The 256,701-nt window shown below is 36.2% G+C and overlaps 5 protein-coding genes and 2 long non-coding RNA genes across 18 annotated transcripts; 5 read left to right on the plus strand and 2 right to left on the minus strand.

Moving 5' to 3' along the window:
• The first annotated feature begins 14,671 nt into the window (after positions 1-14,671).
• Positions 14,672-52,904, plus strand: LOC129923465 (uncharacterized). Of its 4 annotated transcripts, none has more exons than XR_008775398.1 (9): positions 14,672-14,771; positions 15,047-15,195; positions 15,627-15,790; positions 16,180-16,271; positions 20,317-20,494; positions 48,274-48,312; positions 48,805-49,387; positions 50,928-51,090; positions 51,219-52,904. It is a non-coding gene; the product is annotated as an uncharacterized LOC129923465 (long non-coding RNA). The 4 variants fall into 4 exon arrangements; XR_008775397.1 differs by having other exon boundaries at positions 49,107-49,387; XR_008775399.1 differs by having other exon boundaries at positions 20,292-20,494; positions 48,274-49,387.
• A 7,269-nt stretch (positions 52,905-60,173) lies between these two features.
• Positions 60,174-65,318, plus strand: LOC129923260 (uncharacterized). Its single transcript, XR_008775176.1, has 4 exons — positions 60,174-60,291; positions 60,541-60,739; positions 61,640-61,771; positions 64,299-65,318. It is a non-coding gene; the product is annotated as an uncharacterized LOC129923260 (long non-coding RNA).
• A 6,913-nt stretch (positions 65,319-72,231) lies between these two features.
• Positions 72,232-91,820, plus strand: LOC106078694 (sodium/hydrogen exchanger 9B2-like). Of its 4 annotated transcripts, none has more exons than XM_056013805.1 (12): positions 72,232-72,310; positions 73,315-73,412; positions 73,581-74,061; positions 74,757-74,844; positions 76,885-77,067; positions 78,568-78,743; positions 80,628-80,734; positions 81,197-81,361; positions 82,633-82,741; positions 83,344-83,480; positions 84,499-84,573; positions 86,879-91,820. In XM_056013805.1, exons 3-12 carry the CDS (start codon positions 73,635-73,637, stop codon positions 87,086-87,088), a joined length of 1,677 nt encoding a protein of 558 aa, XP_055869780.1. In that variant the 5' UTR covers positions 72,232-72,310; positions 73,315-73,412; positions 73,581-73,634; the 3' UTR covers positions 87,089-91,820. The 4 variants fall into 4 exon arrangements, with proteins under 4 accessions (XP_055869780.1, XP_055869779.1, XP_055869777.1 ...); XM_056013804.1 differs by having other exon boundaries at positions 72,249-72,310; positions 73,312-73,412; XM_056013802.1 differs by lacking the exon at positions 72,232-72,310 and adding an exon at positions 72,489-72,648 and having other exon boundaries at positions 73,312-73,412.
• Positions 91,821-91,985: 165 nt separating this feature from the next.
• Positions 91,986-113,349, minus strand: LOC106078693 (high-affinity choline transporter 1-like). Of its 5 annotated transcripts, none has more exons than XM_056013811.1 (11): positions 113,239-113,349; positions 107,676-107,956; positions 107,006-107,113; positions 104,627-104,782; positions 103,611-103,759; positions 102,613-102,759; positions 101,763-101,892; positions 100,006-100,223; positions 99,181-99,296; positions 94,266-94,466; positions 91,986-92,858 (listed from the first exon to the last, which is right to left on the minus strand). In XM_056013811.1, exons 2-11 carry the CDS (start codon positions 107,839-107,841, stop codon positions 92,639-92,641), a joined length of 1,611 nt encoding a protein of 536 aa, XP_055869786.1. In that variant the 5' UTR covers positions 107,842-107,956; positions 113,239-113,349; the 3' UTR covers positions 91,986-92,638. The 5 variants fall into 5 exon arrangements, with proteins under 5 accessions (XP_055869786.1, XP_055869789.1, XP_055869787.1 ...); XM_056013814.1 differs by lacking the exon at positions 113,239-113,349 and adding an exon at positions 112,921-112,943; XM_056013812.1 differs by lacking the exon at positions 113,239-113,349 and adding an exon at positions 112,197-112,824.
• Positions 113,350-123,345: 9,996 nt separating this feature from the next.
• LOC106078698 (high-affinity choline transporter 1-like) lies at positions 123,346-140,816 on the plus strand. Of its 2 annotated transcripts, none has more exons than XM_056013806.1 (11): positions 123,346-123,718; positions 125,096-125,395; positions 126,250-126,357; positions 130,940-131,095; positions 131,694-131,842; positions 132,460-132,606; positions 132,811-132,940; positions 133,417-133,634; positions 134,383-134,498; positions 135,445-135,645; positions 137,434-140,816. In XM_056013806.1, exons 2-11 carry the CDS (start codon positions 125,230-125,232, stop codon positions 137,654-137,656), a joined length of 1,614 nt encoding a protein of 537 aa, XP_055869781.1. In that variant the 5' UTR covers positions 123,346-123,718; positions 125,096-125,229; the 3' UTR covers positions 137,657-140,816. The 2 variants fall into 2 exon arrangements, with proteins under 2 accessions (XP_055869781.1, XP_055869782.1); XM_056013807.1 differs by having other exon boundaries at positions 125,119-125,395.
• Positions 140,817-144,009: 3,193 nt separating this feature from the next.
• LOC106078692 (protein Wnt-9a-like) lies at positions 144,010-209,890 on the minus strand. Its single transcript, XM_056013978.1, has 5 exons — positions 209,048-209,890; positions 186,041-186,388; positions 184,296-184,558; positions 159,452-159,720; positions 144,010-150,734 (listed from the first exon to the last, which is right to left on the minus strand). Exons 2-5 carry the CDS (start codon positions 186,118-186,120, stop codon positions 150,207-150,209), a joined length of 1,140 nt encoding a protein of 379 aa, XP_055869953.1. The 5' UTR covers positions 186,121-186,388; positions 209,048-209,890; the 3' UTR covers positions 144,010-150,206.
• A 14,421-nt stretch (positions 209,891-224,311) lies between these two features.
• Positions 224,312-235,438, plus strand: LOC106078697 (glyceraldehyde-3-phosphate dehydrogenase-like). The gene is made up of 7 exons (XM_056014673.1): positions 224,312-224,518; positions 228,640-228,835; positions 229,187-229,364; positions 231,202-231,279; positions 232,159-232,317; positions 233,365-233,485; positions 234,549-235,438. The coding sequence occupies exons 1-7, from the start codon at positions 224,382-224,384 to the stop codon at positions 234,682-234,684; spliced, it is 1,005 nt and encodes a 334-aa protein (XP_055870648.1). The 5' UTR covers positions 224,312-224,381; the 3' UTR covers positions 234,685-235,438.
• Positions 235,439-256,701: the final 21,263 nt, after the last annotated feature.

The raw sequence follows: 256,701 nt of genomic DNA on the forward strand, positions 1-256,701 counted from the left end.
GCCGCCTGATCTGAAAATAACTTCGCCGCAGTTCATCCCAGATGTTAAACGAGCCCTCCAACATAATAATGAGAACGAAGAAGCTACTATCGTTGTACGCTACAAACAAAGGGGGACAGATTTAAATATGAAAAAGGGCTTTACTCTTCAGGCCCGTTTTTAAATGTGAGTCTTAAAAATATGAACTTGTTAATTTGAATACAATAACGACTTTCGTTTCATCGGTGATATATATATGAAACATTCCATGTTTTAATTTCTTGATACGAAAGTTCAGCACAAGAATGCATGCATTGTTTCGTTCCTGGAGTAGACTTTTTAAACTGTCCATGAAACAAAGACTTTCGACAAGTTTCAGTTCTGTACAGAATTTAGCAGTATGAGTTCTAACAGAATCTATAGCACGAAACAGGAAGACACTCTATTACAGGCATTTGTCACAAAAGGATGACAGAAGTACGATTTCTTCTTAAATACCACTCTGGCACAAGGTTATGTTTAATCTCCTAGCTTCCCAGTTAATTAATTTTATAGAAGAAAGTCGACATCAACAGGATGGAGATTTTCTTTTTTAATAAGCGTAACTTGGAAAATCTTGCAACCTTCATGTCCATCAGCAAAGATTAATTGTCCCTTGAGTAGAAGTGCCTATTTGTGGAGGATGCAATTAGGTCAAATTAAATTATGATGTCTGGTTGGTTTAATGGCACTGGTGAAGGCTGTCACTCAAAAAATAATTTACAGTATTGTTGAAGCTGTAATGGAAGTCCTCATTAGTAAGAGCAGAAAAATAAACACAAATTGTTTGAATTGTAGTTGTTTCATAAGCGATTATTTTCTCTCCTTCTTCGTCTATTCTTCTATCCCGCTCTTCTAATATTCTGTCTCCCTTCTCTGTGCATCTCTCATCTCTGTTTTCTCTGTCTCTCTTCTACTTATCTCACACTATCTCTTTCCCACCTTTCTCTTCTTTTCCCTCTAATAAAACATGTCCTCTAATATAGCATGTCCATTATTGCTTAAATATATTGACATTATAACTAAATGTATATAGATCACACAAAAAAAAGTAATTACTGGTTGTACCAATATGGCTTTTGAGCATTATGGTTACCAAACAATTATGTCAAAATATTTCTATTGCTAGATCTGAATAATCGGTGCGATAGTATGAAAAAAAAAAGTTTTCTTATATATATATATATATATATAGTTCGTCCATCGTGGTTCGATGATGACCACTTTGTCATCCAGGGGGCTGAGGGCTTTGCACTGGGGTTTTATGCCTCCTCATGTGGCTGGTGAGACCTATGTGAGCCTGGAATGTTCGGCCGCACACTGGGCAGGTTATTCCAGCTGGGGCTAGTGTCGTTTGTCTTGCTTTTCTTTTGTGGCGTTTTTCTTCTGCCAGCGTTGTTCTTTTTTCCTCAGCAACCTGTGCGCCAGTTTTCACAGCGCGACGCCATGATGCTCTGTCATGTGCCTCTGTCTCCAAGGTGCCAGGGTCTATGCTAAACGCCTTCAGAGAAGCTTTGAGGGTGTCCCTGAAGCGCTTTCTTTGCCCAGCCTGGAATGCCGTCAGTTCTGGTCGAGGGTGATGAGTGACTCACTTTCAACGGGAATGTGTGGAGAGCTGCTGGGGTCTACCTTAAGGCAACAAAACACGCCAGCCCTGATGTAAGAGGCTATAAGATGAGACGTGAGAGGAGCCTGAATTATTAAACCATACAGGCTGGTTGGCGAGGGGCGCGTCCTTGATAGGAGCGTCTCCCTCAGACTAACTAAGATACATGTTAACGACATTTCACTAGGTATGGTAATAATTGCTGTACAAATAATATAATAACAATATTGCGAATACACATATAAATGTACAAGGCAGGGGCATAAATGAGGAGGGAGACAGGGGGACCATATTACAGGGTTGTAGCCCCTGTGACCTCATTGACCCACAGGTAAACAAGTCCACGGTCGCTCGTGACCAGATGACCGTGACAAGAAGAAGGGAGGGGGGGGGGGTAAAAAAAGGGTGCATAACTATGCAGGCCGACCTGCCGAAAATAATGGTGTAGACACGCGAGACTGATTCTCGGGCCTAAAGGATGCATGTTAACAGCACAATACGTGCATAGCAAAAACAAGCATAATTATATGTATATAAATGTTCACATATACAGGTACATATGCACAGGTAAGGAAATAATCTAGACGTGAGTAGGTCCAGGTGAATATAGATATGAATGAATAACAAATGCATAAATAGACAATAGGATTAACTAAGTTGTAGGGTGGATGTCCACCGTGGGGAGTACAGTCAACATTGACGAGTAAATGAGGAACACATATTTAAAGGTTTTCACAAATGTAATGTTTAGATTCAACTAAGTGCTAACATGGTGATGATACATGAACATAAATGTTACAGGCGAAGACACACTAAATAATAATGATAAAAAGTTTTTCCAACTCACCCGCTTTGCCTCACACGAGTTCCCAAATGAATCGTTGATTTGAGAGTCTTCTGACCTTTTTTTTTTCTAAGATTTTTTAAAAACATCACAAATGGTTGCTTTTCCATTTTTAAAAAATAAGAAACATACTTAGAGATGCCTTCATAATGTGTATTCCCTGTGGTGGAAATATATACATTTTTAGTACCTATGTATATCTTATAGATACTAGAGTCATGGTGTGCATTTGAGGTCATGTTGTAATTCTTTTATTAACTGTGCTTAAATCCTCATAAGCAGAGCCTGGAATATACAGGCCTATTTGCATGTTTAGTTGACATTTGCTTACTAAATAATGGGGTATCAGACCTATAGGTGGTGTTTTTTTTTTTTTTTCAAGCACAATTTCTTTTTCAACTTAGTAGTTTCCCTGACCGAAATCACTTTTACGGACTTACTTTTCCCAGCTGCGTGCGAATTATCTTCACTGAATCTACCGTAAATCTAGACTCTAGATCTAAGTCACTAAAATTCGCGGACTTTTCACGGCTGCGTGCGAATTATCTTCACTGAATCTACCGTAAATCTAGACTCAGGATCTATAATTCTAAGTCACTAAAATTCGCGCTCTTTTCAGGATGTATTGGGATGATTAGCCTAAATTGGCTAAAATTCACGAAGTGTTCAGGTTAGGTGCTAATTATTGAGTTACTAGATCTAACTTATATCTAAATCTAGATACTATTTCTAGCTAGATGATTTACGGACTTTCCACGCGAAGTCACTCTTACTGTTACAACAAGATTATAAGTTAGGTAGGACCCGGAGGGGTGTAGCCTAATGCCTACACATTAGGGTGGTAATTGCTCTAATTATAGACAATAGTCACTACACACTAGATCTAGCGCGTCTTCAGTCGTAACAATGAAAGGAAACAACCATTTCTACGCTGCCTTGTGCCTTCACAAAAATGATGCCAGGTGAGATGCTTGCCTGAGCTAAGGTCATCTCCATCACGAGGTCGAGCTTAACAAGTGGGTGAAAGGCGGTGTAGACGCGTCACAGGTCAGCTTATTAACGTAGCCAGCCCGTAACGTCATGCGATCAGAATGCCTAGTTACGCTGTTGTCCCCCCCCCCCCCCCCTTTTAGCAAGACATAAGCAAAATATATATTTTTTTAAATATTGGGCGAAAATTTTAGGAGCGTGGACAAAATTTAAGGAGAATTCTGGTAATTTTTAGGAGAACTTTAGGATTTTTGGAGACTTTTTTAGGAGCGCTACGAACATTGTAAAAAATTCATAAGTCGAATTAAAAAAAAGACAGGAAGTTACATTACTTAAGTTACGGCGCATGCGCTTATTTCCCGACTTTCGCTTTATTTCAAAAACGTCAACAAAAATTAGAAACAAATTCGTAAGGCTAAGGCCTAAGACGCCCAAGTCAGTAAGTAAATCTAATTCTAATAAGTTTGATCAGCCGGCATAAGAACTTATCTTCTTAAAAAAATCATTTTATAATGTAGAAACAGAGTTTGAGTTTTTGACCATGTCGTGCCCGTATTTATGAAGATAAGTTCTTTTCTTATCATAGTCTTATCAGCTATAATCATGTCTTATGCTGGCAGATCAAACGCAACACTGTGAACACATGTTATTATGTTGATGTTGAAAAGTTGTACAAATTTTAATTAAATTTTTTAGTTTGTTACTTTAAAAAAGTTAAATTACAAATAAACTACGATTTTAACTAAACGCTATTTTTTTCTAGTTAAACTTTGGCCTTAATTATTATTTGTTTTTTTTTGGTTAATATAATATAAACTAAAAGTTTCTAACTTTTTCGCCCATCACTAGTGCAGAGGTCGGCACACCTTTTGAGTTGAAAGAGCCAAAAATTACAATTTACAAAATTTTTAAGTTTTTAAGGAGTCACACACTTTTTTTTTCTTACCAACAATAAATAGTAATTTTAATTTATTCATATCCGTTTTTGTTGCCTTACGTGCATAAATTTTCTGGACCTCAAACTCTTCCAACTTGATTTTCTTCTTCTTCTTCGTTCTCATTGTTATTTTGGAGTGTTCAGATGACTAGACCAATACATGAGATGAACTGCACAGTGGGTTCCAAATCAGGGAGCTCTCCATATTGTTTTCTTTCTATTGGGGTGATTTGGGGCCAGTGTCTTATACGGGCCTCTTGGTAAAGAGAGCAGTTTTGGAGGACGTGGTCGGCATTCTCTGGGGATACTTCACATGGGCAGATTTCACTGGTTCCAATTTTGAGCTTGTTGTTGTGCTTTTCAACTCTTTAAATTTTCCACTCCACAGAGCTTTACTTTTTAAATTGAATTGCATTTCTAAAGATCTAGTATCAATTTCAAATGGATCAATGTGGATTTCCTTACTATTTGTCTTGAGAGCATTTACTATGAATGCTACAATGGTTTTGTTGATTTTAAATAGTTCAAATCTGTCAAAAAATGTATCATTTTTATTTACAACTGAGATGAAGTATTTCCTGTCAAAAGTTGCACTGGTTTTATTGCAATATTCCTTTAGATATTGATAAAGAAGTAACTTACCAGTCTGAATATCTTCTGCAAAAAGGATTGGTTTGTGTTTTAAACATACCAATTCTTCTACCAAAACATAGGATGGGTTTACCTTTCCTTGCAGTTTTAGATTCAGCTCATTTAATTTCTCTGTTATATCCACCATTAAGTAAAATTTTTTGCAACCATTAGTTGTTCTCTAATTCAGTGTGATTAATGTCTTTTTTTCCATTTAGCAATGTATTTATTTTATTCAAGCACAAAGCAAAAGTTTCAACCTTTAGAAAGCCATCGCAGTTTATTGTGAAAAAGGAAATCGGAATACTGGGTCTCTTTTTCGTTCTATAATTCTTGAAACTGACAATGGTAGAGTGCTTTTGACAAGATACTACTAACAATCTTGATTACCAAATTCATGGCTTTACTATTTTGACCGGAAATATTTGGGCACAAAGCCCTTCTTGGTGTATTATTCAGTGAAACTTAAGGACTTCGCGGTTTGTTTTGCTCCGAAGAATCATTGTTACCCTTTTATTTTTTTAGTCATACTTCAGGCTCTATCATTTGGTATTTAAACAATTTTATGTAAATCAATCTTATTGTCTTCAGGGTATTTTAGCATGGTTTACATCTTCCCTTCTTGTCTGTCACGAGAGCGCTAGCAATCCTAGGAGTTCTTCTTTTGGACCTTGGGAAGTCATATACCTGACAAAAGGGCAACTTGTGCGTGTCTTTTATGTCCCAAGACTCTCATCTATAGCAAGTGATAAGACATTTTAGCTATTCTCTCTTTGCTGTTTTAGTGGATAGTGGCAATTTTTTTTTTAAGATTTCTGGTTTGTTTATAAAATCATGAAACAGTTCTTTAGATGCCGTAGGAAGCAATCTTTGAAATAGTCAACATCTGTGAATGGTTTGCCTTTTTGAGCAACTTCTAGTAGTACAAGAAAGCTTTCCAGATTAGCATTACTTGTAGATTGCTTCTATCTTTTAAAAGATTATTAACTTCCAACCTATTTACTTGGAAAAAAAAACTATATGTCACAGCCAAATCACTGGAGAAGATGCCATTTCGTCTTGCCTGGAAAGAGAATTAAAACCCACAGACTGACAACACGTGTAATGTGGGAGGGCTGTGGTAAAAAAGCGAGTACAAGTGGCTGAGAGACAGATCGGTGCCTAATCCTCGTTAAACAATTCACAACTAGTGACTATTTTTTTGATAAAATAAATAATATTTGCCTACGGAACTAAAGAGCCGCAGCTTCACATCCAAAAAGCCGCATGTGGCTCGCGATACGCAGGTTGCCGACCCCGGCATTAGTGGATGGTAAGGCTTTCGGTAGTCGCACTGCCGTAAATCCGGAGCAACATGTACATATTATTATTTCTGACTCATAAGCATACAAAAAAGCTGGAACTTTTAATCGCGACAATGTTGCCAGCCGACGTAAGATTCAAAGTGTAGGTGGTGAAAATGCGAATAAAATGTTTGAAAAAAAAAAGTTACTGACCCGTCATAATTCGGTTCTATTTTATGTTTCTTTTTTTTTTTTTTTTTGGAGGCTGTAGCCCTGCCTGATCTTCCTTAAACCCGGCCCTGAAAACAGATAGCCCTTACATCAGTGATGCCCAACCTAATTCAATTTGCGGGCCATTTTTATTTCCGACCCTCGTATGGCGGGCCATATGAACAAAAACGTAGGCCTACAAAAACGATATCGACCTGAAACCCGTAGATCCTGTGCTTCATTAATTAATGGGATATTTGAAATTTATATTTTTTCCCCGTGTCATTTCTCTACTTAAAATATGAGCAACATTGTAGCTAGCTTTACAACCGAGTCATTTTCCTGTCTCTTTTTGGTAAATGTTCCCATCAATCCTCCAATCTCTAGGCTTAGTTTAACAATCTTTTATTTGCGCTCAAACCAAGAATGCCGTATTATTTGTTTGATAATGTCGTCTATATGTTGTTGTTGCTTTTTAAATAGGCACACTTTCTGTATAAAAAAATATGTTAGCTGATTATCATGTTCCACAAAAAGGTAAGAACCGTTCGCTTTTCCCTGGCCGGATGGACTCAAGTCGTTGGGCTGAATCTGGCCCGCGATGGAGGTCACGTCGTTGGGCTGAATCTGGCCCGCGACGTGAGTCCATCCGGCCCGGAAAAGTGAACGTTATTTTTTAAATACTATCAATGAGTAGTTCCACAAAGTCAGTTGATTTTTTTTTTTGAAGTCTAATAATGCTTCCTAACGAGTTCTTTCAATGTTTTTCTTTTGTTCTTTTTTTTTCCCCCATTGCAACATAACCCTAGTTTAAACCTGACCTTGAACTCTCTGAGATCAAGGTAGGCGCCCACTATCTCGGGGACTAACCAGTCGTGCAGACCGACCTCCGTCTCTAGGTGTTGACCCGCACCCTCTTTTTTTTTTCCACACGCAACTGAAAAGATGGGGCGAGTATGGATAAGTAGGCTTATTCCAATGGCGCCTTCGACATACACGGGTCACGGAGGTCACGATTGCAACTGTGGTCTCTGGTCAGATGTGTTGTAGCAGCGAGCAGTGAGACAAGGTTACGTCATACGAGATCACGAGCTGCTTGCTTCATACATACTCATCTCTTAGCCTTTGATTCCGAAGATTGTGTGACTAAGGATGAATGCCGCATTTAACGTTTCTAAGCAGACCCAGTTGCGACCTGCATATTTTGCCACAACGTATGCATAAAAAGCAGATTCTTTAGGGTCTAAGTTTTTTTTTTGTCGACTGTGCCTGTCTTATCTGATGAATTACAGACGTTACTTCAAAAGAAAATATAATTACGGCCTGTGATAATCCAGTTATGCTAGATAATTAGTGATTTAGTATTTGCCAAGTCATTGCTTTTCCTGGCTGATTTAGGCAACCCATTCCATGCCCTAATAGCACTAGGGAAGAAGGAGCACTTGAACACATTTGTCCTAGCATATGGAACGAGTAATGTGCTTTACCCTTCTGTCTTTCTGAGTATTTTATTATGTTTTATTTTCAGACAAGATAACTATAGTATAACAATATACATACAAATACGAACACCATTCACACACGGAACACATACACACTAACAACTAGCGCTTTGTAAGTTTGACTTCTATGTACTTCGCGATGACGACAGATGACCTTTCGTGTTTGTAAACTATGGTACAGCTAGTGTTGTGTATTATTGCTGCTTTACTTTTTAGCCTTCTGAGTGATATTGATCATTGTGTTCTTTTCTGGGAGTTGTTTTTCTCTGTCAGCTCGATCAAAATGGTGCCTCATTTGATCTTTATAGAGCCTGGGGGTGGGGGGTCTCTGTTACGCCATCCTCCATCGCGCTTGGATTAAAGATCGCATTTGGCATGCAGTCATTCCAATACTCAGAACTCACTTGTAATATAATAATTTTGGGATTATTTCCAATTAAATGACAAATGCGTGTTGTTATAACTGAGTGCTTAGAAATAATAATCAAATTCCATTAAAACAATGTTTAGATTTCAACAATAGGACAGGTGAAAGAAATAGGGTGTTTATATATTGGCCCATATTAGTCTGTGTTTTGTCTCTAGTTTGAACGAATAAATCTATCTCGAGATTATTTATTAGGAATCACTAAGTGCGCAAACTATTCCTGAAATTCGCAAAGTACTTGGAATTTTATCTAGTAATCTTTATCTTCGCACATTTTAAGAATTTTAAATTGAAATAGAGAGAGAGAGAGAATGTCTATGATTCAGATATTCTGCCCTATGACAAAGTTCGTTGGTTATAGAGAGAAACATTTTAAGCTTCAATGTTTACTGAATTAAAAAGAAATCTTCCTTATTCACTATTCAATGTGCAGAGATAGCGAACGATCTGTAGATGACAGCTCATCTTTTTTTTTTTTTATTACGAACATGTAATGCTAATTAAAAAAAAGATTAACAACGTCATAAACATAGTCAACATTTGATGGAATGATTATTTACGATGGGGGGTTATTTACGAGGATGGCTGCCTGGTCGTGCGGTATGCGCGTTGGATTGTCGTTCGCACTTCTCGATGGTCCCAGGTTCAAACCCTGTCCACTCCCGTCGTCCTGCGGAAGGTTCGGACTAGGAAGTAAATTATCCTTGTTATGTAAAGGGAGAGTGATCCTTAAAGGATTACGGGCACGGCATGGCCTAAATAGTACCGATGTGCCTAAGCTCATAACTCAAACTCTGAAGGAACATCCGAAATATGTAAAACAAACATTTTACACTTATTGAGTGACAAAGACATGTTATTACGCAATACTTTGTGTTCGACATTTTTATAAGTTTATATGTCGGCACATCTGGGAATCGTGGCCGAGAGGCCAAGTACGCTTGAACTTATCTTGGCTTGGCTACCTATGAAGAAGGCTCGAGGTTCGACACCCGACTTGAGCAGAGATGTATTTACTGAGCGCCTACAAACATTAAAGTAGCGTAAAAGTAGCGCTATATAAAAGCTAACTTTGTTATTATAATCACTTCACACAGCTTCCATTCCACGCGGCCAATATAAATTCCACACTCCTTATTCACCATAGCGAATCACTAAGCAAAATATTGGACCTAGCCGTGGTTGAATCTCTAGCTCACACCTTAAAGGTAGATCTCGTTCCTAGTTGAAAGGGGCAACAAAGGTACAATACCACAAACAGCCTCTGTGCCCTGCTGAACAATCGTCTATCGGTAGCCAAGGACGCTAAGAGATGACGTAAACACAGTCTTTGACAACAGCACACAGGCAAAGACACTCGGTTGCTCGGATGTGTCGCGTAGTGCGCAGAGAATAAAACAATACAAATTAAACCATAGCCGGCCAAGTCCTGATTATGTCGTTGCTAAATATGTTTTGGGGGTTCTATAGGGCCTATAATAATGATAACAATAATTTATTTATAAAGCGCTGTTAACTAACAAAAAAATCAAGACGCTGGGATAACATTACAAACATAAACACGACAGCTAAAATGACAATGACAAACTAATTTTAAAAAGTTTTAAACAGATAGGTCTTAATGTTCTTCTTGAATGTAGTGTAGCAGGTTGTCTGTCTGAGATCAATGGGGAGTGAGTTTTGGACCGTGCACAGAAAAAAGCCGCAGACCGTAGCTTTTGAGGGAGTTATAACATGTGTTGCCTATAGGTAAATCCGGCCCTGGTTTAATTACTAAGTTTAATTTGATGTAGGCCCCCAACCCAAAAACACAGGTACCGGTAGTCGCGATATTGTACTTTAAAATCATAATTATTTCAATAAAAATGTCTTCAGGGCTACTAACTCTGATCAAACTTCAATTTCGTATTGTTTATACATATTTGTCTCTTTTGGATGAAGAGTTTGCTGACCACTGGTTAGTAGATTGTGTGTATGTGTATTGAGGGGGTCACGGGTCAGAGTTTCATTGCAACTAAACGTCAAAGTGTGTTCAACTAGGCGTAGGTCTATCTAGTCCCGGATGTAACACAAGCAATTTACATGTCTCAGATATCGACTAGATCCAATTAGGACCAATCTAGATCGAGTTTTGGCACAGAAGCCTATTGGTCACTGGCGGTGAAAGTGAACAGAGCTCAGTGTGTTGCAAGCACGCTTCAAATATCTGTCTTGTTGTGTCCCTTGCGCGTCATCTAGATCTAGTCATAGTGTCATCTTTTGGCTGCAGCCAGTGCAGGTCTGTTTGCTATTGCATCGTCTTCCAGCTAGATCTAGATCTCATACCATCTTACTATCTAGTCAATATTTAATAATTTATTTGCTTTGGCAAGTAACTCTTTACTTTATGGTAATTTAATATAAGATCTAGATCCTGGATCTAGTCTAACTCTAGTAATTCTAGACTATAGATTTATCTGACTACATAGGACGTAGCTCTGCATTAGAATCTTGTTTAGATCTAATCATCTATCTAGATCTATAATTCTATTATATTAATCATCAAGATTTAAGACTAGATGAGAATCAGAATGGCTTAGATTTTTAGATCTAGAAATAGCTGTCTGCACAATTTAACAACTCATCAAAAATGTTATTCTTTGAAGGCTTTGTTACTAATCAGCTTTTGTGCTTAAACCAGCTCAGAGATAATGCAAAACTTGAAATTATTTATTATTCCTTGTTACAGTTAGGCTTGTTGACTTGTAGATTTTGATTAGATCTAGTCTATCGAGATCTTGAGATCTTATATGGCTTGCAACATCTAGATCTTAATGATAAATGTGTAAACAAAAAAAAAAAGATACTGTAAATTATTATAAAGCTTATTTGTGACTATTTGTGAAAAGAAAAATGTTGCCTTAATAGCATAACTAGATAGTTACTTAGTTTAGATTTTAGATCCTAAGTTGTTCATTTGTGTCGAAATATGCATTACACAACTTGGTCTACAGAATACTGTAGGCCTACACATCCATAACATTTGTATTAAAGATGGTGTCACTTATCCATAACCTAGTATTAAAGATGGTGTCACTCACCCATAACCTTCGTATTAAAGATGGTGTCACTCACCCATAACCTAGTATAAAAGATGGTGTCACTCATCCATAACCTAGTATTAAAGATGGTGTCACTCATCCATAACCTTCATATTAAAAATGGTGTCACTCATCCATAACCTAGTATAAAAGATGGTGTCACTCATCCATAACCTAGTATTAAAGATGGTGTCACTCACCCATAACCTTCGTATTAAAGATGGTGTCACTCACCCATAACCTAGTATAAAAGATGGTGTCACTCATCCATAACCTAGTATTAAAGATGGTGTCACTCATCCATAACCTTCATATTAAAAATGGTGTCACTCATCCATAATATTTGTATTAAAGATGTAGCCTACACATCCATAACCTTTGTATTAAAGACTGTCTACTTATCCATAACCTTCACAGTCCTTTGTATAAAGATGGTGCCTTGTTAAGCTAGAAATATAACTTCAATCTAGTTCTTAAACAAAATTTAACAACCAATTATATTTTAAACAGGAGTGTTTTAATAATTAGTTTTTAACTTGCAGATTATTTTTTTTCTCAGATCAAAACACAGATCTCTTCTTTGTAATATAAAAAGGGAACATCATACAGATTGCTAGAAATTACCTTTGAGAAACAGACAAGAAATAAAAACACTATAAAAATTGGTGTATCAAGGATGCCAGCATTCTTTAAGGCAAGTAGTCATTCACAAAGCTAGAATTTAACTATTTTGAATTTAATGTCATTGTGTCATAACAATTTTCTTAATAAGCAAGGGCAAGCAATGAAACCACTGATCTAGCTAAGCAAGTATCTTTACAAGTTTCATTCTTTTTTTTTTGTGTTATTGCATGCAAATTAAGCATGTTTTCAATTAAAATTATTTAAGAATAATTACTCATTTTGATTCATAGTGTTTATAGGTCTAGTTAAAAAAAATGTTTTAATATGTGAGTTGAAATTTTATCCTCAAAAGACTTAAACTCAACAACTCTGATGATTTCATAGACAAATGTTTTATGTACTCATTATCATAATTATACTTTGGAACATTTTCAGATCGTCTAGTTATCAGATGATTAGAGCCATCACTTGTGATGAGGAACTGGTCAGAAGTTAGAACATGTGTAAAATGCTATGCCACAAAGTGTTATTTAAGGCAAGTAATCTATTCAATAGGATTTAGGCATTTTAAATTTAATTTTATTGTTTCTTTTGATGTATGCTAATTAAGAACAGGAAAGCTGTGAAACTACTGATCTAGCAAGGCATGTATTTTTTTTTTTTAAGATTCAGTTGTTTTTTTTCTTTGCATGCAATTTGAGAATATATTTTCAATGTTTATATTTATGTGATGGAAAGTAGTCAAGATTAGATGATCATTTTTTTTTTCAAAGACAAGTATTACTTCAAATGCTATGATTTTTATAATTTAGACTTAAGTTTCCTTTGATGCTTGTTTAATAAAGAATAGGCAGGCAATTGGTATATATCGATATAGAGCAGCACAGCAAGTAAGCTTTCAATAGTATAGTTTTCTTTTTACTTTGTATTGTAACTGCATGCTAATTAAACCTGTTTTTAACATTAACTTTTCTGTTAGCTTCGTTTTTGGAAACTAGTTTTAAATATATGCGTATTAAAAAGCCTCATAATGATTGATGTATTATTTATTGAGATAGGTAAACTCAGGTTTAGACTTATTAATTTAATAATAAAGTCAATATTTTCAAAATAAACTTTTTTTTGCAGGGATAACATTCTATCCATATTCTTATATTTTATAACCTTTTCAGTTCCAAATGCAGTTTACAGCCGAGTGATCTAGAAATGGAGCAGGAATACAGATAATGACAACTATGACTAAGAGACATCTAAAAAATAAAAAGCGCATATAATCAGAACTGTAACAAGCTTGTACCAAATTTTTCTTAAGGCAAGTGGTCCTTTCCAATGTTACATTTAACTTCTTTAAATTTAATTCGTTTCTTTTCATTTATGTTAAATAAGAACCAGTTTCTTACTACAGATCTATCGAAGCAAGTATATTTTTTTCTATGTATTTGCATATTTTAATTGTTTTTTTTTATTGCATGCTAATTGAAAATGTTTTAAATATTTTCCTAACAATTTAAGAATACATGTTTTCTGTTATCTCTTAGCCTTATGGTAATTAGTTTCAAATGTATACATAACAATAAAACTTATTTTCTTCACTTTAAAATTTAGAGAGCTAGATCCAATTGGGGATTATCCCATTATGAAGTTAGTCAAAACCCACAATCTTGAATTTGATTTATCAGCCTGTAAAATTTTGTTACAACTTTCAGGTTAAGATGCTGAGTACAGCTTAGTTCTCCTCAGATGTAGGTAATGAAAAGAACGACAAGTTATGAGGAACAGGAAAAATCAGTGTAGCAAGCTTATCCAAAAGTTTGTAGTCAAGCCTATTCCATTCCTGTGGTTCTCTAGTCATTAAGAATTCTGGACCTGTTTCAACCTACTTTTCCATTCATCTATCTATTGAGCTCATAAGGCAAGTAGTTCATCTAAATGTTAAAGGCTTTTTTTTTTCTGAGGTCAAGGCAAAGTTTATTCTCAATAAAACATCCTAATTAAAGCACGAATATTTCAAAACTATGAAACAACAGATATTGCCTTACAAGTATAGTGGTTACTTTTAAGCAATTTTTTTAGATGCAATTTATTTTTTTAAATTCTCAGCTACTTGATATCTGGTTGAATTCAAATGATAATAATTGCCTCTTAATGTGTAATTATAAAATTATTTATTTAGCTTGTAGTTTTTTGTTTTTTTATCAGTTCAAGATGTAGAGTATTAATTACTAATCAACTACTAGCCTGGAAGATAAAAGCCAAACCTGTAAACAGACAGGCCAGGTAATGTGAATGAAGAAATTGAAACTAGAAGTAAACATCATGGGAAGTCTAATTATAGGGCAAGTATTTTTCCTTCATATCTTATTTAACATAGTCAAACCATGCAATACTTATAGGCTTAACTATTGTTTTCATAGAAACAATGTTATTTTAAATATCATGAGATAGTGTATTTAAGAGATATTCTTGTTCAAGTTTCCATATTTCATCAGCTTAACAAGTGCACATTCTCTTCTGCCAACAGTACCAATTTGTCATCCAAGCAACAAATATTCTTTGGTAATCTCAGATGATGACAGTTTTCTCTTTGGCATTTTTATGAGTTAAAGCTTTCAAGGCCAAAGTGAGACTTAATTTTTTTTCTTTAACTGCTAATTCTAAAACAATTTATCATTGCATTTTAAAAATAATAACTTTTTATACTTTATTCTCTACCATTTTTCTGTGTTTTGGTCTAGCTTCAGATTTGCTTAGCATAATTCTGTACTACATATCAAGTTTATTTGATGCATTACTAAGCCTTGGACATCCTCATAACTAATATAATGTTAAAAGGCATTTATTAGTTTAAAATTTAGGTCAATCAAATAAGATTATGTGTTCCCAAACTGTTTTCAGGGTATCAGCTATCAGCAGTGATATACAAGTCTTCATTGCCAAACAGTGACCCACTTTACTGTTCTTCAATGTCAAGAGTCTGGAAATGTCAGCCCAAGGAGATCACGTTTGTGTCCAAGGTTACTTTGGTAATTCTCTAAGAACAAAAGGTGAGTTGAATTCTAATGTACCAGTCAAATATCTTATAGCAAAGTGAAAAAAAGAAATCTGTTATAAAAACTTAAAATGTTAGTTTAAGAGTACTCGTTTCCAGGTCAGATAGTGTCAAGCTCAACTGTTGTTTGGCCAGCAATGTTTTTAGATACTGCTCTAGTTTTAGGTTTATAAGATATATGTTTTCTTCTAAAGTTAATCAATTAGTACTAAGATGTTAACTTTTTATAAGGTGGTGTACTTAATCACAACAGCTGCTTCACATTTACTGTAAGGTTTGAATAGTGCATATATTTTCATAACTTTCCCTCTGGCTTGTAAGGTTCACATTTTATTGTTATTACTTTGTTTCCTTTTTTTTTTTAGATTATTGACATTTTTCTTTCAATTTGTAAATTTGCTTCAACATTTCTGTTTTTTTTTAAAGACAGACTCTGTGTTGTTGATCTGCGGGTTAGCGGCTCAATCATTGTGCACTGATTTTCCACTGTTGCCTTGATACTCCACTGATGGCTTGATACTCCACTGACGACTTGGTTCTCCACTGATGCCTTGATTGCCATAAGTTTATCTACTGATCTACAGATCAAGGTAATAAATATTTTTTTACTCTATAACCCAAGAGCTTCAGCTTTAGGATACATTGTTTTTACACTAGGTGCCTAATTCTGTTGTATGCTTCAGGACCCTAGTAATAGTTTCTTATACTTTCAGACAATAAGAGCTAGTTTAGAATGAAAACACAAAACTTAAGCCAGATCTGTAGTCTCTTAAGTCCAGATAGGTAGCTTATAAAGTCTATTTCGGAAATTAGGTATCTTTAAAACTTGTACTTATACAAAAGATATTTAAGTATTTTTAAACTAGCTATTTTTTTCTATTTAACTTTTTTTTTATCCATTTGTTTGTGTTAGATTTACATTTTTCAAAATTGGTTTTTATTTTTTTTTTAAATTAGTTAATCTCCTTTTGTTTAATAGGATAGCATTTCAAAAACTAAAAGTTGGAGCTGTTGGGTTGAAAACAAATAAATGAACTCACATTAGGCTGCATTACTTCCTAGAAAATTAAAGTAAGTAAGCAATTTGCTCCATTCTTCATGGTACATTTTTATATATAGCCAAATGAAAAGTTGAAAGTGATTCTTATAAAAAAAAAATGCCCTTCCTGTAAAGGTCATAGGTTTTTTGTGGCCTACAGTTAACGAGGTGTCCTGTGGCCAGCACAATGACCAACTGCCTTTACTTTCCCCAACTAATGTCAGGTACACATTAGAGCTGGTTAGACTAAGAGGAGCCCAAAGGTCCCAAAATTTAAAATACCATGATTCGAACCTGGGACTTCCACTTCGGAAGCTAACCGCTCAGCCACTATACCTCCTAGCAAAGAGAGATAATTGAAAAAAAATTGACTTTAAAATACCATGGAGTCTCATAAATCTTTCTATTTTTCCATCAGACAGTGAGATATTATCAGGGTGTCGGTGGCCTCCTGAAATTCCAGGATGTCCTGGAATTTCATAAAAACTAAAAAAGTCCTGGAAATCTCCTGGAATTTAAAAATATCTCCTTATATGTCCTGGAATTTCGACGATCGAAAGAAAAAAAACACCAGCGGATGGGCCGTGGGGCGGAAATAAATTCAAAATTAGCACAGAATATGTTAACTGCTTCTTGACAATAGATAGATCTAATCTATTTATAGATTAGTATTGTTATCGTATCGATTTTTCCCTGAACACGTTGATTTCCATCCAAATAGGAACTACGTTACATATCTTTTTAGACCTAATTTTTATTGTTTCATTTTGTACAGTCATGGGAATTCCGAAAATTTCTTCTGATCCGATTTTCTAACAAAAAATTCTGAAATTTGCCCGACATTTTTTTTTTCTTCATTTTTTTTTTATGATTATAATTTTTCATTTTCCCATTTTTGGAAGAATGTGAAATAAGATTTGACTTGTTTTGGGCATGCGCACATCCAGTCTTTTGACACAGTTAAAGTTGTATTTTTTAAAAATCTCGTGTTATCGTATTGAATTAGATCTAGATCAATTATTTAGGTCTGGAGTGGTTTGAATCAGTCTAGATAGATGTATTCTAGATTAGTTTCTTTAATTTGAATACTTTTGATCTAGATTATCTAGATCTAGAGCGTCTAGACTTCAATGGGCTCAATGGCTGCTTGCCAGCTTTTGGAAAGTATCAAGAGTTGAGAGCATCATTATTGATCATAATGCCCGACCGCCTTTTGCTCTGTTGTTACGATGGCCCCTAGATTTTTTAAAATTTGAACCCTGCCTGCCGACTTCCATGAGTTCAAATGGGATTAGATTTAGACATCTAGATCTATTATAAGATCTAGATCTAGTATTATAGTTATAGACATAAGTCATAAGGCCTTATATGATAAGCCATAGGGCAGCGGTTCTCAACCTTTTAAGTTCGATGACCCCTTTTTACAATCCCTCACTCTGCCCCCCCCCCCCACACACACACACACATACAGCAATAGTAGAGTAGACAATAACAATCCATATTTTCGTCTTAGGCGACCCCTGGGGGCTGAGAACCCCTGCCATAAGGTGATATGGATGTATTTTGTATACATAGTTAACATAGTGAGTTATTGAGTCTAAGTCTGATAGAATATAATACATGTAGATAAAAAATAGATAATAATAGTAATATATCTAGATCCAGGTTATTAGATTTAAGTAAATCTAGATTATAATACTATAGATAGATCTAGATTTCTAGATCTATAGTGAGAAGTATATATTAAAGTTTTTTCTATTTAACTAATAACCAATCATTATTAATGCTTTAAAAGCATACTTGTTGTAAACAATTTGTATCAGCATGTAAAAGAGTCACATTAAGAAGCCTCAATATGAAGTTTTAAACATTCTCTTCCTCTAGCATTGCTACTCCTCTGGTTGTTCTTGCTTGAACTCAGTAGAGATTCATCAGAAGTGTAGCTCCTACTTTTTAGTATTTCCAAAAACTCAAGCATGTTTTGATTTTCAAACACGTTAATTCTTTATAGTTGTTTGAGAGAGAAGTTGTTACAATACCAGTAAAGCATTTATCTATTATAGTAGAATGCTCAGACTGCCTGGACCAAGATATAAGGCTTTTGCAAATAGCTTTCTCCTCTCATCAATATGAACAAACAATAGTGCCTTGCATGCATTTTTGTGTGCAGTAAAGCCTATGCAGTGTAATTATTATGTAATACGTTATTTAAAGAAAATATTAATTAATTTTACATGATTAAAAAAAACATCTTTTTTTAAGTCGACTCGACAGGCCAGTTAAAAAAAGCGGGATTACAAAACTTCCTAAAAATTTTTTCAAAGACTGTTCCCATTACTGCTTATATTTTCATTGGGCTACATTATTAGATCATATTATTTCTGTGCACTGGCAATTTAATAAATAGGTCTTGTCCAGTGACCTAGATCTGTGTGACCTGTGTCCTAGATTTAGATCTAGATCTAGTCAATCTAGTCTAGATATAATCGTAGTTTCTTATTGTGTGTGGCATTGTGTTCAATATAAGTATAATTTTAAGCTAGATCTAGATCTAATATCTAGTCTTATTCAAGAATCGTATATCTAATCTAGGGTATTAGTTCAAATTTCTTATATTTTTAAGAATATGCAGAAGAAAAAACATATTAGATCTATTCACTATTGATCACTATTCTATAGCCTAGTTTGTATTAAATGCCTAAATGCGAGACATCGTTTAATGCACAGTGAGTCACTGTGCCAGACTGGCTTGAAAAAGATGTAGATCTAGATCTATCTAGAATTCTAGATCTACAAATCTTGGCTTCAGAAATCGTCCGTCAGTGACACTAAAGCTTTTTGTTGACATTATAAAAACAAACAAAATTATCATTTCAATCGTTGGTTAAGCAGCACTTAAATCGCATCCGAAATCCGATAAGCACAAGCGAGTCTGGTAACTCAGTTGGCTGCCTTATTTGTCATAAGGACTGTCAGTCTCTGTGACTGTCCCTTGTCCTACACCGACAGCTAATCCAGTAACCCAACAAATTCATAGTTTTATATTACTGCTAAGAAGGCAATCAACACAAAGTCTTTTGAGCACTTCAAAGGCTGTTTGCCAAAATTGAAAGCTTTATCTCAATTACAAATGTTTCGCAACCTTTTCTATAAAAATATCAATGAGATGCACTATTGTTGGTTGCCCTTTAATGCTTTATGGCCCAAGACCTCTTGAGCATGCTTCAATCAGTTTCGCAAAAGCTTAAAACACTAGCTGTTTTCAAAGAATGTACTTCTTTTGCAACACTGCTTATTGTAGATTTGACATGCACCAACAATCTTCTAAATTAAAAAAAACAAACAACTAAAGCCAGCGCTTGTGATGTTTTAAATTTCTAGATGGAAAGCAGAAAGTTTCTGCTGACAACAGCTCTCATACTTGTTGAAAAATCTCCATTGAAGAATGCTATTTGCCCAAATACCCTTTGCAAGATTTTGATAGCTCCTTAAATGATTTATATGCCACTTTGAGCATCTTGGTTCTCCTTGGCCGTATCAGTGCAGATGACCGTGATAGTATTAAATCTGAATTTACGCAATTGCACATTTCCATTTTAAACACAAGTTCTGCTGCCTCCCAGTTCTTCAGTGTCACCTCTGATAGACTGAATACTTTCTTTAGCCAGATTGTGAACACTGAATTTTCTAAACTCTGGTCAGTGATGGCAGGGATGTATACCACGAGTATGGTAATTTAATTTAATTATGAAACCTACATTAATCAACTTAATATTTTGGCGCAAATTTTATGTCATGGAATTTAAAAATTTCTCCTGGAAAAGTCCTAGAAAACTCCTGGATTTCATATTGACTTTGGTGCAGAAACCCTTTATTATTCGAAAAAAAAATGACCATCACAAAAAACACATTGTCATTAAACATTAAGTCTTGAGACAGAAAAAGCTTTTCTTGAATGAAAAATGTAGAAACTGCCACATATTAAAATGCACTAATTTTATCAATACTGCATTATATGTAATGCATTTAAATGTGATATATTTGTTTAACAGTGCATTTTTCTCAACTCACTTGTAGACGAAATGGTCAATTAAACATTGAGGTCAAGAAAAAAAGGATGAACATTTCAAGGCTACAGGAGGAACATTAAACGTCTCTCTCACTGTGAAATAATTCTATCGATCTACAACTGGTCAACATGTTTTATCTAAAGTTCATCTGCCGTTTCTTCAAATGGAGCCATAGTCAGAATAAGGTAAGAAATATTCTTACTCTTCACAGCATTTATATTTTGTAAAGCAATGATCCTGCATTAGTTGTATGTGGTATATGCATGGTTCCTGTATTTGTTTTGTATATTATGATGTCAGTAATTACTTCACAAACACATAACAACTTCATACACAACTTTGTAAGTTCACCTGTCTAGTTAAAGAAATTTGTATTGTATTTGTTTTAATAGTTTCTAGTTATGAAAGTAAACTGAATTTTCATTTGTGATATACCATTTTCATTTCAGTTAATATATGTGGATGTTCCTATTAATTTTTGCAGAAAAACTGAATAGCTCTGAAATATTCTAACTTTACAATTGTAAATATATTTCAACAAATAATAGAATTGAATTCTTTGTCATTTGGAATTCAATAGTAATGTCTTATAAATATGGAATTTAAACACAAAAATGAAAAAGTTATGCATCACCATCAACTTTCTCTTTGCCACTTGGAGATTGGAATGATTCAAGTTACTATTGTAGCTAAACATTATTTAGAAATGCAAGTATGTGATAATATGTATGGTCTTGTCACCCCATTACTTAATTGGACCAAAAAAAAGGATCTACAATTCGCAGTGATATGATGTACTATTACATAAACAAGTTGACTTGAATTCATATATTAAGATCAACTCCATAAACTGTTTCAATTCTTCAGTGTGTGATAGTGTGACAAAAAAGTAATTATTTCTTGTGATTATGTGCAATATAATTGCATATTAAGTAGACTTGAATACTCTATAAACTGTTTCATTTCTAAGGTGTGTTCAAATGCACATTATATTTTCATGTTGGGAGTTAATGTGAGCCCAAAAAAATCTACTATTCCAAGTGTTTGGATATACAATTACATGCAAAAAGGTCCTAACCCTAACACACTCAATGAACAATCATAAACAATTCCACCAAAGGTGCATCTATTTATTCATCATTACTTCTTTGAGTTCCTCATGGAACATAGGGCCTCTACAAAAACACGCCACTCTCTACGGTCTCTTGCTAGTTTTTTTATGGTTTCCCAGCTCTTCCCAGTCTCTCTGCTTCTTCAAGTACACTGCGCAAGTACACTGCGTCGCCATGTTCTTTTTGGTCTTCCTCTGCGTCTTATTCCCTGGGGGTTCCAGTCTAAGGCCTGCCTAGCTCTGTTGCTGAGTGGTATCTTTTCTAAGTGTGTGACCAATCCATCTCCACTTCCTCTCTAAGTTCTACACTTCTATATTTTTCTGTCCACTCATCTCTCACAGTTTGGTGTTTTCTACTTTGTCATACCAGTGTATTTTTAGGATATTTCTCAGGCATCTGTTGATGAAGGTAATTTGTCATACAGTGAATTTTTAGAATATTTCTCAGGCATCTGTTGATGAAGGTCAGTATTTTTTTATGTTGTGGCTTCAGTTGTTCTCCATGTTTCAGAACCATACAGTAGGGTAGCCTTGACATTTGAATTAAAGATTCTTAGTTTAATCTTGTTTGAGATGTGAGGAGATTTCCAGGTTGGTTTTAGCTGTGTAAATGTCTGATGCGCTAGATTTATACGTAGATTTATCAGCGTTTAATGTCTTCATCTGTTCCACCTGATATACTGACTACACACCCAAGGTATATAAAATTTTCTACTTGGTCAATTGTCTGAGAATCCAGTTCTATGTCTCCAATTTGTTTATTGTTTACTTTAAGTACTTTAGTTTTTTTGTGGTTTATTTTAACGCCTACTCTTTTTCCTACTTTGCTTAAAGCTGTGACCTTTTCTTGCATATCCTGTAGCCTGTGTGATAATGGGGCTATGTCAAGCGAATTCCAGATCTTCCAGCTTTTGTGTGAGAGTCTATTGGATTCCTTTTTCTGCGTTAGAGAAGGCTTCTTTTGTGACCCAATCCAATGCTAGAAGGAACAGGAGTGGTGAAAGAAGACATCCCTGTTTGACTCCTGTTGTGACTGGAGATTCCTTTGACAGCTTGCCACAGTGGGTTACTTGGGAGATTCCTTTGACAGCTTGCCACAGTGGGTTACTTGGCAGGTGAAACCATCATAAAGGTTCTTGATTATGGTTATTATTTTATTGGGGATCCCATAATGTCTCATTACAGTCCAGATAGATTCTCTGTCGACACTGTCAAAAGCTTTTTCAAAGTCGACAAAAGTTGCATAGAGAGGAGATTGCCATTCGACACATTGTTCTACAATTATCCTGAGTGTAGCTATTTGGTCAGCACAAGATCTCCCTTTTCTGTATCCGGCCTGTTCTTCCCTTAGTTGTTCATCGCATGCTTCCTTTATTCTTTTTAGTAGGAGTCTGCTGAAAATCTTGCTTGGTACTGACAACAAAGTGATGCCTCACCATTTCTCACATTGTGATAGATCTCCACTCTTTGGTATTTTTATTAGCAAGCCCTTTTTCCACTCACCCGGAAGTGTTTCTGTTAACCAAATTTTGTTGAATAGTTTGTGCATTTGGTCAACTATTTCACTTCCTCCTTCTTTAAGAACTTTGGGTGATAAGTTGTCAATTCCAGCCGCTTTACCTGTCTTCATTTGTTTGAGTGCATTCCTTATTTCTTCTATTTATTGGGCTCCAGATATTCAACTGATGCACATTTGCCAAAAAAAAAATAAAAAAGATTTAATCCATGTGCAGGTACAGTTGGGATTGTCATTTGTATCACACTCATCTCATTCATTGAGACTCTGCACTTAATGTGGTGATCAAAATGTATTTGCAATTCCCAGTGAAATCATTCTTTGAGTGCTTAAAAAAGAAATTCGTACAGATGTATAACTGTGTTAGACGTCTTTATTTATATTCCAATTGAACGTTTGTAACAATAATTAAGTCACACTCAATGAACATATGAACGTGTCCATCAAAGGAAATATCGCCGCTCGTGATGCAACTCACACTACTCAACATTTGCACTTGCAGACCAACCAAATAGTTGCGGAGAAAACACATTTAATTGATGACTTTACTAAGTATAGCTTAGGACTTTCCAAAAGCGAAGACCGGACTCTTTAGCCATCTTCGTGTTTATAGGAATGATTAAGGGAGGACTTTTAAAAGCGAAGACTGGACTCCTTAGCCATCTTCGTGTTTATAGGAATGATTAACGGAGGAATTTTAAAAGCGAAGACTGGACTCCTTAGCCATCTTCGTGTTTATAGGAATGATTAATGGAGGAATTTTAAAAGCGAAGACTGGGCTCCTTAGCCATCTTCGTGTTCATAGGAATGATTAACGGAGGAATTTTAAAAGTGAAGACTGGGCCCTGCAGCCATCTTCATGTTTAAAGGATGTAGTTGAGGACTTTTTTTCAAAGAAGATCGGTCTCCATGACCATCTTCGTTATTATAGGAAAGGATATTGTATTAATTTTTGAAAAATTGAGGATTTTTAGCTGAGGACTAGATGTAGTAATATAGTCATCAATTGAATTGTTGATCCAAGACGAAATAGTTGGTTATGGCTGTGCATTTGTAGACAACCCAGCAGTGCACATCCTTTTTCTTGTTTTGCTTTTTTTCACGTGCTACAGTGCCTTGGACAAAGCATCATCATAACTTGGAATGTTAAAAGGCATAAAAAAAAAAGTCATAGAAGAATGAGTTTGTAAAATAACCGGTTCTTTCGGTTCAGTTGAATAATAGTTGGGACATAATTAGTTGAGTGCAAGCTTTGATGCTGTCAACCTCTCAACATTAGTTGAGGCCGAAGTTTGTGAGGCTTATTTAGCCCTCAAACATTTCATTTGTAGACCACCTTCAAATACAGTAAAGCGCGACGTATTCGTTGAAAGCACGCTACGCTCAGTTCACAGCTTGATGAACGAGTGGCCAACAAGTGGCCAAACAGGAGTCAGTCAGCAGCTGATTCAGCCTCCAACATTAGTTGGAGCCGAAGTTTGTGAGGCTAATTTAGCCCTCAAACGGGCTACTTGTTAGACCACCTTCAAATACTAGTTTGAACCTGATGCCTTCGTGTGGTCCCGTTATGCTCCGTGTAGCTTGATGATTGGTCGGTCAACAAGTGCGATGGTTGTCAGTGAAAAAGGCGAGCATGAAACTTTTTTTTGGGCTCCAGCTATTCAACTGATGCACGTTTGCAAAACAAAAGTTAAAAAAAGGATGAAAATATAAGCTATCAGATATATGATGATTGTGCAGGAACAGTTGGGATTGTCGTTTGTATCACGCTTATCTCTTATCCATTGAGACACTGTGAAGTGATGTAACTAGTGAGGTTTTGTAACAACTTTATTGAATTGTAATCTACAAACATTTGTGTACAAATGTGTGATAATCAGCAGGTCTTTGACCTCTGCACTTAATGTGGTGATCAAAATGTATTTGCAATTCCCAGTGAAATCATTCTTTGAGTGCTTAAAAAAGAAATTCGTACAGATGTATAACTGTGTTAGACGTCTTTATTTATATTCCAATTGAACGTTTGTAACAATAATTAAGTCACACTCAATGAACATATGAACGTGTCCATCAAAGGAAATATCGCCGCTCGTGATGCAACTCACACTACTCAACATTTGCACTTGCAGACCAACCAAATAGTTGCGGAGAAAACACATTTAATTGATGACTTTACTAAGTATAGCTTAGGACTTTCCAAAAGCGAAGACCGGACTCTTTAGCCATCTTCGTGTTTATAGGAATGATTAAGGGAGGACTTTTAAAAGCGAAGACTGGACTCCTTAGCCATCTTCGTGTTTATAGGAATGATTAACGGAGGAATTTTAAAAGCGAAGACTGGACTCCTTAGCCATCTTCGTTTTTATAGGAATGATTAATGGAGGAATTTTAAAAGCGAAGACTGGGCTCCTTAGCCATCTTCGTGTTCATAGGAATGATTAACGGAGGAATTTTAAAAGTGAAGACTGGGCCCTGCAGCCATCTTCATGTTTAAAGGATGTAGTTGAGGACTTTTTTTCAAAGAAGATCGGTCTCCATGACCATCTTCGTTATTATAGGAAAGGATATTGTATTAATTTTTGAAAAATTGAGGATTTTTAGCTGAGGACTAGATGTAGTAATATAGTCATCAATTGAATTGTTGATCCAAGACGAAATAGTTGGTTATGGCTGTGCATTTGTAGACAACCCAGCAGTGCACATCCTTTTTCTTGTTTTGCTTTTTTTCACGTGCTTCAATGCCTTGGACAAAGCATCATCATAACTTGGAATGTTAAAAGGCATTAAAAAAAAAACTCATAGAAGAATGAGTTTGTAAAATAACCGGTTCTTTCGGTTCAGTTGAATAATAGTTGGGACATAATTAGTTGAGTGCAAGCTTTGATGCTGTCAACCTCTCAACATTAGTTGAGGCCGAAGTTTGTGAGGCTTATTTAGCCCTCAAACATTTCATTTGTAGACCACCTTCAAATACAGTAAAGCGCGACGTATTCGTTGAAAGCACGCTACGCTCAGTTCACAGCTTGATGAACGAGTGGCCAACAAGTGGCCAAACAGGAGTCAGTCAGCAGCTGATTCAGCCTCCAACATTAGTTGGAGCCGAAGTTTGTGAGGCTAATTTAGCCCTCAAACGGGCTACTTGTTAGACCACCTTCAAATACTAGTTTGAACCTGATGCCTTCGTGTGGTCCCGTTATGCTCCGTGTAGCTTGATGATTGGTCGGTCAACAAGTGCGATGGTTGTCAGTGAAAAAGGCGAGCATGAAACTTTTTTTTGGGCTCCAGCTATTCAACTGATGCACGTTTGCAAAACAAAAGTTAAAAAAAGGATGAAAATATAAGCTATCAGATATATGATGATTGTGCAGGAACAGTTGGGATTGTCGTTTGTATCACGCTTATCTCTTATCCATTGAGACACTGTGAAGTGATGTAACTAGTGAGGTTTTGTAACAACTTTATTGAATTGTAATCTACAAACATTTGTGTACAAATGTGTGATAATCAGCAGGTCTTTGACCTCTGCACTTAATGTGGTGATCAAAATGTATTTGCAATTCCCAGTGAAATCATTCTTTGAGTGCTTAAAAAAGAAATTCGTACAGATGTATAACTGTGTTAGACGTCTTTATTTATATTCCAACAGTGCACGTTTGTAACAATAATTAAGTCACACTCAATGAACATATGAACGTGTCCATCAAAGGAAATATCGCCGCTCGTGATGCAACTCACACTACTCAACATTTGCACTTGCAGACCAACCAAATAGTTGCGGAGAAAACACATTTAATTGATGACTTTACTAAGTATAGCTTAGGACTTTCCAAAAGCGAAGACCGGACTCTTTAGCCATCTTCGTGTTTATAGGAATGATTAAAGGAGGACTTTTAAAAGCGAAGACTGGACTCCTTAGCCATCTTCGTGTTTATAGGAATGATTAACGGAGGAATTTTAAAAGCGAAGACTGGACTCCTTAGCCATCTTCGTGTTTATAGGAATGATTAATGGAGGAATTTTAAAAGCGAAGACTGGGCTCCTTAGCCATCTTCGTGTTCATAGGAATGATTAACGGAGGAATTTTAAAAGTGAAGACTGGGCCCTGCAGCCATCTTCATGTTTAAAGGATGTAGTTGAGGACTTTTTTTCAAAGAAGATCGGTCTCCATGACCATCTTCGTTATTATAGGAAAGGATATTGTATTAATTTTTGAAAAATTGAGGATTTTTAGCTGAGGACTAGATGTAGTAATATAGTCATCAATTGAATTGTTGATCCAAGACGAAATAGTTGGTTATGGCTGTGCATTTGTAGACAACCCAGCAGTGCACATCCTTTTTCTTGTTTTGCTTTTTTTCACGTGCTACAATGCCTTGGACAAAGCGTCATCATAACTTGGAATGTTAAAAGGCATTAAAAAAAAAACTCATAGAAGAATGAGTTTGTAAAATAACCGGTTCTTTCGGTTCAGTTGAATAATAGTTGGGACATAATTAGTTGAGTGCAAGCTTTGATGCTGTCAACCTCTCAACATTAGTTGAGGCCGAAGTTTGTGAGGCTTATTTAGCCCTCAAACATTTCATTTGTAGACCACCTTCAAATACAGTAAAGCGCGACGTATTCGTTGAAAGCACGCTACGCTCAGTTCACAGCTTGATGAACGAGTGGCCAACAAGTGGCCAAACAGGAGTCAGTCAGCAGCTGATTCAGCCTCCAACATTAGTTGGAGCCGAAGTTTGTGAGGCTAATTTAGCCCTCAAACGGGCTACTTGTTAGACCACCTTCAAATACTAGTTTGAACCTGATGCCTTCGTGTGGTCCCGTTATGCTCCGTGTAGCTTGATGATTGGTCGGTCAACAAGTGCGATGGTTGTCAGTGAAAAAGGCGAGCATGAAACTTTTTTTTGGGCTCCAGCTATTCAACTGATGCACGTTTGCAAAACAAAAGTTAAAAAAAGGATGAAAATATAAGCTATCAGATATATGATGATTGTGCAGGAACAGTTGGGATTGTCGTTTGTATCACGCTTATCTCTTATCCATTGAGACACTGTGAAGTGATGTAACTAGTGAGGTTTTGTAACAACTTTATTGAATTGTAATCTACAAACATTTGTGTACAAATGTGTGATAATCAGCAGGTCTTTGACCTCTGCACTTAATGTGGTGATCAAAATGTATTTGCAATTCCCAGTGAAATCATTCTTTGAGTGCTTAAAAAAGAAATTCGTACAGATGTATAACTGTGTTAGACGTCTTTATTTATATTCCAACAGTGCACGTTTGTAACAATAATTAAGTCACACTCAATGAACATATGAACGTGTCCATCAAAGGAAATATCGCCGCTCGTGATGCAACTCACACTACTCAACATTTGCACTTGCAGACCAACCAAATAGTTGCGGAGAAAACACATTTAATTGATGACTTTACTAAGTATAGCTTAGGACTTTCCAAAAGCGAAGACCGGACTCTTTAGCCATCTTCGTGTTTATAGGAATGATTAAAGGAGGACTTTTAAAAGCGAAGACTGGACTCCTTAGCCATCTTCGTGTTTATAGGAATGATTAACGGAGGAATTTTAAAAGCGAAGACTGGACTCCTTAGCCATCTTCGTGTTTATAGGAATGATTAATGGAGGAATTTTAAAAGCGAAGACTGGGCTCCTTAGCCATCTTCGTGTTCATAGGAATGATTAACGGAGGAATTTTAAAAGTGAAGACTGGGCCCTGCAGCCATCTTCATGTTTAAAGGATGTAGTTGAGGACTTTTTTTCAAAGAAGATCGGTCTCCATGACCATCTTCGTTATTATAGGAAAGGATATTGTATTAATTTTTGAAAAATTGAGGATTTTTAGCTGAGGACTAGATGTAGTAATATAGTCATCAATTGAATTGTTGATCCAAGACGAAATAGTTGGTTATGGCTGTGCATTTGTAGACAACCCAGCAGTGCACATCCTTTTTCTTGTTTTGCTTTTTTTCACGTGCTACAATGCCTTGGACAAAGCGTCATCATAACTTGGAATGTTAAAAGGCATAAAAAAAAAAGTCATAGAAGAATGAGTTTGTAAAATAACCGGTTCTTTCGGTTCAGTTGAATAATAGTTGGGACATAATTAGTTGAGTGCAAGCTTTGATGCTGTCAACCTCTCAACATTAGTTGAGGCCGAAGTTTGTGAGGCTTATTTAGCCCTCAAACATTTCATTTGTAGACCACCTTCAAATACAGTAAAGCGCGACGTATTCGTTGAAAGCACGCTACGCTCAGTTCACAGCTTGATGAACGAGTGGCCAACAAGTGGCCAAACAGGAGTCAGTCAGCAGCTGATTCAGCCTCCAACATTAGTTGGAGCCGAAGTTTGTGAGGCTAATTTAGCCCTCAAACGGGCTACTTGTTAGACCACCTTCAAATACTAGTTTGAACCTGATGCCTTCGTGTGGTCCCGTTATGCTCCGTGTAGCTTGATGATTGGTCGGTCAACAAGTGCGATGGTTGTCAGTGAAAAAGGCGAGCATGAAACTTTTTTTTGGGCTCCAGCTATTCAACTGATGCACGTTTGCAAAACAAAAGTTAAAAAAAGGATGAAAATATAAGCTATCAGATATATGATGATTGTGCAGGAACAGTTGGGATTGTCGTTTGTATCACGCTTATCTCTTATCCATTGAGACACTGTGAAGTGATGTAACTAGTGAGGTTTTGTAACAACTTTATTGAATTGTAATCTACAAACATTTGTGTACAAATGTGTGATAATCAGCAGGTCTTTGACCTCTGCACTTAATGTGGTGATCAAAATGTATTTGCAATTCCCAGTGAAATCATTCTTTGAGTGCTTAAAAAAGAAATTCGTACAGATGTATAACTGTGTTAGACGTCTTTATTTATATTCCAACAGTGCACGTTTGTAACAATAATTAAGTCACACTCAATGAACATATGAACGTGTCCATCAAAGGAAATATCGCCGCTCGTGATGCAACTCACACTACTCAACATTTGCACTTGCAGACCAACCAAATAGTTGCGGAGAAAACACATTTAATTGATGACTTTACTAAGTATAGCTTAGGACTTTCCAAAAGCGAAGACCGGACTCTTTAGCCATCTTCGTGTTTATAGGAATGATTAAAGGAGGACTTTTAAAAGCGAAGACTGGACTCCTTAGCCATCTTCGTGTTTATAGGAATGATTAACGGAGGAATTTTAAAAGCGAAGACTGGACTCCTTAGCCATCTTCGTGTTTATAGGAATGATTAATGGAGGAATTTTAAAAGCGAAGACTGGGCTCCTTAGCCATCTTCGTGTTCATAGGAATGATTAACGGAGGAATTTTAAAAGTGAAGACTGGGCCCTGCAGCCATCTTCATGTTTAAAGGATGTAGTTGAGGACTTTTTTTCAAAGAAGATCGGTCTCCATGACCATCTTCGTTATTATAGGAAAGGATATTGTATTAATTTTTGAAAAATTGAGGATTTTTAGCTGAGGACTAGATGTAGTAATATAGTCATCAATTGAATTGTTGATCCAAGACGAAATAGTTGGTTATGGCTGTGCATTTGTAGACAACCCAGCAGTGCACATCCTTTTTCTTGTTTTGCTTTTTTTCACGTGCTACAATGCCTTGGACAAAGCATCATCATAACTTGGAATGTTAAAAGGCATTAAAAAAAAAACTCATAGAAGAATGAGTTTGTAAAATAACCGGTTCTTTCGGTTCAGTTGAATAATAGTTGGGACATAATTAGTTGAGTGCAAGCTTTGATGCTGTCAACCTCTCAACATTAGTTGAGGCCGAAGTTTGTGAGGCTTATTTAGCCCTCAAACATTTCATTTGTAGACCACCTTCAAATACAGTAAAGCGCGACGTATTCGTTGAAAGCACGCTACGCTCAGTTCACAGCTTGATGAACGAGTGGCCAACAAGTGGCCAAACAGGAGTCAGTCAGCAGCTGATTCAGCCTCCAACATTAGTTGGAGCCGAAGTTTGTGAGGCTAATTTAGCCCTCAAACGGGCTACTTGTTAGACCACCTTCAAATACTAGTTTGAACCTGATGCCTTCGTGTGGTCCCGTTATGCTCCGTGTAGCTTGATGATTGGTCGGTCAACAAGTGCGATGGTTGTCAGTGAAAAAGGCGAGCATGAAACTTTTTTTTGGGCTCCAGCTATTCAACTGATGCACGTTTGCAAAACAAAAGTTAAAAAAAGGATGAAAATATAAGCTATCAGATATATGATGATTGTGCAGGAACAGTTGGGATTGTCGTTTGTATCACGCTTATCTCTTATCCATTGAGACACTGTGAAGTGATGTAACTAGTGAGGTTTTGTAACAACTTTATTGAATTGTAATCTACAAACATTTGTGTACAAATGTGTGATAATCAGCAGGTCTTTGACCTCTGCACTTAATGTGGTGATCAAAATGTATTTGCAATTCCCAGTGAAATCATTCTTTGAGTGCTTAAAAAAGAAATTCGTACAGATGTATAACTGTGTTAGACGTCTTTATTTATATTCCAATTGAACGTTTGTAACAATAATTAAGTCACACTCAATGAACATATGAACGTGTCCATCAAAGGAAATATCGCCGCTCGTGATGCAACTCACACTACTCAACATTTGCACTTGCAGACCAACCAAATAGTTGCGGAGAAAACACATTTAATTGATGACTTTACTAAGTATAGCTTAGGACTTTCCAAAAGCGAAGACCGGACTCTCAGTTCACAGCTTGATGAACGAGTGGCCAACAAGTGGCCAAACAGGAGTCAGTCAGCAGCTGATTCAGCCTCCAACATTAGTTGGAGCCGAAGTTTGTGAGGCTAATTTAGCTCTCAAACGGGCTACTTGTTAGACCACCTTCAAATACTAGTTTGAACCTGATGCCTTCGTGTGGTCCCGTTATGCTCCGTGTAGCTTGATGATTGGTCGGTCAACAAGTGCGATGGTTGTCAGTGAAAAAGGCGAGCATGAAACTTTTTTTTGGGCTCCAGCTATTCAACTGATGCACGTTTGCAAAACAAAAGTTAAAAAAAGGATGAAAATATAAGCTATCAGATATATGATGATTGTGCAGGAACAGTTGGGATTGTCGTTTGTATCACGCTTATCTCTTATCCATTGTGACACTGTGAAGTGATGTAGCTAGTGAGGTTTTGTAACAACTTTATTGAATTGTAATCTACAAACATTTGTGTACAAATGTGTGATAATCAGCAGGTCTTTGACCTCTGCACTTAATGTGGTGATCAAAATGTATTTGCAATTCCCAGTGAAATCATTCTTTGAGTGCTTAAAAAAGAAATTCGTACAGATGTATAACTGTGTTAGACGTCTTTATTTATATTCCAACAGTGCACGTTTGTAACAATAATTAAGTCACACTCAATGAACATATGAACGTGTCCATCAAAGGAAATATCGCCGCTCGTGATGCAACTCACACTACTCAACATTTGCACTTGCAGACCAACCAAATAGTTGCGGAGAAAACACATTTAATTGATGACTTTACTAAGTATAGCTTAGGACTTTCCAAAAGCGAAGACCGGACTCTTTAGCCATCTTCGTGTTTATAGGAATGATTAAAGGAGGACTTTTAAAAGCGAAGACTGGACTCCTTAGCCATCTTCGTGTTTATAGGAATGATTAACGGAGGAATTTTAAAAGCGAAGACTGGACTCCTTAGCCATCTTCGTGTTTATAGGAATGATTAATGGAGGAATTTTAAAAGCGAAGACTGGGCTCCTTAGCCATCTTCGTGTTCATAGGAATGATTAACGGAGGAATTTTAAAAGTGAAGACTGGGCCCTGCAGCCATCTTCATGTTTAAAGGATGTAGTTGAGGACTTTTTTTCAAAGAAGATCGGTCTCCATGACCATCTTCGTTATTATAGGAAAGGATATTGTATTAATTTTTGAAAAATTGAGGATTTTTAGCTGAGGACTAGATGTAGTAATATAGTCATCAATTGAATTGTTGATCCAAGACGAAATAGTTGGTTATGGCTGTGCATTTGTAGACAACCCAGCAGTGCACATCCTTTTTCTTGTTTTGCTTTTTTTCACGTGCTACAATGCCTTGGACAAAGCGTCATCATAACTTGGAATGTTAAAAGGCATTAAAAAAAAAACTCATAGAAGAATGAGTTTGTAAAATAACCGGTTCTTTCGGTTCAGTTGAATAATAGTTGGGACATAATTAGTTGAGTGCAAGCTTTGATGCTGTCAACCTCTCAACATTAGTTGAGGCCGAAGTTTGTGAGGCTTATTTAGCCCTCAAACATTTCATTTGTAGACCACCTTCAAATACAGTAAAGCGCGACGTATTCGTTGAAAGCACGCTACGCTCAGTTCACAGCTTGATGAACGAGTGGCCAACAAGTGGCCAAACAGGAGTCAGTCAGCAGCTGATTCAGCCTCCAACATTAGTTGGAGCCGAAGTTTGTGAGGCTAATTTAGCCCTCAAACGGGCTACTTGTTAGACCACCTTCAAATACTAGTTTGAACCTGATGCCTTCGTGTGGTCCCGTTATGCTCCGTGTAGCTTGATGATTGGTCGGTCAACAAGTGCGATGGTTGTCAGTGAAAAAGGCGAGCATGAAACTTTTTTTTGGGCTCCAGCTATTCAACTGATGCACGTTTGCAAAACAAAAGTTAAAAAAAGGATGAAAATATAAGCTATCAGATATATGATGATTGTGCAGGAACAGTTGGGATTGTCGTTTGTATCACGCTTATCTCTTATCCATTGAGACACTGTGAAGTGATGTAACTAGTGAGGTTTTGTAACAACTTTATTGAATTGTAATCTACAAACATTTGTGTACAAATGTGTGATAATCAGCAGGTCTTTGACCTCTGCACTTAATGTGGTGATCAAAATGTATTTGCAATTCCCAGTGAAATCATTCTTTGAGTGCTTAAAAAAGAAATTCGTACAGATGTATAACTGTGTTAGACGTCTTTATTTATATTCCAACAGTGCACGTTTGTAACAATAATTAAGTCACACTCAATGAACATATGAACGTGTCCATCAAAGGAAATATCGCCGCTCGTGATGCAACTCACACTACTCAACATTTGCACTTGCAGACCAACCAAATAGTTGCGGAGAAAACACATTTAATTGATGACTTTACTAAGTATAGCTTAGGACTTTCCAAAAGCGAAGACCGGACTCTTTAGCCATCTTCGTGTTTATAGGAATGATTAAAGGAGGACTTTTAAAAGCGAAGACTGGACTCCTTAGCCATCTTCGTGTTTATAGGAATGATTAACGGAGGAATTTTAAAAGCGAAGACTGGACTCCTTAGCCATCTTCGTGTTTATAGGAATGATTAATGGAGGAATTTTAAAAGCGAAGACTGGGCTCCTTAGCCATCTTCGTGTTCATAGGAATGATTAACGGAGGAATTTTAAAAGTGAAGACTGGGCCCTGCAGCCATCTTCATGTTTAAAGGATGTAGTTGAGGACTTTTTTTCAAAGAAGATCGGTCTCCATGACCATCTTCGTTATTATAGGAAAGGATATTGTATTAATTTTTGAAAAATTGAGGATTTTTAGCTGAGGACTAGATGTAGTAATATAGTCATCAATTGAATTGTTGATCCAAGACGAAATAGTTGGTTATGGCTGTGCATTTGTAGACAACCCAGCAGTGCACATCCTTTTTCTTGTTTTGCTTTTTTTCACGTGCTACAATGCCTTGGACAAAGCGTCATCATAACTTGGAATGTTAAAAGGCATTAAAAAAAAAACTCATAGAAGAATGAGTTTGTAAAATAACCGGTTCTTTCGGTTCAGTTGAATAATAGTTGGGACATAATTAGTTGAGTGCAAGCTTTGATGCTGTCAACCTCTCAACATTAGTTGAGGCCGAAGTTTGTGAGGCTTATTTAGCCCTCAAACATTTCATTTGTAGACCACCTTCAAATACAGTAAAGCGCGACGTATTCGTTGAAAGCACGCTACGCTCAGTTCACAGCTTGATGAACGAGTGGCCAACAAGTGGCCAAACAGGAGTCAGTCAGCAGCTGATTCAGCCTCCAACATTAGTTGGAGCCGAAGTTTGTGAGGCTAATTTAGCCCTCAAACGGGCTACTTGTTAGACCACCTTCAAATACTAGTTTGAACCTGATGCCTTCGTGTGGTCCCGTTATGCTCCGTGTAGCTTGATGATTGGTCGGTCAACAAGTGCGATGGTTGTCAGTGAAAAAGGCGAGCATGAAACTTTTTTTTGGGCTCCAGCTATTCAACTGATGCACGTTTGCAAAACAAAAGTTAAAAAAAGGATGAAAATATAAGCTATCAGATATATGATGATTGTGCAGGAACAGTTGGGATTGTCGTTTGTATCACGCTTATCTCTTATCCATTGAGACACTGTGAAGTGATGTAACTAGTGAGGTTTTGTAACAACTTTATTGAATTGTAATCTACAAACATTTGTGTACAAATGTGTGATAATCAGCAGGTCTTTGACCTCTGCACTTAATGTGGTGATCAAAATGTATTTGCAATTCCCAGTGAAATCATTCTTTGAGTGCTTAAAAAAGAAATTCGTACAGATGTATAACTGTGTTAGACGTCTTTATTTATATTCCAACAGTGCACGTTTGTAACAATAATTAAGTCACACTCAATGAACATATGAACGTGTCCATCAAAGGAAATATCGCCGCTCGTGATGCAACTCACACTACTCAACATTTGCACTTGCAGACCAACCAAATAGTTGCGGAGAAAACACATTTAATTGATGACTTTACTAAGTATAGCTTAGGACTTTCCAAAAGCGAAGACCGGACTCTTTAGCCATCTTCGTGTTTATAGGAATGATTAAGGGAGGACTTTTAAAAGCGAAGACTGGACTCCTTAGCCATCTTCGTGTTTATAGGAATGATTAACGGAGGAATTTTAAAAGCGAAGACTGGACTCCTTAGCCATCTTCGTGTTTATAGGAATGATTAATGGAGGAATTTTAAAAGCGAAGACTGGGCTCCTTAGCCATCTTCGTGTTCATAGGAATGATTAACGGAGGAATTTTAAAAGTGAAGACTGGGCCCTGCAGCCATCTTCATGTTTAAAGGATGTAGTTGAGGACTTTTTTTCAAAGAAGATCGGTCTCCATGACCATCTTCGTTATTATAGGAAAGGATATTGTATTAATTTTTGAAAAATTGAGGATTTTTAGCTGAGGACTAGATGTAGTAATATAGTCATCAATTGAATTGTTGATCCAAGACGAAATAGTTGGTTATGGCTGTGCATTTGTAGACAACCCAGCAGTGCACATCCTTTTTCTTGTTTTGCTTTTTTTCACGTGCTACAGTGCCTTGGACAAAGCATCATCATAACTTGGAATGTTAAAAGGCATAAAAAAAAAGTCATAGAAGAATGAGTTTGTAAAATAACCGGTTCTTTCGGTTCAGTTGAATAATAGTTGGGACATAATTAGTTGAGTGCAAGCTTTGATGCTGTCAACCTCTCAACATTAGTTGAGGCCGAAGTTTGTGAGGCTTATTTAGCCCTCAAACATTTCATTTGTAGACCACCTTCAAATACAGTAAAGCGCGACGTATTCGTTGAAAGCACGCTACGCTCAGTTCACAGCTTGATGAACGAGTGGCCAACAAGTGGCCAAACAGGAGTCAGTCAGCAGCTGATTCAGCCTCCAACATTAGTTGGAGCCGAAGTTTGTGAGGCTAATTTAGCCCTCAAACGGGCTACTTGTTAGACCACCTTCAAATACTAGTTTGAACCTGATGCCTTCGTGTGGTCCCGTTATGCTCCGTGTAGCTTGATGATTGGTCGGTCAACAAGTGCGATGGTTGTCAGTGAAAAAGGCGAGCATGAAACTTTTTTTTGGGCTCCAGCTATTCAACTGATGCACGTTTGCAAAACAAAAGTTAAAAAAAGGATGAAAATATAAGCTATCAGATATATGATGATTGTGCAGGAACAGTTGGGATTGTCGTTTGTATCACGCTTATCTCTTATCCATTGAGACACTGTGAAGTGATGTAACTAGTGAGGTTTTGTAACAACTTTATTGAATTGTAATCTACAAACATTTGTGTACAAATGTGTGATAATCAGCAGGTCTTTGACCTCTGCACTTAATGTGGTGATCAAAATGTATTTGCAATTCCCAGTGAAATCATTCTTTGAGTGCTTAAAAAAGAAATTCGTACAGATGTATAACTGTGTTAGACGTCTTTATTTATATTCCAATTGAACGTTTGTAACAATAATTAAGTCACACTCAATGAACATATGAACGTGTCCATCAAAGGAAATATCGCCGCTCGTGATGCAACTCACACTACTCAACATTTGCACTTGCAGACCAACCAAATAGTTGCGGAGAAAACACATTTAATTGATGACTTTACTAAGTATAGCTTAGGACTTTCCAAAAGCGAAGACCGGACTCTTTAGCCATCTTCGTGTTTATAGGAATGATTAAGGGAGGACTTTTAAAAGCGAAGACTGGACTCCTTAGCCATCTTCGTGTTTATAGGAATGATTAACGGAGGAATTTTAAAAGCGAAGACTGGACTCCTTAGCCATCTTCGTTTTTATAGGAATGATTAATGGAGGAATTTTAAAAGCGAAGACTGGGCTCCTTAGCCATCTTCGTGTTCATAGGAATGATTAACGGAGGAATTTTAAAAGTGAAGACTGGGCCCTGCAGCCATCTTCATGTTTAAAGGATGTAGTTGAGGACTTTTTTTCAAAGAAGATCGGTCTCCATGACCATCTTCGTTATTATAGGAAAGGATATTGTATTAATTTTTGAAAAATTGAGGATTTTTAGCTGAGGACTAGATGTAGTAATATAGTCATCAATTGAATTGTTGATCCAAGACGAAATAGTTGGTTATGGCTGTGCATTTGTAGACAACCCAGCAGTGCACATCCTTTTTCTTGTTTTGCTTTTTTTCACGTGCTACAATGCCTTGGACAAAGCATCATCATAACTTGGAATGTTAAAAGGCATTAAAAAAAAAACTCATAGAAGAATGAGTTTGTAAAATAACCGGTTCTTTCGGTTCAGTTGAATAATAGTTGGGACATAATTAGTTGAGTGCAAGCTTTGATGCTGTCAACCTCTCAACATTAGTTGAGGCCGAAGTTTGTGAGGCTTATTTAGCCCTCAAACATTTCATTTGTAGACCACCTTCAAATACAGTAAAGCGCGACGTATTCGTTGAAAGCACGCTACGCTCAGTTCACAGCTTGATGAACGAGTGGCCAACAAGTGGCCAAACAGGAGTCAGTCAGCAGCTGATTCAGCCTCCAACATTAGTTGGAGCCGAAGTTTGTGAGGCTAATTTAGCCCTCAAACGGGCTACTTGTTAGACCACCTTCAAATACTAGTTTGAACCTGATGCCTTCGTGTGGTCCCGTTATGCTCCGTGTAGCTTGATGATTGGTCGGTCAACAAGTGCGATGGTTGTCAGTGAAAAAGGCGAGCATGAAACTTTTTTTTGGGCTCCAGCTATTCAACTGATGCACGTTTGCAAAACAAAAGTTAAAAAAAGGATGAAAATATAAGCTATCAGATATATGATGATTGTGCAGGAACAGTTGGGATTGTCGTTTGTATCACGCTTATCTCTTATCCATTGAGACACTGTGAAGTGATGTAACTAGTGAGGTTTTGTAACAACTTTATTGAATTGTAATCTACAAACATTTGTGTACAAATGTGTGATAATCAGCAGGTCTTTGACCTCTGCACTTAATGTGGTGATCAAAATGTATTTGCAATTCCCAGTGAAATCATTCTTTGAGTGCTTAAAAAAGAAATTCGTACAGATGTATAACTGTGTTAGACGTCTTTATTTATATTCCGATTGAACGTTTGTAACAATAATAAGTCACACTCAATGAACATATGAACGTGTCCATCAAAGGAAATATCGCCGCTCGTGATGCAACTCACACTACTCAACATTTGCACTTGCAGACCAACCAAATAGTTGCGGAGAAAACACATTTAATTGATGACTTTACTAAGTATAGCTTAGGACTTTCCAAAAGCGAAGACCGGACTCTTTAGCCATCTTCGTGTTTATAGGAATGATTAAAGGAGGACTTTTAAAAGCGAAGACTGGACTCCTTAGCCATCTTCGTGTTTATAGGAATGATTAACGGAGGAATTTTAAAAGCGAAGACTGGACTCCTTAGCCATCTTCGTGTTTATAGGAATGATTAATGGAGGAATTTTAAAAGCGAAGACTGGGCTCCTTAGCCATCTTCGTGTTCATAGGAATGATTAACGGAGGAATTTTAAAAGTGAAGACTGGGCCCTGCAGCCATCTTCATGTTTAAAGGATGTAGTTGAGGACTTTTTTTCAAAGAAGATCGGTCTCCATGACCATCTTCGTTATTATAGGAAAGGATATTGTATTAATTTTTGAAAAATTGAGGATTTTTAGCTGAGGACTAGATGTAGTAATATAGTCATCAATTGAATTGTTGATCCAAGACGAAATAGTTGGTTATGGCTGTGCATTTGTAGACAACCCAGCAGTGCACATCCTTTTTCTTGTTTTGCTTTTTTTCACGTGCTACAATGCCTTGGACAAAGCGTCATCATAACTTGGAATGTTAAAAGGCATTAAAAAAAAAACTCATAGAAGAATGAGTTTGTAAAATAACCGGTTCTTTCGGTTCAGTTGAATAATAGTTGGGACATAATTAGTTGAGTGCAAGCTTTGATGCTGTCAACCTCTCAACATTAGTTGAGGCCGAAGTTTGTGAGGCTTATTTAGCCCTCAAACATTTCATTTGTAGACCACCTTCAAATACAGTAAAGCGCGACGTATTCGTTGAAAGCACGCTACGCTCAGTTCACAGCTTGATGAACGAGTGGCCAACAAGTGGCCAAACAGGAGTCAGTCAGCAGCTGATTCAGCCTCCAACATTAGTTGGAGCCGAAGTTTGTGAGGCTAATTTAGCCCTCAAACGGGCTACTTGTTAGACCACCTTCAAATACTAGTTTGAACCTGATGCCTTCGTGTGGTCCCGTTATGCTCCGTGTAGCTTGATGATTGGTCGGTCAACAAGTGCGATGGTTGTCAGTGAAAAAGGCGAGCATGAAACTTTTTTTTGGGCTCCAGCTATTCAACTGATGCACGTTTGCAAAACAAAAGTTAAAAAAAGGATGAAAATATAAGCTATCAGATATATGATGATTGTGCAGGAACAGTTGGGATTGTCGTTTGTATCACGCTTATCTCTTATCCATTGAGACACTGTGAAGTGATGTAACTAGTGAGGTTTTGTAACAACTTTATTGAATTGTAATCTACAAACATTTGTGTACAAATGTGTGATAATCAGCAGGTCTTTGACCTCTGCACTTAATGTGGTGATCAAAATGTATTTGCAATTCCCAGTGAAATCATTCTTTGAGTGCTTAAAAAAGAAATTCGTACAGATGTATAACTGTGTTAGACGTCTTTATTTATATTCCAACAGTGCACGTTTGTAACAATAATTAAGTCACACTCAATGAACATATGAACGTGTCCATCAAAGGAAATATCGCCGCTCGTGATGCAACTCACACTACTCAACATTTGCACTTGCAGACCAACCAAATAGTTGCGGAGAAAACACATTTAATTGATGACTTTACTAAGTATAGCTTAGGACTTTCCAAAAGCGAAGACCGGACTCTTTAGCCATCTTCGTGTTTATAGGAATGATTAAAGGAGGACTTTTAAAAGCGAAGACTGGACTCCTTAGCCATCTTCGTGTTTATAGGAATGATTAACGGAGGAATTTTAAAAGCGAAGACTGGACTCCTTAGCCATCTTCGTGTTTATAGGAATGATTAATGGAGGAATTTTAAAAGCGAAGACTGGGCTCCTTAGCCATCTTCGTGTTCATAGGAATGATTAACGGAGGAATTTTAAAAGTGAAGACTGGGCCCTGCAGCCATCTTCATGTTTAAAGGATGTAGTTGAGGACTTTTTTTCAAAGAAGATCGGTCTCCATGACCATCTTCGTTATTATAGGAAAGGATATTGTATTAATTTTTGAAAAATTGAGGATTTTTAGCTGAGGACTAGATGTAGTAATATAGTCATCAATTGAATTGTTGATCCAAGACGAAATAGTTGGTTATGGCTGTGCATTTGTAGACAACCCAGCAGTGCACATCCTTTTTCTTGTTTTGCTTTTTTTCACGTGCTACAATGCCTTGGACAAAGCATCATCATAACTTGGAATGTTAAAAGGCATTAAAAAAAAAACTCATAGAAGAATGAGTTTGTAAAATAACCGGTTCTTTCGGTTCAGTTGAATAATAGTTGGGACATAATTAGTTGAGTGCAAGCTTTGATGCTGTCAACCTCTCAACATTAGTTGAGGCCGAAGTTTGTGAGGCTTATTTAGCCCTCAAACATTTCATTTGTAGACCACCTTCAAATACAGTAAAGCGCGACGTATTCGTTGAAAGCACGCTACGCTCAGTTCACAGCTTGATGAACGAGTGGCCAACAAGTGGCCAAACAGGAGTCAGTCAGCAGCTGATTCAGCCTCCAACATTAGTTGGAGCCGAAGTTTGTGAGGCTAATTTAGCCCTCAAACGGGCTACTTGTTAGACCACCTTCAAATACTAGTTTGAACCTGATGCCTTCGTGTGGTCCCGTTATGCTCCGTGTAGCTTGATGATTGGTCGGTCAACAAGTGCGATGGTTGTCAGTGAAAAAGGCGAGCATGAAACTTTTTTTTGGGCTCCAGCTATTCAACTGATGCACGTTTGCAAAACAAAAGTTAAAAAAAGGATGAAAATATAAGCTATCAGATATATGATGATTGTGCAGGAACAGTTGGGATTGTCGTTTGTATCACGCTTATCTCTTATCCATTGAGACACTGTGAAGTGATGTAACTAGTGAGGTTTTGTAACAACTTTATTGAATTGTAATCTACAAACATTTGTGTACAAATGTGTGATAATCAGCAGGTCTTTGACCTCTGCACTTAATGTGGTGATCAAAATGTATTTGCAATTCCCAGTGAAATCATTCTTTGAGTGCTTAAAAAAGAAATTCGTACAGATGTATAACTGTGTTAGACGTCTTTATTTATATTCCAATTGAACGTTTGTAACAATAATTAAGTCACACTCAATGAACATATGAACGTGTCCATCAAAGGAAATATCGCCGCTCGTGATGCAACTCACACTACTCAACATTTGCACTTGCAGACCAACCAAATAGTTGCGGAGAAAACACATTTAATTGATGACTTTACTAAGTATAGCTTAGGACTTTCCAAAAGCGAAGACCGGACTCTTTAGCCATCTTCGTGTTTATAGGAATGATTAAAGGAGGACTTTTAAAAGCGAAGACTGGACTCCTTAGCCATCTTCGTGTTTATAGGAATGATTAACGGAGGAATTTTAAAAGCGAAGACTGGACTCCTTAGCCATCTTCGTGTTTATAGGAATGATTAATGGAGGAATTTTAAAAGCGAAGACTGGGCTCCTTAGCCATCTTCGTGTTTATAGGAATGATTAATGGAGGAATTTTAAAAGCGAAGACTGGGCTCCTTAGCCATCTTCGTGTTCATAGGAATGATTAACGGAGGAATTTTAAAAGTGAAGACTGGGCCCTGCAGCCATCTTCATGTTTAAAGGATGTAGTTGAGGACTTTTTTTCAAAGAAGATCGGTCTCCATGACCATCTTCGTTATTATAGGAAAGGATATTGTATTAATTTTTGAAAAATTGAGGATTTTTAGCTGAGGACTAGATGTAGTAATATAGTCATCAATTGAATTGTTGATCCAAGACGAAATAGTTGGTTATGGCTGTGCATTTGTAGACAACCCAGCAGTGCACATCCTTTTTCTTGTTTTGCTTTTTTTCACGTGCTACAGTGCCTTGGACAAAGCATCATCATAACTTGGAATGTTAAAAGGCATAAAAAAAAAAGTCATAGAAGAATGAGTTTGTAAAATAACCGGTTCTTTCTGTTCAGTTGAATAATAGTTGGGACATAATTAGTTTTACGTCATATTTTCTTAGTTTAACATGTCATATTTTCTTTGTTATGCCTTTCATTTTTTCTTAGTTATACTTGTCATATTTTCTTAGTTTTTCCTGTCATTTTTTCTTAGTTTTACCTGTCATATTTCCTTACCTTTACCTGTAATATTTTCTTAGTTTAACATGTCATATTTTCTTTGTTATGCCTTTCATATTTTCTTAGTTTTACTTGTCCTATTTTCTTATTTTTTTCTGTCATATTTTCATAGTATTACCTGTCATATTTTCTTAGTATTACATGTCATAGTATCTTGTGTAACATGTTTATCATTTGTAAAGACTGGTATATTTTACTAAAACACCATGAACATATGCTGTAAAAAATTCTAGTTCTACTTCAATATTATATACTGTAGCTTGAACTTCATTTATATTAACATTATTACTTTGTTACCTATTCTGATTTCCGATTCCTTATCTATTTCTTGGTACATTATATTTTTGGAGAATTAGATTCTTGTCTTTGATGTTCATGATGAATTTCTTTTTGGTGATTCCAATAATATTGCTTTTAACAGGATGCATTTCTTTCTTTGTTCTTCTATTAATGAGTTAATAACACTCAAAGTCTTGCCACTTAGTTTACAGATGAATATATTAGAACAAGTATCTTCATTGTAATTGCAAGTTTTACTGATAGTCTGAAAATAACTATTTATTTCATCAGTTTCTTTAAGGTCCCTCATTTTTTGCCTATAAATATTCTCTTTATGTTCATGCTTGGTAGTTTCTGTTTTGTATCCCTTGTTTTGAATTGCAGCTTTTATTTTTCAGGGTTTTTTTTTTGAACTTCTGATTCTTTGTCTGGTTTTGCTTCCTTTTAATTTCTTTCAGCATCTAGTTGCATTTCTCTCTTCTCTTTGTGCTCTCGCCAACTCTTTCAATATCAACTTGATTTTCTTTCCTTTCCATTTATGTTAAAACATCTTTCTTTTCTTCATCTTTAAGACCAAACAAGTCAGCAACTTTCTTTAGTTCAATATATCCATCCATGTATCTATTAATACTTATCAAATGTACCAATGCATTCTGTACTCTTTTATAGATAATTATGATATCTAATATCTTTTATAGTTTACAATCACTGACAAAATTATCAAGCCAATACTATTGTGATTAACATAACACACTAAATTGTCAACAATCTAATAATCAATGTCATAATCAATTATTATGTTTTTACAATATATTATTTTTTCATATAATTGTTCTAACAAAGAGAAAACAAAATTAATAAAATATTATAATGTAAAAAAAAATAAAACAAAATTTATACCAAAATGTTACAATTATATAAATGATGATATGATGATGACATGATGATGACTGAGTGTTCTTGCACTGAAATCTTTGATTAAATTGAGGAGGATTTGAGCAACACATTGACCGCACTCTTACCCTAAAGTACATCTTGTTCCAAAAGCAAGATTTGGTCTATATATAAAAACAAACAAGCACAGCAGGAAAAAGACAGAATATTTTCAAGAAATACTACATATACTTACAAATATAAATAACAATGACTTAAAGACCCCAAGAAATTGTGCACAATATTAATACAATGTAAACATTAAAATAAACAATAGTCTAAACACAAAAATCTACTAGTGTTAAATCTGCGACCTCTAAAACCTTATGTTCTGATCATATATATATATATTTTTTTTTTTACATTCAAAAAAGACAAAATTTAACAAGGACACAATATCAGTGATACCAAATTTTGACAAGAACAATACTGTCAACAGCTTTCTAAATATAGAACATAAAAATTAAAAATCAAAATCAAAATTATCAGTAATATATTTCAATACTGATTATCTTCCTGTAATGTCATTGAATACTAGCACTGATATAGCTCATCACTTTGAAGAGTGCTTCTTAATCTTTTCACTGTCCAACTTCAATAGAATGTATATATAAATATATATACTGTTACTTGAGACATATAATATATATCAGCACAAAATTACTGCCTGTGTCCAAATTTACAATTACTATCCAACTTCAATTTATATACTTGTACTGCACAAAATTACTATTATTTGATGAGATATATAATATACACAAATGTACTGTCTGCCTGTGTCAAAATTTACAATTACAGTTCAATTTCAATGCAATATATATACTTGTACTGCACAAAATTACTATTACTTGATGAGATATATAATATACATTGGCATAAAAATATTGTCTGCCTGTGTCAAAATTTACAATCACTGTCCAACTTCAATATACTGTTTACTAATTAATTGTTGGTGCACCTGAAGTGTCTGGTCAATTTTTGGGGCACCTTTTTCATTCTTCAACTATGATATGCACAAATTTACTGTCTGCCTGTGTCAAAATTTACAATTACAGTTCAACTTCAATGCAATATATATACTTGTACTGCACAAAATTACTGACTATTACTTGATGAGATATATAATATACATTGGCATAAAAATATTGCTTTTACCTGTGTCAAAATTTATAATCACTGTCCAACTTCAATATAATATATATACTTGTACTGCACAAAATTACTGACTATTACTTGATGAGATATATAATATACATTGGCATAAAAATATTGTCTGCCTGTGTCAAAATTTACAATCACTGTCCAACTTCAATATACTATTTACTAATTAATTGTTGGTGCACCTGAAGAGTCTGGTCGATTTTTGGGGCACCTTTTTTATCCTTCAACTGTCTACGAGTGTTTACATACTATTTACTAATGAGATATATATAATGTACTGTCTGCCTGTGTCAAAAATTACTATTACAGTTCAATTTCAATGCAATATATATACTTGTACTGCACAAAATTACTATTACTTGATGAGATATATAATATACATTGGCATAAAAATATTGTCTGCCTGTGTCAAAATTTACAATCACTGTCCAACTTCAATTTATATACTTGTACTGCACAAAATTACTATTATTTGATGAGATATATAATATACACAAATGTACTGTCTGCCTGTGTCAAAATTTACAATTACAGTTCAATTTCAATGCAATATATATACTTGTACTGCACAAAATTACTATTACTTGATGAGATATATAATATACATTGGCATAAAAAATATTGTCTGCCTGTGTCAAAATTTGCAATCACTGTCCAACTTCAATATACTGTTTACTAATTAATTGTTGGTGCACCTGAAGTGTCTGGTCGATTTTTGGGGCACCTTTTTCATCCTTCAACTGTCTACGAGTGTTTACATACTATTTACTAATGAGATATATATAATGTACTGTCCGCCTGTGTCAAAAATTACTATTACAGTTCAATTTCAATGCAATATATATACTTGTACTGCACAAAATTACTATTACTTGATGAGATATATAATATACATTGGCATAAAAATATTGTCTGCCTGTGTCAAAATTTACAATCACTGTCCAACTTCAATTTATATACTTGTACTGCACAAAATTACTATTATTTGATGAGATATATAATATATACAAATGTACTGTCTGCCTGTGTCAAAATTTACAATTACAGTTCAATTTCAATGCAATATATATACTTGTACTGCACAAAATTACTATTACTTGATGAGATATATAATATACATTGGCATAAAAATATTGTCTGCCTGTGTCAAAATTTGCAATCACTGTCCAACTTCAATATACTGTTTACTAATTAATTGTTGGTGCACCTGAAGTGTCTGGTCAATTTTTGGGGCACCTTTTTCATTCTTCAACTGTCTACGAGTGTTTACATACTATTTACTAATGAGATATATAATATACTCAAATTTACTGTCTGCCTGTGTCAAAATTTACAATTACAGTTCAACTTCAATGCAATATATATACTTGTACTGCACAAAATTACTGACTATTACTGGATGAGATATATAATATACATTGGCATAAAAATATTGTCTGCCTGTGTCAAAATTTACAATCACTGTCCAACTTCAATATACTATTTACTAATTAATTGTTGGTGCACCTGAAGTGTCTTGTTCGATTTTTGGGGCACCTTTTTCATCCTTCAACTGTCTACGAGTGTTTACATACTATTTATTAATGAGATATATATAGTGTACTGTCTGCCTGTGTCAAAATTTACAATTACAGTTCAATTTCAATGCAATATATATACTTGTACTGCACAAAATTACTATTACTTGATGAGATATATAATATACATTGGCATAAAAATATTATCTGCCTGTGTCAAAATTTACAATCTCTGTCCAACTTCAATATACTGTTTACTAATTAATTGTTGGTGCACCTGAAGTGTCTGGTCGATTTTTGGGGCACCTTTTTCATCCTTCAACTGTCTATGAGTGTTTACATACTATTTACTAATGAGATATATAATATACACAAATTTACTGTCTGCCTGTGTCAAAATTTACAATTACAGTTCAACTTCAATGCAATATATATACTTGTACTGCACAAAATTACTGACTATTACTGGATGAGATATATAATATACATTGGCATAAAAAATATTGTCTGCTGTGTCAAAATTTGCAATCACTGTCCAACTTCAATATACTATTTATACTTGTAGTGCACAAAATTACTGACTTTATTTTATGAGAGATATAATATATATTGACACAAATTCACTATTAGCCTGTCTGAAAATATACAATTACATTTCTTATTGTTACAGAATAATATGGCTAAATCAAAAACTTGATAACTTGGCCTTCAAGACACTTTAAATGAGTGTAATCAATAATAAATAAATAAACAATTAAAAACTTATCAATTTGCAGCAGTCAATGTCTAAATATCACAACTTTACACAACTTGTACTTTTCTTGCCTCTGGTCCTCTACTGTGTCAGCCTGGCTTGACCCAACCATGTTGAAAAACACAGTCTATAGTCAGATAACCATATCACCATTGATCTACTTGGGGATTTTTTACATCAGTCCTTTTTAAGTATACAGTCCTGTGTCACAGTGTTTTTACAAATGTGTAGTCCTGTTTATTACTCCCTGAACCACTTTTTTTTTCATTAGCTTCATTAGCAACATATGAATTTATATATTTGAAATGTTTAATCACACTTCTTTTTACTGAAGTTTAATTTTTTGTTAACAGATATCAAGCTACAAAATTAAATTCCAATTTTGTAGGTTCTCGCTTATATCTGCAATTTATATCTATATATTAAGTTTTGTTACCTTGAACTCTTTCAAGTTTTTGTTACACAACTTTATATTTCAAATTCTTTTTGTTCTTCCTTAGGTTCAAATGTATCAGTTGTTTTTGTTGACAGATATCAAGGTACAGAAATAATAATCTAATTTAGAGTTTTTTAAAGCTTGATTAGTCATAATATTTGCACTATTATTTCCAATATGTGCCAGAGTGTCTGCTAAATGTAACTAGTATGATTAAAAACATGGTCGTTGCAAAGTCTAACATATGGACAAGTAGGATGTTTGGGGCTTGATTCAGTGAAAGAATGTTGGGCAAGCAGAAGTGTTATGGAGTGTGTGTGTGTGTTTATGGTGACTGTGGAAAGCGGTAAGCTGTTGTATGTGAATGATGCAAAAGTGGCATTGTCGTCACTTGGTCTTAGTTAGGGGAGACGACTCCAGAATGTAAGACTGAAAGGTTGTGTTATTGTAGTGAGTTAGATTGTAAGAAATTTTATTACTTAAGTCTACTACATTTATTTCATGTGATCACAAGTATTATAAATGTTATATTTAGTTTCGTTCACAAGGAAGTTGTTCAAGTTCTTTTAGCTAAGATATATTATGCCTTCAACAGTTTAGTTTCCTACCAGCAGTTTGGGGCTACAAGTCAACAACAGTCAGCAACAACAAGACTAAATTAAATAAAGCCATGTCTATTTCTACATGATTTTGTTGCTACTAACCTGATGTTACTAACAACTAACTTGAAAAGGAAGAGGTGAATTATCATCTTATTCATGCTCTAACTCTTCAAATTCTATAGAATTGCAGAGAACTGACATGAAATAAAACATAAACAAAATGTGTATTATAATTGTAACTTTTCCTCTACTTAGCATTTTTTTTCTCCTAGATTTTCATAATTTTTTGCTGAAGTCATTTCAGTTCTCAATTATTTTGTGCACCAAGTTACAAGAAAAAATTCAAGCAAGAGAGGTCACTACACTAAGACTTTGTCTTCTCATAAGAATGGATGGCTGCCTGGTCATGTGATATGTGCGCTGGACTGTGTGTTGTCATCTTGATGCTCATATCTTGCCTGATGACATTTATTCTGCTGGACATTTGGTCAAGGAAGTAGATTCTCTTTAGCTCTCAAGAAACATTCAAAACATGTCAAACATTTGACAAGAATATCAAGCAAGAGCAGTGTACATGTAAGTAATAATGAAACATTATCTGATCTCATTTATGCATTCTTGAGGACAATCTGCAGCCACTAAACCAGTTACATCAGATCTGGATAAAGTGGTCGCCTCCTCTTCATTAAGGCTAGAACAGAAAGAGTTTATAATTCTTTTACTCCACTTTCTGTCAGTGTGTTTCTTGGTCATTTGTCACTTCACAAAGAAACATAGTACATTAAGCACTGGCTGTGTAAGACTGTATGTTTGTATGTTTTGTGTGTGAATGCTGTCCCTTTTTGCATCTATACTGTCGTTGCTATAGTAGTAATCCTGAGGATAATTGTAATCAAACTGAATTTTCGTTTGTTTTAATCTTATCTAGTGGGCATTTCAAACCTTGTAATCTGTTTATTGCTTACATTTTCATTTTTTTAAAGTACATTCTTAAAGAAATACAATTCATTAGGATAGAAAAAGAAGAGCAAACAATATGAAGACTGGCTGGGGCCATATAAAGAAACTGAAATCAAATTTTATAAAAATATCAAGAAGAACATTAAAAAGACTTTTTGAGAAGACAATAACTCCTTTATGCAGCTTATGGACTGATTTATTTTTTTCCCTTAATATGAATTAAAATATTAGAATTATTAAAATAAATATTAAAATTTATGGAACATTTTCTGAACCTGCCCCTCCCTCTTTCAGCCAGAGAAAGAATCCTGGTCAAGTGAATGTATAGATCTAATACCCTTTGTAGTATGTCCCAATGAGCTTTGATTTTAGATTAAAAGATGATGCGCTAAATTTTCCTGAACATTAATTTATTAAACTCTTGAATCAGTAATGCCTCACATTAGAAATTCCTGTACACAATTATTTCAAAATCAATGTTATATCTAGAATCCTAGATACAGATCTCTAGCTAAATTTAAATTTAGAGATTTCCCCATGTGGCCAACGAGCTAGTTCTGAGCTATGTACATCAAGTGTTAAATTTATAGAAAAATTGTTAGTCGTTTTTTGAGATCAGCTGTCTGGGTTCCCCCGATCCATGTTCCATGGACGAGTAAACTGAATAGAGGTGTTGTAAAAAGAATATGTGTAGAGAGATTTTGAAACAATCTCAACAGTCTCTGCAGCTCTTTGGAAAGATTGCTGTTGCCAACAAAACCAATGAGTTTGGACTACAAGCAAACGTGATTTTATTTTGCTAGAAAAGCACAAACTCTCTGTATTCTGTACACCAGATACACTAAATAGCTAGTTATTTATAGTTTTCTGGCATAATTGAAAATCTCCAATAAGTTCCTTAGACTTTTAATGGCTTAATAAACCTTGCAATTTTTTTTCACTTAATTTGGGTTGTTTTTCCTTTGCTGCTGGTATTAGATGTCTTGGGTTTATTTTTTTCTTTAAAGTTTATTCATAAAATACTAAGTTAAAACATAAATTCAAAGCTGCATCATCATAATAGTTTTATTTAACATGAAAAGAAAAGCAACAGAAGATTTTTTTTTTTCCTTTTCAAGGCAAATTTTTTCTTATTTATTTTCTTTTTCTTATTTAGACCAGCATGATGAAGATGTAGACCAACATGATGAAGATGTAGACCAGCATGATGAAGATGTAGACCAACATGATGAAGGTGTAGACCAGCATGATGAAGATGTAGACCAGCATGATGAAGATGTAGACCAAAATATTGATCAAGAGATGTAGGGAATAAAATGGTAAGCAATGCTGTATATATCTCTTTATATTTTCTTTATACTAAACCCCTAAGTAAAGCTTTGCCAAGTTTTGTGTTTCACTAACTATGAAAATGTTTTGATCAATTTTTGTTCTCTTGTATTGACAGTGAACATCTTTGAGAAGTAAAAAAGACACAGACACAGTAGATACATTTGAGATTGTTTCCTTTTCTACCATCATTTAGAGCCTTCCTTGTGCTCTAAGGGAACCTGCCATTATCTTTTGATTTGAAGATGTTTTTACATTCCTACTGCGTCTGAAAGAAATGAACATTTCCCTAATGCTACTTCAAAAACAGAACTTCTCAAGACAATGTGACCAAGCTACAATACAGGACCCAGTAAGAAACAATGAAGAATCCTCCCAACCTCAGGTTGAGTACCCATGCTCACCTACTAGAGTGGCGACACATACTTCTACACCCACAGTTATATATCCTGAACCCTGTAACCCAACCTCACAACATGGTTACATTACCAGAAGTGGTTGCGAAGTCAGAAAACCTAACAGATACAATGAATAGAACAATCATTTCTAATACCAGGTACAAGTACTCAAGTGATGTACTTTGTAAGAACTAATTAAGTGGAATCACCATAATCGATTTCTATCTTGTTCTATATATATAGGTATATCTTAACAATCAGTCCAGTCATTTGTTCATTCTTTTTTTAATATTCCTTTTGTTCCCTCAATCTTCTTGTTGTTTCAGTTAAATGTTTTTATCTTTTTTGTTTTTGGAGGAGGGAGGGGCTGTGGTATATTATTATTATTGGAGTCACACCACCACCAAAGCGTTGCTACATTATGCTTTGAATTATTATCTCCCCTGCTTTGGTGTGCTATCATATTAATGCTCATTAGTGTCACATCCATGCATAATTTGTTCTATGCTTTTTATAGTGTAAATAGTGATGGAAATTATTTAGATCAATTATAGTATGTTATATTATGTCATTGTAGTTTAAATAAACTGTTAACATTTTCTGCGCTGTTATTAATATGAATGTTTTCCTGTGTTGCTATGAATGCGGTTTTTGAGTTTTAGTCCGAAATGATAGATGAGAAATTATTCCATAAATAAAGAGTGGATTAATATTGACTACTTGGTATTGTCAGACTTCACTAAAGCATTGAGTTCATCCCCTTAGTCTATTTAAAACTTTCAAATACTAATTCACTTTGTTTTATCTAATATTGTCATGGGGTATCCACTTTGGTCTGTCATCTCCATAGTGTCTAGTATGAACACTCACTGTCCTGTTGGAGGTTAGGGCTAGGATGTAATCTCTATTTCTGATGGGACACATGTAAAACCAACAAAACAAACAGGAGACCTAGACTTTATTAACAGGTCCTACAAACATTTTTTATAATTGAACTGGCTCTCCCAGAGCTATTTTTTATGTATGCTTATTTTTACTACTTTTGTAGACTAATGCTAACTGTATACTTATACTTAGCCTATTATTATATGGGTTAGGGCGAAGCTGTTTCCTGTACTGTTGACCGTTGGTCTGTGTGTCAGACTACTTGAAGCTGCCTGTATGTTTCAGAATTTTTTTTAAAAAATTTTCTACATGTAAACCTACTTTCATGTTTAGTTCTATATGGTACATTATTTTTCTAATTGTCAAAATAATTGGCAGTTAGTTTTTTAATGTTTGTTTTAAAATGATGGCCACTTCTAATGTTTATGTACTAGATCTTGTCCTTATGTTTTTGTATTTTTATCTGCAGTGTTTTGTAACTGCTGCCTTAGTCATTGAAATTAAAGTCTCATTTTTGCATTTCTTCTCTGTTTCTTGATTTCTTTTATCAAGCCCCTTGGTCACAGACTAACGTCCACAGATACAACCTAATCCAGTAGGGTTACCATCTGGCAACTGTAACTTCTTGTTAGCCCAGGCTAGACATGACCTTGGGCCCTGCCATGCTAACATTATACTAATATTCTCTTGAATCATTCCAGACAGTATAGAGACCACCCCTCTCCCTAACAATACATAATTACCTTGCTTTAGTTGTAGAAAGTTGAGCAAACAGTTAAAAGCTTCTATAGAAATCACTTGGAGGTGTGGTGGCTGAGCGGTAAAGTATTTAGCTTCCAAACAAGGGTCCAGGGTTTGAAGACTAGGATTTTTTAATTTTAGAACTATTAGGCACCTTTCCATATTATTTTAAGTTTTATTGTGTATGAAAATATGCCTAGGAAATCAACAGAATTCCCATTTGGGCATTATTTTGAGTCAAGCTGCACATATACGATATCAAAGTCCCTCATGGAACCTGGAGATTATCTTATAAATGTTACAATAGCACCGTAGATAATCAAGCCAGGAGATGAAGAGAAATGTGGATTGACAACAACAATACATTTTCATATAGGTAAGTGATTTGGGGGAGAAACGCGATGGCTGAGTAGTTGAGCGCTTGGCTTCCGAACCTGGGATCCTGGGTTTGAATCTCGGTAAAGACTTAGAATTTGAATTTCGGGATCATAAGGGTGCCTGTGAGTTTACCAAGGGTACCTGACATTATTTGGGAAAAGTAGGCCTAAAGGTGGTTGGTCTTTGTGCTAGCCGCATGACACCCTCGTTAATCGTGGGCCACAGAAACAGATGAGCTTTACATCATCTGCCCTATAGACCACAAGGTCTGAAATGGGAAGTGAAGATTGAATGATAATTTACATGACTGATAGTGTTATTGTGATACAAGACATACTGGTACTTGCGAGACTTCTGATATTACTACATAGAATAATGTTATGTTTTTACTAGGTTGTGTTATGATACCACAAACTAATGTAAAAAACACAAATATTAACGTATAAAAAACACACAAAAACACCCAAAGATAAAGGCACATTCCTTATTCCATTCACTAAGACACATTCATATAGGTGCTCTTTCTTTCTTAGTGCCCTTAACTTATGGTACGGGTTGTCTGCACCAGCCAAGATAACCAATGACATAACAGAGTTTAAGTCTCTTAACATGAACAAATAAACACATGAACGCTTAGAACATAATGTATATTCTTTATGAAGTGAAGCCTGCAATTTATGAGATACAATGTTTTATAATTGTTAATGTGTAGCACTTTTGGTAATTGTTAAAACGAGCGGTAATAGAATAAAGCTTTCTGAAAACCACACAGAAGGCATCAATAATTATAGAACACTTTGATCCATCTTCAGGGTTTTTTTAAAAATGAATGCAACCAACATAATTTCTATGGATGAGCTAGGTTTCTTTATTATCCAGTGTTGTAAGCCTAGATAAACAAAACATTAAGGTTTATTAAAAGAAGTTTTTACAAAGAAAGATAGTAAGCTCATATAAAAAATCTCAATTAATCAGCACAAACATTTACACAGATGACAGGGCCTCTTCTTTTGAAACAATCTCTGGTTTAGAGCCAGCCATATCTCAAGTATCTCTACCAACTCAGGCAGTTCCAGTATTGTATTAGGCTGCTCTATTATAAATTAAAACTGGGATGATTGAATCAACTAGGAAAACCAACGACTAAGCATAAGTCACTGATCGACACGTCTGACCAGATTGAAACATGAAACGCGTAGGGCGTAATTATGTTCTATTTTGAAGTAACTCCTACAATTTATAAGACCAGATTTCTACTTTGCACAATGATGGACTGACTAATATTTTACATGACGTGGACTATATCATGGAAAACAAACAGCAGATATGGAATAATATTTTAGTATAAGTGATATAACTAGCTAAGCAATTTACTTTTAATAATAATAATAATAAGGCTTGTCATCGAGTCCAAAGATTAATGAGGAATGCAGTGTTTCCGTGGCTACGCAGCCCCAGATATGACCTACATATTTTAATAAGTACACAAATAATTGTAGAAAAGTTTCATACATTTCGTTTTTCAACTTTGTTTTTATCACTTACCGGTACTAGAAAAAAAAAATATTGCTGAAAATCTATTTACAGTCAATCTAAGATGCTTATAAGTTACTATAAAGGCTATAAGCATAGATTATAATGAATCTTGGTATACATATAAGTGAATGTTTTTCACTAAGAAGGTCATAGCCTACTACACAAAGCATATAAATGATATTTTTTTTTAATTATTTTTTAAAAATTAAATAGGCCTATAACATAGATGTACATTTTTTATGACTGTTTTATTTCCAAGTAAATGTAAACTCTTCATTTCTTTGAAATCACATTTTTTAAAAAGTTCAGATATTTTTCACTGATTACAGAAGAATTTGAAAATCCGATATTTAAATAACATCAAATGGACCTAATGCTACTCCCACCCCCACCCCCACCCCCAGTGCACAGAAAAAACAACAACAATTTTTTGTTTCTTATTACCATTAAACGAAATTTTAAAAAAAAATTTTGACACAAAGCTCAGAAGTAAAACTAGACAACACAACCATCACGTGCACATTGGAAAGAGAAAAAACGTCCAACGTGATCCGATGGTACAGTCAAGATGGACGTCTTCTCCATAACGGAAGCTCAATCACACTAACAGGCAGTCGATCTTTAACATGTTTTGTTTTGTATTTTATAGGCCCTACTTATATACTATAATGTAGATTTATATATCAGTGATGCCCAACCATTTTCGGCCGGTGGGCCAGTTTAATTTCCGACACTCATGTCGCGGGCCACATCATCGAATAGATACAAAAAAAAAAAGAAATAGAGAATAAACCATTTTAAATAGTTTTATTAAAACCCGTAGCACTATTTGGCCTACGTACACACGTATGTCTATTATGTAAGATCGGTTTCATCTGTTTTATTAGTGAAACGTTTGTCTACTCAATGAAGTGCATGTAAACATTGTGATCGTCCGTAACACTTAATTTTCAGAAAAATGTAAAGTTTCTTCATACAACAAGAAGAAGAAATCAATTACATGCATCGCTTTAAAAAAAATGTTATGTTTTACAAATGACTTTTAAAAAAATGGCAGACACATTTCTGTACAAATCATGTTCCACAAAAGCAAAGATGTGTCCACTCTTCCCGGAAGTTTCTACATTCAAAATCTAGTTTTCGTTTCTACGACCCTAACCCTGACCTTAATCAACAAATATTAAATGGTACGTACCAATCTCTTTGATATAAAAAGAACGTTACCAAAAATGATGCGGAATTGATGCCCCTGTGTTACACACAAGATGTTAAGACCACGACTAGCTCAAGACAGCAGCGGAATTATCCAAGAACTTAAAGCAACTGTCAACACTTGTTACCGAAACAAATATACACGGGCCGTAGTTTGGGCATCACTGTCATATATAATATAAAGCAACGACTTGAAAACCGAAAACGATTTTTATGTGAAACACTATTCAGTTTGTAAAGGTGATTTTAAACTTGATGACAACAGTAATAAGAGCTATCTAAAACTAGAACGTATTTTTAATTTCATTTCTTATCTTGAATGTTAATTGCTGGTTTAGCAGAACGTAACTTAGGAACTTATGACGTAAACGGCTCCACTAAAACATTTTCATTGTTAGTTTATCTCTGTTGGCGAACTTCAAAAGTCCCAGAGGACTGGCAAAAGGGAGTGATTGTAAAGCTTCCAAAAAAGGGCAACTTGGCAGACTGCAACAACTGGAGGGGCATTACTCTCCTCTCTGTTCCAGGCAAAGTTTTCAGTACTGTTTTGTTGAGACGGCTTCAACAGTCTGTAGATGAAAGGCTCAGAGAAGAACAAGCAGGTTTCCGAAGAGGCAGATCATGTACAGAGCAGATTTTCGTTTTACGAAATATCATAGAACAAAGTCTTGAGTACCAACAACGGCTAACGATCAGTTTTGTGGACTTCAAAAAAGCGTTTGATAGTGTCCACCGAGAATCACTATGGAAAATAGTTAGAGAATACGGTATCCCAGAAAAATTCGTCCAGATCCTACGACACCTTTACAGTCAGTCTAGTTGCTGCATTAAAACAGAAGAGGGAACAACAGAGTTTTTTACAATCGAGACAGGTGTGAGACAGGGGTGCATCTTATCTCCCTTCCTTTTCCTCCTAGCCATCGACTACATAATGAGGAGAGCAATGAACCAGACTGCCTTTGGTATTCCATGGCATGAACAACTCCGATTGACGGACTTGGACTTTGCTGATGATGTTGCACTACTCGGGGCTACAAATAAATGCATTCAAGAAATGACGGAGAGCTTAGACAGAGAGGCACCCAAAATTGGCCTCCGCATAAACTTGGATAAGACTAAAATTATGCGAGTTGGATATAAGGCAAAGGGTGTCCCCGTCAGACTTGGCGAGTCAAAGCTTGAAGAGCTGGACAAGTTCACGTACCTTGGCAGCATCATATTAAATGATGGAGATGCTTACCATGATGTAGCATGTCGAATAGGAAAGGCATGGAGCATTTTCCAAAGGCTGCAGCCTATTTGGACTAACCAAGCCATTGGACTCGAGACAAAAATACACCTTCTCAACACAATCGTCATTCCAACTGCTACATATGCATGTGAGACGTGGAAGTTATCTGTCAAAATTGAGAAAAGACTAAATGTGGCTCAACAGAGATGGCTGAGACGGATTTTGGGAGTCAGTTACACAGACCGGATCTCAAACAAGGAAATCCTATGCCGAACTGGGAGTCGAACACTTAGTGAGGTTGTGACTGAGCGTCGCATGAGGTTTGCGGGACATGTTCTACGTCAAAATGAATTACGCACACCAAGAGTTGCGATAACATGGAAGCCAAAACGAGGAAAGCGCAAACAGGGACGTCCTCGTATTACCTGGCGACACACCTTCATGGAGGACCTCAGAACAGTGGACACCAGATGGGAGGAGGCTTCAGACATTGCCAGTGACAGATCATTATGGAGACAGCTTGCCGCCCAATGCGCCGAACGGCGCGGGAGGACCTAAGTCTAAGTCTAAGTTTAGCTCCCATAGTTTAATAGTTGAATTATTTTTTTTTTACTCAATGCCAAAGCAGTCAGTTATCCAATATATATATACAAATAGTCAACATCCAAATAATTCATGTCAAACGAGTTTATGTCCAAATATTTTAGTATCCGAATAGTTAACATCCAAATAATTGATGGCCAAATAGTTTATGTCCAAATAGTTATTGCATACATTTTTTTTATATCTAACAAGATAATGTCCAAATAATTAATACCCAAATTGTTAATATTTATATAGTTGAAATACAAATAATGTCTAAATACTTTATGTCCAAATCGACAATATTATAATAAATATGCAAGAGGTTAATATCTAAATAGTAAATTTCCAAATAGTTAATTGAATATATATATATTTTTTTATCTTAATCGTTGATTTCCAAATAGTAAATGCCAATAACATTAATGTCCAAAAAGTTAATGTCCATATAGTTAATATACAAATAGTAATAAGCATATGTTTAAATAGTTGAAATCAAAATTGTTAAGGATGAATTACTGTAACACCAGTATTAATGCTGCTGAATACGTTAAATTAGCGCACAAAATGATTAAATGTTAACAACATTATTTATACTAGTTCTGAAACTTTACTTCTGTGAAGTCAATTACATATACATGGGCCTACTTTACTGCCTCTATTAGCCTACCCTTTACGATCATCCAGTCCCAACTTAATTTAAGTTGTATCGACCTGCGTTTTTCTTAGTAGGAAAAACAGTTCGTTGTAGATACCGATAGAACGACTTTGTGAAACTAAGCATGACAACATCAGACATCTGTATTAGTCCTAGACATATAGTTGAATAAAATCAAAGGGGCTAGGGCGTGACATCCGTGACTACCATGTCATGTGGAGTGCCTTTTTCCACTACCACTTTTGTCAATAACAATCTTACCTTGGTAACAAAATTTCACAGGCATTCAGGATTTTTTAAATTATAAGTTTCAGATGTTCCTTCAGAAATAAAGATTTATAGATCTAGAATATAGATCTTAATCTAATCTAAGTCCTAGTCCAAACTTTTGACCACTGTGAAGACAGTTGGAGCACATACCACACAGCCAGGCTGCCATCCAATGTTTAACCACACAAACATCATTGCACAAAATATTCTCTATTTTATTCTATTGACAATGGTGACTTATCAAGAATTGAAAAAAACAAAACAACAACAGATTTTCAGGGTTTTATTTGTGTTGAAATACAATTAGGCTTATTTCTAGTCTACATTGATTCAGTTATTTAAATAATTAAAATAAAACTTCTAGATAATATCAAGATCTACTTAGAATACTTCTAATTACCTAGATCTTCTAGATCTAAACTCTATAGAAAGTAGGCCATACCTGTATAAGATCTAGATACATTAAATATATATCTAAATCTATAAACTTTGTCTATGACTAAAAGTACCATATTAGATCTATATTATTTCTAGGCAAACAAGGAAATATATGTCAACAATGATGAAATGAAGCAATTACAAAAATGATTTACCAAATTACATTAGTTCAGGAACAAAAGTCAGATTATTTGCAGACGATTGCATAATATATAGGACAATAAAAACAACACAAGACCCCCTCAACTCAAGAAAACATTAAGAAACTGGAACAGACACAAAATAGAACAGTGAGATTCATGACAAAAGAATATTTACTTTTGTCTAAAGTAGCACCTTTAGTATAATCACTAAATATAGAAAGTCTTCCGAATAGAAAATTTAAAATTAAAGCAGCAATTATACATAAAACACTGAACCATAATCTTCAAATACAAAAAACAAAATTTAATAAAATATGCAGAAAGACACAAAGATAAAGGCACATTCCTCGTACCATATGCTAGGACAAATTTGTACAAATTCTTCTTCCCTAGCACTATTAGAGCATGGAATGGATTGCCTGAGCTAGCCAGGAAAACCAGTGACTTGGCAGAATTTAGGTCATTAATTAATATGCACGACTAAATGAATGATGCGCAGCATGTAGTCATCTTCTATTTTGAAGTAACATCTGTATTATATAAGAAAAGAATAAGAAGAACAAACAAATGATAAATGCATTATCTTTCAAAACAGATACAAAGAAAAATATCAGCTGCAGCATTGAAGAAACAAATCAAAACATACAAGGATTTGTTCAACACAAGAAATATGTTCAAGAGTTTCATGCATTTTTAATGTTACTTACAGCAGGACTGATGTAAGTATAATGCTTCATTCATTATTATGTTAATGAAAGAAAATTTATTAGATAGAAAACAACTTTATATAAATATTTGTTAAATATATAAAGGCTTTGAGTTTCTAATTTAAAGTACCTGTATATGATAATTTTTTTTAAACATTATGAACTATAATCAGCTTAATTTTTTCTTCAGTAATCATAATAAAAAAAAATTATATTACCTATAAAAGTTATTATCATAAACTTTGTTTTTTTTTATTATAGACTGGTTTAGAGAATTCACATTATGTGGCGTCTACTCTTGAGGAACACTGCAATTGTTCCACTTGTACATTATATCTCAAAAGATCACACTTTGACAGTGCAGGAGTGTACAGCATCAAAATAACATTGTCTCTAGACACATCAGATATCAGTCAACACATTGTATATGAAAACAGCAGTTTTCTACAATTTTTAAAAGGTAGTTGCACATGTCTTTTTACAAAATCTTATCAATTACAGATGCTACTTCATAAGCTGGAAATTCAACTAGCTCTGTGAGATGAATTCAATGAGCTCATAGCTCTACCATTTTAATAACCCCTGACTTTTGAAGTATGCTAAATTATTATGCTTGTTAATGACAATGGTATAAGATGTAAATAAATTCAAGTTAAAGTTAGATAATGTTTGAACCATTGAGACATAGATTTCTGAGATTGAAATTTACTTGAGATCAAATAGTATTAATAGACACACTTAGGTTGAAGACACATTTACTTTTCAGTAAATCTAAATTTGGGCAGCTGTGTGATTTAAAGGTAAAAAAAAAAAAAAAGTTTAAAAGTCTGTACTCACGAGCAGTTTGTCTAGAACAAATGAGAATAGAGTATTACAGTAAAAAGAACAAAATGAAAAAAAAAGTCTGTGACGTCACATACATGAGTGAATGAAGAGTGGAAATTTTCATTTCTTGATTGCCCTACCAAAAACTTGGCTTTAAGCTTTATTAATTTATTTGTTTAAAAAGAAATTGTTTTAACTGATTGACTTGGACTTATTCTTTATCATGATTTATATTTGTAAAATAATTATTTTTAGATTTATGAATTTGTGTTCTGAATTTTGAGAGCTTTGACTTTCTATTCTTGGATTTGTTGAGTTCTTTAGTTTATTTGAAGTCTAGTTGTATTATTCAAGTACAGGAAACTGCAAGGGTCAATTATTACAACAGGAATAAAAACATTTAAAATGCACTCAATCAAAACATTGATTCAATGTGACAACTTCCGTTGTACCCAGTATATACTTTGTACTTGTCACTGCCTCACCTCATGCTTAAGTCCTGACAAATTTAAATGTTAACTGTTTTTCATTACAGAAGATGACAGCCATAGAAGAGACAAGACAAGTGCACGATTCTTTCAGACAGTATCTATTTCTTCAGTGGCAGCAGTTCTATTTTTGATGGTGTCCTCAGCTCTTATTTATAGAGCAGTTCTTCAGAAGAGAAGTAAGTACTTACAAAGCTTATATCAAATATCCATCTGTCTGTCTGGTACAAATTTTGAACACATTATTTCTCTATTTCTTTGATACCAAAAAAGGGTAATTAGTCCTTCAGTATTAATTATGTGGGGCATTAAAGATGAGCTTTACAAAATCAATAAAAAAAAGTTCAGGGTTTAAAACTCAAGAGTAAATTTAGTAAATTTACCCTTTTAGATGTTATGATGTAGAAAACAGATGATGTAAAAGTCATCTGTTTCTAACCCTGTTTAACGAAGCCAGAAAAATGACCCATTGTCTACACTTTTCCCAAACTGATGTCAGGTATCCATTAGAGCTGGGTGGACTCAGAGACACCCTAAAGATCCTGAAATTAAAAATTTCAGTATTCACCAGGATTTGAACCCAGAACTGCTCAGTTTGGAAGCCAAGTGCTTTGCCATTCAGGCGGAAAGGGAAACTTATCATGTCCTGGGGTACAGGCAAATTAAACAAAAAATGTGTAAGCTTTGTCATTCTTTATTCCTAACATTGGTGTAAAACTAGACCTAAGGCTGTCTCTAAAACACTTTATGGCAGATTTAAAAGAAAAGGCATCACAAAGATTAAACATAATAAAACAACTAGCAGGAACATCCTGGGGAGCTGAAAAGAAAACCTTAAGACAGTTCTACACTGGATACGTCAGATCTGTAATGGATAACTGTCTCTCCATACAAGTAGCTGCCAACAAAACCTATCAATCATCATTAGACACATTCCAAAACCAAGCATTGTGGCTAATTAGTGGAGGTATGAGAACTACTCCCACATCAAACTGTGAAATAAGCTCCAATATTGAACCTCTTAAGTTAAGGCGCAACAGAGCAGCATTAGAAGCTATTGAGAGATACAGAAGGTTGGAGGAAAATCATCCTAATAAATCTCTAACACAGAGAAATAGGAAAAACAACCCAAAAAAGCAAAGGACTCTGATCCAACTTACTGACGAACTAGCCCTAAAACACCACCTACCCAATAACAGAGAAAAAATTATCAGATTTTCAAACATTACACCCGGACTAAACTACAAACAACCAACCATCAAAACACATTTACTAAATAACACCTTAACAAAAGAATCAAATTCACTGGAGCTCAAAGTAGGCACACTTGAAACAATTTAAAGCTATCAAAAAACAGCTATCCATATATATACAGACGGATCGGCTTTCAAAGCCACCATCAGTGCTGGTCTTGGTGCCTTCCTGGTCTTCCCTAAAAATAAACACTTTGAGATAAGCACACCCTGTGGCGATTACTGCTAAAACTTCCAAGCTGAAATTGAGGCAATTACCATAGCACTACAGACAGTGGAAAACAAATTTTATGAAGGAGTGCAACCACCATCAGATATTGTTGTCTTTACAGACTCCCAATCTACTCTGCAAGCACTTAACAGCAGCACCTCAAACAGCCCAAGAGAGTTGACAACACTCATTGTGATAATCCATCAGATGATATCAAAATTAAATATCAATATCACACTACAGTGGATCCCTGGACATATTGGCATCATGGGAAATGAAAAGGCTGATAAGCTATCAAAGGCAGGTTCATCTATGGAACAACCAGATAGACCTGTTAACTACCTCACCCTAAGGTCAATGTTAGTCAACAATCACAAAGAGGAGTATCTCAACCAATGGGCATCAGGAAACACAGGCTGAGCCATGTACAAAGAAATGACTACGCCTAACAAACTGGACAGTATTAACTTCCTCCCCCGCAAAGAACAATCTACAATTTTCCAACTAAGAACAGGACACACACCACTATTAAATTACCACCTGAACAAAATAAACTCCACACAACTTCCCTTTGCAGACACTGCGCCCACCCCTTTGAGACCGTAAACCATATCCTCTTTGAATGCCCCTCCCTAATCCACCTTAGGCAGACCCTACTTCCACTACAGCCCAACATAAACAACACCCTGTACGGCAGTGCTGAACAACTGAAGAAAACAGCACACTTTTTTTCCTTGGCACAGTCTGCAAAAGAGCTCACAGCTCAGCAGCAATAAAGCTGGCTAGAAGAAGAAGAAGATTCCTAACATTAATGATGCTGATCAAAGCAATGACCAATACCTAATAAATGTACATTAGAAAATAAGCAGATACTACAAACAGAAAAGTCAATACAGTTATATTTGGACTATCACCAAGGAAAATGGAACACTTTTTGACTTTTATAAACCCTTTCTTTCATCTTTATGAAGATCAAGCCAAGGTAGCTGGGGCACCTTTTTGATGTGAAGAGAAGAGAGGTATCTTTCATGTATGTACCTCCCAGGAAGGCTACCTGGTGGTGTAGTATGGCCTCTGGACTGTTATCTTGATTATTCTGGTTTTAAATCTTGCCCACCATCATCCTTGGTCATCCAGTTTGGATTAGGATGTAATAACCTTCAACTTCGTTTATTTGAATTATTTAATAAGTTTTGTATGCTAATGTATTATTGTTCTTTTTTTTTATTATTATTCTTTAAGAGAAACAGAGGAAAATAGAAAGTGGTAACTCAGTGAAATACATTCTCTTTAAGAGAAACAGAGGAAAATAGAAAGTGGTAACTCAGTGAAATACATAACTACTTATGAGAATAGATTGTCCATACTGTCAGACCACAACTATGAATATATGCAACCAGAAGATCACTATGACAGATGTGTTGACTTGGTGCAGGATGATGAGGACAGACAGCAGGATCAGCCCATGCAAGACATAGTTGATACAGAATACATCACCCCCATAGAAACAGAACATATTCATACTCCAACATAAAGAGTGTTTGCATGGCAAACTTTACACTGAAATGATTAAAAAAACAAACTTTTATCCTATAAAGAAAATACAAGCTTCATCGATTAAAGGAAGCTGAAAGGACTCATTGTTCCCTTGGAAATTAATGTTTTTGCATGTGCTTCATAGATTGTGTTTAATTAATGCATCACTTATTGAAATGTTTCAACGTCATAATTACACTGAAAAAGTTTGAATTGTTTGTGAAATGAACAATTAAAAAAAAAATTGTTTTGGAATAAAGCTTATTGTTATTATTTAACTTAAAAGAGCACTTTTTACTCTTCCTTCCATTCTTGCTAAAGATATTACAAGAAAAAGGTTCCCCTTTCAGACCTTGTGGTCAATAGGGCAGATGATGTGAAAGTCATTTGTTTCTGTAGCCTACGATTAACGAGGGTGTCTTGTTCCCAGCACAACGACCAATCGCCTTTACTTTTCCCCAACTAATGTCAGGTACCCATTAGAGCTGAGTGGACTCAAAGGCGCCCTGAGATCCCTAAATTAAAAATCCTGTCTTCTTCAGGATTCAAACCTGGGACCCCTGGTTCTGAAGCCGAGCGCTTTACCGCTCAGCCACCATGCCTATCATAACAAAAAAAAACATAACAATTACTTTTTAAGAAAAGACAATCTCGTTTAGAAAGCTTAATAACTTTTAATAACTAATGAATGTTAGATTAAAAAACAATGAAAGAACATTTTTTACCCCTCCCCCCCCCACCCACCCCATTCTTTAGATCTGGACTTAGAAGATAATGTACACAATTTTCATAAACTTTAATTTATAAACACTTCAATGAATGCAGAAATACCGGAAGACCTTGAAGATAAATATTTCTTATTGTCTAGCCAAATTTTAATTTCTTTTTCAACTTTTACAAATTATAACTTGAGTTTTCCCAGTGGGGTCAATGAGAGTGTCATTCTCATTCTTTTCTCATTGATATACAGCAACAGTCTAATTAGGATAATCATTTGAGACATTTTCTTTATCTGCTCAGAAGGTTCCAGGAAGTTTCCACAAAGTTATGAGTTGAATAGAGGTATTCTTAAAACAAGAGAAAGTCTTTGCTTTGAATTTTGAAATGTAGTAGTTTTTAAAAATATTTCTTGAATATGTTTCGGATAAGTTCTGACACTTTACACTGATTTGTTTCTTTTAAATATGTTAACAAAAGAAATGTAAAATCAAAGTATAATGTAATTTAATTAAAAAATTATTTTTTTTTCAAATTGCCAACAATGTCTCATAAGACAATAATATATTCCTTGCATCAGAAGTCAGACATGCTGTTATCTCATGTAAATTTTCTTTGTGATATAGTGTATTAGAATGCAAGTTTAATATCTAAATTTGTTTGCTGTTAAGCTTTATGTGTAGACCAAGATAGTGAAACTATAGCTATGTTGTTTATTTTTTCATCAAGCAAGCTAAAAGACAGTACTTCGTAATCAAACAATTTTTTTTTAAATCTTAACACATTAAATATATTAACACAATAAAATTTATGACAATTTAATTCAATTATATTTTTTTTAAAGTTAATTATTACATATAACAGTACATCTGCAGTTATCTATAATATAAAGCACAATGTAAGGAGTATATGTAAATATATATAGTCTATGGTATGTATGTATATCCCAAATAAAAATCAAAACCGTTTGACCAATCTTGATAAACCTTGGCATAAATGTTTTTTAGATCATGGCGGATACCATAGTTTATGCTTAATGTCCCTTAAGTTAGAAAAAAAAAGTACACAATTGTATCTCTGATAAAAAGAGGGAAAATGTTTAACAAGTTGGGTAAACCTGTTTTCACAGTATCTGACTAGTGTATTTATATAACATCAAAGATAGAAATACAGTATATCTTGGTAGTCCTAGTCAGAAATATAAATTATAAAGATAATTCTTGTTTGAATAAAGAGCTATAGTGTATAATTAAACATTATTCAGTGAATAAATATTTGGAAAGACATAATAATATGTTTAAAACAGAGGTTCTCAAACGTTTTCAGCCCAGGGATCCCTTTATATACTCAAAACTTGCCCATGGACCTCTAAGTGAAAAATTTAAATAAATGCATACTGATACTTTAGAAAATTACAAGTGAAAAAAAACATTTTGTTGAAGGAGTGTCTTTTTTTTTTTTTAAATATAATTTATTTCAAAATAATATACAAAATTAATGTCTTGGACAAGGTTGATGTGATTGTGTGTATTTATGTCCAGCTAAATGTTTGCAAGTTGCAACTGATAATCCCACAAGCACACATTTCTAGTCAGTTTATTTTAATTGTGACCAGGTTCATTATGGCATTATGTTGTACCAAATAAGAAGAAGAGAAAGCAGTCATCAACTTCTGTACAATGATCCATAATGAAAGATATAAAATTGGTATCCGAGTGAAGAATGCCTCTAAATCTTTAGTAATAGACATATTAAACAGTTCTGAGTGGGGGAGTTATTATTCATAAAATCCAACTGGATAAAATGGCTTTCAGCGAAAACATTTTTATTGTATAAAAATTTCATCTTTCTGCTGTCGTCTCATGGTTGTCTCAAGCACCAGTTTGAGAAACACTGCTCTAGACTGTCATCTCTTATTAAAATTATTAGATGATTTCACTGTATTAAAACAAACAAACAATGTTTAAGTATAATTTTCTATCTAACTGAGCTTTATTTCTGACAGATTGCAACAATCATTGTGATTAAAAACAAGCAAGATCCAGTATCAAAACAAGTACAAGCAAGATCCATTATATCAAACACTAAGTTAGCCCCTTTTTTTTTAATCCAAAAATTTTAATGTGCCATAAACGTTTTATGAGAATAAAGGATCATGGAAGAACTTACAAATGTAAAATACTATACAAGTTGCTGAGCATCTAAAAAATAAAAGTAGAATATCTGGAGCTAACAAAACTCTCTACATTTATATCTAGACAATAAAAAAATCTCCAGCACTTATGTAATATACTGTTGCAATAATTTGTCATCCTAAAATATATATATCTAAAGGAAAATATAACACAACACCAACTAAAAATGTATAACAAACTATGACAAACAAATAATAATAATAAATGAAACAAATCTTTATATCACACTTTCTTTGCTTACATGTTCCCATTTACTCTCTAAGTCTTATCTACACCACTATATAATAATAATGATAATAAGGCTTGAAGATTAATGAGGAATGCAGTATTTCCTGCGGATATGCAGTCCCAGCCGTGACCTACATACAATTTAATTTCTTAAGAGTATGAATTAAAATTAAAAGTTTCTTTTAGTAGAATTAATTACAAACACTGTACTTCTATCTAATTCTGCTTGTTTCTCGGTAAGGTGTTTTAATTATTACATTATTTATACATGAAAACAAAAATAGTTTGATGACATTTCACATTGAGAAGGAAGGGACCAGCCACGTACATACGCCATCATTTTTTAAAATAATTAATGAGTGCATTGCACTTGTAATAGAAAAAGAAACAAGGATTATCGTAAATAAAAAATAGGGGAGTGTTACGGTCGTAGCGCAGCACGGTGTGCATGAATAATGGTGCGAATGTGTGTAATGAATGGAAGTGATGTTGAAAAGGGGAAGCCGGGAGAAATGGACAGGAAGAGAAATGAAATGTTCGTATTTACACAACTGGTTGTAATATTAAAGTATTTATAGAGTAATAACCTGAGAGTCTATTATTATTTCAAAGAGTCTTGTGTCGTAACAGGGGTATACAACTTTTCGTTATTATTTTTGTAAGCTTAGTCCCATGTACAATTGTTAAACAGTTTATAAAACAAAGGCTTGTCTTTCAGTCTGAAGATTAATGAGGAATGCAGTATTTCCCGTGGCTACAACACATAATACACACAAATTAACTTGGTTAAACATATTGGAATTAGTTTGATCTACATCTGAAGATACTATAAAGAGATCACTTATCATCAGAATCCTCATCAAAAAAGGGTAGAAGCAGATATGAGCTAGTACAACCAGGACACATGGCAGCATCATATTCAACATGGGGCTTTAACTTTGACCATTTCCCTAATGATATATGCTTCATACACCCATGAGGATGTGAGATAATCACTATCAATCTTTCGTCTGTGCATTGGACAGTATTTATTCATTTCCCATGATGCCAATGTGTCCAGGGATCCACTGTAGTGTGATATTGATATTTAATTTTGATATCATCTGATGGATTATCACAATGAGTGTTGTCAACTCTCTTGGGCTGTTTGAGGTGATAGTATTTAACTACAGCAGTGATGCCCAAAGTACGGCCCGTGTGCCAGAACTGGCCCCCAATGCGGTTACATCCGGCCCGCAGAAACGTCGGCACGAAAAGTAGAAAATCCTCCCCCCTTAAAAATACTTGTAAATTTATCTTTACCATCGATAGAGCCCTCACATTTCTGTGATGGATTGATAGCATGACCTTTAACGAGTGTGCGATTATGAGTTTATGAAATGGAACTCTGAATGTAGAATCTACCAGGAAAACTGAATGGATCTTTTTTGTGGAACATGATAAAAAGCCAACATATTTGTTTTGTAAAGAAACTTTGGCTGTTTCAAACAAACAAAAAACAACAACCTATACAGCGGCATTATAAAAGAAACATGAAGGCTTTCTTGGTTTGAGCCGCGTCTAAAAGATTGGTTAAACTATGCCTAGGGATTGGAGGACCGATGAGAATATTTACCGAAAAGAGACAAGAAAATAAGTTGGTGGTAAAGCTTGAATTGATTAAAACCACTTAGTATTGATCTAACTCACTATTATAATCAGATCCCCACTATAAACAGAAATTAAACACCTCCACGTGGCTCAACCGAACAACCCCATTCATAATATTGCATAGAAGCTTTTGGTAAAAAAATGTTTCACATTTTATAATACTGCTACTTTCAGTTGCAAATATTTACTCCCAATTGACTCCCATAACTTCTACCAGCATTTTACTTTACCCTCTTTAAAAGCAGATTCGACTGACTAAATAGTTGTTAACTGCATCATTTTTTTTTTTTGAAAATAGTTATTGATATTACATGACCATAAAACAGGGATGTGTGTTTAAACCCTTACCACCTGTTGTATAGATTTTAATTAAACTTTTTAGTTAGTAACTGATCTCGTCTACAGAGAGGAAAGAGGCCAAACGTAGACAAGATCAGAAAAATGAAACACAGGATCGCAGCCTAGCGGAAGAATCCTATAGGGAAGCAGATCTGAAAGAAAAGAGAAGCTGTCGGCAAGATAAACGGGACTGGATTGAGCAGAAGGGACAAGAGGCACAAGCAGCTGCAAGCAGAAATGACACAAAAACCCTCCATCGTATTGTCCGAGATCTCACTGGAGCAAAGAGTGGACATGGGGCACCAATAAAAGACAAGCAAGGCAAAACTTTGTTAACGAAAGAAGAACAGGATGCAAGATGGGTAGAGCACTTTAAAGAGACGAAATATCATAGAACAAAGTCTTGAGTAGCCTACCAACAACGGCTAACGATCAGTTTCGTAGACTTCAAAAAAGCGTTTGATATTGTCCACCGAGAATCACTATGGAAAATAGTTAGAGAATACGGTATCCCAGAAAAATTCGTCAAGATCCTACGACACCTTTACAGTCAGTCTAGTTGCTGCATTAAAACAGAAGAGGGAACAACAGAGTTTTTTACAATCGAGACAGGTGTAAGACAGGGGTGCATCTTATCTCCCTTCCTTTTCCTCCTAGCCATCGACTACATAATGAGGAGAGCAATGAACCAGACTGCCTTTGGGATTCCATGGCATGAACAACTCCGATTGACGGACTTGGACTTTGCTGATGATGTTGCACTACTCGGGGCTACAAATAAATGCATTCAAGAAATGACGGAGAGCTTAGACAGAGAGGCACCCAAAATTGGCCTCCGCATAAACTTGGATAAGACTAAAATTATGCGAGTGGGATATAAGGCAAAGGGTGTCCACGTCAGACTTGGCGAGTCAAAGCTTGAAGAGCTGGACAAGTTCACGTACCTTGGCAGCATCATAACAAATGATGGAGATGCTTACCATGATGTAGCGTGCCGAATAGGAAAGGCAGGGAGCATTTTCCAAAGGCTGCAGCCTATTTGGACTAGCCAAGCCATTGGACTCGAGACAAAAATACACCTTCTCAACACAATCGTCATTCCAACTGCTACATATGCATGAGAGACGTGGAAGTCATCTGTCAAAATTGAGAAAAGACTAAATGTGGCTCAACAGAGATGGCTGAGGCGGATTTTGGGAGTCAGTTACACAGACCGGATCTCAAACAAGGAAATCCTATGCCGAACTGGGAGTCGAACACTTAGTGAGGTTGTGACTGAGCGTCGCATGAGGTTTGCGGGACATGTTCTACGTCAAAATGAATTACGCACACCAAGAGTTGCGATAACATGGAAGCCAAAACGAGGAAAGCGCAAACAGGGACGTCCTCGTATTACTTGGCGACACACCTTCATGGAGGACCTCAGAACAGTGGACACCAGGTGGGAGGAGGCTTCAGACATTGCCAGTGACAGATCATTATGGAGACAGCTTGCCGCCCAATGCGCCGAACGGCGCGGGAGGACCTAAGTCTAAAGTAAGTCTAAGTTAGTAACTAAAAAATAATAATTAAACTACGATTTGAACTAAACTATTTTTTCTAGTTAAACAATAGCCTTAATAATATTTTTTAGGTAAACTAAAATCTTCTAGCTTTTTAGTTAACTTTTGCCCGTCACTATATATAGGCCTACGTTACTTCATTACAACTATTAGAATCTGGTCTGGGTCCAAACGTTTTACCTTCTAGTAATGAATTAAGAGGCTCATAGAAACAATAAACCAAAATCTAAAATTATAATGATATATTATTATAGGATCTAGACTTAATAATAATAATAACAACTACAAGATCTTGAATAAATCATGTCTTCTAGATGTATTTTGTATAATACCACTAGATTTATAGCTAATTTACGTGTTATTCCCCTTTGAAATAATTAACATTTCAGTCTAAATCCGGCCCTGCCCAAGCCCTTGCTGGACACAGCAGACACACACAAAAAAGGTTTGTCGTATCTTAAAATACAGACGTAAAAAAAGAAAAAGAAGATGATTACGTCCTCCGCATCATTCATGTCAACCAATTAGCCTACTTAAATTCTGCCAAATCATTGGTTTTCGTGGCTGATTGAGACATTAATTAACGACAAGACTCCTCAATACTGTGGCAATGTTTATGGACTGTGTAGTCAATGGTCTGGTGTGCCCATGTGTGCTATTATTTGTTATGAGTTAACCTGATGGTTGGGTTGAGACCTCAAGTTTTTTCTTTGTGTTACTTTACACAAAAATGCATGGATGCAAGATCGCCGGCTCTAGCCGGCAAAATCGAAGTAAAAAAAAAAGGTTGCCGGCGAACGCCAGTCCGACTGATTGCCGGCTCGGTATCGGACTTTTTTTTTTCACATTCAATAACGTTTTGATTTTTCAAACTTAAACTTAATAATTCGAATTCCAAGAAAGACAGGAAGTTAGAATACTTAAGTTACGGTGCATGCGCTTATTTCCGAACTTTCGCTTTTTATCAAAGACGTAAACAAAAGTTAGAAATAAATCAGAAAGGCCCCGGCCTGAGACGCCTAATTTAGTAAGTAGATCTAATTCTAATACTATAAAATTAAACCAGAACTAGAGGCTAGATCTAGTCTCTAGAGATCTAGATTCTAGATATATTTCTACATTTTAAAATGATTTTGGTAGTTGAACGTATTTACCCGAAAATACGAAATTATAATAATGCGTATTCGTATCATGTCAATCATGATCATCGCCGTAAGCTGTATAATGATAATAATGAATGATAATGATAGTTGATAGAGATCTAGATCTACACTACTCACTAGTGTCACTAGCCTAGCTATAATCCTATATAGTCTAGATTGACTCTAGATCATCTCAGTAGATGATAATGATAGATCGATATCAGTGAGTATTAACTATTAGATCTAGATAAAATAAAAATCATAATTATAGATCTAATAATTAGATATCTATCTTAGACGTCTTAGTATCTAGAATCTAGATCTAGAGACTAGACTAATCTAGCACTTACTAGTAGTAGTTAGAATCTTACAGTTACAATCCTAACTAACTTAGCCTACCACTGGCACTAGCCTGATTAAGTTAACTGACTTGACAGTTGACTAGGTCTAGTGACTAGTCCCTGGGCAGAAGCAGCATAGATCAAAAGTAGAGTAGATTGATTGAATCTATTATGATCAGAATATCAGATATATAACCCTCTGTTGCTTGCATCCATGGGTTTACAGTGTTATTGATTACTTTAGACAATGACCTCTAAAATGCTTAAGGAGAATTTTTTTTTTAAGTTAATTAAATTTTTTTTTACATATAATGAAAATATCACTTAAAATTTTGTTTCACCAATACAGAAGTTAGGATAGATCTATGAGTTCATAGAGTACAAGAAAGGTTAATTTGATATAGATATAAGTAAGTGGTTTGATAATAATTCATGTGTATATGTAAAATATAATAAGTTTCCCAGAGTGTCTTTGAAATCAAGTACTAATGTTAATCATGTTGATTACATAATATAGATATCTATAACCTGTTGTAATTTTCTAGCAGGATAGCTATAATCAAGATGAAGATATAAATCTTGATTCAGACTGGAGCTCATCACTTCCTCAGCCTGTCATTTAAGACGGACAGCTTCTGGAATCTAGGTAGGTAATGAAAGCCATCCAAATAGACTGACAATTCATGTGTTCAGTCACTTTTGGTTGAGCTACAGGGGATACCAGCATCATTATTAAATTTAACTTAAAAGAGAAGAAATAGTTTATAATATAAATAAATTATTTGGACATACATATATTTATTTTTCTTTTCAGGTGTTGGAAATCAGACAGCTAAAATTTCAAATTGGTTTTAAATTATTTCCCAGAATGAGCAGTGACAAACCATCCACAGTCAGTCATCCTGCTGTTGGGGATAGCTTCCAACATATCGAATTTGAAATGGTGATAGATCAGGATGATGAAGCATCAGAGAACACCAAGAAAAAATCAATGCTGAAAGTCAAAGAGTGTTTAGGACGATGCACCAAACCTTTAATGTCTGATAATCACCCTCTACCATTAGACGCACCATGGTACTATAGGTTACGAGATAATTTTTTATGCCCACCACATTCTCGAATGGGTGCGGTCATCTTTATTGTCCTTGTGACTGGAAGTATATGGGCAACATTATTTTCAGTTACGGGCGATGAAGCATTGCCAGGAGGAAATTTATTTGCTCTGTTGATTCTGTTTGTGGCCTGCTGGAGTGGTGGATATGTAGCAAGGTTGATCCGGCTTCCTCCTCTATTAGGTAAAGCATCAATTAAAACCTTTTTATTGCAGACTTTATAGGACAGCCTTTTAAATTTGCTTTTGGGCTTAGACCTGGGATTCCAAAACAAAGTGATTTTTACTTGTTTTTCTTACCAATGCTTATCCAAATAACAATTTTTAAAAATAATGTTAAGTTAACTACATAATAGGATTCTCTACACTTGTCACATTAGACTTTTTAAACACATTTTTGTGTACTCACCTACCTCTAAGGCTATCTTCGCCCTCACCTGTTGTGTACTCTTTTAGATCTGCAGATTCCTCTGTTCCTTCACTCTTGCTATCCTAAGCATCCTATTCTGATTATTCAGCATAAAGCTAATCTATTCTTTTATTAAATGTCATCTCTGAATCATTTTTAAGTAGACAAGTGATCTGTTAATTTTATCTATATCAAAGGTATATTGTTTATTTTTAAATGTCAGATTTGAAGCATATACATTTATTCTTAATACAATATCAAATATTTATATCAATAGGATTTAACATAAGAATGTGACTTCTAAAATAATATTTTCTAGACCACATGGTGTATTAATATACAAATGTGACAAATGATTTATGTTAATAAAGGTTACCACATTTCAAACAATGCCTCATTAAAACTAGACAATTTGTATTCTTTAAGATTTCCAATGCTCATATCTAAATCCATATTTGTTTCCTTGTCAGGAATGTTGATTGTTGGAGGTGTTTTAGGCAATGTTCCTCACATAAATTTGGCAAGAGACATTCATTCATCTTGGGTGTTCACATTAAGGTATGATTGATAGAGATGATCATTGAGTATCATACATTTCAAGGCTTATACATATGTAACATAATAACTGTCACCTCACATTTATGACATATTAGTGAGATATGTTTGTTTTACATGTTTGGGTGTTCCTTCAGATTTGAAGATAATTACATCCTTACCCAAAACTCCTGCAAGACGATGGGGAATGGAGACTGGAAATTGAGGCTATTGATCAACAGTTCAAAGTGCATACCACATGACCAGAAAACCATCCCTAATATGTACATATGACCTACATCAGTTGCAAAATGACTATGGATCATTTCATTGGCATACCTGGGCATTTGCTATGGTTGGAACAATGTTGTCCATACAGCATTTTTACCCTCTCTGATCTATCCTTAGAAATGGCAAATGCAGTTAAAGTTTAGGGTCAGTGGTCAGTGGCATAACAGGCTATACAAAAGTGTTTTGCAAACTGCCTAAGGGTCACCGCTCCTGATTTTTTTTCTCAGAGTTGACTCCCTAAGCTTGTTCCATGTTTGGGTATAGTTGCAAGGCAGCATAGGTTTGAATTTGGTTTTCCTTCTTCTAGGTGGATAGTCAGCCAAGACTAATGAGCCTTCTCCTGCCCATAGCTTACTGGCTTAAGTGCCTGTTACTCACCTTTGCACCTTCTCCTGTTTGTGATTAACAGTTCCGCCGTGCCCGATTTCTAACCCATTGTGAAGGCTAGGAGTTGGAATGGTTGTCAGAGTCTATTTAAGATGCATGCCATTGGAAGCATTTTATAGGTAGTGGAGTAGTTAAAACGTTATTTCCATTACCACTTCTGGCAATGACAATCATAATTAGAATCTTAAAATAACTTTTACAATTTCTATTAGCTGTGATTTAAAAAATCAATGAACGTTGGTAAAGGTTAAGACAAAGTTATTGACCTTGGGAAAGGTTAAGACAAAGTTAGTTGAATTCAGCACCTCTTAGAAAGAAAGTTATATATATATATATATGTCATATAATAATAATAATTACAATTGTGCATTACAAAAAAAAATACATAATTAGAACTAACAAATTGTATGATAGCACACAAAGTATACATTCATAGCCCAGTTTCTCTTCAACATTACATGCGAAATTTACACCAGAAAGTTAATAGTTTTTGCAACAATTTAGTTGAGAAAGGAATAAAAGAGTTCTTGTGTCTATTGTACATTTTTATACATGATTCTATTTAGTTAAGTCATTTACTACAACAATATTTTATTGGGATACAATAATTGAGTGAACTTGTGTCAAGAATTATTAAAGCTATATATGGGTCTTCATCAATATTTTATGTAGTCTATGTCAGCTTTGTCCACGTTAATAGGTCAAACCAAGCAAGCAGGGGGTCAGCTACAACAAGAGAGAAACACTATGCAATCATCCTGACATAATCTTATATTCAAGCAGAAACTAGGGCTACAATGTATTCACATGTTTTCAAAAACACATATATAGATATATAACAATTTTAGACTTCAATAATCTAGAATTTGAATGTTGAATCCTATGCAAAATTTTATTTTTACAAAGCTTATATCACCTCACTCTTTCTTTCTAGTAAAAAGTTTGAACACATTTTTTCTCCAATTTCCTATTCTCAGATCAAGTTAAAACTTTGCACAATTATTCATTGTACCTGACAAGACATGAATCAATAATAAAAAAAATAACCAAATAGTTAATTAATTATGGGTGAATTATTATTTTGTTTGACTTTGAAATAAGGGGAATAAATGCTACTTAATGACAGATTTAATTCCCTTATTATGTTTTGAAACATTTTTTCTCACACTTCCTGCATAATTATTCATAGTCAATGACAATACATAAATCAATTCAACAATTAACCAAGAAGTTAATCAGTTAGTAGTAATTAATTCATTTTGTTTTATACAAAAGAAGGGAGCTAAACCCTGCTAGTTTAAGATTATTGTAGTAATTAATTCTTTTTTCCCTTAGATAAGGTTTATTTTGCTTGTTACAAATTTCTTTTTTTTTTTTTAAACTCAGACAGATAGCTTTGACAGTAATTCTTACAAGGGCTGGACTTGGTCTTGATCCCAAGGCATTAAAGCGACTGTCTTTTGTTGTATTAAGGCTAGCTTTCCTCCCATGTTTGACAGAAGCAACAGTGGATGCCATAGCCAGCCATCTTATCTTAGGCTTTCCCTGGCAGTGGGGATTTATGCTTGGGTAAGTCATTTATGCATACAATTTCATTAAGTCATTTTAAATCAAACTCAAATGTACCAATTTTTTTAATAAAAACAAATCATTTCTTTTTTTATTTTTTTTTTGTTGAAAATAACTTGTAACCTATAATTAAAAAATAATTTTTTAGTCAATTATTTAGTAAAAATTTATTTAACAATTCCCTTTACTTTCTTCAATTATTCCTGTGGAACCCCTGGGGCGCTAGCACTACAGCCAAACCTCCCCACCGAACTCGGTTCTGAGCAGCTTTCTTCATCTGCTCCCATATCATTCCAGTATCTTCAGCTTCACTGATGACAGATCTTTTCCAGGTTAGCTTGGGTCTGCCCACTTTCCTCTTCCCTTGTTTATTCCAATCAAGTGCCTGCCTTGCAACATTGGTTGCTGGTTTTCTAGCTCCACCTATGCTTTTTAATATCCTGTGTTATGCTTGGTTCTCTCCCACAAGTTGACAGTAGATATCTATTTGTTTCACCTTGTTCCCTATATCCAGTGTAGGCAACTGTTTGTGAATGTCTGAAGTTATTCCATGTTTAGTTCACAAAGCTTTAATTCTAGTAGTAGGAATCACTTTATTAATATATTATAATAAGGCTTGTCTTCGAGTCCAAAGATAATGAGGATTGCAGTATTTTACAAGGCTATGCAGCCCCAGCTGTGACCTACTTAATAATATACACACACTACATAAAGGTACAATACAATTCAATTTCATTTTTTTACTCTAGTCATCTCCTTCAACTGACTACCTCTAGCCCCCTTGTCATAATGACAAACTATTTTTAGACCTTATGCAAAAACCCTCTTTGTTTTAAATAAACCTGTCATTACTTGACAACAGCCTACAACCATTACCTTGCGCTACAGAAATTTTTTACCTTTACCTATCCCTTAGTCTGTTGGACCGTTGGGGCACCAAGCATGACTCATCGGCCGTCTTTCTCCATTCCTCCCTGTCTTTTGCCTTATTTAGAACCTCTTTCAATGGTAGGGCCGTCCATTCTTTTATGTTGTCCTCCCATCCCTTTCTCTGTCTGCCTCTTCTTCCTTTACTTGGTACTGTTCCCTGAAGGAAGGTCTTTGCGAGCCCCGAAGATCTTGTAATAAGGCCATAAATTTTAAGCTTACATTTTTTTACTTTAGTTAGCAGGTCATCATAGGGTCTGATCGCTGCAGTAACCTTGACTCTAATCTCTTGATTTGTGATGCAGAAATACAATCTAAAAATCTAAAAAAAAAATTAATGCAAAAGCTGCTTTATATTACATGACATATTATTCCTTATATAATAGTGAAATAAATAGTTAGACTGATTTGATTATGTTTAACAACAGGCATTTATCAGTTATAATATATCTTCATCAATGTGATCCTCATAGTGTGTGAAAGTTGTTTGATTCTACCTTAATTGTGGACAAAAAAAAATGTTTCCTTTCAGTAGCTTACAATGTTGCTTGAACATTTCTGTCCACTTTCTAGATTTGTGATCAGTGCTGTCTCACCAGCTGTCATTGTTCCCTCTGTTCTGAGTCTTGGCGAGAGATGCTATGGGATAGAAAAAGGGATTCCTACCTTAGTAATTGCTGCTTCCAGCGTCGATGACATCTTGGCAATCACAGGTTTTGGTGTTTTGCTTGGGATCACATTTTCTACGGGTATTAACACTTTTATTAATGTTTAAATTCTTTTAAATTACTATTGCTGTGTACACTATTCTTTGACAATATATATATTATACATGAAGCCTCGTGTTTTGTTTTTAACAATTCAAATCAGATTTAAGAGAGGAAATAATTGAAGCGTTAAACTTAGGCTAGTTTTAGAATATGCATCCTCTGTTGGGACCCCTCAACTCAACAAAACACAAAGAAACTAGAACAAATACAAAATAGAGCAAAACAAACGAATATTCACATTTGATTACAGTAACACCATTAGTAAAATCACTAAACTTTGAGACACTTCAGGACAGAAGAATAAAAAGCAAAGTAGCCAAAATATGTAAAACACTAAACCATAATTTACAAATAAAAAAACAAAACCTAATGAAATACTCAGAAATACAGAGGCACATTTCTTATTCCATATGCTAGAACAAATTCTTACAAGTGCTCCTTCTTCCTTAGTGCTATTAGAGAATGGAATGGGTTGTCTAAAACAGCCAGGAAAACCAACAGAGTTTAAGTCATTGATTAACACGATTGACAAGATTGACACATGAATTGCGTTGGACACAATATCTTCTTATTTGAAGTAACCCCTGTAATATATGTAAGATAAGATAAGACATATTAATACAATAAAGATAAGACATATTAATACAATACACTTGACATAATTTCCTGAGCTTGTGAATTTTTGCTGATCAAAACATTGACATCTGAGATGTGAGGCTGAGTGACATTAACTGCTTGGCAACCTTGCAAGGGGGCTTGAGTTCAAATCCCGATTTGAGCTAAGTTGTGTTTGCTGAGAGAACTAAAGCCAGCACAGAAACAAATCCACTAAATAGATGGGGCCAAAGTGCAAGCTATGACATGAAAGATGTTCTATATAAAAGTAATTTGAAAAAATAGAAATAATAAAAATATAGTTGCAAATTAGTTGCATTATTTTACAATATCTTGTTTACCTAAAGATTGAAGGTTAAAACTAAGTGCCTAGCAATTGTTGTCCAAATTATGTGTGGCAGGATGTGTTAAAAGTATTGTGAAAGTAATGTAACTTAGATCACATCGTTGTTATCGAGTCAGCTCAACTGATCTAATATGTAACAGTTCTAGATTGAAATGTCCAGGTCATCAGCTTGACTGCAACCAGTTTGAATCAGGTACTAAGCTCACTACATGTGCCTATGACAAAGTCAACCTGCACACCTCCATCCCTCAATGTTCTGTAGGAGATTTGGGCTAGGATGTAATACTCTTCAATTCTTAAGGAACACTGAAACATGTAAAACAAAACAAGAACTTCAAGAGTTAATTAATAAAAGATCATTTTTGTCTTCTTTAATAATAATAATAATAATCTTTGTTATCCGTAAGGAAATTTGTCTTACAATTTGTGCATTACACCAAACAAAAAACATTATAACTATAAGAAACCAAAGTGTACATTCACACCAGACTCACTCATAATTTACATGTGACAAAGTTTATACTTTGGTAGTGCTTTCCGACTTCTGACTCAACAAAAACTGATACAAATTATCTTTTTAAATTTTTGTTTTAAAACTTGTTTGTCTCTATGTGTACACATTGTAGTACATATTTATTTCAAAAATCTTCAGTAAAAGCTTTTCTCTATAAGGCTGCTGAAATCTGACATGGGTAACCAACAATAATATTCACTGAAGTGGATTCAAACTTTGTATTTCTTTCTTAAACTTTATAGTAATTTTCTTGCATAAAAAGTTACTGCAAATTGGTGTTTTTATATCTTTTTAAAAAATACATCTGTTTTTGTTCTTTCAGTGACTTTTGTTTTTGTTCTAAATATTTTAGAAAGTCTCCCTATATATCCTACTTGTTATGTCACAGGTGATATTGTTTGGACACTTTTCAAAGGCCCTCTAGAAGTGCTCTCTGGTGTGACTTATGGTATTGTAGGAGGAGTTATACTTTGGTACATTCCACAGAAAACTAGTGTAAGTACTCTTTGGACAGCTCTCAGGATGGTGAAATTTAAAAAAAAACATAACTACTGGTATATAATTAGTGGTTCATAAGCATTATTGACAAAAGACCTCAGGTGTAAACCTGTTACCTGTGATCATAATTTGTATATGAATTCTCTGACTACAAGTGGACTTAAAGCAGTGATGTACCAACCCTGGCCCAGGGGCCATATCTGGATCGAGATGCTCTGCTATCCTGCTTATTGAAACATTCCCACAGTGCTAAATGATGCAACAGAAAATTAGTTATTCCGAACTGCTATAATACTGTCAAAAATGTATTTTGATTTTCAAGTATGGTTGGGTACCTACCACCTAAAATAAAAATAAAAACAATTGTAAATCATTAGATAAAATTATGAAATATTATAGACCACTATTAGCAAGTATTGGATTGTCTAACCAAATGCTAATTTATATCTCCATTCACAGAAACTCCAGCTTCTCTTTAGATCTGTTCTTTTAATGTTCATGGGACTGATGGCCATATTTGGAAGTATAAAGCTCCACTGGTCAGGTGCAGGACCACTTGCAGCCCTGACTGTACCCTTCGTTGCAGCTGTAAGGTGGAGGTCAGAGTGGAAAGAGAGTAGTAAAGTAAGTCATCTTATTAGGGTCAAACTAACCTTCATTTCAAATGAAATGAATGGTAAAAGCCCATTTTGATAACAAAGTATGTAAACCTTTCAAAATGAAAGAAATCTGCACTTAAAAGGAAAATTCATTGCAGTTATGGACTTAATGAGAGTGATATTTTGTCAGGACAGAAAAATACCATTCAGAAAATGAAACCCTAGTTCTGACTACTTGATGGTTCCAAGCCCCTGCCTTCTGCCATTCCTCACCGTCCTGCAGGATGTTTGGACTAGGAAGTAAATTATCTTCAATTCTGAAACGTGAAACATTTATTTTAAAATTTTTTATTGATACTGATCCCAGCTGATGGCATGTCTTTGAATGTGTTTACAAAAATACACACTATGAAATTTAGTTCAAATGAAAGAATAATTTACCATATGCATATTCTACTTTAGGCTGGACAATAATTCTTCTTATTAGTAAAATTTGAGTGTTATAGAATGATTAAAACATTGTCTTTTCTTAAAAGAACGTTCATTTTGCTTGCTTTTTTTTCCTGCAGATTTATATATGCTTCTTAAATTATAGCTTACCAAAATTATTTTAACAATATTACCTTGAGATCAATAAAAGCGATAGATTAATTTAAAATAAAACAAAAAAAAATAGTAATTGTCCTTCAAGGCAAAACGTTCTATGGCAGATCAATCAGGATTCTCTGTTTCATTTTGCTGACAATTTAAGAGTTACTGCTGCAGAGGTGAACAAATATAAGAAACACTTGATGTTTGAGCCCTGAAGCCTTCTCCTGCTGCAAATAGACCAAAAGGACAAACGTCCTGTGCAATAACTTTGGTCCAGTAGGCTTTCCTGTATAAATTGTTTTTCTTTTTCCTAACAAAATATCCCTATCATTTACAGTAAATAACTGCAATAATAAAGTCTATAGGGCAAATCATGTTAAGGTCATCTGATTTTTTTGGCCAACAGTTAACGAGTAGGATGTCATGTGGCCAGCACAATGACCAATCACCTTTACACTTCCCCAACTAATGTTAGGTACCCATGAAAGTTGGGTGAACTCAGGGGTGCCCTAAAAATTCCGAAATTTAAAATCCCAGTCTTCACCGAGATTTGAGCCTAAGACCACAGGTTTGGAATCCAAGTACTTAACCACTCAGCCACCACACCCCCAATAACAGCATATTCTTTTTATTTATATCTGTTATATCGAATTCCTTAATATTTTGATTTGTTAATTTTATTGTTTACAAACTTTCCTGTTACAGAATCCTGTTGAGGAAGTTCTTGGAGTGTTGTGGATGATATTCCAACCATTTCTGTTTGGTCTCATTGGTTCAGAAGTGGACGTAATGAAGTTAGACTATGATGTTATTGGTAAAACTTTTTTTTTTTCCTCATGTGCTTTTGTTGTTGTAAAATAATAGTTTAACAAAAAAAAAAAAAAAGCATTTCATTACTTAGTTCACCATCTATCTGTTCACTTACAAAGTCTGCGGGATACACGTTTAAGGCCAAAAACAGATCTACGGCTGAGGACTGATGTACACAGCCCAAAGAAAAGCTTAATCGACCACTGGTGGAAAATGGTTATGTCTGCACTGGATGTGGCAAAATATGTAGGTCTGAGCTGTGGATACATAGCCATGGAAAATAATGCATTCCTCTTTAATCTTGGACCTCGAAGACAAGCCTTATTATTATTATTTTTCCTCATCTGATGCAGACAAAGCTCCTGTCTTCTACAAAGGCTTTTCTTTGGACAGAATGCTTGATTCTTCTTCTTCTTCTAGCAGCTTTTTTGCTGCTGAGCTGTCACCTCTTTGAATGCTTGCTTTACAATTAAATTTTTTTTTGGGTTAAAATCATTTTGTGGCCCAGTCATATTAATGTTTTTTTTGGCTCATTGTTAATCTAGAAAGATATTAGTTTCCATCATTTCTTTGAACTAATTATGTTTTTCCATTTTTGAATTGTAGGTCTTGGTATAGCCGTTCTGGTGATTGGCTTGGTGTTCAGGATCACTGTCTCATTCTTGTCAGTCTTCTTCACAAATCTCAACTACAAGGAAAGACTTTTTGTAGCTATGGCCTGGTTACCTAAGGCAACTGTTCAGGTTTATATTGCCATTTTTTACTATTTTTATTAGCTTTCAAAGTTTGCAAAACAAAAAAAGAGTTAAATTTTTTATTTTTTTTTGCAATTTGATTTATATGATTCAATGTGGCTGGTTTTTCACTCTAAAAATATTCCTGGAGTTGTTGAATGGTGAAGGACATATTGTTTGACCGAAGGACATATTGTTTGACTGAAGGACATTGTTTGACCCAAGAACATAGTGTTTGACTGAAGGACATTGTTTGACCAAAGTACATATTGTTTGACCAAAGGACATATTGTTTGACCAAAGGACATATTATTTGACCTGTCTTATTACCTACTTCTGCTTATAAATTACCATGGAATAGTAAATTCATAAAACCTATAAGAGATTATCCTTTTTTCCATATTGATAAAATATTTTGCTCTTCCGAAGAAAAAAACAAACAAATTTGCAATTTTTCTAATTGTGAATCACAATGGATATTTTGTATTACTTAAATTGTAGCAGAAAATATATAATGCATTTGTATATGATATAAGGTGAAAATATAAGAGAAGGACAAATAATGGAACAAGAGGGAGAAAAATTAAAGAGAGAATGTCAAGAAAAAACAATGAATATATATTTATATTTAAATTATATATTTAAACATATATATATATATTTACTATTAAAGCTATTATGCAGTGCTGAAAGAAATTTCTAAATAATGTTATGCTCAAATGTTGATTGTATTAACTGTATTTTTTATGCCTGATTCAAAATTATTTAATGTTAAGAATTTTTTTTTTTTTTTTAAAGTAGAGAAATGCACTGAGTAAGTAATTGGTTTGGTGTAACTTAATCTGAACTCATGTGCCACTAACTATACATTATCAAAAGACAATGCTTTTGGTGAAGTACATGTTTGATGGCGTTGATAGGTTAATAACATTTAGTTAAATTTAAAACTTGAATAAAATGACTGATATAAATGAATGTGTTGAAACCTTTATTTTTATCCTTAAATTTATTTTTATTTTATCTGTAGGCTGCTATTGGTACTGTGGCTTTTGACTTGGCAAAGAAAAATAATGATGTTGCAGCTCAGACTCTCGGCAAACAGGTACTTCACCAAGTTGTTTGTCAAAACAGAATCTTGCTATTTGTTTTTGGTCTGTGCAATGATTTGTTTAGCTAAAAAAAAATTGATACATTTACTGACCCATAAAAAATTTACTAGACTTGTTGATGTGAATTTCGCCTTTCTTATAGCTATCGACTGTTGGGAATGGTTGTTTTGGTTCCCGGTCATTTCATCCCCGGTCATTTCATCCTCTGGTCACTTCATCCCCTGGTCACTTCATCCCCCGGTCACTTCATCCCTGGTCATTTCATCCCCTGGTCACTTCATCCCCAGTCATTTCATCCCCTGATATTTTCATCATCTGTTCATCTGATCATTTTTATCTAACAAATTGTAATTTTAAAACATCATGAAATTAGCAATATTTAATGTATTCATTTTTTATTTAAATGACAAAATTGTAACACGTTAATGTTTAAAAGGAATTAAAGCAAAACTTATACAGGCGACATGATATCACGAGGATGGGTGAACTCCGCCTTTGTTAGAAAAAAATAAAACCTTATTTCAAGGCTAAAAATGACGCGCCCATTTTCAAGAAAGAGCGATTGAAAAATAAAATAAAGTAAAACATATTCGTACTTTCACCACAGCTTGGCCTTTGATGATAAGTTATCAGCGGCACGGTCATAATTATTGTAATCACACTTCTATCTCTCAAAAGACTTCCACTACTTGCTCCACACCTTGGCCTTTGATGATAAGTTATCAGCGGCATGATCATTATTATTCTTATCGCACTTCTATCTCTCAAATGATTTTTTACTACTTCCATTAAACCTTGGCCTTTGATCCGGATAATATTATGATATTACAACCCCCACATACAATAGAAGCGCTATAACTAAGTACACACCCAGATTTACAATATAATATAAGATTTCTCATTAAGAATACAAAGTGGAAGAGGAAACACTATAAACGCATTAGTAACAAGTCATAAAATGTCAAAAAGCATTCTACATAATCATATTTATATATAAAATATTTAATTGGGGATGAAGTGACCAGGGGATAATGTGACCGGGGATGAAGTGACTGGGGATGAAATGACCGGTCACCGTTGGGAATATTGGTTATTGAAAGACTTTCCCTAACCATTGTCACATCAATTTAAAATAGCACTACTTGACCTATTCAATTCTGGACCACTCTAAGTTTTAGACTTCTCAAATACTAACCCACAAGAAATATAAGTAGGTTCACAAAAATGTCAATAAAAAAATCTATTTCCAAAGATAATATTATAAATCCTATTGCAATATAATCAGAATTTATTACTTTACATTACAGTATAAACAATGTGTGCTTTTCTATATAAATCTTTCATGCGTACATATGACAATGCGCTCAACCTACAATTTTCAAAATCAGCTTGGTCTTGGGCAAAAGTTTGCAAAGAAAATTTTAGAATAATGCATACTCACGTCTAGATTTAGTCTAAATCACTGGTTTCATTTTCATCATTAAAATTTTCTATTAAATAATTCAGTAAAATCATCATGACAACCCAGTGCCACGATTTAGAAACATTGCTGAAATTGAAAGCTGATAGGTGATAGTAAGCTCCCTTGGCCTCTCCTAGTAATGTATCTAGTGAAATTTTATTTGCTTTTAATACATTGCTGTATAATAGTTTGTAGACCAAGTGATGAGTGGCCGTTTTCAGCTGTAATGGGATTGAATAGGTAGATGCTGTACTTGGCTGCAATGGAATTGACTGTAGTAAACACTCAATTTTGGAATGTTCAGATACAATATGCCTCGCAAATATCAGCTCAAGTTTTCCTATCACTTGGTTCTAGAGAGTCATAATTTTGAGTTGTTAGCATGTGGTTCTGCTTCCTAGTTTACAGTCAGTAAATTGGGTATTTGTAGAGCTTGTTTTTTTTTAAATTAGTTGGTTGCAGTGATTGAGATTCAGCTGTTGTTCTTTCAGATAACTCCCTTTTTATTTTTAGCAAAGAAATATTTTAGGCAAAGCCTAATTTAAATTAACAAAGGGAGAAAACATTGAACACCAATCAGCATAAGGTTGTTGAATAACAGTAACTTAATTATTCTTAGCAAAAGATAAAATACTGATGTCAAATAACAAATAACAAGTTCTGTTTCTATGTAGCCTGAATTGATTATAGCTGTTTATTGATTTGATCTTTTAAGCATTTCCATTTATAAAATGTTTCAAAGTGGTTACATTTTTTGTTTCTAAATAATGATAGAGATTTCTCTTGAATGCCATTAAAACTATAAAGTTTAAATGACATCATTGTTTTCTTTTCAGGTTCTGAATTTAGCAGTGCTGTCTATATTACTGACAGCCCCCATAGGCTCATTTCTAATCTCACTATTAGGTCCAGTGCTTCTCAAATGTTCACCTGTCACTACCTCAGAAAAAATAGTTGTTGAAGAAAATGGAATACAGGAGAAATGTATGATTGAAGATGAGCTGCCTGATAGCAAGCCTAAAGAGACAGAAGAAAAAGAATTGTAAAACTAATTATTGTTATAGCTTTGTAGTATGGTTATAAGAGCATTAGTCTTTTATTTGTTGTGTGTAGTATGATCTCTAACATTTTAACAATTTAATAATTTGTTACCATAAGCTCCACACCCCTTTTTTATCCAGATTCTGTTTAAAATCATATTCTTTTTTTTTTTTTTTTTTCATATTAGTAAGGAAAATAAGCCATTCAATATTTTAATGTTTGCCAATTGATTTTTTTTTCTTGCTATTTTATATTTCAATTCCTTTAAAATAAAAATCATTGTTTAAATCTGATTCTCAAAGTAGTCTACATAGACCCCGAAGACTTTTAAGGGGTCTACGAGACAAAAAAGTTTGGGAACCACTGGTTTAAATGAAGGAAAAAGTGTAATCAAGTCAACATTTATGACTGTCCTACATCTTTCATAGTATTTTTTAGAATCTCTTGAAAGTGTAAACAGGTGCCTCTATCAACGCTTAAATAATCTCTTTGATACAATGGTAATGCTAATATTAATTATAATTCTTTTGTTTCACAAAACATGTATCAAATGTTTATTTTTTTGAGGGGTTACCAAAAAGAGATCCCATAAAAATTTGCTGCTAGAAATTTTTCAAGTTGTATATCTCTTATTTTTTTAATGATCATTTTTTTTTTTTTTTTTTTTTTAAATATCATTTTAGTAAATGATGATTTTAAATTCAAAATAGCTGTTTAATTGGAAGTAAGGTCATTAAAAAAAAATACTTTTCTATTCAGCTTTTTGCCTGCAACCATGACATTCAACTTAGCTTTGCTAGTCATTTGTAGTGCTAGTGATTCTCCAGCTCATGTACTTGTCATGAATAATCTGCAGATCATTTCTAACTGCAATGTGGTGTATGCATTCTATTTATCCTAAAGTTCCCATTCAGACCATGCAGTCTATTATGCAGATGATGTAAAGTTCATCTGTTTCTGTGGCCCACAGTTAACAAGGGTATCATGTGGCAAGCATAAAGACCATCTGCCTTTACTTTTCCCCAACTAATGTCTGGTACCCATTAGAGTTGGGTGGACTCAGAGGCACACTAAAGAGCTAAAGGTCCCAAAATTAAAAATCCGTGTCTTCACCAGGACTCTAACCTGGGACCACCGGTTCAGAAGCCAAGTGCTTTACCACTCAGCCACAACCCATTTTTATTAATCCTACGGTTTGTTTTATTCTAAATGTGTAATTTAGATAAGCTTGATAATATCTGTTTTTATCTGTTGGCATAAAGTATGTTGAGCTGTAGTTGAAAAAATGCAGTTGCACTTTTACAGGGGACTATTATCCTTTAGGACTGTGATATTCGACATATCTGGCCCCTTGACAATTTTGAACATAACGAAGCTTCTCAATTCTTTTGGACCTAACAATTTTGTTTTACAAAGCTTATATCAACTCACTCTGTCTGGTAAAATGTTTGTACACCCATACTCTGATCAAGTTGAAATTTTGCACAATTTTTTTTTTTTTTTGTATCTATGTTTATTTAATGCTGACAAATAGCCAGACTTGCTTGGGCTGGCAAAGTTACTAAGGGAAACTAGCAAAAGAAACCATTATTAAAATCTATTTACCAAATGTAATGGAACTCGGTTGTGTAAAAATATCAAAATCTGGCAAACTGTTGTTGTATGTTATTTCTCTTAAGCAAAAAAAAACAACATTGTTGTAGATTTTAAAATGCTGATTGTATTATATTTTTAGTCATTATTTAACATTCCATTTTATGAAAAATCTTTTCAGAGCATTAATATTTATATTGCTGTTACCAATTATCTGACTAGTCATAGAAGTCTGTTCATTATTTATTTATTAAATTTCTCTTTGTGAACATTAATGTATAAGATTTTATGCTTTTGTAATTATTAGAATGTTTGCTTTTAATTTTTTTTTTATAGAAAAGCTTCAGTGCTTATTGACTTACTTTGACTTGACTTAGTCCTTTTGACTCCCAGAGTAGCATAGGGCTGCAACAGTACTTTGCCATCAGACTCTGTTCTGGCAATTTCCCTCAATTAAGTCCATGTCCATTCTGCCATCTTTCTTTATTTCTTGGTCTGCCAATCTCCATCATGTTTGGTTTGGTCTCTCAACCTTTCCCTTACCCTGTGGGTTTCAGCCTGTCTTCCAGGACTTATAATATCATCAAAGGTCATGCATAACACTAAAGAGCTTTGCAATTTTTTTTTTCGTAGTAAAGAAGTGATTTTAAAATGGTGGGTCTGTATTTCATGTATTTCCTTGGTAGGAACTGAGTACAGCTGTAATGTCCAAACTATCCCGTATATCTTGCCTATGTTATTGTGAAACAGGATGTTTTGGCAGAGCCATTCTGGTGCTGGAAATTATGGTGTTCACTGTTTTTGACACCTAATGGATGCTCATTATATTATGTCTTTAAAATTTTTTTTTTACATATCTATGTTTACCACACGCGTTTGTATTCCAATATATTTTTATGTGAAGAACAAAAATTTTCTGGTCCATTACAGTTTGGTTTAAGTTTTTGTATTATTTGTATTTTAACATCATAAAGTTGTCTTGGTTTTAATATTTTCTAAAACAAAGTGAAACAATTGAAGAAAAAAAAAATTCATTTAATTTCTTCTATGTTCACTCAAAAAAGGTTTATTTATTTTATGGTCTCCACAACTAAATGATGAAATAAATTTGAAAATTGACGTCATCATTTGCGGTTTGCGCACCTCCAATATAATTTATAGGTCTTGTGATGGAACTTGACCTATTATATTTAGCCATATTTATTCATGTAATTGTTAAGACTTTAAGACATTTATTAAAAATTATTTCTTTGGGAGGTGGGGTATGTATGCTATATTTACAATCTACTATGATACAGTGATTAATTAATTATGGTTGGAACTTCTTATCCAAAATGGCTGTTCACTGCATTGCAGTGTTATCCACCCATTTGAAACTTCTGTTCAATTTGCATAATAAAAGGGTAAAGGATTCCATCGGGGCTTGACAAGATTTATGCTGTGATGTGGCCTGTGACCCGTCCAAAATTTATCTGGCCCACTAAGTTTATAAAGATGGACACCACCGGAGTAAAAAAATAAAGTACCCCTTTTAGACCTTGGTATCTATAGGGCATATAATGTAATGGTTTTATGTCAGACAGTTAACAAGGGTGTCATGTGGCCAGCACAAGGACCTTTACTTTACCCAACTAAACTCAGATACCCATTAGAGTTGGGTGTACTCAGAGGCACCCTACAATATCCCCCGAATTCAAGATCCCAGTCTTCATCAAGATTTGAACCTGGTACCTCTTGGTTCAGTAGTCAAGTGCTTTACCACTCAGCTACCCCCCCCACACACACACACACACTGGAGTGGAGTGTGAAAAAATAGGAAATTCTAACACTAGGAAAACTTCTTGGTCAAATGTCATAATAGTGATTAGTTTGAGAAGAATATTCATGCATCGCTGTAATGACTTTACTATCAAAATGTATTTTCATGTATTCATGAGTTTATTATATGTGTAACAGGTGTTTTATTCTTAATATTTTTTAAATGTAAGCATTAACTAATTACTACTTAACCTGATATTAAACAGAATAGTTATTTTCATGTATTCATTCAAAACTATCCAGATATAGCAGCTTTGCAAGATCATATTTTTATACTGCAATAAAACTTTATGGAAATAAATTTGACATTGTATGAAAACTAATGTAATAGACTTTAAAACTATTTACTATTTGAAACAGTATTTGGAATATATTTATTATTTACAATTAGGCAATTCGATCCTGTACATTATAAGCTTGAATAAGTTTAATTCACATGTTTTCTAGAGAGAAAAAAAGCATAAAAACATAAAATTAAATATTCTCAATACAAATATCATTTAATTCTAACAGCTCCTAACGCTTTCTTAAATAGCTTTTGGAATGATGTAATTTGTAAAAAAAAACAACAAATGGATTCTTTTAAGAATAACTATGCTAGGAAACTGGAGTGTTTTTTTGTTGTTGTTTTTATTATTGCAACATCAAAAACAGTATTAAACTTAAACTAATAAATTTATGGTGCATTCTTTTCATCATGGGCTCTCAGGACTCTCACTTCCTAGACCTTGCAGACGTTATGGCAGCATGTGCAGGTCTCTGGCTCGCCTGTAACGTTATCCTTTAATATTGAGGACATTTTTATTTTTCAATATCTTTTAATTTGGGAAATGATATCATCTCTCCATTTCCACATTTTTTTAAGATGTACATAGCAAAAAAAAAAAAAGACTCTTTAGGTTTAGTGAATTGTATTTATATCATGTATTTTTTTATTGCCCCATTTTGACATTGAAATCAAAAAAATGATTATTTTAAAATAAAAAAGACTCATGAAAAGTGTTGAAGCAATAGTTTATTATCAATAATGTCTGCTGTTCACCAAAGATTTCTCAAGAGTGCCTTTTACTTGTTATATTTTTATAGACATTTATATGTATAGTTATTTATTCAGTGTGTTAACTTACCATGACATGTGACATGTGTTATTTATTTTTTTAGGAGCCACCATTTGTTTGTCTATATTACTTCTAAGTTATAGTTATAATGTTTTTTGTTTGGGGTAAGACAAATTTTCATACGGACAATAAAGATTATTATTATTATAAGTAGAAATATTATGGCTATTTGTAAGGCTGAGCTTCACAATAAATATTTAACATATTTTGTGTGTGTGTTCTAAAATCACATTTACTAATCATACTTGTTCTTATAAAATTATATAAACTACTGAGAATAAAAGAAGCTAACAGAAATGAAGTGGGATATAAATGCTATATCCCTGAACTATATTGTTTTTTTGTTTACTTTTAATAAACAAAATAAAAAAGGTTCAGAAGACCATGAAACTATATTTAATAGAACTATCACAATTTCAAACTTTCTAACAATTTTCTAAATCATTTTCTTTCAAATGTGTGAGAATGGATGGAAAAAAAAAAAAGATTTCATGCAGTGAATATCACACCCAGAACCTATTAGGCAAATCTCTTGACACACTCACCAATATTTAATTGCTACATAGTAAAACTTGTAGTAAAACTTATATATATAGATGTATCCTATTCCTACCTTACATGCAACTTAACATTGAAATGCTAGTTGTGTAACCCTATAGGAGATAAAAAAAAAAAAAGGGGAGAGGGAGCTTAAAACTTGCATTGTGATCCAAGTCTATTGTAAATCCCAAGATTTAGCCTATCTGTTCATGTTAATTAGTGATTAGGTTATGGTCATATATACAGAATATGAGTGGTGTTTCGCAAATATATTATAGATTTCAGACTTCTTGCTCTTTGTGCCCTTGTTAACGTTTTTCGACCACATGAGAATCTGTGTACCATGACCACCAAGGAGGAGCTTTTATAAATATATACCCTCCAGGCAAGACCTGATGCTTGGAAAGCCCAGTTCGTGGCTCATAGGCCGACAACATCTGTTTAAATAAGTAATCGTGTTTTGCTAGGTACCCAATGACTCCCGAGCTACTGTTTCGAATCTCCATTAATGATGAGATCCTGCTGCTGTAGAAGTTTCTTCTTAACTTCCATTTTTTGATGCTCGTTGCTGCGGTTCTGGTACGTTCTTTGACGCTGGCAGCTGAAGAAGTCGTACTCGATGGGAAAATAACCATTAGCGAACAGGAAGTTGGTAATGGCTGAGACAACGATCAAAGTTACAAAGCCGCAGATCATGCTAAAAGTTCTGTAGATACAAAAAAAGAAAGCTTACAAAATCAATTTAAAAACAGAAGATGAAACATCCAACTTTCGTTCCTTACCATGATGACTTGATATTTTGACTTTTCCTCCTATTAGCTTGCGAATTCTTCATTAGGTTCAGGAATCAAATTGGTGGACGGGTATTGTTAAAACGGCTGTCACGATTTTCCTAGAAATTTTACAAGTCTCCCATCAGATTACAAAGCGAAAATTTGTAGAATGGAATCCTGCTATAATCATTAACCGGAAAGGTCTTCATTTCTAACCAATTCATAGCAAAACATTTTCATTGTATTTCTTATGGCTTATAATCCCATTGTTTTCAATCCCAGGATTCAAAGATAACCTCATTAGATAACATCATTAGAAGTAGGAGTTTGATTAAACCAGGATGGCTGTCTGGTCTTGCGGAGTGCCATCTGTACTGCCGTCTCGAAGTTCCCAGTTCGAAACCTTCCCGCTCCCCTTCTGGACATTTTGGTTAACTGCCTCACCAGGATATAATAATCTTCAAACAAAAAATAAAGTAAAATGATCTGTTAAATCTAAGTTGGCCACATAAAGACACATTCCTCGTCCCATATGCTAGGACAAATTTGTACAAATACTCCTTCTTCCCTAGTGCTATTAGAGCATGGAATGGGTTGCCTGAGCTAGTCAGGAAAACCTGTGACTTGGCAGAATTTAAGTCATTGGTTAATATGCATGACTGAATGCATGACGCGTAGGACGTAATCATCTTCTTTTTTTTGAAGTAACGTCTGTATTATATAAGATAAGATAAGAGAGAAAGCATGTGTAATGTAACTTATTGATAGTATTACATCAGACCGTCAACATCACACACACATTTAGTCAAACGTAAATAAAGCGACAGGATTAATGCGCTTGATGTCATGATGAAAGCTGAATCTGATTGAAAACCAATTAATTCAACACACCTTTAGGCACAAAATGTGAAAGTGACCACTCACAGTCAAGAAACACTAATAATAAAAAGTATAGTACATAGAAAGTAACGTCCGTAATTTATAAGATAAGAATAAAAGTAATCATTGAGATTGACGAAATTAATCTTAATACAAAATAAACGCTAATAATAAAAAGTTTAACATAGAAAGTAACGTCTGTAATTTATAAGATAAGAATAAAAGTAATCATTGAGATTGACGAAATTAATCTTAATACAAAATAAACGCTAATAATAAAATGTATAACATAGAAAGTAACGTCTGTAATGTATAAGATAAGAAGAAAAGGGAATAATGCAGATGGACGAAATCTTAATACAAAATAACTTTCAAATCTTAAAAAATATTCTGTTGTAGCTTTATACAATGAAACAGAAGCTAAGACTATCGAGGAGGCAAAGAAAAAAAAAAGTACTGACCTGAACGGAAACAGCTGTGTTCCAGTTTCTTCCTCATACATTGGATACTTGATCACAGCTGGTATGCCTAACGTCGGGTCACCGCTTAAGATGCGTATAATGAGAGCTACGAAATAACTGGAGACCATCCCGTAAGTATTGGTCATGCTGACCCACAGGACACACACCAATTGTGGGAACAGTATGACATACATGAAATCACTAAAATGGAGACAAGGAGAAAAATACAAGAAGTCTTTCAATAATCGTGCAAATGTCGTCTGCTCTCTAAAGTATTCAACTTTGAAGTCACAACTTAATTAAAATGAACATATGGATATATCTTCACTCCACTCCACGGCTATATCGTCACTCCACTCCACGGCTATATCGTCACTCCACTTCACGACTATATCGTCACCCCACTTCACGGCTATATCGTCACCCCACTCCACGACTATATCGTCACCCCACTCCACGACTATATCGTCACTCCACTCCACGGCTATATCGTCACTCCACTCCAAGGCTATATCGTCACTCCACTCCACGGCTATATCGTCACTCCACTCCACGACTATATCGTCACTACACTCCACGGCTATATCGTCACTCCACTTCACGGCTATATCGTCACTACACTCCACGGCTATATCGTCACTCCACTTCACGGCTATATCGTCACTCCACTTCACGACTATATCGTCACTACACTCCACGGCTATATCGTCACTCCACTTCACGGCTATATCGTCACTACACTCCACGGCTATATCGTCACTCCACTCCAAGGCTATATCGTCACTCCACTCCACGGCTATATCGTCACTCCACTCCACGACTATATCGTCACTACACTCCACGGCTATATCGTCACTCCACTCCACGGCTATATCGTCACTCCACTTCACGACTATATCGTCACTCCACTTCACGACTATATCGTCACTCCACTCCACGGCTATATCGTCACTCCACTCCACGGCTATATCGTCACTCCACTCCACGGCTATATCGTCACTCCACTCCACGACTATATCGTCACTACACTCCACGGCTATATCGTCACTCCACTCCACGGCTATATCGTCACTCCACTCCACGGCTATATCGTCACTCCACTCCAAGGCTATATCGTCACTCCACTCCACGGCTATATCGTCACCCCACTCCACGGCTATATCGTCACTACACTCCAAGGCTATATCGTCACTCCACTCCACGGCTATATCGTCACTCCACTCCACGGCTATATCGTCACTCCACTCCACGGCTATATCGTCACTCCACTCCACGGCTATATCGTCACTCCACTCCACGGCTATATCGTCACTCCACTCCAAGGCTATATCGTCACTCCACTCCAAGGCTATATCGTCACTCCACTCCACGGCTATATCGTCACTACACTCCACGGCTATATCGTCACCCCACTCCACGGCTATATCGTCACTCCACTTCACGACTATATCGTCACTCCACTCCACGGCTATATCGTCACCCCACTCCACGGCTATATCGTCACTACACTCCACGGCTATATCGTCACCCCACTCCACGGCTATATCGTCACTCCACTTCACGACTATATCGTCACTCCACTCCACAACTATATCGTCACTCCACTCCAAGGCTATATCGTCACTCCACTCCAAGGCTATATCGTCACTCCACTCCACGGCTATATCGTCACCCCACTCCACGGCTATATCGTCACTCCACTCCACGGCTATATTGTCACTCCACTCCAAGGCTATATCGTCACTCCACTCCATGGCTATATCGTCACTCCACTCCACGGCTATATCGTCACTCCACTCCACGGCTATATCGTCACTCTACTCCACGGCTATATCGTCACCCCACTCCACGGCTATATCGTCACCCCACTCCACGGCTATATCGTCACTCCACTCCACGGCTATATCGTCACTCCACTCCACGGCTATATCGTCACTCCACTCCACGGCTGTATCGTCACTCCACTCCACGGCTATATCGTCACCCCACTCCACGGCTATATCGTCACTCCACTCCACGGCTATATCGTCACTCCACTCCACGGCTATATCGTCACTCTACTCCACGGCTATATCGTCACTCCACTCCACGGCTATATCGTCACTCTACTCCACGGCTATATCGTCACTCCACTCCACGGCTATATCGTCACTCCACTCCACGGCTATATCGTCACTCCACTCCACGGCTATATCGTCACTCCACTCCACGGCTATATCGTCACTACACTCCACGGCTATATCGTCACTCCACTCTACGGCTATATCGTCACTACACTCCACGGCTATATCGTCACTACACTCCACGGCTATATCGTCACTCCACTCCACGGCTATATCGTCACTACACTCCACGGCTATATCGTCACTCCACTCCACGGCTATATCGTCAGTACACTCCACGGCTATATCGTCACTCCACTCTACGGCTATATCGTCACTACACTCCACGGCTATATCGTCACTACACTCCACGGCTATATCGTCACTCCACTCCACGGCTATATCGTCACTCCACTCCATGGCTATATCGTCACTCCACTCCACGGCTATATCGTCACTCCACTCCACGGCTATATCGTCACTACACTCCACGGCTATATCGTCACTACACTCCACGGCTATATCGTCACTCCACTCCACGGCTATATCGTCACTCCACTCCACGGCTATATCGTCACTCCACTCCACGGCTATATCGTCACTACACTCCACGGCTATATCGTCACTACACTCCATGGCTATATCGTCACTCCACTCCACGGCTATATCGTCACTCCACTCCACGGCTATATCGTCACTACACTCCACGGCTATATCGTCACTACACTCTACGGCTATATCGTCACTACACTCCACGGCTATATCGTCACTCCACTCCACGGCTATATCGTCACTACACTCCACGGCTATATCGTCACTCCACTCCACGGCTATATCGTCACTCCACTCCACGGCTATATCTTCACTCCACTCTACGGCTATATCTTCACTCCACTCTACGGCTATATCGTCACTCCACTCCACAACTATATCGTCACTCCACTCCACGGCTATATCGTCACTCCACTCCACGGCTATATCGTCACTCCACTCCACGGCTATATCGTCACTCCACTCCACGGCTATATCGTCACTCCACTCTACGGCTATATCGTCACCCCACTCCACGGCTATATCGTCACTCCACTCCACGGCTATATCGTCACTCCACTCTACGGCTATATCGTCACTCCACTCTACGGCTATATCGTCACTCCACTCCACGGCTATATCGTCACCCCACTCCACGGCTATATCGTCACTCCACTCCACGGCTATATCGTCACCCCACTCCACGGCTATATCGTCACCCAACTCCACGGCTATATCGTCACTCCACTCCACGGCTATATCGTCACTTCACTCCACGGCTATATCGTCACTCCACTCCACGGCTATATCGTCACCCCACTCCACGGCTATATCGTCACCCAACTCCACGGCTATATCGTCACTCCACTCCACGGCTATATCGTCACTCCACTCCACGGCTATATCGTCACTCCACTCCACGGCTATATCGTCACTCCACTCCACGACTATATCGTCACTCCACTCCACGGCTATATCGTCACTCCACTCCACGGCTATATCGTCACTCCACTCCACGGCTATATCGTCACTCCACTCCACGGCTATATCGTCACTCCACTCCACGGCTATATCGTCACTCCACTCCACGACTATATCGTCACCCCACTCCACGGCTATATCGTCACTCCACTCCACGGCTATATCGTCACTCCACTCCATGGCTATATCGTCACTCCACTCCACGGCTATATCGTCACTCCACTCCACGGCTATATCGTCACTCCACTTCACGGCTATATCGTCACTCCACTTCACGGCTATATCGTCACTCCACTCCAAGGCTATATCGTCACTCCACTCCACGGCTATATCGTCACTCCACTCCACGGCTATATCGTCACTCCACTCCACGGCTATATCGTCACTCCACTCCACGGCTATATCGTCACTCCACTCCAAGGCTATATCGTCACTCCACTCCACGGCTATATCGTCACTCCACTCCACGGCTATATCGTCACTCCACTCCAAGGGTATATCGTCACTCCACTCCATGGCTATATCGTCACTCCACTCCACGGCTATATCGTCACTCCACTCCACGGCTATATCGTCACTCCACTTCACGGCTATATCGTCACTCCACTCCACGGCTATATCGTCACTCCACTTCACGGCTATATCGTCACTCCACTCCACGGCTATATCGTCACTCCACTCCACGGCTATATCGTCACTCCACTCCACGGCTATATCGTCACTCCACTCCACGGCTATATCGTCACTCCACTCTACGGCTATATCGTCACTCCACTCTACGGCTATATCGTCACCCCACTCCACGGCTATATCGTCACTACACTCCACGGCTATATCGTCACTCCACTTCACGGCTATATCGTCACTCCACTTCACGGCTATATCGTCACTCCACTTCACGACTATATCGTCACTACACTCCACGGCTATATCGTCACTCCACTCCACGGCTATATCGTCACCCCACTCCACGGCTATATCGTCACTCCACTCCACGACTATACTTATGTAAATATAAAATAAGATTGAGCTCGTATTCGTGTAGATACAATATGAAATAGTGCTCATCTTCACCAAGGAAGGAGAAACTTCACTGGTCAACATATAAGAGAAGACACAATTATGTAGTACATGGGAAATACAACGAAACAGAAGATGTTTAAAAATTAGATAGATATAGATAGATAGATAGATAGATAGATAGATAGATAGATAGATAGATAGATAGATAGATACAGATAGAGAGAAAGAGAGAGAGAGAGAGTGAGAATGGTAGGTGAGAAACAGTAACATTTTCTCACCTGGCCAGAACGACAAGCTCGTATATAGACGTGGCTTTAATGGCCAGCACTGTGCCTGCAGTGCCAAACAGAACGATGAAGATTCTCAAGACCCACATCAGTTCTCGGTCACTTGCCTGTAGAGGAAAAGTATCATACAGATGAAGATTTTTGGAGATTTTAAGCTAAATAGTAAAAGTAAACTATGTGAAGGAATCTAATAATTTAAAAAAAATAAAGTCCAAGGCAGTTGAAATAGCTAAGAAACTTGATTCTACAGTGCTGGGATGTGAAAACAAAAAATGATTATATGGCCATGTTTATCGGTGATTTTGTATTCTCTACACCGGATACACTAGTGATGAAAATCGCCCATACAGTGCACACTGGTAGTTGCTCTTACAACTTATAAAGCAACTTCGTAAAGTATAAATAAAACATCATTCTTCCTAACGGCACCGTCTCGCGATTTGTAAATCTGCTCATTCTTGGCGTAGGTTGATGATAATCCATGCGCCTTCCTCAAGGGACCGTTACACTAATGGCGAGTCTACACGGTTAGCTTGGTACAACATAGGAATATGGCGGAGGTTCCTGGTATACTCGGCTCTGGCCATGCATTCTAGCCCATGCGCCCGGAGTGTCAGATATATCGGAAATAGCAATGCTTTACATAGGCATTGACTCGGATCTCTTCCAGACAGAACGGTTGTTCAAACAAGTTTTTTTCCCTGTTAAATCAGTTGTTTTTTTTTCAAATCCAAAGCTCTCGAAGAGCCTTTGGCTCAGCTCTTAGACAATCAAACGGTTGATGAAGCAATTGACTTTTGCTACATCCCTACTCACGTTTTTCCTGAAGATATCTTTATAGACATTTTTTGTCATCACTGTGGCTATGGACAGAAAGCAGGAATCAGCAGACGACATCGATGCGGCAGAAATGGCGCCAAGGCCAATAATAGAAACAGGAAGTGGAACCAAGTAGCTGAGCGTCATGGGAAGAATGTGACTTCTGCGTTCTTCTGGGATAGGTAGTGGTCCTGTGTAGTCAGTGCTGTTCCAATCTAAGAAAAATGATTTGATAAAGAACATAAGATGGTAATACAAGTTACTAAAAACAAAGTAATCATACATGTTTAGTTTTCTCTCTGTCTGGTGTGTCTCTCTCTGTATCTTTCAATGTGTGTCTCTCTCTATCTCTCTCAATGTGTGTGTCTCTCTCTATCTCAATGTGTGTGTCTCTCTCTATCTCAATGTGTGTGTCTCTTTCTATCTCAATGTGTGTGTCTCTTTCTATCTCAATGTGTGTGTCTCTCTCTATCTCTCTCAATGTTTGTGTCTCTCTCTATCTCTCTCAATGTGTATGTCTCTCTCTCTCTCAATGTGTGTGTCTCTCTCTATCTCTCTCAATGTGTGTGTCTCTCTCTATCTCTCTCAATGTGTGTGTCTCTCTCTATCTCTCTCAATGTTTGTGTCTCTCTCTATCTCTCTCAATGTGTGTGTCTCTCTCTATCTCTCTCAATGTTTGTGTCTCTCTCTATCTCTCTCAATGTGTATGTCTCTCTCTCTCTCAATGTGTGTGTGTGTGTCTAATCTCTCTCAATGTGTGTGTCTCTCTATCTCTTTCAATGTGTGTGTGTGTCTCTCTATCTCTCTCAATGTGTGTGTCTCTCTCTATCTCTCTCAATGTTTGTGTCTCTCTCTATCTCTCTCAATGTGTATGTCTCTCTCTCTCTCAATGTGTGTGTGTGTGTCTAATCTCTCTCAATGTGTGTGTCTCTCTATCTCTTTCAATGTGTGTGTGTGTCTCTCTATCTCTCTCAATGTTTGTGTCTCTCTCTATCTCTCTCAATGTGTATGTCTCTCTCTCTCTCAATGTGTGTGTGTGTGTGTCTAATCTCTCTCAATGTGAGTGTCTCTCTCTATCTCTCTCAATGTGAGTGTCTCTCTCTATCTCTCTCAATGTGAGTGTCTCTCTCTATCTTTCTCAATGTGAGTGTCTCTATCTCTCTAAATGTGAGTGTCTCTATCTCTCTAAATGTGAGTGTCTCTATCTCTCTCAATGTGCGTGTCTCTATCTCTCTAAATGTGTGTGTCTCTCGATTTCTCAGTAGTCAGTGCTGTTCCAATCTTTAATGGAGCAAAACAAGAATCTATAAATATAGATCTGACCTGATCTAACAAAAAGAACCTTCAGTACAATACAATAAAGTTCTTCTAGGATTTTTGGATTATTATCTTTATGGAAACTAACAGGAAATGGCTTTATTTCATGAATTTGCGTGAGTATATAGTTCTGTGATTAATACATAACAATCTATATATATAGGTCTGTGAGTTGATCAATCGCGGATAAGAATTTGTTTCCGTTTTCCAGTCTAGATATAATATATATAGGTCTGTGGCTCTAGCATTTATAGCCTACTAGAAAAAAAGTGCTGAAAATTTAAAACAGCCTGGGTACATTAGTGGAAAAAGGAATAACAAAAAGTTGTGTCATACAAATCTATTTATATTTTCTTTTTAGATCGGAACGATAACGCTCCTTTGGTGGGGAAAAAAACTCAAAGTGAATGGTATTACATTGAAGCCTTGGCGCTTACCAGCGGCGGATCCAGCAAGTCCCAAAACAGCGGCTGGAAGAGTCAAAAGAAAACTGAATATTGCCGCCACTAACGTAGAGACGACAGCAACTCTGGTATTTTTGCACGCTAAAATTCTTTGGTAGAAGGGCTGCAATAGAATAACAACATCAATTAGCAAATGACAACTAATTAGTTTCAATCTCACTTGAAGATCAACAATACACAATTTCAATGCTAAGGGGTGTTTGTCTAGTCTTTAAAGTAGAATGTAAGGAGTAAGTATGTATGTTTGTAAAAATGTTTTACTTATTTCGAATGTTCCTTCAGAGTTGAAGATAATTACTTCCTAGTCCAAACCTCCCGCAGGACGACGGGGGATGAGAGCGGGCAGGGTTTGAACCCGGGACCATCGATAAATCCGAACGACAGTCCAGCGCGCAAACCGCACGACCAGGCAGCCATCCTATGTAGGCCTATGTACGTCCCGCATAGAAATCAAAACCGTTTGACCAATCTTGATAAAACTTGGCATAAATGTTGGTTAGATCATGGCGGGACAGTAATGTGTGTTTAATGTCCCTCCCTCAATCGGAGGACCCTAAAAATAACAAGGAACTCATAAACATAAAAATACTTTTAAAAAAATCTTATATTAAGTTTTATGGTATCAATTAGTTTGGATCAGCCTTGTATGCACGAATGACCTAGACATAATAAATCTGAGCGATTAGAAATATTTGTACAATTTATTGTTTGTTTACCTTTTAGTTTTCTCAATGCGCTATCACTTGTTGTCATATAATATTTCAGGAAAGGCTAACTATGGTTTCCACGAGCATGTAAAGATCGCAAAGAAACTTAATCTTACCTGGACAGTAGTTCCTCCCAGAACTAGGAGACAGTAAGTGTCCAAGTACACCCATTCAGTACCTGACTTGACCTCCCCAACCCATGTACTGGAGATGTTGTTTAGATTAACATTCTGGTCAGTCAAGGCAAAAGGACAAGCTACTACCTGGAAAATACTTATATGAAGTAAGTCAAGGATAGTAATATTATATATATATATATATATATTTACATGTTAAAATACAATTGTTGGAGAAATCAAATATTGACATTAAATTTTGGATCAAATTTTAAATTCATCAAAGTTACGTGATTCCATATAGGTCTCTTTTTTTTAGGTCATTTCCCCATCTCCCATCGTCACTCTTTCTCTCTCTTCCTTTTTTCTCTCTTCCTTTTTCTTCCTCTCTTTATTTACCACACTCTCTTTCCCTAGCTTTTTCCCTCTCTACCACTCTCATTTCTATCTCTACCTCCTTTTTTTCGTTCTCCTCACTTAACTCTCTCTCTCTCTCTCTCTCTCTCTCTCTCTCTTAACCTTTTTACCTCTATCTTAGTTCGTCATTCTCCACATCTCTCTTTTTTTCTCTCTTGCTCTCTCTATTCCTTACTCTTTTCTATGTCTCTTCCCCTTCCGTCATTCTTTTATATCCCGAGATCAGTCTCGTAGTCAGTAGTCATCTGATTAGTCTCATAGTCAGTAGTCATCTGATTAGTCTCGTAGTCAGTAGTCATCTGATTAGTCTCATAGTCAGTAGTCATCTGATTAGTCTCATAGTCAGTAGTCATCTGATTAGTCTCATAGTCAGTAGTCATCTGATTAGTCTCGTAGTCAGTAGTCATCTGATTAGTCTCGTAGTCAGTAGTCATCTGATTAGTCTCATAGTCAGTAGTCATCTGATTAGTCTCATAGTCAGTAGTCCTCTGATTAGTCTCATAGTCAGTAGTCATCTGATTAGTCTCGTAGTCAGTCGTCATCTGATTAAAACTCAATACAAAAATAGATGTGTAGATTACCAATCCTACAGCCACCAGTATCAGCTGAATGACATCTGTATACGCCACTGCATATAGTCCGCCCAAAATAGTGTAGACCACAGCGACAAGGGCGGAGACAATAATGGACAAGGTGGAGTCGATGTCAACTATAATAGCGACAGTGGCCCCTGGTAGATTAAAATAATTGCACATTTGTAACGATGTAAAAAAAATTGTTCATGAACTAAATTTTACCGTTACAGATGTAAACCACGTAACTGTTTTAAATATTTTTAAATTAACTATTGGGATGTTACAAATAATAACTGATGTTTCTCATATAAGTATTTCAAACTTCGTACATGAAACTATTTGTAATGTTGCTCATGCAATTATTAATGATATTGTTCTTGTACTTTACAGATATTCATATTTCAAGCACCTATACTTTTCCCTTAAAAAATTAAATTCCTCGCATCAATACCTAAACATATTTAAATATACCGAAAAGTATGTTACATTAAGTCTCTATATATTAGTCATATATAAGTCAAGTTCCCCTTTCAGACCTTACAATCTCTAGGGCAAATGATGTAAAGGTCATCTGTTTCTGTAGCCCACGGTTAACGAGGGTGTCATGTGGCCAGCACAACGACCAACCGGCTAAACTTTTCCCCAGCTAATGTCAGCTGGGTGGACTCAGATGTATCTTAAAGAACCTGAAATTCAAAATGCCAGTCTTCATCAAGATTTGAACCAAAGAACCCCTGTTCGGAAGCCAAGCGCTTTTTCACTGAGCCTCGCTAAATATTATTACTTTTTCATAAATCAAATCTGTGTCTATCAGCTAAATGAATGAATTACTCGATTCAAGTAACATATTCCTTCCTCATTAGAAAAAAAAACGTTTTTGTTAGTTCTACAGTGAAATGAGGAGATATTTTCATTTTTTTTTCTGTCTTCAATTATCTATTCTGGGTGATTTCTAGGTTGCTTTGTTAGTTTTTTTTTGGTAATTCGTTATACATCAACATTATCAACAGTTCAACACTCACCAAGGGAAGCCAACATAGTGGCTGACCACAGGACATCTCCAAACAGATGAGGAATGATCAGCAGGGATCCCATCTTACGTCCATACTTGTACTGAAAGGGATCGAACATGGTCACGTAATTCTCTCGCCTCAGCTTGGGAGCGAAGATGAACCCACCTTGGAACAGACAAAAAATAGAGCAGTGAGATTCATAACAAACGAATATTCACATTTGACTAGAGTAACACCTTTAGTAAAATCACAAAATTTAAAAAGCCTTCAGGAAAAAAGACTCAAAAGTAAAGTAGCAATTATACATAAAACACTGATATATAAAAATATAAAAAAACAAAATCTAAAAAATAATCAGAAAGACACAAAGATAAAGGCATATTACTCGTTCCATATGCTAGAACAAATTTGTACAAATACTCCTTCTTCCCTAGAGCATGGAATGGGTTGCCTGAGCTAGCCAGGAAAACCAGTGACTTGGCGTTGGTCAACATGCATGATAGATCATTGCATGACGCGCAAGACGTAATCATTTCCTTTTTATTTTAAGTAACGTCTGTATTATATAAGATAAGATAAGAATACAAACAAAAGGTAAGTGGATTTGCTTGCGAAAATAAAGTTACTGCGAACGGCGGTCTGAAAGTTTTTCGATCTAACAATTAAATCTGTAGTCAAATTTATTTTATTTCTCTGCATAAATTTCTTCTTAATCGACGCTATTGGCGGTCTGAAAGATTTTCAATCTAACAATTAAAACTGTAGTCAAATACATTTTCTTTTCTCTGCATAAACTTCTAAATCTATGCACTTCTGTCAGTGATTCTTCCATCTCTCCTACAACCTTCAACCTGTCCAAATGATTGGCCGATAGAGGCATGTAGTGTCTTTCCTGAACTAAATACTACACTCTGAGGACAAACGTTCTTCTTTCAACTCTGATAATGATGCCATGACCTCTATAAGTAAGCAATTTGTTTTATGGAGAAAGACGTTAAATACTATTTAGTTAATAGGACATCTGTTTGAGTTGGTTGTAAAGCTTAGAGCAGCGGTTCTCAACCTTTTAAGCTCGGCGACCCCTTTTTACAATCCCCCACTCTGCCGCGACGACCCCCCCCCCCCCCACATACACAAATTCAGAATTGTAGGATAGACAATAACAATCCATATTTTCGATGGACTTAGACGACCCCTGGCAAATGGTCAATCGACCCCCAAAAGGGTCGCGACCCACAGGTTGAGAACCCCTGGCTTAGAGCTTCACCGGTAGAAATACATAGTTCTGCACGCTTCCTTGTCAAGTCGGAGACATTTCATCGTATTCTTTTTAGTTTTATGCTTTTATTATCTAAAACGAGGTAATCCTATCAACGGAATGTAGATGCTGTAGAACAGTGAGGCTCAACGTAATTCGACCCTCGGGCCATTTTAACTTTCGACACGCGTGCAGCGGGCCACATCAGCGAAAAGGTACACAACAATGAAATCAAAATTCACCTGAAACTATTTGAAACTATTGAATCTAGTACTTACATTAATTAATGGGATTTTTAAAGTCTATCATTTTTTAAGCGTCTAAAAATGGCTACATTTCTGTACTTTTTTTAAGCAACATTGTAGCTACTTTTACCACCAACTTATTTTCTTGTCTCTTTTTGCTAAATATTCCCATCGACCCTCAAATCTCTTGGCGTAGTATAACCAATCTTTTAGACGCGGCTCCAATGCCATTGTATATGTTATTGTTTTTGAAACAGTCAAACTTTCTTTACAAATATATAAATGGATGTTCCACAAAATAGATCCATTCACTTTTCCTGGTAGATTCTACATTCAGAGCTACATCTCATAAACTCATAAACGCACACTCATTAAAGGTCATGGTACCATTCCATCACAGAAAAAGTGAGGGCCCTAACGAAGAAAAAGATACATTTTCAACTTTTTTAAAAGGGGGGAGGATTTTCTACTTTTTGTGCCGACGTTTCGGCGGGCCGGATGAAACCACGTCGCGGGCCGTACTTTGGGCATCACTGCTGTAGAAGAATCCTAGGTATTAACTATTAAGACCACATCACAGAGTCACTATGGCAATTGAGCACCTCGGCGACCCGCTGACCACTGTAAAAAAAAAAACCAAATGAGTATTTCATGGCCATATCACTAGGTCCTCACGGCTCGCAAAGACTTTCCTTCAAGTAACAGTACCAGGAAAAAGAAGAAGAGGCAGAGAGAACAGAAGAGAGATTCTCCCTAACCCAAAATACAGAGAAGAATGGGTAAGACAGTCGACAGATCATGTGTGGTTCCTCAACGGTTCTACAGACTAAGGGATATGTGAAGGTGACCTAAAAAGTAAGAAACCAATCTTACTTACTTACTTACTTATGAAAAATCCGAAACAGTATCCAAGAGGCGCCTGGGTCTGTAGCAGACCGTGCCAGGCAGCGAACTCCGCCGTCCCGTTGATGAATCCTCCACAGATCATGGTGGCTGAATAGGAGAAATGATTATAGTTTTTAACGGTAACATCTATTTAAATTTTACTTAGATTTTTTTTTGAATTTTTAAGATTTCAATGTAAAAATATGTGTCACTTTGATAAATCTCTGACGTGTGTGTGGTTGACGTGTGTGTGGTTGACGTGTGTGTGGTTGACGTGAGTGTGGTTGACGTGCGAGTGGTTGACGTGAGTGTGGTTGACGTGTGTGTGGTTGACGTGTGTGTTGTTGACGTGTGTGTGGTTGACATGTGTGTGGTTGACATGTGTGTGGTTGACGTGTGTGTGGTTGACGTGAGTGTGGTTGACGTGTGTGTGGAACGCCATTATATAGGTTATCCACAGATTAAGGATGTATCCACTAAATTTGAATCATGTCATTATATGTGAGTTACATTCCTTATTCTTATGATTTATTATTTCAACTTTTAATTTGAGATTTATGCTTCATATTATAGTTTTTGATTTTTTGAGACGATTTCTGTAATGTAATGGGGTGAACTTTATAAAGTATTGCTTTCAAGAAGATGTTTACATTTATAAGAGACCACTGACCTGTGAGTGTGAAAAAGGCCACACCAAATCCTAAACTTCTGTTGGCTATCATCACCTCCTCACTGTTCTGACTTTTGTGAGTCTTCTTGGCAGTGACCACTCCGATGACCAGGACGAGGACGTACATAAGTATTACGGCCACCAGGCAGGGCACGTTGATCGCCATGATGGTGTTTACTTATTTAACACTCAGCCGCGAATCTCGCTTTCTAGAAAACTCTTTGTCTAGTCACTGAATAGTGTCTGTAGAATCTCTGTGGACTCGTCTTTGTCTACACTCTCTGTAAATAAATAAATAAATTATGGCTTTTATATAGCGCTACTTTTATGCTTATAGCATGCTCAGAGCGCTTTGGTCTAATCTCAGTTGGAGGGGGGTATCTGAGAAAAGGTTTTTCCGTGCTGCCTTTAGGCGCTCAGTAAACACAACTCTGCCCGAGTCGGGTGTCGAACCTCGAGACCCCTTCATAGGTAGCCAAGCCAAGCTAAGTTCAAGCGCACTTAGAATCTCGACCACGCTTCTGTATACTGTCTGTAGAATCTCTGTAGACTCTCACTTTTGGCTACTCTATGTATACTGTCTAGATTCTATGTAGACTCTGTCTAGACTCTCTGTAGTTCTAATGACATCTGAATATAAATAGGTCGCCGTGCTTAAACATCTAGTATTGCTAAGATAACGCATGCAAATGTAGCAGTAATCATGACATGTAACAATAATAGCAGCATCAAGGTACTAAGGCTATTGAGAAAAGAAGGTGAAGAAAATATGCCAAAACTAGATACGTTACGAGGAGCACTTGAAACATCGATTAGCAGTGGAACATCTAGTTTGACTATCTAGCTCTCCAAAAAAATTATGCGCACCTCCCAGAACCGGGCCACATCCATGTGTTTAAACATCTATTATTGCTAAGATAACGCATGCAAATGTAGCTGTAAACATAACGTAACAAAAATAGCAGCATCAAGCCCCTACAAACATTTCTTTTTTTATGGTCAACACATGTCGGAACCTTCATATCTTAGTTTTGCTAGTATTATATGTTAAATGTCTAGTTCATTTTAAAGCCTCTTACTCTATTTGTTTCATTAGTTTTATTACACTCACTTCGAAGCTATGCGTATGTATGTAAACTTTCTTGTTATATTCAATTTAAATTTGGATCTATGTCTGTACAAGAAGCCCAGGGCTCCTATATAAGAATAGTGTTGCCTAACCTAAGGCCCGTGAGCCTTATTACAACCCGTAAAGGTTCTCGAGAAGAGGATCCTAGCAATAGAACTAAGATGCTAGAGAAGGATCCTAGGTGTCACTTACAACGACTGCATCAGAAATGAAGAGATTAGAAATAGGATTTATACAGCTATTGGACCCCACGATGACCTGCTAACCACTGTCAAAAAACGTAATTCAAACTCTCTGGCTACATTGCGAGGTCCTAAGGGCTCACAAAGACCTTCCTTCAGGAAACAGTACCAGGAAAAAGAAGAAGAGGAAGAATGAAATTCTATCCAAGGCGAAGGAGAGATAGGAATGGAGAAAGATAGTCAACAGATCTTGTGTGGTGCACCAACGGTTCAACAGACTAATGGTGAAGCGACTCTATTCCCTCATCCAAATTTTTGAACACATTACATAATTTAACTTAGTTAGACGAAAGGCCCAGGAGATTTAGATATTTTGAACAAATTGCATAATTTTATTATTTCGATTTTTATTATTTACTTTTTGTTACTTCAAATTAGGGCCTCCAGTTACCTAAGGCCGGCCCTGACGGATTTATTTGGACTCAACGAAATTAAGTGACACGGCCCGTGACACGTGTGTCGGAAATGTATGTGGCCCACGGGCCTGTCAAGGTTGGGCAAGAAACCTCTTAGGCCAAGACATACATACATACATACATATATATATAAATAGCCCATACCTGATTCTTTCATTTACTGACTAGTATATCCCTAATTCTCCCACTTGCTGCTATGAAAATTGAATAAGTTACTACTTTCCGTGTGCCTATAATAACCAAGCACCTTTCACGATACAAACCTCAGAGGATTTTGTATTCGCGATTTCGATTCAACTCTTATTTTTTAATCCGACATTTTAAACAAGGCTACAAAGACAGTTTTTGTGGAGACACAAACTCAAAATTGGCCCTCGAAGTGGTCCACCCAGGCAGGTAAAAAAGGTTTCAATATTTTCAGAAAGAACTTCAGAATGAAATTATATCAAAGACAAATGACAGAGAAGAATGGAAGAAGAAGGTTGATGGATCTTGTTTGGTGCCCCAGCGGTCCACAGACCAAAGGATAAGTGAAAGTTAATGTGAAGTTAGATGTGAACCTGGCCTAACTTATGTCTTATAATGAATGTATAATTGCTCTAATTCTTTTGTAAAGGGATAATCACTTATTCCTCAAGAAAATAAAACATTTCCGTAAAAAAAAATCCATAAAAAAAATCCTTTAGTTCAGTGTTCTATTAGCCGAGCACAACGATGCAGTTTACGCGATTATATGAAAAACTACTTATTAATTGTTGTTTTAAATTATGTCCAACTTATATGCATACTAAATAGACTTTTTCTCTTTAAAAAAAAAGTTAATTTTTGTATAAATGTAGTTAGTTAGTATAACAGAACTTACATATCTTAGCAATACAAATGTAAAAAAAAATAATATTTTTTTTATTTTTTTTTTTTTGAAAAAAAACAAAAAACAACTAAAACCGTTTGCATAAATGTGTTGAAGGTACAACGCAGTTGTAGGAAGGAGCTTCCCGTGTTTGTTACTATTAATAGTTAATAGTTGCAAAAGTGGTGTATTTTTATGAAAAAAAAATGCTTGCATAAGTGATTTTAAACATTTGATTTTTCGCTTTCAGAAAAGAAAAAAGTAGCCTTAGCATCAGAACTTTGAATGGTCTAAAATATTATGATGTCGGATTTTCACTATCGTTTTTAGTTTACGAGATCTACACAAAACGAATAGCGTCTTTTCCCCTTTCGGGGGCCGCTAAAAATTTACTAGATTATACTTCTTATACTTCAGATGACTTTTTGTGCAAGTGTTTTGAGCGGCTACGTGGGGGGGGGGGGAGAGGGGGAGGGAGAATATTAGTATTAAATTTACTGGTCAGCTTCTTTCTTGATAAAAAAACAAACAAAGATTTAGCCCTAAATATAAAAATAAGCACAACAATATAATTGAATGTTTTTAGTTGCTCTTTTATCTTTGTTTTTATATAATTTAGAAATATCTTGTTTTTAAAAGAACAGCAACGAAATAGAGGTTTGAAAATTTCCCAAAACTTAAAGAGAAAATGGTGAAAAAACAAATGATATTTCTTCTCCATATTACACAGTCTGAAGGTAATAGCAAACCACATTCTACATTTTACTTATTTATGTCTGTAGAGTAGACTGAAGAGTTCAAAAGAAGTCCGCATCAGCTTGAAGATAATAGTATATAGTGTGTGAGGTTTAAAAAATCTATTTAAGCATTGAATAAGTTGCCTATAACAAACAGACTTACAGTCTCTTGTAAGAAAGTTCCCTTTTCAGATCATAGACTCGATCTATAATGATCGTCTGTTTCTGTGGCCTACGGTTAACGAGGATGTCATGCGGCCAGCATAACAAACAACCTTTACTTTCCCCAGCTAATGTCAGATACTCAATACAGCTGTGTTGACTCAGCGGCGCCGTAAAGATCAAGACATCAAAAAAAATCTTCAGTCGGATTCGAACTCGGGACCTTCCGGTTCGGAAGCCAAGCGCTTTACCACTCAGCCGCCTCGCATTACGGTTTCAAGAAAATTAGGAAAATATGCCTGTTTTGTTTGTAAAATATTTAACATGTTTCGGATGTTCCTTCAGAGGTGAAAATAATCTACACCTTAGCGCAAACCTCCAGCAAGACGAGGGGAAGGGCAGGGTATGAACTCAGGACGGTCGAGACGACCAAACGACAGCGCAAACCCCACGACCAGTCCACCATCCTTACATAATTTTAATGTAATTATCTCCTTGACTGAAAGGAATTATAAAACTCTATACGACAATCTCGTAAAACTATTTTTAGGGATTAAGAAATGATACATTCACCTTTTAATCCATAGGATTAATCCATAGGATGGCTGTTGAACCAATGAGACTTTACAGTGTTTATGATAGCAAAGACTAGATCAACACCATTTAAGACAATGATCATGTTCTTAAATCTACACCTACACAGTTAGACACAGACTCATGATTTCTTTAATTGATTAAATATCTTCACGGTCATAATGAAGCTTTATCGCGAGTAGTGCGGGCGGAGAAAAAAAAACTAGGTTACGTGACGTGAACAGCAGCGAAATGATTAAAAACTATTAAAAGAAGCACGTTATATTAAGGGTCCTATTCAACTTTCATTTTCGCAATGAGTTCTGTAATATGCGTCTTACTTTCCGAAATTTTTAAAAATATTTATTATCAGCTTCCTCCGTCTGTCTGTCTTTCTGGTACACATTTTTACCTTCCTTCTCTATTCCTTTCTGTCTTTCGACTTGGACACAATCTCCCTGGACTGTCAATTCCTTGCTGTTGCTTTCTCTGTCTATTTCTTCTTCATTTTCGTTGTACTGTTCCCTGAAGGAAGGTCTTTGCGTGCCATGCGGACATTGAAATATGGCCCTATAATTTCAGTTTGCATTATTTGATAGTAGTTAGCAGGCCACCGTGTGGTCCAATCACTGTACTAATCCTGTTTCTAAAGTCTTTGTTTGTGATAAGGTCTTTGTATGGGATACCTAGGATCTTTCTGTAGCATCTTAATTCCATTGCTAGGATCATCCTCTCTAGTTCTGCAGTCAGCGTCAAAGATTCTCCAGCTATTTCTGATTTTTGGTTCTTAAGCTAAGAGCAACATTTTGGGTCCTCTCTAATTCAATCTAGTATTTTACTTTTTTTTTTTTTTTTGCAATAACTGCTCTAGCCACGACTATCATTTTGGAAGTAAGCTCTTGTACCTGATATGCATTTTCTCCTTTGAGATCTATGTGCAAACCTGAGAATGGAAATCGGCCACCAGCTAATAGTGAAGCCAGGAGTAAATTCTTCTAGAGTTTTAATCATAATAGAGTAATTGTAAAGTGAATGTTGAATGGTGTAGCGTTGCAGACTGCGAATGTCGTGTAATGCTGGGTTCGTGCTTCCTGAAGTACTCTTGACACGTGACAAGACAAATACTATAAACTGACCTAAGTCCGTTTCAGCAGACAAATATGAAGTTTATTGTACAACACAATAATAATAATACTGCACTCCTTGTTAGTGCTACAAGTCAAGAAACAATAAACAATCCTATCCGCATAACAGCGGTATCAAATGTATCCAATATATGTTAGAGTCTCTAGATTACAAATCACGTCCGCATCCCAGCGGGTAACAATAAGAATAATTACTACTAGGTACACTGGAACTCCAACTATAGATATCCATTGAAATATAAATAATACTTTAATATTCAATAAGCACATAATGAAATCAATTCTCAAATATTATTAATCAACAATCACCAGTCCATCGACTTTCATGTCATATTCATATATATACACCAGTCCAGGAAGCAACGTCCAACCTTCCTGGACCGGGAGCAAAACCTTACTGACTTGACTTGACTGAACTCAAAGTCAACTTCATTCATTCTACTTCCTGTTTTCTACATCAGGAATTCCACGTGTCTTTTAAACTCTTAACATGACGTGAACATTAAATCATGCAATGTCAACTAAGACTGTGACAGTAATAAATGTAAGGGAGGCAACCCAACGAGATAGGATATTCATTTACAGTACATCACAAACACTTATAGAATCACAGCCCGCATTTAGCACAGCTCGTTTTTAGATCCTAGACTTGGACGCAATTTATCTCTCTAATGTCAACATTCCTTTAAAGTCTAGTCTAGAACATTGCGCACCTTCTGTACTAGCTTGGATGGCCGTGTGCAGAGGACGGGTAATAACAATAAGTTCTATGACAATATAAAACAAAACCGACGAGAGAATGCATTTTGGCAGCACTCCTATGCATATTTATATTAGTTTATCTAAAATTTGGTTTTCGATACATATGCCGTGCGCATCTAGAGTTGCTTCTTGTGTAATATTTAGTTTTATGCACCATAATGGTTTGTGCGCTAGTTCCTAAGGACGCGCTATGTTGATGTCATTGCTTCTGATGTACTGATGGTGGATCTTTCTTTTGTATTTTCTTCCCCAGTATTGGGTAAGTTAGTTTATTTTGTTTTATTCTTCGCGTTGTAGTTTTGAAGTCATTATTAATAGAATATTGTAAATGGCGGTCTCAAGGAACGTGTATTTTTCTTGTTTAGGGACGCAGGCTTGGGACTCTGTTGTAGCCGAGCCTGAGTAACAGTGATTTGTTTTGGTATGGTCCGTGCTTCCATGGCATGGGGTTGTGGGCTTCGCGAGCCCTGATCGAATTGTGGCACTGAGCTTAAGGTGTGTTATATCTCATTTGAATGATATGTTTAACTTGAAGTTGCCTTTGTAAATGCTACTAATATTTATTCGTCATGTATGCCTCATCATATCATTACTCCATTAAACCTTTTGTTTTGTTATATACAATCTCGTTATTCACTAGTATACGTTACTAGTTGCATTAGTCGTTCTTTTGGTAATTATTTCATAACTTGGTTACTAGACTGTTAGGGGTGTCCAGGCAGACGAGCCACGACTAAAGTAGAACCCCGACAGAAGGTTAATAATCAGCGTTGAGATGGGGAACCCGGCATACCCCTAGACCTATTAACTCACCTGGCAACATAGTTCTATTGTTAATTGATCATAAAAGTTAGAATGATATACAGAGAGAGGAAATGTGTATGTACGAATTGCCTTTCAAACTGCTGTTAAAGAGTCTATCATCATACATTTTTTCAAATATAGTTATTTATAGTGATGGGAACTAAACTAATTTTTTTTAGTTAAACTAAAACTAAGTTTGAACTAAAAAAAAGTAATTAAACTTTTAGTTAATCACAAATTGAAAAAATTAGTTAAACTAAACTAAGAAACTTTAGTTAAACTTTTACTAACTATTTTGACCTTTTTTAAGGACGAAACAGCCAAACATGAAAAATATAAACAACAACCAATCTCTTTAGCAAAATGTAATAAACATTTATTTGTGCACATGAAAAAAGATTTAAATGTCTTTATGGGAAAGATGTAGATTAGAAGTTCTAATATAAGTTACCATTTTAGAAGTAATGATAAAACTTCATGTTGACTTGCTAACTAACTCTGACTCTAGAATATTCTGGATCTAATATCTTCTACAAACGAAATGATCAGAAATATAATCTGGATCTAGAATTACATCTAGCTACTAGACCTAGATCAAATAATTAATATTTTAATCTAAAAATAATTTAAGAAATACTAGTTACTACTACTACTACTAGATCTAAATAGAGTCTAGTAGATATCTTAGTAACTCTAGATCTATCTAGAGATTTTAGATTATTATAATTATGATTATAACTAGATATGGGCAATATGGGTATTTAGATCTATATACTCTATTAGATAATACTAGATCTAGATCTAATAGATCTAGATAGTATAATTATAATAATAATAGAAGTAGATGTAGATTTGTAGATCTAGTCTAGATTTAGTTAATTTAGTATTAGATCTAGTATAGTGACGACTATTATTAGTAGGCCTATTATAGTCATTAATATTATAGAGATCTATCATCTTTGCATCTTAGGTCTTAGTATAGGCCTAATAAGTAATCTAGATATATCTAGATCTAATCTAGACTCTAATAAACTCTAATTCTAGAATAGTAGAATCTCTAAACTAATAGTATTCTAGATCTATATTATTGACTTATAATTTTAAATTTACATTTTGATCTAAGACTAAGACTACTAAGAGTTAGACTCTACTTAAGACTAAGAGACTAAAATAATTAAATATAGACTATTATGTCTATAGATCTAATAGTAGTAATAGACTATGACTAATACTAATAGACTAGACGTCACTAGACTCTAACTCTAGATCTAGTAAAACGTTTTAAAATAAAAAGAGTCGACATTTCTTTTAGATCTATAGTAAAGCAAAATTCATTGCCTGCAGCTATACAGGAACACACTGGTGTTTAATAAAAAGCAGCAAAATGTAGATCTATAGAAGCAATTAAGAAATTATCAGGATTTATCAAGCAGCAAAACTTGCTAGAAATATAATGAGCACGTTTATTTTTCTCGCCTTTCAAATACCTTGAATTGGCGGGAATAGCGGCCATTATAGGGTAAAGGTCAAAAGGCTTTCTTGTGACCTGTGCACCCTCTAGTTTATTCTCTAGTTTATTCTCCTCTCTATTATTAATTATATATATATTCTCCAAATTACATAGATCTAAATATTTATTGGTATGCATGTTAAAAAAGTTTGTAAAATTTGTAATTAAACTTTTTAGTTTGTAACTAAAAAAAACTAATTAAACTAGAATTTAACTATACTTTTTTTTTTTTTAATTAAACTTTGGCCTTAACTAATTTTTTTTTAGTTAAACTAAAAGTTAGCAACTTTTTAGTTAACTTTTGCCCATCACTAGTTATTTATTTACAGTTTTCAAATTTAATTCCAATTTAATATTTGAAATTAATTTAATTTATTGCAGCTAACGAGATATAATTTTGGCATTTTTAATAATCATATTAATGAGCTCAATTATTGAAATAAAATGAGTAGGATTTTTCTCTTATATAATAAAACTATTAAAAGTTTTTATTGGTTTTGAAGAAAAATGTAACATTTTTTGGTATTTGGATTGTTTTAAAAATTTATTCGATGTTTTTTTTTGAAGCACTTAATTGTAGCATTTGCTATTATCTACTCAAAACTTTTGTCCCTTGAGTAGCAATAATTCCAAAGTTCCTATATAAAGCCTAGAGTAGTGATAACAGCTGACGCAGGATTACATGGGCCTCCTCCCTGCCGTTGTCGCTACATGTCGCCCGACCGACCGATTAATGGTAAAAAAAAAATTATTTAAAAAAATTAGCAACAAAAAAAGTTGTTAACGGACGTTGATGTGTAGCACCAAACTGCTGGTAGACAACTTATCTTATCTTATATAATACAGACGTTACTTCAAAAAAGTAGTCATGCATATTAACCAATGACTTAAATTCTGCCAAGTCACTTGTTTTCCTGGCTAGCTCAGGCAACCCATTCCATGCTCTAATAGCACTAGGGAAGAAGGAGTATTTGTACAAATTTGTCCTAGCATATGGGACGAGAAATGTGCCTTTATCTTTGTGTCTTTCAGAGTATTTTATAAAATTTTGATTTTGTATTTGAAGATAATGGTTCAGTGTTTTATGTATAATTGCTACTTTACTTTCGAGTGTTCTGTCCTGAAGGCTTTCTAAATTTAGTGATTTTACTAAAGGTGTTACTCTAGTCAAGTGTGAATATTCGTTTGTTATGAATCTCACTACTCTATTTTGTGTCTGTTCCAGTTTCTTAATGTTTTCTTGATTTGACTAACATTAAATCAATGCTCTCGCTACAACTAACAATAAATGCTCCCTTTCCATATCACACATTCCTTAACACTATGTAACTATGCTGCTAGCGGAATAGATGCCCGGCGTAAATTATTTCGACGCGTTGCTAGCTGATAAAGACACATGTTGGCGAGCGACTTTTAGAGCTCTTGTTTCTTACCAAAGATGTGCCTCTTATCTGTAGGATAGGGATTTAAAAACTTACACTCGCCTATTACAAAGCAAGTTAACAAATAATATTCCCTGGAATGCATTAAACATTTAACGAAAGAGCCGCAGCCAATGAGTCTCAAAGAGACACAAGCGGCTCGAGATCCACAGTTGGCGACCACTGCTCTAAGTGCAAGCATATATTACATCTTGGCATAACTAAGGGAACTGTATCTTACCAGTGAAGCTCAAACTGCGGCCTACGGGTCTTAGATACCCAGACCATAACTGGCCCTCAAAATTTAAAATCGTAGTGCATGAGGACGCCTCAAAGGATCGGTTCCATTTTATTTTCGGTAAAGCGGAGAGTGGCGGATGTATCGGAGAATAATGTGGCCCCCATGACGAAAAAGGTTGGGAACCGCTGATGCAGAACATAATCTTAGAAGGATTCCTCTCAGTACTGGGTCTACGTAACGATCTCAAATGTGTGTTGCAGAGATAAGACGTCGTCTTGCTGTACTAAAGCGAAAGCGGTCAGAGTACAAGAATATAAGAGAGCAATTGAACAGTTGTAAGTGCTCTCCACATATCGAGTTTATTTTTATTAGTTCCGGAGAAGTCGTGTCAGACGATGTACTGAATTAGTTTTTAAAGCATTCGAAAGAACTGGAGACGAATGTTAACCTGCCATAGTGTTTGCACAATGGTTGAGCAGACGACGAAAGTGTGGTTATGATTTTAAAAAAAAATAAGTAGGTGAATGGAAAACGGGCGATTAGAAGATTAGAAAAGGTGACGGTTGTTTTTAGCAGACGATTGTTTGGCAGGGATTAATCAGACGTGTTTATGAAGATGGCGATTTATAGAGCAGACAACAAGAACGTGTTTATGAAGCTGGCGCTAAAAGGGCAGAAGAAAAGAACGTGTTAGAAACAAGGTTACACTAAGAGTTTGTGTAGAAACACAAACTCAAAACCGGCCCCCCGAAGTGGTCCATCCAGGCAGGTACAAAGGCAGGTTTCAATATTTTCAGAAAGCACATAAGAATGAAATTCTATCAAAGACAAATGACAGAGAAGAATGAAGAACGAAGGTTGACAGATCTTGTGTGGTGGTCCAGTGGTCCAGCAGATTAATGGATAGGTGAAAGTGAATGTGTAGCTAGATGTGAACCTGGCCTAACTGATGTATCTAATTGATCTAATTGTTTTGTAAAGGGTCAAATTCTTATTCAACTCCTCAAGTAAAAAAGTTCGTAAACGAAAAAAATGCTTTTTTTTTCTTCCGGTGGTATTCTGTAGTTCAAGCGATAATATGAAAAATTACTTTAATTGTTGTTTTAAAATATGTCCAACTTATATGCATACTAAATAGATTTTTTCTCTTTTTAAAAAAATAAACTGATGTAAATGTAGTAGCTACCATGACAGAACTTATATAAAATTAGATTTTTCACTTTCAGAACTTTGAATAGTCTAAAATAATACAATGTCGATTTTCACTATCTTTTCAAGTTTACGAGATCTAAACGGGACGGACGTACGGACGAACAGACATTCCACACAAAACTAATAACGTCTTTTCCCCTTTCGGGGGCCGCAAAAAAAATGGCGATTAAAGAGCAGAAGACAAGAATGTGTTAATGAAGCTGGTGATTAAAGGGCAGACAACAATTAGAACCTGTTTATGAATTTCTTAATTAAAGAACAGACGAGTGTATTTGTTAATTTTATAAATACTAGGTAAACTATTTCGAAGAAACACATGTTGACAAAAGAATTAAAATAATTAAAAAGCATGTCCTTAGCAGTGATGGAGAGAGGTGTAATAGACCAACCATTCACAGCGTTGCCATGGCAGCAGCATGAATTGTAAAAAGAATTAAAAAAAAAAAAAAGGTTTATGGATACGATTGCCTTTAGAGTAAAAAAATATATCTTTTCTAATATATATATATATTATATTTCACACATCTACACATTATCATTGACAAAATCATATCACCTCAACATCGGCACTACTTTACATCAGCTTCTGTAAGATATTTACAAATGAAGCAACTTATTATAGCGAGAAATCCATGTACATTTAACTTTTCTGACAGGGGTGTCATTGCTGAGAAGCTTTCATCAGCATTTAAATGTGCCTACGGATGATATATTGTTGCTACTATTTGCATATCTGCTTGTAAAAAAAACTTACAAAGGATGTATTGCGATGTAGCTTGTTGCTCTTTCCACTTGCGCTGCCTTCGAAGGATCTTAAAAGTGACATGGAAAGAAAGAGTGTGTAATACTGAGATCCTCGCGAGAACATGCCTTCCCAGCATCTTTACAGTCCTCAGGCAACGCCGCCTGCGCTGGCTCGGACATGTTCGCCGGATGGAGGACAATTGCATCCCTATAATAATTCTGTACGGGCAACTTGCGTCTGGCTCAAGAAAAACTGGTCGCCCCCACCTCCGTTACGTGGATGTGATAAAACGGGATTTAAAATCAGTAAACATTGATACTGACCATTGGGAAGACATAGCCTTAGACCGCACTAGTTGGAGAGAGACGGTGACCTAGAAAGCCATGGACAGCGAGAAAACATCTTATCTTCTTCTTATCTTATATAATACAGACGTTACTTCAAGCTCTTGAAGAAAAGCGTGCCACACAGAAAATGGCCTGCTCCTCTACCTACCAAAAGCAAAGGCCACCTTGACCTGCAATATATGTGGACGGGAGTGTCTCTCCAAAATAAGGGCTCCACAGCCACATGAAAAAATGTTCGAGGTGACCATAGTCGTTTAACGACTGAAAGAGGCCAATATGTAATAATATATATGTATAGAAAGATAGATAGATAGATAGATAGATAGATAGATAGATAGATAGATAGATAGATAGATAGATACATATATACATACATACATACATACATACATACATACATACATACATACATACATACATACATAATGCATACTCATACATACATACATATATACATACATACATACATACATTCATACACACACACACACACATACATATATACATACATACACACACACATACATACATACACACATACATACATACATACATACATACATACACACATACATACATGCATACTCATACATACATACATACATACATACATACATACATACATACACACACATACATACAAACATACATACATATAAACATACATACAAACATACATACATACACACATACATACATGCATACTCATACATACATACATACATACATACATACATACATACATACATACATACATACATACAAACATACATACATACACACATACATACATGCATACTCATACATACATACATACATACATACATACATACATACATACATACATACATACATACATACACACACACATACATACATACATACACACACATACATACATGCATACATACATACATACATACATACATACATACATACATACATACATACATACATACACACACACATACATACATACATACATTAATTCGATAGAAAACGACTGCGGGGGTAAGGTTCAAACTCTGGGCCCTCAAAAGTACGGATTGTTCATTCCGCTAGCCGTGATGCATTGTTAGTGTTTTTAACTAGTGTCACAAAAACACACTAACGATTTGTTACACCTTTCAGAAGTCCTGGAAAGTATCTGCTGTTAGCGAAATGATACAAGACAATATGCTAATTATCTCAACGAGCCATTTATGTGTTATCACGTTTATTGTGTCATGCTAACCTGAACAATGGGTTGCAGTTATTACATAACATATGCGCCTTACTTTTATGACCTACATTTAAGACATATACTTTATCAGGCCATTACATACTCCCACACATTTCCCTGACCCTAATAGCAGCGCAAGGCAAAGTTAGATCTATGTATACGATTAAACAAGCAAAATAATAAAAAAAAAGCAATATCTCTCAATAATGTAGAAGTTATTCCTCTTATTTGATATTAAACAAAACATTGATTTTCAATAGATAATCAACTTTCTATTGATTCATGTTTTGTTTGGTACAGTAAATAATTGTTTAAAGTTGATCCGAAAATTGGTGCGAGAAAAATAACGTGTTCAATATCTAAGGGACGAAACCCTATTCTTTAAACGTATCTATAAATACTGAAGATCTAATTACCCTTGTTGTTATCAAACAAAATAATTAATTATCAGTAATTAATTGTCTTATTGTTTTTTTATTGATTCATGTTTATGTCCATGATTAATTTTGCAAAATTTTCAACTTGATCTGAGAATGGGTTTGTGAGAAATAACGTGTACATACTTTTTACTAGACAGACAGACAGACAGACAGACAGAGTTGATATAAGCTTTGAAGAAAAAAGAATCTGAAAAGAGAAGATATGGAAACAATGTCACCGATTGGAAGGGTTCTCTATTGCTACATAAGAACAGAGAGGTACATATATAAATTTGTATGCATAGAACTTGTTTCAGGACAGCTGGTTTTTCTGCGCATGGTTAGTAAACCTAGCCCTATGTTTTTATGATCTCAATATGGAACAATGAGGAGGACATAGTAAAAAAGAAAAAAAATATTCTCTATAATATTTCTTGACAGTAAAAGTTGGAAATAAAACCTTGTTTTACAAATTCCCAGTTCTTTCATTGAGACGGCTGTCCAGTGACCAGTAACTTATGTCACAACCACTCCCCCCCCCCCGTGTCTGTCTGTGGTCAAACGTATTCAAAAGGTGTGAGCTTTTAATTTTTTTTCCGGATGGAAGTATTCCATTGTCGACCCTTAACCGTTGGGTCAATCTCACCCTAAATAGTCTCGGTCGTAGCGAAGTCTTCAGTCAGAAGGAAGAGAGAAAATTATTTTTCTCCTTCCTAAACAGTGAGGGGGGAGACCTTCTCTTATTTAAAAGATCTAAAAGGGGCCTTGGTGAGAACTTTGACCATTCAAGGATTTGGTAAGGTTTAGCTGTGAAAAGTTTTAAAACCAAGAAAGGGGAAGATCGAATGTCAAATCAATAGATGTTCTGTTATGTCAACCTAACAACATATCATCTCCATCTTACAACATATCATTGACACTTAACAGATTATAAACAACAACATATAATTATCACCAAACAACATATCATCAACATCTAACAACATATCATTTTCACCAAACAACATATCATCAACATCTAACAACATATCATTTTCACCTAACAACATATCATCAACATCTAACAACATATCATTTTCACCTAACAACATATCATCAACATCTAACAACATATCATTTTCACCAAACAACATATCATCAACATCTAACAACATATCATTTTCACCTAACAACATATCATCTTTATCTTACAACATACCATCGCCACTTAACTTATTATCAACATAAATTATCATTATCACCTTTACAGCATATTTTCTCCCTGTCATAATATATCCTCTCAACTGAGCATATAACTAGCTTCATTAACATATCATTTTCACTAACTTATCATCTAAGAACATATTATTCCACAAAGTAAAATATTATCAACAGCTATCAACAAATTCTCTCCAGGATCAGATATACTTAAATGCGAAACAAGGTATATTAGGGCTCCCAATAAATATTTAGAACTGGCATGTAATATCTGGACCTGTAAATGGCCCCATATATCAAAACGTTTATGGTCGTTTTCAAGTTTTAAATAAGGCACCGATTTTCTTCACCTATTAAAATATTATCAACAGCTAACAACATATTCAACATATCATTTCCATCCTAAATGAATCATGTACCAATGTCTATCGACTTTTAATGTGTGCCAAATTAAAAATAGAGACACTAAAAAAAAAGTAACACAGATTCATGTTAATATTTTGTCAAATGTACATTTCCAGCGCGGGACACAAGGGCGGGCCTCCCCATGGTGCCTTCGTCACGCCACGCCATTCTCCACCGCTGACCTTATGACGCAACGAGAAGACATAACAGTATGAATAAATGCAGACCTTTTAAGTGGTTATCAGCACTACCTGCGAGTCACGGGGTTGCAATGACATGTTTAAAGTGAAGTCTACTGTTATCTGATAACTTGTTGTACTTAAGACCAAGAAGTAATCTGGACCAATTTAAGCGCCACAAATGTGTATGTGTAACTGTGGGCGCACTCAACACAGCGACACATCGTGTTAGAGTTGTTAAATCTTGTTATTAGGCCATTATGGTATTCGCTAAAGGGTTGATGGATGAATTCGTTCAATTTCAAGAAGAAACCTGATTGAATAAGTAAGTAGATAAGTTTATTGATTTTTTTTTATAATACCTCTATTCAAGTCACTCCTTCATGGAGTGATTTTTCTTATAAATTTAACAGTTGATGGATGTATATCGCTGAGAAATGGATTACTAGCTCATTGGCCACATGGGGAAAACTCTAGATTGACCGTTATAATTTTTCAAAGAAAAAAATTAAAAATGTAAATTTGGCTAGGAACTAAGTCTAGGTCTAGATCCTACATCGGTTTTTATAAGGACTATCACGTTCTTGAGAGGACTTTCGCATTCGTGAATGTCAGAATATTAAAGTTGATGATTCAAGAGTTTTATAAATTAATGTTCAGGAAAATTTTGAGCATAGTCTTCTAAGTCTAGATCTAAATGCTTATCATTGGAATATTAAAAGATATATTAGATCAATGCATTCGCTTGACAAGGATTCTTTCTCTGGGGAGAAGGGGGAGAGGGTGGTATAAAACATGTTTTTAAATCAAACATTCATTAATTTTAAAGAGAAAAAAAAACAATCGCTCAATAAGCTGCATTAAAGCAGATATTGTCTTTTTTAAAAATGCGATTAGAAATATTTTACCAATTGTTTTTGTTTGGCGCAATTTCATTCTTTTCAACTTTCTCAATTAGCTATGATCCTATCACTTGTCTAGACCAGTTTGGACGATGGGGGCGGGGGGGGGGGAGAAAGAATGGGATATCTGGGTGAAGATTACTGTGATAGCTTTTTAAACATATTTTATAAAACACAAATTTGTATGACTTGAATTTTAACCCGAGGGTTTAAGCCTCCCCTAACCACTATACTAGCGAAGTGCTTATGAAAATAGAAGGTTTCATGGCTATCTTAGTATAAGTTTCAAGCCTTTAAGGGATGACCCAATTCTCTACAAAAAAAGTATAACAATGTTTAATTCAACTTATACCGCCACATCTGTCAAGTACAATTTCTTTCCTTTGTTCGATACCAAACAAACTAATTAATTAACAATAATTAATTAACTAAATGTTGAATTTTCTATTGATACTTGTTTTGTCGGGTGTAAGAAACGATTGAACAGAATTTTAACTTAATCCGAAATTGGTTGTGGAAGAAATAACGTGAACGAAAATTGTACCAGACAGACAGACAGACAGGCAGACAGACAGAAAGACAGACCGACAGACAGGCAGGCAGACAGACAGACAGACAGACAGACAGGCAAACAGACAGGCAGACAGACAGGCAGAATGAGTTGATATAAGCTTTCTTGCTATCACAGACAGACAGACGGACAGACAGACAGACAGACAGACAGACAGGCAGAATGAGTTGATATGAGCTTTGTAGCTATCACCATTTTTACCTAACTAAATATGTGTATCATTCTATAGACCTTTCCCGTTGCTATATCCAGATGTCAATGTAGACACTGAAAGCCGTTACAAAGAAGAGAATTTCCCTTAGCCCTGGGAGGGCGGAAACCAGTCAAGTACTGTTGATAAACTAAGACAAGTACAATACGACAATGACGGTCAATGTGCCCTGCCTGGTAGCCGTGATACTCATGTACCTGTTGGTCCTGGTCATCGGAGTGGTCACTGCCAAGAAGACTCACAAAAGTCAGAATAGTGAGGAAGTGATGATAGCCAACAGAAGTTTAGGGTTTGGTGTGGCCTTTTTCACACTCACAGGTCAGTGGTCTGAACAGTCCTTAATTAAGACACAATGGTTTTAACTGCATAAGGTGTGACAAACTATGTAGGTCACGGTTGGGTCTTCGGAATCATATGAACTACTACTCTTTGCCTGAAACTTTAAATGTACAAATTACTTAGCTTTTAATATAACTTTAAAACAATGTCTATGATTCCGAAGTCTAAGGATGAGTGCAGTGTTTCGTATGACTATGCAGACCCAATTGCGAACTGCATATTTTGATGTAAGAATTAAACACATATATTAAAATATCTGTCTAAGCATTAGATTCTATGTTGTTGTTGTTTTTTTTGTTTGTTTTTTTTTAACCTTTAATTTGTTTAGCATTATGTCATTATCTTTTTAAAAACGTAACTGTACGTTTAACTTTAATCAGTTTTAACAACTCTTATATCAACTCTGTCTGTCTGCTGTCTGTCTGTCTGGTAAAAAGTTTATACACGTAATTTCTCCCATACCCTTTCTTGGATCAAATAAAAAGCGTGGTCGAGAGGCTAAGTGCGCTTGAACTTGGCTTGGCTACCTATGAAGGGGGCTCGAGGTTCGACTGAGCGCCTGAAAGCAGCACTGAAAAACTTTATCCTAGATATCCCCTCCCCCCACAGGTCCACATGCTCTGAGCATGCTATATAAAAGCAATAATTATTAATTAGTTTAAAAAATAAACCAATTAGTCAATTAATTATTTGTAATTATTTTTTTTATTTAATATTGTATAAGGGAAATAGCTTCTACATTAATGAGAGATATAGCTGTAAATGCCGAGTTCTTTTCCTAAGATAAGCTTTCTTTTCTTTTTATTTTTTTATTTTTCATTGTTTCCCATCAGCTACCATGGTATGTGGTGGTTTCATAAACGGCACTGCTGAGTTTGCTGCATGGCATGGGCTTCTACAGACACAGGCGCCCATCGGATACTGTATAGGATTCTTCTTAAGTAAGTAAAAAGTCTCAAAGCATAGAAACAGAAGTCAACACTGCTACATATAGTACTTGTATAGCAAGACATTCACCCAAACGTCATTTTCTGTAATGTCGCTGTAACATTGTTATGGGTGTGTGTGTTACGGTGAGAAGATAGCGATTGGTTCATGGCTATGCAGTCCGAATGGTGCAAGGTAAGCGGCGTTGTCGTAAGCTGTATTGGGTACAGGGAAGTTCAGTAGGAAATCGGCGCCTACGTGGGCGCCATTATCCCGTTGGTCGTTAGAAAGGCTTTTATCCAACAACCAGGCCTGGACAAGGGATTCCCCATCCCGAGTCCTGTCTGAAGCCTCCCAGCGGTAGACAGCCATATAGGTTGAATGGGCCAGACCGGGCCGTGCCGCGGACACAGCGCACCGTCCCTGTTCTCCAAACCCACTCGCTATAAGAACAGCGCTTACTGTGGGGAGCTTGTCTCATGTTCCTATACTGTAACCGCCGCTATTCCGTGCGGGGGTCGCCACTCCAGGCTCCTGGTTCTGATGACGACCTCCTATGTGGAACGGCGTCGCGGACTTTTTGGGCTGGTGTGCGGGCTACTTGTCCATCCCTACCCCGAGTGAGATAAAAAAAAAAGCTCACCCAGGGAGTCCCGCAAAGGCCTGGTTCGCTACTCGTACTTAGCCTATCTAGTTCCACTACTAGACGTTTCCACCGAGGCGCCACGCTGAGGCGACGGGCAGCTGGAATCCTCCGGCCAGACGACTCCAGAATGCCAGAGTGAAAAGACATATTTTTGTAGTGAGCTACATTTTGTTCAAAATACCATTTCATATTATGACCTAAGTCTACTACAGTTATTTCATTTCATCTCAAGTAAAACTTGTCTCTATTGCATTAAACGTTATATTTAGTTGGGATTCAAGGTATTTTACGCTTTACAAGTTAATATACAATACGCCCTCAGCGAATTAGTTGTCTACCAGCAATTTGGTGTTACAAGTCAAAGACCGTCAACAACACCAATCCAAACACTTTTCATTCTGTAAAGGAAAATAGAATACAACAGTACCATCTTTAGTGCTAAATAAATAGAATACAACAGTTGTTGCTAAATAAATTGTATACTTTAGTGTAGCGCCCAGCCCACCCCATCAAATGCTTGAAAGACCAGATCAGGCGCCAGCTTGCTTTGACTGAAACAGAAGAGAGCACCTTGCTGGATGCAGCTTCGGAACGAGACAGATCGTGGGATACACATTTGAGACTAAAAGTAAATCTACTGTTGAGGACTGACGTAGACGACGGGAAAAAAACAACAAGTAAATCGACCATTGGCAGATATTGGTTATGTCTGCATTGGCTGTGGCAAAATATGTAGGTCACAAGTAGGACTATGTAGCTGTGTGACATAAGTTTACTGTACTCGTCCTTAAACTTGAAGACAAGCCTTATTATTATAGTGTACAAATAGACGCTGATTTAGCTTCTCAAAGTGTTTCTCTTAATCAAACAGTACAACTGTATTTAATTTAATTTTTAAAAATGCAACCACGCGTCAGTAGGAAATATTTCTAAATCTGTCAAGTCAGGTTAACAGTTTTTTCCGTGATACTTATTCAATAAAATTAATAAAATCAGTAAACTTAGAGACACTTCAGGACAAAAGAATAAAAAGTAAAGTAGCTATAATACATAAAACACTAAACCATAATTTACAAAGAGAAAAAACAAACTTATGAAATACTCAGAAAGACACACAAATAGAGGCACATTTCTTATTCAGTACGCTAGAACAAATTCGTAAAAGTGCTCCTTCTTCCCAAGGGCCATTTTAGAATGGAATGGGTTGCATGAATCAGCCAGGAAACCCAATGACAGCAGAGTTTAAGTCAGTGATTAACATGCATGACTAGATAGACACATGAAATGCGTAGGACTTAATAATATTCTTTTATGAAGTAACGTCTGTAATATATAAGATAAGATAAGATAAGATAAGAAGATAAATATAGTCACCTCTACGTTTGTTTTCAATACGTTTCCGAGTTTCTTCCAATTATTTGGTGCTAGCCCAAACTCGCCTGCAGGCTGAAGGCAGAACACACTCGCGGTATTCTTGAAGACGGTTCTGAATGCAAACCACAAGGTCGGGAATCCATCAAATAACTGCATATACAATTCTACATACCACCACATGCATGGGCGGACTGGCTATATGGGCATTCGGGCAAATGCCCGGTGGGCCGGTACCCAAGTGGGCCGGTAGGGCCACCGAAAGGGCCGCATGAATGCCAGTAAATTGTTTCGAGATTTATATTTTGCTCTTAAAAGGCAACACTTTGAGCGTCGTGAGTAAATAAAAATATTTTTTACGCTTTTCAAGTCTAATACTAATCTAAAGCATGGTTGTAAATATCCTTTATTCGTCTATAGTGCTTCTAGTAGACTGCACTAAACGACAAACAAGAAAATTAAGGCATTTATTTCGAATAGAGATCGACGTTAGTGTGAATCTATAAAGGGATCACCAACAACATTCCAAGTCCTAAAGAAGACATGTCCAGTCACATACGAATTCTTTTTTTGTTTGATGGAGTTGGCCCTCTACGAAGTCCTTCACAAATCACAAGTATTATCTTGAACAGTGTTGAAATGTGTTGATTGTAATCAAAATACAAAAGAATCTAAATAAGAAGGAGCAGAAAATAAGTAATAATAACTATTGCTGGAATGCTGTGCAAAACAATATTACAAAGAGAGTTTATGTTATCACACAAACTCAGAGGTGGCCCCCATCGAATTTACTAATGCACCAGGAATATTCAAGCCATAGTCTTGTTTTGATCGTTTAAAGTAATAATTTTTTTTAATCATTTGGCGTTATATTTCACATAAAAGCAAACAGAACGACACGTAGTCTTCGATAAGACTCTTCTGGAATAAGTAGAGTAACGTTAACTGATCACCTAAAAACGTTTTTTTTTTATTTCAGTTCCAATGGGTACCTGACATTAGTTGGGGAAAAGCGGTTGGTCTTTGTGCTGACCACATTTCACCCTCGTAAACCGTAGGCCACATAAACAGATGACCTTTACATCATCTGCCCTATAGACCACTATAGGTCTAACCCTTTACTTACTTTACTACTGGGTAATTGTGTACTATGCTTTTCGCATCAGATGCACTTCGTAATGTGATTTACTGTTTACATAATAAATAAATCTGCACCCCTTAAGCAGTAAAAAGATAAGCTATATCTTAATAATTTATAGATGTGAATTTTGCTCAAATTGTTTAATACATTGAAATCTAGATCTACGTCTGGCCATCTATTTAGTCTAATTTAGATTGGTGTCATTCACCAACTTTATGATGACAGCATTTACGAACGAACAGGCTTAACACCATAAGAAACACTAATGCCAAGACGACAAAGTTATTGACTTATGTCGAAATACAAAGAGGCTTTGCTAGAACATCAGATTATCTTGACAGCATTTGTTTTACTTGACAGCATTTGTTTTACTGAACGTAAGGATATTAAAAACAAGTGGATATGTTCTGTTGTGTATGTGTGTAGCCAGCTTTAAAATGCAATCAAACTAGGTTTCCAAGTTACTAAGAAAGCAGTATATGAGAGTACAGTTCGCTTTCGGATCTTGCGATCTATAGATCAGTTGTTAAGATCATTTGTTTCTTTGCCAATGGTTAACGAGCAGGGTGTCATGTGGCCATCACAATGACCAACATACTTTACTTTCTCAACTAAAGTCAGGTACCCGTTAAAGTTGGGTGGACTCAGGGGAGCCCTAAAAATCCCGAAATTAAAAATCCTAGTCTTCACCGAGATTCGAACCCAAGACCCCAGGTTCAGAAGCGCTTAACAACTCAGCCACCGCGCCCCCATGACCTTGTGAGATGGACAGTTAAAATAATGGAGAATGAAGAGTTGTATTTGTAAATTAATGTTCAAATGTCTGAGCCAATGGCGAGGAGTGAAAGTGAATCATATACAATTACAATATGTTCGTTAATGGGGGGTCTTCATCTGTCTTGAATGTGAATGCTAATGTATATGGTAGCAGGAACAATAAGAGATTCCCCATTCCAAGTGTTATACTTTATTCATTTAGTAATAGCACTTATTAGATAGTTTTAAAATCATCTAATAAACTATTCATATACTAACTACTTTGGATACATTATTAAAATGTACACAATAATTTTGAGGTCAAGTAGGATTGGACACTCATCATGTGGCACACAATCTGTGGGCCCAATCGTATAGAAATGCCCGGGCCGGTTTTGGCTCCCAGTCCGCCCCTGACCACATGTACACAGAAATGTATGTACATATAAGCTTCATAGTTGTAGGTACATTACAGCTAATGATATTGTAACATGTTAAATAGTTTTTTTGTTGAAGTATATACGGTCCAAATTTTCGATAATTTTCGGACGGTTCTAAAAATAATTTTTAAGTCCATTTATTTTTCTTTGATGATGCACTGTTTTAATTAAAACATTGATTATAAAATATGCTCTGGAAAAGAATAAAATTAAAATGATTTTCAATTTTAATTTGTTTTCAGGTGGAATCTTCTTTGCTCCCAAACTGAGGAGAGAGAAATACATCACGATGTTTGACCCCTTTCAGTTTAAATATGGCCGTAAGATGGGCTCCCTGCTCATCTTCCCACATTTGTTTGGGGATGTCTTCTGGTCTGCCACAGTGCTAGCTTCGTTGGGTACGTCAAACGATTGTTTGCTTAAGCCAAACGCTAGCTAAGAATTTCAAGGTTTATAACTGCCTTCCAAAATAACACTTAGTAACACATAAGTTTCATCTTGCCTAATTATAATGAATTAGATTTCATCTGAATTGAATGAGGTGATGATTCGACCATACGTAGGATTTGTGATACTCTGCAAATCAATTAGTCTGCGCAAGGAATTTTTATAGTGGACTGTGGATTGCTCAGACCAAAACCACTCTTTAGCCCAAATGTCAACCTCTGACTAGATTTTATCTAATACTGAAATAAATAGACTTTATAATCAAGTTCTTTGATGTTGATACATAGGTTTTGAGATCATATGGACAATTTCTTTCGGATAAGTTTAGAGAGTAAAAAAGATATATTTGTTACATAGCTAGGCCCTAGATCTAGCACCATCAACATGTCTTGTACAACTAATTTTGGGGAATCAGCTCGATTTTAGAAACTGCACACGACATTTTGTTGTTGGTTACTCCGCATATGTTTTCTTTTTTTAGTGTTAACTTAAAAGGATATTTTATAAATATAATTTAAAGCTTCCTCTTTTATATTTGAACGTGAACAGGTGCTACTGTGTCTATCATTGTTGATTTAGACCCTACCTTATCAATCATCGTCTCCGCCCTTGTCGCTGTGATCTATACGTTCTTAGGCGGGCTGTACGCAGTGGCATATACTGATGTTATTCAACTGATTCTAGTGGCTATAGGATTGGTAAATCTATACAATTTGTAAAGAGTGAGATAGAGAGAGAGAGAGATAGAGATAGAGAGAGGAAGAGAATGGAAAGAAAGATGAACAACAGAAGAGAGAGAGAGAGAGTAGGAGATAGAGTAACGGAGGAAGACAGATTGAGTGCAAGAGAAAAAATAAGAGTGACGGAAACAGAGAGTAACGTTGAGACAGAGAGACAGAGTGGGAGACAGGAATTGTCAGAGAGATAGAGTGGGAGACAGGAATTGTCAGAGAGACAGAGTGGGAGACAGGAATTGTCAGAGAGACAGAGTGGGAGACAGGAATTGTCAGAGAGACAGAGTGGGAGACAGGAATTAACAGAGATAGAGAGAAAGAGAGAGAAGGAGATGCAGGCAGTGACAGGGTAAAAAAAGCAGAAGAAAGAGAGAGAGAGAGACAGGGTGACAGAGATTAGGAGACAGTGAGAGAGAATAAAAGTTAAACGAAAGACAGGATAAATTAACATTATTAAAGAGACGCAATGCATGTGATGCTTGTTGATCTTTAAGCATATTATTTAATTCACTTTAAAAATCAACTTAACATCATTTGTTGTTTGTCATGCTTATACAATCTTTGTTTGTACACTGCTCCAGGTAGTAGCTTGCCCGTTTGCCATGACTGACCAGCACGTAAACCTGGACAACATCACCAGTACATGGGTTGGGGAGGTCAAGTCAGGTACTGAATGGTTGTACCTGGACACATACTGTCTTCTTATTCTGGGTGGAACAACTGTCCAGGTAAAATTTGTGTTTTAGTTACCAATGCTTTCTCTTTCTCTCTCTCTCTCTTACGCTCTGGCTCTCCCTTTTCAGTATCTCTTTCCTCTTTTACAAAGCTTATATCAAATCACTCTGTCTGTCTATCTGTCTGTCTGGTAAACAGTTTAAACATGTTTTCTCCCCATTCTCGGATCAAGTTGCGATATCTGTATTGTCTTGTAGCCCTTCTACCAGAGGATATTGGCCTGTAAAAGTGCAAGAGTTGCAGTTATCTCCACTTGTATGGCTTCGCTTTTCAGTTTTCTGCTGTCCATTCCAGCATTTATAATAGGAGTCGCTGGATCCGCCGCTGGTAAGTTTGATCAGAGGTCTTCAGACTCTTTATGTACAGAATGTCTTCTGAAAATATTTTCATATAGTAACATGATAGAGAGAAAGAGAGAGAGAGAGACAGGAAGAGAGAGAAAGAGAGAGATTAGAAAGAGACAGACAAAGAGACGGAGAAAGAGAGAGAAAAAGAGGCATAAAGACGGAGAGAGAGAGAAACGACAGAGAGAAAGAAAGAGAGAGAGAAAGAAAGAGAAAAGGGGAGAAATAGAGAGAAAGAGAGACAGTGATACGGAGAAAGAGAGAGAGAGAAAAAAAAACAGAGAGATTGGGAGATAGAAACAGAGAGAGAGACACACACACACACAATAGAGAGAGAGAGAGAGAGAGAAAATGAATACATTTACTAGACTTATTAAGCTGCCAAACTAAATATGTATGATTACTTAGTTTTTTTTTTGTATTACCATCTTATGTTCTTTATCAAATCATTTTTCTTAGATTGGAACAGCACTGACTACACAGGACCACTACCTATCCCAGAAGAACGCAGAAGTCACATTCTTCCCATGACGCTCAGCTACTTGGTCCCACTTCCTGTTTCTATTATTGGCCTTGGCGCCATTTCTGCCGCGTCGATGTCGTCTGCTGATTCCTGTTTTCTGTCCACAGCTACAGTGATTACGAAAAATATTTATAAGGATATCTTCAGGAATAACGTGAGTTTCAAACAGCTTGTATCATAGTGCATACACTTCTAAAGAATGGCTAAAGTCTGTATTCTAGAAACATAGACTGCCTGGCTGCCTGGTCGTGCGGTTTGCGCGCTGGACTGTCGTTCAGATTTATCGATGGTCCAGGGTTCAAACCCTATCCGCTCCCATCCCCCGTCGTCCTGCGGGAGGTTTGGGCTAGGAAGTAAATTATCTTCAACTCTGAAGGAACATCCGAAACATGTAAAAACATTTTACAAAACATTTTAGACCCAATAGAAGATAAAATTATTGTATGGGTTATATGAATCTAAAAACTATGAAAATATTATTTACTATACCTTTATTCAAGTCTCTCCTTATTGGAACTTTGATCCAGGAATATGGACAGCTGATCTCAAAAACGGCTTTTCCTAGAAACAGTTGATGTAAATCGCGATCTATGGGGTAGATGATGTAAAGGTGACCTGTTACTATGGCCCACGTTTAACCAGGGTATCATGGGGCCAGCACAACGAACAACCGTCTTTACTTTTCCTCAACTAATGTCAGGTACCCATTAAAGATGGGTAGACTCAGAGATATCCAAAATAAAAAAATCCCAGTCTTCACCAGGATTCGAGCACAGGATCCCGGTTCGGACGCCAAAGGCGTTACCACTTGGTCACCGCACCTCCATCGTAGCTTTAGGTTTGATGATTTTTTTCCCCACTTTGTGCGATTCTATAAATATATTTTTCGTTTATTTTTTTAGGCCAGTGACAGAGAATTGATGTGGATTTTAAGGATCTTTATTGTTATATCCGGCACTGCCGGCACAGTAATAGCCATTTATGCCACATCTATATACGGGCTGTTCGTTCTCTGCAGGTAGAACTACTTTTAGTATTTATCGTAGTAATAGGAATAATTTTCTATTATTCATTCACTATTTAAAGTTTTTTTTTTTGTTTTGTTTTTTTTACGAATCCTGAATCAACTCACTCTGTCTCTCTTGTCAATCTGGTTAAATGTTTTTACGCGTTATTTCTCCCACACCCAATCTCGGATCAAGATGAAATTTTGCACAATCATTTCTTTTACCGGACAACACATGAATCGATAAAAAAATATTAACCAATTAGTTATCAAATTAACTATTTGTAATTAATTGTTTGGTATCTCGAACAAGGGAAACAAATTTTACTTAACTGAAGTGGTGGTATAAGCTGAATTAGTTCCCTTTTATAGGTCCCAGCGCTAAGTTGTAATAAACAATATATAACTATACAATCGTTTCTAGTCATAAATACCTCACTAGCAGAGTGGTTAGCATGTCGGCCTGAGGAGGCGTGAGCCACGAGTTCAAATTATGTCGTTTCCCTTTCTTTTGTTGTTATTCTTTTTGTAAATGCTTTTAAAAACCAATTACGGTAAAATCCACCCAGATATCCCTTTCTTTATTTCCCGCCCCCCCCCCCCCCATTTCTCCAACTGGTCCAGACAAGTGATAGGTTCATAGTGAATTGAGAAAGTTAAAAGCATGAAATTGTGGTAAACAAAAAACAAAATGTTAAAAATATTTTTTTTTTCATACGCACGTTGTTGGTCTAGAATAGCACTATTACAAACTTTAACTACATGACTGACTCAAACCAATTCATACAAGTACTCTTCGTATAAGTTTTTGTTAAAGTATTTTTTTAGGTTTATCTTGTTTCTTATTGAAATAATCAAGCCTTACCTATTATACAGTGTAATAACAACCCACAACATATTTTAAATGTAGTTGCTTCTCATTGATTTCATTAATTACATGTTACTGTATTCACTCCAGTGATTTGCTGTATGTAATTCTTTTCCCACAAATGATTGGAGTCCTGTGGATTAGATTGACGAACACGTATGGCATGGTTTCCGGTTTTGTTGTTGCGCTAATTATACGCATCTTAAGCGGTGACCCTACTTTGAATATCCCGGCTGTGATTAAATATCCCCTGTATGAGGAAGAAACCGGAACACAGCTGTTTCCTTTCAGGTCAGTAGTAAGACACTTGTATTGGTCTGTTTAAGAAAATGTCTTATCGTATCGCACGATAAATAAATTACTTCACTTTAAAACGTTTGTAAGGATTTCTATGGCATATAACGTGACGTTCCGCCAATTTCAAGTTATCAAACTTTGCTTGTTGCTTATGATAACTTAAATATTGTTTAACATCTAGCCAATTTCAACTCTTCTTTTGGGTATCAGCCCAATTTTACAATACGATGAATGAATACTGATGTTTTTTTGTGTTTTTTTAAAGTCTTGATAGCTATTGGTCAGACTATATGCCTGCCTGGTCGTGCGGTTTGCGCCTTAGACTGTCGTTCGGAATTATCGATGGTCCCGTGTTCCCATCCCCCGTCGTCCTGAGGAAGGTTTGGGCTAAGAAGTAAATTATCTTCAGCCCTGAAGGAACATCCGAAACATAGTAAACATTTAACAAAAATATCGACGCCACTCGTTGATCAGGAAACATGAAAAGGACCAAGATGCATGTGTGTAGTCACTGAATGAACTATTTAAGTTGTGTCTGTTCTATTTATGTGTATGTGTCTGTTCTATTTGTGTGTATGTGTCTGTTCTATTTGTGTGTATGTTTTTGTTGTGTTGTCTTTACATGAGAAAAGAGTTCTTGTAATCATAACAAATTTCCATAACTATCAATAAAGCAGTCTTAGTCTTATTTTGTGGTATTTAGGCATTAGTTTGTGGTATTTAGGCATTAATTTGCATACCATATGCTGCCGAAATCAGTCAATAGGCATCGCCAAGTCTGCTAAGTCTTCTTCTATCCCTGCCAGACCCTCTATGTCGTCCGCAAGGCGCAAGCTAGTAACTCTTCTACCGCCAATGCTTTTAGCACCTTAGTAACCTTCGAGAATTTTTTATCTAGAATTCTAGATCTAATTGTGACTCCGCCATCTTGTAGGTAGAAACCAATGTCAACAATCCACAGATGTACAGATCACGTGGTTACGTTATTAGCGGAATGTCGTCACGTGATGATCAAGCGAAGATCTTTGGCTGGACGTTTATCCTCCATCTAATCTCCGTTTTCGTGTTATTTCTTAGAATATGGCAACCTTTTGTAGTTTTCTTCTAAGGCTGACCAATAGACTGGCATTTCATCAAGGTTTTTTCGTTCTTGATAGTGGGAGGGGGCATAATATTTATAAGGTATTACCAGCATCTACCTTTCTTTTGTCTTGTGTTATTTCTTTTTTTGTAGATAAGAAACTTTATTTGACGAAAGTGATAAAAGTGTGGACTCTTGATAAGCGTTGTGAAGGATTGGTCCGTAGACATTCATGCTTAACGCTGTCCAGTTAATCCACATAGTGATTCTTATAGACTCTAGAAGCTGTATGTTGCAGACTTGCAAACTAGCTACTCTATCAAGGATCTTACCAATAATGCTTAGCTGTGTACCATAACAAATTGAATTACAAATGATGTCATGTCTAGAGTCTCTACAGTAGCGTAACTAGGAATTTGTTATCATTTGGGGGCCCTGGGAACTTGACCTCTTTCAGGGCTCCTGCATTTCGCCTAATATTTAATATTTAATGTTAAAAAACACACTCATTTGCTGGGCACGGGGAGGTTTTTCAATTCTCCCCTTCCCTCCACCTGCCTAGGTACAATGTCGGCCACTAAAATAGATAACAATTTTGCCAATTAATATTTTTCGTTTTGTTGCATGGTCAGGTAGATATGATCATGCATATAAGTTGCGCTTCAGACCAAATCTGTAACAGATTATTTTTTTTTCTACAGAACTTTCTGCATGGCCTGCGGCTTTGTAGTCTTGATCGCCGCCTCTGCTTTGACTAACTTCCTCTTCAGCAACGATTACTTGTCCATTAAATACGACATCTTCAACTGCCGTCGTCAGAGGTCTCACCAGAACCGCAACTGGTCTAAAGATCCGCCAAGTCTGGGTGCAGAGGACGCCCTTCTAAAACTTCAGGACATGAAAAGCAACGGAAGTGGGAAATAACCGCTTTTAGACAAGTCATTGTTTTGAGGGAGACAGAATAGGTACAGTTTAGAGCTGTGGACCACATTTTGACAGTGACAGTTTTAAGCAACTGGCCGGTGAACACAGAAAACTGCATGTAAAACTGCATGTAAAACTGCAAGTAGAGATTCGATTTAAATAAGTCTGTATAACTGAAAGACGCATGGAACAAATGAGTGATATATCTAAGAGACTAATTATTTGTGTGTAATTCTTTTCTTGTTATAATCTCCATAAAGATAGAGTCTTACATTAAGGCAGCAACTACATTGACTGTTTTTGTAAATAGGGTATCAAAATGGAGTGTATGGTCTAGAAACAGTAACAAAGACAACTTGAAATAGCGTAATTTATCTCAAAGAGTTGTTTTAAAACAGCACAAATTTTTTGTTTAACCTTGTTTATAATCCTACCTCAGTCTTATATCTAAATAAAACCCAATGTATCCCACATTAATGCATAAAAAGAGAGCCGTTACAAAAGTGTTACGGCAAAGATAACACTATGGTATTGTAATCTAGTTATCCTAAAATTGCTGGAACATACTGATAGGGAAGAATGTTTTAACTTTTCAATTAGTTTTTTACAATTGTAAGTTAAGACTCCTATTGATTTGAAATCGATTGTTAGAAGAACTATTCATTCTTATAGTAAGAAACATTCAGGAAACTGCCATAAGTTTTTACGAACTAAATGATCATACATCAACTAGAAACTATCCATTATTCTGTAAACTGTGAAAATGAGAGATACTTTCTAACGGCATTTTAGAGTAAATTTAATCAACATGCCAAGATGCAGGGTTCTTGTCGACAGGGGAAGTAAACACCTTAATAAATACAGAAATAGTTTTGTTTATTCTATTTCCGTTATTACCTCCCTTACACTGCTTCCCTCTTTAAACCTGGATCAATACAGACCTTCTTTGATTTCTTTTCGCTTTTCATTAATTAAATTATTAATTAGTCTTGCTTACAAGGATTTGGAATAATTGATTTGGTCTTTCGACCCGATGGTCCCAAGTACAAATCTCTCGCGCTTCCCTCCCCTATCGTCCTGCAGGAGGACTGTGACAGACGTAATAGTCTTTCCTTCTGAAGGGACTTTAAAAATGGGAAAACAAAACGACACAAGGGAGGGGCGCAAAAAGTGTGTTTTTTTTCCCAAGAGACAGAAAAAAATCTTGTATTTACATTGTTGTTTACACATCAAATATACATGACATTATTCAAATTGTTGTCAATATAATAGCTAGGACTTAGGACACAAGGTGTCATGTCTTCTTTTAAATCTCTGCCTTTTCCCTAGTTGCATCTGTAACAAGATGGACTAAAAACTTGATTGTCTTTTTTTTTTAATATAAAAGCACACCAAAATATGGGGCGAGGTGGCTGAGTGGTTAAGCGACTTGCTTCCAAACCTAGGGTCCTGGGTTCGAATCTCGATGAAGACTGGGATTTTAAATTTTGGGATTTTAGTACACCACTGGTCCACCCAGCTCTAATAGGTACCTGACTTAAGTTGGTGAAAGGCAGCCTGCTCGTTAACCGTTAGCCAAAGAAACAGATGACCTTAACATCATCTTCCCCATAGATCGCAAGGTCTGAAAGGGGAACTTTACTTAACCTTTTTAACGCAATATATCTCCGACTCCGCAATGATTTCGGACTTTCTCAAGCCATAGCTGTTAACTTTCTTTTGACGACTTTCACAAAAAAATACTAACGTCATGTTTAACATGATTACACAACAATCACGTTCAATATAGACGCCCCTGAGCTTTATGCATATCGAAATGTTCGAACCTCAGTATCAACCCGTATCGTCATCTGTGTGTTACTTGATTTGACTTGCGGTAGTACGAGGGTCACGAATGTTAATGCTTTTGTCTTGTGTGGCACCACCAGAAAATTGTTGAGAAACACTGTAGCTATTGAAGGGTCTTCAGTTCGAGGACTTTTTTTTTAGTTATGTCTTAAGAATAGCTATATAAGCCTTTCCTTTAGATATTTGAGATTTATTTAACAAGTCTTCTACGTATTATTACATACTTATGGCAGTGAGAGTTTGTGCTGCTATAAATGATAGTTTCTAATAACAAAATAACTTATTATGACTGTTATTCTTGCTGTATAAGCCGTGGAGTTTATTTAAACTTATTGCTATATCACTGTTTCATTTGTGTTTTTGTTTTTGTTATAAATTGTATTTTTATATATTTAAGTATGAGACATGTTTACGGTGACTATTGCAGTAGAAATTCTTTTCGAAAATCAAGGTCATTGATAAAATTTACATAGTTTATGGCATTACAAGATCCTCAGGGCTCGCTAAGTACCTTCGTTCAGGAAACAGTACCAGGCAAAAAAAGAAGAGGCAGACAGAAAATGTGATGGGAAGAGACCAATGACGAATGGACAGGCCTTACATTAACATAGACTCCATTCAAGGCAAAAGACAGAAATGGAAAAAGGCGGTTGAAAGATTATAGGTGGTGCTCCAAAGGTTCAACAAAATAAAGTGTAGATCAAGGTGAAGTGAAGAGTAACCGTTAACAAGCTATAAACTTTCCTTCAAATTTCTTTAATTTGTAACAGATCATCTCCCATCACAACCTGTCCACTGTGTTGTCGATCTTGAGGCCGAGGCATTTGATCACGTGACCTGATGTTGTCCACGTTAATTTAAGAGTGCCATGTTTAGACATTGAAAAAGGCCCTAAGCTATAAGAGATATGGGGCCCTTTTAAAGTCCAGATATTATACGCCAATCGCTAAATATTTCTTGAGGGCCCTAAGCTATAGCGTAATCTGGACCTTCTTTTTCATAATTTCTTAACTAAAGGGAAAACTAAACTAAAAGCGTCTGTGTAACATTACAGTATTTCATTTGCTTAAACAATTATATCTAACACTTTTAACGATATAATTTAACTAATTTTTTGTTTACTTTTTTCAAGTTATAAAACAAAACAAAAGCATTTATGTTTTGCATTAAAATTTAGTTAGAAAGCGTCATCCTTATTATTGTATCCTAATGTCCAAATGTTTGGACATGATTTGTTTGCACTACTTGTGTTTATCATAAGTTTTTTTTACCTAATATTCTATATCTAATAAAGATCTCTTTGACAAATCGGCTCTAGCTTTATTTATTTGTAATTTTTTTAAAATAAACATTTTAATGTTTTATGGTGCGTGATTGTAGAGAGGTTAACACTTGGCCGCTGAACAGATGGATTTTAGAATGACCATCCAACATAAATTGAGGAAGTAAAGAGTGTTGGTCGTTGTGCTGACCACTTGACACCCTCTTCCATACAAATTAGTAATTTAGAGGTTCCAATACTTATGACTAAGAATAAAAAGTTATAACAATAGACTTCCTTTGGACCCTACAGCCTGTATACAACACATACAGAAAACAGACAATTACGTGTAGTGTATGAAAGAGCTTGAGAAAATTTGTTGGCTAACCAGCGTCTTTGATTTTTCAATAATCCGTAATCTAAGGACCTTGCTTTTGGGTGCGCAGATGGGAAACTTTTTTTTTCTTTTTGTTAATTTCTTGCGGATGTGTACTGACATTAATTTCGTTTTAAAGTGCATGTAGTTGCAACAAAAGGACGATCTTAATGACCTGAAATGATGAAGGATTACTAAATAATGTTCCCCATATTTTTTTGGGGAGGACTATAACATTTTTTATGTTTATCTTGCGCTTTATTGCAATTTAATATATGTACTTTATAAAAACTACATTTGAAAAATAAATTAAATATACATTTATAATATACATTTATAATAAATGAAATTCAGGCTGATCTGTCACCATCTGATTAGCACACCTACCCTCACACCTTCCCCCTGAACTAAAAATTGTAATTATGTGTCTCAGAAATTTTGGGCTTCCATAGTGTGTAAGTATTTGTCACGAATCGAGTCTGTGACCTATTTCGACCAGTTTCTAGAAGCTCGAGTTCAAACCAGTGCAAGTGTCCAGCGTAAACAAGTTAATTTTAGGTATCCAATCAAAGAAAGGGGTTAAGGAAAAAAATAGCACACGTCAGCTTCTAGAAGGTCAAAGTTACTAAAATAATTAGAGGAGAAGTTTCCATGATTCTGGAATGTACGATTAAGAAAGGTATAAATTAAGGAAAAGTCAGTTAGACGGGGTCCTCGCATAGTAGTAGTTCTTGTAGAGCGATGGTCCTCGCTCAGTTCTTGATTAGTAATAAGTTTTGTGATATTAGCGGGTCCATTAAGTAAAGCTTTAGTAGTTGAAGTTGAAGTTATACTAAGTGAAGTTTTATATATCTTTAAGTTTTATTTATGAAGTGTCAAGTTGTTATTGAATTAAGAAGTTAATTTGATGTGAAAGTTGAAGAAGTTATTAAAGAAGTTTGAAGAAAATACAGAGAGATGTTTCTTTCTTCATTTCATTGAATTGTCAAGTTTGATAATATAATCCCTGGCAAGTGTGATCATCACAGTATTAACTTACAAACAAATCCCAAGTTCAAGGATGTCTGTGTGTGTCCGACTGTGTCTTAGCACAAGTGTGATGGATGAAGACGTTCGTGTGTCTGCGACAAGACAACAGTGGACAACCAAATGTTCAAGAACTATTAACAATTTCGGAAAAATGTTAACTTTACTTCTTCTGAGACAATGAAATGTGTCTTGTTTGTCTTGTGTGTTTTTAACAAAGTCATCTTCTATAAATCACCTTCACCTTTTCCATAGTTTAATGAACCATTGGGGCACAGCATATGATCTGTTGAACGTCTTTCTCCATTCCGTTCTGTCTTTTGCCTTGGATAGAATTTCTCAATGACAGGCCTGTCCATTCTTTGATGTTGACTTACCATCGCTTTCTCTCTCTCTCTCTCTCTCTGCTTCTTTTTACCTGGTTCTGTTCCCATAATTCTCCTTAACTAAGAATGTAGTAGCGATTTAAAAACATGTACATTTAAATGGACGTCAGAAGTCACCTGGCTGTCATGTTTGTGGTGTTACAGTGACAGTCATTAAGGCTTTCTTAAGTCATAGCCACCTTCAAAAAGGCTGCTGTCTTAAATCATTCGTGTCTCAGCCACAGTCATAAAGGCTACCGTCTCAAGTCAGTCATCTCTCAGCCACAATCATAAAGGCTACCGTCTCAAGTCAGTCATCTCTCAGCCACAGTCATAAAGGCTACCGTCTCAAGTCAGTCATCTCTCAGCCACAGTCATAAAGGCTACCGTCTCAAGTCAGTCATCTCTCAGCCACAGTCATAAAGGCTACCGTCTCAAGTCAGTCATCTCTCAGCCACAGTCATAAAGGCTACCGTCTCAAGTCAGTCATCTCTCAGCCACAGTCATAAAGGCTACCGTCTCAAGTCAGTCATCTCTCAGCCACAGTCATAAAGGCTACCGTCTCAAGTCAGTCATCTCTCAGCCACAGTCATAAAGGCTACCGTCTCAAGTCAGTCATCTCTCAGCCACAGTCATAAAGGCTACCGTCTCAAGTCAGTCATCTCTCAGCCACAGTCATAAAGGCTACCGTCTCAAGTCAGTCATCTCTCAGCCACGGAGAACTGTTTTTCTAGCATCACATTCAAAAGAGTAAAGAGACATTTGCATTGATCACGCTGATTTGGCTTTGAATCTTAGAAACATGAACTGAGCAGGTTTTAGTTCTTCTCATCTGCCGTTGGTCGTGCAATTAGGACAAGCACCAGTTGCTTTCAGTTTCTGTAAAGTAAAATAACACCAAGGTAATACATTCGTTTGCCTGTATCCGAGAGATTGTATATTTAAGGTCGTTAGTGGTATAAAAAAAATTGTGTATGCAAATTTAATCCAGTTATTATTCTGCTGAAAAAAAAGACCTGCGCCTATCCCTTTTTGTGTTGAAAATATACACTCATTAGATTAAAGGCACATTCCTCGTCCCATATGCTAGGGCAAATTTGTACAAATACTCCTTCTTCCCTAGTGCTATTAGAACATGGAATGGGTTGCCTGAGCTAGCCAGAAAAACCAGTGACTTGGCAGAATTTAAGTCATTGGTTAATATGCGTGACTAAATGTAGGACGTAATCATCTTCTTTTTTGAAGTAACGTCTGTATTAATATAAGATAAGATAGGATTAATCATCATGATACAGTTCCTTTTCTGTTTCAAAGACTTAACTGTTGGTGTCAGAAGAAGAAAAATTACCAAGCATTAAGTTTATTACTTCCCCACTCCTCCTTTTATGTTAATTAAAAACAAATATATTGAAGACTACTTGACGTTTATATATTGATCCTATTACACTACGCTTAAAAACATAGAAACAACAAAGTCTAGTATTTCAGAATTTATTTTTATGTACATGATTTCTAGATACACTAAGTACTCAACACACGCAAGCACACACACATAAATATACAGAACTAAAGTTTCTACACAAGGCTTAACAAAAGAAAAGTGACTAATAGACATGACTTCGTTGTAGAAGTTGTAGAACTTTGAAAATGAAAAACATATTTTAACTAGCCAAAATAAAACAAAAACTTCACGTGCAAATATAATGCCGTGACGTGATCGTGAATATGGGGGCATGTGTCTAAAGAGTAATCCTAAAGGAGACTAGAGCTAGATGATGAAGAGAATGTGAAGAGAGGAGTATGTGTCTTAAGAGTAATCCTAAAGGAGACTAAAGCTAGATGATGAAGAGAATGTGAAGAGAGGAGTATGTGTCTAAAGAGTAATCCTAAAGTGTTGTTTCTTTCTTAAGTAAATATATCGAAAATTGAAAGTCTGGTTTTACAACATTACTGATAAACATTTTACATACCACGTATAAATACCAGAACGTACTTTTTTTTCTTTTTTTTTTAACTTATCAAAGGGCTGTATCATGTATGAATCGAGGGCCAATTGAAAACAAAATACGGAGCAAAAATCTTATTGTAAATTCTATCACCTCCGAAAACTGAATTTAAAATGTCTATTACAGAAAACTGTTACAATATAGAAATTATAGAAATTGAATTTTTTTTTGTTATGAAATCTTCTATTTTTATGTGTACACATAGACCGATCAACATTCTGAGTAACTCTTTCTTGTTCAATGCATTATTTTGTTTTTTGACGGTTATTAATCATTTACGATGTAAATTTTTGGAAATTTCATTTAATTTTTATTATAAAATATATGTCATCATTATTCTAATGTACATCTACAGCCAACTTTTAGACGATAATAAAGGTACCTTGACATTTTTAAATCTCAAATGTATTAAATGATATATACTATCTGCTATTAGTACATGAGGGTATGAAAACTGAAAGTATATAAACAGATAAAATCATAATTTAGAAAGGTCACATATTTATGAATAAAAATCTCCTCCTTTCAGAATTGTAAATTGCTTACAGGGGAAATTACTCCGTCATCAAAACGTAAAAGAGAAAAGCAAATTCTATAAGTTATATGACATTATATCAAAGATCTGCACATACATGAAATATAATTGTGTAAAATCAAAGGCTTCCTGTTTCAACGTGCTATATACTAAAAAAGAAAAAAAAAAAACATAAATAAATAAATAATAAATAAGACACAAAAAGACTTTGCATAAATATAGGGTATAGCAATGAGGTAAGCAGTCATCAATATACAATGTATGTAGACTAACAGACAGCAATGCGGAGGGAACTCTGTTTTTTTTTTTCTTTTCAAGTAACATTATTATTAAGTAAGAAATTTTGAAAAAAAAAAGAGTAAAATATATGATAAATAAATGTACAGATTTGTACAGGGCATATGGCCAGATTTGAGAGTAGAGTGATATGGTCATTGTTGATGATTGGATGATATGGTCATAATAAGATGATATGGTCAGATTTGGGGATATGATGATATAGTCAGATGTTATGCCATGTGAAATGATAAGATGTCTTGAAGATTTGGTGATATGTGATACTTAAGAGATGGGGTGATACGTCAAGGTTGTGTGATATTGACATACTTAGAGATGGGGTGATATGGTCATACATGAAGATAAGAAGCTATTGTCAGAATAAGGGATATGACAATATAGTCAGATGTTATGACACGTGTCATAAGATGTCAGGATAAGATGATACATTCAAAGCGAGGATAAGATGATATGGTCAGTTGTGAAGATGCTAATGTCAGATGTCAGAAAGAGAAATGGAAATTACGCTCAAATGAGACGGTCGTAAATGTGGATCACATGTTATGGTAATTTGTAAAGTTCGAATGTTATGGTCAGAAATGAAGGTAATCTTTTATTGTCACATGTTACAGAAATGCTTACAGGAGTTTAATAAATAAACAAAACATGACATACAAAAGAGCTACTTCAGTATTATAACTAGAGACATTGTATATATTTTCTAAATATGTCAAAATGCAAAAGCTAGTAGAAATTCAAAACATGGCACGAAGCCTAACACATCTTTTTTTTTTTTAAGTTTCATTATAAACTACAAGACAAATGATAATATCAAGCATATCTATTATTTACATTCTTAATTTAATATAACGCCATGCCAGTCAATGCATTGTATGTACAGGTATAGCATCAACTTACTATACATACAATAAATAATTTAATGGACAGATCTCAAATCTAAGGGACTCCTCACTAAATATCCCAGGGTCGATATTATAAACATTATCACGTGAAACAAATGCTTAAAAATGTGACTTGATAGTTCTGGTGTAACAACAGTTGCACCACGAAAATTAGGCCGAAAATATTTCATTTAGATCTTAAAAAAACTTGTTTCATTTTTACTATAACAAGAAAATTTACTTACATAAAAAGAGGTCAGTCACACTTTGATTAAATTACACATTACAGTGTGAAGATCATGAGATAAGGCACTTAAGCTTGCATCTAAATTTGTCATATATTCATACATTAAAATAAATATTAAACAATAGTTATTTAGTGCACTTCTTTAAAGGACCAGACATAGGAACATATTATATATACTAGCATTGCCAACCGGCTACACCGATTGATTGGTTCCCACGCAATATATTGCTTATTTCGCAATTGACCACACCCGTTTAAGTAAGGCCTATGTATGTATGTATGTTACGAATAGAAATCAAAACCGTTTGACCAATCTTGATAAAACTTGGCAGAAATGTTCCTTGGGTGCTAACTTAGACCGTAGTGTATGTATTGTAGCCCTAAAACAAACTTAAGACCCTCAAACAAAAAAAAAGTTGACCATCTCTATGAAAGCATTCATAACTTCATCGATCTAGACCATATTTACATGAGAAAAGATCGAAAGGGTCTAGATCTAATTTTAAGAACTACACTTTGCGCAGATAGTTTTTGACTTTGACACATGAAAAAACAAAAGATAGTCTATTGATTTCATTACGTCATAAAATTAGCCTTCAAGTTTGTGTTTCAAAAGCATTTTTACATAAATTCGTTCCTTATATCTGCGAATTCAGACGTCCTGACTTAATTTATAATCCCTTTCATTCGGGTTAATCCCGTTTTAATTGTACTTTATATCCTATTCATCTATCGCTCCTTTCGTTTTTAATAGAGATGAATGTATCGGCTTCGAGTAAACCCATTTTCGCAAAACTAATTTTATTTTCGTAGCGAAAGAGAAAAACTTGAAAGGATCATTAGCTAAGTTTAACATACATCTAAATCCAATCCACTAGATTAGTAAACACAAACTAAGGCCCGCAGGCCGCGGAAAATGTCAGGCTAGTAATGATATTAAGGTCAACGCTGCCACATACATCCCTTTGACCAGTGCATTTTAGTATCTATAACGTTGAATTGGACCAACCCAATAATTTGGAGAGCGACTTCTTTCCTACCCCCTCCCTCCTCCAACTCTCAGCCTTAGCACTAAATCTTGTTTGACTACTCTTCGGAAATTTCAGTTCTTATTCGAAGTATTTGAAAGACGCTATGGGATCTTATTTCGCCTTGGCCCTTTTCTTATTAGTACATCCAGCAAATCGTTATACTCACATAGTATTTCGGCCGTACCCCAACCTTATTTTTGTGTACATTTAAATAGAAAAACTTCCAGCATTTCAAACAACCTCAATTTCGGACAAGGTATTCTAGTATATGTTACGTTTAATTAGAACGGCCCGAGTTAAAACGCCCTCCCAGACACACTCACTTCTGTTCTGTGAACTCCTATAACACGTTTCTCTCCCCCCCCCCTTTTTTTCTCCATGCCCCCACCCCACCGCCTATTAAAAAATTGAATTTTTTTATTTGTTACATCAAATTGCCAAGGTCTGCTTAACTTTTTATCTGCGTAATTATTTTTTGACTTTCTGACAGAGTTGTTCATTTTTCACCTTTGAACATTCTACCCTGTTATGATTAAACTTCAATAACATTTTTGTTTGTAATCAGAAAACGTTACTTTTGGTATAGAATTTTAAGAGAATGCATGCTCTTTTTATATAAGACAAGTTCTACTTCCTAACACCACAAATTAATTTAATTAAATTGGGTCAAATCAACGATGGTATCGTTAATTAGGAGAGAAAGAGTTAATAACGCTACCCTTCCGAAACACATACTTTTTGCTCGTGAATTCAATTACCAGTATCACTTATTTTCCTACCAGCCTACGCCTTAGAAAATAGTCCTACATACAATCTCCGACTATAATTCGAATTTTTAGCCATCTCCTGTATACCATTCGAACTTATTCTCGTGCTTTCAAGCACACCAGTTATTTAATAGTTTTATAATTGGTAGAGTTACTGCAGAATAAAGGATTTGAAATATCCAAAAGTTTTTTAATTAATTAATTTTTTTACTAGGAAATGAATGAAAAGTCGAGATATTGGGGTAGAAATTGGAACTATCAAAACGGCATTGCGAAGCTGGTAACAAACAGCTAGGAAGCCATCAGCTGAACGTTGAAATTTAAATGAAGTTCTGAGGCAGAGGCGTAGTGAAGGGGGGGGGGCAAGGGGGCACGATGCCCCCCTGTGCTACCCTCATAGAGGCGCCTATATATGTTCATGGTAAATGGAGGAGGAAAGCTCCAATAAATTACCTCGCCACTGGTGCACATTTTACACACTACGCCTCTGGTCTGAGGTACTGTCTAGAAAAGGTGTACATACACTGGAGGAGAAAAAAACTTCAATGTAATAAAACAACGAATGTTTCTGCTCAACTCATGTGAAGCGCATCTATTGTCACTCTGACAGAATTCAACGACAGCGAACTATGACCATTTATATCACTAAAAGATATTTTGTACCATGCTTGAAGCTTTAAATAATTACTGCATCCATTTTTTTTTAATTGTCTATTTACAGATGAAAAAAAAAAGAGCACCAGTATTTTACCCCCATACACAATGATTATCATAGGCGTATCCCACTTTGTAGACAAGTTGGGGGCAGGTGTATCTGGGAGAAGGTTTCCGTGCTCCCTTAAGTCGATCAGCAAACACTACTCTGCTCGAGTCGGGATTTGAACTCAAGCCACCTTGTTAAATATCTAAGCCAGCCGTTTCAGCCTCTCAGCCACACACCCCATACAAATTCCGCTGTATTGAATTCGACAACAATTACATTGTCTTGTATCTCTGAATCTTATCTTATCTTATAAAATACAGACGTTAAAGTAAAGTTCCCCTTTCACCTTGTGATCTATGGGGCAGATTATGTAAAGCTAGTCTGTTTTTGTGGCTGGCCTATGGTTAACTTTACGCCCTTATTAATGTCAGGTTCCCATTGGAGCTGGCTGGACTCAGAGGCGCCCAAAGATTCCGAAGTTAAAAATAACGTTATTCTCCAGGATTCGAACCCAGGATCCCTTTTTGGAAGCCAAGCACTTTACCGCTCAGCCACAGTGCCTCCATAAAAGATACAGACGTTACTTCATAAAGAATCGTGATGATTACGTCCTATGCGTATCCCTAGTTCAATCTAATCATGAATGTTAATCACTTAAAGTCTGCCAAGTTATTGGTTTTCCTGGCTGACTCAGGCAGCACATTACATGCTCTAATAGCACTAGGGAAGAAGGAGTATTTGTACAAAGCGTTTATAATCTTAATATTCTTGCAGGACAATGTTATTTTCTCATGCAGACATCCAACGTCGCGGTAGAATAATATCTTGTCATTTTGTTCCTGCTATAAGTGTTGCCACATATTTTTTTTCTGACAGTTCTAATGCAATGACTTGAAAAATCTCAATTACCAGGCCACAAAAAAATGAACATAATTTGCGTTATGGAAATCGAATAGAATTGTTAAACAATTATCCTGTTATGACTTGTTCTGACAAGACTTTAGCCTTTTGTAGATTCAAACTTCAAGCAATGATCATTATTTTAAAGATTTGAAACATTTTGAGATAATTTTTCTATTGCGTTTAGAATTTTTTGATCACCATTCTTTACATCCAGTGTTGCACTTGAGAACTGAAATCATGTTTCGATGTTTTAAGACGAGGTTATGAGTTTAAGTTGGACGAGGATATTGCTTAGAATCAGGAGTTATTTACAAAGGTACAGCTCTTGTTCGTCTGGACATTCTTTGCACTTGACCACGCAGCACCAGATGACCTCGCATCTGCAAGCACGTTTGAACTTCTTCTTCTGGACGTTGTGACCTCGCCCGCAGCAAATGCTATCACAGTTCTCCCCCTTGATGCAGGATCGCCCGACAGTCCCCGGGGAGTATCGGGTCTCCCTGCAGAAGCTGGGGGAGTCTTCGATGTAGGTCAAGTCGGACTTCCTGAGCGGCGCAGTGTCGTTGGCGATGTTATCTCCTAGGTGAGACTGCTTGGACGGAACAGGCAGAACGGCTGCTTCTTCAGGAAAGCTCTGTAGCTGTTTCTTTAACAAGGCCACTCCGGTGGCTTGGTTGGTCACGTGAATAACCTTAGCTGACCTCTCGTATTTGGCTTTTAGGACATTGCCAACTGTCTTGAATGGAGACAGTCTCAGCCAACAAGTCTTGACTGTGCAAGATCCAGAGACCCCGTGACACTTGCATGTTGTGTTGACCAGATCTTTGACAGTCTGTTGGGAACAAAAAAGATGTGTACATGAACAAAGAAGCTACGATCATAGATATGAAATTCAATCTAGCTTCTTATTAATACTATTATACTAATGATAGTTTGTAGCTTTGACTTTTTTTTTTATAACGTGTAAAATGCATTGCAGCTTTTTTTCTCATTTGTAAGCTTCTCAGAAGACTTTATAAATATTTTAGATAATTTTTTTTCACATCGCCGTTTCCCAGCACACACACACGTAAGTGTATTAACATTTTTTTTATTCCTTGTAAAGAGTTCAATCTAAAAATAAAGAAACTGCTAGAGCGTCGTATAGATCTAGGTTTTTTTCGACAGGCCCGGGGTCAAGAATTTGATGATATACCCCCCCCCCCCAAAAAAAAAAAACAACAACTGAAAGCTCCAGCGCGTGTACGCACTTTTCCAAAATTGAGGCATCAGTTCATTAACAAAAAGACATTCTTACTAAAAGTGGTGTACTTTTTTCAAAAATCTGCTTGCATATATAATTTTAAAAATTTGATTGCTCACATTTGGAAAAGAGAAAAGTAGCCGTTACATCAAACTTTGAATGATCTAAAATATCATGATGTTCGATTTTCATTTTCTCTTCTAGTTTCTGAGATCTAAACGGGACAGACGGACACACAGGCCACACAAAACTAATAGCGTCTTTTCCCCTTTCGGGGGCCGATAAAAAAATTATTTTTAAAAAAGCTTATCTAAAGGGGAAGAACTCCGTCCTTAAAACTATATCTAACAATAATATAAAAGTTATTTCCCCTAATTCGATATCAAACAAAAGAATTAATTACTAATACATAATTGACTAATTGAGTAATTTTGTCTAATGATTCATATTTTGTAAGGTACAAAAAATGATTGTTTAAGGTATCAACTTGATCAGAGAAAACGCGAGGGAGAAATAGGACAAACAATTATTTAAGGGGTCCTAACCCCAACAAATTTAGCCATATATATGTAAATACTGAAGTATTAGCTGCTATTAAACAAAATAATGAATTCCCAGTAATTAATTGTCTAATCGGTTACTTTTTAAAAATTGATTCATGTTTTGTGCATGTCAATGAATAATCGTGCGAAGTTTCAGCTTGATCCGAGAATGGGTGTGGGAGAGATAACGTAAAACAATTTTTACAAGACAGACAGAGTGAGCTGATATAAACTTTATAAAAAGGGTTACCTTACAATGGATATAACAACGTCTTCTAACAAGATACTGTGTCATGACGTCTTCTTGAAAGTGAAAAAACGACTATGCGGGCCTCATTAGTTAACATGAACAATGAAGCCATGCACAGTGAAGTTGCTACACCACTAATTCAAGTCCCCCCAAAAATCGAGTGAAGATCGCCTAACATCATCACAGTCATTAGAAACAAATGTATCTTAAGCAGCGGTTCTCGACCTTTTAGGCTCGGTGACCCCTTTTTTTACAATCCCCCATTCTGCCGCGACCCCCCCCCCCCCAACAGCAATAGAAGAATAGACCCAAAAAAATCCATTTCTTCGATCTTCTTAGGCGACCCCTGGCAAATCGTCAGTCGACCCCCAAAGGGGGTCGCGACCCACAGGTTGAGAACCCCTGATCTAAAGCCTTATCTCAATGGTTAATACAGGCCCTGCTATAGTCTTACACTTTCTTCAAGGATAGAACGTAGATGGACAGAAAAAAGTTTTGGTCGGAAGCTGGTCTTAAACTCAAGAGGTGCTAATACAACAAAGCCAAACACCATCTGACAACAACGTCCAAATGGCAGGGATCTAAAGAACCTGTTATCTGCCCCCCCCCCCCCAATAAAGAAGTGTATCTCCGTCCGCGGTTTCAGTTATTGTGAACGAGTAGTAGTGTCGCCCAAAGGAGATAAACAGATTAACACAGCTAGGTCACACATTGGTAGTGTTAAGCGCACAATGTAGCTAATGACATTCCAAACGGCCCGTGTCATATGTCTCCACCCACAATCCAGAATTCCCAGATTTGACAATGGACACGAATAATTCGATACCCTGGACCAACAATGCCACAAGGAAAACGAACAAACCCCCACATCCCCTCCCACTTTCCGAGCAATGAAGAAGCACGCCGGTAATAAACTAATCCCAGCCCCGGACGTCGGAATCACAAATAGCTCAACAGATGACAAGGGGCCAGCGCTAATCTTCTCCCGGACAATGTGGATCTTTCAGCAACTGCCAAACCGATATCCTTTCGGGAGGTTATTTAGCGAATCGTTTCATGTTTGCTGAGGTGGTCAGAGATGGCAGTTGCTGTCGGTGCCGGAAGTTATCACAACATCGTCTTAATGTCTATTCACTGCTGCGACGTCGGCATCTCCGGAGTTTTGAATAGCAGCATGACATGGGAAGTGAAGCAGAAGACGAGACGCCCCCGCTTCTGTTTTGGGGCATTTAAATAAAGATTTATTATCTTTGCAGTTTTAGCCTTTTGGCTATTTGATCAGGAAATGAAATTCTTTTTCTCTTGTGCATTACAATTTTAACGAATTAAATCATTTATTAAAATAGATGTCTCAGTAAACTGCATAGGTTTAATCTAATGCAGCCAATAGTGCATTTGCTGTAAGGCGACAATAAGAATAGTAAAATAGAAAAACATAAATAAATATACTAAACTTGAGAAACGTCTACAATGTCTAAATGATCAAATACCAGAATTTTAAATTTAATATCCAAAAACAATGTTGATCTGAAATTATGCATCGGAGAAATTCCGTGTAAAAACTTTTTACCAGACAGACAGACGAGGGAAAAAAAAGAGAGACAAGTTTGAGGGGAAAAAAATCATAAAAAATACTTTTTTAAAAAGAAAAAGGCTTATACGAAGTGAAATCGTATCCATTATTTTGGATCAGTCATGTACTTAACTCTTTCTCTCCTAACTGACGATACCACTTTGATTCCACCAGAATGTGGTAAATAATTACGGAGAGAAAGAGTTAAATTTGTACCTGCTCTTAGCAACAGAGGAAAAATCTAGTTTTACCGTTATAATTTTTCAAACTAAAAAAAAAAATAAAAAAATAAACTTGGCTAGAGAAATACGCCTAGATCTAGATCAAGCATCGGTTTTTGAAAGGACTTTCGCCTTTTTGAAAGAGGTATTGCTTTCGGGAATTTCCGAAGGTACGGCATTTTGTTTTCATTCAAGAGTTAAATGAATGTTCAGGGAAATTTTGCGCATCGTCTTCTAAGTCTAGATCTTAAGGCCTAAAGCCCTACCATTGGAAAATGATAAAGTGTAGTAGATCTATACATTCGCTTAACCAGGATTCTCTCTCCGGGGGTAAAGGAGGGTAAAACATGTTCCATTGTCTTTTAATCTAACATTCATTAGTTATTAAGAGAGAAACTATCGCTCTATAAGCTGTAGAAAGAAATACTGTCTTTGTTTTAAAAAAAATATTTTTAATGATTTTTTTTTTGTTAATGGCTTATGAGTTTTATGTGCTTTTAGTATTTCTATAGTACTTCAACTGTACTTGGCAGCTTGGTGGACAAATAATGTTAGAATCATAAGTAGGCTACAAGAAAGTAAAGGCCTTAACTGTACTTCAATTCTGAAGCCCAGTATTTTACCGTTTATAATCAGTATGTCTGATAGCAGGCCATTGGACAATATTTGGATATCTTAGATTGTATTAACTTCTGTTTTGATTACATTAAAGTTTAACCTAACTGGATTACAGTTCTGAAATTTATTTTGAAGCGCTTAAAGGGCAACAACCGTAAGATATATATGTGAATTGAATAGATTCCCAAACCCATTTAATTGTGAAAACACCTCAACAAGTTTGGAAAACAAACTTGTCCTATTCAATGCGCGGCTGAATGCTGTCGTCTGCTTTTGTCTGCTCATTTAAGCCCCGTTTAACCAGCATTCTCTCCCTTTGAAAACGGGGATTAATACGGTAGCTGATCCATGGTGCGCCCATTGTCTGCACGTCAACAAGCTTAGAGGATCTCAGTGGATCATGTGGGTCATGTGGTACTGAAAAAAAAAAATGGGAGTTAAGGAACAGCGCTTTAACCCTTTTTTTATGGGTTGGCCTGTTTTGGGGGAATTTCCGCTTTTAGCAGAAGTTTTTTCTACAGTTGTATATGTTGTTTTTTCTTGGTTAGTATTTGTGTTTCCGAGTCAGACATAGTATAAGAATATCTTATGAAAAATGAATTATTCTGAAATTGTCTTAGGAAACAGGATTATTTAATAGCAGCTCTTAGATAAGTCTTGCACTTCAATTAGGAGGGGAGAAGGAATTCCGACATAAATGTTAAGATTCGGACAACTGCCTCCCATCCCCCCCCCCCCAACAGAGACGGCACTAGGTACAAGCAAACCAGGTAGCCACCTAGGGCCTCCATTGGTGGGGGCATCGCGCAGGCTTCAAAACATTGTTTTTTAAGAGAACAAAATAGCAAAACTTAAGTCCATTGTTATTGTTGGGGTACACTAGCTTGACTTTTAAATAAATTACATTATTTTTCTTTCGCTGTTTAACTTTAATTTTCTTTATCATTTAAGGCCACCAAATTCAATTCGCCTAAGGCTTCCAATTATCTAAGGCCTCCCCCCCCCATGACAAATACCTTCATCTAAGTAAGCAAGATACATTAAAAAGGGTGAAGTGACTCCTTAGGTTGGGGCCCCGGAATCAAGCCATGTTTGTCCCTCTCCGTCCAAGCCAGGCGCGGGCCTGGTGGAACCTTTTATGAAACTTGCGGAGAGCTTAGCTGTATCAACAATCATATCTAGCTTAGTCTAACTTATAAAAAAAGTGGATCTATGTATACTATTCGTCCAAGGGTTTCAACTACTTGTCAAGAGAGTAGTAATTTAACGCTATTTTTTTTCGTGAGATTCAAATACCTTCCATAAAGTCCAGTAGAGAATACCAAACTTTGCCGGTGTGTAAAGGCTGTATCTTGGTATTTGAAGATGGACAATTTTATCTCTACTCTATAAAATTATCATAGCATTTTCACACCATAGTCTGCTTTAGAAAATCGATTACAATTAACTCGTGTTTCTGTCGATAGTCTAAGGAACTTTTACAGAGCAGCAGCCATTTTTCGAAATGATTTTAACAAACTAGACATTTAAACAACTAATATAACAAGAGTCTATTTTAAGGTTGATGTATATATATATGCATACAGTGCTTTTGTGACGGTACGCACCGGTACGGCGTACCCGCACCTTTTTCAATGTGGGGGAAAATATTACTTTTCTTGTATTTTACTTTTATTATTAATTTATTAGTTGTTAAAAGTAAGGCAATCCATCTCTGAGTACCGGCACCTATTTTATTTTACAAAAAAAAACCCACTGTATAGATAGATAGATAGATAGATAGATAGATAGATAGATAGATAGATAGATAGATAGATAGATATTGATATAGTTATAGATATATCAAGATATATACTAAGATATAGATATACTAAGATATAGATATACTAAAATATAGATATAGATATACTAAGATATAGATATACTAAGATATAGATATACTAAGATATAGATATAGATATACTAAGATATAGATATAGATATACTAAGATATAGATATAGATATAGATATAGATATAGATATACTAAGATATAGATATAGATATAGATATAGATATAGATAGATAGATAGATAGATAGATGGATACAAACAGAGAGAGAGAGTGAAAGAGAGAGATAGAATTTAAAAGTAAATTCAGACTCAAAAATACTTATATGCGAATCTAAAGACGAGTGTATTTATCTCTATAATGTTATGAACGCAGCAAGCTCGATTTGCTTTCTCGCTTTTTCTATTTATTAATATGTCCAAAGTTTTTGAAAATCGCCCCCCAGTACATGAAATGTGTCAAAAAATAAAACTTGCAACGAAAAATCATGTATGTGTGTCAGTGTGCTTAATATACGCTAGTGTACACCATCCACTAAGTGTACAGTAAACTAGAGTATATATTACACTTGGGTAGCTCTTCACTAATGGTGATAGAAAACATCCCTACTGTAAAACCATTGACACTATTTGACCAAGCAGTTGAAGAGAGACACAAAGAACGGAATCCTAGAAATGTCCACACACATTCTGTTTGTCCAAGTGATTTGAATTCAAAACTAGACATTCACCAGGAATGAAATGGTTTGTTGTAGAGTTCCCATGACGAGATGATTGGAAGAATGGAAATACAAAGTTCTTTCTAGATCTAATAGAATTCGTTCAAACATTTGTAAAAAAAAAAATCTTTACTTGAGAGATTTTAACTTAAGCAAAATTATTTAGTTCATACAAATTCATATTGACAAGTACATCAAATGAAAAAAAAAAAGACCAAGAATGGCTTTTTTTTTTTTACTTCGAGGTGGCTGAGTGGTTAAGCGCTTGGATTTTACACCTGGGGTCCTAGGTTCGAATCTCGGTGAAGACTGGGATTTTGAATTACGGAATTTTTAGATCGCCCCTGAGTCCACCCAACTCTAATGGGTACCTGACTTTAGTTGGGAAAAGTAAAGGCGGTTGGTCGTTTTGCTGGCCACATGACACCCTGCTCGTTAACCTTGGGCCACAGAAACAGATGACCTTAACATCATCTGCCCTATAAGACCACAACGTCTGAAAGGGAAGCTATTCTTTACTTTACTTCTAGTTTAACCAGATGAATCAATAATCTATAAGGGAGGCTCAAAGATTTGGCAACAAATTTGAAGAACAGTAAAAGCGAACGTTTTAACATTTTGCCAGTACGTCCACCTTAACTTATCCCTTGGTCTGTTGGACCGTTGAGGTACCACACAAGATCTGTCAACTGTCTTTCTCCATCCTCTGTGTCCTTAGCTTTTGATAGAATTTTATTCACTGACAGGCCTGTCCATTCTTTGATGTCTTCCCATCGCTTTCTCTTTCTTCTTCCTGGTACTTTTCCCTAAAGGAAGGTCTTTGCAAGCCCTGATGACCTTTTGATGTGGCCTAGAGCTTGAGTATACTTTTTTTTTGACATTGGTTATTAGGTCATCGTGGGGTCCAATAGCTGGATTAATCCTGTTTCTTATATCTTCATGCGGTCTTTGTGAGTGACACCTAAGATCTTTCTGTAGCATCTTAGTTCCATTGCTAAGATCCTCTTCTCGAGCCTGCAGACCTCCAAGATTCGCATGCAAATAAGAATGTGGCCGTGACCAGGGAGCGCATCGGTCTGATTTTAGTATCTAGTGCTATGCGTTTGTCTGTCCAGGTAGTTTTGAGTCTCGCAAGTTCTGCTATAGACTGAGAAATTCTGGCCAGTAGTTCAGGTTTGGTTTCTGAAACACCAGCTCAAAGATATTTAAAGCTACTGTTAAGTTACAGCTCTTCGACACCAATGTTGATATTCCTTTTAAATTCCCTGTTGTCTATGGCTATATATTTATGTATTATTTACACAATTTACACACATCCAACAAATAATTTAACCTATGCTCTCTTTCTATGTTAACACACATGAATACAAATATTTTTTTCTGTATTAACGTCAAAATATGTAGGTCAAAGGTGGGCTTTCGTAACCACATACAATTCTGCACTCTTCTTGCAGCTTCAGACTCGGAAACATTCGACTTATTAGAGAAACAATTTAAATTATGATAGATGTGTCTTACTGATCTACATACGTGTTAGGCCGTGGATTTAAATCGAATAGATTAACACTCTAGGCGTTTTGCACTGTTTTACTTGTGCGAACTAGGTCAGGGCCTATCCTAATATAACGCATTAGAATATTAATTAATACGTACACTTCTCTTAAACCCCAACCCCCCGCCCCGCCTCCAACCTCCCCAGCCCCCACCAAGAGTACGCTAAGTAAAAGTCGGATTGTCATGAATGTGTTTTAGTTACTAGTGACTGTATTTCTTACATAATGAACGAGAAATTCAACAAACTGCAACACTTTTTAACAATGTCATGCTCACAGACCTATGCATATATGTATACTGTCTTATATTAACGTTTTATAACTAAAATAGAGAGACTCTGCGTTTGGTTAAAAGCGTTATGGTTTGCGAGTCTGTTAATAATTATTTGGAAAAATGGAAATTATCCACGTACTTTCAACTGTCCTACTTTTAATCTTTGTTAGAAAAATATAATTTAAAAAAATGGCGCGAAATTTGGCGGGATTTATGTTACATAAAAGCAGATCTAAGGCGTGGCTTATCGCTGCGATGGTTGTCAAAGTTATTATGAAATAGTCTGCCCTTGAACTAAAAATAGCATGCACTTCTATTGTAAGTAAATCTCAAGATCAAATCAAAAGGCAAGCTAATAAGATGAAGGGTGTGAACACTTTCAGCCAGCGTTGTTTAGTTATACAAGTTTCCATTGAAGTAACCAATTGAAAAGCAAAATATAAAAATACTTTTTACAAATTAAAAAAAAAATTATAAGGGAAAGAACTGCACATTTACTGCCCTATATCACAATACTGTAAGATTTATTTCCATTTTTCTCTATCAAAAATAATTAATTACCCCGCAAACCAATTATTTTTGGATTGATTAATGTATTGTCATCGACAAAGGATGATGCCGTACCCTCATCAAACAATCCGACAATGGGAAGTGAGAGAAAATACGTGTAAAAAAAAAGTCCTGCCAGAGTTAATATATGTATAAGCTTTGTAAAAAAACTGACCAACCTTTATGCCCGCCTCTGTGTTATGATCGTCCACTTTGGCGCGGATGTCCTTGTCGTTGTTGCTGAACCTCCGAAGGAACTTGCGGGTGAACTTTAACCCAAACTTGATGTTGTCCCCGCAGCCGCCCCACAGCCACGTCTCCCTGTTCTCCAGGTGCTCCGTCTCGTCGCACGTGCACCGGTCCAAGATCCCCTGGGCGCACGACCTTGACACCTCGTGGACCAGCCCCGCCGAAGAGATAGCGAACAAGAAGGCTGTTTCTTTAAAGCCTGAAATAGAGGAGTTTTGGCTATATTTAGAACAAACTAAACAAACAAACAAATATATATATGTTATAAAGTTATAATGGTTTAATGTAATAATTTATATTTAAAAATTAGCGCGGGGCCTATGAAAGTGCGGGGCCCACTGCGACCGGGTAGGTTGCAGCGGCCTAAGTCCGGCACTATTGACTGAAATATTCAGAATGGAATCTGATTGCCTCTACCAACTTTAATTCTATTTACAACCTCGTTGTATCTCAATGCATGTCCTGTTTTTGTATCATTTGTGTTCTAGTCATGACCATGTGGGCGTTTCATCAGGGCGTTTCAGGCCCGGACGTTTGTCCCACATTCAGTTTAAAAAGTTAACACCTCACAGTGAGTCTGAGCTTTGTGGGAAACTCCCTTTGCTGGCCCAAATCGTCTATACGCGTAACAGTTAAATGAATGAATTTGTCTTATCAATGCAATAATAAAAACCCAGGGCCAGGAAACGTCTGTTTACGTTGTGGCTGGTCACATTGAGTAATTGGTTTCATAACATTAAGACAAAAGTATAACGTCCTTGATAGGGGGGCCTATTGTCAGAAAACGCCCCGAGGTGCATTTAGTGGGTAGCGGAAAGTACTCTGTTAAATATGACAGTTTAATTAAAGAATAATGACATTTTCAGAAGATTAAGATAAAGGGAATATATTAAGATGTGATTTTTTTTTCGTTAAGTTCATTTCAAAATATTTTAATTCTATTTTCCTATCACTAGCCGAAGGGAAATATTTGGAGGGGCAGGGAGGGGTGTTTGGGGGATCCCTTTTCCTTATACATCAGGATTCAAACAATTCTGTTTATGTAAGCTGGCCAGATCAATTATTTTTTTCTACTAGTTTAACAAAGAAAGAAATCTAACATTTTTTTACATTTCTAGCTGTAATCTTCGGTGGGACTAGGTGAAACCGTAGACATCATTACCGATGGAGCGTCTGGTACATAACATTATGCCTAAGTCTTTAACTATTAAACTTCAAAATTCGTAAAATTTCACATATAAATAATATAACTTAATAAAATATCCAAAATATTTTAAAAATAATGACTATATTGAGCTATTCTATCGCTATTCTACATATATATATATATATTTATATATATATATAATGTGGTTGTTGTTGTTTTTTTTTTTTGTTAAAAAAAAAATAGGTGCCGGTACTCAGTGATGGATTGCCTTACTTTTAACTACTAATAAATTAATAATAAAAGTAAAATACAAGAAAAGTTATTTTTTTCCACACATTGTAAATGTGCCGGTACGCCGTACCAGTGCGTACCGTCACTAAAAAAGCACTGTATATATATATATATATATATACATATACATACAGTATATGTATATATATCAAACTTAAAATAGACTATTGTTATATAAGTAGTTTGAATGTAGAGTTTGTTAAAATCATTTCCTATATATATATTTCCATTTTCTGTATATAACACAATTATTTAACTTTAGTTATTGATTAACAAATTGGTTAATATTTTTTATTGATTTATGTGTGGTCATCGACAATGATGTGCGAAATTTCAACTTGATCCGAGAATGGGAAGTGTGAGAAATAGGTTTTAAAAAAAGCCACCCGGACAGACAGACAAACAGACGGAGTAAGTTTATATAATCTTTGTAAAAAAAACAACAAAAGAAAACAAAACAAAAAACTTGTTTATCGTAGATAACACTGATAAAAAAATCCGTCAACAGCTCTAAACGGGGGTCAAGGACGACTAAGACATCGTTTTAAAAAAAAAATTGATAATAATACCTTTTTAAATACGAAATGTTAATATCTTAACAGGCTGACCAAGGCAAGTCGCTTAGTGGACATACACAAAATACCTAAACAAAACAGTTCTAAATAATACAGTTTCCCTTAAGGTCAGCGGTTCTCAACCTTTTATGCTCGGCGATCCCTTTTTACAATCCCCCACTCTGCCGCGACTCCCACCCACACAGCAATAGAAGAATAGACAATAACAATCCATATTTTCGATGGTCTTAGGCGACCCCTGGCAAATCGTCAATCGACCCCCAGGTTGAGAACCCCTGCTTTAGGTAGATGCTAGTGTAATTATGATACTTGAAGTTGAAGATGACAATTATTTAAATCGTTTTGCTCTTGACCAGGGACACATAGATTTTAGATTTCAAGCGATGTCCTAACTATAGATGAGATCAACTTGACCTGACCACTGGCTAGCCTAACTATAACCTTGAACTTCGCGACGTAGTTTACGTCTAAACTGGTAGAGCGGCTGATTTTAACGAGCGTATCAACCCTCCAGGCACTGGTCGAAGTCCAGATTTTTTCATGAGCTTAATTTTTTTTTAGCATAATCACTTTTGTGAAGAGCGTTTTTACAAAGGGAATGCTGAAAACCAAATGGCTTTGGAAGCTCATAAACTCTATATGCAAATAGTGTATCTGGATTTATGGGTCATTTTGCATGTGTAGATATACTACAATTGGGCAAGTTTATTTAAAGTTAATTTAATAATTTTGAATGAAGCATACAGTAAAAGAACAATTTAGCGACGCTATCAAATTTAGAACGAGACAGAGAGAGAGAGAGAGAGAGAGAGAGAGAGAGAGAGAAAGAGAGAGAGAAAGTGTGTAAGTGGGAAATATAAAATGCTAACTGTTTATTGAAAGTTAAAAAAGAAAAGAAAAATGAATAATATACAAATTTCCTTAAAAAAAAAAAAACCTTGTCTAAGGGGAAGAACTCCACACTTTCTATAGTATCTCTCAATAATGCAGAAGTTATTTCCCTTATTTGATCTCTACACATTAAGCAATTTTTTTTTTTACTAATCGGTTAATTTTTAAAATTGATTCTTGTTTTGTTTGGTACGATAAGAAATAGTTTAAAATTTCATTCAACTTGATCCCAAAATGGGTGTCGGAGAAAAAAAACGTGTACTAATTTCTATAGGGACAAAACCCTACATATTTAGCCATAGTTGTGCATACCGAATAATTAATTATCCTGGTTGATATAAACAATTAATTATTTTTTTTATTGATCTACTTCTAGTCTAAGCCGATGAATAATTGTGCAAAGTTTGAACTTGATCCGAGAATGGGTGTGGGAAAAATAACGTGTACAAACTTTTTACCAGACAGACAGACAGACAGGGTGAGTTGACAAAAGCTTTGTAAAAAGGAAGAGATGTTCAGGCCAAAATAAGCAATATACAACCTGGGAACATATCTTCGGGCATAGCCCGTGGGCAATGCTAGTAATAGATATTTACTTACAACAAATAACTGATTTCTATTACTTTTTGATGTTATTATTGATTATCATTATTTTGTTACAGTATCAAAACGTTTTGAAGTGAGAATTATAACAATAAGAAGGGTAAAGGCTAAGTAAAACAAAAATGTCTCTATACAGTACAATATCATCATAGGTCTTCGAATGGCCGCCTAGTCCTGTATTAGGCGCTGGACTGTCAACAATTTTAACATTTTTTGTGTCTTTTGCCACAAAACACAAGTGCCACAAAGGGAGTCATGGTTCCATAGTCCAAGGTTTGAACTCTTCCCGCCGCCATCCCACCGCCGACTATCAGGAAGTTTGAGGATGTAGGAATTTGCAATTCCGTAGAAACATCCAAAACTTGTAAAATAAATAAGACAACTAATAAGACAACTGGTCTTCGAGTCCGAAGAATAATGCAGAGCATATTTCTTATCAGAGTGAACACAGTATGTGAAATACATCTTAATTCAAAAATCTAGGACAAATTCATGCAAGTGCTTATATTTCCAACGTGCCATCAAAGCACGGAGCGGGTTGCCTGAATCAGCCAGAAAAAAAACACATTTAAATAGAAGAAGAGTTAAAGTCTCTAATAAACCTAGAAACAGAAACTAGAACAGACACAAAATAGAGCAGTGCGATTCATAACAAACGAATATTCACATTTGACTAGAGTAACACCTTTAGTAAAATCACTAAATTTAGAAAGCCTTCAGGACAGAAGGCTCAAAAGTAAAGTAGCAATCATACATAAAACACTGAACCATAATCTTCAAATACAAAAACAAAATTTAATAAAATACTCTGAAAGACACAAAGATAAAGGCACATTCCTCGTCCCATATGCTAGGACAAATTTGTACAAATACTCCTTCTTTCCTAGTGCTATTAGAGCATGGAATGGGTTGCCTGAGCTAGCCAGGAAAACCAGTGACTTGGCAGAATTTAAGTCATTGGTTAATATGCATGACTAAATGCATGACGCGTAGGACGTAATCATCTTCTTTTTTGAAGTAACGTCTGTATTATATAAGATAAGATAAGATAAACCTGGACGACTAAGTTAGCTCACTGTTAGGTGTAGGACATAATTGGTTGTTTTTTTTCTAAAAGGAACCTCTGTAATTTAACAAGGAGAAGACACAGCCTTGAGTGTCCTTAGGTGTTAGACCGGATGTTTAGGACTGAGAGATACAAGATCAACTTCGAGTTTTTTTAATGGCTTTTATATGGTGCATCTTTCATGCTTACAGCATCCTCAAATCGCCTTTGGTCTACAGAGCGCTTTGGTCTACAGTGCGCTTTTGGTCTAGAGAACGCTTTTGGTCTACAGAGCGCTTTTGGTCTACATAGCGATTTCGGTCCACAAAGCGATTTTGGTCCATAAAGAGAATTTGGTCGACAGAGGGGTTTTGGTCCACGGAGCGCTTTTGGTCCAATCTCTTTTGTGTAGACTGAGGAAGGAGATTTGGGGAGAAGTTTTTTCGTGTTGCCTTTGGCGTCTCAGCAAACACGACTCTGCTCGAGTTGCGATTCGAACTTGAGCCCCCTTGTAGGTTGCGAAGTGTAGATTGTTATTTTCAAATGTCTAGATCTATATGTTATAAAATACTAAAACTAATCTACTATTTTTAAATTTAATATTGCATTCAGTCTATTAATAGATTATCTAGGCTTTTTTTTTTACATACATCTAAATTACAAGTACATTATTCCAAATTTATATTTTAGATTTAGATCTAGTAGATATAGATCAGTGATGCCCAAACTACGGCCCGCGGGCCAGACCCGGCCCGCGACGTGGTTCCATCCGGCCCGCCCGCTGAAACGTCGTCACTAAGAGTAAAAATTTACCTTCCAAACAAAACAAAAAAAAAAGGTTGAAAAAATGTATCTTTACCTACGTTTGGGCCCTCACTTTTTCTCCGATGGATTGGTATCATGATCTTTAACATTTGTATGTTTGTGAAATGGGATTCGGAATGTAAAATCTACCAGGAAAAGTTAGCAGATCTTTACTTTTTTTTTTTTTTTTGTTCAACATGATAATAAGCCAACATATTTATTTTTTAAATAAAGTGTGGCTGTTTAATAAACAACAGCATAAAAACGGCATTATAAAATAAATATGGTGGCATTCTTGGTTTGAGTCGCGAATAAAAGAGTGTTAGAAACCTATATATTTGATACTTAATAGGTTATTTGAAAATTATTATCTACTAAAATAGTTTCAGAACAATTTCATTTCATTTTATAAGTTTTCGTTCATTTGGCCCGCGATATGAGTGTTGGAAATTATAATGGCCTGCGGGTCGAATTAGGTTGGGCATCAATGATATGGATCTTAAGAGTGCTAAATCAGAAGTTTAATTTAGGTAGATCTACATCCTCATGCTAGTTCCATTTACATGAAATCCAATAGCTTTGTTGGTAACTGTGCTGGGACATCGAGCAGACGTTGCAGAAGTACAAGCTCGATTCTTTTCTTTCTTTTTTTTTTTTCCAATTACAAATCAATACCAAAAGACTATCTAAAATCGCTCGTATGACATATTGTACATATCCGGTAGTTGTCATTCCGTAATGTGTAATATATCTCTTTATCAATAATAGACTATGAGTTTGTTATTAGCGGGAGATTCGGATACGGAAGTAGATTATCTTTAACTTTGAAGGAACATCCAAAACATGTAAAACGTTTTACAGAAAAAAAAATAAAAACATTTTTTACAACGCCAAATGAATCTTTGAAACATTATTACTTTTGACAATCAAAACATAATCACGTCTTGAATATTCCTTGCGAATAGGCGAATCCGACTCCAACGGGGGCCGCCTCTGAGTTTGTGTGACAACACAATCTCTCTTTGTAATCTTGTGAATATTTGTTTCGTTAACTGTCGATTTTCCCGTTTAACTTTTTATCATCTCTACTAAGCTTCAGACCCTTACTGTATAGTTTGTTTATTTATTGTAATTAATTTCTTTCAGAAGACCTGGTTCCTCATTCTTCAATTGTAAGCTAGCAGACGACATACCCGCGAATGATTGAACATTTGATAATACCATACGTCGACCACCCAGAAATGAGTTTCTCTGATGTTTCTGAGACACAAATATTTGCAAAATAGATTGCGGACTGAATAAAATATGAAAGAATCATTTCACTTTAAAATAAAGTCACATTTAGACCAATGTCAATATTGTACTTTGTTTTATTTGTATTTTTCCAGAGATTGATATTTGCTTTATTAGGCAGAGCATACAAGTTAAATTATTTTTTTTATAAGTTTATTTTGTTGGTTATGGAATCCTGAAGGACCACCATAGACGATAATTGTAATTTAAGTATATAAAGAATATGAAACAAATATGCAGTGAAATTGTATATTTGAAATACCTTTTCTAGTTCTTATGAGCTAAACGGATGGACAGACTGACAGATAGACAACATAAAACTAAGAGATTTTCACATTTTTTTTAGGGGGGGGGATACTATACATAATTTCGAATATGTCTTTTATTAATTATTTATTTAATTAATTATTTTATACTAATAATAAATAATAATAATAATAATAATGGCAATAATAATAATAAATATTTATTTGTTTATGTATTCATCTATTAATCAGCCATGTACAATAGCAGGAAGGTTAATACAGACAAGCTAACACAGAAGACCTTGTCCAGCTCCTTAACAAATAAACTTCCGGTAATCTGTCGGTCCGCTGCCCGCTTTCTCGCCCCTGGGGACTCTAGCCGGCGGATTTAGAGGAATGTGGAAACAAAAGAAAGGAGGAGACAATTCTAAGCGCCAAGTTTATTTTTACTTGCATTACCTCCCCATGTACACGTTCCGTTTTCAAAGGGATGTAACTTCTTAGCAGGTGAAGAAGGGAAACAACTTATCAGCGCCACATAGGGACATAAGTCGGGTCTATCCATTGTTTATTGTATCTGTCAAGTCAAAGAGAGACAAACGGGCTCATACATAGACAGCGTGTCGGCGTGGAGACTAGACTTGACAACTTGTCAATAATGTGATTAAGTCTAACTGAAGTACTTCAGAACTGAACCAATTTTTTTTTGTTCTCAAAGCTTATATCAACTCTCTTGTCTGTCTGGGTGGGATCCTTTACATGATATATATCTCACTTCTGATTCTGGGATTAAGTTGAAACTTTGAAAAAAGTATTCATTGTTGATTGATGACATTATCAATAAAATTAATCAATTAATCAAAACCGACTAATTAATCAATTAGTTGTTATTAATTTTTTTTATTTTTTGTATATATTAGATGTACTTGGCTAAGGGTAGACAAGCTTTGTTTGTAAAATGTTTGTAAAATGTTTTACATGTTTCGGATGTTCCTTCAGAGTTGAAGATAGTTTACTTCCTAGTCCAAACCTCCCGCAGGACGACGGGGGATGGGAGCGGGCAGGGTTTGAACCCTCGACCGTCGATAAATCCGAACGACAGTCCAGCACGCAAACCTCACGACCAGGCATTGTTAAGAGAAGTAGGTCGTTCACTATAAATTTGAAACAAACAATAAATAATTATTTTTTTGTATGTCTGTATATAGCCCAGTAGAGAATGTTGTAAAATAAAATTCATATTCAGACTTGAGCAACTTGTTTTTCTTTAATATTAGATTTTGAAAAGGCAGCACGGAATCATTTTTCCGACCTGCATAATGAGTGGGCCACAAAAGTGATTCGACCATAGCACACTGAACATGTTTTACATGTAGAGGCTACTCTAAAGCAGCGGTTCTCAACCCTTTAAACTCGGTGAACCCCTTTTTTACTATCTCCCACTCTGCAGCGACCCACGCACACACACAGAGCAATAGAAGAATAGACAATAACAATCCATATTTTCGATGGTCTTAGGCGACCCCTGGCAAATCGTCAATTGACCCCCAAGGGGGTCGCGACTCACAGGTTGAGAACCCCTGCTCTAAAGAGTATAAAATATAAACATAACAATCAATGATGCTTGTTGTTAGTCCATAACTTTTAAAATTAATAACATGATTAATTCAAAATAACTGATGCGATTTCACTCTACATACGCTGTGTTTTTTTTTTAACGCATTTTAAAAATATTTTAGTTGTCTTATTTAAGTAAAGCGGTAAAGCGCTTGACTTCCGAACAGAGGTCCCGGGTTCGAATCCTGGTGAAGGCTGGCATTTTCCTTTACCGGAATCTGTGTCCACCCAGCCCTAATGGATACCTGACATTAGTTGGGGAAAGTAGAGGCGGTTGGTCGTTGTGCTGGACACATAACACCATCGTTAACCGTGGGCCACGACTATTATTTGACGTAAAACAATTCCTCCAGCTTGTGCTCAGTATTTTTAACTCTTTACACTCAACGTCAATCGAAGTTTATATCACCGACCTGTATGGGAGCTTAGAGGCACCACGCCTAACAGCAGAGTTTCTCGCCAAGGCTCTACGGGAGGACCAATCCTTCCAGCCCTGTTACCAAATGGATCTATATCACCAAGCTAGAATTTTATTTACTCCGAGTAGATCTACAATCAGGATTTTTTTTTTCGAAAGTGAGAAAAAAAAAAGGGGGGGGGTAAAAATGTTCCTTTTATTAATTTATAATTCATTAATTATTAAGAGTAAAGTAATCTCTATTACAAATATCTATAAACAATGGAACAGTTGATTCAGAAGGATCCTAGGTTTCACATTTAAAGACCGCATCACAAAACAAGAGATTAGAGACAGGGTTACTGCAGTGATTGGATCCCATGATGATCTGCTAACTATCGTAAAAAAAAAAAACGCAAGCATAAAATCTATGACCATATTACAAGATTTTTGGGGGTCGCAAAGAGCTTCCTTCAGGGAACAGTAACAGGAAAAAGAAGAAGAGGAAGACAGAGAAAGCGATGGGAAGACAACAAAAAAGAATGAAGGGGCCTGCCATTGAAAGAGGCTCTAACTAAGGCAAAAGGCAGAGAGGAATGGACTGTCGACAAATCTTGCATGGTGCCCCAACGGTCCAAGAGACTAAGGGATAGGTAAAGGTAAAAGGTAAGGTGAATACGCTTCATAAAGGAACAAATGTCTTTAAAAAACAAAAAACAAAAAATTTTTTTTTTTAAATTACTTCTTTAAGTTACTGATGTATTCTTCAAAAGAAAAGTCTTCTTTGCATGAAGCTGACAAAACGTCCTAGCCTGGTAGTTGAAGGCATGATATTGTGCACTGTACATCAAGGCACGGTGATGTCTTCACTCGACCCCCAGCTGACTCAATGCGTCAGTCGACGCAGTCCAGCCCTGCTGTGCAGCACTAGTGTTACCTAACAGACGACTCGGTGTTTATCCGATGACATCTTTATGACTTTTAGCGCGGCTTGTGTTTGTTGAACTTAAGAGAAGTATCAGACGACAGAAGAAATATAGCCGCTTCGGTGCCAAAATTAAAACTTATCTTACATAGGATTAAACAACCTTTCAACATTTTTTTTGGTACCATTCATCCCTCTCTTTTTTTTTTTAAACCATAGCTAGTATCAAAGAAACAATTTACTATCAAATCTAGGTCGCGTCAGTAGGTCACTAGACTCTGTGTTCAGTTGGTTGTTTTTATTAGCAACGAGCTGGCTAAATGCAATGACTAAATCTGGCAAAGTGCATTTAATCTCAGTGTCTACAGAGAATGACTAAATCTGGCAAAGTGCATCTAATCTAAGTGTCAAAAGAGAATGACTAAATCTGGCAAAGTGCATTTAATCTCAGTGTCTACAGAGAATGACTAAATCTGGCAAAGTGCATCTAATCTAAGTGTCAAAAGAGAATGACTAAATCTGGCAAAGTGCATTTAATCTCAGTGTCTACAGAGAATGACTAAATCTGGCAAAGTGCATCTAATCTAAGTGTCTACAGAGAATGACTAAATCTGGCAAAGTGCATTTAATCTCAGTGTCTACAGAGAATGACTAAATCTGGCAAAGTGCATCTAATCTAAGTGTCAAAAGAGAATGACTAAATCTGGCAAAGTGCATTTAATCTCAGTGTCTACAGAGAATGACTAAATCTGGCAAAGTGCATTTAATCTAAGTGTCCAAAGAGAATGACAAAAGAGAATGACTAAATCTGGCAAAGTGCATCTAATCTAAGTGTCCAAAGAGAGTGACTAAAGAGAATGACTAAATCTGGCAAAGTGCATCTAATCTAAGTGTCCAAAGAGAGTGACTAAAGAGAATGACTAAATCTGGCAAAGTGCATCTAATCTAAGTGTCCAAAGAGAGTGACTAAAGAGAATGACTAAATCTGGCAAAGTGCATCTAATCTAAGTGTCCAAAGAGAATGACAAAAGAGAATGACTAAATCTGGCAAAGTCCATCTAATCTAAGTGTCCAAAGAGAGTGACTAAAGAGAATGACTAAATCACTAAATCTGGCAAAGTGCATCTAATCTAAGTGTCCAAAGAGAATGACAAAAGAGAATGACTAAATCTGGCAAAGTGCATCTAATCTAAGTGTCCAAAGAGAGTGACTAAAGAGAATGACTAAATTAGGCAAAGTGCATCTAATCTAAGTGTCCAAAGAGAGTGACTAAAGAGAATGACTAAATCTGGCAAAGTGCATCTAATCTAAGTGTCCAAAGAGAGTGACTAAAGAGAATGACTAAATCTGGCAAAGTGCATCTAATCTAAGTGTCCAAAGAGAATGACAAAAGAGAATGACTAAATCTGGCAAAGTGCATCTAATCTAAGTGTCCAAAGAGAGTGACTAAAGAGAATGACTAAATCTGGCAAAGTCCATCTAATCTAAGTGTCCAAAGAGAATGACAAAAGAGAATGACTAAATCTGGCAAAGTGCATCTAATCTAAGTGTCCAAAGAGAGTGACTAAAGAGAATGACTAAATCTGGCAAAGTGCATCTAATCTAAGTGTCCAAAGAGAGTGACTAAAGAGAATGACTAAATCTGGCAAAGTCCATCTAATCTAAGTGTCCAAAGAGAGTAACTAAAGAGAATGACTAAATCTGGCAAAGTGCATCTAATCTAAGTGTCAAAAGAGAATGACAAAATCTGACAAAGTGCATCTAATCTAAGTGGTTTAAGAGAATGACTACATCTGGCAAAGTGCTTCTAATCTAAGTGTCAAAAGAGAATGACAAAATCTGACAAAGTGCATCTAATCTAAGTGTCCAAAGAGAATGACAAAAGAGAATGACTAAATCTGGCAAAGTGCATCTAATCTAAGTGTCCAAAGAGAGTGTCTACAGAGAATGACTAAATCTGGCAAAGTCCATCTAATCTAAGTGTCCAAAGAGAATGACTAAAGAGAATGACTAAATCTGGCAAAGTGCATCTAATCTAAGTGTCCAAAGAGAGTGACTAAAGAGAATGACTAAATCTGGCAAAGTGCATCTAATCTAAGTGTCCAAAGAGAATGACTAAAGAGAATGACTAAATCTGGCAAAGTGCATCTAATCTAAGTGTCCAAAGAGAGTGACTAAAGAGAATGACTAAATCTGGCAAAGTGCATCTAATCTAAGTGTCCAAAGAGAATGACTAAAGAGAATGACTAAATCTGGCAAAGTGCATCTAATCTAAGTGTCCAAAGAGAGTGACTAAAGAGAATGACTAAATCTGGCAAAGTGCATCTAATCTAAGTGTGCAAAGAGAGTGAATAAAGAGAATGACTAAATCTGGCAAAGTGCATCTAATCTAAGTGTCCAAAGAGAGTGACAAAATCTGACAAAGTGCATCTAATCTAAGTGGTTTAAGAGAATGACTACATCTGGCAAAGTGCTTCTAATCTAAGTGTCAAAAGAGAATGACAAAATCTGACAAAGTGCATCTAATCTAAGTGTCAAAAGAGAATGACAAAATCTGGTAAAGTGCATCTAATCTAAGTGTCTAAAGAGAATGACTAAATCTGACAAAGTGCATCTAATAAAAAATTCAAAATTTCAATCGGAATTACTGGAAATCTATTTTCTCACTAAATCAAAGAGCAGAGTTTTTCAAAGGATGCTTTGGGAAGAAAAAATTTCATTGGCGCATAGTGGAATGTCTATCTGTCTGTCTGTCTGGTAAAAAGTGTGTACGCGTTATTTCTCCCACAACCATTCTCGGATCAATTTGATGCTTCGCACAATTATTCATCGGCATAGACAAGGCATGAATCAATAAAATAAAAAGTAACCAATTAGTCAAATAATTACTGGTAATTATTATCATACTTGATAGCTACAAGGGAAACTAATACTTCAGTATTCACAGGAAATGACTAAATTTGTTGGGTTTAATCCCCTTAACAAATTGTTAACGCTGTTTCTCCCTCACGTATTCTCCGATCAAGTTAATACTTTAAACATTATTTACTGTACTTAACAAAACATGAATCAATAAAAAAAAACATTGGTAATTAATTATTTTGTTTGATATCCAGCTTGTAAATTATTGATAGATATAATTTTAATGGCGGAGTTTTTCCCTATAAGATAATTTTTTTTTAATTTTTTTTTTTTAAAAGAATATTTTATATTTTGCTTGTTCGCTATGGTCTAAGGCAGGGGTTCTCAACCTGTGGATCGCGACCCCATTGGGGGTCGATTGACGATTTGCCAGGGGTCGCCTAAGACCATCGAAAATATGGATTGTTTTTGTCTATTCTTCTTTTGCTGTGTGTGTGGGGAGGGGGGTGGGTCGCGGCTGAGTGGGGGATTCTAAAAAGGGGTCGCCGAGCTTAAAAGGTTGAGAACCGCTGGTCTAAAGGGATGCTTTGTTTAAGAGTATAAAGTCCAATCAGGAGTCTAAAAACAACAACAAAAAAAAAAAGGTATGAAAGAGTGGGGCGGGCGTTTAAAAGGTCAGATGTTTGCTCCTCTAGTGGCGGGAGAAGGGCGAGATGGAGAAAGGCAGAAAGTGGATTTCGTTGAAGGCGCATGTCTATGTTGTATCTGATAACTGATGGACCAGGTAGGAAGGGAATCTAATTGTTTCTCTCTGGCTCGCGCAGCATCAACTTGCTCCATTCGATTCGTCACTTACAGTCTTTGTTCTTGTCTTTTCTAAACCTGGGGGTTGCATTGCTTGAAATAAATTATAATGCAAACCGATTAGGAAAAGGGGGGAATTGAGGCCAATAAATCCAAAAGCGTTATTTTTTTTAGTTGGAGATTGTCGTCATACTTAACATCATACACAGCAGCCTTTGATTGTTTTTTTTTAAACGTAATTTAATTTAAAAAATTGAAAACTTCCAGATAACACATCGCCCCTTCCCCATAGCCACAAAAGTTTTGACCAGAGCACATTAAGCATGCTTAGTAGTTGTCCCATGAATTGATTTTCGGACTCTCAGAACTTTAGGTTTGCCTCCTAAATGATAATGAGCTTCACATAAGTAATACAAATAAATTCTCAAGACAGTCGGACAGAAAGCATTCTAAGACTAACTTGTTACTTGCTTTCCATATGAATCAGATGGAGTCCTGTTAAAGGCTAATAGTCTAGAAATCAGATAAAGTTCTGATAGTTAGAGGCTAATAGCAGTCTAGAAATCAGATAAAGTTCTGATAGTTAGAGGCTAATAGCAGTCTAGAAATCAGATAAAGTTCTGATAGTTAGAGGCTAATAGCAGTCTAGAAATCAGATAAAGTTCTGATAGTTAGAGGCTAATAGCAGTCTAGAAATCAGAGTTCTGTTAGAGGGCAGCTTAGAAATCACATGAAGTTATGTTTAAGGCTAATAGTCTAGTAGTCAGATGTAGTTCTGTTAAATGCAAATAGTCTAGAAATCAGATGGAGTCCTGTTAAAGGCTAATAGTCTAGAATTCAGTTTTGTTAAAAGTTAATAGCAGTTTAGAAATCAGACGGAGTCCTGTTAAAGGCTAATACCAGTCTAGAATATATATAGAATACATATAGCATTCTTTTTTGTTTTGGTTTGTTTGTTAATCTTTCAGTGTACAGTTCGTGTATTTTGTTGTGAACAGCTTCTGAATAAATAAGCCAACGAATTTTTTTCCCCGTCCATTTAGAAACAATAGGGCTGGAAGGGGGATTGGATAAGGGAGTGGTGGTTGGAGGGGTATGACTGGAGGGGTATAGCTGGAGGGGTATGGCTGGATGGGTATGGTTTGAGGGGTATTGCTGGAGGGGTATGGCTGGAGGGGTATGGCTGGAGGGGTATGGCTGGAGGGGTATGGCTGATGGTTTCGATTATTAAAAGGTAAAAAAAGTCAACGACGATTACGGAAACTATATCTATCGAGGAATTTCACACTTAAAGTAAGTAAAGTTCTCCACTTAGACTAAGCGATCTATAGGACAGATGATGTAAATGCCATCAATTTCTAAAGTCCACGGTTAACGAGGGTGTCATGTGGCCAGCACAACGAGCAACAGCCTTTATTTTTTCCCCAGCTAATGTCAGGCACCCCTTAGAGCTGGGTGGACTCAGAGGCGCTCTTAAACATCCCGAAATTCAAAATTAAAAGTTTTCTCCAAGATTCGAACCCAGGACCCCAGGTTCGGAACTCTAAATAGCTAGCTATTCCGTGTATCTGGTGTACAAGATGAAGGAGGCGCTGATAAGCTAGGATTTTTTAAATCTGATTATTTTTTAGCACTATTTAGCACATTCCATTTGTAGCTTTTATTTAGCTGGCAAAAAATGAAGTTCAACTTAGAGATCTTTTAACAATGTTTAGTTTTTCGTGAAACTCTCTAACCAAACAGACAAAATGAACAATGCTAATGACGTCATATTGAAAGATCACTGCTGCCAACTAAAGATAATTTTAAAAGTTAATAGTTTGTGTTACAAGCTAAGAGCCGAACATTTCTTTAAAATTTATTTTTTACATGGTTTATTAGACTTCTTGGCTTATCAATGCTGCTGCATGTTTTCACCGGATACACCAACGAAAATGGTCATTTATGGATTTGCCTTTTGGATCCATGTTAAAAAATCTCTAATTTAAGTAAAAATATAAATTTTTTTTTTACAATAGCAATTTTAAGCTGGAGCTCAAATACATAAAAAAATCCAGTTTTATCTTTTGAAAAGCAAATCACAAATCAAAACTGGTACCTCTCTCTTTCTCCTTTCGTTGTAGGGAGGTCTCTGACGACAGGGGATCGGTAGTTTTGACAAAGTGGCGTGTTATTATGAAAAGCGTTGGTGGGAGGGGGGGGGGGAAGCTTGAGTCTTTTGTTGGGCGTTTAACTGCTTCGAATTGCCGAATGACAGACGTTCGGAGCCCTTTCAATGCCCCAGAAAACCATACAAATAGACAGAGAATGGACCTCCCTCTGCCTTTTCTGATTGAGGGCAATGGGTTTAAGGGGGGGCCCCCGTATTTTATTATTATTTAAAAACGAGGGCTTTGTGGGACTCGCGATGCGGAAGCCGAAATTCAATTACCTCAATAGCTAAAGAAAAGGGGGGAGGGGGTAAAATAAAATTTAGTAGAGGAAAGGGAGGGGGGAGGGAGAGTGATGTCCACGATGAGTGTTGTGTTAGTAAACAGTCAAGAGATAGAAAGTGCTTTTTTTTTTAAACCTTTGTACAAGTGCATTATGTCACTCAGTAGATGTATCTATGACTGATTTATCGTGAATAAGTTAGTGATGATGGAAGAGTTTGAGGACCTGTGGGGAAGGGGAGTATATGGAAGGAGGTAGCGTGCGGCCTTTGGACAGTCAGCAAGCATAACTCAACTCGAGTTTGGACTCGAACTTAAATACCCTTGATAGGTAGCCCTAGCGATTTATACCATTCATCCCACAAATAACATTGATCTAAACCAAGAAAAAATTGCCGGTGGAAAGTGCGAGCTGCGTGTGTTTATATATTTATCATGGGATATAGTCCTAAAAACAGTAACCATTTGAAGCTTAGGCTCAGTAAGGCAAGGCAAACAAAGTATATGACTATGTTTTGTGGTCAGTACAGTTTGATGAATTATATTGTGCACGCCACATTCAGTATATTATTTCTTCTTGAGGCTATGGAGCTACACTCTCACCAAGCAAAAAAAATCGTAGATCAAGTAAACCTGCATAGACGTACAGCAAGCCAAACTTTTTTCTTAATTTGATTCGTTTCTCTTTTGTGGACTTTGAACTCATCGCTACTTTGCAGTCCACATTTTTACTTTTGACCATCTCTCACCACAAACTTCAATCATATTCATAACAAACGAATATTCACATTTGACTAGAGTAACACCTTTATTAAAATTACTAAATTTAGTGTAACAACACTTGTGCCAGATGTAACAACATGCACGATGTTATGATGTGTTGTTATGCCGGGGATTTTACTTGAATTCAATAGTTAACAAAATGACGATCTAGACTCACAAATTAACGATTCTTTGATAAAACAAAACTCTGGAACTTTATTTAAATACAACGTAAGTACAGTTTATGTACAAATTACAAATCAATGAGCATATTACAAAGGCTTTTCAAACAGAGCTCCTAGAAACGTGACTAGCTACAAGAACATTATTTTATCGACTGACTTTTACTTTCTTACTACCGCCAATTCTCTGGCGCTAACTCCTTTCAAAAATGTCTTTGTTTAAATTCAAATCAACCAATAGATTTCAAACATACTAATTACGCCCCTTGGGTAAATCCTGACTTGGATGTCAAGTGTCTAAATTTGAGGATTAAATCCCGAGACTCATGTCGAGGGCTTATATTACTTTCAAAAGTGAAATGTACAAACAATTCTATAATGTAATCTGTGACATATTACCCCCCTCTCCATTTAGCATTTGTATGGTAATAGAAATGCTCATATGTATACATAAAATACCATACATGAAACTATAGAAAAATGGTTGAGGTAACATATGACAAAATAAAGTCAACTTGGAGATAATAACAATAATAAAAAAAAAATGTAAATGCAGTGAATAAAATTATTGATGACTTTGAATACCTGTCTCACTATTCAAGTGGTTATGAAAATGAGACAATGCTTGTCATGAACAATATCAAAAGTTGTACAAGGCATAATACTTGGATAAATTAAATATTGAATTGAATAGGTTACTTCTCTTCATGGTGCTTCATGATAATATTAAAATATGACATTATAACTCATTTGGTTAGTACTAATGTGAAAATGTGTACATGGAAAAATATATTGCATATGAAAAATTGACATAGAAAAAATAATTGTGATAGTACATGACAATCTTCTGAGAAAATAATACTCAATGTGATCAATCTTCTGAATAATAATACTCAATGTGATATAAATCTCAACATGAAAAATTCCAATTGTCTGTCATGTATCTGTACTATCATAATAGGATATATGCAATAATAATATACCTGAAATAAAATGCACATGATTTAAAAATTAAGATGTCTGATGCACGTCATATGCAAAGATGCTGAAACATAATAAACAAAGTATCTTGAATGAGTGACTTTCCTCAGTGGGTTGCTTGGTGCTGAAATAAATACAACATCTGATATAGAACTCCTGTGGAAAAAATGAGTAGACAAATTAATTGATTAAGTACAACTGAATACTGTTCTTCCTTGACGAGTATGAATGATAGTGGATCAAGTGGCACTAAATATGCTATAGTACATGTATAAAATATAAGTGTGAAGTTCAGAACCCTTCTGAGTTGCCGTCATAAATGTGTGTACGCGTTTTCTAAACTTGAAGAAAAGGTTTTTCAGTTTATGAAGCTGTTGTCTCCATGTCATAATGATCTCACAGATAATGTCTGATTGAACCGCGTTTGAGTTTGGTGAAAATAAGAACTGTCCGAAACCAAAACTCAATTTTCTGGTTGATGAACTTTGACGCTGTAGAACAATGGTAGCAGAATGCTTTGCATTAGAATGTTCAATAGAGCAATGACTGAACATGTTTGAGTTCAATCGGTCAATACAGCAATGTTGAAGAAGTTCATTTGTTCCTTTCTGAAGAAAAGTTGCCCCTTGAGTAGAAGGAGGATGAAACTTGGTGTTGTCAATGTTGTTGCTCTCTGAGTTTTTTTCAAATTGCAGTGGAAATGTTTCAGAAACACTGGTAAAGAAATCTGCATGGTCTGTAAACACTTTAATGTTCTTCACTGTTTGTAGTGCTATGTCATTCAGAGTGATGACCTTGGGAATGTCAATTTGATTTGATGTCGGTAATGAAACATCTATCTCAGGAATGGGTGTTGATGATGTTTCTTCTTCCTCAGGAATAGTTGCTAAAATTGGACAAAATTCAACTTCCGCTTTGATGTCTTCATCATCTGTTTCATGGTAATGTTCAAACATATGAACATGAAATACTCTGGTAACCTTGTTGACATTGATTTCATAAAGCAGGTTGGAAATCTTTCTGGTGATGGTAAATGGACCTTGCCATTTGTAGAATAGCTTGTTACTCCAATCTGGTAACAGTAAATTGACTTGATCTCCTTGAGCAAAATATCTTGATTTCATGTGTTCATGTAATATTCTTTGACTTTCAATGTTCTTGGATGTAATGGCTTCTTGAGTTGACTCACATTCTTTCAAATGAGGAATACTTGTATGAGCGTTAGAGTCAAGTTGCATAGTTTTTCTTTTGTCTGGTATAGCCAAAGTTGATTGAATATAAGTATCTGCTTCTGGTTCTGGTTCATGAGACTTGTCTTGATTGTAGCAGAAATGTTCAATGCATATCATAGTATTTGATGCAGATGTAGTCTTATTCAAGTCTTGATGTATGAAGTCATCATCAGAGGTTAGGGATGGGAAAGTACTTGGTAGGGATGGAGATGTAGAACTAGTAGCAGGTAGGGATGGACATGTAGTAACAGGTAGGGGTGGACATGTAGTAGGCAGTGATGTCCCTGTAGATTTGCTTGAGTCATGATGCATAGATTCATTGTTGTCAATTCTGGCTTTGTAGTCTGGTTCATTCTTTGTTTTAGTTATGTTGCTTTTCTTTTGAGTTTGTTTCTTCTCACAATAATCATGTTGACAATGTGAACAATTATTAATGTATTTCTTGACATCTTTGGTCAAGCTAGGCCAATAATATTCTTTGGCAATTCTCTTCTTGGTACTTGTTACACTCATATGTATGGTGTCATAAAATTCATGCTTTGCTTTAATAACTTGTTTTCTGTACTTCTTTGGTACATATATTTGTTCAATGACATTGTACTTGTGGAAAGTATACTTCTTGAGAAATCCATCTTCGAGATATGCTGTACGCTTTCCTAATTGAACTTTCTGGTATATTCTTGTTAATGTTGCATCATTCTTTTGTTCAGCTTTGAATTCGGTATTTTTCAATTCTAATAATTCTCGTTTTAGTTCTTCTTGCCGTCTTCTGTCGTTTTCTCTGTCGAACTCAGCTAATTTATTATCAAACCATCTTTCTCGTTCATGTGAAGGAATGTTGAGTTTTTCTGCTAAAGCTATGGCTTCACCTATTATGTCTGTTGTTGAAGTCATGTTACAATGTACTTTTGCTTGATATTCTTTTTCTTCCTGTCGATGAACCCATTCTTCTGGTTTAGGTACTTGTTTTTCTTTAGCTATGTCAAATAATTCTAACCATCTTTGTGTTCTTGTCTTTGGAGACATGTTGAAAAATATACCAACTTGGAGTGTAGAATTATAGTAATGTTTTGAATATAACAAATCAATGTTAGTTATGCCGTAACTGGCTATGAAGTATAACTTTGTTTTACAGTAGAAGTACTACTGGAGTCGTTGTGTTCTAGAGCTGGAAGCCATATTTAATTTTTTTTTGTTAGTTTCTTGTATTGGAGCAAAATGTTCAATATCTGGATTTTGGCTTTATCTCAGATATAATAATAATATAGATCTAGTGACAAAGTTCTTGAAGCCTCAATTTGCTAATAAATTCTTGACAGTAGACCTGTAGTTACTGGAGTCGTATGATTGATATATAGATCTATTGAGCCGATGTACTTTTTACTGGTTTAACAGTTGGTTAAATCTGGTCTTCTTTATAACGCCAGTTATTTGATTTACTGGTCTTTTTTATACTGCCAGTTATTTGCTTTACTGGTCTTTTATATTGCCAGTTATTTGCTTTACTGGTCTTTTTATAATGCCAGTTATTTACTTTACTGGTCTTTTTTATAATGCCAGTTATTATGTATATTGGTCTTATTCCTTTTGCCAATTACATATAATAATAGATTTCGTGAGTTAGACGTAACTCTAACGAAAATCTTTATAAAAGAATTATCGATAACCAACTGACCTGTTAAACACAGAAATTCTGTCCTCCGTTAAATAAGAATGAAGTTCCTTTGAAGAGTTTTAGAAATTGGTCCTAGATCTTGAATAAATTTCGTTAAAAGTTGTCCGTGAACTTTTATTAGTCGGAGAGTGCCAATGTAACAACACTTGTGCCAGATGTAACAACATGCACGATGTTATGATGTGTTGTTATGCCGGGGATTTTACTTGAATTCAATAGTTAACAAAATGACGATCTAGACTCACAAATTAACGATTCTTTGATAAAACAAAACTCTGGAACTTTATTTAAATACAACGTAAGTACAGTTTATGTACAAATTACAAATCAATGAGCATATTACAAAGGCTTTTCAAACAGAGCTCCTAGAAACGTGACTAGCTACAAGAACATTATTTTATCGACTGACTTTTACTTTCTTACTACCGCCAATTCTCTGGCGCTAACTCCTTTCAAAAATGTCTTTGTTTAAATTCAAATCAACCAATAGATTTCAAACATACTAATTACGCCCCTTGGGTAAATCCTGACTTGGATGTCAAGTGTCTAAATTTGAGGATTAAATCCCGAGACTCATGTCGAGGGCTTATATTACTTTCAAAAGTGAAATGTACAAACAATTCTATAATGTAATCTGTGACATTTAGAAAGCCTTCAGGATAGAAGACTTAAAAGTAAAGTAGCAATTATACATAAAACGTTGAACCATAATCTTCAAATACAAAAACAAAATCTAATAAAATACTCAGAAAGACACAAAGATAAAGGCACATTCCTCGTCCCATATGCTAGGACAAATTTGTACAAGTGCTCCTTCTTCCCTAGTGCTAGCCAGGAAAACCAGTGACTTGGCAGAATTTAAGTCATTGGTTATTATGCATGACTAAATGCATGACGCGTAGGACATAATCATCTTCTTTTTTAAAGTAACGTCTGTATTATATAAGATAAGATAACTGCGGTCTAAGGCTTTTCGACAGTCAGCATCTAAATCTATATCCTCCCAATTAAGATACCTCTTTAATTACATTAGCCATTAGCATTATTGCGGAGATGCCGACTGGTTTTCCTTGTGCCTGTCAAAAGTTCGTACAGGAGGACTTAAGGGATTCTTTCATCCTCCCTCTTGAGGACAAGACATAGGTCAAAGCATGACTGACTAATGTGATTATACAACTTTGTGCATACACTTAATCAAAGCTGGATGTCACTAAAGATATCTAAAAACTCCGATTAAATTCCGCCTTCGACCCACTGGAACTACAGCTCCCCAAGCTACAATAAACTTTCCGGAAAGGAAGTCATTCTAAGATGGTTGAAACTAATGTACTGATCGTTTCTTTAATGTACTAATCATTTCTCTAAGATAGGATAAGATAAGATTATGTACTAATCATTTCTCTAAGATAGGATAAGATAAGATAATGTACTAATCATTTCTCTAAGATAGGATAAGTTAAGATAATGTACTAATCATTTCTCTAAGATAGGATAAGTTAAGATAATGTACTAATCATTTCACTAAGATAGGATAAGATAGAATACGATAATGTACTAATCATCTCTCTAAGATAAAATGTTTGTTTGTTTTAAATGTTTCGGATGTTCCTTCAGAGTTGAAGATAATTACTTCCTAGTCCAAACCTCCAGCAGGACGTCGGGGGATGGGAGCGGGCAGGGTTTGAACCCGGGACAATCGATAAATTCGAATGACAGTACAGCGCGCAAACCGCACGACCGGGCAGGATAGGTAGGATAAGATAACATAAGATAATGTACTATAATTTCTCTACGATAAGATAGGATAAAATAAGATAAGATAAGATAAGATGAATGTTATGTTCCAAACAAATGGAAATTAAGTTTGACTACCTTTGTCCACCTCAGCATTACTACTATAACAGACATGTTGTTTGTCTGAGAAAAATACTAAATGTCAAATGGCAAGACAAAATACCAGATACAGAAGTCCTTCGAAGAGCGTGTCTGCAAACCATCCACACAATCCTGATGCAGTCCCAGCTGCGATGGGCAGGTCAAGTCTACAGAATGGAAGACCACCGCATCCCTAAACGACTCTTGTATGGCCAACTAAACGAAGTAAAGCGCTCGCAAGGGACACCCTCAAAGCTTCTCTGAAGGCGTTCAGCATAAACCCAGGCACCTGGGAGACAGAGGCACATGATAGAGCATCATGGCGTCGCGCTGTGAAAACTGGCGCACTGGTTGCTGAGGAAAAAAGAACAACGCTGGCAGAAGAAAAACGCCAGAAAAGAAAAGCAAGGCAAACGACACTAGCTCCAGCTGGAATAACCTGCCCAGTGTGCGGCCGAACATTCCGGGCTCACATAGGTCTCACAAGCCACACGAGGAGGCACAAGACCCCAGTGCAAAGCCCTCAGCCCCCTGGATGACAAAGTGGTCATCATCGAACCACGATGGACGAGCTATATATATATATACTACTATAACAATAATAATATAGAGGTAGTTGTTCATATGATGGCTTTTGGGCGTCTGAAATTAAGATTGCCTTTTAAAACAGAGAATGCTAGGAGAAAAAAAAGATACAATCGTGTTAAATAACTAAATCAAAATTAAATCATAAAGTCATACATTAAACGTTAATCATAAAGTCATAAATTAAACGTTAATCATAAAGTCATAAATTAAACGTTATCAAATCTTAGAAGTGGCAGATGACTCCCACTCTCCTGTTGCGATGTGATTTCGTTACAACAGCAGCCACACACCTGGAGTGCTCTCCCCTTGTCCACCTATCGGTCCTGGTTTGTGCTTACCAAGTGCAGTGACGCGAGTCTGTCAGAACATTAACGGAAGACATTTTTCGTCTTTCTGTCGGAAACAGATTCTCCTCATTGTCTTGACCTTCTCTAGCGGGGAGGCCTCATAGTTGTACCATTTATTTTTGGCCAGCCACTTGAGATAAGTGCCGGCGTGGGTATCGTTGACGCCTAAGTTTAAAAGTGTCTCAAGGTACAAGTGTATATTTCATCATCAGGTGGAGGAGAGAAAGCGTGTGTGTGTGAAAAAGAGAGAGAGAGAGAGCGAGATAGAGAAGGGGGGAGTGTATTTAAGAGAAAAATAACTTTTAAACTTGCATCGAAACCTTACCCCATTGTTTCACGGTACTCAATTACAATCTCGCGTCTCCAATGAGTAAAAATGCAACTTTTAGCTTTTGTTATATCATAAAAGCTAAACTTATGGCCCTTTTTTTTTTTACTAAAATGTACAATAAATTCTGACAATTATAAATTGCAAGTACTTTGGTTTAATCGCTGAGAGAGAAAGCGATGTAAGTCTCGTCCATATATTAACATCATGCTAATCAACATACTCAATATTTCTAAATGACAAAATATTTTCTTTTCAATTTTTTTTTCTTCTGAAAGTTGTTCTATCAAAAGAAATAAACAAATAAAACCACTCCCAGTACATTGTTGAGATATATACTACTGTACATTATCGTCACTGGACCGGCTAATGTCCAAGGAACAATGTTAAGATATAAATTTAACTGATATTAATACAATATCGGATCAAAGTCCACTAACGTCACTGGATCGGCTAAAGACAAAAGAACTAGGTTAACTAAGCTACACAAATATCCAGAATCACTTAGCAAGAGCGTCAAACAAGGGCTGAAATGACGCAGCAATGTTTTCAACAGTAGGAATTCAATTGATCTCTGAGTATAATCTTCTGTCTAATTTAAGTAAAGATTTGTGACTTAGTTAAGTAAAGAATTGTGACTCAGGTCATATAAATAGGTGTCAAAATCTCCATAAAATGTCTAGAAAAAGAGCATATCAAATGTTAGTAAATACCCCCCCCTCCCTTTTTTTTTAAAGCAACAAATGGAGAAATTTTCTTGAAACACTCTACAAACTTGCTCGTCAATGAAATCAACTGGACAAGCAGACGTGAAAGTTTCTAAGCGTGCAGCTTTCAAAGCGAGGCCACTGTCAAGGCCAACTCTCCACTCACCTTTTTCTAGTAAATTTTTCCTGTAGCTTCCCAAAGAGCAATTCCACCTCTCCTGCTGGAACTGATGCTGGCACTCCAGAGCAGCCAGCCGTGTCGCCCTCACCAGCATCTCCGCCACTCCTTTTCCCTTTCGACAAACTCGCTTCTGCTTCCGGTGCAGCCCAAGACTGTTGCAGTAGTCCTCGTGGGTGATCTTCTTAATGTCGCTCATCCTCTCTTGGTAGTTTGGGTTCAAGGTCAGGTACGTCTCACGTGCAGTTAGTCTACCAATAGAATCGTGGCACGTGTAGCATTAGAAAGACACGAAACAAGAAGAAGGAAAAACAAAATAAAAATAGAATCTAGCAAACAGGATCTTATCTTCTTGTCTTATATAGTACAGACGTTAATTCAAAAAAGAAGATACAAGATGTCAGCAGTTAAAGTCATAATGCTAAAACGGTCTCAATTTAGTATCTGTATGTAGATCAATTTAGATTAAACACTGGTTCCACTACCATCTATGTATTGAAACTAGGGACTGGACTAGACATACAGACAGACAGATAGATAGATAGATAGACAGACAGACAGACAGATAGACAGACAGACAGATAGATAGATAGATAGATAGATAGATAGATAGATAGATAGATAGATAGATAGATAGAAAAATAGATAGATAGATAGATAGATAGATAGATAGATAGATAGATAGATAGATACAGTACAGGATTTACGGGGGCAGGCGGGGCTACAACCCAATAGCCTCTTATGAATAACTTTTACGTTTCACAGACAGCACTTTAAATCTTACAGTTTGCACCTGTGTGGTTTGTGTAATATATCTATACCGCGGATTAACTACATTGCATAGACCTTAAGTTAGCATTTTGGTTACTATAATTTGCATATGAAATAATTTTATTTTTAAAACGAAGGAAAATTTCATTTAATTGACAAGTATTTCGTTTTATTTTGTAATATGGAATGCTTTTAGATATTGGCATTGACATTTGTATTAATTTGTAGATTTTGTATTAAAAGCTTTCAAAAAAGTGTAAGGGCCTCCACAAAAACTCTGTCTCCAAATACTTAAATCTGATAGATAGATAGAATAAATAGATAGATAGATAGATAGATAGATAGATAGATAGATAGATAGATAGATAGATAGATATAGATAGGTAATAGATAGATAGATAGATAGATAGATAGATAGATAGATATAGATAGGTAATAGATAGATAGATAGATAGATAGATAGATAGATAGATAGATAGATAGATAGATAGATAGATAGATAGATAGAATAAATAGATAGATAGATAGATAGATAGATATAGATAGGTAATAGATAGATAGATAGATAGATAGATAGATAGATAGATAGATAGATAGATAGATAGATAGATAGAATAAATAGATAGATAGATAGATAGATAGATAGATAGATAGATAGATAGATAGATAGATAGATAGATAGATAGATAGATAGATAGATAGATATAGATAGGTAATAGATAGATAGATAGATATAGATAGGTAATAGATAGATAGATAGATAGATAGATAGATAGATAGATAGATAGATAGATAGATAGATAGATAGATAGATAGATAGATAGATAGATAGATAGATAGATAGATAGATAGATAGATAGATACATGTCTTCACATTTGTTAATGAAAATTGCTTTAGTATTACCTAAAAACACACTTTTGAAAAAAAAAATGCGACAGCATGTAGATCTTGTAAAACTCACCCGTAAAAAGCCCGGGTCAGGCCAACTAGTAGAAACAGCGTACTAAGTTGTAGAACTAAGCTCGTACTCCGGCACCTCATGTCGTTCTCGTGACGCAGTGTACGTCATGACGTGACCTAATTCTGGTCCTGGACATACTCAATGACGTCAGCCAACAAGCACTATGTTTGAAATGTGTATGCGATCAACTTTATGGATTCTCAATCAAGCATCATAAGACAATCTTTCACATATAAGAAGATAGCGTTATCATCCATTTCTCCAATCCAATGAATCATCTGGTAAAGTGTTAAGGTGAGTCCGGTTCATTTTAACCGCCAACATTCATGTAATAGTTGAAATGAGAGCCTGGGGAATACAAATAGTGATATTAATTTTTTGTGTAAAAATTCATTTAAGATTTCGATTTTCCAGAAACCTGTAAAAAAACATAAATTATATTTATATTTACTTTTCGCTATTTTTTAGCCTCTCTAACCTAGGTAACGCGAGCGGCTTTGCAAATTACAGGGCCCAACTTAATAGATGCTTGCGAGGCCCCCCTTCTATATTTTTTTTTACACCAACTATTACTATCAATTAGAACATTATATAAACATTTATTATACAACAAACGCAGTGGGCGCCAGTAGCCTAATTAAGGCTATGGCATTCATACGATGCACTATATATGTTAAAATGTTAACCCTTTAGTCTATATCTTTAAAAGCCTGTGACAAGAGCCATGGCCGATAGTGATATGCTAAATGTAAATTTCGAGGCCCCCGATTGACGCGGTGCCCACCAGAGAGCAATCGATCAAATCGGCATAAGGCCGGCCCTAATGGCAGAGATGAGATGCTTCAGAAGGATCCCAAGTATAACATTCAAAGACCGCATCATAAACAAAGAGATTAGAGACAGGATTGATCCAAGGCAAAGGGCAAAGGACAGAGAGGAATGGAGAAAGACGGTGGACAAATCATGTGTGGTGCCACAACGGTCCAACAGACTAAGGCAGTGTTTCCCAAAGTGTGGTACGCGTGCTCCAAGGGGTACGGGAAGAGGTTGAACGGGGTACACGTTGCGCTAAGCTTATTTTTTTAAATACTCAGACGGAAAAGATTGATTGGGGTGACTTCCCTTACAGCTTGAAAAAGAGTTACGTACATAAAAATGTATATATATATATACATATATATATATATAGGTCTGTTAATCGATCAATCGCGGATAAGAATTTGTTTCCGATTCACTGTCTAGGTATAATATACAAGTCTATGGCAAAAACTATGTTTCCATTTCTATTAGAATGTTTTTATGTCTCTGAAGTATGCAAAAAATAAACTCACTAATTGAATACTTAATTGTGATAGAGTGCGTGTAAGTAAACATAAAAAAATAACATTCGATTGGGAGGGGCAGTGATACTCAGCGTTACGAAAATTCTAGAAGGCGGGAAACACTGGACTAAGGGAGAGGTGAAGGTGAGGGGGTATGACATTCTTTTTTTTGTGTGGTCTTTCTACCCTTCCGTCGCGTCTGTGGCGTTTAGGTCTCGAAATCTAAAAAAAAAGCTCTGAAAATTCGGATTTCACCTATTTTTACCATTTTTTTAAATCTTGTTTTTTTTAAAGACCTTTATTTGAAAATTTCAGCGAATTTCGTTGACCTTGAGATATGAAGTTATCAATGGCGTCACTAGGCCACACTGGGTGACACCTACCCTAGTAATGCCATTGGTTTTTTTTTTTTTTCGTGCATTCTGTAATAACCTCATATCGTATATCAAATGCATGGATTTATGTATAAAGTACACAAGCTATACCTAGCGACCCATTTTCTTACTTAGCCCTTTAAAAATGACGTAACGATCTTGCTTTTCTTAGAATTGAGATTGATTTCTTGGCATGATAGTTACATGTTAGCTGGCTAAGATTTTAAAATATTTCTATGAAGTTTTGTGTATACATGAAACGACAACTACATAGTTTATCTTTTGGCGTCCTCCGTAACTATTTTATGGTGTAGGTAAAAAAAAAAAAAAAAAAAAAAAAGGACTTAAAATTTGATATTTGTTAGATTAGTTGATGAAACGCATTTTAAAATTACAACATTCAAGGAGCGTTTTGTTTCATTTTACCAGAGTTTGAATCTTAAAATTTGTAGAATTACTAATGATTTTTAGGTAAACATTTTTACAACTATCTTTATCTATATACTCTTTGATTGTATTACAGTTCGAGGTACCCGAAAATCTTATTGGCACTGATATACAGTTGGACTTATAAATAAATAGCTCTGTATTATTTTCTTATTTTATAAAATGCAAATGTTACTTCAAAAAGAAGATGATTACGTTTTATGCGTGTTCCTAGGTCAATCTAGTCATGCCGTCTAAAATAGAGTGGGGATTTATTAATCATGACATTGGCTACATAATTACATCTTAAACATAAGAGAAGATTAGGTTTACTTCCACAATGGGTCTGATTTAAAGAGACTACGTTTAAATGTTTCATGTACCGAAATTTCAATTTCTAAAATGAGTTTAGAAAATGTCCATAATCTGTTTGGTATCATGGGATTTTCGTAAACTTTCTTAGGATTTGCATTATATATATCTACATCTACCTATCTATATAGCCTATCAATCTATCTATCTATCTATCTATCTATCTATCTATCTATCTATCTATCTATCTATCTATCTATCTATCTATCCTATCTATCTATCTATCTATCTATCTATCTATCTATCTATCTATCTATCTATCTATATATATATATATATATATATATATCATATATAGATAGATAGATAGATAGATAGATATAGATATAGATATAGATATACAGTGCTTTTTTGTGACGGTAAGTACCGTATGGCGTACCGGCACCTTTTTCAAGGTGGGGAAAAATTATTTTTTTTTTATTTTAATGTTTTTCAATGTTTATTATTAACTTATAAGTAGTTAGGCAATCCATCACTGAGTGCCGGCACCTATATATACTCTTTTAAAAAAAAAGTAGTGGTGCATAGCCATTGCCAACCTGTGGGCTAAATATATTTTCGATATGTGGGTCATGGGCAGCATGACTGTAACACAAAATCGTCGAGCCCAAATGGAACCTATTTTCTACGAATTCAGTATGCACTGTGTGCAGAGGTCTAGTGGGATTACGCCGAGTTAGGGCTTGAAATTGCCCACAGGCCGTAGGCTGTTGATCACTGGTTGAACTGATCAAGGTTAAGGTGAAGAAACTGTAGTTAGAGTGAAATAATCTCAACACGAGGCCTGAGTTATTAGAGTTTAGGGTTGCCTGACTCAGCCAGGAAAACCAGCGACTTGGGGAGAGTTTAAGTCAAGGATTAGTATGCATGACTTTATTGATACAGGGACACGCATAGGACGTAATTGTCCTTTCTTTTCAAGTAACGTCTGCAATTTATAAGAAGATGAAGAGATATTACGCCTCTGACTTGCTGTTCACATACGATTGTCACACATGGTAGTCTTGATATATTTACATGATTGTCTAGTTATGTATATATGATTGTCTAGTTATGTATATATGATTGTCTAGTTATGTATATAACCAGTGCTTTTTTTGTGGCGGTATGTACCGGTACGGCGAACCGGTATCTTTTTCAATGCGGGGAAAAAATATTATATTTCTTGTATTTTAACGTTTATTATTAATTTATTAGTTGTTAGAAGTTAGGCAATCAATCTCTGAGTACCGGCACCTATTTCTTTCCAAAAAAAAAAGCACTATACATGACTATACATAACTTTACATAATCTGCCCTATAGACCACAAGGTCTGAAAGTGGAACTTTACTTTAACTTTTTTCTTTACTAGTTATGTTTATATGAATGTCTAGTTGTGTATATATGATAGTCAAGTTATGTATATATTGTAGTTTTCGCAAGCATATAGAAATGTCGTCATGACCAGGGAACGCATCAGTCTGATTTTAGTGTCGAAGGCTATGCCTTTGTTTGTCCAGATTTGTTTGAGTTTTGCAAGTGCTGCTGTAGACTGTGCAATTCTGGCCAGTAGTTCAAGTTTGGTTCCTTCATCTGAGACAATAGCTCCGAGTTTTTTAAAGTTACTGACAATTGTCAGCGTTTCCCCAATATTGATATCCATTTTAAAGCCCTGTTGGCTATTGGTCATAATTTGAGTTTTTTCGGCATTTATTTGCATACCATATGCTGCGGAAGTCTTGTCTATACGCATCAACAAGTCAGCTAGTTCTTCTTCTGTCCCTGTTAGACCATCTATGTCATCCTCGAAGCGCAAGTTAGTAATTCTACTTCCTCCAGTAAAATACCTTCATGGCCCTCGAGAGCATCTTCCAATGTTCTTTCAAGGAAGATATTGAAAGAGATGTTAAGGTAGACAGCCTTGTCTCACTCCAACTGTGGTTTTAAACCAGTCCCCCAATGTTAATTTTGAAGTACACCGCACCGTTGGCCTGCTCGTAGAGGTTCTGAATTACTTTTGATATGTTTTTATTTATAGTGTACTTTCCCATTGTCGCCCAGCGCGCCCCATGCCATACATACTCTGTCAAAAGCTTTCTTGAAATCAATCAATAAATAATAACAATAATACATAAATATAATTGTCTTGTTATGCACATATGATTTTATATTATATACTACGGAGCCTGTATCATGTATCTAATACATTGTCCATGCATGAGTCTGCAACGATTAAATAACATTAACTCATTCTGCCCGGACCTTCGATCGCTGTTAAACAGGGAGAAAAACAGACCACAACCAGCCTATTTTAAATCATTTCCAACAAAGAAAACAGTTAACTATCTCCGTAATTAGTTTCAATGTTCTGACAGAATTGGTCATTGCTCGCATTTGTACATTCTACCCTGTCATGATTAAGCTTCATTATCATTTTTGTTTTTAATGAGAAAACGTTACTTTTGGTATATAAGCATTGGAGAATGCATGCTCTTTTTATATAAAACAAATAGTCGTTTATAAACCCAAAATTTATTTAATTTAATGGGGTCAAATCAACGATGGTATCGTTAATTAGGAGAGAGAGAGAGTTAAAGTTAAAATGCAATTTTCTTATCACCATAATCCCTTTCCAGCTCCCCCACACATGCACGAGGCCTGATGACAGCCAGGGACGCAGATCTCGCGCCTTGTTGTTCATAAAAACAGGAAGAAACAAAGTGATAGCGCGGAGGGTCAAAGTTCAACAACAGTCATTGAGGTAACTTAGAAGGTTGTACGTATGTTAACGTTCGTGTAACGAGACGGACGGACATGAAAAACAACCGATAGACAAACTATTAGACTGGGGAATAGTTTTATAAACATAATATTTTAAATGCGGTATGATTTATACGGTCTACATACCAGAATTAGTCCGTTAGCGCGAGTAAGTAGTTTTAGGAATACCCATCTTTTAATATTTAATGATGGTAAATAATTATTAATCGCATAAATGTTATTATTATAGTCGTTAAATCCATGAGGAAATTGGTCTCGCAATTTGTTCATTAAAAATACAAACTGTAATAATAATAAGATTAAAGAGGAATGCTGTATTTCCCCCAGCTGCGACCTACATATTTTGCCACAGCCAGCGCTGGCATTATAAGTATGGAAACAAAATATACATTCACACTAGTTCTACTCAAACGTAACATGAAATGTTTACAGCAGACAGATCAATTGCATTCATCATCATCATCAATCAAACTCCATTAGAGTGAGGGCTTGAGAGGCTCAAATCCTCTCTTGCAAAAGCCCTGGACAGAAACCCTGCTATCTTGCGTAGTGCATAAATGTCGCCATACAGGTCGAGAATTTTGGGTTTCTTAAATTAAATTCTTAATTAAAAGATTTGATTCCGGAAGGAAGCAATGCGTTTAATGTCTATCTGTTTTTGTGAAACGAATCTTGTATCTCTTTTGGGATGGTAAAATCTTCAAATCCTGGAACAGAGGGTGTCATTTAACTTCTACAATCTTCCTAACCTGCTGACAAATGTTTCTCTCCAATAGCTGTCTGAATGAAGTTTGTTTTCAACTTTGCTGGCAGCATTTATGAATTTCTGCAGTTTATTTTTATAAAGCTTATATTAATTCACTCTGTCTGTCTGTCTGTGTTGTAAAAAGTTTTAAAATGTTGTTTTCTCCCATGTCCCCATTCTCAGATCAAGTTTAAAATTTGCACAATTATTCATCGTACCATCTTCTTCTTCTTGAAACTGTCAAGTAGAGTTGAGCCTTCAGCTCTTGGAACTCTAGGCCAGCAAAAGTGAACAGAGCTCCCTCTCACTGGCCTGAAAGAGAACAGTGTACACTGTTCTGTCTGGCGGGTGGGTCAGACTCGCGGAAAGAGGCCGCGTACACTAAGACCCCCGCCATTTTCCTTTTCTATACCAAGCTAACCGTGCGGGACGCGCCATTTATGTAACGGCCCCTTGAGGAACAGCGCCTGGATTGTGACAAGGTTGTGGGAGCTTTTTCTACAACTCCGCACAGTGCAATGAGGATGCTCTCGCACCCCCTTTAGGCACCCCCACGGGAGTCTTGTTTTGCTACCCTTTAGCCTAATCGTTTCCTCCTAAGATCGTTTCCACCCGGGCGCCACTATGAGGCAGGGTAGCATGCCCGGATCATCGTACATGAAAAGACATGAATAAAAAAAAAACAAAACAAAAAAAAAACATAGTAGTAAATTAATTATTGGTGATTAATTATTTTGTTTGATATCAAAATAAGGTGAATAAATGTTACTTAATGAGATGTGGATGTATAAATTTAAGTTCAACGTTTTGCAAATACATAAATAAATAGATAAAACAAGAAAATATTTTTAAAAATACTTTTTAAAAAAGAAAGCTTATATTTAGCGTACTTGTATCATTTAATTTGGTCCAGTCATGTGATTAAGTTTGTAATAGATCTACACTAACAGTAAAAAAGGATTTATAATAATAACAAAAAAAGGTGGGATCGACCTGAATTCGAACTCGTGGCTCAAGCCTTCTCAAGCCAATACGGTAGCCACTCTGCTATTGGAGAGCTCAGGAACATGAAAGAGTGTATAGTTCTCTATTGTTTCTATAGTCTCGACCAATTTTGTGTTCATTAAGACTCAGACGACGACCTATAAAGGGGACTAATTCAGCTTATGCCACCGCTGTAGTCAATTACAATTTCTTTCCCTTTCAAGATACAAAACAAAATAATTTATTACCATTAATTAATTTACTAATTTTTTTTTTTAAATTTATTCTTATGTTGTCAGGTAAAGTAAATACTTGTGCAAAATTTCAGTTGGACACGAGATCGGGTGTGGGAGAAACAACGCTTACATATTTTTTACTTTACCAGACAGTGAGCTGAATAAGCTTTGAAATATAAAAAGTTCATAATCAACTTACATACTTCTTTATACTATACCGGTACCTGCTGCAATTTTATTTTGTATAGGAAACCTCAGAATTTGCGCTATTCGATTTTAGCTTTTTCATCATAGGATCATTTGGCCTTAGGCCTCTTTTCTTTGCTTCTTTTTGGGGCTTTTATAGGCCCTCTAGCCTCTTATGTAGGCTTTTTTAAAAATTATAATAATAGTAATAGAAATTTTATTCAATAGCAAAGACATACTACCTAACTATTGAAACCAACAGTTGACAGAAAAATGATACAATGATCATCTACCCCAGAACAATAAACACAATATATATGACTTGATTCATTGTCGTAAATGCGTAAGGTGGCCATGTCAGGGATAACAAAAACATTTACAAATTTATAAAATAAGTAACTGTAATCTTAGTTCTAAAATAGGTAAAATAATTAGACATATTATAGCATTTATACTATTTATAGAGTAAAATAGGGTTCGCCTTTGAGGATGATGAGGTTAAAAACTTTTAAATATAATAGAAATAAATTAAAATCAATTCAAATAATATAGTTAACTTAGCATCCATCTACTATTTAGCAATTTAAAAAAAAACAATAAAGATAAAAAAAAATACTGAACAATATGGGGATAAACCCAACGACATATGCATTATGAACTCGACGCTCTATCAAATTAGCTATCCAGCCTTACTTCTTTGTGCGAAATTTAACCTTAAACTTAAATTCTATGATTCGCCACCTTATTCAACCAGTGGGTCAAATTAGTTCGCCACACTCTTGTCGAGGACCGCATGACTGTTAACAAGTAATAATAAAATACAACAGACAGTAATCCTATGTCTGAGATGAACCGCGCAGTCGTTTCCAGATCAGGTAATTCTCCGTTTAGTTTTTTATTCGATAGGAGAGTTTTGGGGCCGGAGTCTTGTTCAGGCCTCTTGATATAGTATGAAGAACATGGTCAGTATTCTCTGGTGATGCTTCTGGTGATTCTGTTGTGTCCGGTTGTGAGTCGAAAAATTATGCGTTGGTCATGTCGAGATTGCTTATAATAATCTTCCTTTTCTTGCAATTGGGATTTAATAGTAATTAGTTGGCTATTTTAAGTTGTTTTACCGAAAAAAAAACAACTTCTAAATGACCAACAGCATTGGAAATACTACAGATGGGTAAGACTCATTATGTGACACATAAGTGATTTAGTAACGAAAAGTTGGTTACGACTGTTTTCCGAGCTTATATAAAGTCACTCTGTCCGTCCGTCCGTCCGTGGTAAAAATTTTGTACATGTTATTTCCCACTTACCATTCTAAGAACAATTTGAAGCTTTGAACAACTGCCGATGTTTGTAAAATATTTGTAAAATGTTTTACATGTGTCGGGTGTTTGGGAGTAAGATGGAGAGAGAATTTTTTTTTTTCAGACAACGAGTGTAAATGAGACAGGCAAAGAGCAATAGACTGGTCCGGGAGAATCACAAGAAAATAATGGACCAACAAAAGAAAAAATATTTCTTGGAAGACAACAAAAAAAAATGAAAAGCTTATCTAAGGGAAAGAACCGCTAATCATTGCCATTTATCTGAAAAAAAATGGTTACTTTTTTTTTGGATTGATTCTTTTATAGTCATCGGCTATTAATAATTATGCAGAATTTCAACTGGATCCGAGAATGGAAAATGGGAGAAAAAATGATTTTTATTTTTTTTACCAAAACAGACACAAGACAGACATAGGGAGTTGATATAAGCTTTGTAAAAAGACAGAGAGATTAAGAAAAGTGAAGAGGGAGAGAGAGAACATCGAGAAACAGAGAGACTAAAAGAGAGAACAAGAAAGAGAGAGAGAGAAAAAAAAAGAGAGAGAGAGTCACGGAGAAAATCTGGAAAGGAAATGAACAAGAAAGGTCGGAACGTCCTAACCAGCAGGTTATAAATATAGCCTGTGCGATCAACAATTAGAGACATAATCAGTACTTATGACAACCTATCTAGAAAATAGCTGTCGTGAATTTGCTTATTTGGATTGTCACCCCTTAGCGTTTGTTACACTTGTTAACCTGTTTACTGACCGTATTTCGTAGTCCGTGTTGTGAACTCTACTATGTGTGTAGTTGTTTGTCATTCAGTGAAATAAAGCTTTGAATGTAACATGGTATTGTTATTATTAAGTACAACAATTTATTTCACTGAATCTGTCTAAACATGGATAGACTACTTCGGCCTGAAAGGTTCGATGTGGAACCTACCGCACCTCAAGCACAAGAAAAGTGGCTGCACTGGTACGAAACATTTAAAAACTTTCTGTCTGTAGTTACTATAGAAAATGTAGATAACAAGAAACTACTAATTAACTACATTTCGCCATCGGTGTACCAGATGATTAGTGACAAGGAAACATATGAGGAAGCGATCCAGTCACTAAACAACATCTATGTGCAACCCAATAACGAGGTCTTCGCAAGGCACAAGTTAGCCACGTGCAGACAAGAACAGGGTCAAAGCGTTGACGCCTTTCTTCAAAAACTCCGCAGTCTATCCAAGGATTGCAATTTCAAAGCCGTGACAGCTGAGCAACATCGTGACGAGTCCATACGCGATGCATTCATCACAGGTATTGCCTCCAACAGCATTAGAAAACGTCTCCTTGAGAAAACAGATTTAAAGTTAAAGGATGCATTTGAGGAAGCCAGAGTACTTGAACACGCCTATCAACATTCGTTATTGTACGAGTCACAGTCAGAAACCACTAGTGGGGCTACTACAAATGCTGTAAGAGAACACCCTGCTGATCCTGTCGCTCCCCAGTTGCCTGATCTACGAGCCTCGATTAATTCGACTCAAACAAAACAAGAGGTAAGCGCTATATCTATCAAGTGTTACTTCTGTGGCAGAGGAAGACATCCTCGTAATGAGTGCCCCGCACGTGAAGCCACATGTAATCAGTGTGGCAAGAAGGGACATTTTCAGAGATCTTGCAAATCAAGAAAATCTACAGCATTTGCCCTCGCTACATTGCACTCTTTAGGACTAGGCAAATCAACCTCCTTGATTCTTCTCAATGGGGTGCCACTTAAAGCCTTGATAGACACTGGAAGCTGTGAGAGTTACGTGTCAGCTCGAGTTGCCAGGAATCACAAATGGCCGATAAAAACCTCCGTGGACAGAATATTTATGGCTTCTACTCACCTGTCTCGAGTTACTGAAGGCCATATCTTTGCTACCATTCAACTCAAAGATGAAAAATATGAAAATATTAAACTGTCACTCTTAGATGGATTGTGTTCAGATGTTATTCTAGGTTTGGATTTCATAAGCCTACACGAGAATCTACAGATTCCCTTTAGTGGGAAGAGACCACCTCTGTGCGTAAGTACCCTTAGACCAGCCAAAGTAGAGGCGCCTAGTCTTTTTGGTAACTTATCTCCAAACTGCACCCCAGTGGCAACTAAGTCACGCAGAACAGTGATCGACCAGTGCCAGTCATGTGCTGAACTTAAACCTCGATTCTTCAGGCCGCCAATAGGACAATTAATCAAAGCCACTCAGCCATTCGAAAGAATAAGCATGGACTTTAAGGGACCTCTCCCTTCCAACTCACGCAATAAATATCTGCTTACCATGATCGACGAATTCTCTAGGTTTCCTTTTGCCTTTGCATGCCCAGATATGTCATCTGCTACTGTTATTAAATGCCTAAATGAGTTGTTCGCCTTATTCGGGCTACCTTCCTATGTCCATACCGACAGAGGTACTTCCTTTATGTCTGCTGAAGTACAGAAGTACCTTAACGAAAGAGGAGTTGCTACGAGCAGGACCACGGCTTACAACCCTAGAGGAAATGGTCAAATAGAGAAACTGAACAGTACCCTTTGGAAAGCTATAACCTTAGCTTTACACTCCCAGGACTTGAGTACGTCTCAGTGGGAACTAGTATTGCAAGACGCGTTGCACTCAATTCGGTCACTTCTGTGTACGGCGACGAATAAAACTCCACACGAGAGACTCTTTGGATACTATCGCAGAAGTACTTCTGGAACCTCCCTACCAACGTGGTTAACATCTCCTGGCCCCGTGTTGTTAAAAAGAAATAATAGATCCTCTAAGTATGACCCTTTAACAGAGGAGGTAGAGCTGGTGAACAGCAACCCTCAATACGCTCTTATCAAAACATCTACGGGCCGAGAAGAAACAGTTTCTTTAAGATTGTTGGCGCCCAAAGAAAAAGACTGTTTCACAGAGAATGTGAGACCCCCTGTGCTGAGAGACGGTTCCCCCAGGAATGCGACACCCTCACTTCAAAGCGAAACAGAAAGCAACACAGAGAACTCTTCTCTGAACCCTCCTGTTAACCGAACAACCAAACCACCCCTTTCGGGGGAAGTGGACCCGGTTGAAGCCCCTACCATCGAGTCACCAAGTAATGTTGTTAGTACTAATACTGATTGTACTGATACTGCCGATCCAAACTGCCGATACAACCTAAGAGAACGAAAATCAAGACCCAACTACAGGGTTTAACAGACTGATGTGTTTGATAAACAGTTTGCTATTAACCAGTATTGCAGATGTGTTTAGATGCTTATGTTTTATTAATCATTGTATTTGCTTTGACTACTTAATGTTGTGTTATATGTATAAAATTTAAACGTGGGGTGAATGTCGTGAATTTGCTTATTTGGATTGTCACCCCTTAGCGTTTGTTACACTTGTTAACCTGTTTACTGACCGTATTTCGTAGTCCGTGTTGTGAACTCTACTATGTGTGTAGTTGTTTGTCATTCAGTGAAATAAAGCTTTGAATGTAACATGGTATTGTTATTATTAAGTACAACAATAGCCATCACAACTGGACAGTATGTACTATGTGTATTAGTGTAATGTGTTTATTATATTATGTCTAGTATGTACAATGCTTGATATGTGAATCATATGTGCAGTCTTGTGCTATTGTTTAGTGTGTACATCTCTTAATGTGTCTCATATTTGTCATGTTCAATGTGTACACATTCTTAATTAATGTGTGCCCTATTATCATATTTAGTCTGTACAAATCTTAATGTGTGCCATCTTTGTCGTGTTTAGTGTGTACAACGGGTGCAGATTTCCAATATGTGTAACATGGGCGTAGCCAGGATTTTTTCGGGGGAGGGGGAGGGTTTGGGCCGCCCCCCCCCCGTGAAAAAAATAATTGATATGTATGTATGTAAGTGTGTGTGTGTGTGTGTGTGCATAATCTTTATTACATTCTGACCCTTCATTCTTTCAGAAGACGTTTATTGTTCCATAGGAGGCACGGTGGCTGAGCGGCAAAGCGCTTGGCTTCCGAACCGGGGCCGGGATTCGAATCCTGGTGAAGACTGGGATTTTTTTTTTCGGGATCTTCGGGCGCCTCTGAGTCCACCCAGCTCTAATGGGTACCTGACATTAGTTAGGGAAAAGTAAAGGCGGTTGGTCGTTGTGCTGGCCACATGACACCCTTGTTAACCGTATGCCACAGAAACAGATGACCTTTACATCATCTGCCCTATAGACCACAAGGTCCTAGGGGAACTTTACTTTTTACTTTTTATATTGTTCCATAGAATAGGTTCTTCCTGGAGTTAGTGGAAACATTGTAGACTCCCCGCCATTGCCAGCAAGGGGGTCCTGGGGAGTGCTGGGAGCTCCATTTCTGGTATTAAAAGCCAACAAAATGCATATTCTGAGGTATCTACACTGCATTTTCCTGCTATTAAAAAGTTTTATTTCAAAAACCTAATGTGCTATTCTTACTGACTTAGACCCTCCCGCGCCGTTCGGCGCATTTGCCGTCAAGCTGTTTCCACAAAAATCTGTCACTGGTAATGTCTGAAGCCTCTTCCCACCTGCTTTGAGGACCTCCATGAATGTGTGGCGCCAAGTTGTACTAGGATGTCATCGCAACTCTTATTATGCGTAATTCATTTTGTCGGAAAACATGTCCCGCAAACCTCATGGGACGCTCTGTCACAATCTTACTAAGGTGTCGACTCCCAGTTCGGCATAGGATTTCCTCGATTTAGACCCGATATCTATAACTGACTCCTAAAATCTGTCTAAGCCATCTTTGTAGAGCCACATTTAGTGCTTTTCAATTTCGGCAGACGACTATTCACTGCACTCTATTAATGGAGCTCCCTCCTTCCCCGTCTCGAGCTCAAAACCTGGTAAAAGATTTTGAATTTTGACAACTTTCAGGACGCACCGGAGTCCACTCAACCTTACATTCATTTAGAAAGTAAACCCTAAACTAACTTTGTAATGGCCACACTGCACGCTTATTTAGCCTTCACCAGAAAACGCTTATATCGCTTCCACAGTGGGTCACAAGGGAACAACCTTTTTTTTATATTCGGCCACGGTATCACATCCTCCCAGTGCAGCTGCGTTGCTAGGGTGTGGGGAGGGGGGAATTTGAAAATCTCCCCCGAATCCCACTTGAAAAAAGGGGGGGGGGAGGGCCAAATGAGTGTTCGAATTTTTTTTACATTAATTCTTAAATATTACGCCATTCTCTCATGTCTTAATGTCGAATGTCAAAAGGCAGGGGCCCCCAAAGAGGTTAAGCCCGCCCAGACCCCCATATGTTGGCAAATTCCATGCTTCGCCACTGCTCCGAGGGCAGGTTGTGACTATAAACCATTTTATACAAATCCTTTTCAACTACGTTTTTGCTATCAAGAAAGATTCAAAATTTAAAAAAAAATCCTTTTGAATTGAATTCCCTCTATATTTGAAAATCTTCAATTTTTTTTTTGTTACTTAGCATTAGAAATGATAAGATGTTTAAAAAAAACAACAACTATCTTTGGGTTGCTACCCTCACAATTATCATTCTATATTTATATTTTAAGCTTATCTAGTATGGCCGCCGGAAGCTTTGTTTTGTCTGTCGTTTTGGTTCTACCTAAAGACTGAGGCCCCCACTTCATAACACGTACTTGTAATGAGCAACAGCCAATATCGGCATTTCGTTAGGTCTATTTAGGTCGTGCGGTTTGCGCGCTGGACTGTCGTTTGGATTTATCGATGGTCCCGGGCTCAAACCCTGCCCGCTCCCATCCCCCGTCGTCCTGTGGGAGATTCAAACTCTGAACAAACATTGTTACAAACATTTGGTTGTAGTTATTTGACACAAATTCTCGTTTTTAACTAAAACTTTATTCACGCATTTTCGCGCCATATTTGTCTTCTACGTCACGTGTTTCGGAATCTAGACCTAAATCTAGTAGAATACTCTCTATTAAGGCAATGAAGCTTAACTGACACCGCAAGTCGGTCTCTGGGCAGACCGGGCTGTATAGCCCTGGTCGGCAGCCAGTCTAGGAGAGGGAAACTCCGATATAAAACCTACGACTATCTGCTGTTCACAGCCGTCTCAGACTTCTGTGCATTTATTGTAAAGAATGTTATTGGCCTTTGCAAGTCAATTATCACTTTAAAAATACTCTGGACACAAATCTAGTAAATTAATTGTTGCATCTAGAAACTATTAGTACACTTAATGTATTATTGGTTGAAACTAATCTCTTTTTTTTTCTTTCTATATATCTTTCTTTTTTTCTCTTTTTTTTTCTTTCTGTCTGTCTACCTGCCAGTCTAAGTCTCGGTCAGGCTTGTATTTTATCATCTCTTGTCTGTCACCTCGTCCTCTGTACACACAGATACGCCGCGACCTCTGACCCCCCAGCAATGTCCAGGAATTCCACAATTTATCAAATTCTATAAACAAGAGCGTCATGTTCTGGCATGCGCGGTACCGAGGCTACCATCCCTTCCCATCATGCCCGTTGCATAATGATACTAAGCTTCAATGGAGACCACTGGATACCTTTAGTAGAGTATACTATTAAAAGTGTTAAATATCATGGTAATATTTACCCCAACTAAGGTTAGGTAGGTCCTACAAAAAGAAATTATTGACCACTTCAACTTCATAAAGGAGGAATTGATTTTTTATAAACTATGTTATATTAAATATTGTTTTTTTTTAAATAACCCCTTTGACCCAAATCTACACAAAATTTTAGACATTGCTGTAACTTACTTTCACAGAAATAAAATATCAACTATATATCAATTTTCCTTGATCAAATCTAGAGCTACTTCTAATTTATTAAATCCAATGTCTTTACGGCGTCACGGTGGCTAAGTGGTTAAGAGCTCGTCTTCCGAACCTGGGGTCCTGGGTTTGAGTCTCGGTAAAGACTAAAATTTTGACTTTCGTTTTTTTTTTTATTAGGCGCCTAAGAGTCCGCCCAACTCTAATGGGGACCTGACTTTAGCTAAGGAAAGAAAAGGTGGTTGGTCGTTGCGTTGGCCATCGTAACAGATGACCTTAACATCACCTGCCCCATAGATTGCAAGGTCCGAAAAGGAAACTTATACTTTTATCCCTAATTATTACAAACGAAGAATAAAAAAAAGAAATTAATCTTCTTATGAAATGACGACTGAACCTATCAAGTTACCATTCCTCTATATGCCGAGTTTATGTCTAGCTAGAAAGGCCGAGAGCGACTGTTCATTCGATATCTGAAATGTCCAATATTTAAAATGTCTTCTGCGTGAACATGCTTGCGCTAAGGATCAGCGTGTGTGGCCCAGTTTTATCACCTTCATCAAGATCTACATAAAAATAGCATTTAAGAAAGCCCCTAAGGTAATATGGAATATTAAAGTGCTTAGCTACAGTCTGAATGGATCTACAGTACAATTAGGCTGATCCAATAGAGAAATGCATATTATTTGAACCTGTTTCTGGTATACAAATTTTTGTCTAGATGGGAATTTAGTTTTTTTTCAAAACTAATCGTACATCTCAAGAGCATTTTATTTTATTTTGTTTAGGTTTGTATTCATTTAAAATGTCCTTATATTCTGTTTGATATCTCGTTTTATAAAATAAAAATATCTTAAAGAGTGACATTCAAGTTGAATGGACCTAATTCATCAAAACGAATGGTCACGTGATAATATTGATAAAACAACGGGGAAAAAAAACAACCCTGTCACTTAATAACACTACGCCGGACGGCTAAGTTTCTTGCCAGAGCACTACGGGAGGACTAGTCCTTCCTGCTCTGATTTTTCAATAGGAGTTCATCTCAGGTCCTTAATAACCATTGTTGATTTAAATTAGATCGTAAATTCTATAGAAAAGATAGGGAAACACGTGGCCCAATATTTACGATTGCTGAATGAGGTCCATGTATATTTGATTTTAAAAACAAGACAATGTAATACAGAAATAAATCCTATTTCTTATCTTATCTTATAAAATTAAAAAAAGATGATGATTACGTCCTACGGGTCATGCATTTAACCATGCATATTTCAGTACGTAAGTACAAGTCAGTATTTCCCCAAAAGGTCACAGTCTACATTTTTTTTTTTAATAACACGAATTCCATATTTTTAAAGCCAAATATTTTTTCTTTTTCCCGAACTATATTTATTTATAGTAGGACTTACGTCATTTCCACTTTCTTTTAGACGTTCTGTAAGCTATAAAAAGAGAGAGAGAGAGAGAGAGAGAGAGGGAGATATAGAGAGAGAAAGATAGAGAGAGAGAGAGAGAGATAGAGAGAGAGAGAGAGAGAAAGATATATAGATAGAGAGAAAGATATCTATATATATAGAGAGAGAGAAAGGGAGAGAGAGAGAGAATGATAGAGAGAGAGAGAGAAAGATATATATATAGAGAGAAATATATATAGAGAGAAAGATATATATATAGAGAAAGATATATATAGAGAGAAAGATAGAGAGAGAGAAAGAAAGATAGAGAGAGAGATAAAGATAGATAGATAGAGAGAGAGAGAGAGAGAAAGATAGAGATAGAGAGAAAGAGAGAGAGAGAGAGAGAGAAAGAAAGAGAGAGAGAGAGAGAGAAAGAAAGATAGAGAGAGAGAGCGAGAGAGAGGGAGAGAGAGCAAGTAATGGTACTTTGTAACACTGTCAAAAATCCTAAAAGTATTGAGAAGATAAGTCTAGATCTTATGCCTTTTCACTGCATTCGAAATGGATCAAAATAAACGATTACAATTACTAAAACCAAATTGATATTTCTTTTTAATTACAAAACGAAATTCCAAGATAAATGTCGAAAGGGGAACGGGAATATGTACGAAGGACTCACTTTTTGTTCTTGGCGGCGGGGAGGGGGGATATGTAAAAGTGCTTCTAAAATTAACGGGCCCCATAATATGAGAGCGTGTCCACGTCGGGGGCGCATTATGAAGCGGCTCTTTCAAGTCACAAGTGTATGTGGGAGTAATTACGATGCGCAGGTTAAAAAAAATAAATTAAAAATGGCGGATCCAGAGAGCATAAAGAGAGAAGGAAACAGAGGGCTAGCCGTGGCATTTTATTGTAACAGTTACACTTATCCACGTGCTAAGAAGGTATGTTAGGTTAATCGTTAGAATGAGCCCCGTTTATTACAATATAACCAAGAAAAATATAAGTTGTTGCGGCTACAATTAACTGTATAGAGCTGTTATGTAGTGCTGGTCTGTATGTATAAATATATTCATTTGCACCATGTACAAATTACTGGTTTACGCTCTTTCAAAAGTAAGTTACTGAATCTTTATTCTCAGTGGCACTTGCGTAGAACATTGGCTTTCCAAGTCGAAGGTACAGTGATCGATTCACCGTATGCAATATTTATTCTTTTTTTTTTTAAAAACAATAAACACTTTTAATACTTAAGAAGGGGTCCTTCTAATGTCCTCCGTTACTAGCCGTCTGTATACTGAAAAGCGTCTTGTTGATAGTGTCGTTCTTACTTTTTAACAAACTTTACGTCATTTGTCACTAAGTAAAACTTTCCCCCTTTTCCCCGAAACAAATACCTAATTCCTAATCATGTCATAACACTCATTAAGTTGAGACGCCTCATGGTCTCTTCATAACAACTCCTCCCCCTTCCGCTAAAAAAAATTGCCTGTCAATTTTGTATCTACTGTCTTAGTCTTACATTGTGCAAGGGCCAAAATGTAGGGAAACATAAAAGACAACACAACTTGAGTCTTGATTTCGGTTTCAACTTTTTCTTCATTGCCGCCAAATTTCAAGTTGATCTGCACACATACTTCGCCCGGCGTTACTAGGTGGTACTGTCCAAAGTGGTGTCCCGAAGGTGACCGTAGACATAGTTCGTTCGTGTTGACACCATAGGTGTGTCTAGCTATACTTCCTCAAATCACGTTCCAGAGGTTACACCGCTTCCCCTCACACGTCAGGACAGACATTTTACCGAGCACAATAGATTGACATTTATCAATACTCGTTCTCCCACTATACACAATAGATTGACATTTATCAATACTCGTTCTCCCACTATACACCTAACATTTTTCGGGCATTAACAAGTGTATTTATTTTTCTCTTTCCATTTACTTATCCACATAACGCCTAACTCTTTACTGATGAATGATCATACTCAAATATTTATTCATTTTTTTAAAATTTAATTCGTATTAAAGAAATTTACTTCACAAGAGAAACAGAATAAATAAATGTGACCAGTTAATGATTATATAGTAAAATTTATAGTTATAAATATGGTATTGATAAATGTCATAGCTAGAGAAAAAATTATTATCTTTGTTGTATCGCTCTACTAAATAAGAAGAGGGAAAAGAAAAGGCAGTGACATTTATTTTAACTCATCAGAGGGGAAGAAAACCGCACAAAACAAAGTGGTTAAAAATAAAAATATAATATAAAAAAAGCCGGTGTTCGATAAATTCGTGGACGGCCCCATACGAGTCATGTTAATATTAGGTTACACAAGTATGTAAGCGCACTTACGGAGGACGCATTTCAGAAAACATAAACTGGCTTAGCAATCTTGTTTCAAGAGATTAGAGACAGGATTAGTTCAGCCATCAGATCCCAGAATGATCTGCTAACAACTGTAAAAAAAAACAACGCAAACTATAACTCTATGTCCATATCACCTTTAGGGAACAGGACCGGGGAAAAGAAGAAGAAAGCGATGAGATGTATGGACAGGCCAGTCATTGAAAGAAATTCTAAGCCAGTGGTTCCCAAATCTTTTTCTTAACGGAACATTTCGAACATTTTGAGTATTTAGCGGAACACTTTGCTTATTTGTTTTTAGAGATATTAAATCACGTGATGGCCTTCTAGTTAACTATTCCAGTAGTTCGTGGAACACCTAGTCAGGCCTCACGCAACACAGTTTGGGTAGAACTGATCTAAGACAAAAAAAGAAATATATATATCACAGTTGACAAAATCGTTTAAGCTCTCTTGAATTCTTGCGCCGTTCTAGACACAATATATAGTACTATATATATACTTATATGTGTCACTTCAGCGTCCAACAACATATTTTCGCGAAGCAAGATTTCTTTATTATGTTATAACAAAGTCAAAAGTCTAGTCAGAGGCTTAACGCCACATTATTTCTAAATGTATTAATTAATTAATTAATAATTTTATTTATAAAGCGCTGTTAACAAACAAAATGTAGGCTCAAGGCGCTGTAACAACATTACAAACATAAACACAATTGCTAGAATAACAGTTAATCTAAAAAAGTTTTAAACAAGTAGGTCTTAATGTTATTCTTAAAAGTGGTATAGCATGTTGTCTGTCTGAGATCAATGGGGAGTGAGTTCCAAACCTTTGGTCCGTGAACTGAAAAAGCACGCAGACCGTAGCTTTTGAGGGAGAAACGTGGCACTACTAAAAGCGTTGAGTCCATTGAGCGCAGGGTTCTCTGGGGGACATATGGAGTAATCAGTTCGCTAAGGTACAAGGGCATCTCATTGTTATATATACACTGATGACAAAGTGTGGCGACCTTGTAATCGATTCTCGCTTTCACGGGAAGCCAATGGAGCGTGCGCAAGAGCGTAGTAGCAGAATCTTGTCTAGTTTTTTTAAGGACTATTCGAGCGGCGTTGTTCTGTATACGTTGCAGCTTGGCTATTTTGTCATCAGGTATACCTGCTAGCACGGCGTTGCAGTAGTCAAGGCGGGAGAGTATGAATGCCACAGCTAGAATTCAGCAGACTAATATCGTGCCCGACATCAGAAAGTTAGGCACTTCATTGTGTGCATGCTTTGCATCAAAGCTTCTCTGAAGGCGTTCAGCATAGACCCAGCCACCTGGGAGACAAGAGGCACATGACAGAGCATCATGGCGTCGCGCTGTGAAAACATGGCGCACAGGTTGCTGAGGAAAAGAGAACAATGCTGGCAGAAGAAAAACGCCAGAGAAGAAAAGTAAGGCCAAGCTCCAGCTGGAATAACCTGCCCAGTGTGCAGCCGAACATTCCGGGCTCACATAGGTCTCACCAGCCACACGAGGAGGCATAAAACCCCAGTGCAAAGCCCTCAGCGCCCTGGATGACAAAGTTGTCATCATCCAACCACGATGCACGAACTATATATGCACTTTATGGACTCAATCAAATCTTGTGTTTGTTTTTTTTTTAATTTTTATTTTTTTTTAACATTTAAACATATGCAAAATAATTAAACCTAAAAAGATAAGCAAAGTCTTACAATAAATTTGCCACGTTATGCAATATAATATTTTCACAGTTTCCTTCTAAATTGAACTAATAATTTTTAATATTGAGTGTCATTACAAAGTAAAAAAATGTAACCGTAAAACTAGAAAGATGTTAATGTACATATTGCAAAACTGTTCACATATTACAACCATAATAACTATTCGATTACTGTAAACCTTGATGGTAAAGTATTATAATTACTCACCTCGGGATTTCACAGAGAAAAACATTGTTATTAGATGATTGGAAATGTATCTATCTTATGTTAGATACTAAAGTTATTGGTCTTTAATTATAACCTTGCTTTTTCAACTAGGAATATTTTTAAGGTATTAATTATATTACCTCAATTTTTTTTTTAAATGTGTTTTTCTTATTTAAAAAAAAACAAAAAGAGAAATATTAACTAGAAAGGAATACTTAAACTATTAATTACATTAGATATTCATCATATGGACTCCAAGTTTATCAACAGTCAACCAAGTCCGGAGACTAATCTTCACAAGACAGATCAAGTTGTGTTGGTTTTCATTAATCTTGAACTTTCTACCTATGTAGATTCACTATTTTAATTACTAATTAAGTATGGATTAATCATATTTCAAAGTTTAATTTTAATTCTTTATACTTTAATATGTGTGAAATGTGAGAACTTATAATAATACTAATTAAAAGAGCTCACAAAAGAGGCAGGACGGCCCAAAAAAGAGCCAAAGAAAAGAGGCCTAAGGCCCAAGGATTCCTATGATGACAAAGCTAAAATTGAATAGCGCAAATTCTGAGGTTTCCGTTTTAAAAAATATATTTCTAGCGGTGAATAATACAATGAACAGTGCAAATGATCATGAACTAGACCTATATAAAACTTCTCAATAACCTTGACAGCTCAACAGTATAATATGGTCTGGACCGTGGACGTGAATGCGTTAACCTATTTTGTATAATCTGAATAAACCACAACAACAACAACAACAACAACAAATTCACCAAAACCTCATTCGTTCAATCAAATTATTATTTTGGCTGATACTTTTTTTGTTTGACTCCTAGATCTAGATCTAGATTTAATGTCGATGTCGATTCACATCTTGTACATCAAACATGTGTTTTTAATGATGTGAGTTGCCATTGCTACAACACTACACTCTTAATATATTTATGGGCTCCAAGACCATGCCTTATATAAAGATCTAGATCTACATGTCCATATTGCTGATTTTTAAAGGATGTAGATCTATGGTTTATTTATATATTCGTTTATATAGCTTTAGTTTACCTAGTTATAAATGTAGACCTAGCTCTATTCACTTTTTATACACATTTTAAATATACAGAGAAAGTATTTTAATGGTTTTAGAAAATGTAATTTCAAATAAAAAATAAATAGATATAGTCTAGATCTTGGTATATAAACAAATATAGATCTAGTATGAAAAAACAACAACGAGAAAACATAGATCTATATAGATCTAGATTCTATACCTAGATTTAGGATAGATTCTAGACATATATTTAAATATTAGGATTTAGCAGTAAACCTTCATTCTCGTGGAAGTAAAATGTGTGCCTTTCGAATAGAAGTTTTTTTTTTTTTTTTTAGAGAGAGCTAAATCTATAGACATGTTGAGTTGATAGAAATCTAGATCTAGATCTATAGACATAATGTACTGGTAGTGATCATCTAGATCTTGATCTATAGACATATTGTACTGGTAATGATCCTGATCTATAGACATAATGAGTTAATAGATATCTAGATCTAATGACATAATATATTCATAGATGTAGACTATAACATAACCACCTTGATATCAATATTTGTATTTTAAAATAATAATTGTAATATTGATATAGATCTAGATTCTAGATTTAGATTTTAAATTTAGATTACTTCTATATCCAGATTCTAGCCTTTTTTCTTTTTTTTTTTAAAGTAAACTCTGTAATATATAGATTCTAGATCTAGGATTAGATAAGATAATTTACAAAAAAAAAGTCTACAAATTTAGAATTTTACTTACCAATAACAGTTTGACATGTGTATCCTTCCTAGTTAAAACAAATACTTCAGACTACATTTACAGATCTATAACTTTGTCCAAACGAGGACTAATCAGTTTAAGAAATCAATCTGAACATTTAAAGCGCATGTCACAATTTTTTTAGTTCACTGCGATCTCCTAGATATGCGAATGAATAATTAGCATTCTGATATGACACTTTCTTTTTTTTAGAATGCAGAGCAATTGTGTGTGTGTGTGTGGGGGGGGGATAACTCTTTCACACCTGTAAACTAAGGGCGGTAATTGAGACCTGTACTTGCGTTCTCAATGAATCCTATCTCCTATATATATGACTGTATATAAAAGTAAGCCTCCGACGTGAAAGTCAAATTTGAATTTAATAAACGAAACAACTAGAAGTTACTGTTTCCTCACAGACTGTCCAAATGTAGGATCCGGGGCGAAATAGAAAAACAACAAACGAGTATGAGAGATAGTCTAAAGACAACGCACACAAAAAAAAAAGATCTAAAAGGGGGTGGTCGAGGGGGGCGCCCTGTGGAGCACGAGGGCTACGGGTAGGAGGGCAAGAAGCGTGAAAGGAAAGCCTAAAATTTGCATATCAATGAACGCGCGTGTAACTTCGCCCTCCCTCGCCATGTTCCCTCCCACATTGTGTCCCCCCCCCCCTTTTACAGAGGTGGTGGGCGGGATCGTGTGTAAAAAAAAAACACCAGAGACGACTCACGGAAAAGGAAATAGGGGAGAAAAAAATAAGCAATACTGATTGCAAGTGCTCATTAGCTTTATATTCCTGGCTAGCACTGCAACACAACACAACACACACACACATATACACAAGACTTATATATATTCTTTTGCTGTGGGAAATTCAATGCTATGTCAACTTTTACATTAAAAAATCAAAATGTACCTTAATGTGAAAAAAAGTAAAAATAAATAAATAACATTAACTTAACTTAAGCCCATTTTGTGTTGATTGTTTGTTTTTGTTTTTTTTTTATCTGATGAAAGCTTAATCGTCCTAAGTTACATGGTCCGGAAGGGAACATATATACATGTTCAGCAGAATTTAATAAAATACTCTGGAAGACACAAAGATAAAGGCACATTCCTCATCCCATATGCTAGGACAAAATAGTACAAATGCTTCTTCTTCCCTAGTGCTATTAGAGCATGGAATGGGTTGCCTGAGCTAGCCAGGAAAACTAGTGACTTGGCAGAGTTTAAGTCATTGGTTAATATGCATGACGCGTAGGACGTAATCATCTTTTTTGAAGTAACGTCTGTATTATATAAGATAAGAAGATAAGATGATTATCGCATTTTCTATACAGTCGTTCACCCCTGCAGCAGTAAATCTTTGGTTTTGACTTAACTAGCGTATATCTTTTAACCACAGCTTCATTAAACCTAAATTTTAAAAACTATTTTTTTTTCATTTCTATTTAATATCTTCGCACATTTTTAGTTCTGTTAAGTTTATTTCAAACATTCGCCCATAACTCATTTAGGTTAATCTTTTTTTAAAAAAAAGCCATATTTTGAATAACCGCGCGCTGCCAGCTGCATAAATAGCTCGGTGTTCAGTTACAGTGAACTCTATAAGTTGTGTCATGTGACTTTTGACCTTTGAAGCCATAAAGTTGACAGGGACTTGGTATAGGAACGAAGCAACATATTAATCTTCTGGTGATGCGCCGCCTGTCACAGTAGAAATAAGAGAACTTATTATTTTAACGACAAAAAAAAAACAAACGGGAATTTTGTTTTTTTGACAAGAAACGAAGGGGTTGGGGTTGGGTTCAGGTCTATCAGATACTAAACAAACAGTACAATTTGGTTCGTCATTCTCTGGGCTATTGTTGTAGTTAGAAATGATCAGGAGAACAAAATCGTGTCAAACAAACACAAGATGAGATTAGCGGGTTGCGTGATAGAGCAGTCGGGCCCACACTTTGTCGTCTCGAGGGTCACATACAGCTCATACATATGTGTCGCTGGCCGCGTAATTGCACGGAGTCTTCGAGTCACCGATGCACTGTGGCTTCTTTATGAAGTGTGGGCTGAAGTTTTAGGGGGCCGGATGGCTCTGCTTCATTTACCGGATATGACCCGCGGGTCGTAGTTTGGGCATCACTGTAGAAGTGCATAGGTTTAAGGTACGGTTGAGATGTTCAGGAAGTTATAGCTTTTGTTATTAAAAAGCTAATTACCTTCTCTGTCTGTCTGTCTGTCTGTCTCGTTCGATTTTTGTACAAGTTAATTCTCGCACTTCCCATTCTCGGATCAAGTTGAAACGTTCCACAATTATTTATTTTTCCTTACAAAGCATGAATCAATAAAAAAAAATATTAACAAATCATTTATTTAAATAGTGGTAACTAATCAAATCAGTTAAAAATTGATTTAGAAAATAAATCTTAGAATACTGATATAAACGGAATCAAATCTTCATCAATCATTACATATGTCACAGATGTGTGCGTGTGAGCAATGTTAATTATTTTGTAAGGTATTTTCACGGCTCACCGACAAGAGTACAGACAATGGGTAGGAATAATAGTGTGACACTTAGTAGATGTAAAGCTTGTTGGGGGACTTGATACCCTTAGGTGGGACAGACACCGAAGATTTAGTAGAGTTAGTTTAGGCGTGGTTTAGGGTCTCCGAGTAGAGTTTTGGGGTAGTTGGGACACAGCGCCATGTAGTGTTAGCAGGGGCGTGTCTCGTGTGCTAGGCGTTCTCTGGTGAACGACACATACAGACATTGGGAGCAAGTCGCCGAGGTTGGCTCGTGATCTTGGCTCCAAGAGGTGTGAGTTGTTTGCCAGAGACAACATGTAGGAACTAATTCTAAGGAACCAGGGTAAGACTAAGAACAAATGTTTTGATTAGTTATAGCATTAGATGTTAGTCGATTATAAATTAATAGAATTGCGCTTTAGCTAGTTGTTAGCGATATCTTGATTATTTGTTTATTTAGAGTGACAGTCACAGTTAAAATCAGAGTTAGAGTCAATGTCAGCCAGAGTCCGAGGCGGTAGATGGCAGTCTTGAGCATGTGACAGTCTAAGCGTTGAGGGACTGAATAGATGTTATTGACAGTGGCGAAGATCAGTCAGCAAGACAATGAACGATATGCAGTGATTGGCATCAGATGACATGGACAGCGGTACTGAACTCTAATGCAGTCTGCGGCGCTGGGTCCAGTACATGGAGGAGGGAGTAGCCGTGATGGTCTTATTGGCATCAGATGACATGGACAGCGGTACTGAACTCTAATGCACTCTGCGGCGCTGGGTCCAGTGCATGGAGGAGGGAGTAGCCGTGGTGGTCTTATTGGCATCAGATGACATGGACAGCGGTACTGAACTCTAATGCAGTCTGCGGCGCTGGGTCCAGTGCATGGAGGAGGGAGTAGCCGTGGTGGTCTTATTGGCATCAGATGACATGGACAGCGGTACTGGACTCTAATGCAGTCTGCGGCGCTGGGTCCAGTGCATGGAGGAGGGACTATGTCAATGAACGTTGAATGGTGTAATACTGCAGAATGCGAATGTCGCGTAATACTGGGTTCTTGCTTCCTGAAGTACTCTAGACACGTGACAAGACAAACACTATACGACTGACTCAAATCCGTTCAGCAGACAACATGAAGTTTATTTTACTATAATAATAATAAGACACTGCACTCCTTGTTAGTGCTACAAGTCAAGAAATAATAATAATCCTATCCGCACATCAGCGGTATCAAAGGTATCCAATATATGTCAGTTGCTAATCAATCACGTCCGCATCTCAGCGGGTAACAACAAGAACAATTACTACTAGGTGCACTGGAGCTTCAACTATAGATATCCATTGAAATACGAATAATACTTTAATATTCAATAAGCACATAATGAAATCAGCTCTCAAATATAACTATTCAACAACCACTAGTCCATTGACTTTCATGCTATGTACATATATTTACACCAGTCCAGGAAGAAACGTCCAACCTCCCTGGACCGGGAGCAGGGCCTTACTAACTTGACTTGACTGAACTCAAAGTCAACTTTATTCATTCTACTTCCTGTTTTCTACATCAGGAATTCCACGTGTCTTTTAAACTCTTAACATGACGTGAACTTTAGATCATGCAATGTCAACTAAGACTGTGACAGAATAGCCGTGGTAGTCTTATTGGCATGGGTGACTAATTGCTGTTTTGTTGATTATGTCTTTATTGTTTACTATGTTAACAGATACGATAGTTTTATTAGTATTTAGTATTGAAGCCACTCGTCTTATGTTATTATTTCATGTTATTACTAATCTATGTCTACAGTTATCAATTCATTCATCAATCAATTATTACATTTATTACATGATTTTAAAGCGACCATCAATGCAATACTTAGAATATTAAATATTAGCTTTAATAAGAGAGTTTGAGTTTATGAGTATTCATTATGTGGTCATTGATTATGTGACATTGTTGTCATTAGTAAAATTTATATTTACTCAAAGTACTCTAATAATTATGCAGACAAAGTAATTGCACGCACCAAGAGTGGGAATCATCACTAGACGAAAGGAGCCAATGTAATACTACTGGTACATATATATTAAACTGAGGTTAAAGGAGGTCGTGACAATATTTACCTCCGTGAGAGGTAACGCAAAATTTTTCATAAGAATATGTTTCAGTCTCCCAAAATTTAAAAATTGAAGTGTAAATAAAATATAAGTGAAATATTGAGTAACAAATTAATAGTTGCAAACATTTTATAAATCAGTATTAAAATATTTATAATTTTTGTGTTAGTATATATTCAAACATTTCGACTTTTACATATTTATTAATAGTCTAGAAAAATTAAAAAAAAATAAAAAAAAATAGTCATTAAATTTCTTGTACTTCATTTCTTAAATTATTATTATTTTTTTTTTTGAAATATTATCTCCACTGTTCTTTAACATTTCAATCAACATAGATTCAGTTTAACAAGTTTAAAACTACTGGAGTTCTATTGGGCTACGTCAGTCCTAATTAACGATGTTTTGTGGTTACGACTCATCTCCCATATACCATGTAAAGGCTTGATTCATTGTTACAACACATCTCACATGTAGCCTACTATATAAACTATAAAGCCTTGTTTCGTGATTACGACCCATCTCCCATATAGGCCTACTATTTAAAGCCTTGTTTCTTGGTTACGACACATCTCCCATATAGGCCTACTATTTAAAGCCTTGTTTCTTGGTTACGACACATCTCCCATATAGGCCTACTATTTAAAGCCTTGTTTCTTGGTTACGACACATCTCCCATATAGGACTACTATTTAAAGCCTTGTTTCGTGGTTACGACACATCTCCCATATAGGCCTACTATTTAAAGCCTTGTTTCGTGGTTACGACCCATCTCCCATATAGGACTACTATTTAAAGCCTTGTTTCTTGGTTACGACACATCTCCCATATAGGACTACTATTTAAAGCCTTGTTTCTTGGTTACGACACATCTCCCATATAGGACTACTATTTAAAGCCTTGTTTCTTGGTTACGACACATCTCCCATATAGGCCTACTATTTAAAGCCTTGTTTCGTGGTTACGACACATCTCCCATATAGGACTACTATTTAAAGCCTTGTTTCGTGGTTACGACACATCTCCCATATAGGCCTACTATTTAAAGCCTTGTTTCTTGGTTACGACACATCTCCCATATAGGCCTACTATTTAAAGCCTTGTTTCGTGGTTACGACACATCTCCCATATAGGCCTACTATTTAAAGCCTTGTTTCTTGGTTACGACACATCTCCCATATAGGCCTACTATTTAAAGCCTTGTTTCTTGGTTACGACACATCTCCCATATAGGCCTACTATTTAAAGCCTTGTTTCGTGGTTACGACACATCTCCCATATAGGCCTACTATTTAAAGCCTTGTTTCTTGGTTACGACACATCTCCCATATAGGCCTACTATTTAAAGCCTTGTTTCTTGGTTACGACACATCTCCCATATTGGCCTACTATTTAAAGCCTTGTTTCTTGGTTACGACACATCTTCCATATAGGCCTACTATTTAAAGCCTTGTTTCTTGGTTACGACACATCTCCCATATAGGCCTACTATTTAAAGCCTTGTTTCTTGGTTACGACACATCTCCCATATAGGCCTACTATTTAAAGCCTTGTTTCTTGGTTACGACACATCTCCCATATAGGCCTACTATTTAAAGCCTTGTTTCTTGGTTACGACACATCTCCTATTTCTAACATAAAAGAATGGACGGGCCTGTCTTTGAAAGAAATTCTATCCAAGGCAAAAGACAGAGTGGAATGGAGAAAGATGGTCAGCAGATCTTGTGTGGTGCCCCAACGGTTCAACAGGCTAAGGGATGTATAGATGAAGGGGAATTGGGAACATTCTGATATCTTTCACCAAATACATTATTAGCTTTTACAGTTTTACTTTGTCATGATTGTGTGTGAGTCTGTCCTCCTTTTTGTCTGGCTGTATTTCATCTTGAAATCTCTTAACTCGCCTTTGAAAAATCTTATCGTAACATTTGAAAACTTGTGAAAGTTCTCTCTATCGACTTTTATATAAGATAAAGTACACATACTGTAACTACATACGTATATCTATTTTGAAACAAAATATTAATAGGAGACACTTCGTGTTCATCCACAGCAATTAAGCAATATACATTTGTGCCCAACATTACGACTGACTCACAGGGGCCGCCCACGAGTTATTGTAGAACACCATCTCCATTATCTTTATTCTTTACAATCGCTTTTTTAAGTGTCATTCTTTTCAAAAAAAAGAAATGTTCTGACAGCACTGCTTTATCTTGTGAGTTAAGTCCCATCTACTAATTATTAGGTGAGTTTTTAGTTTGTCTCGATAAGATTCTATTTGATAAAGCTAGAACGACGTATTTGGTAAGGTCACGTGCAGGTCACACTATAGGTTCTAAAAGGTTGTTTTCTTCATCTTGGTAGTGACACTTTAAATAATGTAAACTTTTGGTTTATATGTTTTGTTTTGTTTTTAACTTTCCAAAAGATTACATTGCAAAAATCAACAATAAATGTAAAAACTTTGTTCAGAAATTGTTCATCGTTCTTGCGTTCATTTGCTTGTCCTATTTTCACGCTCTAGACACGCGAAAGTCCGCATACATCCCACGAGGGCTTACATCTCACACGAAATGCATGATCTTCGGAGTTTTGAAGGGCAATGTCTTTATTTACTAGTAAAGACCAACATTTCTGGGACACATACACACACAGAAGTTTTTATGGATGGTGCGTTGTCAGTACTCAGTCATTCTCAAACTGTGGGGGAGGATTGTGAATATAGGCTCTGTTATCTTGTTGTATTGAGGCGGACCATTCTGCGGTTGTTATCAAATACACTGTACATTATAATAAACCCGCTGGAGTTCATCAATTATAAAGTCCTAGTCGCAGATATAGGAGCATTAGCGAGTGGTCAAATCAAGATAAGTTTTTCATGCTCATTACCAAATCGAAGATCCAAAATTATTCCTAGTTAATGATTTTGTTGGATCGTTTACCAGCTGACAGATCAGCCTGAAATCCTAATGATCTGATGTTTTTATGCCCAACACTTAAAGCTGGGCTAATCAACAATGTTCTGGACTGACCGGTACGATTTCCAGATATTAACTTATTGAACCCAAACAGCATTGCAGTGAGCTCATAAGGAGTTTGGAGTGCTATATATGATCTAAGATTGATTATTTTTTACAATTTGTCTAGTCTGGCGATAGTTGTTTCCCCAATGAAGTCCCGGGACAGCTAATCTCCACCAGTTGACACCAAGAGGTTCTGGAGTTCTGTTAGAATCACCACAGACTGAAAAGATAAAAAATAGTATCTGTGAGTATTTTGTACATAATATTTTTTCCATTAATAGTCCCCAGTACATACAAAGCTCCACGTGCCTCTCCAACCTTCTCTGCTATGTAACACTTCCTGCTTACTATTTTTTTTCTTTAAAAGGAAACCTCAGAATTTGCGCTATTAAATTAATTCATTTTTTTTTTTAAAGGAAACCTCAGAATTTACGCTATTCAGTTTTAGCTTTATCATCATAGGGATCATTGGGCCTTAGGCCTCTTTTCTTTGCCTCTTTTTTGGGCTTTATGTGCCTCTTTTATGGGCCATCTTGCCTCTTTTGTGGGCTTTTTTTTAAATATTTTTTTTTTACATGTTTTTATTTGTAAGTTATCATAATTCACAAGTATTAAATCATAAACAATTGAAAAGTGATTAACCTAAAAATATAATACTAATAATAGAAACATTATTTAATATCAAAGACATACTACCTAACCAATGAACCCCCTAAAGACAGAAAAATGATACAAGTATCCTCTACTCCAGAACAATCAACACAATAGCAGATATCCCTGACCCCCAACACCGTATTTCTGGAAAACTACCTGAGCATTGTACAGGTATATGAAAATCAAACCAGATAATTCTCTACCCTAAAGTCCATTATTTTTCTTAATGTCAATTCTAAGTGATTAGGATCAAACACCTTATTATTATGTAGACATTTGAGCCAGCTAGCCCAAACAAGATTCCTGTATTCGGAAACAATAATCAAGTTAAAGTTATGCATCATTTTATTTTTTAGTTTTGGAAGCTTGTATATTTTTTTTTTTCAGTTTGTATTCAAATAAATTTTTATTCACATCAAAACCAATGAGCAGAAGCTAACAACAATGAACAAAATCTATGGAGTAAATCTGGTCACACAATCACACTGCTGGATGTAGAGTACTAATGGCTTAACCAAACTCTCAATACAACATCTCTGGCATATATAACACATTGTTTTTATGTGGGATGTCATTTTTAAAAACTTCAGAAAGCCCATCACAAACAGTGCAAAAGTTTGTTAGAATCTTTGGAAATGTATCAATATAGTCAACAATCCTTTAAACTTTTGATATTTTTTGTAATGTTGCACACAGAGTAATAGAATGCAGTTGTAATGAGGGCTAACTGAATGATAGACAAATCAGTGAAATCTAATATTTTCGATATTTCAATGTACCTGAAATTGCTTAAAAACATAATGGACTGTTCTAGTACAAGCTGGTTTATTTTTACTTTATAAGCCATACTCAGAGGGAAATATAAATTATTGATTTGGGTTAATAACTTTATTCTAAATTATAAAACAAATGAATTTTATCAAGGTAATATTTTTGTTGAAGATGATAAATAATTGACTAACAAATTTAAAAAAAAAATACAATGGATCATACCTTTTTTCTCTTCAATTTATAACTAGAAATAAGTTTTGCTATGTTCCATATTATTTTATAGGCCAGCATAAAATTTATGTATTTGGGATAGCGTACATAATTTAAAAATATTTATACTTTTTTTTACAGTGATAATGGCAAAAAAATCTCTCTATATATAATGTTTAGTGTACAGTGTTTGTTTTATTTCATCATGACACCACTAATTTTTTAACAAATGTTCTGATCTGATCATCATCAACTAAACCAATGAATTGGTTACACACTTGACCTTTTCTCAAACCAATCACTGTTGGAACTGACCTGACTCCATATGTCATTGCAAGTTCTGAAATTTCATCAATATCTACTTTAGCCATAATAACTTTGCCTTCTTCTGCTAATATACTTTCAAGCCTTGGGCTTAAAAGTTTACATGGACCACACCACGTAGCATGAAAATCAACAACAACTGGTGTATTATTGCTAGCTTCAATCACTCTTTTTTTTAAATCTTCTTCATCTTGGACATTGATAACTTTAATTTTTTTAGCTGCAGTAGAGCAGAGTCTAATGCTGGTTGATGCTAATCTGTTACAATTTTCAAGCTTTGAATGTACCTCATGAACTGACATCTGAGGTAAAGACCTTTCTAAAAATCCAACTCTACTGACCATTATGTGAATACTAAATATTATTTAAACAAAAAATTAATGTTAAAATTAAAGTTTAGTACTTTTTGAAATTTCAGCCTTATGTTATTGACATTTCTGTGATCAAGACATGCACATTCTTTGTTCAACAGGTTCGATATTCCGATAGTTTGCTCATGAATGCTGGTAGCTTTGGCCATGCTATCCTTCAAGAAACAGTAATGGACCTCATTCACCAATCGTAAATACATTTAGCCACGTCATAATATTGATAAAACAATGAAAAATACGTATCACGTGACAGCCACTAAAGATTACATAATTTGTATAGAAGATATATAGAATCACGTGGCTAAATGTTGTTTATTTACGATTGGTGAATGAGGTCCATTCATAAACTATTCAGCGTCAACAAGTGTCACGTCGTCGTAGGAGTCGCTATTTATAGATATCGGGATGTAATCGTTGAGAAATGTGATTTTTTTTTGTTGTTGCACGTGAGAGACGGGAGTCCAGAGGTGAATTGTGGGATGGTTAATCAGGTGGTCAAGCAGTAGTGGCCGTGTTCTCAAGCTGTAAGGATGTCTAACGTAATTGATTCAGTGATTTGATGTTAATTGTGTACTTAGAATATTTCATTGGATTTGTGCAACATAATGTGTATTTTTTGATGGCTGGAATTGCCAGTAAATTGTTATTGTAATTTATGGATAATGAATATCGTCTGCTAACCAAGGCCTTACTTAATTTTTGATCGCCACTGATATTTGTTGTGCTGTGCTGAATGAAGTAGACAGTCGAAGTAAAAACTAGTACACCAACTCAAGAGAAACAAGACATCTTTCATTACTGTTACACGCACAATCAAATGTAACACAAGAGGCGTTACAACAAGTATCTTATCATTCGCCTATTCTAGGTTTTCTTTTAAACCTATTTTCAAGTGCATAAAATTTTTTTTCGTATCCTGTATTAGCGTGGAGTCAGTCATGCTAGCAATACAATAGCATTGGAAAAACTTTCAAAACTTTGAAGTAGGCCCTATAGCATTGGCGGAGATAGGGTTCTGGTTGTTGATAGTTTGTAGTTCATAGTTTCTGATATTCATGCTAAAAAAAAAAAATTAAACCTGCTTTTTTATCTGCCTGAGTGGACCTCAGTCGGACCCTATGTGCTCCCTCCAAAGGCTACTTCTGATAGCAAAAAAAAAACTATTCTAATGTCTGCATACACTTGTTACATACATACATCTATATATCCTCATTATTAGCCAACTGTAATGAGACCACGATACCAAGGCCGGTTAAATGACTTGTCAATCGGTCAGTAATTATCAACTTAGCATTTAACGCTGAGAATGAAATGTCAGCAGACTATATTGTTGGGCAGTTGCCACGCGCCAACAATCAGTGACACTGACAGTCGCACAATTATCGACGGCTATCTGGGTAAGAACACATACGGCTGACATCTACGCATCCACACAACCCACACAGCCACACAACCACACAGCCACAATACACAAATCCATCAACACAATTACACATCAACACAGGCACACATCAACACAGCCACACAATCACATAGTCACGATTCCACACAACCACATAGCCACATAACCAAACTTCCAAACGATTACACTTTCACAAAACAACACAGCCACATAACCACACTTCAATACAACCACACTTTCACACAGCAACATAATCCCACTTTCATACAACCACACTTCCATACAACCACACAACCATATAATTACACTTCCACATAACCACACAGCTATATAACCACACTTCCACACAACCACATAGCTATATAACCACACTTGCACTCAAACACTTAGCCACACAACCACGCGTCCACACAACCATGTAGCCATTTAAACAACACAACCACAAATCCACACAATCACGCAGCCACACAACCACACAATCACGCAGCCACACAATCACGCAGCCACACAACCACACAATCACGCAGCCACACAATCACGCAGCCACACAACCACACAATCACGCAGCCACACAACCACAAATCCACACAATCACGCAGCCACACAACCACAAATCCACACAATCACGCAGCCACACAACCGCACAATCACGCAGCCACACAACCACAAATCCACACAACCACGCAGCCACACAACCACAAATCCACACAATCACGCAGCCACACAACCACAAATCCACACAATCACGCATCCACACAACCAGACATCTTTACATGTTTCCATTCCATTTTAGCTACTGGTTTGTTTAATGGTAAAAACTGAAGAAATTAATGTTATGTTTTGTAAAAAAAAAAACAACATTACTTATGCTCAACAATTATAAAAGCATTGACTTCGATTATGGATAAGAAAAATGCATCTATAATTATTAGTTCCAGAACGTACTACAGCTAGAAGACTGGGCTTTGATAGTTAATATTTTTTTCTTAAATCGAATAGTTAATAATCTGATTTTTTTATTCTAGAGTGTTGTTATTATCACTTAAATATGTAAAATAAGAACAGTGTTTCCCAAACTGTGTTCCGTGGAACCCCAGTGTTCTGCGAGGCCTGACTACTGGAACAGTTAACTAGTAAGCCACCACGTGAATTAATCTCTTCAAAATATAAGCAATGTGTTTCTCCAATACTCTGAAAGTGCGAAATGTAGCGTTAAGGAAAACGTTTGCGAAACAATGATCTAGACCAGGGGTTCTCAACCTGTGGATCGCGACCCCTTTGGGGGTCGATGGACGATTTGCCAGGGGTCGCCTAAGACCATCGAAAAAATGAATTGTTTTTGTCCATTCTTCTATTGCTGTGTGTGTATGCGGAGGGGGGGGGGGTCGCGGCAGAGTGGGGGGTTGTAAAAAGGGGTCGCCGAGCCTATAAGGTTGAGAACCGCTGATCTAGACTAACAATAATAAATCGCAGTTTCATGATTTTAGCTTACTCAATACGCTATGATTCTATTACTTGTCTAAGAGGGGGGTTGGGGGGAGAAAGAGGGGGGTAACTTCTGTTTAAATGTTAGCGTGATCGCTTTTAAATGCATTTATAAAAAAAATGACTTTAATTCTAACTCAAGACACATGCTTCCTTAAGTTTACACTGCGACCACTGTGCCAGGCAAGTGCTTATGAAAATAGAATGTCTTATAGTTATCTATTGTTAGTTTTAAACTAAATCTACACACAGTATAAAAGGGATCTAATTCAGCTTATACCATCACATCAGCCAAGTACTATTTATCTCCCTTGTTCGATACCAAACAAAATAATGAATTACCTATCGTTAATTAACTAAATAGTTGTTTTTTTTTAAATTGATTCTTTTGTCAGGTACTCTTAATTATTGTGCAAAGTTTCATTTTTACCCGAGAATGGGTGTGGGAGAAATAACGTCTTCAAACTTTTTTTTTACCAGACAGACAGACAAATAAACAGACAGACTGAGTGAGTTTATATAAGCTTTGTAAATAGGCAAGGAAGATAGAGATGGGTATTTTTAACCAGCTAATTTAGGAATTGTGTGGCACTAACGACAAGTTTGACGTCATGTTAAAACGAGACTAAAGAGTGTTGTGACATGACGTTACATTTGATACAGACACGACAGAGACCATCTCATGCGATAAAGTCCACCCAAAGAGCGCGAGAGGGAAAGAGAGAGAAAGAGAGTTGTTTTCTTTAATCTATCACCAGAGTTGCGTACAGGTGGCGGCAACAGAAATTGGTGGGGCGGGGGGGCGTTCCGCCTATCTGTTGAGCGTTGAATGGGTGGACGTGAGTGGCAGGGGCGGCACGTGCACGTGTGGGAGCGTGTGAGTAACGTTGCCGGGATTTGGTATTTCGGAAATATTTTCTTGATATCTGTGGGATTGCAGTGTCGGCGCTGTGGTTGGCAAGGAGTGGGACACTAAGAGTATACTCCATTGCATCAATTATTTAATAATAATCTAACCTATCTAAAGAAGTAACTCAGCGACGGTTAACACTAAAAGATGATGACTGTTTATTTCAAGGTGATATCAAGACCTTTTTTTTTTTACCTTTACCTATAAATAAAAATAAATGATTGTTTTTATATAGCGCTATTTTCATGCTTATAGCATGCTCAGAGCGCTTTGGTCCAAATCTCAGTTGTGGACCAGTGGGGGGGGGGGGTATCTAGGAGAAGGTTTTTCCGTGCTGCCTTCAGGCGCTCAGTAAACACAACTCTGCCCGAGTCGGGTGTCGAACCTCGAGCCCCTTTCATAGTTAGCCAAGCCAAGCCAAGTTCAAGCGTGCTTAGCCTCTCGACCACGCTTCCCACTGTCCCTTAGTCTGTTGGACCGTTGGGGCACCACGCAAGATTCGTCAACCGTCCTTCTCCACTCCTCTCTGTCTTTTGCTTTAGTTAGAACCTCTTTAGTGGAAAGAAAGCCATTCTTTTATGTTGTCCTCAAATCGCTTTCTCTGTCTGTCTTCATGAAGGAAGGTCTTTACGAGCCCCGAAGATCTTGTAAAATGGCCATATATTTTTAGCTTGCGGTTTTTTTTTTTACGATAGTTAACAGGTCATCATGGGGTCCAATCGCTGCAGTAACCCTGTCTCTAATCTCTTGGTTTGTGATGCGTTCTTTGAATGTGATACATAGGATCCTTCTGTAGCATCTCTATTCCATTGCTAAGCTCTTCCTCTCTAGCTCTGCAGTCGGCGTCCAAGACTCACAAGCATATAAAAATGTGGCCATGACCAGGGAGCGCATCAGTCTGATTTTGTTTCCTTTGTCTTTCCAAATTATTTTAAGTTTTGGAGACACCACAAGCATAAATAAAAGTTTAGGTGAATAATTCTTCTCTTGCCTTCAAGGCTTACAATCGTGATAATTTTGATAAAACAATGAAAAAAAAACTGTCACGTGACAGCCTGTGTGCATTACGTAATTTGTATAGAAGATACCAGAGATAGAGGACCACGTGGCTAAATGTGTTTGTTTGCGATTGGTGAATGAGGTCCATTGGTAAAAAATATTTCTAATCGCACAGTCCAGATCTATTACAAATTTAATCACATGACTTATCCAAACCAATGGATACAACTACACTCCGTATGAGCTCATTCTTCTGAGGAGTATATTTAAAAAAAATGATTTCTTATTTCGGCTCTCCTGTCTGTAACTTTGACTTAGTTGGATACTTTGAAGTTCAATTTAGCATCCTTTACCTTATTTGTTTAGTTGTGAAAATCTCCATTAGCTAACAAAATAATAAATAAATAAAAACTCTCTAATCAAAAACATTCTCTAAGTGATCTGTTTCTGATTACGTCATTTCTAGTCGCTTTGGTGGTAAACAGCGAAATCTCCTAACTTCGCCATCTACTAGATGTAGTGTAAGCGCTAGAAAATGTCTCCTAAAATTGGAATCAACGGTTTTGGCAGGATCGGGCGAATTGTGTTAAGGGCGGCACTTGGCAAGGGACTTTCCGTTTGCCTAATTAATGATCCTTTTATTGATTTGGATTATATGGTGTATATGTTTAAGTAAGTAGGCTTAAACTCTAGAACTTCAACTAGTCTAGTCTAGATCTAGATCTAGATCTAATATAGACTTATCTTATCTTATACTATATCTAGTTGTGCAGACGTTACTTCAAAAAAGAAGAAGATTACGTCCTACGCGTCATCCATTCAGTCATGCATGTTAACCGATGACCTAAATTCTGCCAAGTCACTGGTTTTCCTGGCTAGCTCAGGCAACCCATTCCATGTTCTAATAGCACTAGGGAAGAAGGAGTATTTGTACTAATTTGTCCTAGCATATGGGATGAGGAATGTGCCTTTATCTTAGTAGTAGATTTAGCTGAACTAGAATCTAGATATCTAGATCTATGTAGGGGGAAAAAAGTAGAATCTTGATTAGATCTAGATTTAAATTAGGCCTAGATGATAGTAGAACTAGATATTAGTTTAGATTAGCAATCTAGACCTAGATCTATGTTATCTAGCTTATTCTAGATTACGTCTAAATAAATATTTATTCATTAAATTTAAACTTAAAAATAGATCAAAACGTCTTTAGTTTAATTCACCATCTATTTATCGTCTATAAGGACACTATGAGATGAGAGATGAAGGAAGAGATAGGGAGAGAAAGAAAGAGAAACGAGAGATAAGGTAGAAAGAGAGAGAGAGAGAGAAAAAAATCACTGGTTGTAAGTCCCCCCGGGAAAAGATTCTAATTTTAAAATAAAAACAAATGTCTTATATCTAAGATAACAATTGCATAACGAAGAACTATGTAATATAAAATTTATTTGGAACATGAACGAGACGGCACCCGAAAGGGGAATAGACGTTATTAGTTTTGTGTGGTCTATCTGTCCGTCCGTCCCGTTTAGATCTCGTAAACTAGAAAAGCTATTGAAAATCCGACATCATAACATTTTAGACCATTCAAAGTTCTGATGCAACGGCTATTTTTTTCATTTCTAAAAGCGAAAAATTTCATTTTTAAAACAACTATGCAAGCAGTTTTTTTTATATGCAAGCAGGTTTTTTTTTCATAAAAATACATCATTTTTACAAGTATTAAAAACATCAAACACGGGAGGCTATTTAGTAAAGGAGATTATTTATCATACTTTACTTTACCTTACCTTTTCCTATCCCTTAGTCTGTTGGACCGTTGGGGCACCAGGCAAGATTTGTCGACCGTCTTTCTCCATTACTCTCTTTTTTTTGCCTTGTTTAGAACCTCTCTCAATGGCAGGCCTGTCCATTCTTTAATGTTGTCCTCCCATCGCTTTTTCTGTCTGCCTCTTCTTCTTTTCCTGGCACTGTTCCCTGAAGGAAGGTCTTTGCGAGCCCCGTAGATCTTGTAATGTGGCCAAAGGTTTTAAGCTTTCGTCTTTTCACAATAGTTAGCAGGTCATCATGGGCTCCGATCGCTACAGTAACCCTGTCTTGATTTCTTGGTTTGTGATGCGGTCTTTGAATGTGATGCCTAGGATCCTTCTGTAGCATCTCAATTCCATTGCTAGGATCCTCCTCTCAAGCTCTGCATTCAACGTCCACGACTCGCAAGCATATAAAAATGTGGCCATGACCAGAGAGCGCATCAGTCTGATTTTGGTGCCGAAAGGGCTGCTGTGGACTGTGCTATTCGGGCCAATAATTCGGGTTTTGTTCCCTCATCTGAGACAATAGCTCCGAGGTATTTGAAGCTGTTAACACTAGTTATCATACTTAGTAACACATTTATGCAAACGGTTTTAGATCTTTTGTCAAAAAGCACATTGCTTATTTTTGGAGAGATTAATTCACGTAGTGGCTTACTAGTAACTTTTCCAGTAGTCAGGCCTCGAAGAAAACAGGGGTTCCGCGGAACACAGTTTGGGAAACACTGTTCTTGTTTTCAATATTTAAATTAAAGAAACACAAGTGAAGTAAGTCATACTAGCTACTAACTTTACAAAATAAAATGTTTACTACTTTTTTAGCGGCCCCCGACAGGGGAAATGACGCTATTAGTTTTGTGTTAAATGTCTGTCCGTCTGCCCGTTCGTCCGTCCGTCCCGTTAAGATCTCGTAAACTAAAAAAGATAACGAAAATCCAAAATCATAATGTTTTAGTCCGTTCAAAGTTCTGATGCAACGGCTACTTTTTTCTTTTCTAAAAGCAAAAAATCAATTTTTTTAAAACCACTTATGCAAGCAGGTTTTTCATAATAATACACCACTTTTACAACTATTCACTATTAATAGCAACAAACACTGGAGGCTTTTTAGTAGGGGAGATTAATATTCGCTATATTTTTAACACATTTATGCAAATGATTCTAGATTATTTGTCAAAATATTTTTTTCTTACATTTGTATTGATACATTATGCAAGTTCTGTCCAACAAACTACTACATTGACCCCAAAATAATGTTAAATTTTTTTTTAAAGCAAAAAAAATTCTATTTAGTATGCATATAAGTTGGACATAATTTAAGACAACAATTAATAAGTAGTTTTTCATATTATCACGTTAACTGCTGGTTGACTGAAATACACCAAAAGACATCAGCTAGGCCAGGTTCACATTTAACTTCACATTCACTTTCACCTATCCTTTTGGTCTGCTGGACCGCTGGGGAACCACCACACAAGATCTGTCAACCTTCTTTCTCCATGCTCTGTCATTTGTGTTTGATAGAATTTCATTCTGATGTCCTTTCTGAAAATATTGAAACCTGCCTTTTTACCTGCCTGGGTGGACCACTTCGGGGGCCGATTTCGAGTTTGTGTTTCCACACAAACTGTCTTTGTAACCTAGTTTTGAGTCATAACTATGTGTAGGGGCTTAGAGATTAATCCCCCTTCAAATTCTACACTTATACCATGGCGTGTTCTCCCCTGCATTGCATGTGACGTAGATTGGGAAATATTTTACTAGATCAGGACAAAGTAAGCGAAATATTTTTTTTAAAACTCCAAACTGTTACAGCCCATTTTGACATGGGAGAGGTCAGTTTAATCTTCGTCTTACAATTAAGGTTTAGTCTAATTTCTAATTCATCCCGGAAATGAGGAAGTCTCCGACTTTGGCCACAGGCGGAGAAGGATAAATGGATACGAAGATCAATATTCCCCCAAAGGGGCTTTTCAGAAAGACTGTATCGCGCGATCTGTTGAAAGCCAGACTGTCGCGCGACACAATTAATCGCATTCTAGCGCAGGCTAGATCTTTATCTTAATATTATCACCTGGCTGTTCAATGTTCAGGGTCACGGTGACTGTAAGCGAACGTGCGCTGTGACAGAGAGGATGGGGAGGAGACTTTCGCCCATTCATGAGATTTGAGAGATGGTTACTGACCATCGCACTAACTTAAAATACACCAGTCATTGACCAGGCATATGTTCTTTATCCTTATCCACCCGTTTAAAAGGATAATGTTAAAGGAAAAATTCAGCCTGGATCAAATGTTCATGTTTGTTTTTTGTGTTTTGTCTCCACATACCGCTCCGTGCAGTTAATAAGCTTCTAATATATAAAGCACACTGTTAGGAGTTATGTATGTACCGAACAGAAATCAAAACCGTTTGACCAATGTAGATAAAACATGAATGTTTCTTAAATCTCTGAGAAGACTTTAGTGTATGTTAAATGTCTCTCCCACAACAAGGGGGCCCTAAAAATAATAATTAAAAAAAAAAAACTAAAATGCCTAAATGCATCGCTACTGAAAAACGAAACTTTTTAAAAAATCGGGTAAACCCATTTCGGCAGAGACCTCCTGCACATTTCCAGCTTCATGACCAACAAGAAAAATCTAAAAAAATATTTAAAAAATAAAAAAAGCTAATATACAGTGTGATATTGCATCAATTATTTTGAATCAATCATGTAATTAATTTGTAATGGCTCCAAACTTACTGAAATACACTCTTGTTATGCTGGATGCAGGCTTGAGAAGGGTGTGACTTATCCATCTCCAGCGTCTCTGAAGGATATCTACTTCAATGAGCTGCTGCTTTGTTCTTTGCCACAGTTCCTCATTCGAGTCCAATCCCGAACTAACAATGTTCATTTCTACGTCGGGATCTAAAAATAGAAATACAATGTAATGAGAAATGAAAGCTTACCGGATTAATTTCATACTTTCCTTTTAAAGGTATGACTCCACCCACGGGACATTTAACGGCGAAGTGTCCGCCTCTGGAGGGAAGCTAGTGGTCAATGGTCAGGAGATCTTGGTGTCTAACGAGAAGGATCCTAGTGCTATTCCATGGAGCAGCGTCGGCGTGGAGTATGTGGTCGAGTCTACTGGAGTGTTTACCACGGTCGAAAAGGCAAAACAGCACATCGCGGTTAGTGTTGCCTATATAGTTTATCTTTATTTATTTTTTTTTTCCTGACTTACAAGAGAATGTTTACTTTTAAAACATTTATTAGATCGTCGTATAGACCTGTGACGTGACAACGAGGTATTGGTGTAAATTGCCCACAGGTTGCGACGTTGCAGGTCAGTGTTCAGGCCTCTATGTCGATTGGTCTCACTTTAACAGTCTTTCATCAGTCTTACAGACGTTTTTCCCCAGTCATCTGCAGCAATTCTATTCTAAGTTTACATCAGAATTCTTCAGCCAGGTAACACACACCGCGACAAAATGTAAAGAAAATATATGTAGATTTGTTTAAGATCATGTCTCATTTTCAAGGGCGGTGCCTCCAAGGTAATCATCTCAGCACCCTCGCCTGACGCCCCTATGTTCGTCATGGGCGTGAACCACTCCAAGTACACGTCGGACTTAGAGGTGGTCAGCAACGCCTCCTGCACGACCAACTGTTTGGCGCCCCTGGTCAAGGTGATCCATGACAATTTTGGCATTGTTGAAGGTCAGTAAGTTTTGATTGTTTTGTTAACTTTGATTAGTATTTTTTTTAAATCTTCGATGTAAGGCGGGCTTTCCTGTAAAGTCAATCCTCCACTACCTGAAATTCAAGATCGAAAAATATATTCTAGTTCTAAAGCTACTAACTTAATACACCATGTTTTACAAAATAACATTTCAAAAGACTGATTTTTGTTAGCAAAATTGATTTAACCTTAAAGAAGAAATGAATTATATATAAAAAACAAAACATTATTACACACACTGATATACGTTCTAAATGTCTGATTTTTTATATACATGTATTTCATAATAGTTTTTAAATAATTTAGACAAATAATACGTTATACCTTGTAATACATTCTATACATGAATTATCGTAATACATTGTAGCCTATTTAAAAAATTTTTGTAATCTCTTTAGACGATTTTAGGGGCTGATCTAGATTAATGTTAAGCAACCCTTTGTTGTTTTGATAAATATGAATATTTGTATAGTACTACTCCAGCATGATAATTACACTCTTTCTTTCACATGATAAGAGCACTCTTCTTCCGCATGATAAGTGCACTCGTCTTCAGCTTACTAAATGCGCTCTTCTTCCACATAATAAGTGAGCTCTACTTCCGAATGATAAGTGAGCTCTTCTTCCGCATGATAAGTGCGCTCTTCTTACGCATGATAAGTGCGCTCTTCTTCCGCATGATAAGTGCGCTCTTCTTACGCATGGTAAGTGCGCTCTTCTTACGCATGATAAGTGCGCTCTTCTTACGCATGATAAGTGCGCTCTTCTTACGCATGATAAGTGCGCTCTTCTTACGCATGGTAAGTGCGCTCTTCTTCCGCATGATAAGTGCGCTCTTCTTACGCATGGTAAGTGCGCTCTTCTTCCGCATGATAAGTGCGCTCTTCTTACGCATGGTAAGTGCGCTCTTCTTCCGCATGGTAAGTGCGCTCTTCTTCCGCATGATAAGTGCGCTCTTCTTACGCATGATAAGTGCGCTCTTCTTACGCATGGTAAGTGCGCTCTTCTTCCGCATAAGTGCGCTCTTCTTTTGCATGATAAGTGCGTTCTTCTTTTGCATGATAATTGCGCTCTTCTTCCGCATGATAAGTGCGCTCTTCTTACGCATGGTAAGTGCGCTCTTCTTTTGCATGATAAGTGCGCTCTTTTTCCGCATGATAAGTGCGCTCTTCTTACGCATGATAAGTGCGAAAAACTCTGATTCGCTCTATTCAAGTCTGCTATGAACAAGCAGGTGGCTCTTCTGAAGCATTAGGCAAATAGAACTCGAGCTTATAGCTTCACTTTCATCTATTCCTTAGTAGGACCGTTGGGGTACCACACAAGAATTGTCAACCGTCTTTCTCCATTCCTGTCTTTTGCCTTGGATAGAACCTTTTTCAATGGCAGGCCCGTCAATACTTTTATGTTGTTTTCCCATCGTCGCTTTGTCTGTCTGCCTCTTCTTTTTGTCTGATACAGTTCCCTGAACGAAGGTCTTTGCAAGCCCCGAAGACCTTGTAATATGGCGATAGAGTTTTAGTTTCCGGTTATTTTTTTTTTACAATAGTTAGCAGGTTTTTTGGGTCCAATCTCTGAAGTCCAAGACTAGCACGCAAATAAGAATGTGGCCAAGAATGTGGCACGGACCAGGGAGATTAAAAGTCAGAAGTAAAAATCTCCTTGTCTGATCGAGTCTCGTGCGAGTGGGTTATGTTCCCCAAAACCTCAGTTCATCGACTGTTTGGGACGTTTATGTATTGAAATAAACATATCATCAATGTACATCTAGATTAGAGCCTCTAACTTTGAAGGATTCAATTTTCCTCTTGCCAGCTCTGATGACCACAGTTCACGCTACGACAGCTACACAGAAAACAGTTGACGGACCAAGTTCTAAAGATTGGAGGGGAGGTACTTGGCTTTGCTTCTTCGTGGAGTTTCTACTTGCCAATTAGTTCTGAAATTCTACAAATTTCTTAATGTCTAAAAAATAATTTTCTATAGCATGAGACGCGATAAACTTAGACCAAGCCTCTTTTTATGGTTGTAAAAGGTCGCACAAAAAAGATGCATGATATTCAAGCTAATTCTGAGTAATTGTTACGTTCATTTTCAAAATGAACACATTAATTTTTGATGGTAAAAGAATCCGTTGAAGTCATACAGTACATATGGTGGACGAAGGTCTTCGAAAATATCGGAATCGTGTTTAATTTACAAAGGGTGGGGGGGGGGGGAATTAAAATATTAGAGGAAAATGGAAGGAGAATAAAAGAGCGTGTGTGAGAGAAAAAATAATGGAGTGCATTTAAAGAGAGACACGGAGAGAAAGAAGGAGGGAGGGAGAGAGAGAGAGGAAGATAGGGAGAGGTAAAGAAAGAGGAAGAGGGAAAAAGGAGGAAAGGCAGAGAGATAAAGTGATGGAGAATATGTGAAGAGAGACAGAGAGAGAGAGAGAGAGAGAGAGAGTGAGAGAAGGAGATAGAGAGAGATGTTAAAAAAGATTAAGAGGGGGGGGAGAGAGGGAAATGAGGGGGAGAAAGGGACGGAGAGTATCTGAAGAGAGAAAGAGAGGGAGAAAGAAAGAAAGGTGATCGATCCTTTACGTACTTTCTGAATGTAATAACTTATTTATTTAACGAAATATTTATAGGACGTTGTATTTTGAAAGAAGACGCAAATTTTACATAGCTTTGAGCTCTATAATATTTAATCTCAGCGATTCCTGTAATATCAACTTGACGATAAATATATATCTAAAATGTTTGCACTAATTAAATCTTCATCAAGGTCGCGGTGCTGGTCAAAACATCATCCCATCGACTACTGGCGCTGCCAAGGCTGTGGGAAAGGTGATTCCTGAGCTAGAAGGAAAGATCACAGGGATGGCTTTCAGAGTCCCGACGCCCAATGTCTCAGTAGTTGACCTTACCTGTAGACTAGAGAAAGGTGGGTGAGCTGTTTCTTAATGTACAGATCTAGATCAATGATGCTCAAACTAAGGCCAGCGGGTCATATCCGGCCTTAGGCGCGGTGCTATACTAGTGCTCTCAGTGCATGGGGGAAAAAAAGCCGTGAAGGTTGTTGTTGACGGCCGTTGACTTGTAGCACCAAACTGCTGGAAGACAACTAAACCGATGTAGGCTTAATGTAGGCTTAATATATTGTTGTAACTCCAGTGGCGGACTGATAGAGTTAATGTGTGTGCGCCCTACTGACACAGCTAACTCAGACCAATCACACAGGTCAACGGCTGTCGCTAGAGAAGGGACAGTACTGCTAATAACCGCAAATATGACCCGTGTTATAGTCCTATGATCTAAAGCTTTCACGGACGAGAGACAATGTGTAGGAAAGGACAGTTGAGTCCATGACAGCAGGACAGTAAGGACGGTGAGGTACCTTGGGAGTCCTCGAAAATGTAGCTGTACGAGCTAGAGAGACTTGTAGTGTTTTTTAGGCAGTACTGTTGTGTACAAGAAAGCATTTGAAGTTAGTGAAGCCAATAGTGTTTCATCGGCTGTTGATGTAGGCCTATTTGTAATTATACCGCCACATTGTTATTTAAAACTCTTGTTGTCAAGTTCTTGTGTTAGACGAGCTATTGTGTTTAGCAGTGTTTACAGAAGCCCTGATGGCTGATGGATGGCTGCCTGGTCGTGCGGTTTGCGCGCTGGACTATCATTCGGATTTATCCATGGTCCCGGGTTTAAACCCTGCCCGCTCCCATCCCCCGTCGTTCTGCGGGAGGTTTGGACTTGGAAGTAAACTATCTTCAACTCTGAAGGAACATCCGAAACATGTAAAACATTTTACAAACAAACAAACATGATGGAGGAGATCAAAACCAATAAAACTTGAAATAACTTCCTTGTGAACAATACTATATAAAACTTTTATTCTAATATAGACAAAATCAACTTGATATGAAATAAAACAAATGTACAACCTGACATAATGTTATTTTATATTTTGTTTCTACTCTCATGGGATAAGGTGCCGACTATGAACTCATTAAGAGTCTGATCAAGGCGTCGTCAGAGGGGGACATGAAGGGGATCATTGGCTACACGGAAAACGACATCGTCTCCTCTGACGTATGTGGGGAGACTTACAGGTCAGTTAGATGATGTCCCATCCGGTTAGTTGTCGAAATCAGTCAATCAATGTAATCATGGGCGTGGCCGAGTTCATGTGATAAGAAGAAGTGAAGCTCAGAGGTAGGAGGAGATCCGGCAAATAAAGTAAGAATGAGCCGGGCCGGCCTTAGGTCATTGGAGGCCCTATGCGAAGTGAAACAAATATAAATAATAAACACCGAAAAAAATAAAAAAAAAAATAAAATATGCAATTTATTTAGAGCCTACCTACATCTAAATCTAAACCTATAATTAACTGAAATTCATGTAGAGCAATCTTCAGGGCATAGTCCTGTGAGCTTCATAAACCTTCACCAAAAGAAAGGGTCTTCTAACAGAGGTATTATAAACTTAAGTCCAATCAGAGACTAGCAGATAGGCTAGTTGACATAAAGACTTAAGATCTTTTACTAAATATATATATATTCCCTCATTGAGTATCATTGAAAAAACTTATTTCGATATCAAACTAACAATTTATTAATTAATTGTTGTTCAGTTGTTGATTGATTTATGTGTTGTCAAGTTTAATGAATAATTATGCAGAGTTGTAACTTGATCAAAGAATGGGAAAATGGGAGGACAAGCATGAACATTTCATAAACTTGTTACCAGAAAGACAGACAGACGAAGCTGCTATAAGCTTTGTAAAAATAGTCCAGCCCACACTCTGGAAATGGTACATGATTATGACTTCAGAAGAAAATGAATCTGATTGTTCGCTCTGTGTGACCGTGGGGTAAAGCTGTAGATTGGCTACTCAGCGGTTCTCAACCTTTAAAGCTCGGAGACCCTTTTTTACAATCCTACACTCTGCCGCGACCCCCCCCCCCCCACACCCACCCGCACCGCAATAAAAGAGTAGACAAAAACAATCCATATTTTCGATGGTCTTAGGCGACCCCTGGCTAATCGTCAATCGACCCCCCAAGAGGGTCGCGACCCACAGGCTGAGAACCCCTGGACTACCATGTGTTCGCTATTAGAATGTATGTCTACTCTTTACTTTGCTTGATATGAGGACACACTCTGTCTCTGCAGTTCTCTGTTCGACGCTAAGGCTGGGATCAGCCTGAACGACAAGTTCGTCAAACTCATTAGCTGGTACGACAACGAGATGGGGTACAGCACCAGGCTGGTGGAGCTGATCAGCTACATGTACACGGTGGATCATTAGTGGCAGTGGATGCAAGTGTGCTTTGTGACGTTTTAATCCACTCTGTAGATAGGAAAATATTTGCTTAATAGAGTGAATCTAAAAAATAAATGAGTTGAAGAATAGAAAGATGAATGAGTGCGTTTAACAGAGAAGCATTTTACGAGTAAAACTTCATGTGTAGAATTGGTTACCATGAGTAATTTCAGGACATGGCAGACTGAATTAAAACTCTCATCCAGTATATGACATATGTACATATAGCTAAAGAATAAACCAATCCAATTTAAAAAAAATGACATATATAATTATTCAATTAAAAAAGAAAGTGATAAAATCTAATTAGCACCTAGATCTAGGTCTTAGCGACATTTGCGCGTTTCAATAACTTTTTATACTCAAAATTTAATGTTTCCCATTTATTCAGTGTTTTTTTATCACATTTTTTAAAACCTTGATTCTTAAATCAAATTCTTTATTTTTTCGGGACTCGATCACAAACAAAAAGGATACTGTATGCATATTAGATATATCAAAACTGCTCTTAAATTTCAAATATCTTATACTGACAAACTGTCAATATTTTGTTTTCTTTGACATACACATACAAAAAATATATGTAACATATATTGTCATATATACTTTAAATATACTTTGTTTAATATTTATATATAATTGAGAATAATTTACATTCTTGTTTATAGTGTGTAATGACAAATATAATGAATGAATGATATATATATGACACGAAATAAAAAATCATATCTTTTGTTTATTTATATTATTATTATTTATATGTCGTCTTTATGTTAAATATTTATATGGTAGAGGCTTGAGTTAATGTGCAACTTAACAGATGTAATAATGAAAATATAATGTTTGCATGTGTGCTATAATGTTGGTCGCGACTAGGTTATATGCTGCACTCATTCTAATCTTCAACTTCTAAGACAATACCTCATAATTAAAAAACAAAAAGGAAATTTGTTCGTTTTTAAAACACAAGTGTATTGTAATGTAAGTTTTCGTGGCTACAGAAAAGATTGTGGGACAATACCTTGCTAACTAGAAATACCAAAGTCAAAGTTTACGTGACCTGTGTGATGAGCACTCTGTTATACGAAAGTGAAACATGGTCAAATAGTTTTTGCAGGGAAAAAAAAAAGCTAAATATCTTCCTCCTCCGATACGGATTTTCAAACTAATGTGGCAAGATACAAATAACTAAGGAAGTGCTGCGAAGAGAAGGCTGCCAGGAAACCCGCGGAGTTCTCAGCAGCTGACGCCATGACTAGATCGGTCATGTTTTCAGATTCCCACAAGGTCAACTTTCACAAGACATTCTGCTTGGTGATGTGATAGAAGGCTGGAGATCCTCTGGTCACCCACTTTTAAGGTATGCTTATGTAATCAAACGTGACAAGAAGCTTTTCAAAATAGACACCAGGGCCGGCCTTAGGTATAGGTCAACTAGGTAGCTGCTTATGGCCTCCTATTAGTGGAATAACATAGGTAACATTTTTTTAGAGAAGAAAAAAACTTGTGCCCAATATTATTGTTGGAGTCACTCAGTTTTAAATAAATTGCGTAAGTCTTTTTTGTTTTCTCTGTTGATTTTTATTTTTAGCGGCCCCCGAAAGGGGAAAAGACGCTATTAGTTTTGTGTGGTCTGTCTGTCCGTCCCATATAGACCTCGTAAACTAGAAAAGATAGTGAAAATCCGACATCATGATTTTTTAGACCTTTAAAAGTTCTAATGCAACGGCTCCTTTTTTTCTTTTCTTATAGTGAAAAAAATTAAACTTAAATTTTTAAAATCAACTATGCAAGCAGGTTTTTTTTCTCATAAAAATACACCATTTTTACAACTATTCACTATTAATAGTAACAACATAGGATGCTATTTAATAAAGGAGATAACCAATTACCATATTGGCAACACATTTATATAAACGGTTTTCGATTTTTGTCAAAAAAGATTTTTTTTTTTTAACAAATGTATTGCTTAGTTCTATAAGTTCTGTCATACTAACTAGACATTTGCAAAAAAAAAAAAAAATAAATAAAAAAAAAAAAAAAAATTAAACAACAATTAATAAGTAGTTTTTCATATTATCACGTGAACTGCAGCGGGAGTAGTTATCTATAAGAATTTTTTTTTTTTTTTTTTTACGGAAATTTTTTTTATTTGAGGCTTTGAATAAGAGATTGACCATTTACAAAACAATTAGATCAATTAGATAATCATTATAAGACAACAGTTAAGCCAGTTTCACATTCATTTCACCTTCACTTTCACCTATCCCTTTGTCTGCTGGATCGTTGGGGCACCACACTAGATCGGTCAACCTTCTTTCTCCATTCTTCTCGGTCATTTGCCTTTGATAGAATTTCATTCTGATATTCTTTCTGAAAATATTGAAACCTGCCTTTTTACCTGCCTGGGTGGACCACTTCGTTGGCTTTTGGAGTTTATGTTTCCACACACACACTGTCTTTGGAACCTTGTTTCTATTTCATTTGGCGCCACCAAATTCACATCGTCTAGGGCCTCCAATTGTCTAAGGATTTCCCTGTCGACTGTTGGAGAAATGAGGCACTGGATAGATCCACAGGGAGAGCAAGCATAAAAGAAGGGTCTTGGATTACAAGAGGCTTGCACACCAGAAATAGAAAGAAGGGTGAAAGTGCAACAGTGCCCGGTGATTACAGATGCCCAACCTGTAACTGCAGCTGTGATTAGCCTCTTTAGTCTTGAGAAATTGCAATGGGAAGCGATCGTCTGCCGAGACGTATAATGACACAGAGAGAAGCTTTCTAAAGATACATTGATTGTAATCCTGGAGCAGGAAGTCTTGTTGGCGGTGTACTGTAAGATCTAAATATTTTTCTTAGATGACGTCTGACTCAGAAAAAGGACTTAGCAAGGCCGGCTATAGATTTTATTTTTGTATCTTATCTTAAAATCTCAGACTAGATAATTACGTCCTAAGACCTACGTGTACTCTTGTATCAATCTAGTCATGACGTCAATCTAGTCATGATGTCAATCTAGTCATGACGTCAATCCAGTCATCACGTCAATGTAGTCATGATGTCAATCCAGTCATGATGTCAATCTAGTCATAATGTCAATCCAGTCATGATGTCAAACTAGTCATGACGTCAATCTAGTCAGGATGTCAATCTAGTCATGACGTCAATCTAATCATGAAGTCAATCCAGTCATGACTTCAATCTAGCCATGACGTCAATCTAGTCATGACTTCAATCTAGCCATGACGTCAATCTAGTCAGGATGTCAATCTAGTCATGATGTCAATCTAGTCATGACGTCAATCTAGTCATGATGTCAATCTAGTCATAATGTCAATCTAATCATGATGTCAATCTAGCCATGATGTCAATCCAGTAATGACGTCAATCTAGTCATGACGTCAATCTAGTCATGATGTCAATCTAGTCATGATGTCAATCTAGTCATTACGTCAATCTAGTCATGATGTCAATCTAGTCATGATGTCAATCTAATCATGATGTCAATCTAGTCATAATGTCAATCTAATCATGATGTCAATCTAGCCATGATGTCAATCCAGTAATGACGTCAATCTAGTCATGACGTCAATCTAGTCATGATGTCAATCTAGTCATGATGTCAATCTAGTCATAATGTCAATCTAATCATGATGTCAATCTAGCCATGATGTCAATCCAGTAATGACGTCAATCTAGTCATGACGTCAATCTAGTCATGATGTCAATCTAGTCATGATGTCAATCTAGTCATAATGTCAATCTAATCATGATGTCAATCTAGTCATAATGTCAATCTAATCATGATGTCAATCTAGCCATGATGTCAATCCAGTAATGACGTCAATCTAGTCATGACGTCAATCTAGTCATGATGTCAATCTAGTCATGATGTCAATCTAGTCATTACGTCAATCTAGTCATGACGTCAATCTAGTCATGACGTTAATCTAGTCATGAGGTTAATCTAGTCATGATGTCAATCTAGTCATGACGTTAATCTAGTCATGACGTTAATCTAGTCATGATGTCAATCTAGTCATGACGTCAATCTAGTCATGATGTCAATCAAATTATGATGTCAATCTAGTCATGACGTCAATCTAGTCATAATGTCTATCTAGTCATGACGTCAATCTAGTCATGATGTCAATCTAGTCATGATGTCAATCTAGTCATGATGTCAATCTAGTCATGACGTCAATCTAGTCATGACGTCAATCTAGTCATAATGTCTATCTAGTCATGACGTCAATCTAGTCATGATGTCAATCTAGTCATGATGTCAATCTAGTCATGATGTCAATCTAGTCATGATGTCAATCTAGTCATGACGTCAATCTAGTCATAATGTCTATCTAGTCATGACGTCAATCTAGTCATGATGTCAATCTAGTCATGATGTCAATCTAGTCATGATGTCAATCAGTGACTTAAAATCTGCTTTGTGGTCGGGCAGAGGGGTCGCCCCTATCACCAACTACGGGACCAGCAAGAATGTCAATACTTTTAAGTCCTACCCTCCATATTTCCAAATCTATTCTTTGTGCAACATGTTTTTTTTTTCTGTTCTGATTCTCCGCCCCTGTAACCTTTAACTTGCCTTGAACGAGTTCGAAGACAAGGGAGTGGAGGAACGAGGAGTTGAGAAAACACATTTCAAATACCGCTTTTGACACTCGAGGCTGTAAGGCTGATTAGCAAGGACTTAATTAGTTAAGCTTTATCTTAAGGTTTAACATTAACAATTGAGAAGTGACCATGATAAAGAAAGCTAACATTCAGGTACTCTCTTCGTCCACCGCCCCTACCACCACCCCACCCCCCTTTTCCCTTACTATCAAACGTAAAGAAGTTTGGATTCTTTATTGGCGTACTTTCCCGTCGGCGCCATGAAATTACGTGCAGGCGCATGCGCGGCTCGTGGGTGAGGCTTTGTAACGTCCCTTTGAGAAAGGTCTCCGGGTCTGGGACACGTACCAGGTGAGTGGTTCAATTAGTAGCGCTCTGGTCTGCTCGTCGAGAGAATGTGTGTGGAAACAGATTGAAGTTCACGGAATGTCAAGAAGGAGGAGGATCTTTTTTTTTTGTCTCCTTTAATTAATGCATTGAGGCTATACATAGACTCAAGGGATGAAGAGAATCGAATAAGCTCCAGGGTAAAGAAACAGGATCTAAAGAGTAAACGCTGAAACTGTGTTTCAAGAGAATAGAATCATTTCTTGCCTTTATTTGAATCTATAATTAAAAATGAATATGCAGGTCAAAGCTGGGTTTGGGTAGTCATGTAAAAAAAAAACGAAAAAACAAAAAAAACAAGCAAAAAAAAAAAAAAAAAAAAAAACAAGCAAATCCCAGTTAAAAAAAAGCAAAGCTTATCTAAGGGGGAGAACTTTGCTCTTACAACTAAATCACCCAATGCTGTAGAATTTAGAATTTATTTCCCTTTTTCATATCAAACAAAATAATTAAAAAAATAATTGACTAATTGGTTAATTTATAAACTGTATCATGTTTTGTTAGGTGCAATAAATACATGTTTTATTAAAGTTTCATTTTGGTCAAAGAATAGCTGTGGGTGAAATGGCGTGTACAATTATGTAAAGGAACAAAACCCTACATATTTAGTCTGTCAATACTGACAAAGTAATTTTCTTCGTTGGTATCAAAACAAAATAATAACTAAGTAACAATGGCTAATCGGTTGATTTCTCGTTGATTCATGTCTTGTCGACGCCAATGAATTATGCAAATGTTTCCACTTGATACGAGAATGTGTGTGGGAGATAAAACGTGTTCAAACTTTTTACCAGATAGACAGAGTTGATAATATATAACATAAAATGATAAAATATATGCATATGTTTATTTTCTTAGGTTTGGGGTGTTCTTACAAAATTGAAGATTATTATTTACAAAGCGACACCTCCAGGAGGACGTCACGGAATGGCAGTGGGAACGGTTCAAACCCTGGACCATTGGGACCGTAGTCCAATACTAATTTCCGGTCTGTTCCTGGTCAAATTATAATTTTCCTAGGGATTGCTAAGAGGCGAAATCTTTAAAAAAAAAGCGAGTTTTCGTCGTCCAGCTATCAGTCATACAAGTCATTTGACTTTCAACTATCCTATCTTATCTTATCTTATCTTAACTTGTTCTATGAAATACAAATGTTACTTCTTGTAACTTCTAACTTTATAACTATGTAGATTATTTTATCAATTTTATCTTAAAAATTGTCATCCCCCCCCCACACACACACACACTACCTAGAAACGTAAGCTGTAAAGACCCATGACGACTCAAGTTCCAAATCCAACCTTATTCCCTCTAGCAGTTTGAAGATTCTAAGGACATTTCTTTTTAAAAATCCATGTTGTTTTTTTAAATTGTATTTTTTTTTTATAGAGCTAAGTATTTTTTATGTAACTAATTGAGACTAAAAGAAAATCATATGCCGAGCACAGACGCAGACGGCGAAAAGAAAATCTAAATCGATCACCGGCGGACAATGGTAATGCCTGCGCTGGATTTGGCAAAATCTGTAGGTCTTGGGCTGTGTAGACACGGGAAATACTGTATTCCTCGTTAATCATTGGACTTGAAAACAACCCTTATTACTATTATTACCATCGAACTAAACTGTCATGGGATACAAAAATGCACGATGCACCGGGTAACTTGTAAACGCCAAGTACAAATAGATTTCTAGAACTAGATTGACAAAAGTCGCGAATTCTTTAAAATTTAAACCACAGTTTAAGGAGCGAACATGTCTTTCCCGTTTCTACTCAGAATGAAGCTTATGGTCAACACACCTTTAACCATTTTAAAAGCGAAGTGAACTTTCCTGAGTTCGAACTTTTTGGTCTATCCTATCAATAGAAGGACGAACTGGAAAACGAAAGCATTTCTTTGAGTATCATTTTCAAATTTCTATTGAAATGTCAATGAGTGAAAGGGAAAAGGGGGGACAAAATGTTTCGCTAAACTAGTGAATTAGTTGACAAAAGATTTGAACCACACGCTGAATAGTTTCAATGGTGGCATTTTTTTTTTGGTCGTTTTATTTTGCTAGTCGGAGGAGCGGAGAGAATATGAATCAGAGAATCCTGACGTTAACTCGTGCGGCAGGGAAAAGGGGTGGGGGGGTGGACAGACTGCCATTAGGTACGGTCGTTTGGTTCTGGAGTCAAAACTGTTTTAGAGCATTACACTTGAATGACTTGGGGGAGGGGGGGTCAATCATTGCCCCACTGCGCCCTGCTGTCAAGCGTGTCTTTGTAGAAATGGTAGTTAATCGAGGTGTCGAGTCGGGTCAGTCTGGTTTTGTCAAAAGGGCAATTGTCTTGTGCCTCCTTCTTTCTTTCTCCCTACCTCTCTGTCTGTGTCTCTCTCTCGGTGTCTCTGTGTGTCCGTACCTCTCTCTTTCTCTCTCCCATTCCCCCTCTCTTTGTCTCTCTTTCTTTCTCTTTCTCTCTATTTCTATCTGTCTGTCTCTCTTTTTCACTCTTTCTCGTTCCCTTTTTTTTTCTCTCTTTCTCTCTCTCTCTCATTCTCCTTTTTCTTTCTCTTTTTTTCTTTCTCGTTATTTCTCTCTCTCCCATTCTCTCTTTCTCTTTTTCTCTCTCTGCCTTTCTCTCTCTCTTTCTTTCTCTTTTTCTCTTTTCCTATTTCTCACTAAATTTTAATCACAATAATCTGCTTTTTTTAAAGACACTTTTTACACTCTTTGACCAATAAAGTACAGTCAGATACAAATAAAAAAAAAAAAAGAAGCGGTATGAAGAAATATGGTGGAGATATAATGTAACCTTAAAAAATAAACAGTACGAAAATGATAAGCGGACAATTAGAAAAGATTTTAAAATAAATTAGTGTAATAAAGAAGATAAAAAACGCCGTATTGAAAGATCACTGTTGCCAACTAAATATTTACTTTGTGCACCGAGTAAAACATTTTAGACCTTGGATCCTCCAATGCCGAAAATTGAACATAAATGAACATAAATAAGTATGGTTTATTTAAATACTTCGAATAATATTAATACGTTTTCTGTACACAAGATTCAAACTTGCATTTTAAGGATTTACCTTCTAATATGAAGATCTCCAATACTATAGTCAGAAAGAAAGATAACGGGACATAACCATTTCACCTGAAATTAAGAATTCGTATAAGTTGTCCTTCTTTCCTAGTTTCATTAGAGCAACGAAAGGGTTGATTTAATCATTAAGTAAAACCAATGACTTAGAGTTTAAGTTTCTAATTTATCACGGACGAAGATAAAGGCACATTCCTCGCCCCATGTGCTAGGACAGATTTGTACAAATACTCCTTCTTCCCTAGTGCTATTAGAGCATGGAATGGGCTGACTGAGCTAGCCAGGAAAACCAGTGACTTGGCAGAATTTAGGTCATAGGTTAACATGCGTGACTAAATGCATGACGCGTAGGACAGGACGTAATCCTCTTCTTTTTTTGAAGTAACGTCTGTATTATATAAGATAAGATAAGATAAGATAGGACGATTACGTTAACACATGTATGCAATTAAGACGCAATCATCCTTTTGTTTTAAAGGATCGTCTGTAACGTATAAGATAAGATTTAGGTCTGAAAGTTTTCTTTCTTTCCAATAACTTTAGTCTGTTGCAAAGTGTTCAATGTCTTATCTTATCTTATATAATACAGACGTTACTTCAAAAAAGAAGATGTTTACGTCCTACGCGTCATGCATATTAACCAATAACTAAATAATGCCAAGTCACTGGTTTTCCTGGCTAGCTCAGGCAACCCATTCCATGCTCTAATAGCACTAGGGAAGAAGGAGCATTAGTACAAATTTGTCCTAGCATATGGAACGAGAAATGTGCCTTTATCTTTGTGTCCTTCTAAGTATTTTATTAGATTTTGTTTTTTGTATTTGAAGATTATGGTTCAGTGTTTTATGTAAAATTGCTACTTTACTTTTGAGTCTTCTATCCTGAAGGCTTTCTAAATTTAGTGATTTTACTAAAGGTGTTACTCTAGTCAAATGTGAATATTCTAACTGCATTCAATACAAACAAATTATCGCGAAAGAATAATAAAGGATCAGTTCTGCCACTGTCGCTACTGACAAGGATAGTTTACAGATATAGTTTTAATTTCATTTATTTGTAATGTATACATTGACTTGATTAGGCAGATAAATATATACATTGGTTTGATCAGGCCAATACTGAAAGGTTCAGTATTTCTTCTTGTATAGAAGAACCGAAATCTTTGACAGAGAATGTGGCAATTACTATGCAATTGAAATATTGCGTTAGAACATTGCGTAGCTAGCAGATGCAAGTATAATTATATACTATATATATATGTATGTATATAGTGAGGTAGGATATTTCTTCAGACTTCACCGGCCGCCCCGATATCCACATGATTTTTTTCCACAAGATGGCGTCGTGTGCCCGCGCTTAAAAGGTAAAACAACGTGGACTCCTGTCCAGAGTTTCCATTCTACCGGCATCTCTTGCCACTGTAGTGTCTATATGTTACTGGACCTACTTCGTCTCTACTCCCTTCTTGTGCCCTGTTCTACACTACGTGTGTTTTCGTAGGGCTGTATGACTTGACTGTACAATAAGCGGTTCTAGATCGGCCTAAGAGTTGCCTTCGTCATTTATTTCAGTTCTGTGCGAGACCCACCACATCTATAATATAAAATATCTGGAATACGGAGTTCAGAGAGAGAAAATATTCCAGAGGAAGAACGAGAACAACTTTGTGTCACAGAGAAATAGGCCTACTATTTTGAGAGTCAATGTGCCAGACAGAGAGGGAGAGGACTTTTTTTTTTTTGGGGGGGGGGGTATGAGCGCTTGTGCTAGATAATAAAGCAAAGCACGGGCCTCGCTATTTAAAGTATATTTTATACAATGAAAACAAGTAAACAACTCTAACGTTATTCTTATAATAAAATATTGAAGGGAATGTTTTTTCAATACAGGGGAAGTAACCCAAGTTATTAATGTACATAACATTAGCGAGATTAATGTTCTTTGTTAAAAAACGAAATCAGTTTTAAAAATTATTTGCTTTAAAATGTAATTTATTATTTTTTTTTGATGAATCTCCCATATATTGATAGTTTTGTCTATTGTGAACCAGTTGTCTGGTGAATCAATTGCACGGTGAACCAGTAGTCGTAAACTAGGTGTAGTCAAGTTGATCAAATAGTCAAGTTGGTCAAATAGTCAAGTTGGTCAAATAGTCAAGTTGGTCAAATAGTCAAGTTGGTCAAGTGTAAACGTTTAGCGCAATGTCTGTAGAGTAGTGGTTGCATGTTGTAAATAGTTCAAAACTTTAAATATTTGTACATGAAATATCGAAACCAACTCTGCCTTTTACAAGCACCACCCACCAGTTCAGGGTCTCCTCTGAGTTTGTGAGAAAGCTCACAACTCTCTTTGTAATCTCTTTTTTTCTCTCTCTCTCTCTCTCTATACTGTGGTGAACTTTATTTATTTTATAACTTTTAGATGTTTCTTTACAAATTAAGAGCATTACGTCTTGACCCTAACATTCGGTAGGACGGCAGGGGATGTAATTGGACAGGTTTCGAACTCTGGACCTTCGTGTCAACAGTCTGAATCGCGTACTTCAACATTCGGCAGCCATTGAGGCATAAATGTAAGCAGTGTGTTCTTGAATTCATAATGAACTGTATAAGAAACAATGTAGTGGCGGGGATTGGTGTATGGGTAGGTGGGTAGTGGATGGTGAAAAATCATCCATTTCTACAATACCTCTATTCAACTCATACCTTCATGGAACATGGATGGTGTTAAAAATCTGGCCATGGAATGTGGTAAGGTTTGAGGTAAACAATGTTCCTTTTTTTTTTTCTTTAATCTAACATTCATTAGTGATTAAGAGCAAAATAATCTCTCAATACGTTGTATAAATGAGATATTGGAGGTGAAAAGCTGACTAGTGTCAGTAGTTTCAAATACCTCGGAGCTATTGTCTCAGATGAGGGAACGAAACCTGAACTTTTGGACCGAATAGCACAGTCCACAGCAGCCCTTTCAAAACTTAAAATAATATGGAAAGACAAAGGCTTAGCCCTCGGCACCAAAATCAGACTGATGCGCTTCCTGGTCATGGCCACATTTTTATATGCTAGTGATTCTTGGACGCTGACTGCAGAGCTAGAGAGGAGGATCCTAGCAATGGAATTGAGATGCTACAGAAGGATCCTTGGTATCACGTTCAAAGACCGCATCACAAACCAAGAGATTAGAGACAGGGTTACTGCAGCGATTGGACGCAACCTAAAAATCTATGGCCTTATTACAGGGTCTTTTGGGCTCGCAAAGACCTTCCTTCAGGAAACAGTACCAGGAAGAAAAAAAAAAAGAGGTAGACAGAGAAAGCGATGGGAAGACAACATAAAAGAATGGACTGGCCTGACATTGAAAGAGGTTTTAACTAACTCAAAAGACGTCGTTTGGACTTATCGATGGTCCTGAGTTCAAACCCAGCTCCCTCCCATCCCCCGTCGTCTTGAGTTAGGTTAGGACTAAGAAGTAGACTATCTACAACTCTGAAGGAACATCCAAAACATGTCAAACATTTTACAAACATTTTGAGATCAGCTGTCCAGGTTCCTGGATCCAGGTTCCATGAAGTTCTGACTTGAATAGAGGTATTGTAGAAAAATAACTTTTGTTATAATAATACATTACTAAGTTTTAAATAAAAGTTTACTTAAAAAAAAACTAAAAACTATGAGGAAGAACATACATTTTTTGTACATATGTAGAAAAAAATTACACAATTTGTTGCCCTATTGGATTACTATATATATCGAGACAGAGAAACTAAATCTCTGGACATATTTCATGATTGTTAGTATATCAAATTCTTCCATTTCATAACTTGTTAGCCTAGAGCAGGGGTCGGCAACCTTTTGAGTCGAAAGAGCCAAAAATTACAATTTTCAAAATTTTAAAGTTTTAAAGAGCCGCAAAGTTTTTACTCGCACATTTTCTGAATGAAAAAAAAAAAGAATCAGTTTATTTATAAAAACTTTAAGTAGTGTTTTTTCACAACAAATTAAATTATATATATATATATATGGCATTATTAGATAATTTTTTTTTATTTCGTTAACAACTAAAGAATTTAAACATTTGCTTACAGCACTAACTTGAACAAACAATTGAGCAAACAAATTTAATGGGACCGTTGACTTCGCATGGTTTTAGAAAGTTTAGATCAAAACACGACTCTAAATTTTCAACTGTCAGTTCAATACTTACTTTGCTTTTAATTATATTAATGAGAAAAAAAAACGCTTTCGAATATGTCGATCCGAAGATAGTCAGCACTTCAAATGCCAACTTCTTCCCTCTCGGTAGCAATCTAGAAGAGTATTCAATGCGCCGAATCAACTCGTAGCATTTCTTTTAAATCTGTCCATTTTTGTTGTGTTACGTACATACATTTCTGCTATTCCAACTCTCCCAACTTTGCTTTTCAACTCTATACATTTTCCAACCCATAAAGCTTTAGTTTTTAAATTGGCCAATTGCATTTTTTTAGAGATCCAGTACAAATTCCAAATCGATCAATGTGGATTTCTTACTACTCATGTTTAGGGAATTTACTAAGAATGCTAAAAAGGTTTTGTTTGTTTTGAACTGCTCAAATCTATCAAGAAATTCATCATTGATTTTATAAATGTGCTGAAGTAATTTGAGTCAAAAGTTGCTCTGATTTTATCGAGATACTGCTTTAGACATTCAAAATGAAGTAACTTACCGCTCTGAATAACTTCTGCAAAAAATAATTAACTTTTCTTCAAAACAAACCAACTCTTCTACCAAAACATAGTATGGGTTTCCCTTTCCTTGCAGTTTTAGATTCAGCTCATTTAATTTCTCTGTTATATCAACCATAAATTTAAATATTTGCAAATATTTGTCGTGCTCTAATACAGGGAGATTAATGCCTTTATCATTATTTCGTTCAAGCACAAAGCAAAACGTTTCAACACCTTACCTTTGGAAAGCCATTGCACTTTGTTGGGAAGAAGGAGCTCGGAATACTGAGTCTCCATTTCGTTTAACAATTCTTTAAACTGGCGATTGTAGAGTGCTTTTGACAATCTTGATTACCAATTTCATTACCACTATTTCGGTCCGAATCGTTTTGGCCCAAAGTGCTTCTTGTGTGTATTATTCAGTGAAACGTAAGAATTTCATTTATTTTGCTTCAAAAAAATCGTTGTTGCCCTTTTATTTTTTTTCCTAACTTATTTCTGGCTCCTTCAGTTGTTATTGAAATGATTTTATTGAAACGGATCTAATTTTTTCCAATGTAATTTTACACGGCATGCACTATATGTTTCCCTCTAGTTTGTTCCGAGAGCGGTTGCAATCCTTGAAGTTCTTCTTTTGGACCTTGGGAAGACATATATCTAACATAATGGGCAACTTGTGCCTTGTCTTTATCAACTTTATGGCGCAAGATTAGCAAGTGACACTACAAAAGAAAGTTGAATATCTTCCACCTGTAAATATGTTACATTTGAAGACATTCTAAATATTCTATCTTGCAGTGTTTTCGTAGATTGTGGCAAAGCTTTGATTTTTTTAAATCAAGATTTCTGGTTTGTTTGTGAAATCACGAAACAGCTCTTCAGATGCACGTAGGAAGCAGTCTTTCACATACCATCTGTAAATGGTTTGCCTTTTTGTGCTTTTTCTAGTGGTATCGCAAAGCCTGCCAGATTAGCATTACTTGTAAATTGCTTCTAACTTTGAGAAGATAATCGCTTTTAACTTATTTACTTGAAACAACAAGCTTTACGTCACAGCCAAAGCACGTGGTGAGGACGCCAATTCATCTAGCGTCGAAAGCGACTTGAAAGCTACATAGAAACATCCGACGATGGCGTCATTAGAGAGCATCTGATGGACTGACAACAGTGACGACGCGTGTAATGGGGGAGGGTGTCCAATAGATAGAATCGGTGCCTAATCTTCGTTGAACTATTTTAAAAAATAAATTTTTCGATAAAATTAATAATATTTGCGTATGGAACTAAAGAGCCGCAGCTTCTCATCCAAAGAGCCGCATGTGGCTCGCGAGCCGCAGGTTGCCGACCCCGGGCCTAGAGAGGTTAGGTAATGCCTGCAGAATAAAAATGGTGTCTGGAAAGTAATACATTTTAGGCACGGTAATTTGTGCCACAAGCATTTAGGCACCCTGTAATTTAAGGTATTAAATGTTACCTAACCCCCTCCAACCTTCAACTGTAACGCTCAAGATTATGATGAAACACACAGAGACACAAAGTCGTATCGTGGAGTGATCTACCCTAACCCTTAAGCTGCGCTTGTGGAAGGGGGAGTGATCATAGTTTTGAAAGGAGACTGGTGGGGCGGTCAAATGTTAACCCAACATGTAACTCTCATTTCCCCTGATGTTGCCGTCTATGTAAATAAGCCTGACTGCTGCCTGACCATTGTTTAGAACCGTCAAGATAATCCCCAACGTAAGAACCTTACATATTTCCCTCTCCTTTTGTCAAAAACTAGTATTGAAAAGGGAGGGATGGGGCGGTAAAAAGTTTGATGTTGATTATTTTACAAGTAGACCTTATTTATTTCGAGGTAGTTGGCCGTGTTAGGGAGTCTGATTCATTGTTTTATTAAGAACTGTCAAGATAACCCTCTTAGTAAGAACCTTACAAATGTTCCTTTGCTATTAGCAGAATTAGCATGTTTAAGAGACCCATTTTCCGAACATTGATAAGTAAATTCTTCTAAAAATAAATATTTTTTAGCTGCACCTGAAAGGGGAATAGCCGCTTTAGTTTGTATGGTCTGTCTGTCTGTCCATCCGTCCGTTCGGTTGTTCGTTCGTCCGTTCCGTTTAGATCTCGTAAACTAGAAAAGATATTGAGTATCCGATAGTTTAGACATTTCAAAGTACTGATGCCACGCCTACTTTTTTCTTTTCTATCTGAAACCTCTTTACAAAGCTTATATCAACTCTGTCTGTCTAGTAAAAAGTTTGTATATGCTATTTCTCCAACAGCCAATTTCGGATCAAGCTAAAAAATCGCACAATTATTTCTTTTACCCGACAACACACGTGTGAGCTGGCGATCCTAGATTTAATTTTTATCTATTTTTATCTGTATTTTAAGTTTAACTATCTAGGCTAGTGCTGAGTGCGTGCATGGTTCCCGCCAGCTCTTTTACTTTAGAAGTTAGTTTGTACGAGTCATGACCTGGCTCTATAAATAGAACAGGTGCGGTCAGTTCTTTCTTTTTTTCCGGTGTTGACCGTCGGTCAGTGCAACCATGTAGAAGAAATAAGTATTTAATTGTTGCGCTTGTATTCAGCTGGGACCGCCTGCTATAATTTCTGCTGTCGTTAAGTCTGCTGTTGTTAGTCTACTGCCTGTAGGCTGTTGTTAGTCTACTGCCATTAGTCTGCCATCGCCTCATTGTACCTTTTTGTTATATTTTAAGCTTAGGTCTAGGGTAGTAATTGTAGTTAGATAGTTGGTTTGGTTAGTCTGTTAGTGTTTGTAGATTTAGAGGGTTTTAGTTAGTTGCTGAGTTCAGTTGTAGTGTTAGTGTAGCTCTATATGTTATATTTTATTATTGATTTATTTGTGTATGTAAATAAAGTTTCTTTTTGTTTTATTTATCCTAAAGTAAAAGTTTCGTTATTGCTTTCTTTTAGTTAGCTAGATTAGTTTAGTTTAGTGCAATTGTGCTGTCTGGTTGCTTAGGCGACTCTAGCCCCTTGGTCGCAGACCGAGGTGCACAGATTGGGCCCACCCAGTAGAGCTACCACCTGCCTACTGTTACAAATGAATTTAATGTTGAGCAGCAGAAGAGAATAGGCCACCACAACTCGCGCCTGCCTGACCTGCTCACATTTTTTGGTGTCAGAAGTGGGATCTGTGCTTAAGTAATCAGACACACATTGTTTTCTTAGGGATCAGTTTGTTGTTAGGTTTTTTTGAGGTTTTTGTTAGGTTGATTTAGGTTTTGGTTAGGCTGTGTTAGTGCATTGTTAGGATTGCATAGGTTGATATTAGTTTTAGGTTTTGATAGCAGTAGGAATCAGTGTTGGAGAATTTTTTTGTTGTTAGTTGTTAGGATATGGATCATATGGATAGTTTAGTTTGTTGTTTGAGTTTTGTTTTATGCAGTGGTATTCGTAATGGTCAGTAGTGAGTTGGTTTTAATGTTACTTGGAGATGTAGTTCTAGGAAGTTGTTGTAGTGCGTTGTGAGGTAGTTAGTATTGTTGTTATGGGTTAGGGTTAGAGTTGAAGTGTTAGGTTAGGGTGGCAGAATGGCAGCAGCGGCAGGAAGGATGCAGCGGTCCCAGGCTGAAGTTGAGGGGCCTTGGAATGGCATGATCCGAGGACAAGTCTGCAGCTCTCCCATGCCTTCGGAGAGATGTCAGCCCAATGTTAACGGATGGCGAGATGGCAGTTGAAGTCTGGACTGATGGGTCATCGCCAAACTTTGTTATTGAATGTGTTAAGCGATACTACCAAAACTTAGACAGCTCCAGCACGGGTTTTTTTGCAAGTAGCCATGTACTGGACTGACAGAGGTGCCCCACTTCCACCTCTGTGTTATAAACAACTGGGCCAGTTTGTCCAATTAGGACGACTGTCCGCCCAGTTGCAACGTATGGTTTAATGGCCCTCACATCTTGAGGTCGCCACTGAAGAAAGCCTTCCACGTCATCTTTCTGTAAACCACATGGATTTCACTCCTCACTTACTGGGTGTCCTGTGTTAGCCGCTGGTCATCTCTACTGGACAGCGGTGGTGGACCGGCCAGAGATGTAGAAGTCGTCAAGAGCAGAGCAAACCTGTCGTGTCTTTTTCCCTTTTATTAAATGTTTTTTATATGTTCTTATCACACTGTTCATTGTGTGGCTCCTTTTATACTTTGACTTGTTTTAATGTATTTATGCATATTATTTTTAATTTGTATTTATGCTTTTATGTATTTCGAATAATGATTAATTTTTTTGAGTATGTTCCATGGGTGTTTGCATGTGTTGCAACCCAATAAGTTTTTTGTAAGTCTTTATTGGGCTCTCAAAAGCCAATATTGTGCTTGAATGTTGTAGTTGCTGTAGTAATATGCTGTATGTACGATTTTTCTAGTCGTGTAATTTTCTATGTTGCCGTCAAGGTACTCGTTATGTTATTTGTCTTGGAGGCCATGACGTAGATAAATGTAATACATTTTACACAGTATTTTGTTGTTGCCTTTGGAAGGCAATGTAATGTTTTTTAGTAGTTTGACTTTTTTTGAAGTACTTAAGGTACTCATTAATGTCATGTTAGGTTGAATTGTCTGACAGTGGTACTTTTATTTTGTATTTTTCTATGTCTCATCACCACTGTTGGATGCCCTGTGTTTTGGTTATAGCACTGTAACTTCAGGTTGTGTTATGACACTTTGAGTGTACCATTTTTTAATGTTTTGGTCTTTGTGACCATTGTGAGCCTTCAGTGGCTGGCCATAAGTCTGTGTGACTATGGGCCTGTTGAAGCCTTGGTGGCTTTGTATAAGTCTGTGTGACTATGGGCCATAAGTCTGTGTGACTATGGACCTGTTCGAAGCCTTGGTGGCTTTGTATAAGTCTGTGTGACTTTGTTTTAGCCTGTGTGGCTAAGGAACTGAGTCAAGCCTCATAGAGTTCCTGTTGGTCTGTGTGACTAAGTTTATCATGTTTGGCTAGGGCGTCATTTGCTCTAACCATGTAGTTTTCGTTAATTACTTTTTTTGTCGTTCCATTTTTTTAAAGATGTCATGCACTATATTTTGTATTACCTGTATTTTTATTGTTTTCTGTTGAAAGCTTTGCCACTTGTGAAGCCATTTAGTACTGAGAGCTATGGTTATAGTTCTCCGTTCTCTTGTATGAATTCATTTTTATTTTATTTCTGCTGTATATATTTTGACTTTTTATCTCTGTATTTTGTGTATTTTTATTTTGCGGGGACGCAAAAGTTTTGAGCGGGGGTGAATGTGAGCTGGCGATCCTAGATTTAATTTTTATCTATTTTTATCTGTATTTTAAGTTTAACTATCTAGGCTAGTGCTGAGTGCGTGCATGGTTCCCGCCAGCTCTTTTACTTTAGAAGTTAGTTTGTACGAGTCATGACCTGGCTCTATAAATAGAACAGGTGCGGTCAGTTCTTTCTTTTTTTCCGGTGTTGACCGTCGGTCAGTGCAACCATGTAGAAGAAATAAGTATTTAATTGTTGCGCTTGTATTCAGCTGGGACCGCCTGCTATAATTTCTGCTGTCGTTAAGTCTGCTGTTGTTAGTCTACTGCCTGTAGGCTGTTGTTAGTCTACTGCCATTAGTCTGCCATCGCCTCATTGTACCTTTTTGTTATATTTTAAGCTTAGGTCTAGGGTAGTAATTGTAGTTAGATAGTTGGTTTGGTTAGTCTGTTAGTGTTTGTAGATTTAGAGGGTTTTAGTTAGTTGCTGAGTTCAGTTGTAGTGTTAGTGTAGCTCTATATGTTATATTTTATTATTGATTTATTTGTGTATGTAAATAAAGTTTCTTTTTGTTTTATTTATCCTAAAGTAAAAGTTTCGTTATTGCTTTCTTTTAGTTAGCTAGATTAGTTTAGTTTAGTGCAATTGTGCTGTCTGGTTGCTTAGGCGACTCTAGCCCCTTGGTCGCAGACCGAGGTGCACAGATTGGGCCCACCCAGTAGAGCTACCACCTGCCTACTGTTACAAATGAATTTAATGTTGAGCAGCAGAAGAGAATAGGCCACCACAACTCGCGCCTGCCTGACCTGCTCACACACGAATAAAAAAAAGACCGATTCGTTAATTAAGTATTGGTAATTAGCCTGGTGACTGTATTTTGAATTTCAGGATTTTTAGGGCGCCCCTGAGTCCACCTAACTCTAATGAGCACCTGACTTTAGTTGGGGGAAGTAAAAAGACGGTTGGTCATTGTGCTGGCCACATAACACCCTGCTCGTGAACCTTTGGCCATAGAAACTTTAACATTATCCGTCCCATAGATCACAAGGTCTGAAAGGGGAAATTTGCGTTCAAAATTCCAGTGCCTAAATTTTCTAGAGTTGAATGTGACACTGACAATACCGTTATGAGCTGCTGTGAACAGCTCTGGACGGTGACCTAGCCATCCATGAAATAGAATTAGATCACATTAATTATTCCTTATACATAGATCTTACATTAATTAGTAGGCATTGCATAGATGTTGCTTAAATTAGTAGGCATTACATAGATGTTGCTTAAATTAGGAGGCATTACATAGATGTTGCTTAAATCAGTAGGCATTACATAGATGTTGCTTTAATCAGTAGGCATTACATAGATGTTGCTTAAATTAGTAGGCATTACATAAATGTTGTTTAAATTAATAGGCATTACATAGATGTTGTTTAAATTAGTAGGCATTACATAGATGTTGTTTAAATTGGTAGACATTACATAGATGTTGCTTAAATTAGTAGGCATTACATAGATGTTGTTTAAATTGGTAGGCATTACATAAATGTTGTTTAAATTGGTAGGCATTACATAGATGTTGTTTAAATTAGTAGGCATTACATAGATGTTGTTTAAATTAGTAGGCATTACATAGATGTTGTTTAAATTGGTAGACATTACATAGATGTTGTTTAAATTGGTAGACATTACATAGATGTTGTTTAAATTGGTAGACATTACATAGATGTTGTTTAAATTGGTAGACATTACATAAATGTTGTTTAAATTGGTAGACATTACATAAATGTTGTTTAAATTGGTAGGCATTACATAAATGTTATCTTATATAATACAGACGTTACTTCAAAGAAGAAGAGTATTACTTCCTTCGCGTCATGCATCTAGTCATGCATATTTACCAATGACTTAAACTCTTCCAAGTCACTGGTTTTCCTGGCTAGCTCAGGCAACCCATTCCATGCTCTAATAGCACTAGAGAAAAAAGAGTATTTGTACAAATTTGTCCTAGCATATGGTATGAGGAATGTGCCTTTATCTTTGTGTCTTTCAGAGTATTTAATACGATTTTGTTTTTGTATTTGAAGATTATAGTTCAGTGTTTTATGTTGCTTATGGTATGTTTATGTCGTTTGATGTTGCTTAAATTGGTAGGCATTACATAGATGTTGCTTATATCGGTAGGCAATATCTGAATGTTGTCTTAATTAATAGGCATAACATATGTTTTGCTTAAGAAGATAGGCGATGCATAAATCTAATTTAGATTATTAGGCGAAACAATGTTTCATAACATAAACCTTAATAAAAATGATTAGTTTACTATACATGTAATATTCTTACGATACATCCTATTAACACCATAAGTCTTAACACTCTAAGCACACCTCTTCAGTAAAATACATTCGTGTGTGTAATATATCAGATAAGATAACATATATAAGATAATTTAAAGATAAGATATATAAGATAAGATATATAAGACAAAATGAGATACGATGATCTTGGTTTTCCAATTTCAAACTTCAAAGAGAAACTAAAATTTTATGCATTTTAACTCTGCAATTAAGTAATTTTTAGAATAACATCTACCAGTGGTGTGGTGTGAGATGAACTTTTTCTTTTTCTAGTTAAAAGTTGATTAAAGCTCGTGCTGTGTGGTATACGCTCTGGACTGTCGTTCTGAGGTCTCGAAGGTCTCAGGTTGGAACCCTGCCCGCTGACATCTCCCGTCGTCCTGCAGGAGATTTGGGCTAGGATGTAATTACCTTCAGAATCTGACTTAGACTTAGGTCTTCCCGCGCCGTTCGGCGCATTGGGCGTCAAGCTGTCTCCATAATGATCTGTCACTGGCAATGTCTGAAGCCTCCTGCCACCTGTTGTCCACTGTTCTGAGGTCCTCCATGAAGGTGTGTCGCCAGGTAATACGAGGACGTCCCTGTTTGCGCTTTCCTCGTTTTGGCTTCCATGTTATCGCAACTCTTGGTGTGCGTAATTCATTTTGACGTTGAACATGTCCCGCAAACCTCATGCGACGAACAGTCACAACCTCACTAAGTGTTCGACTCCTAGTCGAAGGAACATTCAAAACATGTAAAACACTTTTACAAAACATGTATCAAACTGTGTGAGAATCAAGATATCTGTCTGGTCGTGTTATATGCCCTATCTGCTATCGTCATGATGCTCCCCGGTTTGAACCCTGACTAATCCTCTCAGGTCCTGCTGCAGGCTTAGGATAGGAAGGAATAATCTTCCTATCCTAATTTTGAGTTTCCATTTTGTAATCTCTTCTAAATTTGACTCTTGATGTCTTTCTACAGCTTTCTTGTTTTTTTGTTCGCACTGTGTATCGGAAGTATATAGCTTATCATCTGGACACGTAGATCTATGTTTAAAAATATAGTGTAGTGCTTCTATAAAGTCTGAAACATCTACTTTAACTTTGTAACCATAGACATAAATAAATATAGACTGGCCGATTAAAGAGTTTTATGATACGAAAATTTGTGACTTGCAATTTTGAGTACTTTATTACACAGCATTTATGAGCAGTATAAAAGTTAAGTATTCATATCTATTTCAGCCATAACCTATATAAGTATTACAATATTTTCACTAGTGTTTTGTCATAGACATAAATAAATATAGACTGGCCAATTAAAGAGTTTTATGAAACGAAAATTTGTGACTTGCAATTTTTTGTACTTTATTATAAAGCATTTATGAGCAGTATAAAAGTGCTTTTTTAACTTTGATACACACCTATAGCCTATATATTGTATATAAGGAGGCAGTGTAGATTTGTTTAATCTCTAAGAATGAAGATCATGTAACATTTCATGATTCGGAAATCCGAATACAATAGATATACATGGTTTCAAGTTACATGAAGTAACTTGCTTTTTCCAGTCTATATTTATTTATGTCTATGTGTTTTGTTTAATCTCT

Source organism: Biomphalaria glabrata, chromosome 16 (assembly GCF_947242115.1).
Source record: "Biomphalaria glabrata chromosome 16, xgBioGlab47.1, whole genome shotgun sequence".
Classification (NCBI taxonomy): Eukaryota; Metazoa; Mollusca; class Gastropoda; family Planorbidae; genus Biomphalaria; species Biomphalaria glabrata.

Coding starts and splice junctions, on each gene's coding strand:
- LOC106078697 (XM_056014673.1), top strand. CDS start 224,382: ATGTCTCCTAAAATTGGAATCAACGGTTTTGGCAGGATCGGGCGAATT. Junction 228,836..229,186: donor AGGCAAAACAGCACATCGCG/GTTAGTGTTGCC, acceptor CTCATTTTCAAG/GGCGGTGCCTCCAAGGTAAT. Junction 233,486..234,548: donor GTATGTGGGGAGACTTACAG/GTCAGTTAGATG, acceptor CTGTCTCTGCAG/TTCTCTGTTCGACGCTAAGG.
- LOC106078693 (XM_056013811.1), bottom strand. CDS start 107,841: ATGGCGATCAACGTGCCCTGCCTGGTGGCCGTAATACTTATGTACGTC. Junction 101,893..102,612: donor TGGGAGGAACTACTGTCCAG/GTAAGATTAAGT, acceptor ATTCTATTGCAG/CCCTTCTACCAAAGAATTTT. Junction 100,224..101,762: donor ACTTGCTGGATCCGCCGCTG/GTAAGCGCCAAG, acceptor CATTTTTCTTAG/ATTGGAACAGCACTGACTAC.
- LOC106078692 (XM_056013978.1), bottom strand. CDS start 186,120: ATGAGGTGCCGGAGTACGAGCTTAGTTCTACAACTTAGTACGCTGTTT. Junction 159,721..184,295: donor GAAAAATTTACTAGAAAAAG/GTGAGTGGAGAG, acceptor CCTCTATTTCAG/GCTTTAAAGAAACAGCCTTC. Junction 150,735..159,451: donor ACACAGAGGCGGGCATAAAG/GTTGGTCAGTTT, acceptor TGTTCCCAACAG/ACTGTCAAAGATCTGGTCAA.
- LOC106078698 (XM_056013806.1), top strand. CDS start 125,230: ATGACGGTCAATGTGCCCTGCCTGGTAGCCGTGATACTCATGTACCTG. Junction 125,396..126,249: donor GGCCTTTTTCACACTCACAG/GTCAGTGGTCTG, acceptor GTTTCCCATCAG/CTACCATGGTATGTGGTGGT. Junction 132,607..132,810: donor TGGGTGGAACAACTGTCCAG/GTAAAATTTGTG, acceptor ATTGTCTTGTAG/CCCTTCTACCAGAGGATATT.
- LOC106078694 (XM_056013805.1), top strand. CDS start 73,635: ATGAGCAGTGACAAACCATCCACAGTCAGTCATCCTGCTGTTGGGGAT. Junction 80,735..81,196: donor ACATTCCACAGAAAACTAGT/GTAAGTACTCTT, acceptor CTCCATTCACAG/AAACTCCAGCTTCTCTTTAG. Junction 84,574..86,878: donor CTCAGACTCTCGGCAAACAG/GTACTTCACCAA, acceptor TTTTCTTTTCAG/GTTCTGAATTTAGCAGTGCT.